Genomic DNA, 282,012 nt, shown 5'->3' on the forward strand with positions numbered 1-282,012 from the left:
TGTGGGGTATGGGGCAGGGCGAGGGGTGAGCCGAGCAAAGAGATGGTTATGGTCAAAGTCTCATCTGAGCCTGGTCCCACGGGGAAGTCTGGGCCATCAATGGCACCGTGGACTTGTCTCTCCTTGATGCACAGAGGCTGGGCTTCTGTACCCCCTAACAGTCAGTCATTGGCTAGGGTACCCACTCATCCCTTCAAGAGTGTGATCTTCCCAGCAGTTCTGGGTGAGGTGTCTTCATCAGCTCAGGCATCTCTCGTCCACTGAGGCGATGCTCCAGAAAGGGTGCAGCTGTGAGCAATTTGCAGCCAACAGCACACGGCACACGGGTGAGGGATGCACTGGCCTGGTGAAGGTCTATCATGATGTCTGTTGGACTGCAGGTCCCCACAGCAGGGCCGCGCAGCAGGAGGTGTGTGGCGGGTGAGCAAGGGAAGCTTCATCTGTATTTGCGGCCGCCCCCCAGCGCCAGCATCACCGCCTCAGCCCCGCTTCAGATCCTCAGGCATTAGGTTCTCACAGGAGCACCGGTCCCCGGTGCCAGAAAGGTTGGGGACTTCCGTTAATTAGATAACCACGTAGAAATGTGGAGTAGGCCGTGCGAGCTCAGAAAGGAAGTGGGGTTGGGAACGCAAAGTTAGGGGATCAGTGGTGTATATCATGGTGCTTAAAGCCACGAAACAGGCAGAGAAAAAGAAGGTAAAGTGGATACAAAAGGGAAGAGCCTTAAAAACTGAGGCCGTGGGCGTTTCAACGTTCAGGGGTCGGAAGAACAAGAAGAACCCACGAAGGAGGTTGACGTGGAGGGGCTGGTGAGGCAGGAGGGGTCCGGGCGGTGCAGTGTCCCCGGCCACAGTGAAAAGTGCTGGGAGGGAGGTGGACAAATAAGTGGGGACCGAGAAGGGACAAAGGGGAGGTTACTGGTGACTTCGGTGAGAACGATCTCCGTGGCCTAACGGGGCCTAAGCCAGGCCGGAGCGGGCGTTCTCAGACAGCAGAGCCGACTCGCGAACCGGAGGCAGTTTGTTGTTGCTGGAATGGGTGCAAGGCGGCGGGGCGGCAGGCCGCGATGATGGATGGAGGCGGAGAGGCCACGGCCGGCCCCCCAACCGCCCCGCACCCCATGTCAAAGATCTGGGGTTTGAGGCAATGGGAAGAAATCGCTGAGGGATTTTAAAGGCAGAATAAATGGGGTGAGATTTACATCTCATTCTGGAAATATTTTATGCCCTCGTGTGTAGGCTTGTGTGCCCACGCTCACACCCTTTTTAAATCTGTGGGGAATTATCAGCGGGGCATTATCGCCACAACTGCGGTTTCAATGTATTTTCCTGCAGCTTAGAAGAGTTTTCACTTCTCTGTCTCCAGCCACTTTGAATGGTCACTTTCAATTTCTTTCAGTATTTTTTTTTTTTTGAGCAAATGATGCTAGAAAATGACGCGTCAATAAGAAAAATTGGAAAATTATTAACAATTATTCTATGAGTTTTAAAATTCTCATCAGCATTTTCTTCTTGCTGCATACAACGAAATCAGTCTTTTGCAAAATGGGATAAGCATCATTGTCAGATCACCCGGAGAGTTTGACACACACAATTTTACCCAGATTTTGACCAGCTGAGAATAAAACAAGGACCATAATTTCCTGGAAACATCTGGTTCTCTAACCACCATCTGGCATGATCTTGGTAATTCTTAACTGTTATTTTGTTCCATTTTATCAACCTTTATTTATTTTACATTATTCATTCGTCTTGGAAGGAAGTCCTTAATGCTTATCAGAACATACTTCTTCTAGTCTCCTTCCTTGAACAGGATACTTTACTTTTTCTTTTGTTCTAAATAAGTAACAAAAATATTTAATATGTAAGCTCTCAGTCCATGCTGATTTGGTAGACAAGAGGTTTCTTTAGTATATATTTATTGCCTGAAGGAGCATTAGAGTTTTTTGTTAAATAAATCTTACCAACTTTCTGACCGCTGGAGCATAAATTTGTGCAACTGCTTTAAAAAGCTACTTGGCAGAACCTACTAGATCTGACAACTTCTAAACCCTATGACCTACCAGTTCCATTCCTAGGTGTGCGCCGAATAGGAATGCATACATACGTTTACAAAAAGACAAGTACAAGAATATTCATAGTAGCACCAGCCATAATGGCCCCTAACAGAAACCTTTCCAAATGCACTTCGACAGCAGAATGGATAAGTTTGCTGTGGGATATTGAAAAAAGGGAAAATATACAGCAATAAGAATGAATAAAATACAGCCATGTGCATCATATGATTGAATCTCTTAAGTGTGATATGGCACAAAGTATCTCTATATGATTCTATTTACATAAAGTTCAAAAAATTAGGCAAAATGGATCTGTGGCATAAGGAATCAGGCTAGTGGTTACCTGTGGGGAGAATTAATGCCTGGCAGGGTCACAAGGGAAGATTCTTAGATGATGGTCATTTTTCATTTTTTTTGATCCGGGTGCTGGTTCCTTAGGTGTGTTAATGCTATGAAAAACCTTCAAATATATGTTTTTGATTTGCTCATCTTTATGTACATATGTTACACTTCAGTTAAAGGTCAAAAAACAGCACAAAAGAGTAAAACATTAAAAGTCATTCTAAATATACTAATAAAGTAAATGAGATAAATTTATCCATAAAAGGAAAACACTAAAACAAAACAAAACAGATAATTGTGTCTGTATGACCAAGTTGTACTTTCTTAGTGGCTTTGTACCAACCCAAAGGATATTAGATCCCAAAACTCCAGTTAAATTCTCGTCTCTGGTTTTGTCCCAAAGCACAGAGCAGCCAAACCCCCTTTTCCTTTTGGAGGATGCTCCTTTAAGATCCATATCAGAGAAATAGTTACCCATCAGCCATCACCTCTGGGCGCTGATCAGCTCTGTCTCCTGGGCGACGTCTTCCCAGACTTCCCGGTCTTCTCCGGTTGCCATTTCTTTCTCGACTCTCGGCACGCGGGGTCCATTCCCCACTCCCAGCCATTAACCACAGCCTGCCTCCTGGCACCCTTGCTTGGCGCCTGTCTATGCCATTTGGTATTAGGGATTTCTGTCGGCTCAGCTCCTGCACGAGAAGGCAAACTCCTTGGAGGGCCAGAGTCACGGCTCCTTCATCTGTGACCCTTGACCCCACGGCCAAGTTCTTTATGGACGCTTGATAAATGGTTATTGTGGGTTTTGCTGATTGATTTTTGAACGCTGTTCTCTGTGATGTGGATGACACTGTTAACCATGTGCCACCTCTTCGAAGCTTTCTCAATCAGAATCTGTACCACCTGAAGGTACGTCACTCTTACGAGTTCTGCACCCTGTCCAAACGCGGCAGGTCAATTGTGGGGACGGTTTCTTCTTTGCATTTTCAAAAAAGTGTCTCCCTTGATTAGCAGGAGACCAACCTCCCGTGGAGAACTGTAATTGCTGCTCTGACACATTCGGCTTCCCCTGGGCTGCAGTCAGAGAGGCTGGATGGGTGCCCTTGAGCGCTGTTCCTGCAGTGAAGGAGGAGCTGGCAGGTCCTTGTCCTCTTTAACCGAACTCTCAGCGACTCCTGACGCGAGTGACATGTCCTCGACTTCCACCCACATCAGACCGTCTCATGTTTTCTTGTTTCTTATTTCGAGCTTGTTTCCCTTCTGGATCCCAGTTTTTCTGACCTTTAGTGTTTACAAACCCATGATATGCTATACATTTAGCACATCGACCCCCTTCTTGTCGAGCTCTCTGAAGACTGCACGAGAGTGAATCATTTTCTGATTTTAGATTTAGTTTTTCTCCCATAGTGCTATGCAACTTGATAGGCTTCCTTGTGAATGTCAGAGAGTTCGCAGTTGGCGTGATTATGCTTTATCTGGAAGAATTTTCCAGATGGTTTGGAAGTCTGAGGGGCAATATTTGAGGGACCAGGAAACTTTCCCAGCGTATAATTGATTGGAAATGCTTGTTCAGTCTCTCTCTCTCTCTCTCTCTCTCTCTCTCTCTCTCTCACTACCCCCTTCTCTCTGTCTGTCTGTCTGTCTGTCTGTCTCTCCCCAAAATCCCCTTTTCCTCTCACCTTCATTCTCTTTTGTGTTGTCTGAAGCTCCTCTTTATGAGGTCTAGACCCCTGTCTTTTGGAAGCAACTTTTAGTACTTTTTAGTGCTTGGGGATGGTATTCCTAAAACAGTTTATTTACTAGATAGAACCATGAAATTGCCATTTTTATAGGTCAAAAATCATCAAATATCAATGATTTCTTATGGCTTAACCTGAACATTGGTTCTTGTGATTGTATTCGTCCATTTACCAAATATTTGTTCAACAATTACCACGTGCCTGACACAGTGCTAGGCTGTCCGGGTATGACCAGGAATAGGACACAGCCATTGCTCTTGAAGACCCTAACAGGGTGCGAACAGGTCATTACAGTGTAGATTCAAAAATAGTACTGTGATAGGGTGCCCCAGGAACCGTGATGGGGTACCTATGCCAGGGCAGGGGCACTAGGGAAAGTGGGGACCCTGGAAAAGTGAGTGGAAGTTGGTCATCTGAGGGGGGGACCAGGAATCATGAGAACAACACTCCAGTTCTGGAACGTTCCAAGGCCTGGGGAGGTAAAGGGAAGCAGCGCACTTGGCTATGGTGGAAACCGCGAGCAAAATGGGGGTGTCGGGGAGTTCCGAGGCTGTGGAGATGTGCGGGGTCTTGAAACTATGCTCTGGTTTTGGAAATTATTGCAAGGTGAATGGGATCGCCACTCTGGACACAGTCTGAGGGTCAGCAGGAGGGACGAGGCCAGTGGGATGAAGGCCTGGGCGTCCTTTTCCTCTGTTCTGCTGATCGTTCTCGGAAGAGTCGCTTTCTTTAATTTTGGCGTGAAAGCAGAAAAAAGGCAAAGAACACCTTATCGTGCTCATAAGAAGAGGGTTGCGCCGCGCACTCACAGGTGGAAAACACAGAAGAAATGGCCTCGGCACTGCCAAGGACCCAGCGCATCCCCTGCACAGAGACCCAAGCGACAGAGCAGCCAGAGCCGGCGGGAGGCGAGACCCCCGGACAGACGGAGCGGCCTTTCAGAGACCCGCGTGCGGCAGCCCTGGGCAGCTTCTGCGGCCATCAGCTGCGGCAGACGGCTGACGTTCTGAGCATGGCGAGCGTGGCAAGCCGTTCATTGTCTTGGGGTTTGGAAGCCACACAAAAATACCAAGACGCAGGCCAGCACCTCCAAGGGGAGGTCCTTCTGAACTATGTGAAGGAGCCCTAGAAATACACACTTCTGTGCAGAAACGCAGAGGGGCAAGCGTTCCATACAGACCCATTGGGGCACCTTACTTTGGAAAACGGCCAGGAGAGAGGGAGAATTGGGCATAGGCAGAGAAACATGCTTCAATGCTTAGCCCACAGATTGCTTTCGTTTATAATCTAATATTAAAATCCAAATCTCTAAAGCACATAAATTTATCTGATCCCGTACAGGGCTTCGGCTGCCTCCCCGAGGCCCTGTTATTTTTCCAAGCTGGTCTAAATTTTCCAGGTTGTTGGAAACACTGGTTATCCTGTGGCCTTCAAGAACATCTCACATTGAAGCCAGTCACACTGAGTTATGGTTTTTCCATCAACTAAGCCTTTTCACCAAATTGCCCATGGCTGAAACTATTTTCTGATAGACAAATATTTTCAAAGTTCCACTGTCAAGCCCAGTTTAGAAATGTCAGGTTTGTAATGACAGTGCCCACCCCTGTCTCTTCCTCCTTATGGCACTTTTTTTTTTTTCCAGAGCAACAAATCTGGGGGAAAAAAGTAGAGATCCACATATTAAAATGATATTAGCGAAGAAGGAAACAATGGCTTCTTTGTGACACTTTACAGTTATTCAGAGAACAAATATACTCATATTCTTTTATTTTAAGATCACGCCCACCCTTCTGCTCAATTCCAGCTCTTGTGGCCATGGCTGTTATGACTTATTATGAACAACGCCAGGCAGCAAGAATATTGTTTGAATTCTGCAGAGAAGGGAAACGGAGTCTAAAATTTCTGAGGATGTCACTTTCCCCCAAATTGAAGAATACTCATCCTGTTGGGCAAAGTTGAAAGAAGGGGGTGGGGACAGGCTTTCTATCAGAGACTACGAGCCGGATTTTTTTTTTTTTTAAATAATGTATAGTTGGGCACGAATGAAAAGCAAGTTATTCTCTTCGTGGGCTCTATCACGTGATATTTTCTCGCTTCTTCTGAGTGTGCTGGGTGGAGCGTGGTGGGCAGCTTCTTGCTCCCTGCCGTAATCCCAGCACCTGGTCCACGGACACTTCATGAATATGTATTAAATAAACGAGCCAAGACACGAATGAATGAGGAGTGAAAGCAGCCCAGGAGAGAGCGTTTTTCATACGCTTGGTGATGGGGCCTCGAAAGAAGTAATTAGGGTTACATGAGGTCAAAAGGGTGGGCCCTGATGTGATAGGGTCGCCATAGAAACCAGAGAGGTCCCTCTCAGTCCCTTCCGGAGCGCACACTAGGGAAAGGCCAGGCGAGGACATGGCCGCTGCACGCCGGGAAGGAAGCCCTCACCGGCACGCCCCCCATCCCCGCCCCCCGCCCGCTCACCGTCACGCCCCCCATCCCCGCCCCCCGCCCGGATCTTGGTCTAGGGGTCGTTAGTCAGTCTGCAGAACTGCGGGGCGATACGCTTCCGATGTGTCGGCCGCCCGGTCCACGGTGTTTTGCTCCGACCGCCTGAATAGATGGGCACATACCCTGGTGTCCAGTTGGAGTGCGGACTTCAGAGTCAGTCATCCTTGACCCCTGCCAGCTAGCTGGTTAGGCCACGGTGAGACTCGGCAAATAATTTAGTTCATTTTATCCGTAAACCGTGAGAAACTCCCCTCCGAACAGCAGAGCCGAGGCGCTGGGCAGAGGGCCGTGGGCTCAGGGCTGGCGCATCAGGGAGAGTGACCCTCCCTCAGACGAGGGAACACGGAGCTCGGGATGGTTACGGGCAGAAAACTACCCTGTCACTAAAGTGACGACTAGAGTTCCCTTTCAGTCCTTGGAATCAGGTCGATACCATTTTGCCCAGCCCTCTTGGGGGTGGCTGCACCCCCAAGTTCACAGCCCGAGCAGTTTAATGTCCCGGGAGCAGCAACACTGAATGTTATTAATCTTTAAAAAATGGATCCGAGGACATCGCAGGTGAGGGAGGGGCCGCGCCGCCAAGGTAAAGGAGACGATGGCCGTGTTCTCGGGATGAGAACGTCCTATCCCCCGACGAGTTCCTATTCTGCCAATCCGTTTAGTTGACTTTCTTAACCAGTCCCCTCTCCGGTCTAGTTCTCTGGTCGGGAGATTCTGTGAGCTCTCCACGTTGACCTGCCGGGCCACTGGCATTTGGGGGGACTGCTGGGGAGGAGACCCACGCACACTGCCCGGAGGTGTGGGATTCCCACAGGTCATGTCAGCTGCCTGCCGCCCTTGGAGTTACTTCTGTCTCCGTGGTCTGGCTTCTTGCGCTGACCTCACGCCCAGGAGCTCCACAGAGACTCAGGGCTTCAAAGCCAGCTCTGAGGTCAGCTTAGCTCCCAGCTCAAGAAAGGGACAGAGGAGGGGACAGGTAGCCCTGGGTGTCTGCGTGAGGCCCTGCACACTGGGCAGGCGCAGGACAAAGCAGCATTTCTGGGCCGTGTCCGGAGGGCCTGGGCTGCTCTTGAATTGGCGACCTAGCAAAGAAAGTCACTATCCAATTCCAGAGTCACCCGGGGAGACGAAGCAAGCGAACAGATGAAGTGAGAGGCCACAAGCGAGTAAAACGGAGGTTTGCTGAGGTCTGGAGCCTGAGAGGTCTCCGTGGGCTGGCAGGGTCCTGTCTCAGCACATCTGTCCAGGAGAGTCACCAAACTTTGTGCCATGCAAGGAAAGCTGTCATTCCACATGACTACGGTCTGCGCCCGGGGCTCCAGGTGACAAGTCCTCAGCCGTGGCCCTCGCCGCCAAAGGCTTTGCAGTCCGAGATGGAGCTGTGGGGATGGATTTGCGCAGGGCCAGGCCGTGCCTCCCCCCACAGGACACGCTCCTTGGGGAAAATATCCCGTGGATGTGTCTTCCTGTTTCAGATACGGGCAGCGTGTGAGTGCGATTAAAACATAATCGATGCCATGACTTAAGATGAGTCGGACGACGCAAATTGGAGCGTCCAGGTTGAATTTTCTAATGCCGTTTGGAAGCTCCTTGTCGTGGTACGCATCGAAGTAACAAAGCTTCGGAGCGCGGGTTTCGTGGTTCCTCATTCTTCCACATACTTCCCCCGAAAGGTGAGCATCCTCTGACACGTACTTACCATGGGAGCACGCGTTGATTAATTAATTACCGAGATGAGAAATCGCATTGCCAGTTCCCGGGTTTATAGGCTGCAGATCCGAGCCACCATCCCACGCCGGAGATAGTTTCATGATTGTTTTCTTTCCTGCGAAGGATTGGAGTTGCCTTCAGGACAAAGTAGAGGGGAAGCATTCAAAAAATGGCTTTGGCAATAAAAAAATATCATTACCCCATGGGTTTTCCAAACATCCCTCCCCACCACCGCCAGCCGGTGTTCAGGGAGGGTTCGCTGGGTACCGCCAAGTGCCCTACGAAGCCAGCATATCGGTGACACGAACCTGAGCATGAAGCGGCTCAGGCGAGATGAAGGGACGGACGAGGGTGGGGGGGAGGGCACGGGGGCTGTTTGACAGGAAGCGTCGCGGTGTGCGGGCTTTGGCTCTGCTCTTCTCAAAGGAAAAAATGGCCCTGCTCCCCCTCAGAGGCTTCACTTCTCACCGCCAGAAAGTCCTGACCTGACGGAGACTCAGACCAAGGGCGGCGAAGACTTGGAAGGTGGCAGAGGCTCCGCGCCGGGCACACAGCTGTCGTCTCGCGGAACAGACTCAAATCAACACCTTTTGGGAAATCAATGGAAAAGGACTCAGCACTCTGTGGTGGAAAGATGGCCAGTATGGGCCACGAGGGATAAACCAGGGCCGGAAAGGAAGAAATGGGCACAGGGCGAAGGTCACTGTGGTTCAGCAGGAGGGAAAAAGGGACGGGCCAGCCCACGAAGACCCTGGGCCGAATGTGACCCTCTGCGTCTTGGAGTGGTCTGTCAGCTCGGAATGGCTCTACGTTGTGAAATGGCTGGAAAAGAGCCGAATGAAGACTGTTTCGTGACGCCTACCAAATATATATAAAAGTCAAATTTCGGTGTTTATAAAAAAACATTCGCGCGGCACACTGCCCGCTCTTTCATGTGTGCGGGTATCGTCACCGGACAGGGCAGAGCTGAGAAGCCGCGAAGAGACCCAGCGGCCCGCAGAGGGCCTACAAGGTCCCCTCCCTGACCCTCTGCCAGAGAAGTGTGCGGACTCCCGTTCCAGAGCCTCGGGGGAGAGGGTGGCGATGTCCCCTGCCCACTCTATGGCTCTCATGATGTGTCAAGTGTATTAAGTTGTAAGACGTTCTCAGGCTGTGGTCTGCCCTCTCGCTGAAGTCTAGCGTGAGGAGCGCCTGAGGTATTGCCAGGGAGACACCAGACGAGAGCTTCTCAGTAATGGTGCCCCAGTGGGCAGGGCCGGGGAGCAGAAACCCTGTCAGAGTCTGAGCTGGGTTCTCCCTCTCCAGGGGGGCTTCATCTACATGGCGGATAAAGACGGAAGAAGACACACTAGAGGCGTTAGATATTTAATGACCGAGACCTTGATATGTGATGAAATACAACATAACAGAGACATTTAGTTCTTTGACTTTCTACCCGTTATGGGCTGAAGCGTGTCCCCCAAATTCGTAGGCTGAAGCCCGAAGCGCTGGCACCTCAGAATGGGATCCCATTTGGAGCCAGGGTCTTTTCAGAAGCGATTCAGTTAAAATGAGGTCCGTGGGTGGCTCTGATCCACCGTGATTGGTGTCCGTATGGGAAGAGACGATGGGGACCTAGACACACAGAGAGAGAAGGCGATGTGAAGACACAGAGAACATGGCCATCGGGAAACTAGGGACCGCTGCCTGCGACGGACGCTCCCCGCGCGGCCCTCGGAAGGGGCCCGCCCGGCCCACGCCTCGGTCTCGGACCTCTGGCCTCCCGAACTGGGAAAAAGTAGATGTCCGTTGTTTAAAGCCACCCCGCCCGTGGTACCGCGTGACGGCGGCCTTAGCGAACGAATACGCTACCCGTCCGCCGTCGGAGTGAGATGGCGCTTAGCGTGTACACAGTTGTTAGCGACCCGCTTCCCAGCTCTTGTCTAAATCCTGGCAGGTTTTGTCTAAGCGATGGTGACGTGTTCGACCTGGCGGAAGTAGCACCGCTAAGGGACAGACGGATGTTGGAAAGTCGCCCGGCTGTTCGCCGGAGCGTTTCGAGCGATTGGCTCTCGGCGCTGTGCACGGCGGCCGCTGTTTTGTTTCACACGCGAGCCCCTCCGTCGGCCGCGGAAAGTTACTCTCAGAAGCGATTCTAAAAGGATGAGTCTCGTTCTCTGCGGCAAGTTTTCCAAAAGAAGTTACAAGGAGATAGCCTTTCTCCGGGGGAGATTTTTCAACTGTCTCTTCCCTGCTGGCTCGATTCTGCCCGTTTTCACCTCCACCCCCACCTCATTTTTTGGGCACTTGTTAAACAAATAATATACACGCCCAGGGTTGGATTTATGATTTTTTTTTTTTTTTTTTTTTTTTTTTGCTGCAGATTGTTAAAAATAGCACAACCGTGGGCAGAAGAATGACCACGGGAAGTGATTCACTTCCTCTGGTCAGCTTCTCTGACACCTACCCGCCCCTGAGAAACAGAAATAACAGCAGTTATGTTGAGGGGCCGCGGTGGGTCACGGCTGGACGGGACAGTGGATCGGGAGGGCTGACGACCCTACGGGATGGGCGGGGAGCTTGCAGTCATCGAGTGCAAAGTGACCTGCTCAAGGGACAGCAAGGGTCGGGCACCATCTCTCGGTGCCAGTGACAAGCCCGAGCCAGGAGACGTCTCTGCTCGCCACCAAGGCCACACGTCTGTGAAGTCCAGGGTTGCGCCTAAGATCCACTCTGCGCCTCGATTCTTCGCGCTAACAGTAACTTGGCACAGTGGACAAAAGTAGACTCTGCCTACAGCAGAGATGCTTTTCCTCTCTGCTTTTGGGGGGGTATTTGGGGGGCCGGTGTTGGCAGTGTGGGTCCCCGTCGGTGGTCCCCAGTCAGCCTCAGTCCGTTTTCGATAGACGCTTCGCAGTGGTCCGTCCTGGTTTCCCGGTCTGGGTGCTGGGCTGCGTTTGCGTCTCTTAGCTCATGGTGGCGTAGGTGAGAAGAGCTATGACCATCCCGAGCCTCACCTGGCGTCCTACAGGCTGTGTTTTGTCTAACACGGTCTCGTTCCTTCGCACTCGTCCCGGGGGGTCTTCAGTACGCTTTACTCCATTTAATGTCTGGGAAATGGAGCGGGGTTCAAAGGCCTCGACATTTGGGAGTTTTCAGATGCTCTTTATCCGCAAGTGAGACAAAGTGGCAGCTGAAACAGCTGGGTTTGGACGGCGTGGGGAGGGGCGCCCTCGGGGGGGGGGGGTCGGAGCGGCGCCCCTTAGGGTTCAAATGAAGGACAGGGGGACAGAGGGCACTTCAGTCTGCAGGCAGCTCCCCAAGACGGAGTGTCAGAGCTTCATAACCTTGGGCGTGTGAACCCCCAGGTACGACGCCCCAACTGTAAGGGCTCACGGAGCTGAGTGCTGTCCCGGGAGGGGGTGCCCCCGTCGCTGCACCCTGGGATGGCCAGGCTGTCCCCACGGCGAGGACAGGGCGGGGACAGACAGCAAAGGCGGGAGAGCCGCAGTCTCGTCTCCTCTGACTGTGACGGTCCCCGGGTCTGAGGGTGAACACGAAAGGCCAGAGCGCTCAACGGCTGTACCTGCTGTTTCCTAATGAGAACGTTCAAACAGGCGAAAAAGAAGTCAGGACTTCGGAAGGGCGTAAAGAACAGAGGAAAGGAGCCTCTTTAATCCCGTTCCCAGGGAACGGTCATCGTTCGAAATTTGGGATGTGTCTGGCCGCTCCTCCACATTACAACGATGAGTAGTCGAGCGCGTGAAACGTGACCCGTAAACGCAGGTAGTGAGTGCTGTGTGCCACGCGCCAAGTGTCTCACGGCGGATGGTGGATACGTTGCCTTGTCAGTACTTAACGGCGGTTTCATTCGTTCAAGAGACGAGGGATGCGGTGTGGACCGGACCGGAATGAAATGCACTACAGGAAAGAGTCGCAGGTCCTAAGACTTCAGCACGGTTGAGGTTTACCAAGGGGCCGTGGCGAGAGGACCGGGCTTGCTTCTGGCTAAAGCCCTGGCTGGCCTGAGCTTTTCAGCAAGTGCTGGGGACCTGTCACCGTACAAGCTCTTTCTCAAAGCGGCCACGGGCGCCTTCTCCCCGGCCATGTGTCCACTTGGCTGCGCCCTTGGCAGTGCCCTGGCTGCCTGTGAAGCCTCCTCCCCTCCTCCCCTCCTCCCCTCCTCCCCTCCACAGACCAGCCTCCCAGCCCACGGCCCCTCTGGTTTGGTGACAGAAATGTTTCCTCATGGGTGACATAAATGCTTAGGACCTAAGTTTGATGTCTAAGCTAGGGTTTCAATAACCCATGTGTAGCTCCCATGGATCAAAACCTTGATTACCTGGTCTGTCTTTGTGGCTTTATTCCAAGCACCTTTGCTTGTGAGTTATTTCAAACTTCTTTTGAAGGTCGATGGTGTTCAAAAAAAAAAAAAATTGGAGGGGTGTAGGAAAACTGGATAGAATTCAGTAGAGACTCGAAGTAATGATTACGAGGAGGGAGAACAGGCTCTTAGGACGGAGTAATGAAGGTAATTATTCATTTCCCGGGCGGAAATTGGGGGCCGGCTGCTATCATTAGAATCTTGGTGGGATTCTCACCACTGACCAGTGGTTTCTGAATCCACGGAAAAGTAGGCCGGAGCCTTTGTAGGGGGCATTCTGGCCAGATGTGGGTACCGCACAGTGGCCCAGGGCTTGGTGGCCTCCCGAGACCTCTGGCGTCTGCCTCCAGCCTGGTGCTTGGTGGCACGGGCCTGAGAGGGAGGCAGAGGACGCTCGTGACTGCGCCACGTCTCAGCAGACGCCGGCTCTCGTCACCTTCGATGCCTCGAGTCCTCGTCTGTGACATGAAGGCGAGAACGGCACCCACCCAGGGGCGTCCTGCGAGGACGAACCGAGGTGGCCTCGTAAGCGTGGCCTCCGCCTCAGCCTCGCTGCTCCTGAAGTCGGAGACAGGGACAGGGGCGTGCAGAGGCTCGTACGAGGTTCGGACTGGACCTGAAATTTTGAATGGATTAATTTGGTGTTTATTGATGGAGCACGATTCCCACGGAATACCACGGTGAGCTGTGACGTGTGTGCACGGCGTGATAAACTGCGACCCCCATGCCCCTGTGTGGCCGCCACCCCGCTGCTCGCGGCTGCTCAGCGAGTGGTCTGTGTGGGGGTCGCCCTGCCTTGCCCGGCCCTCGCTGCAGGGCACGCAGGGCCCGGTGTGACGGGGGGTCCCGTCTCGGTCTTCTGCTGCCCTCACCACAGCCTCCCTCGGGATCGCAGCGGGAGACAGATTGCGCCCCGAATCAGGGTCGGGGGTGGTCGCCAGGCTCCCTCCTTCCGGTCAGACTCACCGCCTCTGCCGACACTGTCACAGCAGCCTCCCCCTGCGCCTCCCCGCGTCGCCCACCGAGTCTGCTCCCCTGTCACCGGGGAGCCTTCCACAAGGTGACGCCGGCCACGCAGCCCCGAGGACCTGGCCCACTGCCCACTGCCCGCGGGGTTCCAGCCTTCCTGGGTCCCTGCCAGGACCTCTCTTCCCCATTGCTATGTCCCCAGGACCCACCTCGTGTAGCACCCAAACGCAGTGCTGAATCTGTGCATTTGCTGAGTGAACACATGAGTGAACGAAGGAAGGAATGAATGAATGGGCCATCGAGAGTTTGAAGATAATAATGTTTGAAGATGATAACTGGCTGAGGACCCCCGGCGAGGATCCTGTTCTAGGACTCAGGCTGAGAGAGCTAAGGAGGCTTTCGCACCCGAGGCTGAAAGTCGGGGTGCCTGTGCTCTCAGAACGCTGCGGCAGGCCGTGGGCACGTGGCTCTCTGCCGCCCCCTGCCGTGGGGGGCAAGAGCGAGGCTCTCGTCCCAAGAGTTTTCAAAAGAGCACTCCCGAGTAAGGCATGGGTTTTGTAAGCTGGTCCTGGTGAACTTGGATGAGAAAAGAAAAATTCTGTCTTCACGACTGGCGTTTACGAGGTAACCTCGCTCCGTTGTCATTATCTGGACTTGTGATCTGGTCACCAGTGCAAGTCGCGCACACCTTCACGGCACGTCACGGTCGTCGCACAGACCTTGACGTGCAGATCTGGCTCTTCGTGACGTTGATATAATAACTGTCTGAGGCACCAGCAGCTCTGTTACTCAACGAGTTAATAGAGAAGCACGTACATCACAAATTTATCGTAACACTTTGGTATCCGATGTCAACGGCATTGCTTTGCTTTGAGGTCGCGTATTCTAGTCTGCGAGTTTAGAAACGTTTCTTGAAAAGCCGTCCACGGGTGCCACCACGTAGCCAAGGAGATCCATGGCATGTGGAGGGGCGGGGTCCCTGTCCTTAGCGCTGAGGGTCTTATTGAGAAAGGAAGATGTAGGGTGGCGAAGCTTCATACACACCAGGAGCCCCGGCCCCTCCCACTCGGCCTCGCGCCAGGTAGGGCTTGGGAGTCAGGCCAAGGGTGACCTCGGGTGCGAGCATGCGGGGACTAACCCTCCCCCTCTCCGGGCTTTTCTGCCAACGTTTCCACCCTTCCCTCCACCCCACCTTCCATTCCAGTCCCAGCTCTCTCCGCTGAACTCTCATGATCCGTACAGCAACTGCTGCTGTCACAGAGCGTGACGACCGTGCCTTTCCCTTACCTGGCTACCAAGGTGAAGACACCTGTATGGAAGCCCTTCCAAAATCAGCTGCCCTCCCTTGGCACCGAGATTCCCTAATCTAGACAGTCTTCCTGTTTGGGACAAACCCTAAAGTCATAAAGAGAGATCACGTTTTCCTAGGAGGTTCGGATAAAGCATCAAACTATGGAGTTGAGTGAGTTCTGGGTTCAAAGCAAAGATTTGGAGAGAGGATGGCAGTAGGCAGAAAAAAAATTATAGAATGTGTCAAAACAAGCTACATGCGTTGGCAGACCGTGTGCACTATTATTCTCACGAAATGCTTTCTTCTGTTTAGCTTCCTTAATGAAAGCTCAAGAATGTAAAAGGAGATGACAAATATTATTTTGGTTTCAATCATAAATGCCACTGTGAGAACTTGGGCCGGCCACTGAAGCTTATTTTATTTCTCATTTAAGAAACTAGTCATGTTTTCTCTCTGTCTGTCTCTGTCTGTTTCTGTCTCTCTGTCTGTCTCTGTCTCTCTGTCTGTCTCTGCCTCAGTCCCTCATCTAGCTCTGCTGTCTCACGTTAGATAAGGATAGGTCCTGAATTTCTTTTCCGCTCTCATTTCTCGCGAGACACATTTGAAGGCTACACACGGAACCTTCCGCAGAGCCAGTTCCCGCCCACAGCCTCGTCCCCACCTTGGGTCCCAGGAATGTTATGCGATGGAGTGTTAATATCTGAAATATGCTTTGAACTCTTGGGAAAAAGACACTCTATTAAAAGACTCTTTAAAATTTGTTATTCTGCATAAAATATAGAACCATGCCCAGCAAGAAGACTGTCATTGCATGAGCAGACCGAGTCAATGATTTAGACGTTATCATTATAACAACAAATCAACTCACCATAAATTAGGCCCTAAAATAGCCCTCTAGACCTCAGGGTCTTCATCGTAAGGTTGAGGAAGGTCTTTACAACAGAAATGCGTCTGGTTTCATACCACATATAACCTTCTTTAACATCTAAGTATTCTTCACAGAATGTGACTACTTGCTAATTTAGAAGACACCAAAAATATTTGGAGGGGTGAGAGAAATACAACTTCCTCTCGTATTTTTTTTCCTTGCCAAAAAAAAAAAATAATAATAAAGAAAGAAAAAGAAAAGCAAAAAAGGAAAAAAAAAATCACGTTGCCAAATGCAGGGAGTAAGATATCCCGAGTCCGGAATGTGAGTTTGGTTCAGTCGCCACAGCCCCAAAGCGCCCTCTGAGCATCTATTTTTCCAAGCAGTCGAGAGAAGCGATGTGGACATTTTTCATGTGTAATTAGGCCGTGTAAGGCGATCCGGCTGCCGACGGCTGCTGCTGCCCTCTCCGGCGTGAATGGCTTCCAGATTTCACCCCCATCTCTTCTGTCTAGACTCTACGTTGCTACTTTTTTTTTTTTCCCTCCTTGCTTAAAACAGACTCCAATATAAAATGCCAAAAACAGAAGTTTTGTCCCTCTTTCTCATAAAGATGTGGGACAGAGCTCTCTCTGCCAGACGAGCAGGGGCCCAGACTTTCATAAGACACGTGTCGTCTGAAGCTGACAGTAAAGGTTGTCCAGGCGTTTCAGAGGGTCAGGCAAAACGTTTTTTTTTTTTGTTTGTTTTTTTTTAAATATGGTTTTCATTAAGAAAGCGAGTATTTCTGGAGAGGTGTGGTTCAGTTCGGAGGCGGGGAAAGAGGCAGGGAGGAAGAAAGGCTGCCTCCTGGGTTTTGAAACAACACTGTTATTTACACCGCAGCCGAATGTGCGTTATCTTATAAACTGGCTTTCGGGGAGTGAAAAACGTTGTCATTCTATTACCAGGGGCATAGCTTGTTGAGTGTGCTGATAATTCAATTGAAAATACAGTCACTTAATAAAAGGAGATGGAGACATTCTTATGACACAAACGCCTTTTATTAATCGTAAGAATTTTTATATATCTCATTCTTGGAGGGTAAAGAGTTGGGGTTTTTTTTTTTTTTCTGACGGAGACTTTAAGAAAACATTATGATAACTGAATTTATTTTAAAGTCAAGATGTTAGAAAGACGGGGCGGGCGATGGAAGGCCCACGTGATGGTCCGATGAGATGGGGCTTGAGTCATGTTTGGGTTGTTTAAAGCTGCTTCGCTTAACCTCATCCTCAACGCCTGCGGTTTCTATGGAGATGAAGCTCGCTTTCTTCTGTTCAATACACCGCTTCCCTCGGTTATTAACAAATAAAGATGATAGTTCAGAAAAGTCTTTTTTTAAAAAAAAAAAAAGAGAAAAAGGAAGAGTAAAATCGTGCCGCCTACTGCATATCAAAAATAAAATGATATTTTGTCAGAAGGTCGAAGACGGATTTCAACACACATGGAGACAAAGCAAAACAGAAGTAGTGAAGACGCAATACAGAATACGTTTCGATTAAGTAACTAATGAGAAAATTCAAATATCTCTGTACGTCGTCTTTTCCTTTTTCCTTCTCTGCTCTAGTCTAAAATGGATCCCACATGGTGGTGTCCACGGGCCTGTTAACAAGAGGTTTAGATCCTGAAAGCCTAGCCGCAGATTGCATTATAAACTCTTTTAGGAACTATTGCTGGCCTTTTCCTAAAAATATGCGAAATGGTCCTGATAGGTTGAACTCGGGTAAAATTCTCAAGTCTTCAACATCCATCAACTCGCCTACCACTTTTTTTGAGTATCTCCTTTATACGTTGGTATTACACGGACCGTAGCAACATCAGTGGTATCATGATTATTTCAAAGGCGATTTAGTAACAACGGGGCTGAAATATGTGACCCGGAAACAATCCTTAAATGGCTGCATGAATAGCGCTCAAGAGGGTCTGCGAAACGGAGAAGCGAGAAGAGGAAGAGCTCACTCCTGCATTTGAAGAGCTCGCAACGTCAGTGAAAAGGCAAGCAGAGAAGCGACTCGTGCAGAGATAACGAAATGCCGCCTGTATGCGGCAGAAGGGGACAAGCTCTAGGAGGAGGAGATGTCAGATGAAATAGTCGCAAGGAAAGAAGAGATGTTCACGGGCCAACACGGTCTGGGAAGCCCCACACTGTAATTTCACTTTCGAATTTATACCCGATTTTCTTAACAGTGTTAGAACCCAGCACTTACTTTCTCCCTAAAAGCATCACAAACTCTTTCTGTAGGTACTGTGAGGCTTTTACTAAAGATATGCAAAATCATACTTATTATAGAATTTGGATTGAAGGAATGAAGTCAAGAAAGACCCACGTATGTGCCAAATAAATCGTGTTAACTACATTTATTCTTTTTCTCTCAATTTCAATTTGCATGTTTGAATTCTACCTGAATAGTGTAATAATTAATCCTTCTCTCAGGTGGGGTTCGACTTTATGAAATTTGCATTCCACGACCTATCTGCATTTCGTCCCGCTCATTTACATGGCGACTTTATTTATAACGTTCGTGCTAATGGGACTCACCGGCCTCACTGCGATATTGCTCGGACACCTAAATATAGCTTCCTAGACAGATACAGTTTGAATCCACTTGAAATTAAACAGTTCTGCCCAGCAGATGAACTCTCCTCTCCATCTGCATCACATCTGGGTCCTTGGGAGCGAATCTCGTGAGCCGAGAGAGTTGTTCTTTCTCATTACACGTTTCGCAGGGCTCCACGAGGCTGCGTTGGAATACCTCCCCCCGACCCCACCCTAGCAGGTCCGGGGTCCTGGAGGCCAGAAGTCACGGCATCTTTTCATCCTCAGTGCCTGGCTTGATGCATACACAGGGTCAGTTCCTTTTAAGTAAGTTAACTCAGGGAAAATTGGAATTGTTTAGTTCCGCGTCTTTGGGCCCTCATTATACCAGGCCCCAGACAGTGAGTGTCTCAGGTGCCAAGTAATAATCACTCCATTCTGCCCTTTATGTCACGAGTGGCTGAAATGCAAGTCATCTGGTTCCTTGGGAAAAAGGAGATTTCTGTGCAGAGGCCTCATGAAGCTTTATGTCTCTTTAGAAGATATCTAAATGTTCTCTTCTGTCTTTGTCAACATGTCAAGTGACCACCGTAGATTCTTCCGGGAACCAGAGGACATTTTGGCCAAACAGAGGCTGAGGGACCTGGCTCCTGGCTGCTGCCCGGTCTCAGAGGTATCTATTTAAAATAAGGAGAAACGATATCCCAGGAAAATCTGATGATGGATTCAGCTGTCACATAACTTAGAGATCTACCCGCAGGCGAAGATCCAAAGCCATCTGCCAGACGTGCGGCCACGGAGACCCTCCTCAGAGCCAGGCGCGGGGACGCTTCTGCCAGAAAACCAGTGACGCCCGACGGCGGAGCAGAACATGCCATCTGCATGGGCTCAAATTCTGCACGTGGGTGCACACATTTTTTTTTTTTTCTGTTCACATCAGAGAACACAGGGCTGGACTTGTTTTCAGAAGACTTAAGTAGCTCTCATTTAAATTATTCAAAAGTTGTATTTGGCCGAATGTTGAATTTCGTTCCTTCTTAAGCTGGGATCATGTCCAAGGATTGTTAAAAAAAAAAAAAAAAAAGCCCAGTGATTTTGGTAGTGAAAGGAATTTAAGTGCGATGGCGATAGACCCCGTGGAAACAGACAGCTAACTCAACAGAAGCGGTCTGGCCTGGGCCATGCGGCCCACGTGGGGCCTTGGGGGGGTTGCCGGGCTGTGCTGGAACCACGAACCACAGCTCGGTCCCCGGAGCAGCCACGGGGCTGATGGGGAGGGGGACGGCAGCGGGAGGCAGGCTGCAGTGGCTTCTTGGGGAGAGGATATGACAGAAAGTATGTAACTTTAATCGTGGTGCCCGGAGTCAACGGACAGCTAAGTCTGCCTATTCATTAGCGATTTGGCACTGACGTGTGGGCCCAGACACAGCATGTGCGAGAAAACGGCTCCCTAAAAATGAACGATCTGGGGGAAAATGTCCTGTTTTATTTTCTTTGGAACGAGGCTGCAAGGCCCTGGGTTCTGGGGCGTCTTTACATGGTGGTGATTTGGAGCCGTTGGTTGAATACCGTTATAAATTAACCAGACTCTGGACCTGATTGATGCATGGAATGAACACAAATTGGTCTGTTTGGAAAAGAGAGTGTGTTGTTTACACATAAGTATATATTATATTTATACTTTATCTATCTATCTATCTATCTATATCATCATCATCATAATTATTTATCTATTTATCTATATCTATATCATCATCATCATCATCATTATTATTATCATCTATCCACCCATCCATCTATAGAACAACTCACAAAAACTACACTATGTTTTGTTTGTAGTTCATTGTATTTTAATCCAAGTCAAAGAGACCCAATTTTATTCCTTTCAACCCAACTAAACACAACATTTATTCAACATCCCCCGTGCGCCCGGCTCTGAGAGTACTAAGATAAACAAGACAAAACCGGTTGTCGAGAATCGCCCGGCTGGTGGGAGCCGGGACCGAGCGCGCCCCGCGTCCCGCGCCGAGCCCCAGGATGGACGATCTGGCGAGAGCAGGAGCGGGGCTCCGCCTGGCCGGCGGCGCGCGGAGGCTGCGGCTGCCCCGTCCGGGCGGCCCTCGTCCCTCCGCGGCTTTCACAGACAGACACCTGCAGTGTGACCTGCGGTCTCAGCGCTCGAGCGTCCGTGCTGCCTGCGACGTGTGCTCGGAGCTGGGCGGGGACCCGTGTCCTCCAGCTCCCCGCCAGGCAGTCACAGCGACCCACGCGTGACGCAGGGTGACGCCGGGTGCGTTTCCCCCGCCCTCCTCGGCTCTAAGTAACTGTGAAAGAGCCGTGGAGAAACGATGCCAGATCACGCGCTCGGAGAGAGGCTGTCCCGCCTGCATCGTGGCGATGGTCGGAAGGATGAGGTTCTCCTGAGGCTTTGGGCACTTTTAGACACAGCTGCCACCTGCAGTGACAGCAGATGCCTCGTCGGTCAGGTCGCAAGAGGAAGACGCCCCCAAATCCCCCAAGGCCTGATTGTGCACAGAGGTGACTGACCTTCCGGCTCATTCCGGTTCGAAAGCCTCGTGCCGGCCATGCGACCCGGGTCTTGGGCCACATCTAGCTCAGGTCCGCAAGCTGGTTCTGCGGCCGAAACCGGCAAGATAAGGGTCAGGGCGTACATGGACCACGAGCGACCCACTGCGATGGTACCTCCGTTTGGGTCCCACCGAGAGCAGACTTGAGACAGGCTTTGGAAAGCGAGGCCGGGAAACCAGAGTGAGAGGGAGCGAGGGGAGGGGCAAGGGAGGTAGCGAGACGGCACGGCGGACAGCAGGGCGCTGGTTGCTGCCCCTGTGCGTCAGCTCACGTCCGTGCGAACCCCTAAGGGACCGCGAAGAATGTGCTCCAGAGTCGTGCCTCTGAGGGGTCAGGAGCTGGGACACTCACCTGCCCACGGCCGTCCCTCACTGGTTGAGGGTTTTGCCTTTGCACAGTGCCTGGTGCCTGGTACTTCCGGGCCGCGTTCCACGAGAAGATGCTCGAGAGGGTATGTGAGGGACTGGTCCCCCACATCTTGGGGAGGACTCACAGGTGCAGCAAAGGGGCCCAGGGCAGGCTGTCAACTGTGTGGATTACATTTAGGCGCCAGGAAGTGAGACGGGTCACAACTAGTGCTCCCTGGGGTTTAGGATGTGCCACCAACGGCCAGTAAATCAACAGACGTTCGTTAAGATGGGTTATGTTTCTGACGCTGTGCTCGATGCTGCCTGAATGCAGATGGTAGGCCATGCGGTCAGAAGGGAGCGGGGGAGTCCGCTGGGCGCGTGAGGGACGCACGGGACAAAGCGGCGGGTGTGAAATGAGACAGAAAACCTGCCCCCGGATTCCGAGAGACCCCGGTACCTGCGGGAAGGGCCGCAAACCTCATCTGCCCCGCGGTTTACCTGTTCACAGGAAGGTGGTTTCGTCAGCGTCTCTGGGCGCTCCCCTGTGCCCACCTGCTGGTTCGCAGGAAAATTCGCTTGACGAGCAGGTCTGGAGTAGAGCTTTTAGTTTGATTCAGTAAATCAGATGGTTTCGTAGGTGGCTCTCGGGTCCCCGGATAACTGCTCAGAATCACTCACATCGCACATCTCCCCAAAACTGCATCCAGGTGTGTGGGGCCAGTGCGGTCTATGGCAGCATCCCCCAAACTCTCCACAGTGAAACACCATTTTTATTTTATTAAAAAAAAAAAAACAAAAAAAACCACCACATTTCCAATATGTTTCTTCGTGGATATTTTGTAAAATATGAGAAAAACAAGTTACTAGGGAAAACGAAATAGAAAAGATACATAAAGTCCAGGCTCGAAGGCAGAGAATCACCAGCCAGGTTGCTAGAGCAGACTTTTTGTGCTCGCCGCCGATTTCCGGGCTTATCCCATCATGACCGGTGACAGATTTCACAGGGTCGCATCGGGGATCGATCGCTCTTGGAGTAGCACTGGCTTCTGGGAGAGATGGAGTTCTCGGAATAACATCCTCGGGCTTCTGGGGAAGGTCTCTCGTCCCCCTGCTTGCTACTCACCCTGCTGGCCTTTGCGGTGAAACCTCTGGCTGCAGGAGCCGCCGTCCGGAACTTGTCAGAGCACCTCTCAGCAGGTTTGGCCGTCAGGTCTGGCCACACCCTCCACCTGGCCTGCAGGCCCAGGGGCGACATCCAGCCTTGGCAGTGACCTTACCTCACTGCAGCAGACGCTGAGGATCTCAACTCAGAATCCACACAATGGGTGGGTAGAGGGGGTAACGTGGGTCCCCTCTGTCCCCTCTGGCTCTGGTGTGTGGGAGATGCAGGTCCTTCATCAGGGACTGGATGCAAGAACCCCGTCTGCCCTGCCATTGGCCTCGCCTTGCCTGCATCTCCGGGCAGAAGCCGAGGTCTGCAGGGACGCAGACTTGCCTGGGCCTCAGAGTGCGCTTCCTCTACGCCATGCCCTCTTCTCCCTCGCTGGGAGCCCTAGGTCCCCAGTTGGCTTTTAGTGGCAAGCAGGACTCTGTTGTTGAACACCATGGGGGGCTCCCTGGGCAGGGTGCTCCAGGCGTGGGCAGTGCCGAGTGAGTGCTGAGGGTCTTAGAGAGACGGGCCCTCGTCCTGCTCCGTCACCCTATCTGCAAGTCAGAATCTCTGTCCTGGAGTATCTTCAACAAACCCTAACTCCCTCAGGGCTCCAGGCAGGTGGCCGGACAGGGAAGTCCGTCCGGGGCAGAAGAGCGTGCCTTCTGCAAGGAGCGTCCTCGATTGTCACTTGCTGTCTCACCTGGTGACACCTGGGCACGCATCTGAGTCTCCCTAGCGGGCGGGAGACGCTCCTGAACGTTTCTGAAGCCGCTGAGGTGTGATGCGGGGAGGGCCCTTTGGCAAGATGGTGTTTGGTGTGGTGCCCAGGTGGCAGGTGGGCAGTCAGGAGATGCCCCGGGTATGAGGCTATACGACCTTGAACAAGGGGCCGGGCCCTGGGAATAGGCGGAGCGTGTCCATGGGAGCTGCGGTGAGTCAGTATGGCCCACGGTGACTATTTAGCTACAGGGCAAAGGAGGGGCGGGGCTCCGAGGTCACCTCTTCTTGAGTACTGTTGAGTGCAAACCCGACTGAGGTTGCCTTGAGGCGCTTAGGGTCTGAGCGGAAGCTAAAGTGTATATAGTTCCACTGTGGGGTGATGAGGTTAGGGGGCTGAGTGCTGTCTGAGAGGTGGGCAGGCTTGCTGGGGTGGGGGTGGGGCAGGAATTAAGTCAGGCTCCGGGCTGGCAAGGAGCTATCCAGAAGGAGACTGAGTAAGGAAGGGTGGCCAGCTGGCCGTGTAGCGAAAGCTCCCAAGATCTGGGCTTGAGTCTTGACTTGCTTTGGAGCCCTTTGCACTTGGAGCATCTCAGGCCTTGTCACTACTGCATAAGGCGGCTGAAGGACACCTGTACGATAAACATGCATGTGTTTTGTAAATGGTGTGTGCATTAAGGCTTATCGAAGAGAAGCGTGACTTCTAGTAGGCTGCCCTGTTAATCCATCCATTAATCGCTATGCCAAAAAGTAGGGACAGGAAAGAGCGTTCATGATTGTCACTTGATGAAAACCCTGAGCTCTTCCCTGGGAGGTCCTGTGTCTGGTATATTTCAGGTCTTCTACTTCAACGGCCTCGGTTAATAGATAAGAAAATCGAAGCTTCAGTCAAGAGGCTGTGACTTGCCCAAGGTCACATGGCTAAGTGCCGGATTTCTGTTTTCATGCATTCCTTCCAGTTGTCTGTGCATTCCATCTGAAATAGACTTTTCACCCATTAAAATGATACCCATAATCATAAGGTAATTTGCTGCTCTAGAACATAAAAGAAAATCATTAAGATATTTGTTTTTATTTGCACCGATGCACTGTTACGCCAATGTCTTTAAACACAAAAATCGCTGAGGAGAAATTATCTCGGTTTTCTAAAAATGCAACTATCCTGGCGCTCGCGAGCAATCGTGTCGACAAAAACACTCAGGACGAAGTCGTTCATTGATAGATCGTGTCACAGTGAATGAAACTCAAAAGCAAATTGCCGTAGCATAATCACCAGACGGGCTGGAGCGAATCTCCTGACGTGCGGTGCGTAATTCCATTTACAGAATACAAATAGCGTCTCCCGGTCCATTTGTATAACCTTTGTCGCCGGAGCTCACTGACAGATGAACAATGTGTTTCATATCAACTTATTCTGGGCATTATGCAAGTTGATAGGAATTATGCGTTATGCAATTTTGCGGAGCAGTTTGTGGTCACCACGTGTTATTAAGAACTGCTGTGTGTGCTGAAGACTTAAACTACATCTGACGCAGACTGAAAAAGTGCTTCAGAGGATGAGTGGTGCATGAAATTAGTCTGGAAGGGGAAAGAGTGCATAAAACCGACTTCTTAGTAGTTGATAATAAAAGATAATGGTGATGCTCGTGTAGTGGGTCCAGGACTCACCCAGGGGAATGGGCGCCTCTGTCCTTACGTGCTCACCGACCGACCATCCAGGATGGAAGCCAGAGAACGGGATGAGGATGGTGGTGGCGAGAGGGAGACCCAGGGAGGCTGCATTTAGCACCCCAAATCCAGAGTGCTGACATTTATTTCCCTCCCTTCGCTGTCTTGGATGGTCCTGAGAGAAGGTGGAACTTGGAATGGAAGGGTCCTGTCCCCACCACCTCCACGACGGAAAAATGGTCACAGTGGTTGGAGGGAAGGTTGTGGGGGAAAGGGCTCAGGATGCCCGGACAACCGTGGAAGGATGCTTGTGGCCCAAACAGCAGAAATACGGCCAACGGCCGAAGCAGGTCGCCTCCTTTCCCAGTCCAGCGTTCCCCTTCAGAGTGGCCTCACGCCAGAGTCGAGCTCACCAAAGTCACGCACGTGTCCCTGCCGAGACCTCGCTCCAGGACCTCATTTAAAACAGAATACGAGGCTTCCTCCCTGGTGAGCTTTTACTGCAGAGGGATCCGCTCCCCATTCCATATTTAACACACGCACACGCAGACCCGCTAAGCCATAAAGCGAGCTCGCAGACGCTTCGTGCAAGACAACAGAACCAGACCTTACAAAATGATAACCAGGAGTGGATAACTCATAACTCCACGCACGTTATATTAAAAGTGGGAGGCTTTTTGAACTGCAACCTTTACATCCCAGTCCAATAGCTCTTTCGGCTTTGAAATATCCACAATCTGAATTTTATAGGGATTATTTTTATTATAGGTAAAGCAATTAAATCTCCATATTGAAGGATGTAAACCTTTTAAGGCCCTTCTCGGAATATCAAAAGAAAAGGGCGCTTATATTTAACAGGTGTGACAACCCAGTGCAGGACATTTCATTGAGCAAGACCTTGACATTATCCAGTAACAAATACTTAAATTAATCCAAAACATCTTTCGGATAAAAGGGATTTCAAAAAGAATTAAGTCGACCGCAAAAACCTTACATAGAAAGATCATCTCATGTATGAAATGCTTAAAAATACTAATTCTTATAAAATGTGTCAAGGGGCGTTTCTGAAAAACCTTTCCTTTTGAATGATATTTTTTAATTAACTCAGAAGGACTGTGTTTTGTGTTTGATAGTAAAGACATCACTATTCCTTGTGTTCTGTCGGCGTCTCTAACTCGGTTGATTTAACTAGTTGAAACTGATTTCCCCTAGTTGACCTCGATTATGGATCAGGCTGAAGGGAATGTCGTGGTAGTAGGTGGGGCTTCGATTAGACGACAGAAAGACGTTCTTAACTGCAACTGCGAGATGCAAGCCTCAGGTGGGGGAGCTGCTGGCCCACCTCCGCGAGACTCTGGGGTTCCGGGTGCTAAGATTTGTCTGAGTTAACGGCCCCAGCTTTGTGCATGGGCTCAGTGCGTGCTTTTGCCTTTGAAGAAATCCTCTCTCCCTCCTCCCTCCTCTCCCATTCCCCCTTTCCTATTTCTAGCTCTATCATCTCTATCTCGGTCTCTGTCTCTGTCTAGCTCTTCACGGTGTCTTCCTTCCGGAGAGGGGAAACCGCAAATGGCATTGTTCCAAATATTGTGGTTTTTCTGAACTTGTTTTTTTTCTTCTTCCTGTTCTCAATATGGTAACTTGGATGGTCGAAATCATGTTCTTTCCACTATTAAAGTGCTCCCCTTTATTCCCCAAACGTGCTCTTTTGTCAGTTAGCACACAGAGTATTCTTTTCAGTGCTGTATTATTTTCAGCATTAGAGCCGATGATCACGACACGTCGCTAGGTAATGTAGTATTATAGAGCAGAGTCATTGCCCAGCAGACTGCCAATCATCCAACAGATTGAGACTCTGTTTACTTTAAAGCACTCCCTGAAAAGTTAAGGACTCCCTGTGGTGAGCTTTGGCAATGAGTGGCTAAAGGAAGATTTCAAAATATCATGAGGTTTCTTGGATCTGGACTATTTGGAGAACAGTTAGAGAAAAAAAGGGACCGAAATATGCAATTTGTACTTAAGGGGAGAGGCAGGTTGATCATATTTTTAAGGCCAAGCGAACTGCAGTGCTATGACTTTTGCGTTGCTAGGAAGCAATTCAAAGGAATCAATCGCTTTTGCGAATGGTGACTAGCACGGACTGTGTAAATTGGCATGACCCTGTGACGAAACCTGCAGCTTTTGACATGCATTTGGCTTTTTGTACTAGAACCTCAGAGCGAGGAGGGCCCATGCTCGTGGGGAAGCCTGCACTCTGTTTTCAATCTCTATTTTTATGGTGTCATCTTTTGGCCTCCTGTGGAGAGGTGGGCTTGTGTCCGATCTGCCATGGTGTGCCTGTTTGTTCGAGAACTTTGTATATTTGTAGTTTCGTGAGGGTTGTCCATTTGGAAGAGAAACGCATCCTTGGAGAATGTGTAGTGTTGGATTGTCAAACGAGTGAGCCCATGTTGGCACCCCTGGGGTTAAAGACCCTCTCAGAATCTACAGGTCCTGGAGAAGGTGATTTCTAAACTCAGCTGCTTAGACACATTTTCTTTTTTCTCCAGCAAACAGGAAATGGAGCCCCGAAGGTTTTTTTTTTCTTTTTCTTTTTTTAAGTGGAAAGTGTGTGGGAAGGGGGTATACCTAAGATGCCCACTTACAACCCCGAGCCTGACCCAGACTTGGGGGTCTCTGTGTGTTTTTTCTTCCCTCTCTCTCTCTCTCTCTTTTTTTTTTTCTATTATTTTGGCAGACTTTTTGGAATGTCTGGGAGCTAAGGGCTTTGCTTCATGGAGCAGAATTCTGAAGCAAGAAAAAGAGAAAGTTATAGACTAAACCACAGAAATGTAAACACGTCTGCAGCTAAAATAACTCCACTTTCATTGAAAACACTCCTCCTTCACAATCAGACTTCTGTGTGCTATGGTCAATAAAACTGCATGTTAATAGCGATCAATTAATAGATTGTGTTGCCCGGCCTTAAAAGTTGAGGGAGTTTTAATTATTATTTTTCAAATTAAAGGAGCGCTTTTTCCCTCCCTTCCCTTGGGGTGGGGGGGACTTAGCTTTCTTTCTGGCTGTTTGCTGAAATCCTTGGCTGTTAAAGTTTGGAGAGGGAGGGAGTGAGTAGTTTTCACTTGGTCGGAGAGTGTGCAGGAGCACGCTCTGGGATGGGTTCCTGGCGCTCCACATAGGGACGGTCCTGACGGTCCCCGCGGGACATGAGTGAAGAGAAGGTACACGCAGGTAAGCTCGATTTTGATGCCAGAACTCACTTTTAAGCCAAAACATCTGGAGAGGCTTCCTACGGTGCGCCCGAGGTCGGCGAGCTGAGCCTCGCGGCTCCCCTTTCGGAGACAGCTGGTTTCTTGGGGACACTATTCTTACAGGACTGCTGTCACAGCGTCGTCCGTCAGGCCGGGGTGTCTCCTCGGCTTCCGGACGTCCTGGCGACCGCATCCCGCTCTGCCGAGCCCCCGCGGCCCCCGTCCCAGCGCTCGGCTGGGGGGACGCGCAGGTCGTGACTCCGGGAGCAGTAAGGCGGCGTCACCTGGGAGGCGCGTCTCTTTATGAGTCTCGGGGCGACCTCGTCTTAATTCTGAGTAGCATCCAAGGCAGTCGGTGGTCATCTCAAACGTTTCCTGCGGCAGCCAGTTTTAACTTTTACTCTTTTTAATGTCTGTAACGGCCGAGGCTCAAGGAAAAATATTTCTCACCAAAAGCGACACCGAGTTACGAGGAGCCAGCTGCTCCGCGGCTTCCCGACCGCCCTGTGTCGGTCCCTCCCCCGCCAGCCGTCCGTCCCCGTCCTCTCCCCTCCCGGAGGCGCGTCCCGGGCTGTTCTCCCGCCGGGGCCTGGGCTCGCCGGCGCTCACGTCGTCCCAGCGCCGCTCCTCCTCCTTCCCCTCTCTGTCCCGCTCGGAGCCGCCAGCTCCAGCTCCGCGCTCGACCTGGGGCAGCGTCCAGACCCGCCTGCGCGCCCCGGGCCGAGGGCGCGCGCACGGACACGCGCGCCCCGGACGCGCGCCCCAGTGGCCCCGGACACGCTCCCCGGACGCGCGCCCCAGTAGCCCCGGACACGCGCGCGCGCCCCGATGCGCGCCCCCTCACTTGCCCCGGACGCGCGCCCCCCACGCTCCTCCCCCCCCCCCCCCCGCTTGCCCGGGACGCGCGCCCTGGGCACGCGCCCCACCGCCCGGACCCGCGCGCGCCCCCGCCCCGCCCCCGGCCCGCGCTCCCGGATGGCGAGTCGCGCGTCGGGGCAGCCGCCCTGCTCGGCGATTGGCGGGAGCCGGAGCCTCCCCAGCCGGCGCCCACACCGCGGGCTGAGCCCGTCGGCGTCCGGGAGTCAGTGCGGCCGGCTCGGCGCGCACGGCCGGGCACACGCGGGCACACGCGGGCGCGGACACGCGCGGGCACACACGTGCGCGACACGCCCTCCCCCGACGGCCGCTCTCGCCTGCGGGTAAGTCTCGCGCCTCGTGCGCCCTGCTGCGTCCCGCGCCGGGGGCGGCGGGCTCTTCCGACGGCGCGGGGACAGGTGGGGTGCGACGCCGGGAGGGGCGGCTTTCCAGTGCCTGGGATCTTGGAAAATGCGCGCGATCGGGGAGGTCTGGAGAGGAGCAGGCACCCCGAAATCGGCGAGGGTCAGGAGAGCAAACGGCGGGCGCCTCCTCAGAGGCAGTGAGCAAAAGGTTGTTTGTTCTTGTCTGGAGTGGAAATGAGGGGCGAGTGAAAGCCCGCGCTTGGCTGGCTGTCCCTGCCCGGTCCGTCGGTCCCTGGGCGCGCGGACTCGCCCTCCGACGGCGCCCTGGGCGCGCGCTGCTAAGCCCGCTGCGTCTCTCTCCTCGCCCCCTTCTCTGTCCCTTCTCTTTGTGACACCTCAGCCTGCATGGGTTCGGTTTATGTTCTTCTAGTGCTCGATCTTAATTGGAAAACTTGGCATGTTTGAAAATGTAGCCTGTCATTCCCTTTTATCAGCTAGCCTTCTCGGTTTCTGTCTAAAATCAAGCTGCCATTTATTACTATCATATATCGTACAGATGTTTTACAAAAGGCACTGCATAGAGTTATCTTTAGTATTTTTAAGCACAAAAACTTGAGTGTTATTATTAATGGAGGACTAAACTGCCCAATAAGGCGGATAAATGGCTTTAATGCAGATGTGGATCTAATACAACTTTTTGTTGATACAATTTGGTTTAACCTTCAAAAGAACTTATTCATGTGTGCCACAGATTTCACACTCCTTATGTTTCCGTAGCTTCTGTAGTGCAGAAAACTTTCAATGTGGGAGAAAAAAAAACATTTCGTTCTTCCCAGTGTAGCATAACATAGGGCATAGAGTTTATTTGCCACTGGGACTATTTTTTGAGTATTTTCAGTTCTCTCCAAGAAATTGAGAGCTCTTGTATGGGCTCAACTCGCCATCACCTTATCACCGGGAGAACTGTCACATTCCTGGGTTTAACCCTTGCTCTGCTGGCCGCAGCTGGTGCTGGCTTCTTCCTCACTGGGAAGACCAGGCAATAGAAGTTACAACCCTCCCTCCCTCACACCAGATAAATTAATTCACTGTGTGTCGAGCAGTGAATGAACTAATCGTACCATTGAAATTACAATTCTAGCGGAAACAGGATGAGCTATGCAAACTTGTGGTTAATAAGTAAAGCTTTATAATTCTAAAGAAAGGTTTTATGAGGGCTGGGGACATCACACACGCTGCTTGTGGTTGGGTGACCCAAGCTTCGATTGGAGTCAGCGACTTGGAAATTACACTAAACTAGCAAATGGCTATTATATCTTTGAGTTATCTAAGAAAGTGTAATTCTAATTATACTTAAAATTTCAGTTTCTTTTCTTTGCTAACACTTTATAATTACTTCGTTTTTTTTTTTAAAAAATTCAGGGTAGAATTGTGGTACATAATTTTACATCTGTCTATTATTTCATGGCGAGTTCTTGGCGATTTAATCTAATGTGCATTCTTTAGCTAATCATTTGAAAATTAGTGTTTAACATTGAATGGATTATGCAGTGTGGCTGCTTGTATGCGTGTATATGAACCCCCCCCCCACACACACTTCTCATGTTTTGTTTTGTTACTGAAGAAAAATCTTGCTGAATTACTAATCTCATAAAATCAGATATCTTATTTGTGGTAAGGGCTAAGATCCCAGTGGAATGCCAGATATATAAATAAGCAGTAAAGCATTTCTGGAAGATGTCAGTACTGATTTATAACTCACACACTATTCTAAAGTGTTATATATTGTGCCTATGTGGAATATATCGTATCTCATACTGGAAGAAGGTAACAGAAAACTTTCAACCCTTTTTTCCTAGAGTTTCGATTAGCTCTGATTTTTTTGTTAGCTACCCTTAAATGACGAAATAATAATAATAATAATAATAATAATAATAATAATAAAAAAAGGGGGGTGTTCTTTCTTCACAGGACAGAGGAGCTAATATTTCTAAAATCTTTTCCGATTTCCCAGTGGAAAACGATCTCAGGTCAGCGTGAGTCACATGATATGGAATGGTGGGCAGACGTTGTCATGTTGAATAAATATCAGTGCCGCCAGCTGTTTCGTGGAACTCCATTCGGGAGGTGTTGACATAGAGACACCTACACGTTTCTTATGAGGCTTACGGTGCCTGCAAAGCCAGATGTGGTCAAGGCAGCTGAAATCAGCGGTCAGTCCTGACGAGCAGAATCCCGGCTTTCTGATGCTTTGAGTCAGTGTCTGGGTTTAAGGTGGGAGTTGATCTCTGTAAATCCAAGTCTCTTTGTCACCTCCTGGCTTCATCACGCTTTGCTTTTTCAGTGAGGAGGAGAATGCCAGAGGAGTCGGATATTCTTTCCCCAGTGTGTGAGGACATTCGGGCATTCGTGGAGAGGGTAATCCTTCAAACCACGGCTTTTGTTTATGATCTACACCTTGAACTTGAAACTATTAAACCCTTTGGAGTAGCATTTGTAAGAAAAACAAGCTGGCACAAAGGATGCATTCAAATATTTTGGATGCGATTTCAGATCATTTCGATCCTCAGGGGTGGCAGGGTGAGTTGGAGTTTTGGGAGGACTTTGAAAGTCACTGCGGTGATTGGTGGTGCTGACACATGGAGTCTGTATTGTTGATGTTCATAACGACACACTTGTTGGTCCTTTGTACCCTCACTCGGCGTATTAGCAGTCAATCAACTGTACATTACGCATTGTCAATATGCACCTTCTCACATTTAGAGATTTAGAACGGCTATGCTCTAGATAACCAGGAATTTCCAATGGCTGGACTGTCATCTGGACTGGTTTTTCAAGATAGCCAGGGGGAAGTTCCCCCTGCCCTTTCGACGGTACCTTTTATTTTAAATATTTTAGTATTTAAAAAGAGAGACGATTTGATGCTTCATGTTTGAAACGCTGCAAATCTAGTGAAGGTGGTGAAGGCTGGTGATCTAAAATTACTTTCCTAAATTTAAGTGTAAGCAAAATGTAGACAACACCAAGAAATTAAAGGGTGTGTCTAAAAAATGGAGCCCTGGGTCTAAGTTTTAGATTTAAACTGACTTTTAAGTTCTTCTATTTTTACCGTGACATGTCATAATCTGGAAGACCCTGATTGTGCATGAGAAACAGTAATTTAACAATGAAACTGAGGGGTTTGGTTACCTCAACTCAATGCGTGTGCAAAGGAAGTTTGGTTGTGCGACGTTTTCCTATTTGAAAATGGCTGTGTGTGAAAACTGAAATATCCACAAAGTGTCTAAAATAGGCCTTTTGACTGAATTTTCACTTTTATTTATTTATTTATTTTTTCTTTATTATTATTATTATTTTAAATGCTTACAGCACCTGGTTTTCCTAGGTGGTCTCCCATTCGAGTACTAGCCAGGGCCGACTCTGCTTAGCTTCCGAGATCAGACGAGATCAGGCTTGTTCAGGGTGGCATGGCTGACGACTGTCACTTTTAAAATGACCATTCTGGAGAAATAAAAGTGAGATCTGATCTAGGACAAGCCGTTAGCATGTCTAAAGGTTTTAAAAACCTTAGAACCGTAGCTGCCTTCTTTGAAAACATACCCTATGATTCTGAATTGTTTCGGTGGGAACGATGTGATTTTCACACATGCCGGTATCTCATATGGGGTTTCTTTTAGGACTGATATTATTCCCATAATGATTCCCCCTGGAAAGCACACGCTAGGGGGAGAGAAACATCCCTCCAATGAATAGGAATGAAAACAGACACGTCTACCGTGATTTTTTTTTTTTTTAAACAAGGAACCGTTATTTTCGCTTGATTGGGGGTGGTTCTAGCGGAGGTTCCCAGATCATCATTTAAAAGCTGGAGCAGTGTGTTGGCACCCCAGATTGAGCGCAGGGGAGCAAAGCGGCTAAGCCCTGTTCGGTGACATGCCATCGTTGTCATACATCCATTAAGCGATCCTCAGTTTCTGGTGGGAAGATTAATTTTCTCTGTAAGGGAGCGGATTACGGGTTCTGGGGGCTCAGTAAGGTAGTTACAGTTGCAAAGTAAAGACAGAGTAGGAGTGTGCACATTTGTCTGTGCTCGGGACAGGGGCGTGTGTGTGTGTAGCCACCGTGAGAAAGTGTTAGTGGGTGTGCAGCTGTTTGCTGCGTCGTGGACACGGGGGAGCTGGCGGCGGTCACCTTTCCGCGTGAGCCGAGGTGGACGCCAGGCTGTGAGCTCTTTGCGACTGTAAGAGAAACCCAGGGTCTTACTGTTAACTACCCATTGCCTTAATCTAATAAGCTAGCTGGAGTTGGCGGTGGGGAGGGCGCCGGTCCTTTCTCCATGTCTCTGATGCTCGGGATTCTGCTGGCAGCTGGATGGAGTTAGCGTCTCAGGCTTCCGAGAAGATACTGAGACGCAGAAGGCGGGTTCCCCGCAGCACCACACAGGCAGGGAAAACTTTGGACCCCAGGAGTGAGTTAGGTGCATTTCAGGATTCTTTCGTTGACGTAAAACCCGGATCTAAGCACAGTGTAAATAATAACCGAAGTGGTGAAATGAAATGTTTGGAAACACGAACTACTCACACATACCATCGCAACGTAAACCTTTTTAATGAAATGTATCAGAAAGCTGAGGTTTCTTTTTATTAGGAGCCAAGGTTAAAAAACGTGTTGGAAAGAAACCCATGGCGGTGGCTTAGGAAGGTTCTAAGATGGTTTTCCGTGTTGAATGGATTCTCGTTAAAGTTATAGCCAACCTCACAGAGGCGACGTGAGCCTGCTGCCATAGTCACAAATCTGGGGCTATAATTGCACGACGCTTAAACTTTTGCAAGGCTGGCTCTTTTCGCAGCGTGAGATACAGGAGCGAGATGACAGCGTAAGCGAAAGGGGAGGAAGAACCTGCGTCTCCGGTACCGAGAAGCGCTTTCTCGTCTGGAGCTGTGCCACGATGTGTGTGTGTGTGCTTGACCGCGGCAGTAAAGTTGCTTCATGAAAGAGCTCTAAAATGAAAATAATGACGGCAAAGGTCACGTCCAGGAAATAGCATACGTCTTTTCTGGAGAAGGGATTTCGGTCAGCATATTACCGGCATCTACGCCAAGTTCTGGAAGCCCACCGAAAGCCCCTGCTGTGTGGAAACAGAGAAAGAAGTTATTGATCGCGGCTTGAGGCTGCATGTGAGAGGATTTTATAGCTGAAGGCGCATCAGTCCTAAAGTGGCTTATAATCACATCTCGTGATGAAGTTCGATTTATTTATTTTTTTTGCAGTTTCCTAAGACGTAAATTTAGGCGATTAAACAAAATGTCCCATAAGCACAATTTCTCCTAAGTACTCCATACCCAAACTGCAGAACCGGAGGCAAATCGGTCAGACGGTCTCGGAAGCGAGTAGGGCCCAGAGAGAACCATCCGGAGGCAGGAACGGGGCGCCATTCGTGCGCACATTAAGATTGCATTAGACACTACATCGAGCGTCAATATAATTTTTCTTCGCAAAAATTAAGCATTAAATTATGTTAAATTTTCTTTATTAATCTTCGGCACCTCAGAAACACATTTCTCAATCCAAATGTATTGATCACCCATTAAACGAGAGCAGTGACCTGAGAGAGAGATGGGGAACATGCCTGAATGATTCTCTTCTCAACGAGTTGTACCGACGCCATGTAAATGAATGCCAGCCCCTTCCTCTCCCTCTCCGAACAGCGAGTTGCAGTGTCCTTGGGATAAACACCCTCAGGCAGAGAAGAACGCGGAGCAGATGGCGGGCAGGGACCGCAGAGTGGGCAGAGACTGGTCTGGGGTCAGGTTTGACCCAGGTGGCGACGGGTCAGGACTCAGGTGGAGGAGGCCATTCTTGGTCATAGAAAGGTACATGCGAGGAAGAGTCTAGACGCCAGGCAAGGCTGGGCGGGAAGCCTCAGCTCCTGCCTTCGGGGAGGCGAAATGCAGGAACAGAGTGAGCGCACGGGCCGCGGGGTCCAGGAAGGGGGCGAGTGCATGTGCTGACGGAAAGCGGCACATTCGCTGGTGCCACCTGCTCGGACCGGGCCAGAGTGGCAGTGAGCCAGGACCGTCCCCTGCACGGCGGTGGAAGGCAGTGTCCCCTAGGGCCTCTTCCATCGAGTGCGCCGATGCGCGGCGCCGGTGGCTGCGACAGAGGCCGAGCCACGCCACGCGCGGGACATGCCGTGGGACCGCGGGCGGGCGCGCGTCACCCCGCCGCAGAGGCCCGTCCCTCTCGGGCACTCGCGGGGGACCTTGGCCTTCAGTCCTAGCGTCAGGAGCGATCGATCGTCTGGGCGTGGGGCTGGATGCGGACGCGGGGCGCTGCGTGCGGCCCGCACGGCACATGCGCAGACCCGCGGGCTGCCTGGGGGCGCGCGGCGGGCGGCGGGACCGCCTTCTGGCTCCAGCTTGTGTTCTCGCCCTTGTCTCCCTTAAGCCTCGTCTGTATTATGTTGCATCTACTTCTGCATTTAAAAATCCTTGTCATATTGCGTATATGCGTATAGATCACCTAAGCCCCCTTCTGGAACAAGATAGAGTACAAACGAAACAGTCCATCTCCTGCAAACCGACCCACGTGGGGAGGGGGCGCGGGCAGCGCTGGGGGTGTCGGCCCGGCTGCCTGGGAGCTGGGTCATGCGGTGCGGGAGCTGCCGGCCCCTCTACCCCTCCCCCCGTCCCCCGGATTTGGAGGGACCAGTCTAGACGCCTACATCAGTAACCCAAATATGAAGATGAGAGGCAGAGAATAAAGCAAGCTTGCAAAGGAGCAAGGAGAGCGTGATGTGTTCGGAGGGAACCGTGACACCTGCTTCTGGAGAGGGCTCGGGCTTGGGGTACGTGTCTTCACGGGTCTTTCTCACCACAAGTCCTTGAAGGAGGTGCCCTAACTGCCCCATTTTCCAGAAAGGCAAAGTGAGGCTCCGCGCACCAAGCCCGCAGATACAGGGGCCAGAGCAGAACCTGAGCCCCAGCTCCGCCGTCTGGAGTGCGCCTGGTCAGAGCAGAGGCGTCACTTATGGAAGTGGCAGGTGACAAGACGGGAAAAGGGTGACACGGAGGCTGAGCAAAGGACACAGGATGTGAGTGTCACGTCTAGTTTTAAATTTTCCCGTAGCCACATTAAAAAAGAAAAAGACACTGGTTAAGTCAATTTTAGTAACCGATTTCAGGTAACGCATGTCCAAAACTTCATCATTTCAAATGTAATTACTACCAAACTATCATTGAGGTATTTTACATTATTTTTGCCTCTTAAATCTTCAAAATCCAGTGTGTGGCACACTTACAGCACATCTCATCCCGGGCCAGCCACATTTCAAGTGTCCAGTAGCCGCAAATGTCTGGTGGCTACTGTCTTGGACAGTCCCATTCAGACTGTTCGGCGTAAGAGTTCAGATTTAATAGAATTAGTAACCGCGAGGTTGGCTATAGGACTAGAATTCTTGTGTCTCTGTTGGCAATATTACCCAAAATGTTACTATGCAACCAGATATGATAGTGCTAAAAAATTGAAGATAGCGCGACACGTTTAGTACTAAACCTGCGGATTTCAAATGGGAGGGAATATGTGTATATAATCTCCTGCCGACTCACTCCACGCTTTTCAAGGGCGAATAAAATATCCGCTCGCAGACTGGCACTTGGTACGCCTGGTAACAAACAGGGCTGCTTTCATGGCAGCCATGCTCTGAGAACTTCGTGCGTAAACGTTTCGTTTGCATGTTCCCTGTTTAAAGATGATCCCAGCGCCATGACACATTTTCTATTTTATATGTGGGCAGTTTCCGGAGAAAAATGCAATCAGTCATGTTGAAGAACAGCATTCTCGAGGGGCTACCATGCCAGAGAAAGAAAGAATATCAATCAGATGGATTGCCGCAGATTACTTTCTGAGTGCGTATTCACACAGGTCGGCAAGGGCAGATAGCATCTAACACGGGCCTCTCCATCTGTATGTAACTCTGAAGTTCACGGCGAAGTCTGAAAAAGTCGAATCACGTCGCTCATGTGCCACTTGTGACTGCCAGGGTCCTGTGTGCAATGTGTCACCGAGTAACTTAGCCCTTCTACCGTATGCAGATTGTAGAGTCGATTTAATTTCTTTTTTTTATGCAAAGCTAAAAAACCTCACCTAGATTCTTACTCATTCACATTTCCCTGAATTAATCTGTTTTCGGTTCAGCACCCTGTCTGTGGCAAACTCCTCATCTGTGTGTCCTCGTAGAGAGTTTGTTCTCATTATCACTAGTGCATGATAAGGGGATTCCACTCTCTTTGTTCTGGTTTATTTTACCCTGTGGTCAGTGCTTACAGTAAAGAAAAAGAAAAAGAAAGTAAAAAAAAAAACAGCATCAAAACTCTGTTAAATAAAATATATGTGGCTTTTCTCAACTCGAATTGCCCTATCAAATTTAACAGCTAATTCGGCTCAGTTAGTAATTGGCAACCAAACATCGAGAGACAAAGAATACCATGAATTATGTACAAAAAATCCCAAACCGCTGAACTAACGGGTACGGCTGTGTGTTCTAGTCTGTACCTTTCTGCATCTCTGGCTGTGGGCCATCCAGAGGCAAATAAAAAAGCAAGGATATTTTTTTCTCGTGCACGGCAGGCTCCGCTGCTCTCAAGGTGAATTTTCGTACCCGAGTCCTGTTTCGTCCTCCGCAGAGCATCGGCCGCCAGGTGGGATCCTTCCAGAGGTACCTGAAACCCTACTGCGTGTCTACGCGATGCTGTGTAATGCGTTCCACCTCCCCATGTCCCGTAGGAGGACAAATTTAATTTAAAGTCTAAATTATATTTGAGAAGTCTGAAGCACATTAAGACTTCTTAAATAATTCACTCGGGGTTACGTTCGGCGAGCATGTGTAAATATGAGAACGTGAGAGGCAAGTGGTCTGAACACAGAGCGAGTACGAGACCGTACTGATGTAAGCCACATGTGCTCGGAACCTTGGAGGAAAAGCCATGTCATCGCTGGCAACCAGAACCTGCGCTGGCCGTGTGGCTCGTGGGGGAAGGGTCCTGTCCGGCTTCTTCCGCCCTGGGTCCTCACAGTTTGTCACGTCGCCGAGGAGGACGTTGGAGACAAGCTGCTAGACGCAGGATTGTCACTCTTGGGTGCAGCTCTCTCGACTGCGATGCGGTGAAGGTGACGGGGACTCAAAGGGCTACCTACCCCAGTCCCAAAGGGATCCCCCACCAGCATCTCAGGTCGGGTGTTCGTGGGCGCGAAATGGCCAAAATGTGCTTTTGGAAACTGCTATGTTTAGTCCAAGTAGGACTAATAATGACAACTGTAGAGGCTTTATTTCCCGCCAGGCTGGGCAACTCTTCATGCTATAGGGATGTGTGGGCGGATTCAGAGACATGACAAGTAACACCCAGTAGCGTCACCTCGTAAAGGAATCTGAACGTTGCTAAGTGTTTCCTTCTTCCTGGTGAGCTCCAGATTCCCGGATCGGCTGCCGCCTAATCCCTCTCCCTCCGGCCCTGGTCTTGCTGCCTTATTAAGTGTATGGACTGCACAGCTTTGGAAGGTCAGTGTCAGAGAAGGTTCACCTGCAGTGGACACATGCAGGGGCTAAAAGAAACAAGCCAGCGAATCTAATGAAATCAGGCTGCAGATCTGAAGCGAGTTTGGAATAGCCTGTCCTTGCTTTCTGTTCTGTGTCTGGTTTTCATGGAAATTTGTGTCTGGGAATGAGGGGCAGCCGGATGGATTTGCTGGCGGCAGGTGCCTGCGTTCTTTGGCCCTGGCCGTTGGGAGTCAGGTCCAGGGACCTCCGTGGAGGGGAGCGAGACAGAGGCCTTGGGAGATTCAATGAGCGCCACGCAGTCTTCATAAGAAAAGTATTCATAAGTCTGCCCTCCCTGGGAATTTCAGGACAGAAGACATATCCACTTACTGTCCGTGCTCTATGAATTTACCCCTCAAAGTCATCACAAAATTATTTCTATAGTCTTTGATACCGGGGTACGTTACCCCCAAGATTGCGAGTAAAACGATTCCATTTCTTTCTTCATCAAGGGCATGGCCAGCGCAGGTCAGGACATGGTACAGCAGCATCATGGTGGCCCCGCTGGAGATGCGGGCCACCTCTCCATAAAGGCTGGGACTGAGTTCGAGTGAGTTCAAGGAGTAGAAGTGCAAATCGGAAGGAGTTCCGTTTACATGGGCAGAGGAAGCGAGATTAAACACCTGTTATCGCCTTTGCTCTAAGCAAGCGAAAGTAAGACTCGCCTACCACGTATTTGAGAAAGTTAAGCGCGTGCGTCCTTGTGGGAATGAGCTTGATCCCACTCAATGCGGAATGGTGGGAGGTCCCGAGGACACGTTCCTTCCTAGACGTGAAACACAGGTGGCTGTTTTGAAATAAGTACAGTCACCTGCTTCCTCTACATCAGGGGGTTCTTTATTTTTTATTTTTTTGGTTTTCTTTCTGGTACTCGACACCCATTAGCTTTTAAAACAAGAGGTAGCACGTCTGGGAATTATTGTTGGTTAAAGAGTGTAGCTCTTTTGGTTCTCAGCTTGTAGAAGCCATTGTGGGGATGCCCCCAAGTGCAGTCTTAGTACTTATAGGCTACTTCTTGCTGTTAAACACAAGAAGTAATGCTATTTCGTGACGCAGTTACCCTTGGCTTAAATTAGTGTTTTCCAAAGTTTTTTTTCATGACTGCCCCAGTAAGGAGTCTTTTCAGACAGTTTTTCCCTAATTACCCCTCTCTCACATGAAAATTTAATACCGCAGATATGCCATATGTCTGTTTAGGTATTTTATATCACGCACGTATACATATACCTACATTCGAGTAAATCTGTGCTTTAGATACAAAAAGAGTAAGCCTTCTTCTCATCGTCCAAGAACCAAACTCAGCCTCCTAGAGAACTCAGGGCTTCAATGCTCAACGCCAAGGCTTAACTTCCAGGGGATTCTGGCGAAGAGGAGAGATGGCGATCCCGGGACAGGGTCTCTGGACAGGCAGCAGGAGGGGAGGAGCGCCACGGGAAGCCAGGGCGTCACGGTGCGGCCCGCGCGTAGAGCAGGGCCCAGGAGCTGATAGCGACGGAGTGGCAGCCGTCGGAGAGCCCCGCGTGCCTCTTCAGCCAGCAGGATGGCTGACCGCATACTTTCCACGTGGCGGGACTATCAGACTCGAGGTGGAGGAGATCAGATGGTCCGCAGACACACCCGCGTCGCACACACGAGGCCCCGAGAGAGGGCCCGTGTCCCCTTGTCCCCTGGCGCGTTGGCCACCGGAAAGGCCACGGTGACTTCCGCCCCGGTCAGCGCCTTCTGAGGGCGTCTGGATGTACACACGCAGGTTGTGCGGCCGACGTAGTGCAGCTGGGGCACGTTGGCGCTGTTTCCCCTCCGGCAAAGATGGAAACTATACGAAAAAAAACAAACAACCGAAAAGGACACGCTGAGCTCCAACCAAAAATCAATCAGGAGAGAAAAACACTTGGGCCGGCGTCAAGAGAAACAAGTCCGTGCCAGCACAGATTTTTATGAAAATGATCACCGAGTCGTATTTCCATTAAGAGGCCACTGACTCAGAGATGGAGGGTGACTGTTCCGTGAGGCAGAGTCTGAGCCACTGCCCACACCCTGGGGCTGACCCGGGTCGCTCAAGCACAGTTACTAGAAATGACCCTGGGAGACCAAAAATAGCCAACAGTGGGCCGGAGTCTCCGGGAGGAGGGAAACGCCAGCCGTGACCCGGCGCAGCGGGGTCCGACCCTCGCCCTGGGTGCGGGTCTCCTCTCGGTGCCAACAGCCCTGGCGGGTCCTCTGGCTCGCAGGTGGAGAGCGGGGCCACGGAGCCCCTTCTCTTCTGGGAGAAATCACGTTACTGTGAGTGCAGGAGACGGAGATTAAGTTTCGTTTTGACCTCAAGCTCATGGCTTGAGGAAGTGCTGTGATCTTGCGGGCATCCAAAAAATAGTTTTCCTTCCACCTTTTTAGATTCTTCTGATTGGGCTAATGATCAGCTGAACGTGGGGCAGATGAATAAGATCACAGGAGAAAATGTTCAAAATTGATCACGGATGTACGTGTGGGGGTTGCCAGGAGAATAAGACACCTGAAGATGCATTGGACGGTTGAGGTTTATATGCCATTTGGACAAAGGAGAGGAAGGCGGGGATCTGGGGTTTCAAAGGAAAACGGGTAATTTACAGGTAGATGAGAGGGGGCAAATGCGAGGTAAACAGAGTCTTGCCGGGCCACCCAGACACAGTGGGACATGGAGGGAAAGTTCGACAAACGGGCTTTGCTAGACTTTTCCCTGTCACCGCGTTTAGTTCAGACCGTGATGCTGAGGCAATGCAGAAGAACCTCTAAGCAGGTTTTTCCATCCGAACTCTGCTAGACAGGTGAGGGGGAGGGTCAAAGGTTCTTTCTGAGTCTTTCGTTTCTTAATAATCAGTTTAAAATCGATAGCCCCAAAGGCGAACTTTGGGGTGGCAAGACTTTGTTCCCTTTCATATTTCCTAGCAGTGTATTTCTTTCTGGATCAGCACAAGGAACTTGGATTCTCCGTCTGAGGTAGGAGATTCAGGTGGTTCTCTTGCCCTGAGTGTCCCTGAGCCCATGGCACGGTGCCGAGCCCCACCTTCCGCCCCTCCCCTGTCACCATGCCCTGTATTTGGAAGGTAAAAGGCACATTTTCATTGTCGTTTTTAGTCTCTGTTGTCTGCATTTTAAGAGGTGCTGAACTCTGAGCAAGTAATGTTTAGTTATGAAAGCTTTCTTTCTTCTTCAACCTTTTCCCCTCTTCTTTTTTTCAAATGACTTTTTTTTTTTTTTGAATTTCCTACAGAAAGATATCAGTGTGAGTCAGTGGTGATCCATAGTCAGAACTTTGAAAACCGAGCAGGAGAATTGACCAGGTGCTATGTCATGGTCACATGGGGCAGATTGGGAAGTTCAGGAGTGCACGCCCTTAGAAATCACTAAAAATATCTCTTCAAACTATGACTGCTCTCACAGCAAAGGCCATAGTGGTAAATCACATGGTTGTTTATTTATTTTTGGTAATAGGGTTAGATTAGATGACATACCACAATGTCTGCTTAAACACTTATTTATATTAAATTTATATAATGAGCTATATATTTGATCTTCTTTAGCTATTGTTGACAGTTATTTTGCTCTGCCTTTTTCTAGGGAATTCCTTTTAATAATTGAGACTATTGAGTACAAAACACTGTAGGAATTTAGAAAACATCGATGATCCTGACCAACCATCCAGGGTCAATGATGTCATGAATGAAGTCCACGTCTGTACCCAGAAAAAGTATATGTCAAATACTGTTTAGTTTCTTGGGCTATTTCAGAGTGTTTCACTGCTTGGCTCAATTTTATTTAATATGATTTCGTGTGTGTGTGTGTGGGGGGTGTGGCATTTCCCCCTCGAATCTCTTAATACACTTAAACTATTACATGTATTACATGTATGTAATCTCTTACATAGATTACAATATTTACAAGAATTCTGTAAATATTGTGATAACCTCATCACCATGGCCTAGAATTCAGGATAAGTTGTCTCTTCTTTAGACCCCAGTCATACTGAATTTTATTCTACTGCTAATTACTCGGGTAGAAAAAGACCGTGTTAGATGCTGAGCTACAGACCGTAGCACCTGCAGTCAGAGTAGAGGAAGGCTCCCATGTGCTAAGAATCCACCACCTAAACAGAAGCCTTCCCAGGGCAAGAGGGGCCTAGAAGAAGCGATTTCACTCTTGGAAAGCTGAAAACCTCTTGAAAAAAATACGATTTTTCAAAGCAAAGATGTATTCCCACCTCGTTGTAATAAATGGGAGCTTCTTTGAAGGGATTTTTCCACTCAGTCATAGTATTTCCAGGTTGGGTTGCAGACAGAATGCCACCCTGATGAAGGGAGCCACGTTTTTCACTGGAGTCAGAAAACCAGTTACTGTCCCTGCTTTGCGATTCCCCCTCTCTTTCTGGCTTGGCCTCGATGCAGATTCAGGGGGGCATCTGACGCAGCAGTGGATCCAGGGGAGCCACCTGGCGAGGGGAGAGGGTGGCTAGAAAGACCCTTCTAGGGAAGATGGCGGACCCCACTAACATTTGTTGAGAGAGTGGGATGGAAAGGGAAATGGGGCCACACCAGTCCCTTTGGATCCTGGCTTTCTACAGCCCTGGTGGTGGGTGTTTCTGTGGGCACTCAGTTGTGAGTCACCCTCTGCGGGGGATGGAGAGCTTGTCACTCTGTCCCATGCCACTAGTGAACACATTCCTCAAGTCCTTTGTTCTTTTTTTCTCTCGGAACACATGGAGCTCACATGAACACACAATTTAATTCATCTGTACATTGACCAAAAATGGTACTAGGAAAAACTTCAAATAATCTCGCAAGCACTGAAGATGGGAACATACAAGTGCAGAATGATACGTTTGTCAACTAAACGTCACTGTCACCAACCCAATATCAACAAGAGTCCCCAGTAAGAGAGACTTTATTCTGGTGAACAGTGTGCAAACCTGAGAAACTCAGCCTCCGGAGGAAACAGGAAGTGAGCGCCCCCAGACCAAGGGGAGGCCTGCTAATGTAGAGAAAGCGCTCACTCCCACCACCCCCATCCCTCCATTGTTATGCAAATGAGGAACCCAAATAGCAATGTCCCAGGTAGGTTGGAATCGGGTGTTCTGATTGGTCGTTATGGAACTGCTCTGATTGGTAGGTAAAGATGCAGATGAGCAAACAACTCGGAAGCTCTGATTGGATGGGGCCGGTCTCAGCCCATGGGACTGAATACGGTTCCAGGGACTCCTTTAAATGAGGTTTGGCCCAGTGACAGGAATGCAGTGCGGGAGGGTGGGCCGCCCTGGCATGTGGGACGTCCCCTGGAAACAACGGCTTCTAGACTGGGATCCTAAATCTGGGCCCAGTTAACTGGAAGGAGTCCCTTTTGGAAGGTGCAGTCCTCCTTGGGGTCAACACGGTCGAGTCGAATCTTCTTTTGACCTTTTGAATGTTGCTGTGATGTAGGGTGTTTCGGGAGACAGCTGAATCAAATGGGTCCTTCGGTTCTTCTGAACTTCCCCGTGTGCAGTCTGAAGACCTCTTCTAACACAAACCATTGTGCTGCTCAAGTAAGACGACCAGGAGCCACCGTGCTGCTGGCTCTGGCGTGTGTCAGGGCCGTGAGAGGGAAGGATCGTGGCCTCACTTTGTCCCCCTGCAGACCCGTGCCCTGACCGGCTGTAGGTGAGGTTCGCAGAGTGCAGGCCAGCTCGCTGCGTTGCCCAGAAAGATGTTTTTGTTCCCTCGCTTCAGGTTTTCGTCCTGAGACTACCAATTAAACCATCCCGTAAATCCTCCATTACAGGTAGTAAAACCTAATTTTAGATTTCCTGCTCGCTCCGGCGTCCTGATTGCTACTAGTTGGCGAGAGACCGGACCTGGGAAGCAGACGGTTCATGCTACACCATGTGTTAAAGCCTTTTTCTCACATATTTGGGGTTTGGTCTCAATTCCCCAACTGCTTTTATTTTGAATTTCAAAAACTTCTGAAGATAGCTGTTGAGGACTCTTGCAGCTTACTTGGTTCTTTTTCTTGGACAAGTTTGCTGCAAAGAGTAAGGGAAGGAGGCACTGAGCAGCGAGTGGGCATCAGGGTGGGCAGGGTGAAGGATGAAGGAGACGGCTCCCCTGCCATCTTCCCTGAAAACACACGGGGCTGCATCCTCCTGCTGTTTCCGACTCCGCGACCTGTAACTCGCTCCCTTCCTCCTGTTGGAAGCTTCTCGGGAAAACGCACCCAGGTTCTGAGGGCCTCTTAGAATTAGATCTTCCTTCATCTCCCTCCGGTGGTGCCCCGACACCTTCCACCAGTGACGCCGAATGGTTTGTTTGCAAGGGCTGGAATGTAGGGGACTGGACAGTGTGCTTGTGACTTCTCGCAGTCACAAATCCACTTGCGGGTTTTCCGATAGTATCGCAATAATCACAGCCCCCTTCTCATCCCGCGGGCATTCGTGAGAGTGAATTCAGAAGGTCAGTGGGTGCAGCTGAGGTAGAAGGATATTCTGGGTTTGAGGCAGCTCAACTTTGTTACTCTGCGAAAGGAAAATGAACCGCGTGGGAAACGTATGCCTTCGCCCTGGAGACCTGGCAGCGAGAATGTGCCCAGAAAATGCTGATGAGGGTTTGGGGGTGTCTGCGTGTCTGGGTGTATTGGTTGAGACATGGGTGGAGTGCGAGCTAAAGTCTATACAAACAGCATGAAAATGTTGAAAGCTTACAAATGTTGAAAAAGTTCAACATTTTTGAACTTTAGAAGGTAGTTTCTATAATACTTTGCTCATTGTGGAAATAGGAGAACATACGGATAAACAAAAATATTTGCATTAAATCTTTCTACACTCAGACATTGTGGCTGTTGACAGAGATTCATTTAATTCCAGAAGAGTGGAAATTCTTTTATATACACTTTTTCCCCAAAATTGAATTGTATTACATACATACTTTGATAATCTGTCTTGTAACTTAACAGCATGTTATATGTCCACGTCCAGTAAACGTGCTTAATGAAATATCTCTTTTTCTGTCACGCTTTTTAAAGACTGTCTTGGATTCCGTTGTATGGCCCTGTCATGATGCATTTAATCAGTCCTTCCCGTTGAATATTTAGGCTGTTTCCAATTTTCTTCATTAAAAACCAAGAGTTTGCCATCTTGGCTGCAGAAGGGAGATGTTCAGGCCCCATCGCGGTGCTCTTGGGGGAGAGCCTCAGCACTCAGCATTCACACATGCTTCTAGGGTTGAAGATCACTATCGCAAACTACGCTGTAGAGTTTATGAAAGACTCAGATCGTGCTCAAAAGTGGAGTTGTGGGATCAAGGGCATGTGTCTTTAATCTTTTGAAATACACGGCCAAAGGACTGACCATTCAGAATGTTTTTTTTTTTTTCCTTTTTTCTTTTTAAACTAATGGTGAAAGTTCAAAATTTTACCTGTGGGTTTGGGGAAGACGTATGTACGACACCGAAGGACTCTCCCGAACCGTGTGGTTTTTGCTTCGTTTTTTTTTTTTTTTTTTCCGTTTCGTTTTGTAACGTGACCTAAGGAAACAGCCAGGCACGTGTGTTACTTAGCATGGAGGGGGGAAGTATGTGGTGCCCCTTTGGCCGGACCCCGGGGCGGACGCCGCGGCTCTGAAGACGAGCGAGCGGCCGCCTCCTGCCGCAGCCTCAGCATCTGCCCGTCCGTCTCCACGTCCCCTACGCGGCTCATCGCCTGTCTAATTTAGTTGTTATTTTTTTCTCAAAATAATACACATACATAGTTTAAAAGTCGAATACTATTCCTGGGCTCATAACGAAAATGCCTCCGCTCAGGTCACTCCTGTCCCCGTCCCCGGCCTTCGGCCGCTGCCCCCACGTTGGTGAGTCGCGGGCTCAGGCCGCTCCTTCCTGAGTTTGCAGTTCGGACGCTGTCGGTTTTTTACTAAGGAAGACGAGAGTCTAGCTCACGTCCACCCCGCCGTCTCCTGCTTCTCCACCCTCCGGTGCAGTTGACGCCAGCGGCGGTTAAGTTGGGGTTCGCCTCCGACGTTATCGTAGCTGTGTAAACGTCACGCCAAGCGGAGCCGCTGGGCGTGCTGTGCCCACATTTTGTCTCGTGCCAGACTTAGTAACTGGGACTTGAGCGTGGCCCTGGTTTTTCTCTGGACTTAACAACGAGACTCCCCCCAGTTCCTCAGCAGGACTGACGCCTCCTCCGGGGTGGCGGGGCGCATTGGGTGACCTTCCAGGGTTTCGGAGGGAGGGGAGGGGAGGAGGACGACCTGGGGGGCGGGGCCCGTGTCCCCATCCACTGGCACCCGTGCCGGTCCGGCCCCCCTCTCGGCGCCGTCCCCGTCAGCCTCCCGCTGGGCTCGCTGGCGCTTTGCGGGGCGTCTGCTCCTCACGAAGCATCATTTCCCTCCCGCCCGGGGACGCGACGCTTCAGGGGCTCCGGCTCTCACTGTTGCTGTGGAGACGCCCGGAGCATTCCGGTCCCCGTCCGACTCGCTGAACAGAGATTCGGCTCCTCCTGTGTTCCCGGTGTCCCGGGGTTTCCCGGTGACGACCCCCGGTGAGGGTCTTCTTCTATCGTGCCCTGTGCTCAGTGGTCCCTTCTGCTGAGAAGTCCGCGCTCTTCAGCTGTGGGAAGTTTTCTGTATTCTTTCTTTGATAATTTTTCGTTTTGTTTTGTTTTTGTTTTTGTTTGTTTGTTTGTTTTTTGAACGTGCTCTGTTCTTGGAACTCTTATTAATCGGAAGTTTAATATCTGACTCTTTTTATTTTTTTTTTAGCATTTTTAATAAATGGATGCAGTATCTGTTCTTATCTCTAGGGTCTTAATGATAGTTTTTTTTAAGGTTAATTTTTTCGTTTGTTTCCTGATATCTTTTTCTGCTTGAAGTTTTTTTTTTCCTGTTGTTGTTGTTGTTGTTGTTGTTGTTTTTCTGTTGATTTTTAGTCATCGTCCCTCTGGTTTGAAGGTCTCCTCATGTCTGCTGGCCCTTGGATGTTGCTTCGTATGTAGAACGACTCCCCAAGCCCGGACCATGTGCCCAGGTGTTGTTGGCTGGAGTTCGCCACGATGGGTCAGGGGCCTGACGTGGCCTTGGGGGACAACCAGTGGCCACCTCTGTGCTTTCTCTGGGGCTGGTCAGTATCTCCAGAGACGACCCCGTGGCGTGAGGGTGGGCCGTTAGAGCCGGCTGCAGTTTTCCGAGGCTCAGGCGGAGAGAAGGACCCGGGGGCGGGCTCCTCACCCTTCATTAATTCCCCCTCTTGGTGCGGTGTGTCACCTCACACCCTGCAGCGCCTGGGGTCCCCAGTGTCACCTGAGAGGGTACGGATCGACAGTTACCTGGCTCCGGGGGGTCAGAAGGGGGACAGGGGCAGGGCCGCTGGAACTGCCCCTGACACCAACTCACATTTCAGTCCCTTTCGTCGTGCTTCGAGCCCCCCGCGCCCTCGCCAGCTGCCGGGCCCTCGGATGCATCCCTCTGGGGTTCCGTAGTGTGAACCGTCTCTGCGCGGGTCCCCCCCACCGCTGGCGCAGAGGTCCCCTCCTTCAGCTGCCGCTCACCCATCTGCTTCTCACCTTCCACACTTTCGGGGTGCCCGTCTCCCACAGGCTGTTGTCTCCTCCTTCTTCTCTCTGCCCACCTGGGTTCCTACGTTTCCGTGATCTTGCTTTAAAGGTACGATCATGGGTCCGCCCTGCCGTGTTGGACCTGTTACATTTTAGAGGAGAAGTAAGTTGTGAGTCTTCACAGACAAGGGCTACAGTCTACCGCGGACTGCAGCAGCCATGAGTGGGACAGGCTGGACCCACAAAGTGGCAGCCCAGCCCCAGTGAGGCCGACATTTGGACGGTGCTCACTGTGACAGGTGTTACTAACTCACTTCATTCTCACCACAGCCCAGTGGGGGAAGACCCATTATCCCCGACTCGCACAGGAGGACCCTGAGGCTTGGCACCTTTGAGTGACTTGTCCAGGGTCCCTCAGGGAGAAGTGGCTGAGGTGGACATTGGACTCAGGCTGGTTCCAGTGTCCAGAGGCTGAGACCTGGACCATGGCACAGCCCTGCAGGAGGGTGGGGCGGGCAGGGGGTGTTTTCTGCAACCTCTCGGGACCATCCTCTCAGCTTCCATGTGGGTTTTTCTCCCTGAAGGGCCCTGCGAATCAAGCTCCCCTCCCCAGATCACCCCAGCATTTCCAAAGCCGAGTGTGACGTGTTCCCTCCCTTGGCATTTAGACGTCATTTTCTCTGATACGCCAAAGGAAGTCGCGTTCATGGGTATGGAGGTAATGAATATACATCCTGGTCTTGAATCCGCTAAGTTAGCATCTTTGTAGCATTGACTGTCTTGTTTTCATTGGGCGAATTCCAGAAAATCCTCCTAATGGGCAGGCGGGAACCCCTGTTGGAACACTCACGTTATTTGTGCGTGCGCGCGCGCACACACACACACATACACACACACACACAACCTTGTGAAGAGACATAATGTAAAACTGACAGTGCCACCGATCAAAAAAAGAAACGTCGACTATATGACTGGGGCATAAACCAAGTCAATAAGTCACCATATTGGGTTGATAGTACAGTAAGTTAAACACTGGAATTGTTTAAAAGTCTTTCATCACCATTATTAATAACATTACTAATTAAAATCATTAGTAGTATTAACATAATGCTAGCTGCTGCTGCTGCTTGAGTCCTTCTGTATGCGAGGACAATGTCGTAACGACCTTGTTCAGACCGACGTTTTTGTCATTTTAAATTGAGGAACCGAAGCTCAGAGATGTTTGCTTTCTACGGACACATCTTTGGTGGTGCAGGGTCTGTTCCGGGGTGGGGGTTCTGTTCACTACACGTGGTGCTTGTCAAAAAAGCTGAGTCCAAATGTGGAGAGAGACTATTTGGAACACCGAGGTTTTGGTCCTAGGGCGAAGTCCTCACGGTTGTTTCTTAAGCTCCGAGTCAAGTGTTTCTCCATTCGGTCGGGTTCTATTTGCCGGTTTGCGGGTGGGTCGTTTTCCTTCATGAGCTTCCACGGAAGGACACACGGACGTCGTGATGACACGCACACAGGCAGGAACACGTAGATCGCACACGCACCTTTCAGGAGACTTGAAGTCCAGGAAGGCAAAGAGTTCGACATGCTGTTTACACTGACTAGGAGACAAAGAGAGGCTGTGGCTGAGGAGAAGAATCTTCACTAGCTCATCACACGGACTACATCGTCACCAGCAGGAGCAGCTTGGACTCTCAAATCAGCCTCCCATCAAGTAGCAGTCCATAAGATCTCTTCCCTCGGTGGCTCTATTTCCTTCCTCATTTAAAGGCTCTTATAACTTAAGAGTCCATGATTCTTGCATGCAAACTGTGGTGGGTGTTTGCTTCTTTCCTTTTTATATTTTCTCTTATTACCTAATAGATAATTTTGCATAAATATTTGCTCTCTTCTGAGTAGGGCGATGATCCAGACAGTGCCTGCCCACCCCTCCAGACATGGGGCCCCGGCCACTGGATGGGAGAGGAACTCTCCGGATGACATTCTGCAGAGTTATAGCCATGGGCCCAGGTGGGAGACGAGATGCTGGCTGGTTTACAGGAGCCAAAGCATATTCATCTCTTGATAATCCCCTTCGAAATGAAAAAAGGTTCCCTCAGGTTTTTATCCTTCTGGCTTTCATCTGCTTCTCACCCACAGGTGCTCCATTCCTTGGCCTGAGCAAATACCTTCGGGGAAAAACGAACCAGATGTCTGTGTGTGTGTGTGTGTGTGTGCGCGCGTGCGTGTGTGTGTGGGTTTTACATTATTTTAGTGGAGTAGCCATTTGTTCAAATAAAATTGTACGAAAAAGCCGAACACTAGACCCAAGAGAGCGGAAAGCTCTTGGCGGAAGCCGGTTTCCTCTGTACTCACCACCACCCCCGTACCCAGACGTCCTCTTCCATGGAAGAACGTGTGACAGCCAGCTGCTCTGTTCTGTTCGTTTCTTCGAAGAGAAAGTACACACTTGTCAAAGTCAGTCGCCCCACACTGCAGAACTAGTGACTGGCGAAGCTGGGACCCTCACCCCGTACCTTGTTTCCTGCACCTCATCCCAGCCTTCGTCATGCTGGGGCCGGCTGCACACGTGGTCACAGCCAGAGGGGATCTCTGTCACTGCGGCCTCAAACATCTATGGCTTAGCTTTCGACAATACGGCTAACCTTACCTAAACGCAGAAAGGTTATTGTAGATAACCTTTGCATTTTATACCCGCTAATCATGCTTTAAAAATATCAACGTATCCACTCATTTTCTTGCTACCAGCACAAGTTTTTGTTCGATCGTCTCACATAGTGGCACGTTCATGATAATTGACGAGTGAATGTGGATACATTGCTATTAACCAAAGCCCATTGCTTAGTGTTCAGTCTTTATGTTGTGTGTTCTTTGGATTTTGGCGAACGTGTAAGACATGTGTCCACCATCAAGCTGTCCTATCGAGTAGCTCCGGGGCTCCAAAACCCACGCTGCGCCCCGCCCTTCCCTCCCTCCCTCCCTCCTCTCGAATCCCAGCAAACACCGACCGTTTCACCGTCTCCACAGTGTGGCCTTTTATCAGGATGTCATAGGGTTGGAGTCATGCAGGATGCGGCCTTTTAAAGTCGGCTTCTTCCACGTAGTAACATGCATTTACGTTTCCTCCATGTCTCTTCGGGTTTCATAGCTCGTTTCTTTTTATGGTCGGATGATGTTTCCCAGTATGATGTGCTAGTTTATCCCTTCACCTGGCAAAGGGCACCTGGGCTGCTTCCAAGCGTTAGCAGTTTATCTCCGTGATTTTTTTTTTTTCAAAGCTGGAATGAAACTTATGAGGAAAGGATACTGCCACCTCTAGACAAAATGCAGTGCCATTATAATAAAAGTTGAGATTTTAATAATGGATCGTCAAAATGCATTCTTGAAAAGGGAGCTGATTGTTTTGGTATAATAAATATTGCAGATTCAGTATAGGTCTGTTTCAGCTTGGTCTTTATTCAAGTTGTCACCTAAAGTCAGTAGTGTAGTTTTTCAGAGCATTCTATCCCCAAATCACTCTGAGCGTACAGGCATTCTCCCCGTGGTGTGTTTTAGGACCAAATTTCATAGAGTTCCTGGTTGTTATCTACATACAATATTTAGAACCTATGTAGAAGTTCCTTCTTAGCATCCTTTTTTTTTTTTAAATAATTGCTTATTTTACAATTGTTACAGTTGACATACGATATTGTATTAAAGTGTATAACATTTATATAACTTATGGAGTGATCACCCCAATAAATCTAGTACCCTTCTGACAGCATACATAGTTATTACAATATTATTGACTATGTTCCTTACGCTATACTTTACATCCCCATGACTATTTTGCAACTACCAATATAGACTTCTTAATCCCATCCTCTTTCTCACCCCAGCCCCCAACCCACCTCCCATCTGGCAGCCATCAAAATGTTCTCTGTATCTATGAGTTTGTTTCTGTTTTGTTCATTCATTTACTTTTTTGTTTGTTTGTTTGTTTATTTTTTTGAAATCCCACATATAAATGAAAACACATAGTATTTGTCTCCTTCTGACTTACTTCACTCAGCACAGTATCTTCTAGGTTCATCCATGCTTTTGCACATGGCGAGATTTCATTCTTTTTTTTTTAATGGCTGAGTAGTATTCCATCGTACATGCATACTACCTCTTCTTTATCCTCTTGTCCATTGATGGACACCCAGGATGCCTCCATATCCTGGCTGCTGTAAGTAACGATGCAATGACTATATGGACGTGCATATTCCTTCGAAGTAGTGTTTTGAGCTTCTTCGGATAAATATCCAGAAGTGGGATGACTGGGTCCTGCTCTGTTTCTTTCTATAGCCTTTGTTTTAAAGTCTATTTTGTCTGGTGTAAGTATTGCTACTCCAGCTTTTGTTAGTTTCCATTAGCACGAAACGTCGTTTCCATCCCTTACTTTCAGTCAGAGTGTGCCTTTTGATCTGAAGCGCGTCTCTTACAGGCAGCATATGTGAGGGTCTTGTTTTCTTATCCGTCAGCTACCCTGTCTTTTGACTGGAGCATTTAATCCGTATACATTTAAAGTAACTGTTGACAGATATGTCGATAGTGGCATTTTATTATTTATATTTTTTCTTCTTAAAGAAGTCCCTTTAATGTTTCTCGTAATACTGGTTTGGTGTTGATGAGCTCTTTTAACGTTTTATTTTCTGGGACGCTCTTTTCCTGTCCTTCGGTTCTAAATAGTCTTGTTGGGCAGAGCGATCTTGATTGTAGGTCTTCGCTTTTCGCCACTGAATCTTTCATGCCAATCTCCTGTCGAGAAGTCAGCTGACCACCTTGTGGGAGTGCCCTCGTAGGTACCAAGATGCTTTTCTCCTGCTGCTTTTAAGAGTCTCTCTTTGCCTTTCATCTTCGGCGTTTTAATTATGGTGCGTCCTGGTGGGGGCCTCTCTGGGCCCATCTCGTTTGGGACTCTGTGCTTCCCGAGCTTGTATGTTCCTTCCCTTTGCCAGGGTAGGGGAGCTCTCTGTCATCATCTCCTCACACAGGTTTTCAGTTCCTCGTTCTCCATCTTCTCCCCTGGTTCCCCGATGATGTGGATGTTGTCACACTTGATGTTGTTCCAGAGGCCTCTTGAACTATCCTAACTTTTTTTATACCTTTTTTTTTGTTGTGGCTGCTATTCCGATTGGGTGTTTTCTGCTGCCCTGTCTCCCAAATTATTGATTCATTCTTTTGCTTCATCTAATCTTCTGCTGATTCCATCTAATGCGTTTTTCATTTCCATTACTGTATTCTTCATTTTGACTGATTCTTTTTTTTATGTTTTCTATCTCCGTTTTTAGGTTTCCTATCTCTTCGTGGACGTTCTCACTGAGATTATTGAGCTTCCTTATAACCAGTGTTATTAACTCTGCACCTAGGAGATTGTTTAGTTCTCTTCATTTAGTTCTTTTTGTCTGGAGCTTTGTTTTGTTCTTTCGTTTGAGACATGTTTCTTTGTCTCCACATCTTGGCTGCCTCCCTGTCTTTGTTTCTATGTGTTAGGTGGAGCCGCTGTGTCTCCTTATCTTACTGGAGTATTCTTATGTAGTAGGTGTCCTGTAGAGCACAGTGGCATGGTCTCCCTGGTCACCTGAGCCAGGTGCTCCAGGTGTGTTTCTTGTGTGTGTTCCTTGTGTGTGGCCTCCTGTTGTAGTTGAGCATGATTGCTGTTGGGAGAGATTGACCCTCAAGCCGACTGTGAGGACTGGCCGCATCTACAGTGGAGGGGCCGTTGTGCAGGGGCTGACCCCACAGGGCAGGATTTGCTTTAGCAGAGCTGTGGTGCCTGCCCAGTCTGCCCTTTGGGTGTGTCGTTTGTGGAGGTGGTTGGGAGGTGCTCTGGTGTGGCTTAAAGCTGGCCACTGGGTGTGTTGTTTCTGGGGCCTCTTGGGAGGAACTTTGTTGCAGACTAAGGTCAGCTGCTGCCTGTGCCCTGCCCAGGGCCACTTGGTATGAGCTACAAAGTGATCTGCAGATGGTTGCCACTTGCGCTGGGCTTGGGAGAGGCCAAGCCGTGAACAGAGGCCAGCTGCCACTAACGTGGGGCTTGGAGCTGCTCAGCAAAAGGTCCAGAACACGCCAAGGCCAGATGCTGCTTGTCTGGGTTTTGTAAACCTTTGAGAGATGCTAGGAAGGTCCACAGCAGGAGCCAGCACAGGTCGTTTGTATGGAAAAGCCACTGAAGTGTCTTGGGTAAGTAAGTCTGAGAGTTGGGAGGGGTGGGGTCGCAGGGAGTGACCAGGGCGGGGCAAACGGTGTGCACCAGGTTGATGGAGACTCAGTTATGGCACCACCTGTGTCTGCACACGGGAAGCGGGGAGGGCCCAAGAAAGGAACGATGGCTTCTGCCGGCACTTCTTTCTGAAGCCAGACAGTTCAGTTCCTCCCCCTGTGTCCCTGGAGCCCTTCGAGCTGCTGCCCCAGGGCTGGAGCTCAGAGCCAGCGCGTCCGTCAGTGGTAAGTCCATGTGCAGGCCTCTGAAGAGGATGCCTGGACTCTCACAGCTCTCTGGCCCACTCAGCCACAGTCTCCACAGGGTTTCACAAACAGAGGTTGTGGAGACTTCTCTTCTCAGCATTGGAACTCTGGACTGGGAAGCTTGGTGTGGGGCCGGGACCCCTCGCTCCTCAGGGGGAGCCTCCACAGCTGAGTTATCCCTCCCGAGTTTTAATTGCTATAGGTGGGCGTGGGACCATTTCACGTCTCTGCTCCTCCACCAGTCTCGAGGTGGCTCTTTCTGTGTGTCCTTAGTTATAGGACTGCTGTTCACGTAGACTTCAGGCAGTTCTCAATGACGGTTGTTCTGTAGTTTAGTTGTAATTTTGAGCTGGCCATGAGAGGAGGTGAGTACAGTGTTTACCTATCCACCAGGTTGACCAGAAGCCTTTCTTGGCATTCTTGAGGCCCATATGCTTCTCCCTCCATAGTCCCAGGGATGGAGAAATTACTCTTTCTCTAAATAGCTTTTTTCTTTGGAGGATAACTCCATTTGTCAGCGTGTGCCTCCTTAGACTGATCTCAAATTTCCTCCTTTTTCGTGTGTACTTTTACCTTCTAGAAAAGCACAGTAAAATGGCTGTTTTTGCTCATGATTGATGCTGTTAACACATAGCATGGTGCCTGGTTCCTAGAAATCTGACAGTAAATATTTACCCGATAATTTCTAAACTGAACTAATGTATGAAAGACTATTTGACAGACCTTCATGTATTTCAAGAGGGTATTTCCTTAAAATTCTTTCTTTCAGATAAAACTTTTTATTGTTGTCCTAAAAATGAATAATTTAAAAATAGAAGGTATGAAGGCCCTGGAACAATTTGGCCTTGAAGAACAATACATGATAAAATTGAGAAGAGGAAAAGAAATAAGTCAACGAAACGCCAGTGACATAAAAAGACACCGAGCCAAACTAAAATGATTCACGCACATTGATGCAGTGCGGAACCAACTATGCCAATTCGCTGCTAAAGATGACATTTATAAAACGTTCATTCTGCACCAGCCAGTGCTCTGTACACATGAACTGATTTCATCCATACAATAACTCTATGAGAAGGTACATTGTTATGATTATTGTTTTATTATGGTAAAAAACACTTAACGTAAAACCGACCATCTTAACCGTTTTGAAGTTCAGTAGTGATAAGTATATTCGCATTGTTGCAAAGCAGATCTCCAGTAATTTTTTATCTGACATATCTGAAACTCTGTGTCCGTTAAACAGTAATTCCTCCTCCTCCTCCCTGGCCCCTGAAAATCACCATTACGCTTTCTGTCTCCATGAATTTGATGGCTTTAGATACGTTATATAAGTGGAATCATACAGTATCTGGATTATTTCACTCAGCTTAATGCCCTCGAGGTTCATCCATGTTGTAGCGTGTGATAGGATTTCCTCCCTTTTGATAAGGCTGAATAATACTTCACTGTATGTATAGACCACATTTTAAAAAATCCATTTATCTGTTGATGGACACTGGGTTGCTTCCACCTCTTGGCTGGTGAATAATGCTGCTATGAACATGCGTGTGCAAATATCTCGTTGACACCCTGCTTTCAATTCTTTGGGGCATAGACCCAGAAAGGAAATCTCTGGATCATATGGTAATTCTGTTTAGTTTTTTGGGAAGCCTTCATTGTGCAACTGTTGTGGAGTGGTTACACCATTCCATAATTCCACTGACGGGGCACAAAAATTCAAATTTCTCTAAATCCTGGCGAACACATGTTATTTTTCTATTCTGTTGCAGAGGAGGAATGAGAAGGAAGGAAAGGAGGGATAAGAGAGACAGAAGAAAGAAACAGAAAGAAATAAAAATTCATGTACACTACCTACCCTACCTGCCCTCCCTCCTACATCTGACTCCCTCACTCACTTCCTTCCTTGCCTTCCCTTTCTCTCCTTCCTTCCTTCCTTCCTTCCTTCCTTCCTTCCTTTTTCTTCCGTCTTTCTTTCTTTGCCATCCTCATGGATGTGAGGTGGTATCTTGCTGTGGTTTTGATTTGCATTTTTCTGATGATTGATGATATTGAGCAGCTTTTGGTATGTTTGTGTGTGGCAAGGCTCTTCTACTATGTACTACACCCATTTTATGGATAAGGAAACGGAGGCAAAGAGAGATGAGTCAGCTTGTTCAAAGTCATATAAGCAGCAAATGATAGAATCAGAATTTGCATGTGGACATTCCGCTACAGAGCCTTGCTTTATAACCACTGTGTCATAGCCCTCCCTGTGGGCGCACGTGTTCAGTGTGGGAGGATGCCGTTCCTTCAAGTAATTTTTTCTAACACTCTTTCTTACGTTGGGTTCATGACTATTTTGAGCAAGAAGAGGAAGTCCTTCTTCCCTTTCTTGTAATGAATATCTACTGTGTACCTACCTGGGTCAGGTGCTGCATGAGGGTCCACAAAAAATGGAAAGATGACCAGGACAGAGTCTCTCCTGCTACAAAGGAAGTTACAGACTTTCTTTGAGAGATTAGTTGAGTGTCCATATAATTTTTCTTCTAAATTTGGAGTAAAAGAAAACACAGTCAATAATTATAATGACAGGCTAAACTAGAAGTGTGTTGCACACGTGATGCCCTTAGAGATAAGACATGTATGAGAAGCTGTGATGTGAGATGGAAAATAAATGCCAAAGATAAGGGAGAGTTTTCAGTGTTTTAAAACTTGAGAGATGACTTCCCGCAGCGGTGGAGCCGATGGAGGGATGACTCCAGCAGAAGCCATTTAAGTTGAGGTTCTCAAGCCGAGCACACCCTCTAGATCTGTCTGCAGGATTTTGTTCACAGGCCTCCGGTCTGAGGTGCTTCTTGACGAGGCGGTGGACCTGACAGGAGACAGGAGCCATGACGGCCGAGTTAGGATGGGGACCCAGCTACCGAGGTCAGCAGAGGGGTATGGGAGCTTTTTGTTTCTGTGTAGAGATCTGTGTGAAAATATGGGGTTCAAAAGGCCCAGGATCAGGTGTGTCTATGCAGTAACAGAGTTGTTCTAGTATTACTGAGGATTACATGGATTTTGTCCAAGAGAAAGGAAAGTAGTAAAAGGGAGGTCAAAATTGGGATCATGCCATCCCTTAAAAAGGATGCGAAGGCTATAAAAGTCTTTCCAGGCTGTTAGTTACTTCGCCTCTGCTGAAAATGACATATATAGCAGCGACAGAATGTTAAATTACCCCTAAAAGCGAAATTTCCTCTCGTGTGCTTTAAAGAGACGAGACGTGTGGGTGTGTAGTGTTACTGATTCTTCCTGATGCCTTTTTTTTTTAAACCAAGTTTTCTATGACTCATAAGAACTCCCATTCTCTCTCTTAACTGTGTGAATATGTGAAACCATGTACTTGGCCTGTGAAATTTTTGGCCAAAGGTAATCTCACGGGGAACGATGTGTAGGGAACGGTGCGTTCCGAAGGTGCTGAACCTTCTTCCTGGAGTGCAGATACGGTCTCTGCCGATGCCAGATGCAGCCCGGATTCTAAGAGCTTTCTTTTTTTCTTTTTTTCTTTTTTTTTATTTGTATTCAGTTATTCCAGGCATTTCAGATTCTACAAACTGCATGGGGTGAAGCATTAAGAAAGTAACCCTTTATCTTCATCTTCTTGTTTTTGCTTTTTTCCCCCTTCTTTTTATTTTGTTCTTGTTTTTTTTTTCCTCGCAGTTCTCAGTTTACCAGTATTTCTTCTTCCGAGTATATGGTACCTTTGCGTTGCTCATCCCTGTGAGGATCTGGATTCCTTGTAGGTTGCAAAGTGAGCTTATCAAAGAAGAGAGTACTTAATTGGTCACGGCTGTTTCTAAAACCTCCACCCCTTTCAGCATATGATCCTAGGACATCTTAAAGATGTGCACTTTGTACCAAAAAACCATTTGCAGGCTGACTTTCACCTTGGGCAAAGATGGCTTGTTTGTCTGTCAGTACAGTACTCATTCATCTCTTGGTCCTCTGTACCAAAACTCCTGAATGTTAGCTGAGAAGGTGGGTACCCAGAAAAGACTACATTTCCCAGCTTCCTTTGCAGCCAAGTGGAGACATGTGACTTTTTTCTGGCCAATAGAATGTGAGCAGAAGGGCTGAGTACTACCACTTTAGGAAGTTGAACGTCTGGGGGAGAATCTTTAAAGGGGAAGGTGCGCTCTTCTCCCCTCTTTCCCTATGGTACCTGCTGGATCGCTGATGCGACCTCTGGACTTGGAGCAGCCATCGTGGGTCGCAAGGAGGCAGCTGCACGTTGAGGCGGCAGAAGGAGCCCAGCTCCCTGATGATCGTGCCAGCCCTCCTCTATCTATTTTGACACAGCGTGAGCCACTATTATGATTTGAAAAATTTATGTGTTGGTAGTATACACGTAACATACAATTCACAACTTTAATCATTTCGAGGTGAGCCATTCAGTGGTATGGAATACAGTTACAGTGTCGCGCAACCGACCCCACTATTTATTTCCAGAACTTTTTTATCATTGCCAACAGAGACTTTGCACCCATTAAACAGTAAGTTCCCGTCTCAGCTCAGGCTGCTGTAATAAAGTACCGTAGACGGGGTGCCTTAGACAGCCGGCATTCATTTCTCACAGTCCTGCAGGCTGGGAAGGCCAGCGTCAGGGTGCCGGTTGGATTATGGTGAGGGCCCCCTTCCTGCTTACCTACAGCTGCCTTCTCGCTGGGTCATCGAGAGAGAGAGAGAGAGGGAGAGAGAGAAGAGAGAGAGAGAGGGAGGGAGAGAGAAGGAGGGAGGGAGGAAGGGAGGGAGGAAGGGGGGGAAAGCAAGGTTTCTCTTTCCTAACACAGGTACTAATCCCATCATGAGGGCTCTGCTAGACCTCACGACCTAATCACCCCCCAGAGGCTCCATCCTCAAGTACCATCGCATCGGGGATTAGGCCTTCCGCATATGAAGTTTAGGGGGACGCAACCATTTAGTCCATAGTGCTCCCCATTCCTCCATTTCCCAGCCCCTGGAAACCTCTAGTCTACTTCCTGTCTCCATAAATTTGACTACTTGAGGTGCCTCATGGAAATGGGATCATGCACTAATTGCCTTTTTGTGTCTGGCTTAACATGTCTTCAAGGTTCGTCCATATCGCAGTATATTTTAGAATTTCCTTCCTTTTTAAGGCTAAATAACATGCCATTTTATGTCTATACCACATTTTACGTATCCCTTCACCCGTTGGTGGACATCGGGGTTGTCTCGCCTTTCGGCTGTTGCGAACAGTGTGCTGTGAACACTGGTGCACGTGCGTCTGTCTGGTTCTCTGCTTTCAGGTCTTCCGTGTACTCTCAGAGTTGGAATCTGCTGGATCGTGCGCTAATTCTCTGTTTACCTCTTTGGGGAACCGCCACGCACTCTTACAATGGCTGCACCATTTTACACGCCCACCGCTAGTGCCTGAGGGTTCCAGTTTCTCCACATTCTCACCAACACTTGTCATTTTCTGCATTTTTTTCCTTCTTCATGGCGGCCATCCTAATGGATGTGAAATAGTATCTCGTTGTGGTTTTGAACGGCATTTCTCTAATGATTGGTGATGCTGAGCATCTTGCCATGTCCTTGCTGGCCATCTATATATCTTCTCTGAAGAAATGTCTGTTCAAGTCATTTACTTGTTTTGTAAATTGGATTCCTTTTTTTTTTTTTTTTGAACAGCCACCATCCTTTTTTGAAGCAATGCTACCTTCTGTCACTTTACAGCTCAAATGAATCCTAACGTGCTGCTCCACTGGGTGTGTGTGGGGCGCTCATACAGACCTGGCTGTCAATTCTGGAAGCAGTTAGATTGTCTCTGGTTTAGGAGCAGAGAGGTAGATGATTTGCCTCGGCTTACCTGCGTGGAAGTGCAGCAAGGAGAGGGGCTTAGGTCTCTTACCTTCTCATCCAGGGTTTACACAGCTCTGCCTCCCACTGGACAGGTCTACGGACAGGCATCTGTGAGCTCTGTGCGCTTGTGCGGAGGCTGTAGGTCGTGAACTCAGCATGGGACACTGAATAAGAATAATGATGAAAATTTAAGATAGCTCGGTGGAGGGGAGCACTCTGGAGGACCCTGGTCACTTATACACAGAGCTGTGTCCTGCTGCCCTCCTGCTCTCTTAATGAAGGACGAGAACATTAATAGGGCAGATATCATGAACGGTGTTTATGAGGAATTGTGTACAAGCACTCGGCTGAGCCTGGGGGACTTTGGAGCATGACAGGCATTATCCCGAGAGCTCAGAGCACGTGGGGGGAAGAGGTAGGAAGAGATGTGGGGGCAGGAGGGTGGAGGTGCTGTGCACCCCCTGTGCGGACCCCCACTTCCACGGGGAGCAGGCCCTGGGAGGGAAGCGACCGGGTCCTTTGTGGCCAGGTTCTTTGAGCTGCCGGGTTGGTAGACACTCACGTGTTCACAGTCGTTCTGTTATGGATACGTCCTGAATCAATGCTCTAACTCTTTGCTTGGCCCAGTAGCTGTGGGTGAGCAGATGTCTGCTCGGCAGGGAGGTTGCGTGTTTTAATTAAACTTTCCTCGGTCCTGAGGTCATCACGTTCACAGCTGATGTGTTCGTGCTTCTGAGCGGTGTACGGGCTCATCAGTAATTGACGGCTCACGTGCTCTCTTAGACGGGCAAAGCTCTTGAGGATTTTTTTTTTTAAATGGCTGAACTCATGTGACCCTTTTATGACTCTGTGTTTTTTGTTTCTTTATGACATGAGTGGAATTTAGTCTAGAAAAAAATTATAAATACAGAGAAGCAGAAGGAAGAAAAAAAACTCCCTGTAATTTTCCTGTAGAGTTAACCGCTATTACTATTTTGTCTTATGTATTTCCAGACTCTTCTAAGCATAGTTACATGAAGTTACACATTGGAAAAAAAAAATGCTGCGTCTCTTCCTTGTTTAGGAGTTTACGATATTTTAAAATACCGAGGCCATCAAACAAGTCTGGCTGCCTAGTTCGCATCTTTAAAACGTTAGGAAGACACTGGCTTCTTAGAGAAACACTCAGTTCATGTATGCGCATCTTCCGTAATATCACGCGATACGGGTAGAAACAGCGGACGTGGCCCTCTGCCACGAAGCAGGTTGTCGAGCTGACGCTTTTCCTCGCAGCAAGACTGTCTCAGGGAAAGAAGCAGAGCAGCGTGTTGAGCTCGCGCCAGGTGTGCGCACCTTTAGCTGAGCATCCGCTTCACAGGTGCGTCCTGCCACGGCAGCCACGCCATCGGCCAGCGTCGAAAACGCAGCGTTAAATCAGCGGGAAGAGCTGCTTACTTGATCTTCTTCTTTTTTTTTTTTTTTTCGTCACAGATTCACCTAACATTCCCAGGTAGACTTCTCTGATGCAGTTTTACATGTCGGTTGTTTTCCGTTGTCACGGTCCATGTATTGCTTCATAAAGCCTTCAGAAACATTCGTTTCTGAATAGGAAGCCTCAGACGGCGGCTTCCGTCTCTTTTTCAATTGCGCTCTCTCTTGCGGCTTTCGTTTTGAATGTAAAACCACGTTTGGGTGTCAATGCCGCTCAGGGCGTGCTGGGGCCGTGGTTTCACTCTCCAGCGCCTCTTTTCGGATGACGCGCGGTATGTGTAGCCCCTAACCACTGCGTATGGCTGGGAAGCTGAACGCGGTGTGTAAGGGACCATGCCAGTGTTACACAGCGAGAGAGGGGAGGCCTGAGATTCACAGCCAGGTCCCCCTTCAGAGCCCTGGTCCTGCGTCCACACCAGGGCGCAGAGGGGCAGGTGGGTGAGGAGGACCCACGGGAGGGGCGTGTCCCTGAGATGGCTGGGGGTCGGGGGTGAGCTGGTACCTGCACATCGTTAGCGGGGTGGAGCGTGGAGCCTGGTGCATCATCGCGGAGATGGGCGGCGGGGCGCGGGGGCCGGACCTGAGGCCGCGGGGTGGGCAGCCCTGAGGGCCCCGGGAGGTAGGAGTGAGGGCCTGAAGTCATGCGGCTGGCTTTGCTTAGAGCCTTTCTCAAGGCTTTAAATGTTGCCCGAAGGATGAAGAAAGCTGAGATGCTTAATAAATAGTTTCACTATTCAAAATGAAAACCATCTCAAGAATGTTTTTGTTTGGCGTGTGATTACTACGACTCTGGGAGTTTAAAGAAATGTTGTAAAAAATTTGCTTGGGAGGAAATGGCTCACTTGAATTGTGTTTTATCAAAGACGTAGTAGAGGTGTCTTTAAAGAAATCTAATGGCCGACTGTTGTACACTGCCCTGTTTGTTTATGGAAGGATGCTCCGCGTGTGTCAGAGGCAAGGAGCCCGAATGCAGATTCGCTTCAAGTTCAAGTCCGTCCAGGCAGGGGAAAGTCTGTTCCTCAGTACTCTGTTCACCGTCAGTGCAAAGCCACACGTGTTTCACTCTGAGCAGGGGATACCTCTGCGGCCAGGACGCATGTGCTCAGCCACGGTGGTGTGGGAAGAAGCTAACACATGCAAGAGCCCTGTGCACCACGATACCGCAAAACGTGCCATTGTCGGTCAGGTGACAAACCCCAGACACCACGTGCCGGGTGAGGAGGTCCATGAAATCATACTTTGAGCATGGCCACCATTTAGGAGATAATTTGCAAGTGTCGTCAATGTGGCTAGTTGATAATTTTTAGTTCTGTCCTGCATGGCAGGAGAAATGATTTGCGTTTCCTTTCCGTGACTTCCTGCAAAGTGTGTGTGTGTGTGTGTAACTGATACCGAGAGGGACCTGAGCTCCTTTCGCTCAGGGGTGACAGTGCCACTTTCCTGGCCGTGAGCCGCGGGCCAGCCTGCAGTCTCCTCCGCTGACCTGGCTCAGAAGGCAAAGGGGAATGTCGCTGGGGACCTGAGTGTGTCTGTGGAGAGAGAACACCCAGATCTCGGTTAGAATGAGGGTGTACATCCGGGTCCCCTGCTGAGCCGAAGGCCCATGCCAGGTGTGGTCTGGTGCAGGGGACAGTAGCCCCTGAGGTAGCATCTGCCGGATGAGCTGCCGTTCTCTCCCGGGGCCCAGCAAACCCAGGGCTGCAGCCGAGCAGTCAGGGCGAGACCCAGCATCCTGCAGGCTACTGGGTCGGGCCGCCTCACGGAACAGTCGCATTGTTTATCCCCAGATGGAAGGCAGCCTTTGCCGTCGGTCACTGCCCGGTCTTACGCGCTTAGTGAACGTCAACCCCCCAAGGCCGGGATTGTCCTGTGTTCACCTGTGTATCTCAGCAACTCTGCTGGCTCATGGACCCTGGAAACGTTTGTTGACCTGAGCTGCTGTGGGGACCCCTGTCAGAGCCCTTTGGGGCAGGATTTCACGGGGGGGGGGGCGGAGATGCTGGTAGAGTGTGGGGTGCAGTGCACCGAGGCAGAGGACGTCCCAGGGGTAAACTTGGACCCCGTTGTAACTTTGCCTTGGGCCGACCGTGCACTGCTCCCCAGAACTCTCTCAGACTGGGGGGGCTGGCAGCTCTGAGTTAGGGCCGCTGCGTTTCGTCGAAGTCCCTGCTGGGTGTGATAGGTGTTGTGTACGCATTACTCGGCATTCGCTGTGGCTAACGGACAGCCCCTGGCACCTCACTGACTTACAATAGTACTGACTTCTCGCTCGAGGCTCCAGGTCAGGTGGAGCTCTGTTGGGCTCAGCCGAACTGGACGAGGCTCTGTCCTGGGTCCCAGGTTGAAGGGGCCGCAGTTCTCTGGGGCATGTGCCCCTCATGGCAGAGGGCAGAAGTTCAAGGGCAAGCAGAAACCTGTGTATCCTTGCAAGGTGCCCGCACCTGCAACAGGAGACTCTACTCGGCCGTGGACTAGTGGGCAGAAAGCCCTGCCCTTGAGGGTAGCTGGTGGGAGAGTCCGCGTCTGAACCCACATCTTCCTGTCACCAAATTCCATGTTTTTTCCGCTGCACAGATGTTGTCGATCATGCCAGCTGCTTGTGGCATCCCTAAAATCTTGGTGATGTGGACATTTGAATGGTTCAGAATCTGTTTTTTTTTTAGACCTATTCAAAATCAATTCCTTACCTTTGAGACAATGTAACCTGTATTTCAAAATAAGTGAAACCAGTGTTCTCTTTCATCGGTCATTTTCAAACGAGGATATCGTTCCTTCCTGAGCAGACGAGCTGGCTGCCGAGTTGTGGAATGTGGGGGTGGGGGAGGGGGTGGGGTATAGCCAGAAGCCAGACGTCCTTTTTGGCCCGTCGCGCAGGGCAGGGGAGTTGAACTGGCATTGTGTTCAGTCCTTGGAGTCTCACGCACAAGAACGAAAGAACGAGGCATAGCTTCAGGCTGCACCATTTCCCTACCCCGCCCCCCCAAACCAAACCGAAGCCGCGGGGACCACAGAGAGCAGCGCAGACGCTCAGGAGAGCCTTGCCAGAGACGCGGGGCTGCGCCGGGGGGCCGTGCTGCCGACTTGCGGGTTCTCTCCCCCGGGCCTCCGGCCGCCCCGCGGAGGGAGCCCCGCCCCGGCAGGCGGACAGCGTGGGCGCCTGGGCCGGGCGGCCGTTCCGCGGACCTCCAGCGGGCTTTCTGTCGTTGCATAGTTTCCCGCTCGAGCGTATAAAGCTCTGTGCGCGGAAGGACGCGAAGCGCGTTCAGGACTCATCCAGAGACTCGTCTCGATCGAGTTTCTCCTCTCCTTTCGGGACCGATTCCGGCGATGAGGCCATGACGTCCACGGCTTTCCCTCCTCTCGTGGTGACGCTGGTATTCTCGCTATCACCGCGATGAATTATATCCCAGGGGACATCAGTGCTCACGGCGCTGGGAAGCGAGGGCCATGGTGCTACTTTAGGCCAGAATACCGTACATTCACGAACACACCAGCCCACTGAGGTGGGGCACCGGCTCGAGGAGCTCATTTATGAAGCCGTCAGGCTGGTGACGAATCCTGGCCTGATAAACTGCGTCAGGCCGTGTGGACTGAAATGGAGCAGATTCACCTCGTACGCCGTGCAGAGAGCCTCCCGAGCTGTCCCCATCAGCCAGGACCTCAGAAGAGCGGTGCTCTCAGGTTGGCGAGACCTCACGGGCCAGGCCGTTTCTCTACGTGGAAGGCAAAGGGCCACGGCGGAGACGAGCGGCGAGGCCAGCACCGCGGGCCCCGCCCGGACGTCCATTCCTGTGCCCGAGGCGTGCTGGGCCCGCGTTTCCCCGGGAGCGGCTCCCTCCGGAGGAATTTCTCATCACGTTTCTTGATTTAAGACCTATTTATGGGACCATCAAGTATTAGAACCAGAAGAACCTTGAGCTCGTCTCTGCCAAAATTCCCGAGGGGAAAAAAATGACATTTAGCAAGACGTAGCAGTGTCATTTCATGCGACTCTGGGGTCCCCAGGCGCGGGGGCCTCAGGAGTTGGGTTTGGAGAAGCAGGATGGGATGTGGCGCCTTAGCTCTGTCTGCTAGAGAGTCAGGCAGGTGATTCTGTGCGACGCAGTTTCTCTCAGACTGTCCTTGGGGGAAGGGGATGTCCTTGCTTCACTTGGGAGCCGGCAGGGGATTTCAGTGTCCCGAGTCATTTAGAATCCTTTGGCTCCGAGCACGTTGCAGAAATCAAGACTGAACCTCGTTTACGATCAAGGGCCACCCCCACTCACTGGCCTCACAGGCTGTGTTTCTGCCCCTCGACGCTGTGCTTACGGTGAAAATGAGGTGGGGAGAGCAGGCTCCCCCGCCTCCTGTGATGGCTGATTTTACAGGTCACCTCGACTGGGCCACAGAGCGCCCAGATATTAGGCCAGGCGTTATTCTGGGTGCCTGTGGGGGTGTTTCTGGATGAGGTGAACACAATCTCTACACTGAGTGAAGCTGATCGCCCTCCTAAAGCAGGGGTGGGGTGGGTAGGGGGTGGGGAAGAGGCTCATCCTGTCACTCAAAGGCCTGGATAGAACGAAAAGCCTGAGCCTCTCCTGAGTAAGAGGAACTGCTCCTGCCTGACTGCATTGGGCTCAGACATCCGTCTTTTCCTGCCTTTGAACTTGAACCGAGACACTGGCTCTTCTCAGGGTTTGAGCTGGCCAGCTTTTGGTCTGGGACTTACTCCATCGGCTCTCCGGATTCCGCAGCTTGCTGACGACAGATATCAGGACTTCTCACCCTCTGTAATCACGTGGGCCAGTTCTTTTAACACATCGCTTTACACACACACACACACACACACGCACACACACCGTTCTGTGTCTCCGGAGAAGCCTGACTAATACATCTATAATAGTTTGGGAGTTTTCCAAGCAGACTTAGGCTCGCTTTCTTCTGGAACCTCCTTCAGTTCAGCCCAGCCCAGCAGACATTCACCGACCGCGCCCCGTGCCCCTGCGGACAGTGCTGTAGCAGGGACACCCCGTCCTCGCCCTCAGCGCGCTCACGGTTGAGCGTGGGCAGCAGCCCGTGCTCCTAACTTCTCCCTCCCCTGCCCTAATACTCACCAAAATGTGTTTTTTAATTCTCCCCCCGAGTCCCAGTTCAAATTCGTGCCAGATTATTGAGAGATGAAAACATCTTAGCGCCTTAGCATGCCTGCATTCATTCATTCATTCATTCATTCATTCATTCATTCTTTCACCAAACGGTTCGCAGTGCCCACTTTGTTAAGCCACGCCGGTGGGGAGCGGCCGGGGCTCTCGCCGGCTCCGCGAGCTGTGCGCACGCAGCGGTTCCCAGCTCTGCTTTCCGTGACGTCAGGGGGCAGCTGGAAGCCGGCGCCGCGGGAGTGTTTACACCACGGACACTGGCAACTGCTGCAAGTTGGAGGGTTCCCCGCCCCCCCTGAAAAACAAGCATCTCGCCGCCTCGCTCTTTCATTGTAACAATCATCCGCGACGTCTTCTGAATGGAAGTATTCAATATGCTGCTGCTCGTGCATTTACTATAAAGCGCTTATTTATTTGGCCTCCTGCTCGCCGGACGCTTTACAGACTCCGCCGCAAGTCTTCACCGTGACCTCCTCCGAGACGGTTCCCTCCGAGAGGCTCAGGGAAGGCGGGGTCTTAAAGGAGGTCGCGCAGACGTCAGCGTCAGCGTCAGGGCCCAGTGGACCCCGAGTCCCGCTGTGATCCCACGATCCCACCCGGCGCGCTTTGCCGCTCCCGCCAGGAGACTCCTCCGGGTGCCATGCGCCTGATCCTAACAGGCGCCTTCCACAGCGCGGTGGCATCCCCTAAGAGAATAGGCAGCTGGGGACCTTTAGGTCCCATGACAAGTCTGTCCGGGTAACATGTTGTTCAGATGATCATTTTACTTGGCTGGATAATTGAGCACCGCTCAATTTAATTTACATCCTGTCATTTTATCTGCTGGGGAGGCAGTAGCGGGTTGTGTGAGCAGCACTGATATTGCCGGTTAAGTCCTAAACACAGTTTTTTTTTGTTTTGTTGGTTTTTTTTTTTCATTAGCGAAGTGTGGAATTAACTGGATGGGCACGGTTTCAAGGTGCCCGTCTGCTTGTCGTTGTACTGGGTAACTGCACCTCTGAAAATCCTTCCGCCCGGTGGCGATACAGTCCCTGACTTAATAATAAATAAAGAAGCATGCTGACATGTCACCTCTGAGACTCTTACCCATTGGTCACAGGCGGAACTGGACAACCCCAGGCCACCCCCAGGGTGAGACCCTGTCCCGGGAACCTTACATGGCAGCCCAGAACAGTCCGTGTCCGCCTGCCCTCCCGGCGTGCCGGCCTTGTGTCGGGAGAGGCCTGGACAGGAGCAGCCCGGACTGGCCCAGGGCTCGAGGGCATCATTGGCCAGGGACCCAGGCCCCTCTTAGCTCCCGCTCTGCCACCTTCTCAAGGGGTTTCATCCCCGGGGTCCCGAGATGGTTGCCCTTCCTGTGACCTCGGGTCTATTTATGATGCAGGAAGGAGGAGAAGGATGTCACGAAGAGGCAGGGCTCAGGGCGGGAAGGTACAGGTGCCCCCAGAAGTCCCGAGTAGATGTCTGCTTACATCCCTGTGGCCCACAGTCCCTCACGTGGCCACGTTGACTCAGAAGAGAGCCTGGGCTGTCGCTGCCCCGCACGACCTGGGGGCTCCCTTGTAAGGACGAGGGGGACCGTGGGCATGACTAGGCATTCGTGACAGCGACATTCTCTCACACTGTCACGTCACGTTCCTTCTATGGACCCACGAAATGGGCAAAAACTGGCTGTGCTGCGTATAGCTTGTGCATCATTATTACTCTGGGGAGGCGGAAGGTGCTAGAAAGGACGCCGAGCTCCGGGCTCTGAGCGCAGACACTTGGCTCCTAGCTGGCGCTCCCCGGTCACGTGTGAAACCCGAGGGAGAAGTCCCGTCTGTCCACTGAGCGTCGCTGTCCTCAGCTGTCCAGCGAGCAGAGTGGGATGACCTCCGAGGTCTGAGGCCCGCGGCTCTGTGTTTCTAAAACATCTGACCTCGGAGGGCAGGAAGCAAGCGATGAAGACGCCGCGGTCACGAGCCGACCTCGCATCCCGAGGGAGTTTGGTCGGCAGGACTTGGGGGTGAACCCAAGCCTCCCGCTGCGTGTGGATGGGGTCCCCTTTGAGGCTGGACACTCCTCGTCTCTTGGGAGCCAGCTGCACTTCTTTGCCCATCCCGATGGCAAAGGGACGTAGCCTCTTCAGGGCCATTTGTCACCCCCGTGGTTTCGCCAGGACAGGAGTTTACCCAGTGACGCGGGTGTTGGTGAGAATGGACCGGAGAGAGAGAGAGGGGACCAAGCGAGGCGCTCACTCATTCCTCTTCTCCGTGAACAAGGAAGGGCGCCGTCCCGCGGGAGCCTTACTTGCCGCTGTCCGTGCCGTGGGGGACAGTGCTGTTGGGCGTGGATGCTTGTGCTCTCACAAAAGTCTCAAAGGACCATGGCAACCATGAGGACCGTTTTTGGTTTTTGTTGAAATGCCGTCCTTTGGCGACCGGCTCTGCATTAATGACTTCATCCAGCAACTCCGAGGACAGTGAGATCATCACATTTCACATTTTAGTTACTTCTTAGAAAAGACGTGTCGACGGGAGACTAGAAAGTACCTGCGTGTGTTCACTTTTATTGTGGAAACTCAGTCTGAGTAAAGGCCAGTGATTTCTTTTTTTAAACGGATGGCAGTTTAACAGCTTGGGCTGATTTGGGAGTTTACCAAACAGCCTTAAGGAAGGTGATTAGTGACCGTCACCCCCCGGAGTGACACATTGGGCAGAGTTCCCGCTCCTCAGTCCCACTGTGTGCTTGAAACGTGGTTTACCAGCTGGACATTTATTTACTCTGATAAGAACCAGCAAACAGGCTGAGGTGACAGAGGACTTCGACGGGTCCTCCCGTGTGGACTTGAGCATCTTCCACAGGCAGTTAACATGCTTAGAGACGTCAAAGAAAATAGCTATAATGATGCCTTAACTGGCTGGATTTCATTTCTTCCTCTGCTTATCCATGAAAGTGTAAGTCATTCCTCAGCAGAAATGGAAAATGGAGAATGGCAAGGAGACATTTTTTAAAGGGACGTATAGGATTTAATTTGTGCAAACACCCTTGATGTAAATGAAATCGGCTCATTACACATGATTTTAGCCTTTGAAAAAAAAAACATTCCATAAAAGAGCCGCTACATACAACGATAGAAACTGGAAAGCATTTTGAATTCTAATGAAATATCGAAGTTTAACAGGCTTTAATCAAAAAGCTACTCCTCTTATTTTATTTCTAGAAAAAAAGGAGAAATTAGTTCAAATTAATCACATTCTCGGGAAACTAGACTCGAGAAAACTTAAGTTTTAAATGGCACTTTGAGCTTGCCCGAACGTTTTATGGCTCTGGTTTTGTGAAATGGAATTCTTCATGGGCAGCCCTGGAGTGTGAGGACAGCTTGTCCTTTCTCCTCTGTTGGCATTGGCTGCAGCCTTGGGCATGTCACCCGCATTCTTCCTCCTCTTTGTGAGTGAAGAGTCCACATAACGTGGGAAAATGAAGGAAAAGGTCTCCGGCTAAGTTCAGTTTATTTAAAAAATCAAGGCAGTGAGCGTTTTGACCCTTCAGGAAAGAAGGATCGCGAGGAACCCCGTCTTTCCCTCCTGCTTGCTTGGTAAGTTCGCGCCAGGCCCTGTTCTGGGCTGGGGAATAAATACAGCGGCGAGCAAAGCAACCCACAGGAGCGTCCATTCTCCCCAGAGGGCCGTGCGCAATCAGAGAAACAGAGGCTTGGGCGGGGCGGAGAAAGGAGGATGCTGGGGTTCAGGTTTCTGGAGTGGCCTGTAGTGAAGGAGTGACATGTGAGTCAAGGCCTGCGGGAGGGGGGCATCAGCTTTCTGGGGGAAGGACACTGTGGATGGAGGGGGCGGCCAGTGCCTTCTGAGTGTGCGTGCGGAGCAGCGGGGAGGCGGGTGCGGGCGGATGGCGTGGGGGTGGGGGGTGGGGAGTGGGGAAGGGGCGGCGAGGGAGAGGGAGATCGCTGACGCCCGGACTCCATCGCGAAGGCCGCCCACGGCCCCCCACGACTCGGCCTGCGCGAGACAGGACGCTGGCACGAGGGCTTTGAGAGGTGGGGAAGCGGGGACCCATCCAGAGGAGCGACGCGCCGCGGGTCCCTGCTCCGCGCAGGGCGCGGGGAGGCGCGGCGTGGCCTGCTGCCGGCTGCCCGGGTGCGCGTCCCCGTGTGGTCACCGCCGGGCGGGGCGACCCCGAGGTCTCCCTTCTCACCGCGCAGAGCAGGGCGCTGTCCGCTGGCGCTGGTGCAAGTGCAGCTCAGCGCCGCCTGCCCCGGTCTGCACGCGCTGTTCTCACGGCAACTTTGCAGAATCCAGAATGCGACCCCACTGCTGGACACGCACGCGTGCGCACACGCACGCACATGCACGCACTCATGCATGCACACTCACGCATGCACACACATGCTCGCACGTGCACACGCGTGCGCACACATTCACTCACGCGCGCGCAGACACATGCACGCACACAGACACACACTCACGCATGGACGCGTGCGCACACGCACGCAGAGATGCGGGAGGCAGAGAAGCAGGTGGGCGTGGGCCAGGTCCATCAGAGCAGAAGGGAGACCAAGGCCACAGGCTGCTCTCGGGGTCACACAGGCGCAGGCACCGCACCGCGCTGACCGCGGCTTTGCGCACGCGCCCTGCGCCCCTCTGCGGCCTGAGCTGCCGTCTGATGCGTGGGAATCCGGCACCCCTTTAGGAAAGCCTCTCGCTCTCGTTCCTCGCTCAGAAGCTGTGCTTGGGGCGGGAGAAACCCGAGTATTAGCTGCAGTCGGTTGCTTGCTATGTGTTTGACTAGTGGTGACAAGTGCTTCGGTGTTAAAACCCCAAACCCCGTGGACCCGCGTATCTCGCCGCCCTTCCGTCCTGGCCTCGAGCCTGTCCCCACACAGAAGGTGCAGCCAAAGCCCCACCGACAAGCAGAAGTTCCTAGAAACGCTTTGAGGTTCCAGAGGCTTTTCTTGTGTTTCATTCTGTGTCTTTGAAATACACAAAAGCCCAGTCATAATAAAACAAACAAACAAGCAATCAGCATATTCGCTGACCAAATCCCACATACACGAACACTTAGCTATATTTTCTTTGGGTTCTTTTGAGAGAAATACGACTTAGAAATAGAGTCAGTGACTCATTCTTATCCCTTCCACCCCCTTCTTCTCCTCTGTATCCAGAAACGGATATGCATTTTCCCTGCTCACGTGTCTCTGCTCCACATGTATGTGCCACACATTACACACACGTGCACACACATACATGTATTCCATAAATGCATCAAAATTTTGCACATGGCATGATTTCATACGTATTCTTCTGTAATTTCCTTTTTCACTCAACATTATGTTTTAAGATTCGTCCATCTTGATCCATGTAGACCTAGTTCACATCCCAATTTTTGGAGTGGTTCAGTTCCAATTGTTTGATAATTTTCTTTGACTCATAATTGTTTTGATTTTTTTTTTTACCTTTAAAGTCTTTTGTTGTTGTTGTTTTGTTTTTTTTTTGAGATGTCTTTCGTGATTTGTGATCTGGCTTTGTTGCCACGAGAGAGCGCGTTTTGCGGACATTCGTTCTTCGGCATTTGTGGGTTATTTCTTCGGGGCTCACTGCCTAGTCAGTTTTTACAAACCTGCACGTGGGCTTGAAGAGCGTGTATCTTTTCCGCGTGGTGCAGGGCACTTGTAATGCCTGCTCGATCTAGCCGGATCATTGTGTTTTCAAATCCCTGTGTAACTACTGCATTCAGCGATTACTTCCCACTCCGCCTTCATCCATGTGTAGACGAGTCTCTCTTTGACATCCCTTCCTGTTGTTTTGGGTAGATTCAAGACTCTCTAGTCTCCATCATTTCTTCAAAAGTTGGATGTGGCCTGATGAAAATCTCTTCCATGATTTTACCCCCTTTTCCTCCTTAAAGTGCCCTCTGAGGCATGAGGGAAGGGCCAGGAGGATGTGGGGGAGAGGGCTGGTTCGTTATTCATTCCTCCACTTGGTCTGGCTCCCCAGTACATGGGGTGGCTTTAGGGGGAAAGGAAGTATCCAGCCGCCCCTCTGCTTCTCCAGAAGCTTGGCTGTCACTGTCTGTCTGACACCGTCCTATTTTCAATACTTTCTCTGTCTTCGATACATCATTACGATAGGACTAGAATGTGGATTTAATTATATTTATGTTGCACAGGACTTTTCATTTTTTATTCTCGAGTCTCATTTATTTCTTCAAGTCTGGTTATTATCTCCCCCAAGTATCTGGAATATTTTTTGTCCTCTATTTTCGCTCTTCACTCATTGGAGATCCTGGGAAGTTTCGGCCCTCGCGGGCCAGCCTCCGGGCACCCTCACTAATGTTCCCTGTCCGTCTCCACCTTCCTCTCATCTCCCACCTTGATTTTTTTTCCTCTCTCTAGTTAGTCCAACACTTTTCCCCATCATTGATGAATAACTTTTTAAATCGTCTGTGAGCGTTTTTTATTTTGGGGAGTCGTCTTTCATTATTTCAGCTCTGCTGTTATTGGTTTATGCCGTCCTGCTTTTCATTGTGGTTATAATCGCTCTTTGAAAAAAAGTCGTTTCACATTTATTGTATAGACTTTTTTTGGTTTGATCTTTTATTCACAATGTTTGGAGTGCTAATCTGTCTTTTAGTATCTGCTACGTCTGCTAAATTCTATTCATTTTAGTTCTTTTCTTCATGTGCTTTGTAATATTTACTCGTGAGCTCATCTTTAGTGGGGATTTTTTTTTTGTTTGTAAGTTCACCATAACCTAAGATGTGAAGGTGTCCCTATGGAGGTTTTCTGTTTGCTTCTGCCAGAGCCCTAGGGATTTTGATGGTTATAGATCAGTCCTCTGTCTATCTGTCTATCTATTATCTAATCTCTGTTTCTCTCTGTCTCTCTCTGTCTCTGTCTCTTTCTCATCTATATCTATCATCTGTCTGTCTGTCTATCTATCTAATCAATTTATCTATCTATCTATCTATCTATCTATCTATCTATCATCTATCTATCTACTGATCATCTCTCTATTCTGGTATAAACTATTGATAATAGAAATGTGGCTTGGATGTCTCACAGAACTTTTGTAAGTGCACATGGCCTTAGGCACATACCAAGCTTTCTTGTGAGGGAGGGTCCCAGTTCTAGTTCTCTGGCTTACCCTGGGCCATAAGCCATTTCTTTTGTCCCTGCTTGGGCCTTAGAACGCTGCGTTGTCCTTGGGACCAGTGTCCGTGACCTGGATTCTCGTCGGTTGTTGTGATTTCAGCCAGCGTGTACCACTCTAGCTTTCCTTTCTCTCTTTGATCCTGGACCTCGGTGATTCCTTTTTCTTTCTCCTGCTCTTGGCTGTTACATACATTCTTTTTCTGGGTGGCGGACATTGGTAGTTATACTTCCTATAGCATTTCAGTGGGTTTGTGACGCGAGTAGGGCCTGACTGACTCTGGTGAGTCTGCCACGTAGTGACCTAGGGTTGCTTTTCAGGGAGAATATTTTTTGTTCTTCTAGTTACGTCCACAGCAGAATGAATATTCACTACATGAAATCGTGTTTTTAAAAAAAACTCGTTGATGGCAGTGGGTACTGTCCCGCTCAAAGATGATTTTCTTTATATAATTCCATATTATTGCTGTTGTTGTAAGAACACTTAACATGAGATCTGCCCTCTTCTTAATTTTTTAAGCGTCCGGTACTGTGTTATTAAGCAGAGCTACCAAGAGAAGGTTGCTTAAAGGGGAACCAAAGCAGAATCGTCAGTTAGGATTGGCAAAGAGGTGCCGCGTTCTGTCATTAGTACATTCTCTGGTTGACATCTCAGACTCCCAATAAGAGAGCAAATGGGCTGGGAATCGTGCAGCGGCGCGAGGCTAACAGAAATCGCACCGAGACTGTGAAATCGTTCCTATTCAAGCCGATCCCATCGGAGAAGGGTCTTTGCATCTGGCGTTCACGGTACCTCAGGACCCGGCGCAGACACGTGGGTTGGATTAGTACTTAGATAGGACACGATAAATAACACTCGCAATGTATAAATTATTAAAGCGATGAAAGAGCTAACATTTATTCGTATATCTTTGGAAAGACGGCAACGACACTGGAGAGAAATGTGCACGCTTTGAAAGGGAGGTTTTAACTTTTTGTCTTTTCATCTCCTCGTAGTAATACATAGTCAGTCATTCAAAACGTCTTTTAACTTTAGAGGTAATTCTACAGGAGTGTTAAAAATTTTAAAACATTTTTGCATTGTTTGAATGATACTATGCTTATGCAGCCATTTTTATTTCGCATTTTATGTGGCATTTGTGAATCCTCTTTCCTGGTTGTACTAATACTGTGCATAATATTTTGCATTTTCTCCTATTTTGTAATAATTGTTTTCAGGCACCTGATCAAATTCTTATAATTCTGCAGACATTTTAGAGTGGAGACTTGCTACTAAGACACGGGACTAGTAAAATCCAAAAAGGGGAGGGGATCAGCAAGTCCTGTTCATTTTGTCAAGTAGATATTAAAGAGGAAAAGCAGAAAAAAACACCCTGTCCTTTAATTTCACGGCATTTCAGCAAATGAAGAACATTTTAACACCTCACCCCTCTACGAAAAATACAAAGGCTATAATCTCAAAAGAAAGGAAAATGCCTTTTTTTTATGAATAAAATTCTTGTACTTTCTTCCAAATTCCTCCCAGGATGATTGAAAACCTCATCAGGAAACTTTCTTGATCCAAGAGCAGGTCAAGGATGCCTGGACTGGCCGATGTCTGGAGGAACACACTGCTGTCCGGGGTTGTGATTTTGCTTGAAAAGTAGCTGATAAATTCAGTAGAACGAGTGAGAAAGCTGGGGATTTCAAACGGTAGGCCCCAAAACACTGCTTCTCAGCATGGATGGAACTTCCTGGGCAGTCCCCGTGCCAGAACACTCAGAGGATGGCTCCGATTTTGTTTGTTTTAATTAAGTTTTGTCTGAAAACCCTGAAACATGTTCAGATAAGGCCCACCGCTGGAGACCTCGACACCTTTGGCCATGTACGTTTTTGCTGAAAAAGGATTTGATCTGGACATGTGTCAGACCTTGAAGAAAAGGAGATAAGGACATGAACAAAGGGTCGAACACTTTTGAACTGGCTCCTCTTGACCTCCGTGAATATGCATAGTGCCGTGGGCTGGACAGGCTTCCGAGTGTGTCCTGCGCGCATGTCCGAAACACGTGTGCGTTCGGCCTGCCTCGGCGGCCAGGCCTAGGTGAGCCCGTCCTCCGTGGAGGCCGAAAGCGCTTCGATCACGTTTTTGATGTGGTTTATCTTTCACTTCTCAGGAGGAAATCCATTCCAACTGCAACCATAATTTTTTGAGGGCTTTCAGCAGATTTCAGAGCCCTAGGAATGAAAGACTCGTGTGTTTCGTTCAGGAAACTTCCAGCTGCTTAAAAGAGTTAAGCATTTAGCATCAAACCGCTGTTAGGTGTTCAGCGATATTCTTCAAAGGGGCTTAAGAGGAAGAAGGAGGAGGAGCCCGAGGAGCCCGCGGAGCCCGCATATCGGGGTGCCATTAATTGTTAACTCCCAAAGTCCGTTGCTCCGTGGCACCATTTACAAAAACGCAGGCGCGTTTCTGATGGTAAGGGTCGAACTTAAATTACTGTAAATATGTCGGCTGCTGCTTTTCCGGTCCTCACCACGCCTCCCCACCCCATTAAAGTCAATATTTATTAAAATCATTTGATTTTTAAACGTCTGATATTTGTACAGCTGTTTTGGTTTATTTTTTAAAAGTTGCTATATTTGTAATGAAAGTGTCAAAAGTTAAAAACCGAAATTAAATCAAGAAGTAGGAGATTTCATGCCAAGTGCGAATAACAGGATGAAAAGCATTTAGAAAGACAATGGGCACGGCTCAGAGGACCTTCAAAGTCTTTGTGAGTTCAAAATGCTCTTCATAAAATAACTTCCTTTAAAAAAAGTACTTGTTAAGCTTTGACTTCTGCTCATTTTGATTTTTTTTTTTTTACGTCTCTGAAGTTGTTGTAAAGTCGTTCCTGTTATTACTCTAGGAGAAAACTGTCACCCTCTCTGCCGAAGGCGGTGACCGAAAATGCTTGTTTACAGAAATACGAGGGTCTGTGTTCAGAGTCAGATGCTCACGAGAGCCAAGTAATCTGAGAATTAAAATGGGGGAAATTCCCCTCGTATGGTAATGCTTTTTGAGTTCTGATTCTAGTCGGCACCATGAATTTATCTTGATTTCTCCAGTTAGCCATGGCAGTGAAAACTCAAAATCATGATCAATCTAGCTATCATCGGTCAGTCTCTCCATCTGTCCATCCATCTACCATCTTTTGTCTTTCTGATTTTTTTCTATTGAGCACGTCTATTACAATAATATGGTATTGGATTGCTTTCCAGGTTAGCTTAGTACACTGCCCTTGTCCCCGAAGAGATTTGCCTTTATTTCCTGTAGTTGCTGCAAAACTTTGTAGACATCTCAGGTGCGCGGTACTGTCTGAGCTGAGCCCTGAGTCTGAATTCTCATCACTGGTGTTATTCAAACAGTAAGTTGGGGTCCAGCCTAGTACGGCTGTCATGTCGTGGGCTGTCATTTCAGCTGGTGAGAGTATGGCAGAGGGTCCTGCTGACCAGTCCTGGAATCCAGTGCTTCTAGGATTCGTGTGACATCCATCAGTCCCAGGGATAAAAGCTGGGGAAGCCGGGTCCTGCGGGTAGAGATGGCATTGTCGTTGGGGCCGGTTCCCCTGGAACCCCGACTGCAGTAACCAGAGTGGGGACACAGTGGTGGTGGCAATACTCTTGGAGCTGAGTATTTCCAGGTGCGGTTAGACACGTGGACAGGTTGACATCCCAGCTTCTCCTTTAGTTTTCAGTGATCAGAGTTTAGAACTTGCCTAAAGTAACGAATTTACATCTCGTTGGCTCGCCTATAGATGACGCTTTGTATTAGTTATTGGCTGTCCAAAAGAATTAAAACATAAAGAAGCAAGACGATAACTTTTTTGGCATATTTTAACCAGAAATGTTCCTAATTGTTTAATTCTCCTTTCAACTGGTGCCACGATTTCATCCTTAATGAGACTTCTTCCTGCATTTCCGGGTCCAGCAAAACGGAGCTTCGGCCTGCCTTTCGCCCTATCTCAAGTGGCCAATGTGGTCGAGAAGGTCCCAGAGCCCTGCGAGAGACAAGGCAGCCACATGCGGTGGGGGTCACTCAAATATCCCCTCTGGACCCCTTTTTTGCACTGCGGGGGTTGGGGGCTGCCTCACATGAAGCAGGCAGGGACCATGTGACGTTCCATTAGAGCTGTTCTGAGTCCTGTCCTTCAGGGGTCATCTCCTTGTCTTACTGACCCTTTCCTGAGGGAAAGAGGGAGCCCAGCTGCGAAACTGAAGTCTCTATATCCGGGCGTTTCTTCCAGCCACTGGCCTCCAGACAGGTGCTTCTGATTCTGAGGTCGTCGAGATGGCCTTGGTGCCCAGCTGCTCTCCCAGTGAGGTGCGAGGTATTCCCACTAGTTACCTTTGCAGTCCCGGGTCGGCCAAGGCTGGGACATGGTGCGGTGGGGGCTGGAGCACAGGTTGTCACCAGCCTGGACCGCTGACCCTCCCTAGACCATTCTGTCCCTGGCGGTTTGTCTGCCTGGCGCCCCTCGCTCTCGTAGACTTCCTGGCCCTGACGTTGGGCCTGCTCCTCACCGATTGGCCTCCTCCCGTTTGCCCACCTCTTACAGAGACCAGGTGGGCTGTGGCTAACTCTTGGTCTGATGGGTCCTGACACCAGCCTGCTTCCACCTGGCCTGGTGGCAGGTTTTCCACCTTGGCCGTCCACCAAACGTAGGAGAAACTGCACGTTTGGTTTGCAAATGAGCAGGACTCAGTGGGGTGCTGTGCACGCTGCACCTCTATTTCCCCCCACTCACAGCTCAGGTCCAGAGCTCTTTCCCACGCTGTTCCAGCCTTGTCAGATGCCAGGCTTTCCGCATCACCCCCCGATTCTGTGTCACAGGCTAATTTTCAAGTACTGAGAAGTCCAGATAAGTCTACTAAGTGAAAGTCCGTTGTTCGGTCTGTCTGAAGACCCTCCGCACCTTGAGCCTGTCTCTGACTGGGGGATTCTTCCGGGTCCCCGGCCAGCTTCATGTCTTCCAGCCTTGCTCTTCCAATCCTCCGCGGTCCACTGTCCTTTCTCTCTTGTCCTCCGGGGCTGGAGCAGGAAGGGAGGGGACAACTAGGGGCTACTGAAAGAAGGCTTCCTTACCAGTGCGTTGTGACGGTGATGCTGAGGCCCGAGCACGGGCTGTCTTTCACGGGGCATGCTGCAGGGCTCCTGAGGCCTCCGGGAGGGATACGCCGCTATAGCTCTGTGGCATGGTGATGACCCCATGTTTGTCTCCCTATGACAGCCTCCCCCCAGTATGCCCCGGTATACCTCCAGCCTCTTTTTCTCAGGGCCAACTCAGCCCGTGAACTCTGGCCACTTTCCATGGGTCTCATAGCACCGAGGGTGCTCGGGCCATCGATGGCAGCTCAGCACGCCGCCACCATGGCCTTTTCTCCTTACCTGCTCTCAGGTGGCTCCGCCCTGTGCCTTGGCAGCTTAGAATCACGGGGAAGCCCTGTGCACTTCCTCCCAGCTCCTGGGATCGGTAGATGGAGACAAGCCAGTATTTACACCACGGAGAAATCAGCAAACTCTACAAATGAGCCCCCTCCCCACTCGACTCTGGATTTTAGAGAAGCTCCCCTCCTCCTGCAGTGGGGAAGGGTCGGCCCGTCCTGACTGTGTGTGAAGGTCGTGGACCACCTGCCATCCGGGGTCTTCATAGCTTCAGGCAGGGCGGGGGGCGGCCCTCATGACTCTGGTCTGCCAAGATTTACCACCACGACCTTGAACGCCTGATACCATCTGTTTTTGCTGGAATATTTCACACTTAATAATGACATCTAAGTTCTTTCCCAACTGTAAACTGTGCGGTTCTATTATTTTGGGTTTTACTGGACGGTTCTGGTCATTTCCTCTGTGTCTTCAGGTTGCCCAGTGGGTTTGCCCCCTGGACATGTTGCCATTGTCCCTTCGGGAAGGGAGGACTTACTCCCTTAGGCCCTGGGAGTATGGCTGGAGGGTGCCTCGGCTCTGAACGCTCTTTGGGGAGTGCCAGCTGACCAGCCCCCCTGGCCAAGGTCGTGCCTCCCCCCAGGGGCCGCCAGTGACTAATCAAGATGGGGTACCAGTCCGGTTCTCTGGGGAAGCAGATCCAACAGGATGGGTATAGGTGTTTGTATGTAGATGATCGTATCTCTCTATATGTATATCTTTATCTATAATCTATACCTATGCCTATTTCAATGAAATTTTATTTTTAAAAATTGGCCCACGCAGTTGTGGGGGCTGGCAAGTCTAGAATCTATGGGCTGGACCAGCAGGTCGGAAGTTCGGTGAGAGATGATGTTCCAGTCTTGATTTGGGGTTCATAGGGCAGGCCGGACACCCAGATAGGATTCCTGTGTTCCATTCTGGAGGCAGAATGTGTTCTCTTTCCCCAAATCTCAAGTTTTTTCTCTGCAGGCCTTTAACTGATGGGGTGAGACCGGCCCATGTTAGAGAGAGTAATCTGCTTTGCTTCACTGATGCGGGTGTTAAGCACATCTACGAAATACCACTGCAGCAATACCTAGACTAGCGTTCGGCCAAACCGGAGCCTAGCCAAGTCCTCGCGTGGACTTAACCACACAGCAGGGCTGGAAGGCCTGGGCCCTTGTCCCTGACTCCATACTCCATTTCCTTATGTCTTCATGGGTTTTCACCGAAAGAGGATCACGGATCTTGGGGGAGGGGGAGGCCCCCCCGGTGGAAGGTTCAGGGGAGCTCGCCTCCTGTTTATCTTCTCTGCTACGGAACCAGCAGATGCCTTTTCCTCCCCCCGGGGGACAGCACGGTTCATGGAATAAATGGAGGCCGGGTTGAACCCCGAGGTCGAGCCCTGCTCCTCTCCTCATCAGCTCTGCGATGGTCTCCTTATCAGAGACGGGGGGATGGGGTAATCGCCTTCCAGCGCTCCCAGGAAACGGCCGATGACTGGTGCCACCCGAGGCCCTTTGGTGTGAAGACGAAGCCGTCGCCGCCACCCAGAGGTATAGCGGTCGCCTTGCCGGGTTCGCTGGCGTGAGGAGCTGGTCAGGAGCCGGCCAGACCTGCTCAGGTTTCAGAGGGCGAGGCCAGCCAGGGAGGCTGGCGCGCGCCACAGCTCCGGCCCAGCAGGAGAAGAGAGCACTGAGCCACCCTCCTGATGCGCCTCGTGACGCTGCACCCCGGACCCCGCGTTTCGGGAGAGAAAAACATCCGCCGTCAGCCTGTCGCTTTGCAGGCAGGCGTGGGGCCCAGGGAGGGCGGGCTCTGCCCTCCAGGCGGCGGCCCTCGCGGCCGAGAAGCCGTTTTCCACGCCGCCGCTGTCTCTCCCAAGCCCTGTCTTCACGTCCGCCCCCCACCCCACCCCCTCCTCCCCAAACTGTCATCATCCTTCCTAAGTGCAGCCTCCCCCCGCGGCTCTGCTCTGGCGTGGCCGGCAGAGGCGCTGGCCACAGCTGCTGGCTGCACAGAGCGCTGGAGCGCCATTCACGCCGGCCGGCTTCGCAGGTCGGGGGCCCGAGGACGCGGTGCCTCGTTCTTGGGGCCGGGTTCCGTGAGACCCCACTCCCCCTGAGTCTGCTTCTCACTCCCCCTCACTGCTGTGCCCAGTTGGCCCCCAGGTCCTGGCGCTTCCTGCCCCCTCTGTCCCGTCTGCTCCTTTCCTTGGCCGCCCCACCCGCATCCCCCGGCTGGGCCCCGCAGCGGCCTGTGCCTGGCCTGGCCCCCACCCTGCACCCAGCTGCCTTGCCGAAAGCCTCTTCTGGACACTCCGTCCCAGTGATGCTTCCCCTGAGGCTGCTTCAGGATGAGGGTCAGACGTCACAGCTGCACTTCAGGCCGTCCCAGTGATCTCGGGCTGGCCGCCCGTGAGGACACGAGCCTTCACAAACCAGCTAGTGTGCCCCCCGTGCCCCGACCTTGGGCTCTCCCACGTCTCTGCTTTTCTAGAACATCTGCCCGAGAGGCTGTCGCGGCTTCTCCCCACACCCTCTGTCCAAGGCCGTGGTCCAAGGCTGTGGTCCTGTTACGAAAAGCCCCCCTCGACCACCTCAGGAGAGGCAGAGGTGATGAAGACATTGCCGTGCCGTTGACAGAAGGCTTTTACTACAGGTCTCATGAGACCCTCGCAGACAGGTGCCCTCACACCTGCCGGCCGCGTTGCATTTTTCCCCGCCAGACTGGCCCCTCCGATGTCTATTTAAATTCTTCCAGTTTTCCGCGGTCTCGCTGAAATCCTGCCACGCGAAGCGGAAGCTCCCTTTTTCTCTCCCCTGTGCTGTCCCAGGGCCATTTGTTGGGTCTGCTACCTCGTCCCTCATCTAAGTCATATCACCTTGGGCCACAGGCTTGCCCTCCTGCAAGACACGTCGGCTCCTTGGGAGCAAGGGACAGACACGCTTGGAACTTTCCCGTCCCACGTCACCCCTGGACACGGCTCTTTGCATGGGGTGCTCAGTTCCCACTGATCGATGATGGAATTTATAAAAAATTCCGGATGGAGAGGATGCATAGCTGTACCGTCAGAGGCACGTTATAAACCTCACGTCCTAACTGTCAGCAAAGGGCCTTTGTGGTTCATGATTTTTATCTAACATGTAGAGGGGGATTTTAACATCTTTATTTTCAAACCGCGTCCAGTAGAAACGAGGTGTTCTTTATGCAGGTCTCCGAAACTGGTCAAAAGTCAGTGGGAATGGAAAAGCCGGTCGGAGTGCCCTAGCGGTGACATGTCCATCACCAAGTGCCAAAGTGCTTTACCAGGGACACCCAGCACAGAGCCGCGCCCATAAGTCCTGAGTTCTCTGAAATGCCTCCCCCCTAACGAGCACGAGGAAACCAGTCTGTTTTGTTTGTTTGTTTAAATAACAGCAGTAATGGCAGATAATGTAGAAACTTATCTATATTGTTAGAGATCCTCAAGTACTTGTTTCTTTTTCTTCTTTCTGCCTTTATGCTGATTTTTCCCCCCTAGGAAAACCTCTAACTCTTCGTATTTGTGTCTCCAGACTGTATTCAAAATAAAGACATCTGCGTCCTACCAGCATTAGAATGATGTTGAAGGAAGGAATTTCATCTAAAAATGATTATCTGTAATCATTGGGCCCCTTATGAGTGGTCTCTCTGTTAATATAAATTGTTGTATTTTGCTGTATTGTCACTTTTGTTGTATCATCTTGCCATGCAGGAATTTTACATTTTTTAAATTTATAATATTGAGATGATAATAACATAACATAACATAACATAACATAACATAACATAACATAACATAACATAATATAAATTAACTGGCAATCAGTTATTTTTATTTATAACCTCAGAAGCAATTATGTCTTTTTAACAATGTTTTATTTTTTTTCTGCCCAGCGTTGTAAAGTTAAAAACATTAAACAGACCTCATTGCTGGCAGAGATGGTTATCAATGCATTCGCCGTTTTCAGGTTTGACCCCGTGATCATATCAAGACAAAGTTCATTCTCAAGGTCAAATTTGCTTCTAAAACGGACTTCGGGGTTTTGTTCTCAAGGATATATTTTGTTTGATAAACTTTCTTAGAAGTACATAGTGTTCCTTTAATCTGCAGCCCGCTTGACAGTTGTCCGCTGTTATGAAATGACTAAATATTTATGTTTTTCCAGTCGGAGTTAGGGGGGGAAAAAAACCGTCTGGTAAATGTGTTTCCTTTCACAGAAGGCTCGGTGTAAAACGGGAGAGAAGTAGTATTTGTAGTTGTTTTCTCCTTTCTCGATGTCACCCGCTTTTCGAATGCAGCCCGTTCTCCTTCCGACGTCCCGTTTATAGTGGGGACCTCCAGGCACATCCTGGTCCCCGGGCTCTGGGGCCACGGGGCCATTCCCTGCAGTGCATTCTCTCCTGGGGGAAGCCGGCAGCGAAGGCCTCCGCTCTAAGATCAGCTGGAGCCTCTCACCCGCAAGTGACAAAGCCGAGAAGGAGCGAGACCCTGGGCGCTTCCCCGTGGCCTTCGCGGGTCCGCGTGGTGGCGTGTTAATGTCTGTAATTCATTGTGCGCTCTGGAGGAATGAGGGCGGGAAGAAGCGGAGGTCGATTTAGTGCTGTGCAGGCAAAAATTTAGACCCTCAAAACCAACATGAAACGGAAGCAAACGGCACAGCGGAGCACGACGGACGGGAAGCATCCGGTCGCGGCCATTGCGTGGCTCGGACGTGGCTCGCGGAGACTCTGGGCGGCCTCTTCCTGCAAAACCGCTCCCGTTTATTTATGCGACGTTCCTCTACGGCTGAGAGCAAAATGAGACCTTCTGGGGGACTCTACCAGATCCCAAGAACTGCCTCTCTGTGTTTTCTGCGTTATTGCGGATGGGGGCGGGGGGCACAGCGGCTCACACGGGGGAACGTGCCCACGCGGGCTCCGACCGCCCGTGAAGGAAGGTGACAGCAAACGGCGCACGTGTGGGGCCGCTCCCTGGGCCCCGGAAGCAGAGAGCTTGCGTGGATGTGACCGAAGAGCCTGTTTTCCAGTTTTCGCCTTCCCCAGCAGCGACGCGTCCCGGGGACTCGCCTGCAGCGGCCCTGTTGGGGCTGGCCCGCGCGGGCCTCCGCCCGCAGCTCCTCGTGGCCCCTTCGGGCCCCGTCTCCGTCCGGCGTCTGGAGCACAGGTGCGCTCCAGCGGACCCGAGCGTCTCTGCCCAGCTCCGCCGCGTTCAGGGACTCCTGCTGAGTCCCTGAAACTGGCCACGCTGAGAAAAGTTACTCCACGAAAGTTGCCGAAAGCCCCCCCCTCCGTCGGCTTTCCTGCGATGAGCTGGTGGTTAGATGCCCAGCGGCGGCCCTGGGGTCCCACCCAGCGGTCGCGCCTCGCCCTTCCTGTCTCTCCCGGACCGGACCATATCTGGTTCCTCTTTCTAGAATCTCCGTGTCTCCTCTTCCACCGGTTCCTGCCAGCCTACCTATAAACATACCTGCTTTTCTCATTCTTGACAAACAGACATGCTAAACAAGTAAGACAAACCTTCTGGAAACTGGATTGTAAACTTCTTAAGGTTGGAAGTGCCGATTGCACCCCTAGCTGCAGGCAGTTTCCGAGGCCGTAGCGCACGAGCTGGGCGGGTGGGTCCATTCGTGCTTTTCCCTCGAACGCTCTCCCCGCCCCTTTGCCGCCCAGCATCCTTCATGAACAGCCTGCATCGAGCTCCACACATCCTCCCAACCGAGTGCCGGTGAACCATTTGGACACCGGCTCCTCTGACCATTCTGCTGCAGCGTCGCGACTTGTCAGATCCCTTTCCTGTTTTCGATATGTGTGGTTGATCCTGGATGAATTTCTCATGCTCGTTCATCTCTCTGTAGATCGGATGCTGTTTTACTGAAGGTTCTTTCTTGGCTTCCAGGACTTGGATCTTTTCTAGCTTTCTTCTAATTCTCTTAACGCCCTTCCTCGTGTTCTTGGCTGTTTTATTTTTCTTCTTTGGTCTCCCATATAGTTCAGGTGATTTCCTCAGTTGCATCTGCCTGCATATGTCCCTTATGGGAATTATCTCGCAGATGGGGGTCAAACAAGTCATGGGGGTAGGGAGCTAGTATTGGTGATTATTTCTTTACAACCCTTTCTCTCCTATTATACTCTGAATTCATGGCAAAGCCTACCCCTAGTTACTGCTTAGCTTAGTAATTGGCACATGGAGAAGTCTCAGCCAGTTGTGTGTTGTATGGATGGTGGGTAGATGGATGGATGGTTGGATAGATGATGGATGGACAGATGATGGACGGATAAATGATGGATGGATGGATGGATGGATGGATGGATGATGGATGATGGATGAAGGATGGATGGATGATGGATGGATGGATGATGTATAAGTGAGAGAAATGATTGTATGGATAGATGGATGGCTAGATATATGGATAGATGGATGGATGATAGATAATGGATGATGGATGGATGGATGAAGGATGGATGATGGATGAAGGATGGGTGATGGATGGATGGATGGATGGGTGGGTGGATGGGTGGGTGGATGGGTGGGTGGATGGATTCGAAGGGCAGGTTGGGTTAAGATCATGAATGGAGACAAATACCAGTGAAGCCTCTCAGTTATAGAGACGAGTCATTCGACATTTCGGAGCGCATACTCTGCCCCGTCTGGGCTTAACGATGACAGACACCCCTCCTGTAGCATGCCTGTCCGGAGCGCACTCTCCCACCCCTGCACCTTTGCTGAGGTCTCCTCTGCCTCACATGCGGCCCTCCCCAGGGCCCCTTACCGAATACTAACTGCCCGTCACGCACCAGCTCCTCCGAGGGAGCGTGGCCGCTCCACAGGGCTCGGTGGAACCGCCACCCCTTTCCCGCCTCTCTGCGACCCTCGCTGCGTTCTGCCCCCTTTTCAGTTATTTAACTAAAAGTCCGATCCCCCGTCAAGCCCTTCGCTGATGGAGGGCATGTCCGACGTCACCTTGCGTGCTGGACACTCAGCACATGTATAGATCGAGACGGGTCACTTATCTGGATAACGGTTGTTTCCTGAGTCTTAAATATAGTGTTATAATAGGAAGATTTATGGGCTGAGCTAATTTTCTGCAGATCGTTTATTTTAAAATTAGAACCGAGGAGCACATTCGGCATATCCGAGTATGGATATAGGTGGTAAAAGAGCTGAAAGTGACTCTTTTGAATGTGGATACTGTCGTGTAGAGCAGTGGCCCCCGTGAGAACCTGACGATTTGAGGCGGGGCCGAGGCGGCGAGGCTAGCACTGGGGAGCGGCTGCAAATACAGGTGAAGCTTCGGTCACGCGCCTGCCGCTCACCTCCTGCTGTGCGGCCCGGTTCCTAACAGGCCACGGACCGGTACTGGTCTGCAGCCTGGGCATTGGGGACCTCTGGTGTAGAGGATTCTTCGTGCCTTCAGGGCTGGTTAATGCTGTTCTTCTTCCTCTCTAGGTAGAGGATTTCTTTCGTTTACTCCCAGACACCCACAGCATGTTGTCTTCCTCCGCAGGCTACGTCTTGTCATGGACCTGAGGTGGCTGTCACAGTTCTAAGTGTCACGCAGAGAGGACAATGTCATGTGACCTTCGTTTGTCAGCCAAGAGACTTTTCCCAGGGTCTTCTAGCTCACTTGCCCAAGTGTTGAATTGGCCAGGATCCTATCACATGCTCACCCCTAAACTAATCGGTGGCAAGAAAAAGGGTAATAAGATTTACTTGCCCCAGCGATAAGATTTACCCTGAGGTTGGGGCAGGGTCGAATTTCCAGGGGCATGCTGGTGGGGTGGGCTATCCACTTGAACAAAATTGGGGTTCCCTCAACTTGTAACAGGGAAGGGGGGAAGCAGTTGTGCCTGCTGCCTTTGCAGCCTGTGGGGGTCTATGAAGGAGTAGCCTGGCTCCCCCGTGACCGAGCTCACTGTGACTGCAGGCCGCGGCCGCCCCTCTGTCTGTTCCTGCTGGGAGGGGGCCGGCCGCCGCCGTTCGCCCATGGCCTGGTCTGGCTGCTGTTGCGCAGGCAGCTGGTCTGGACAGAGCCATCTTCCTAGCGGCTGACCTCGCTTACGAAATACTCGCTGTTGTTGGCACACAGTGGCCAGGAAACTCCGGGTGCAGGGCGTGGCTCCTCGTCCAGCGTGGGTAGGGGACGAGAAGGTCACATATCCCCGAGCGTAACAATGTCGTGCACCCGTCCACTTGGCATGGTCCTGAGCACCGTCTCACGGGACTTGGCTGCTGGCGGTCGGCATGGACCCGCGGCTCGGCTCGCAGGTCTCTCTGCCACACGGCGGCTGCTCTGGCAAATTCGGCTTGTCCTTCAGGGGCTCAGATGTGTTTGGGTTTGACCGTTTGCAGTGAGAGCTTTTGAACGATGGCATGCATTCGGCACCGTGCAGGGTGTGGGGCCTCGCCAGCTCCTGGGGCGACGCGGTCTGTGGCTGTCGGCTGTGGCAGGGCCGGGGGGCCTCGCGGGGGTCACTTGAGTTTTCGATCTCTGCCCTTGGCGGGACCAGGGCCTGCTGGGCTGGCTTGCGCAATTTGCTCTCATACTAGAGTTTTCAAGTGGCTGTGTTTTTTGAGTTTTTTGACTCCAGTTTGTATAACTTTCCGACTTTTTTGCTTTGGTTGGGCCAGCTGTCACCTCACACGGCTGGTTGGTAGCATTCCTTTTTCTGGTTAAAGCTCTCCTTGGAGTTTGTGACACTTTTTGGGGTCCTTTGTGACATCTCTGTGGCTTCTCAGCTGTGCTAGGGCTAATTTACGATGTCAGGTAAATGCCCTCTGGATAAATGGAATGTTAATAATACTATAATGCTGACTTAAATATACCCAATGCACCCAGTTAATAGAATCTTCTTTGGGCTTGACTTTTGTTTTTAAATCAGGTCCAACGATGCTGTCACAGATCATATATTTCTTCGGCACAGTCGAGGTGTTGGTACAGAAATGTCCCACAGGATGACACGGGCTGGGGAATCTTAGCCAACGCTTTTAAACTCTTATTCCCCGGCAGCAAATGGAAACTCAGTATTTTAACCACTTGTCCATGGCGAGCATTTTAACCACGTGGTAATCCATATTGGCTTTTGGACTTAGAGAAAAAGAAATGTGGAAACACCTTTATTAATTCTACATCTGGGCAGCCACACAAAGCGTGACCCAATTCGCCATCATCCTCTCCTACACCTGTCTCTGAACGTGGGAGGCCAGCATCGCTCCGTGAGGCCGGACAGTACAAGTCACACGTCGCTGTCAGGAAGACTTCGAAAATGTCGATGTATAATTGATATATAACGTTATAATACCCTCCACCTTTCTCCTGGGATACTCCCATGTGCCACAGGTGGTACCAAGCCCTGAATAGACTGTGTTTTCTTATACGTGCAAGCCTATGATCGTTTAATTTAATAAATGAGGCACAGTGCTAGATTAACAACAATAACTAATAATAAGGTAGAATGACGAGAACACGAGGTCTCTCTCGCGGCCACTGAGTAGTGATGGGTGAGGAGCGCGTACAGCCGGACAGGGGGATGATTCACGTCCTGGGCAGGACGCGGCAAGATGGTGAGAGCTTTCATCACGCTTCTCAGAATGGCGATCAATTTAAAATGTACGAGTTGTTTATTTCTGGAATTTTCCACTTGCTGTATCTGGACTTTGGTCGATCACGGATTCCCGGAACCTTGGACAGGGAACCGCAGATGGGGGGCGGGCATGACTGCGTGTTCGTTGCAGGTGAACAAAGTAGTCAATGCTTTGTATGTCGCTAAATGATCGTCACAGTAAGCCCAGTGAGCATCCATCACCGCAGATGGATACAGAATTTTCTTTTCTTGTGATGGGACTTTTAAGGTCTGCTCTCTTAGCAGCTTTCAAATTCGCAGCACAGCGTGCCACGCCGGACGTTACGGCCCCACGACTTACTCAGTTTACAGGGAAGTTTGTGCCTCCCGACCCACCCCGCCCACCCCCTGACTCCCACCTCTGGCAACCACTAGTCCGTTCTCGGCATCTATAAGGTTTTTAATTTTTTTTTTTCAGATTTCACTCATAAGGGAGATCATGAGGTATTGTCTTTGTGTGACTTATTTCACTCAGCATAATACCCTCCAGGCCCATCCATGTTGTGACAAATGGCAAGATTTCATCCCTTCTTATGGTTAAATAATGTTCCACACACATATATAGCATATATATATTATTATTTTTTTTTAATCAATTCTTGTGTCGGTGGACACCTCTTGTTCCCATGTCTTGGCTATTGCTTAGTTTTTTTTTCTTCTCATTATCGAGATGAATATTTTTGGTTCTTAAAATTTGGAAAGTGCCCAAAAACTATAAAGAAGAAAACAAAACCCTCCCGTCATTCTCCTCGGAAACCCGAAGACCACTTCCGCTGGTGACCTCACGTCTGGGTCCTCCTCCTCTTTTTTCTATCATCTCTCGTCTTTCATTATTTTTTTTTTTTTGACGATACTGGAATCATAGTATATATGGCTTCGTATCCCGATTTTTGTTCCCAAGAATTTACATTTTTCATATGATAAACCCTTGGCTGTGACAGTTGGACGATTTGGGCTAAACGTCTCTGGGCGCAGTCCCAGAGCCTTCAGGTGGAGTTGGCCGGGGACTCCCGGGTGCGGCAGGAGGCGCAGCCGGCTTGTGGACTCGTTTATAAATACTGTAATGTCGCCCATCGCAAATATTGATCTTGATGCAACGCTTAAGACGTTTTCTAGTTTGAAAATATTTTCAGCCGAAACAGTTGCCATTTGCAGTTGGTCGTGTTGTGAGGGTTCTGTTAAGTGTAATATTTTGGGACTGGATATTTTCCTTGGAAAGTTGTATAAGCACAGAATTCCCATCTCTCCAAAAAAAGAGATGGGATTTTAGATCTGTGCCAACAGGCCTGTTCTAAGAAAGATTTATTTCTTTTTTTTTTTCCCCAGTCTGGTAGAGTTCTAACCTTTTAAAATATATGAGTCTTCTTAGCATCTACAAATGAAAAGGACTGTTTCTTTCTTGGAACTAAAACAATTATTTAATTATAGTTCTCGGGATGCCTAATAAACCCCATTACTCTTTGTTTTGAGCCGAGCGAGGTGCTAAAGAAGCGATCTGGGGAAACCATTATTACCGAAGCTGGGGGTTGTACGGAAAGGAACACATTTTCAAAATATTTTCTTTGCGAAAGTATAAATGTGCTTCAGTGTGCCAGCCCGGGCTTGGCTCTTATTTCATTCTTAATTTTTGCTTCATAATGCTGAGCTTCCCTCAGTGGAATGTTACCCCCCCCCACACCCCCATTTTTTTAAGGGAGGGATTTTAACTTCATTCCCCTTTTAGGATATTTAAAAATAATGTTTAAAAATTAGTTGTGTCACTAAACGTCCATTGATCCTCGGTATTAACATTCGAGGGGAGAAAAAGTTTTCATATATTTAAATTCTCTTTCAGGCTGTTCCAAGATCTTCGAAGACCCAGGAAAAGCCTATTGACTAAAAGCAAGACAAATGACTCACAGAGAAAAAAGATGGTGCAGCCAAGGCCATTTAAAGGTAAAACAAACCCCCTCCCAGATAATCTTATCCCTCTTAGTTGATATATTTTTTTAAATGTGAATATTTTGTATCTTTTATATTTGATGCTCGTGGCCCCAAATCTCCAGAGACCTTTTCTTGGATCCTTCGGGGTACTAGAAAGGGTTATGCTAACCCGACTGACGCGCCCTCCCAAATAAGACGCCCCTCGCCTGACGATCACTACCTGTTCTCCTGCAGCCAGCACTGTAGGCGTTTTTAAATCACTGCTTCATACGTATTGCGGGCAACACGTAATCCTTCCCCGCTGCCTTCCCTTTCTTCCGCTCCTCCCAGAAGAAACGAGGGCCACAGGCAGCGTCTGCAGAGCTGGGCTTTTATCACAATTAGAGTGTGCTGACATATTGCTAAATTCGGTTCGTAGTTATTCTATGTGGTTATTTTGCCTGAATGCAATTGAAGTCTCACGTCAAGAGGCGCACACGGGGGACGGGTCTCTGCATTCATTAACTGTGCAAAAACGTTTGGGTGGAGGACGTGGGCACTTTACCTCCTTAGCGCCTCGGGACTGTTGGGGGCTCCTCGGAAAAGCATTCGAGGGGTCGGAGGAGGACACGATGGGCCCATTAAATGCTCCAGGCCACAGACCTCAGAAGAGTCCCCCCTCCGCCACCAATAAGCCAGGAGTAATTAGTGGATGGGGCACCAAGACGAGGCTCCTGGGGCATGCCTGGGACAGAGATGCGCATCCAGTAAGAAGCAGAGGATCCTGAGGCCACGCCCCCCAGGGCCTCTGATCTCCGCCAGTCAAAATACTGCAGCGGGCTCCTCCGCAAAGGTGCATCTGTTTGCCAGCGCTGCCGCTGCACACCGGGGGCTGAGGCAGCAGGTGTTTCTTCCCTCACAGGCCAGACACCTGAGATCGAGGTGTTGGCAGGCTCGGGTCTGCGGGAGAGAGGAAACTACCTCCCTCCCGCCTCTTAGTTCTTCCGGCCGGTCTAATCATCAGACTGACCCGAGACAGATTCACGGGAGAAAACGACCAAATTTCTGGCACATGCACACACAGGGGCTCCATAGGCACACGGGGCCTGAGGGCAAACGGGACAGGTGGGGCTTACGCGCCATCTGGAGCTAAGGAGAAAGGGCGGGGGGAGGGGCTCGGCCTTCAAAGGGAAGGTAGGCGATTTCCAGATAGATGCGAAGGAGCAAACATTGGGTGCGCAAATTCTTGCCGGGCCAGAAGCGGGTTTGTTCCCGTCGCCACACTGGGTGCATATGGTGCTAAGGTGATAAAGCTTCCTTCTTTAAGCACGTTCTTCTCCTTTAGGAAGATGGGGGAGAGGAGGTCAAAGGTTCTTCCTGAGCCTTCCTTAAAAATAACCAGCTTAGAATAATGAGTATCCCAAAGAGGCATAGTTTGGGGTGGGAAACTCTGCTCCCCCCCCACCCCAGTTCCCTCTGAGGCTGTGAGGGAGAATCTGGCCCAGGCCTCTCTCCCGGGCTCGTGGGTGGCCGCCCTCTCGTCAGGCCTGCACGTGGTCTGTCCTCCGTGTGCGCCTCTGACGCCAGACCTCCCTCTTCCTGTAAGGACACCAGTCACGTCGGATCGGGCCACTCCAGTGACCTCACTGGAACTCGATCACCTCTGCAAACACCTGACCTCCGCATGAGCTCGCACTCTGAGCCTCTGGGGGTTTGGGCTCTAGCACCTGAGGGGTTCAGGGATCGGTGCAGTCAGCCCACTGCGATAGGCATTTGGATTCATCTGGAAAGATAAGCCACACCCCTCCGAAGAAGTTTGATTTCTATTTTAAGATAAACGCAAAGGTACATTTGGCTTCTCATGCTTCTACCTCCCCTGGTCTCTCTCGGTTGCTTCCGGCTGCGTACGCCAGAGCTGGGATGGGATAAGCCAAGCAAGGCACAGGATTTAAGACCCCTCTAGGGCAAAGTGGCCTTTCCTGGGTTTCTGAGGAGGAAACCAGATCTGGCCTCCATCCTCCATCTGACTGCCCTCTGTGCAGGCCCGGCCCTGCCCCCACCCCCAGCCCGCAGCACACCTGGGCGGCTGGGAACCCAGAGCTCCTGCCCAAGCTGGCCCGGCAGCTTCTGGGCCGACACAGGTGTCCTTCCTGCAGTCCACTTCCTCGGACGGGTCCTGTGTGTAGTTTCCTAGGCCCGAAGGCCGGCCAGCGGGGCCGCAGTTGGACGGAGCATGGCCATGCACACTGGGATGGCCACATGACTGTCTGCGGGGCCCCCTGCATGCAAGACAGACCTGGGGTGGAAGAGGAGAGGGGTAGGGGACCTCTCTTTTCATTCTCACCCCAGCCCTGCAAACATTCAGGTCTTCTCTTCATCCTTTTGCAGTATTGCCCCACTAAGGACAGAGTAAAAATAATTACTTATTTTCCTCTTGGCACTCTGTGCCAGTCCACACTTTATGCAGTTACAGCTGAAGGAACCCAAATCACACGTTCCTTTCTGTTAAGTAAACATTTCGAAAATCAGAACAAAAGAAGGGAGACAAGTGGAATTCTGTCGAATGTCATGCATTTTATTTTTTTAAGATACTGAATAATAAAATGATGCTGGATCGTGAGACACTAAAGCATAAACACACACATTATCAAATGAATTTATCACCGGAAACAAATATTAAAAAGAGGGTTTTTAAGACAACGCAGATTTAGGCCGTGCCAGGCTTCAAAGGCAGGGGAAAGAAAATGAAGAGGCTCCCAGTGAAGTGAGACCATCGCGTCATTCATCGACTGCTAAATGTTAGCAGCACGATCATGAGAAACACGAAAGTAAATTAGAAGTGCCCTAAAACGGATCCATCGGATACCTCCCAGATGGCCGGAAACGCAGCCCAGAGGCTGCGTGGCGGGGGCGGGCCCGGGGAGCGTGGTGGAGCATCCGTCTCGCGTGGCTTCTTAGCTGATCTGGTTTGGAGGATGGTTAATAAGTCCTTTTGGTCGATGGGGACCTGGAGTAGTGTTAGGGTCAGGTACTCTGGCTCCCTAATCAGGGGGAGCGGGTAGGGGGGACTTTCGTTCCTGGCTTCCCTGCCTTCCTGCCAGTCCACAAGCCTGTTGTTCTTCAAGGCTCCTCGGTGGCACCTCCCTGGCCCTCGTGAGTCGGCCGTCCTCCTCCTCCCTGCTGCCCATCTCGGAAAGTACCCCAGACTTCCCCACAAAAGACAGGAGACATAAACCGTTTATTAAGTTTGTGTCTACAGACTGAATGGCCGTTGTGCCCCGGGCATCCAGAATGCTGATTCCATTTCATTAGGTTCGGAATCCGCAGGAGGCCGGCAGGGGCCCGTCGCGTGAAGTGTGAATTCAGCGGCTCCTGGCGAGGGCTCCGAGGATCTCACAGGGCTCCGGCAGACATTTCTTGGTTACCCTTTGGTTTCCAAGCTCATTTTGAGGATAGGACCGGGGTTTGAGATCTTGTCTCTTGGCCGGATGGAAATGGAATGTTTTGTGTGTTGGGGTGAAGTTAGCTTCGTTTCAGATTCCTGTTGAGCCTCCTTTTGTCTCTGTAGGTGGAACAGTTTTAGGGGGAGATCTTGATAGCCCGGTTATTCAGGGTTTATTGTGTATATTAGTAATTCCCTGTCACAAAAATGCTGTGTAACAAACCACCCCCCATCTCAGTGGTTTAAAGAGGCATTTATTTTGCTCACGAGCCTGTGGCTTGGCCTGTTGGTCTCGGCCGGGCAGGGTTGGTCTTGCAGTTTCCTCCCCGTGCCCGGGGTCTGGTGGTCTGGCTGGGGAGACCGGGTGACGTGGCTTGTCCCACGTGGCGCTCACTCCAGCCTGCTGGCCTGGGCTGTGGAAAGCTGCAGGTGGAAAACCTCGTGCCCTTCGAGACTTCCGCCGGGACCTGCACACTCTCTTTCTGCTGCATTCCTTTGGCGGGAGCCCGTCACACGGACAGCCCCGCAGCAGGGGTTGGGGAAGCAGCCTCCACCTTTGTGGTGAGAGGAACCAGTCACGTGGCCAACGGCGCGGACGCAGCGCCGCGTGGAGAATGGCAGCCGGCGCTGTAACCCGCCGCAGAGTGACAGGAAAACGGGCCATCGAGTCTCCGTCTTCGCCCTGTGTCTGGAACACGTACTGGGTGTTTCGGTCATACACGTAATAAACTATCCCAACCTAGTAGCTTAAAGCAACGGCCAGCGCATCACTCCTCAGGGTTCTGTGGGCCAGCTGGCCTCCGCCGGACGGTTCTGCTTCCCCAATGTGGGAAGGGGCCGTGATCACGTGAGACGTGACCGTTCTGGCATCCGGGCCGGCTCCCCCTCAGGCCTGGCTCGCGGCGCTGGCCTCCGCCGGGCACCCACCTCTGGCCTCGGCCAGGTCGCGATGCCGCCCGGGGGTGGGGCGTGGGGACGAGGTTCCTCGAGGCAGGAAGGGGAAACTTCTGGCTCTTTGAGGCCTGGGGCCGGAAGATCCCTCGCGCCGCGTTCTCTGGATCAAAGGCGGTTGTAAATCAGCCAGGGACTGAGGGGTGGGGACGAGCTTCAGCTGTGGTGTGAGCAGCAGCATGTGTGGGGGGAGGGACGGATTGTGTGGGGCGAGTTTTCCCGCAGAGACGCTGAAAGGTGCAGACAGGACCGTCTGTCCCTGAGCCTGGCGGCCGTGCACTGGGGGGCCTTCCTTCCAGCAGGACGGACCTCTGCTGCGCTGAGTGACCCCCAGAGCAGAGCTGTGTTCCCCTGGGCCGCCTGCTGCTGTCCTGAAGGGAGCTTCCCGTTCAGAGGAGCCCGCTCCCCGAGACCTTTGGCCAGGCCCCCATCCTCTTTCAGCCTCTCCTCTCGCTCATGTGCCCAGAGCATGGCTGACCTTCAGCAGCCACCAAGTTCAATTTCAATCAAGACAGCGCTTCATTCCTTTGCATTTTTTTTTTAGCAAATATGATCCTTCCAAAAAGGACTCATTTTCAACTTAAGAGAGAAAATTGCATACTTTCTCAACATCCAGATAGTAAAAAATAACATCTCCATTTTCCATCTTGGCTGGGACTCCATGGAGCCCTTTTAGGGGACAGACGCCCAGCTCACAGATACGGTGAAGGCTTCCCATGAGAAGTCCCTGTGATGGAGGCGGATGTGTTTGCTCCACGGGAGGGTCAGAAAGGGTGGGTACAGCGAGCCTCTGGCACGTCCCTGGAATAATGGGTTGAACTACAAACTCGAAAGGCACCTTTGGGCCCGTAACCCTGAAATCAAGATGTTTGTTTTTATTTTGGTTTGAACTACTTAGAGTCATGGGCCAGATTTATGAAGAAGAAAACAAAACAAAACAAAATGATACTGACCAAAAAAAAATATGATGGCGCCTAAGAGTATGAATTAGGAAAGGTGTTCTCGGTGCCAGCTGATGGCTAAGACCTGCAGAGAACCGAGGGCTGGCTGGGGACCAGCAGGGGCCTGGAGCCCTGGGGAAGGGTCTGAGGGTGGGAGAGACCACCACGGGATCCAGCTATGGCCAGAGCCCTGGCCACATATGGAGGGCCCCTCGCGTAGGCGATGGGAGGGTGTGGGGAAGAAACACCCCTACGCTTCTCTCCTGCCGCCCCGACCTCCGGACGGCGTCACTGTGACCAGGCTTGTCGGGGGCAGCCAGAAGGCAAGGGTGCCCCACTGGGGCAGTCTGTAGGGGTCGGTTCTGCGGGGCGGGGGCCAGGGCAGGAGTGGGGCTCGGAATGGGACGCAGCAGACAGACAATAACTAGAACACACTGGTTTATAATCTGAATAAAGGAAAATATGAATTAAAGTATCTTCAAAATGCAGGGCAAAACCTATTAATTGTGTCGGCTCCCCAATTTTTAAGAACCTTGGAGCCAGGCCACCCGGGTTGGGTCCTGGCTCTGTTGTTGATTAACCAGGTGATCCTGGACAACTCGGTGACCTCCCTGGACCTCTATGTCCCCACCTGGACAATGGGGGTCCTAACTCTCAGGGTCGAGGTCAGGATTAAATGACAAATGTGCACCCAACCCTCAGCCCGGGGGCTGCCACTTGTGCACCTAGGGAAATGCAGCTTTTTATAAAGCACTTAATCCAGAAGCTTAAAAAGATGTGTAGCCGGCATGAGTTTTGGTGGGAACTTCAAAAGCTCAAGTCTCTCAGTGTAATAGAAACTGTCTCATTTTTTCCCGTCTGATCTCTGCCTTCAGATGATCATTCACAGACACCACCCCAATGGAATGACGTGTGTGAACGGCACGTGATGTGGTTTTGGGGGGCTCGTCCTCCTGGGGTTTTTTGGAGGCTATGGTTGCTTCATTTACCTCCCAGGCATAAAGGAAGCTTTTGGGGCAAACACGGCTAATACAAAGCTGCGATTTTTTTTTTTTTAACCGTCGGTGTATTGTAGTCAATCCTACTGGAAAGTAAGACACAGCAGTGCGGTCGTTTATTATTATTTGTGCTGTCCCTTTTATCTCCTAGCTGACTCGGGTCCCGAATGCCTGGTGAACGAGCTGGCCTGCTGAAGGACATGATTCAGACTGTCCCAGACCCGGCAGCTCATATCCAGGTAGGTTTTCCCTGGGCCAGGAGGCGGCCCGGCTTCCTCCTCAGCGGGATTGTCGTGGACACCCGCCCACAGATCTGGTCACGCTGGGGTCAGCCAGCCGTGTCCCTGGGCCAGTGCGACCCTCCACCTGTTTTATACGGCCCGTGGGCTAAGAAAACAGTTGTCATGTTTTTAAATGGTTGAGAAAAATCAAAGGAAGAAGAATATTTTGTAACGTGTCAATTGCATGAAATTTAGACTTCGTTGTCCATGGGGACGGCTTTGCTGGGCCACACAGCCGTGCGCGGCTCATTTCCACACCATCAGTGGCTTTTTTCACGTTTCGATGGCCAGTCGAGTGGCTGCGGCAAAGGCCACGTGGCCCGCGGAGCTGAAAACGTTTACCGTCTGGCCCTTGGCAGAGCGGCTCGCTGACCCCAGAGTTCGCCTGGGAAACCACATCCACATTCTCCTAACTTCTGTTCCGATCCTGCCTCCTCCACGCCGCCCGGGGTGACCTGGAAGGAGACGAGGCCCGGGACGCCTGGGTTTCCCACGCTCAGGCGCGGCTTCGTCTGCGCGTGCCCGCACGGCCGCCGCTCGGCCCGCCGCACCTGCTCCGGCCGCTCGCTGACGGCCGCACCCTGCGGCCGGGGGCGTGAGCCGGAGGAAGCCAGGCTGGTGCCACGGCGGGTCCCGTTCATTTCAGTTCTCCACGTACATGTGGGTATAGCCACAGGGCAGGAAGGAAGCCATGGTTTTAATATACTTGACCCGAATAACAGTTACAGAGAAGAGGGCCGGAGCTGCATTATCCAGATAGGCTGTCTGCACCGTGCTGTTTAATTCAGCCGTCTACACTGGCCTGAATCATTCACTGCGTGGCTGGTTCCTCACGGGCCCCCTGCAATTCATTTTCTCTGAGTGGCCTAGTAAGTTTCATTGATTTATATTCTTTGCTTAAAACACTCACTGAAAAATGGAAAGTGGTGTAGAATTGAGAAGAAAGTGTATGGTGTCGAAAAATTTACCTTTTTTTTTTTTTTTTACCCTGAACTGTAAAATGCCCTCTGACATATCACACGCACACACGCACATTTTAGAAGCAGTGTATTTGGGAGCTCTGCGTTCCATGCATGAGTCATGTTCGCGCACGTCCGATTTCTTTGAAAATGGAATGAGAGGTGACAAGAGCTCCAGGGCACGCTTTGGGCTCTGTGGGTGCTCCTGACGTTTTAGACATGGGGGAGGCCCCAGGGGTATTGAGGGCTCTTAATTTTATCCAGGGACAGAGAGGAGCGGATCCGTATGGGGGATGCTGGAGTTTGATTTCCGTGTGATATTTTATCGGGACCTGGCAGTTATGTCTGCAGAAGGTGCAAGTGGAAAATCTCTCGTGGACGTGACAAACTTTTTCGGAAATATCTGGAACGTATCTGGTATGTCCGCGCTGCACACAGATGGGATGCAGTCAAGACTGTTTTCTTTTAGACTCTGTTGACCGTGAAGCTGCAGGGAGCAAATTAAAGCTCGCGGGGAAGGTGATGTTGGTATAAGAAACACCTTCTGCAGTTCAGAGTAGGCGGGTCAACAGCCAGAACCCATTTTGATTGGCACTTCGTTCCTAACCAACCAGAAGGAAAAGACGGAGTCAGCCAGAAATTATTACGAGTTTTTAAAAGTGAATTCATGGAGCACAAAACAGTCTTAGGTAGAGAAACGCGATCTCTGAACGTGTGTTTATTGGAAATGTCCTGGATTTGATCTCAGGAATGAGCTTCGTTTTCGGTTCTGATTTATCTTATTACCATCGGATTGGTTGATGTAAATATAAGTGAAGGGTGATTTTGAAAAAAATGGTAACCCCGAGAGTTTTTTAAAAAAATAAATTGCAACTCAAACCGCTTCTGTGTGTTTTGAAGATGAACTGGCTAATTAGAGCTGCAGTTACTAAGAGCTGATGTTGGCCCTGAGGTAGAAAGAATGGTATTAAAGACATGTGTTTCCTTTATAAGTCTACCAAATTCCACCTATTGGAATTTAAATAATTATCCCTGGACTTCCTTTATGTTGATAGATGAAATTAGCGTCCTTGACGACAGGGTTCGGTAAACAGATCACCTTCCTCCGTTTCTTTAAATTCCTGATTTGGGGAATGTGATCTATAAACATTAACGTGTTGAGAAGTCATTGCTCCTGGGAGGGGAGCATCTTCTAAACGGCAAGGGAATGGTTTCTAGGCGATGTGTTAACGTAAGTAGTGGATGACTTCGTCTTTGGCTCATTGCTACTGAAATGTGTTTTTCATCTGAAAAGGACTTGAGCTGTCCACAGAAGTGACCTAACTTCGCAGGTGGGCAGGGAGACAGCCATAAAGCCTTCCCGCATCTTTCACGTTCGTGCCATGGGCTGACCCAGAGGAAAGAAATGTTTCTTGTGTATTAAAGAAATGGATTCCACATTATTTACTACAGTTCTTTTCTGCTAGAGCAACTATTAAGTACTATAGCAATTGTATAATACATGGTTATGGCATTCATATGTAATGGTATATGGTAGCATACTCTTACATAATTGCACTAGAAAGGGAGAAAGGAGAAGAGGTAATGTTCTGGAAAGAATTGGACAGCTACAGGGCACTCGCCAAGAATGAAACTGCCGAGCCGACTTCTTTTCTGCGTGGTCCGTAGCTGTCAGAAACATTAAATATTTCTGACTGTAAAAGATGCTGAACTATTCAATGCTGTCTGTGTTACATGGAAGAAGGGTCTGAGGGAGTTTTAAGAAGTAGCAAGGATCAAATGCAAGGTCTCTGGGAAGCCCGAGAACCCAGCGGATGAGTGGGACTCTGGAAATAATGCGAAGCAGATGCAAACGGAAACGCATGGGGGCAGGTGCCCAGCCCGCGTCCCGAGTAAGGGCTCAGGTGTCCTCTCCCGGCTGAGCGTGATTTCTCCCATCTCCACGGAGAAGGGTGGACCTCACCACCCAGCCCCCACCTGGTTGACAAAAGGCCCACTGGGTTGCGAGCATTTCGTTCCTATTTGCGAATCTGATTTATAGTCACTTTGCTTCGGAGGAAGTTAGAAAGTTTATCCTTTGAGGATTTCCTCAGCAGACACCAGAATTTCCCCCCACACACTCTATGTACTGTGAAGATGACGTAAGCCTTTGATACGCCGCCTAATTTCTCCTTGATAAATCAGCTTTGATCAGATTTCAGCACAGCCCGACGAGCCTGGTGACTTCGTGGCTGTTCATAGCGGCACTTTCATAGATGAAATTAGCGTCATTGACGACAGGGTTCGGTAAACAGATTTTTCCGCGGGATCGTGGCACTTCATTAAACAGAAGAGCACATTTACTGAAATTTCTGCCGTGAGCGTGTGTTATTTTCATATCCAGAAAAATAACGTTGTTTTAAAATATCAAGGTATTTGATACGGCGAGGCGGTGGCCATTCGTGCTGTCGGACGGCCGCGCCTGCAGATACGTCACGTGGGGTTGGCTGGAGCCGGGCCGTTCTTCCCGTCTCCCCTCGCTGGCCTTCTGTGCCCCCTGGGCTGAGCTCGGTCCCCTGCCTCCGGGGGCTGTGCTCAGGGTGTGTGCTTCCTGGGCATGCTGCACAGCATCCCCAAACTGAAGTGTCCTGGTTAAGATTCGGTTATGTCGACATTCAGAGAGGGCATGAGCTTTACCAGGAGGCGCGGGCGGGAGTTACAGGGAGGAGAAAGGTTAGAAGTTGTGTGTGGTTGGTCTGGAAGCCCCCTGGGCAGTTTTCCTCCATGGGTGGTTCTTAAAGGCGTCCTTGAGGGCTACGCCAAATGCAGAGTCCTGGGCTCCCCCACAGCTGCTGCTTTAGTAAGTTTGGGCTGGATTCAAGGAACTGCGTTTTCACAAGCGCCTGAGGTGTTTCTGTGGATTCTAGTTAGATAATGAATAATTATTATCACCCTAGTCTGAGATAATCAGTAAATATTTGTCAAAGCAACAAATTTTTTTTTTCAGTCTTCACTGGAGGCCGCGCATCCTCGTCATACCTCTAAGGGTTTAGAGAACATTGTTTGAACTTGGGTTTCAAAACATCTGCTCGTATTTGGGATTCTATGATTGGGTATAGAAGTCTGGAAGAGAAGTTGCCATTGTTGCTTCTTCTGCCTCATGGGAGATTAATCAGGAATTTGAATCAAGACTATTCCAGGTCAGCAATTGAGTGTGCAAGAGATGTCAGCGTGCTGAGCCCACTGTTGCACGCACAGCTCGCTCTGTGCACTTGGAGTTTGAGCATCGTTATCCTTGTTGTGCAAGACTCGGCATTGGGACCACGGAGGAAGGTGGGGCCTGAGCCGGAGGGGTCTCTAGCTGTTCTTCCGTGGGCTGCCCCTCCCACCCACTGTTCCCTGTGTTCTTCTCACCTCAGGTGCCAGGTTAATGCTCCAGGAGGTCATCTCCTTCATCACAAACACTTTCAGGGCTTTCAACACCAGCATATCCTCACCCCACCATGCTCTTCAGTACTTCTCCGAGAGGGCCATTTTAGCACCTCCTAGTGCGATTTTTAACGTTTGCCGATTTGAAGAGTGGAAAGTAGAGCTTTACAAATGTTATTTCATTTACAAACTTGTGCAAATGACCACTGCCTTATATACTTACCAGCAAGTGATAGTATCTCTTTTGTAATTTTTCTGAGCCATTTCAGTGAAATCGCATAACATCGTTGGGGGCAGGGATAGCATGAGCCAAAAGGACGAGATCCCTGCTCACGTGAAGCTTATATTCTAGACTTTGAGATGAGATATGCTCAAATGTGTGTGTGTGTGTGTATGTGTGTGTCAGTGTTTATGTATTTAAAACTAGCATTATGACATGTGCGTGTATGTGTGTGTGTGTGTGTATATATATATTCATGTATTAATGCTGGTCATTATTCTCTAGAACAAAAAGTAAGGTGACCAAGAAGGATCAAGATCTGATTATGGGGGCGGAAATGCCGTTTTCCATGAGGGGTCAGGGAAGGTTGTTGGGAGGAGCCGAAATTCGAACAGGCCTGAGAGCACGAGCCACACGCTCATTTGGGGGAAGAGTGTCCCAGTGGAGGGGACCAGCACGTGCAAATGTGTCAGGCAGGAGCTGCCCGCCTCGTTCAGAGAAGGGCAAGGAGAGCGAGTGGGGTCGGAGCGGTGGTGGGGAGGCCATCTCTCAGAGTTCCGGTCTGCAAGGCTAAGGAGTTTTGCATTTTATTCGGGAAGCAGGGGTGGGGGGCGGGGCTCGGGAGACCATCGTTGGGTTTTACGCAGAATGGGTGATGCGGCCTGATCGAAATTTTTTTAACAGCTCCATTGAAGTATAATGCACATCGATTGCGTCATGGAGTCTGTGAGTCATTAGTGTGTGTTCGTGGCTGGATGAGGAGTCACCGAGGCCACAGAGACACCGAGGCCCAGAGCAGGCGTGGCGTCGAGCTCTGAGTCCCTCCAGCGCGTGCAGGTCGGGAGGAGGAGGAGCTGAGAGGGACAGCCGGCGGGTAACGGGGAACGAGAGGGCCAGGTCCGCAGAGGTGAGCACCGTCGGCCCTGGCAACGTGGGAGTCCTCGTGGCCTCGGCGAGCGTGACGGGAGGGGCCGAAGCCGCCTCGGCGTGGGGGTAGGGGACGGCTCACACAGGCGGCTCCTTCCCGGTCAGGGCTGCGAAGGTTTAGTGCTTTCCTCAACAACTCCTTTAAATTACATTTTGATGAGATCGGCCCCGAGCCACGTCATATCTGCCATACAGATTGTTTTCGATGTTTATCCTGCTTTTTAATTTTGATGATCACCCCCCATGAAGTAAGTGCTTGAGGGTTTCCTCTTCCTATTGGTACTTTCCTTTGCTGTCTCTCCCTCAACTTTTCAACTTAGGACGTCCTTACCTGTTTTCCGTGTTTTTACTACACGCCTTGTTTAAGAGGAGTGAGAGAGAACACAAAGCCATTCGGTGTCCACAGAAGACGTGCAGAAGAGCTCACAGCACCCGGTCCGGGTTCTTCTTTCTTTCTTTCTTTCTTTCTTTCTTTCTTTCTTCTTTCTTTCTTTCTTTCTTTCTTTCTTTCTTTCTTTCTTTCCTTTCTTTCCTTTCTTTCCTTTCTTTCCTTTCTTTCCTTTCTTTCCTTTCTTTCCTTTCTTTCCTTTCTTTCCTTTCTTTCCTTTCTTTCCTTTTCTTTCTTTCTTTTCCCAACAAAAAGTCGGATCATTGAAATATGTGGTGGTAACCACAACAATCAGACCGGGGCATGGACCGGCCGGAGGGGAGGGTGGCTGGAGAGGGCAGGTGTCGCAGTCAGGGTGCCCATACCTGTCCCATGTCCGGCCACCGGTGAATAGGTGTCTGGCACCGTGCTCTTGCAGCCTCTTGCTTTCATCTGGCACCGCCCTAAAAATCCTCCGAATCCCGACATCCGGCTCCTTGCCGTTTGGTGGTGGAGGGGACATGCACTGCGGGAAGGATGTCTGCTGGGGGGGAGGGGACACGCACTGCGGGAAGGATGTCTGCTGGGGGGGGAGGGGACACGCACTGCGGGAAGGATGTCTGCTGGGGGGGGAGGGGACACGCACTGCGGGAAGGATGTCTGCTGGGGGGGGAGGGGACACGCACTGCGGGAAGGATGCCTGCGCACCTGTTTTCGGCTCTTGCTGTGTCACGTGACCATTCTCGCGCCCTTCCCTGTTCCCTGTGCCGAGTGGATACCTGCCCAGTTATGAGTTGAATGAAATAAGTAAGCAGTGGTCACGATGGGGCAAGACTGACTCAGGCCCTTGGTTCTGCTCTGGGACGAGTGGCCCGTCCAGTCTTCGCCGGCGCCTTACGCGTCTCTCTTCCCTGCTAGTCGCGATCGCGACCACGGCCCGTTTGCGGCAGAGAGAATGTGTCACGCGCCCACGCCCACGCACATTTGTTACTTAGGGCAGTTTGCGGATCACGGCAAACCTGAGCAGTAGGGTGCGGAGCTCCCGCGTGCCCCCCGCTCCCACACGCCCGCAACCTTCCCCATCAGCGACTTCCCGCGGCACCGGGTGCTGAATTCGGTAACCATTGAGGAGCCTACGCTGACACATCATCGCCCTGAGTCTGCAGTTAGGCTTCCCTCCGAGTGCCGTCCATGCTGCGGTTTGGACAAATGTCTGACGACATGCGTCTCTCCCTGCGGTGGAGTCGCACTGCCCTTAAGACCCCCCGTGCTCCAACTAGCCATCCCCCCCTCCGACCCCCGCCCCGGCCCCCAGCAACCGCCGGTCCTGTCACTGGCTCCACGTTTTACCTTTTCCGGAATGTCGTAGAGTCGCAATCGTGCAGGGTTTAGCCTTTTCAGATCGGCGTCTTCCATTTACTCATATGTGTGTACGTTTTCTCTACATCTTTTCATAGCTTGAGAGCTCATCTTGACTTTTTTGAATCGTAGAACTTTTTTAAAATGTGATGCATGTCATATATTTTCTATCCAAAATAAGCCCATGCACACGCACACGCACACACACTCATACTCACAGACACACTCACATGCTCACAGACCCTTTGCGGCCACCCAGCACCCCTCACCATTTATCCCAGGACCCCTGAGGCCCAGGACCCAGGTAGCAACCCTGTCTGGTGATGGAAACTGCATCGGATGCAGTCGATGAAACCGAACATAAGTTTTCATTTGCACCAAAGCATCCTGCCGGAAACCCGCTGCCTCTCGAAGACAGTGGAGCGATAGAGCTTCCTTCAACAGAGATGGTTTCGAGGCACATTCTTGATCCAAATTCAGTTCAGATGGCCGGTCCTTATTCTGCAGATGTGTATTCTAGAGCAAGTCTTCTGGAGCTTTAGCGTGCACCAGAGTCACCTGGGGACTAGGTGGCCTTGAGAGTTTGCACTTCAGAGAAGGCCCGGCTGATACTGGCTTGAGGACCAGCTTTACTGTAGCCAGGCCTTGAATCTCTGGTTTTCAAACTCTCGGTCAGGGCCCAGTGTGAAGGGCAGTCGAGGCCGTATTAACAGGAGGAAATGGAACGGGATGGGAAGCATCAGGGTGCATCTCACGTAGGAAGGAAAAGCGTTCTTTGGGAAGACTTCCGTTTTAGTTATCTATGTGCGTGTATACCAGGTTGTGAGATAGAATATGTGATTTTTTTTTCTACCCTGGGTACACTTAGGAAACACTTCTTGAGATTTCTGTGGAGGGAGAACTGAGAGGGGCAGCAGCATAGTGATTTTTACCCTAAAAAACAGTGGATTTGCAGGCATAAAATTGCACATGTGTCTCTGAGGACTTTGCTTTTCTGACTCTGGTATCCAGATGTTGGGATTTATCCAAAGCAGGAACTGTAAATAGCAGAGAAAGTTTTTTCTTCTTCTTTTTTAATTTTAAAGATCAAATTCCAGGGTTAAATTAAACTCTTCGTTGTGCTTTGCTTAATTGAGAGTCCATGTTACTTCTGAGAACGTACTTTAAAAAAAAAGTAAACAAATTTAATCGAAGCACGGCTATTAATTTTTGAGTGATTCTTTGTGGATCTTCTGGAAAGTACTGTTCATTTGCATTACACATTTACAAGTAATATGCTGCTATTATCAATATCCAAAAATAAACAATAACACCAATTTATATGGGCTTTCAAATTAGTCCCATAAAATTTTATGATAGTGGTATTATTGAGCCAACTGAGCTCGGGGCTGACAAAAATATATAACTCTAACCACGTGACTTTTATGTCCTTTGTTTAAAACCCAAGTTTTAAACAAAGATTTATATTTAAATCTTTGTATTTACGTTTAATCGTCACGTATCAAATGTGTGTGCCTAAAGTAACGGTCAAAAATAAGTCAAATTTTTCATAACTTAATGTTGTTTGAAAAAGCTGCTGATTCAAACACTTACTTTCCATTATCGTTTGAAAATAAGGTCATATAGATTTACCTATTTCATTGCATGTTACAGAAGGAATCTAGAGTTTGCAGGTGGGACTGGAGGTGATGGGCAGGTTTCCTAGTTGACCGTCAGGGAAGGTCATCCCGGAAGAATTCTACATCACATAGACAATGTCAGCAAAGAGCAAAGATACCAGGAAAGAAAACAGACCCAACGAGAGAAGATTATTTTTATCTCATGAATGATTGAAACAATATGCTACCGTTCTTATACCTTAGTCTTTAGGAATGGAAAATTCACGTACATCCGATAAGAAGACTTTAAAGAGGCCCGTTACTTGATTCCTCAAAACTGAAATTAAAAAAAAAAAACAAAACTAAATCTTATATGACATGAGTTACCTGGTGAAGAAACGTGGCCATGGATTGGAAGAAATGACAAGTGTTTGTTCCTCTGTTTTGTTTTGTGATTCCCACCCCAGGGTTATTGAGATAATTAGCATGTAATGCTGTGTAAGGTTAAAGTGGACAACAATTCGAAGCAGGTGTGTTTTGGGAAATGATGACCACGGTAGGGTTCGTTGACATCTCCATCACCTCACATTAATCAACGGTTGTTTTATGTGTTTGTGGTGAAAGCATTTAAGATTTACTCTTTTAGTAACTCTCAACTAAATACCGCAGGATTGCTAACTCTTGACCCTGTGCGGCACTTGGCGTCCCAGAACTGACTCTCTTCTCGCGGGAAGTTTGTGCTTCGGAGCCTAATGTTTGTTCGTTTAGAGTCCGCATACGAGTGAGATTATACAGTATTTGTCTTCACCCGTCTGACTTATTTCACGTAGCATTATGCTTTTACAGGTGCTCTTTTTACTTTTTAAACACTTTTTACAGTATTAAAAAGTGTGTGTCTTAGAAAACCTACTGATGAATATGGACACATGCTATAAATCAATTGAAGGATCTCTTATTTCTACATCAAATGAAAGTATGTAGGTCGACCCGAAAATGTAAAAAGAATGTTCCATGGAACCCATAAGGACGATAACAGCATTTTCATCATTGGTTCTCTCACTGAAAGAGTAAAGCTCGTTTTTGCTCGTTTCATTTGGAATGGCCTAATAACATCACAGGTAACTGGAATTATATGAAATTGTATTTTCCAGAAAGTCCGTCTTCATACGGGGGCGTGGAAAGTCACTTTTCACTAGTACTGGTTTCAGGAGCATCGTGTTAGTTGGGTCCCCTGGGAAGCAGATGTTGAGACAGAGTTAGGAATGCAAGAAGTTTGTTGGGGTGATGGTGAGGGCAGGGGTGCCAGCGAACGATGGCAAAACGAGGGTGCAGCAGCAAGGGGCAGAGAGAGCCTCAGAACTGATACAGAGCGGACGGCTTGACCGACCCCCCCGGGAGCTCGGGAGCAGAGTGCCTTGGGAGGGGCCCCGCGCCGGGCACAAATGTGTGCGTGCGTGTGCGTTCTTAACAGCAAACCACAGAAATGCACGTTGACCCTCTAGACTAAGGGAGCCACCGCTGGAGGAGGTGGAGAGACGTTTCGAGTTGTGGATTTTTGTAAGGCGGCTAAAAGTGGCTGCGTAGCTACGTCCCTGCCTCGGGGCGGAGCTGGTGGGTGTCAGGATGTGCGGCAGAGTAGGGTCTTGGTTCGGAACTTCTGCGACACTCAAAGGAGCGTCAGATGACGCTTTTTAACACACTGGGTTACGCCCTTGGATGCACAGCGATCATTCTAGCGAGTCTTAAAAAACGCCTATGTCCGAGCCCCTCTATCCCCAGAGATTTTCATTTAATTGGTCAGGGCTGGGCTTGGCCATGGCTGTTTTTTTTTAGATTTTAATATGCTGCCAAGAGTTTATAAATCGCGGTTCTAAATAATAATAATAGTAATTTACAAAATTTGCTCCGAAGTCATGCTCTATTGAGCGTCTAAAGATTATTGTTTAGTTTTCCTTTAAAGAACCGTGAGCATGCTCCCTGTTCAAGGGAAGCAAACTCGAAGAGCCATAGAACGGTTGCCTACGTGGGTGATGAGGCTCTATTTTGGGGATGCGATTTAAAAAAACTAGACTAATAATAAATAACCGTCGACTCACATATGGCGACACGATTTTAAAAAAGCCGTCGTGGATTTCCGGGTGGCGCGAGGTACGAAGCCACTTCCTTGGGGTGAGGAATTGTTCTCACTCTCAAGGAATCAGGGATCGCCCAGGGAGACCCAAGGGGGGACTTTTTGCAAGTTTTTCCTCTCGCTGAACTGCTAAGAGTTGAATTTTGCATCTTCGTGGCCATTCCGCTCTCTCTGACCTTAAGGGCTGGGAGAAGGACCCCAAGAGTGACATGGAGGCAAAACTTTTTGAAGAAAAATATCATCGTACATAACACCAGAGCGGTTCTGAGACAAAACAGTTATGATGTCATGGTTTTTAGTTGTTTCATGTATTTTCCTGCGTAGCGTCTATGTATTTCTATTTAATCAGGTGAGAAGTACAGGCTTATCTAATACCTTGTGCACCTTGTGGCTTCTGCTATACCTGACTAGACCTTGCTAATGAGGAACTGCCTCAGAAATTAGCATGTCGCTCTCTCCCACGGTCTGGCCGTGGGGACAGAGGTGCCAATGCTGGAACGTTCTCGGCCTCTTAGCTCCAGGGAAATAGTTCAGTGGCCGAGAGTGTAGCCGAAAAGGCTAAGGGCATCATCTTCTCTCTCTTTTCTCTATAGAAGGCAAATCGGTTTCCACACAGCAAAACACGGCAAAGGGCATCCTCGAGCCGGCAGAATTTGAAGAGGAATTTTAATGCTAATAGCGGATGTCGCCTAAGATCTCGTTGCCATCTTTAATGGCCAAAAACTCAAGGCTTTTCTCGAGCTTTCTTGAGGCAGCGTTCCCTGCTGTCTCGTGGGAATGAGTCTGACGTCCTCGTCATTTCGGTGACTGGATGGGCCGGGGACTGTACTAGTATACACAGTCGAACATGCGTTGATCATCAGTCTCGCAAATCTTGTGCAGTGCGGAGTGCAGCCTCTTCCATCACTAACCCGATTCCCATTTCTTTTCGGTAAGAATAAACCCACAGCCGCATACACAGGAAGCTGGATATTAATGCCAAATCAGGACGTTTGAGGTCCAGAGATGGCAGAAGACCCATCTCTTCCTCGCGTGCTGTGAACCGACTCAGAAGTCGTCTAATCCAATCCGGGCTAGGCTGGTGGTGGCGGGAAATGCCCTACGAGCCACGTCTTAGACTCGTTCTTCTCCTAATACCCTAGGAACACGGAGGAAATGATAAGAAGCAATTCTGCAGACAGGCCAAAAGATGGACGTTATTTCGAATGGTTGTCAGCCGGGTTGAGGACGTCTTCACATAGCCGCCCACGAACAAGAAATAAGTCCTCATCGATTCGTTTGCCAGGCACTAGAAGTATCTGGACTGGGGCGTGATTCCTATTCCCAGGGAAGGGCGTGCTCGAGTGGGATCGAAGTGTACCCTGTTCCTGCCCGGTGCGTGCGGCTCAGTGCGGGGCAGAGGAAGGAATAGAACAGGGTGTCCCTAACTGGAGAACTGCTGTGTGGTGAGAAGGTCAGACATAGCATTAGGAGTTCTGAGTAAATGTAGTAACAGAAAAAAAAAAATCTTCTGTGGGATTTTAAGGTGGGAGAGGGGAATTGCCATTCATAGCTGGGGTAAAAGAAAGGCTTTTCGGACAAAGGGACAAGGGTGGGCGTGGATGATGGAGTGGACCAGTGGCGATAAAGAATAACAGAAGTGCCTTGGAAAAGGACTGAGTGCGGGAGGTCGGGGTCAGCGAGGGGTTAAAGGTGACTCAGGCCCGCACCTGGAAGCCTGGAACAGCGGGGCGTCCTTTCTAGGAATAAGCAGGTTCACGAGAAAGGGGACGATGGCATCGGGCACGAAAGTCGAGGGAGGAGCAGTCTGGGACATCTGGTTTCTGACCGTGGGCTTCGAAGAGTTGAGGCGAGATGCTGGGCAGGACGTGGGCCCGAGCCGGGGCGACGGCGCGGAGATGGGGCTTTTGAGGCTCGCGGGCCAAGGGGGACTTTCACTCGTGTGGGTGCGGTCACCGCAAAAGCTCTGTCACTGGAGCTCACGAGAAGACACCTTGCCAGTCGTTAAAGTGCGGGCAGTAGCCGTCGGCAAGATGTGTTGACTATTCTTTGGAGAAATGTGGAGGTGGAGGACAGGCTGCATTATATTTATTTTTGCGTCTGATAATTCTAGCGCCTTCCTGGCTGGATCAGCCTCGGTCGAAGCAAGGGAAAGTGAGACGTTGGAGGTTGGCTACGTGGAGTCGAGAGATGTTTCGGATTATTTATTCTAGGATAGGAGAAACTTCTCCTGCATGGGAGAGAGGGCCGTTACAGAAGGAAACATGGAGGACGTGAAGGGGAAAGGCCCTGAGCGGGCACCGTGTGGGCACAAGCGGCGTCTGTGTCACGGGCACAGGCGGAGGAGCTAAACTGGGAAAGGCACGAGGGCGGTTCTTCCGCCTGCACGAGGAAAGGGGGCGCGTGTGGGTGAAGCTGCTGAGATGCCTCCAACGCGGAGGGTTCCTGTCGGCAGGGCTTGAATCTCGTGGGTCTGTTCTTCTCGACGACATAAAAAATAAGGTCGTCCTCCCTGAGCGACGCGAGAGTGGGTTTGGGGTAAGAGGCGGGAAAACAGAAGGTTTCCCACGGCTGCGTCGGGGGCGACTCACGTAGGACAGGCGTTGGAGATGAGTAAAGTAAACGAGTAGAAATAAATTTCAAGCGAGTTTTAAGAATCACGGGATTCGTGGGAGAGCCGACCAGGGCCGTTGGAGGAACTTCTCCGGCAGTGCTTAGCTCCTGGGGTTGGGGTGCAGAAAACCTGATCGGGAGCACCCCGCCTTCCGGAGAGCGCGGCGATGGCAGATTTCGGGGTGCCCGCAGGTGGATGAAGCGCTGACCACAGGAGGCGGGGGGAATGACGAGCTGGGAGAGGGTCGGGGGGACGGAGACAGGCCGGGGAAGAGCGGCCTTGGCGAGGCCCCGGGGGGTTCCGGAAGCGTGGGGGCCAGAGCGGGGTGAAGGGAGAGGCGGCGGCTCGCGGGAGGCATTTCGGTCAGAGACTCGTGTCGCCCTCGTCGGGTCAGATCCCGCGTGCGCTGTGCACCTCACTTTAATCATTTTCGTCGCGTCGGGCGGCTCGTCGCTAGGATTTCTGCGTTTGTGAGGATGGAACAGCCGGGAAAGGAAGCGTGAGCGGTTCCCTCTCCTGCGTGGCAAGACCACGTTCGGGGGGCTGTGTTCGGTCTCAGAACCTTGTTTCCACTGTTTTCTCCGTGAATCTTGTTGGCCGCAACTTGGCGGTCCAGAAAGTGACTTCTCTGCCGCCACCTCTCCGGCCCGGGCCGCCGTCATCTCGCGCGTGGGTCGCGACTCTGCTGTCCTTTTGTTCCCCCTTCTTCTGCTCTAACCTGTTTTCCACAGGCGACGGAAGGTCAACCAGTAGGTCAGACCACGTCCCCCGCTGCCGTACACCGTCCCGCGCCCCCCGGCCACCGCGAGGAAAGGCTCCGGCCCCCGCGCGCCCGGCCCTGGTCCGTCTTCGCCCTCACGTGCCGTTGCCGAGCACCCCGCCCCCCCACCCCGCCCGCCTCCCCACCCGTCCCGGGCGTTTCCCCAGCCTTCCCGGCGGGCCCGGCCCCAGGCCCTTGCGGCTGCGGCTCTCCTGCCCGGAACGTCCTGCTCCGCATCCGTGTGGCTCTTCCCTCAGACCCGCCATTAGGTCTTTACCACGTTCGGAGGAAGGCCGTCCCCGTGCATCCTGGCTAGCAGTGACCCCCGCCCCCCGCCACCCCATTCCCCTTCTCAGTTTCATTTCACCTTCTAGCATGTTCTTAATTTTAGTTTCCTTTTCTTTTTTTCTTCTTAATTTGCTGCGTGTCTCCTCCAGTGAAAAGGTGAGTTCATACAGAGTCAGGGGTTTCCATTTCATTTACCCGTGGCTGCCACCGCACCTCACACAGAGCTCCCGGGCGCTCCAGTAACGGTCCTTTGCATGCATGAATGAACAAATGAATGAATGAATGAATATTGCATTACCTGGCTGGAAAAGTCCTGTTACTCCCATTGTAGAAAATTGAGAAAACACAGAAGAGCGTAAAGAAGAAAACAGAAAGCGGTCTATAATCCTGTCTAGAAACAGTCTCCACCGGGGTTTCCGTGAAGGCCCCGCGTTTCTTCGCCGAGGCTCGCATCATGCAGGCATCAGTGGGGCCACAGGTGACTAGGACGTGACTGCAGGGCTCTGCCCGGGCTTGGGGGCAAGACTCTGGCGTCGCACCCTTCAAAGGACATGGTGAGGGGTGTTCGGCTGGGAGATTAGAAGGCATCCGGGGAGGATGATAACATTTTAGACACGATCGTGTCGAAGACGAATTATTATTGTTCTGTATAAACATAGACAGCGACGAGGAGAGCTCCAGAAAGGCCGATGCCAGCTTGGGTCTCTCCCACCGGCCGCCTCCCAGCGGGACGGCGTTTTAAAGGACAGAATTCCTATCGCCGCGAGTTCAGATGCAAACTCGACAGCTACATGTTCGGTGTGTCCTTGAGGACTTCTGTCTGAAGACTCTCGGGTAGCAGGAGCACATTTAAACTGATAACAGTAAATTTGCTAACATGGGAAACTTCTTACGCACCTGTGGATTTTTTTTCTTTCCTATCCAGTATTCTTTTATTTCTGAACAGCGATGGCTTGTGTGGAATATCTACTTGCTGTTTTCTTTTTCGTTTTTCTGTTTTATCGCCCCATTGGAACTCGCATGTTAAGTATCACATTGCCTCAGAAGAATGTGAATCAGTCATTGCATATGATAGATCAGGCAAGCAGTGCACTCTCTTTTAGCGAAACGATTTGCCTATTTTTAGACATGTGTTACCCCAGAAACATCAGGGACACATTAAGCTACATAATAGCTGAGATTTTAAAGCTACGTTTTGAAGACCCTCTAAAGCCAATCGGTATAAACACAGCCGAGCCTGTCACGGCAATGAAGTCGCATGTCCTGTAAACATCTTTGAGCCTTCGGAAAGTCGTCGCAGACCGATCAGGGGAATTTATAAACAAGTCATTACAAAGTGCATACAAAGAAACGTCGGTAATTTGAGTAATTTATGTTGAAAAATCACAGGGCGTCTTGATGGATTTAAAATGAAGTTTAGGACTAACCGTTTATAGTATTTTTTTGACTGACGCTATTGATAGTTTGAGATTACCCATTTGAAAAGAAAAGCGACATGAATTCTACTTGAATTGTTAAAGTTTTGTTGTTACGTATGCTACAAGTTAAATTTTATTTAATCTAGATTCCAAATCGGTTTGAAGGAAAACTATTTTGAGGGGGAATACATTTGATGGTGTTTTAATCTCGATCATTCACAAAATAAATTTTAATTTGTTCCACATTCTACTTAAGCCTGACTTAATTGCTTTAAAACTCGTGTCGTGATTGCGTTTCCAGATAATATTCATGCCCTGTCAACCCTTTAAGGCTTGTTTTGTACTAAGCAAATAGCGGTACACGGCGCGAAACAAGATCCTCCCGTTATTACAGACGAGGCACAATTACGCGGCTCACGGCAGTGGAAGGCGAAATGGGAAACCAAGCATTTTTAGGCAGAACTGTGCGGGCAACCCACCTTTCTTTTTCTGATTCCGAATTTATTTGGATTACCAGAATGACGGAGGGGATTTTTACTCAGGTCATTGTGGTTGGGTAATCTGGGCTTTTCTTCCAATTCGATTTGAATGAAGCGCCTTAAGCAGAAACATGTGGGCGTGTGAAAGCCAGCGTCAGAACTCTTACGAGGCCATAAAAGGAGCAATAAGAATTTATAATTGGACGGCATCGCCCAGATGGGGTCGGCAGCGTTTTAAAGCTTTGACTGGAAAGGCCAGGTAGACGGCCGCGGGATGCTTTGTACACACGGTTGTGGTCCAGTTTCGTGAAACGGGACATGCGTGAAGCCTGCCTACCCCCCCCCCCCACACCCACCCCCGGTCCCCTGCCTGCTGAAGGGTGAGCGAAAGAAAGGGGCCGGGCGCAGAGCCTGGGGGGCCGGTGCTCTCCTCAGGAACCGTGCCGCCCCGGGGCGATGGGTCCGTGCTTGGGCCTCCTGGCCCGGCCCCCCTCGGCCACCTCCTTCTTCCTCCCCAATGTGCCGCACACCATTGTCTTTGAAACTCGTCACCAAAACGTCTTTGCACTTACAGCTTAGGAGTCCGTTAGTCGGCTGACACGCGGCAAATATTTTCTGGATGCAGACCGAAAAGTTTCCCGCTCAGGAGAGCCTAGTTTCTAGTAAGGATGAGATCGAGATAAGAAGGGACAGGAGAAGGCTCCGGAAGGCAGGGTCGCCGTGTGTGTTTGCCGTATGGGGGCCAGCCGAGCCTCACTGGTGATCAGGGGACCTGACACGGGGCTGGGCCTCGCTCCGTGGGGGTGTCTCATCCCATGCAGGGGGATGGAGGTGACTGTGGGGGGCGTCTCATCCCATCCAGGGGGAGAGAGGTGGCTGTGGGGGTGTCTCCTCCCGTCCAGGGGGACAGAGGTGACTGTGGGGCATCTCATCCCGTCCAGGGGGGCAGAGGTGGCTGTGGGACGTCTCCTCCCGTCCGGGGGGACAGAGGTGGCTGTGGGGGGCGTCTCCTCCCATCCAGGGGACCGAGGTGGCACAGCTTCTTGTCACTGTCCTTCATTGTGCTGCAGACACGTTATTCTGTGTCAGGAGATTGAGGGATTAAGGAATTGCCTCACCACGGGCTCATGGTTTACAGTAATTTGATTTAAATTTCACTTATCGCGAAGGGCAGCTCAGTTGTGCACAAAACATAGGCTTGTGGGGAGGGAAATGGGGAGAAACTGCTTAGGGGGCACGGGTTGCCCTTTGGGGTGATGAGAAGAGGGGGTGCAGACAGAGGTGGCGGCTGCGCAATGCCGTGAACATGCTGAATGCCGCTCACTGGTTCCCTTTAAAACGGGTTATTCCAATTAAAACACGGCAGTAGAGAACTAAAAGTTTTGAATGACGTTAAGAAGTCAGGCGATCAAGCCGTCGTTTCTGCCCATCAGACCTGGAGCCAGCAAAGAGCTGGAGCGAGGCGGCCGCCTGGCGCCCGGACGGGGGTGGGGTGCGCGTCCACGTCCCGGCGCCCCGGCGCGCGCCCCGTGCCTACAGTGGGCTCCCCAGGACGGCTCCCACCCGAGCGGGCGCCGCGGCGGGTCCCGCTGGCAAAAACGGGCCGCGAGGAGGGCGGGAGCCGAGCAGCCGGCGGCTCCGGCGGTCAGAAACGTGCTTGAAAACCACCTTCCCGGAAGGCGCGCTGATGATTTCGTCTCCGGTGTTTCGCTGTTGGGCTCTGTTCTTTGCTTTCTTTTTTTTCTCTCCTGCTCAGCGACAACTCAAAAGCGATTTCTAGAGCAGCACTGTCTAACAGAAACAGAACGTGAGCCACGTTTGTAATTTTGCATTTTCTAGTAGCCACGTTAAAAAAAAAAAGTAAAAGCAAAGAAAAATAGGCGAATTTAATTTTAATCGCCTTTTCTTTAAATGCTTTTCTGGATTGTCTCTCAGTGTCTACCTGGAAAGTCTTTGATGTCCAAAATAGAATCTTTTCAACATGTAACCAATAGAAAAATGACTAATGAGCTATTTTACTGAATTTGCAGTAAGTCTTCAAAACCCGGTGTGCATTTGACGTTTACGGCGCATCTCAGTTTGGATCGGCCGCCCTTCAAGTGGTCAATAGCCACACATGGCCAGTGGCTGCCATGGGAACAGTACGGGTCTAGAAGTCCCTGTTTTTGTTCTCTGTGGGCTCAGGAGAGGCTCAGTGAGCTGCAGTGTGGATGGGGAATGAGAATCATCCTGATGGCACTTGAGTGTGGAGCTTCAAGGTCGTCACCTTTAAAGCGACTGTTCAAATAGGTCCCCTGACCTTACGACATGGGTGAAGTAAGAGAACCGTCATCCTTCTCCATGTCATAGGTGGGAACTCTGAGGTTCTGACGGCTTGAGGAAGCTCATTTACTCCCGCCCCGGCAGGCGGAACTGCGTCTGGCTTCTCCGTCGTCCCGGGTAGAATCTGGGCCGTCTCGTCCCTGGGGGAAAGGGTTTGTGCACTGTGGAGGGCACACATCCTTGTTTTATGGACTGGAACATGAATGTCAGGACTGTGGGAGCCATCCTAGCGGTCACGTGAGTCCACGGTGGCGCTTGGACGAGAGCCACACCAGAGCTCCTTCAACTTTTAGGCGACAACCATGATCCCAGGACATCTCTGTCTCCCCATCTTCCAGCCAGGACCAGACACGCCTGGCCACGTGGCTGAATGCAGAGGGCCGTGGTACGTGGTGAATGCGCATGACTCCATTGAAACCACAGATACCACTGACAGATACCGCCTTAGCCAGTTGGTCCTAGGGCGAGCCCAGACCAGACACCAATTCTAGAAGATCGGGAATTGCCCCAGAGACTGTCTCTTCCACGGCAGCCCAAGGGTAAAGTGACCAGTGACTGGATTAGAGCTCCTTTCTCATTAGACCACTCGGTCGCTGTGGACACATTTCTATCTCCATGGTCTGAGGCCTGGGAAGTGAAGAGGACTGACCACCTGGACCCAGGAATATTCAAAGATACACTTAATTTTATTTTGCCCCCAAATCTTGAGATTTTTATTGACCAAATAAAAAAGAAGTGCATGTGTTAAATTTTTCAATGCATTTTTTTTTGTTCTGTTGTGGTGGTGATTACGTGAAGACTTAACCGGCAAAAAGAAATTTCAGGACTGAAATAATTGAAATAATTCCAACCAAATCAATCTCGCGTTTTAAGGAACAGATTGATCATGGCTAATTGCACAGTTTTCATCTAGCATTTTGAAATGTGAGTCCCAGTGAGCCCCCCCCCCCCAATATCCTGGTCTGCTCACGCATTCTTCCATCCAGCGTGCATGAAGCCTCAGGCTCTGTGCCGGGTTCTGAGCATTCAGAACTGTGGCGTGTTCCTCCAAGTGTAACGGCGGATGCAGCCACGCAAACACGTTGCCCGACAGAGGATGGACAAATCAGAAGAGGGGGTTACATCCTAGGGGAAAGCTTCACCTGGGAGGTGAGGCCGGACCTGGTGCACAGGGACGGAGGAGCCTTCTGAAGATAGCTAAGAAGAGGGAAGAGTGTTTCAGGCCTGAGAGAGAGTGACTGTTCTGGAAACCCCAATTATTTTCATGTGGGATACTTCCCCAGGTGGCTCACCCTTGGTGTGATCTGATCAACTTCCCAGCTTACCCCGGATATGGAGCTTCTGCTGTGTGGCTCTGGTGGCTCCCAGGGCCCCTCTGTGTAGCTTAGGTTTGGTTGGTGACAACCTCGCCATCTCCCTTGGAGAGTCCGTGTTCAGGGCTAATAAACCAGCAAGGTCTTCGGCCTGAGTCTGATGAAAGTCCTCGTGTGAGCTCCATGCCTAGGGCTGCCCAGGGAGCTCATGGCTCAGGACCCATGCAATGCTTGCCATCAGATAGGATATCCTAGGATCGGGACCAGGGACAGCTTGCTTAGGCAGGGCAGAGGGGCAGAGACATGAAAAAGCACTGTGAAGAGAGTGTGCATTAAAAAAAAATGGTGTTTTTTTAACGGTTGGAGATGTGGCTTTAACAGGAAGTTGCTTCTACCCTGAAATTCCATAGCATTTGATCTGTACCCCTCTTGTGAAAACAGAGACTACCCCGAAACAAAGCACTTTAACTTGTAAACAGAAGTGAATTTATGGGGCCAAGAATATTTGAAATTGTGATCGAATTGGAAATCTAGAACATGGCAGCTTTCGGCAGCAGGAACACGTCCGACTTGTATAGCATTTATGTCCCTGCAGGGTCTTTAAATGTAGGGTACGCCCCTGATTCTTATTGGAGTCTTTCAGGTTGCCCGACTCATAGCTTCAAACATTGTAGGTTATCTATAAATACCTGCTAACTGAAGGAATGAGGGACAGGATGAGGGAAGGTGCTTTGAAAAAAGAAAAAGAAAATCATGAAATAGTCACTAGTGTACGATATCAAATGTTGTTTGTATGCAATAGGTACTAAACAATTCTTTAAACAAATTTTTGTTTTTAATTACGGTAAGATACACATGACATAAACTATGCCATTTTAACCATTGTAAACGTAAATGCAGTAACGTTACGTGTATTCACCTTGTTGTGAAACCAATCTCCAGAACGGTTTCATCTTGCCAAACTGAGTCAGTAGTCATCCATCGGCAATGGTACATCCTCTCCTTTTTCCGTCCCTTGGGACCCCACCGACCTGCTTTCCATCTCTATGGCGTTGGCGATTCTAGATGCCTCGAATGAGCAGAAGCATGACCGTATTTGTCTTTTGCTCCTGGCCTGTTTCGCGTAGCCGAATGTCCCCAGGTTCATCCGTGCTGTAGTCTAGGTCAGGGTTCTCTTCCTCTCTAAGGCTAAATAGCATTCGAGTGTATGACTGAACCACAGTTTACTTACTAGTCATCAGCCGGTGGACGCTTGGGTTTCTTCGACCTTTGGCTGTTGTGAGGAGTGCCGCTGTGGACACGGGCGTGCACAGATCTCTTCAAGACCCTGCGTTCAGTGATTTGAGTTAGAAGTGCTGGGTAATAAGTGAGTTTTACCTTTTAGTGTTTTGAGGAGCAGCGGCTGCGCTGTTTGACCGTCTCACCAACAGTGCACGAGGGCTCCATTCTCTCCACATCCTCTCCAACACTTGCCGTTGTCTGTTTCTGTGTTTACAGCAGCCGCCTTTTACGCGTCCAAGGTGCAAAACTCTTTGTGAGATTAATGAATGAAGCTGTCGAGGTCCACTTGCTTGCCTTCAGGTGCTGCCTTTTACGCAATCATTCTTCACAGCAGACTAGACCGTATTTTGAAGTTGGAGCCTTCTTAGGAGAACTCTTCGAATCAGTGCTGTTTTGGCGATAGCGACTTGGAGGAGGCACCCCAAACTACCTCCTCTCCCAAACCGTAAAAGAAAAGTAATAGAAATTGTCTTAAAAAAAAAAAACCAAAACAACCCATAGATTGGTCTTCTATTAACCATGACACACAGGCCCCTGCAGAGGTTGAGATTTGTATATAAGTCACCCAAAGATGGTATGCGGAGAAAAAAGATTAGAAGGGACCCTATGGTATTGTCTGTCTTGGGAAATCTTTGAGTAAAGGAGCTATCCACAAGAGTGTGTGTGGGTGGGTGGAGGTAGGGGCGCAGGATAATGTTTCTCGTGTAGGAAAAAATGTCTCTGTTTACTACTGAGAGTCCCCTGGCTTACTGCATGAGAGAAAGCAGGCAATTTTAAGAGCAGGGACACTGTGACATCACCCAGCAGAGTTAAATATCGGTCGAGCAGCTGGTCCAAGAGCAGTTTGCAATGAGTTATGAGGCTCTGAAACTTTCTGAGTGAGTTTACGCCCTTTGTGGCGCGATACGAAGACTTTCGTTTAGCCTGCTTGTTTTAATGAGGTATTTGCAATGTAGCGCACTCAAATGAAAACCACATGATGCACCCCAGGCGGGAGAGAGCAATAACGCCACAGATTTTTGAAGAAGACTAGTCATACCACAGGCTACCATTATAACAGAAAAAATAACAAGAATTTTAATACAGTCGTCTGGCCGAATATATTAATTTAAACTGAATACCTTTAAAAAAAAATATATTATAGCTGTGAGGCAGGACGTTCCCCTGGCAAGCATCTTCAAAACCTTCGTTTCAGAGGATCCACTGACAAGTACTGCAACGCGGCAGCCTCGCCGGTATGTGCGTCTGTGCGTTTGGAAGGACCGCGGGGAAGGCTTTGATCATTTATGTGAGGCTTCTCTGAGTCTGCACAAAGAAGCTCCACAGGGAGAGATGCACTCTGAAACGGGGCGACTTCTTTGTGTTTGCCCAAGAGCGTGGCTCATCTACCGACGGCAGAGACACACTGGAGAATTCTAGATCAGGAATCCCAGACGGGGCCTTCCGGGTCAGCCTTGCCCTCGCTCGGACCACGTGACGATTCGAGTTCAAGATACTGAGTCCGATTCCCAACTGACAGCTGTGGGAGGCCTACGGGGACAATGACGTCATCGTCTTGTTTGATTTCTTTATATTTCTTTTGAGTGCACCTCATGAGTAAATCGCAATGAGACCCTCAGCTGCAAGTTACCTTTCTTCCCGTAGAGATGATGGACATCGGGGTCTGTGGAGTGGGGAGGGAGCTGAGAGCGTGTGCCCTCGAGGCCCCCCGTCCCTTGCAAAATGCCTCAGCTGACTGGGGTGACCTGTTCTCAGTCTGAACACACGCAGCACGGGACTGAGATCGGAAACCTTTGCTCATAGCTGCTTTCCCCACCCCACTTCCCAGAAGCTTCTCTTGACACCGCAGCCCTTGCGATCCCTCTAGGGAGAGTCACCTGTTTCAGATGACACAAGGTGTCGGAGGCATCTTTCGGTTTCACGAATGAACCCTTAGTAGCAACTTCAGAAATTCTCTTCCGTCAGTCGAAACGGAAGCCCGCAAACACATTTTCCCCCTAAACCACTCTCATCTCTAGCTGTTGTGTCTTTACTGTGCGAAAAAAAAAGTCGGTGTTTTTTTCCTGCAGCTCAAACAGAGCCAGAAATGAGCACCTTTGACGCGTACGTGAACAGTTTGCCTTGTCGGAACTTGCGCGTGCCCAGTTACCATTGGTTTCCATCTGTAAGTGTGCGTCATTTCAGACTGTCTGGACAAAGGTCGAGCTCGCTCTCTCTCTCTCAATCTCTCTCTCTCTCTCTTCTCCTTGCAAACTACTCTTGTTCTAAAAGCAACCAAGAAAATACAAAAATATTGGTTCTACGCAGTTGTTTCGGTTGAAGGAAAGACTCCGTGAAGCTTTTTCTGGGCCGGGTTCCGTTTCGCACCCTGTGTGCTGGTTCCGTGGGCCGCGTCTCCGGGAGCTCACCGAGCCGTAATGGGTAGTTGTCACCCTCCAGTCACAGAGGCCCAGGAGGGTGCGACGGCCCCTTTTCCCGCCTTTGTTCCTTCTTGTTTTGTGTATGTACTGCAATTTTTAAAATTAGATTCAAATTCGCAGCTTCTAAGGAAAAAAAACCGCAAGAACATGATTTTTAATCTTTTGAGATTTGTTCGCCCCGTTAACATATAAAAAGAGCAATTGACTTAATATATCCAAGCTGCATTTATAAAACAATTAAAAATGGCAGCTCTTCCTACAGTTAGGTGTTTTGAAAAGTCTTTACCAGGTACGGAACCGTGTGTTCTAGCAAAGCAAAGCAGAGGTTTTTACCTCTGGCAAGTCCGGGGGTCGGGGCTGCTATTTACAGGGACCCTCCTTCGAAATGTCAAGGAAGGGTCGACCCCTGTTTTCAGTGGTAATGTTGGCCTTCGGCCAGGTTCCAATCGTGGAAAAAATAATCCCTGGAAAAACGGTGTTGCCGCGTGGGGCGTGGGAGGTGGCCCGAGGGGGAGACGGAGGCCCTTGCAGCTCACTGCGCAGCTCGTCCCGGCCGCGGGAGCACCGCTCTGAGTGACGACGCCTTGACATCTCTTTCATGCGGCGTCTGCGGCTCTGGTCACCAGATGCGGCACGGCAGGCGCTTCGGGCGGCCCCGTGGGCTCCGCACGGCTCCCGTGCTCGGGCCTGTTCTGCAGGAAGGCGGGCAAGCCCGAAGCCCACCCTCCCTGCCCGCCGCCCCGGCGACGCAAAGCCGCGGTCCGTGTTCGCTTCTACGCTCGTGCTCTGTGAGCGAGCGTCTGCCGTGGGCGTTTGGCCGCTGCCCCGAAGGAGCTCTGCTGGTCCTTTTGAGCTAAGTATCAAGTTACTACGAGCGTTTTCCGAGGTGGGAATTTTCACGCTTAGGCCTCACTGCGCAGTCCTAGGGTAGAAGCCTCGGAGGGACGCTGCAGGTCACTCGCTCGTGCCGATGTTCGGCTTCCCCTTTAGACTCGTGAGTTCTGCGGAAGTCAAGGTCGCTGGCGCGGGAAGCCTTGCCTCCTGGCCTCCTGCCGCTGTCCTCGGCGACGGCCAGGCACCGGCCGAGCGCGTGGCCACCGTGTGTCCCAGCCTCAGGGAGACGAAGGTGTCCGCTCCCCTCCCGGAACCTGGCAGGGTGGGCGGTGGGGGTGCCCGCCAGCACCCCTCCCGGGCGGTGGGGGTGCCCCCCCCTCGCCGCCTCCTTCCGCTGTTTCCCTCACCCCTGACCCGGCCTCCAGAGCACCCCGAGGTGCCACCCCTCACCTCCGCCACCGCCCGCGCTTCGTTCGGGTCACTGGGCCATCTCCTTGGGTACTGAAACAACCCCTCCCCCCTCCCCTCGCGTCCGGTCTGGACCCCCGCTGAGCGCTTTCCTCAGAAAGCAAATCAGACGAGGCCACGGCCCATGACACGTTACCCCATGCATCCCCTCGGCGATCTGAATACAACCGAAGCCCTTCTCAGGTTCCCAAGGCCCCGCAGGATCCGGCCTGCCTCCCAGCACCACTAGCTAGCTCACTCTGCTGCAGCCATACCGGCTCTTGCACATTCTAGAATATTCCAAGCTCATTTTCACCTCAGGGCCCTGGGCTCCCTGCTCCCCTTGCCCAGAACGCTCTTCCCATAAATCGTAAAGGCTTTCTCCTGCACATCCGCCAGCTCTCTGCCCAAGAGTCACCCCAGAGAGCCCAGCCCTGACCACGCTATCCAAAGAAAAAAACAAGGCTATTTCTCATCTCCCGGCTGTTCCCTCACCACCCCCCCGCCCCCCCAATATGTCCGTGCAACATCAGAGGCCTGTTGATCTTAACTCTACTGTGTCTTCATCTGTGACGTTAATCTTCTCCCTTATGCGCCTTCTGGGGACAGCATTATGCACTTGGTCCGTGAGCTTGTCCCCACTGAAGGTGGCGAGTGAGTGACAAGGTCTAGGTGTGTGAGAAGGTGCAAGAGCCACTCAGGCTCCGTAAGCAGCTTTTTGCGGTTCGAGAGCTTTCCTTCTTGTTCTGGTCGCTGGACGGGCACACCTGAGCCCACAAGTTGTAATCGAATTGGGAAGGCTTCGTGTTCCGGCCCCGAAGGGTGAGAACAAGGCGGCCGGGGTCCCGGTTCGCTCCGTCCTGTCAGGAATGCACGGACGTCTCTGCACGGCCCCGAGGACATGCGCCGTCTCAGCCCTGCTCTGTGAGCAGATCAGTCCTGGACGCCAGCAGCTCGCCCTCACGAGGCCTGGTTCCAGGGACGCCACCTGCCACTCAGGCTGATGGATGTTTCGTGGTGTCAGCGCTGGGCTTCTGGGGACACCTGAGCAAGGGAAGAGGAGCATCTAGAGCTCGTCCCCGTACACGGTACCCAGGACCTCGGGGACAGCCTTTACTTTTTTCACAGGCCGGCGGCCAGCGCCTACAACGTGGTCTCGTGTGACTGCACGGGCTGGAAGGAGGGTACTAAGAAGTTCATTGCGTTTAAACACTTTTCCCAAAGGTAATAGAAAGAAATAAGCAGTTTAAAAATTATGAATGAGTTCGTTAAGCTTAAAATGTTTTTAAAATAACAAAGATAAATATAAATAAAGGTTACTTAGAAATTCATTAAAAATTTTAAGCATAATGAATTTTTTAGTAACTTCCTGCCAGTAGCTTATTTCCTTAACAAACAAACAATCAAACAACTTGAGCTACTGAAGATGTTAGTCATCCTTGAAAGTTTTAAAAGCGCGTACGAGGGCCCTTAGTCAGACCCTGAGATCTGATTGCCAGCCATCTACCCTGGTCTGCTGTTGGCAGAGGATAAACAAAGGCCCCCAACCTCAGGATTCTAACTGTGACCAAGTCACACCTCCACGTGACCTGTGAATAAGTGTATTAAGCCCAATGGAAGAATCCTGAAAAGACTTTTTTTAAAAAAAATTCATAATTTTAAACCATATCGTAGTTGCTTGGCCCCAAGTCTCATAAAAAAGAGCTTAATTCCTTGGAAACCATCCCTACAGGATAGGTCGAAAATGCACTATTAAGTTGCTTCCGAGAACCTAATTTCAAGCCCATCCGTCTGTTAGATCAAAACTCAACATCTGATTTCTCCCCGGTGAACTTCAGATGTTTTAATTGACTGCTGTTCGGTTGTAGGGGTGATTTAAACGTGGCAATGTGTCTGAGAACAGTTTATAAACTGTAAGCTCGGTAACACGCTGGGAGGCACAAATTTGACATCATTAATTAGAAACTTAAAACTTTTGCATCTTTTGACTTAATAATGTTTCTAGGAGTTTTTCCTAAGTAACCGATTGGACAGGTTTAAGAAGAACTTTGTTCTTAATGTTAGAATATCAGAAGTGACCTAATTTTCTACTAATGAGAAGGTGGTTCAATCCTTGAACAGTTTTCATTGGAATGTGTGCTGTATGCTGAGCCGCGTTCTCCACTGGGTGAAAACTGCATCAGGTGGGGGACACAGTTACCGGCCTCGGTAAGCAAAATGCAGACGCCAGGTGATAAGTGAGGAGGAGAAAAATCAAGCAGAGAACAGGGGTCCTGGGGAAGGGGAGGTGAGTGCTTCATCAGGTGGGAAGCAAGGCCGCTGAGAAGGTGACCTCCGAGCAGGCGCTTGGGGAAGGTGAGGGAGCCTGTGGAGAAACGGGGGGTCAGAAGGGACATGGACAAAGGCGCAGAGGTGGGGTGTGCCTGGCACGTTAGAAGAACCAATAAGGAATAAACTCTGACCCAGCCATGCAAGGGCGTTTTAGGCAGCCATTAAAATAACGATGTAAAACTATACATATTTGCGTGGAAAGACTACCATGCTGTGATTGGTGAAAATAACAAAGCTAATTTTTAAATATTCTGCATAGAAGATCTCATTATTTTTCGATGAAAAATTTTAGACATAGCTATTTGTAAACATTACTTAGAAAAATATTTGAAAGGATATAACTCAAAAGGTTGACAGTGATTTTCTTGTTTATACTTAAAATAATCTGCATTTTAATTGTAATGCAGACATAGTATCTTTTTATAATTAAGAGATCATTCTATTATTAATGCTAATATCATGATACTCTAAATGAAGCTAAATATTTTAGCTAAATCTTATCAGGAAAGGTGTTTAAATATTAATTATACCGAACTCAATGAGCAATCGTTTTTGTAGTTTGCTATAGCTTCCTGGCACATGATACTAACCAACCTGTGTGGGTTGAATTGTGTCCCCATGACATTTGTACATTAAAATTCTAACCCTCAGTCCCTCAGAATGTGTCCTTGTTTAGAAATAGAGTCATTGCAGAGGTAATTAGTTCAGATGGAGTCATACCAAGGCGGGATGAGTCCAGGTTCAGTATAATTGGTGTGCTTACTGAATGAGGAAATTTGGGGAGAGAGACAGAGAGAGAGAGAGAGAGTGAGTGAGTGAGTCAGACGGACAGAGACAGAGACAGAGAAATGGAGACAGAGAGAGACAGAGATAGAGAGACAGAAAACAGAGAGAGAAAAACAGAGAGAGAGAGAGTCAGACAGGGACAGACACACACAGAGAGAGACAGAGAGACAGAGAGAGACAGAGAGAGAGAGAGAGAGAGAGAGAGAGAGAGAGAGAGAGAGAGAATATGCCATGTAAAGGTGAGGGCAGAGTCCTGGGTCCCAGGAGCACCAGCGGTGGCCAGCAGACCTCCAGTGGCCGGGAGGGAGGGTGGCCTGGCTTCTCCCTCGCAGCCTCAGAGGGAACCAGCCCCACCAACACTGTGACCCTGGACTTCCGGCCTCCAGAGCTGCACGCTGACGGCCCTCTGATGTCGCCGGCCCCCAGCCTCAGGGACTCTGTTATGGCCCTGAGGACACTGATACTCACCTTGTTGGAAGCGAAGTCACTCAATGATCTGGGGATTCATGGAGTGCCTGACTCGCGGGCGTACTGAAGACAGTTCCACAAAACGACATGTTATTGTGTCGCGGGAAGGTTTTACCCAGGCGGTGGCCTCTGACCTCAGAGCTTGTTCCAGGCAAGACTCAGCCACCCCTTGGCCCCGCGCAGACTCCGCCGTCTGCGGCAGGTTCCACGGCTTCCCTGGTCCCCCTCTGAGAAAGGGGGGAGTTGGGCTCGATTAGTGAGCAGAAGCAGAAATCGTGGACGGTCGCCTTTTGGTCCACCGCGATCGACGCGTCCTGTCCTCTTCAGACTGCCGCTTGCGACCCCGGTGCTGTCGCCATCAGCTGCCGCCGGCACCCCGGCTGGGAAACGGATGTTCTAAGGAACGGCTCTGGGTGGCTGAGCCGGTCCCACCCCAGCATTCACGAAGCGCTGTCCTGCCCTGAGCGAGCAGGAAGGTACTTCCCCAAGCGTTTCAAACCGGAGGGCGGGTTACAACGTGGTTTCCTGGCCCGCCTCAGAAAGTCTGGTGCGGGGGGCTGGCGAGCGGGGCCCCCGCATTCATTTCCAGCCGGCGCCTAGCCGCGCACATGCCGTTGGCCTGGGGACCTCGCCGTAAGCAGCTCTGGCCTTCCGGGACGTCCTCGTCCCCGGGCCGGGTGGAATGTCCTTCTCCCGCCTCCAGCGTGACGCCGTGGCCTTGAGTTTCGCCCCGGGCCACCGCGGGGTGGGCCCTGTCTGTCGCGCCTGTGGCCACGTCACAGAAATCCTCCCCGGGGGGCTGTGCTCGTCACGCCTGCTGTTGCTCTGCGTCCCTCGGGCACAGTCACTCTGGGGTCTGACGATGCAGGTCGGTGGACCCGTCCTGTGGACTGGTGGCTTCCAGCAGGTGGCGGGGATTCCGGAGGTCGTTGTCTTTCCGTCGTGACTCTGTCCCGTAAGATGCTCAGGGCTAGGACTTCTCAGTCGCTACGGCCTTGCTCGGGCAGGATTCTTTACGTGCCTTTCCAATTCTTAGTATCTTTTTTTTTTTTTTTTTTTTGCTGCCCGATTTTGTACTTCCGTATGTTCTAATAATATTTGTATACCTTTACTTTAATTTTTTTATTTTTTACAAAACAACATTATTATTACAAAGGTAATAATGGTGGGCATTTTAGTAAATAAAAGTTAGCGGAAAAGAAACACAAAACCCTCCTTAGCTCCGTCACGCAGAAATAACACTTATTCATACGTTTAGGTATTCGCCTTCCAATTACTACAAATTCATTTTAATCAAGTTATATATAACCATTTATATATAAATATAACGTATACACTCACAATGAAAATGATCTAAGTTACTAAAACCGAAAATATTTTACTTAGCGTTTTACTAACCGCTCCGTTCGGCAGTGTAATCACGAGCATCTCCCGTCATGACGGCCTCCGAAGACGTAGTATAGACCGCAATACCGTCTCGCGGTCCGGTTTGGACTCTAAAGTTTAGGCGGCTTCCAGTTTTGCACTGTCACAGACAAACTTGTAATTACTATCATAGCAGATACACCGCATTTATCTCGTATAAAATTCTAGAAACGGGCCCCTCGGCTGAGAGGAAAGGGTGACAGGTGCGGAATGGGGCTTCGGTTCGCCCCGCACCGCCCCGGGCTCTGGGTTCTTGCGCCCGGGAGTGTGGTCCGTCCGTGGATTGTGTCGCTCTCCTCGTGCCCCTCAAACACAGCATCCGCGTGGGCAGCAGGCCACGTCCTCCTATTTCTCTGGCCCCCTCGTTAAAGACGCCCTTTACCACTCCGCACGTCTTTGCATCTGTGCCCTGGAGTTCCTGCTCCCCCCACACCCCGAAAGTCGAAACAATGTTATGTTCAAAAAATGGATTCTCAGTGTGTCCCTGTGAACCTCACTGCCTTGAGCACATGACCTCGGCGCTTTGCTCTGGCCGCTCACGGGCTCAGACGTCCACCTTCCCCGTCCGGAGGCCCGCACCTTGGCCACGGGCGTGGTGGCTTGAAGGACCAGCCGGGACTGAGAGTTTAGGCTTTCGCCAGTTCCAGGAGGCCGAGGGGAGAGGCAGAGGCCGGTTTCCTCCCTGACATAAGTGTGCCAATATGGTGAGGTCTGCAGGATCCGGGGGGTAGGCTGGACGAGTTTGCTCACAAACACCTGTATCGTTACTCAGACGACCGAGGGGGAGAGAGGAGCATGGGGCGGGGGGTGGGGGAAGCGTCGAGGACAGCTCTGCCTTGGTTCGGATCGCGTTTGAGTGAAGAGCTGGTGTCCGCCCGGGGGAGGCGTCTGGCGGGCGTTTGGGAGTACGTGGCAGGCGCGTGTCTGTGCAGGTGGCCGTGGGAGGCCTCGGCCCACGGCCACGAACTTGGCCTCTCGTGGAGAGCGCAGACGGGGCCCCGAGAGGACTCACGCCTCACGGGAGGTGGTGGGAGAGATGCCGGGGGGTGCGAGCGGCCTCACCCCCCGCCATGGTCTCCACATCGCCCCAGCAGAGACGGCCTTGCGAATCCCCTTAGGTTACCTCTTCACGTCATCTCAGAATGCCTGATATGACTGGTTTTTTTGGTTTGTTTTTTTGTTTTTACAATTTTCTGACCTCTTTCTATAATTACGAAGTGCTATTAATTCCGCATCAACCTCGACCCCTCCCAACAGTGGCCTACGTATCGGGAGCGGCACGCGGGCCTTGTGCGCTGGGTTCTCGGTTTGCGAGTCCTGGCCTCCAGGTGTGGAATTCGCACAAATACTTGAGTTTTGCACCATTTCTGTACTTTCGTGAGGAAGATTTTCCCAGCAGAGGAGGCTGGAGAACTCTCCTGGAAGAGCATTCCAGAATTTATTTCCAGAAGCGCTCAGGTCCAACTGGGAGATGGCTCCTTACAGACTTTGAAATGTCTCCAAAATAAAGGATACTCCTCCTGGCCCTAAGACTCCTCGCTTTGGGGACTTCCACAGCCAGGCCGTCCCTGTCTTTACCTCGCTAACGAAAACCTGACCGCTTACTGCCTCTCCTGTCTTTGGGAGTTTTGCGCGACAGAACGTTTTGTTATCAGGGATCTTTTTTGATGAATATGTTTTAACATGCAATGACATTTCTACAAATGCTCGGAAACGGAGCAGGGAGAGTCGGCGACAGTTTCGTTCAGGCTCTGATGGTCCCGGTGACTGAGGCTTAGGGGTTTGGGGACAGGGAGCCAATTGGTCCTGTAGGCGAATCGTTTGGAGTGAGCAGCAGAGTCACGTGTATGAAGACACCGACCTTTCTCCCAGAGGGCACATGCCGCCCGACGCCTCCTGGTCCAGTGGTCGACCAGTTGCCGCCACTTTGTGACATACTTGAATTTATTCTTTGTTTATAGAAATTCAAGCCAGAAAGACTCATAGTTCTGGCAGTTGATGAAAGCCATTTAAGTTAGATTTTTGACACTGTAATTACATGTGAGCACAAGTCAGTAGTGCATGGCATATTCCTTCCAGCGGGGTAGGCCCCAGAGCTGGCAGAGGGTCACTGTCTAGCTCGGGCTAGGTCCGCGGGACTCCAGAGAGAGCTTTGATTTGTAAATGGTTGGGTTGAACGGTGCCTTCCAAAATATATCTTTGAGAGGTATGAGCTAACAAAATAAATGAAAGAAAATTGGATTAATTTTAATAATTCTGCTGCTTTGATTCTAAATCCTTGAACACCTACAAAAACAAAGTGCCTCTTACAGCACGGCCTGGCCCGTGGACACTGGGTCCCTCTGTTTCTGTTTATGAGCAGGAGGAACCAGACGGGTGTTTTAAGATGGAAGGAGGCGTCCAGGGGCACGGGAAGGTGCCTTCCACGGTACCGGTCCGAGATCTCTGGGCCGCTTGGACCTTTCAGAGTGAATGCCTTTCAGATTATGCCTTTGAAACCAGATCCAGGCCCTTTCTGTGACTGATTGTTTTCCCATGAACTAACATGGAAATCCAGTAGCAAATTGGGCTCAGCACAGACGAGCATTCCACAGGGGTAACTGGGATTTTACCAGAATGAGCGGAGTGAGAATCAGACTCAGAACATGGATGGGGGGTGTGAGCTCAGAGAAGTGGTTTGGTCCGAACCCCCACTTCACGGTCACAGCGCTGGCCCTGCCTCTTAACCTCCGACCTCAGATCAAGGCCTTAGCCAGCTTCGGCCTCAACCTCTTCCTCCGTAAAATGGGAAGGGTGGCGTGTAATTCCTAGCATTGTGGTCAGTATTAACTCGGACGATTAAGACACGTAAGACATCTACTGTGATTCCTGGCACGTGATACATTAGTGGTGCGTGTTATTGTCATAATAACCAGCACCACTCCGTAGATGAAGTTGAAAAGACAAAGTGTGTTCTTAGAAATTGTTTTCCCGAGTATTTTTGGGGGAGATGTCAGTGACAGACACTCACCGGAATGTTTATTATGAATACAGGCTCGGTGTTTTACAAGAGCAACACTACTCTCTGGAGTCAGTGAAAAGGTCCAAGGCTAATAACGGGTTGTGGATCTGCACTAGACAACCAGCCATCTGAGAGCTCACTGACAAATGTCGAATGCTTCGATAGGCGTACTTGGAAAAAAAACATGGGCGGATAGAAACATCCAGCCGCGTTATTTTTAGCATGCCCTCCCTGCCACCTATGTGAGTTTTTTAAGAACTGGAGGCCATATTTCAGGGAGGGAACCTGGAAGCGTGCGATCCAATGGCATTTAATGAAATGATTTTGAGTGGAAAACTGGTCTCACATGGCCACAAAGCCTCCTTTGATAAACCACGCTGCAGAGCCAAAGTTGCTCCCACGTAAGAAATAGCTACCCTAGCTCATATGGAACAGCTCATTTCTTCCCCAAACATATGCTGTGTCCAAGAGAAATAGTCTATTAGGGCTCATACCTTCTCTTTTTTTTTTTTTTTTTTGTTTTCTTTCCATCGCATCGTATCTGAAAAGATTGTCGGAGTAAGATTACTCGGTTTTCTTCAGAAAATGCACAGGAATAACTGCTTTGTGTTAGGGATTGGGTTGGAAAAGACTGGAATAAATAAGAATTCGCTTAGTCCTTTGGTCTAGTCTGAGCTTGATTTATGAGACGGGACCTGTGTTGAACTTAGATAAATACCTTGGAAATATTTCACTGGACTTTACAATTATAATATGAAGTCACCCAGAGGCAATTGCTCGATTAAAATGAAATATTCTGACATGCTTGATCTGTGTACTATACACCGATAATTAAAAATGGGTGGAGCATTTTAACATTGCTTAGTAGAGCCGTTATGGCCAAATACATTTAATGACTTTCAAACAGCTTTTATTGATTGTGAGTTTACACAATCATCTGTCATGTTGTGAATACGAGAATACAGTTCATGTATGGATTTTTAATTCATAATATCCCCTCCTCCCAATACCACTATAATCCATCTTTTCAAAGGTTAGTAAATCAAGACAAAACCTTTTTTAGTAAATTTATAGATACAGTAAGAAAAAGGAAACCAAAAATGCATATTTTGTAAAGACCATTACTTCAGAAGTCTTTCCTTACATTTGAGAAAAAGTACAGATCCTATTTTATATATTTTAATTTAACTGTATTTTGCCAAAATTTATATATGAAACAGGCCATGCTTATGGCACTTCTTGAAAGCAAACCCTTTTCCCCCCCAAGTTTATTAATGGAGAGGAGACCACATATTATGAAAAATTATTAATGCTGCTCTAGGTTTAAATTTAAGCAATTCCGTCATAGAAAACTCTCCATTTTCATCTGGTACGGTTTGTCGTTATTTTATGTAACAAGAATTATAGCCCTATGTACTGAGAACTTTAGCTGATGACAGGAGTAATTATCACATTTACCCACAGATAATCTGAATTTCCTTCACGTCACATTTTTAATATTCAAACTGAAAATTGCAAATGTGTCCGGGAATGTCACACTTAAGGGTGTCTGGAGCTCCTTTAATGCTTATCTGATCAAACGGGATCGCAGTCGTGAGGCTGGCCCCTTGCGGTTCAGAGATCCTGCCTCTGCGCTCCTTGTCGTGTGTAATTTAGGCTGCAGATTTCTAAAACGCCTCTTAACTTGTTTACTATTTTATTTTGGTTTCCAAAGCGCAACACTGGAATTGTGGTGCCTTGCACACGTAATCAAAGAGCTTCATTTTTAACCTTTTCCTCTCTCATCTTATTCATCACTCCGTGATGAATCGTGTCATATTTATATGGAGGATATAGTTTAAGTTCCGCACTTCGTCTCTTTTTGTAAGTCTCCTTTGTCCCAGAGTACACCCCCGCCCCTGCCCGCCCGCCCATCCCCCGGTTTGGAGGTGTGTTCGTGTTTAAGGATGTGAAATACGGAGTTAGAAGACTTTGCTTCAAAGTCGATGATTCCTGTTCTTACCTCCCCGATTTTAACTGTCTCCTCATGGATACCTCAGCTCGCTGCCGCTGTGGGCAAGTTACTCAACTTCTCTGGGCCTTTGCGCCGTCGGCCATAAAGTTTGGCTAATAATAGACACACCTGGGAGGGTTTTGTGATGATTGGCCCAGGGCTCGGCTCCATATATAGTAGCTGCACTTTGAGCTGCCGAATGCTGCCTGAGAAAACACACAGGACGCGGCCGGCCGGGCTCACTCTGCGTTTTGACCACAAACCTCCGATGGGCTGGGCTCTCGGCACTGCGAGGAAGCCCTGCCCTGCCCTGCCCTGCGGCCTAGGCCGGCCCTTCTTTGCTCTGCTTCTAAATGACAGACATTCTCAAAGGCCAGTGTTAGCCACCTTTTCTTAGTTATCTACACTCGCTTCTCCCCCGAAAATCACGTGGCTTAAAATCCACCCCAATGCCGGCGACTCTCAGTCTCTCCTCCCTGTTTGTAAGCATCTCTGAACCGATCTCTCAAGACGTGCATCTGTGAGCGCCTTTGACTTTAAGCACAAATCCTGACCTGTCCTCCCAAACTCGCATTCTTCCAAGTGTCCCCCACTTCAGCGAAGTGGAAACACTGTCTTTCCCGTTGCTAAGGCCGTGCCGCGCAGCGACGCAAAACCGCCAGAACCCACGAGTCATCTCTGATGTGTTTTTCTTTACTCCGTACCTCCCATGTATCGGCAGGTCCTTTCGGCATTTCCTCCAAGAGCTCCTGGTCCGTCATCGCCCACCTGGACCGATGCTATAGTGTCCTAGCCGGGTTCTCTTGTGCCTGTTGACACACCTTTCCTTTACGCCGCAGCCGGAGAGCCCTTAGGGCATGTCCATCAGACCGTACAGTCTGTGTAACCTCCAGCCCCCGTGGCTTCCTGCCGTATTGGAGATAAGTCTAAAGTTCTCAGTGTGACGTGGCCCTTGCCCACCTTGCCAATGCCAGATGAAATTGCCCAGCACAGGGTGCTCCAGTGCTCCGTCGGTTTCTCTAATGAGCCACGCATACGCCTGGCTCCGGAAGATCGAACGCACTGGTCCTTTGCCTGGATGGCTGCTTCTCTGCCTCTGTAAATGGCTCCTATGTGTTGCATAGGTTTTAACTTAATGCCACTGCCGGGTGATGGCCACTCCTGGGTGAGGGCCACTTGTCACTGAGGGTCACTCCCTCCAGGTCCTAGCCCTCCCCCCGCCACCCCTCGAGGATCTAACCCTCATTGAGGATAAGCGAGGGCCGTGAGAGGTATTCGTGATGTTTGATATTAGCGCTCTGCACTTCCTCTCACCTGGACGAAGGGGGATTGACACATTACCTGAGGCAAAACGATTCCTTTTCCACCACTGTTTCCCCATTGGCCTGTGGGTCGTCTTATTGATTTACAAGGGGCCTTTACATATTCTGGATATGTAATATCCATGTGTTGCCTTTTATGCTCTTAACGGTGCTATTTGATGAAAAGAAGTTCCTAAATTTTTTTTCTAAATTATAATGTCGTTCACTTTTCCAGTCTTTCCCTTTATGGTTCGTGTTTTGCGCCTTATTTACAAGCTCTTCCCCATCCCAGAGTCATGAAGATATTCTTCTGTGTTATGTCCCAGAAACTTTATTGATTTTGTGATGGTCTGAGTTAGTTGTCAAGTTTCTTTTATCCCATTTCCCAGCACCATTTTTTCCCAAGATTTTCTTTCTTTCTTCACTGCTTTGCTTGCCACCTTTGCCAAGCATTGTGTGCCCACGTATGCATGAATTTGCTTCTGGGCTCTCTTTTCTTTTCTGTCGTTTCGATCGTTGATCTTTATGTCTGCGTGAAGACCACTCTGACCTAACCAGTTTTTGAAAAGTTTGGTAGACCGAGTTGTCTGATCATCTCACGCTTCCTTAAGAGTATTCTAATCCTCCCTGTTTTTGACTCTGCATTTCCATATAAGTTTTAGAATCAATTTGTCAGGTTGTACAAAAGTCATGTTGTAATTTTGGCAGGGTCTACCTTGAATTTGCTGATCAATTTGAAGAGAATCGACATCCTTACTATATTGTCTTTCAATCCATGAATATGGTATAACTATTCATTTATGTAGGTCTTCTTTCAATAATATTTTGTAGTTTTCTGTATAAAGATCCTGCACATCTTATATTAGATTTATTCTCATATTTTAAGATATTTTGATGTTAATGAAAGTTGTATCATTTTAAAGTTTTGTTTCCTACCGATGCTGATATACACAAATAAAACTGAGTTCTCTATATCTACCTGTAGCTAGCAAATTTTCTAAACTCATTAATTCTAATGATTCATTTCTAAATTTTCTTGGATTTTCTATATAAAAAAAATATTATCTGCTAATAGTCAACGTTTTTTCTGTTTTCCCTCAATTCCTCAGCATTTCATTTCTTTTTTCTTTTTTTTTCTTTTTTTTGCCTTATGTACTGACTAAGACCTCCTCTACAATTTGTGACAGATGTGGTAATAGTGAGTCTGTCTTTTCTCTCAACTTCAAAGGATTAGATCTTAGTGTTTCACCATTAAAGTATGTGGTTTTCTGTAGGGTTTGGTAGATGTCCTTTATGAAACTGATGCAGTCTCTTTTCTTTTCTAATTTACTAATTTATCATGAATTAGTATTGAATTTTTTCAAATGCCTTTTCTTCGTCAAGATTATTATGATTTTTTCTTTTTTTAACAATATAAATTAGATAATTTACATTGATTGAAATAACCTTGCATTCTTAGAATAAATCCAACTTGATCGTAGTCTATATTATTATGTTATATATACTGTCGAATTTGGTTTTCTGGAATTTTTTCCCAGGTATTTTGCATCAGCATTTATGTATAAAAGCAGCCTATGATTTTTCTTTCTCATAATGTGCTAGTATCATTTTGATATCAAGCATTTCTCTTTTTCTGTTATCTAGAAAAATTTGTATATGTTGGCATTAATTCTTCTTGAAAGGCTGACGAATCAATCTGGACCTGGAACTTTCCATTTTTGTTGTTGTTGTTGTTCTAGAGTTTTCTTTTAAGAAGGATTTAGATGATTTTATCGAAGTCTTTAATAGTTATAGATTATTTCTAGAATAGAAATTATTGAGTCAAAGGATAAATTATCTTCTGATAAGGTGTTAATCTATATTCCTAATCAACATGAATGAGAATTCTCTTTCTTCCACATTCGTGCCAATGCTGCAAAAATTAAACTTTTTATTTTTGTCATATTGACAGGCCCAAAATATGCTGTTTCGGCTTCTTTATTTTGATTTTTAAAAATTTCATTTTATATTTATCGTGTGGTTTAGAAATTGTGAAACCTTGCGATAGTGACTTGCCCTCATCCAAGTGCTTTTATTTTTTATTGAGATAGAATTGACACATAAGGTTGTGTTAATTTTAGGCATACGACATGATGTTCTGATAGAAGTTTATATTATGAAATGATCACCGCGATAAGTTTAGTTAAATCCGTCACCACACATAGTTATACATTTTATTTCCAGCGATGAGAACTTTTAAGATTTCCTCTTTTGGTAACTTTCAAATATGAAATACAGTGTTGTTAACTACAGTCGCCATGCTGTACCTGACATCTCCAGACTTATTTGTCTTGTGGCTGGAAGTTTGTACCCTTCGATCACCTTCACTCGCTTTATCCACCCTTCCTTTCCTGTCCCTGGCAACTACCAGTTTGTTTTCTGTACCTATGAATTATTATTTTTTAAAATGTTCCACATATACATGAGATCATACAATGTTTATCTTTCTCTCTTTGACATATTTCACTTATCATAATGCCCTCAAGGTCCATCCATGTTGTTGCAAGTGGTAGGATTTCCTCCTTTTTATGGCTAAATACTATTCCACTGGATGCACACACCACATTTTCTGTATCTGTTCATCTGTCGGTGGGCACGTGGGTTGTTTTCGCGTCTTGGCTATTGTGAGAAATGCCGTGGTGGATATGGGAGTGCAGACATCTTTTCAAGATAGTGCGCTTGCTTCCTTGGAACCCAGGAGTCGAATCACTGCATCATATGGTGGTTCTGCATCATATGGTGGTTTTGGGGAAACTCCATACTGGTTTTCACAGTGGCTGTGCCAATTTCTATTCCCACCAGCACCGCAGAGGGGTCCCTATGCTCCACATCCTCACCAACGCTTGCTACCTCTTTTTGAAAACAGCAATTCCAAGAGGCGTGAGGCGACAGCTCGTTGTCGTTTTGATTTGCCTTTTCCTAGCAATGTTGAATCCTCTTCCAAATTCTTGTCCATCCTGTTGGTTGGGAAGGCCAACGCACCCTCCAGTAAGCACACCAACACACGCTCTAGTAAGTGCAGTCTTTTAAGTACTGTGTATGCAACGTTTTTAAGTTCAATACGTCTCATCCAACAATATAATTTCTAGTTCAAAGACAGTCTGTCATTTATTCATAGACTAAATTGTATCGTGAGCTGATGAACGGAATCGCTCTGTTCCAGCGTTTCTCCATGGAGGCGATTTTGTTTCCACGGTTAGGGACATTAGGCGATGTCTGAAGACCATTTTGATTGTCGTAACTGGAGGTAGGGGAGGTATTACTGGCTTCTAGTGGGGCGAAGCCAGGGATGCTAGCAAGTGCACTACAGTGCACAGGACAGCCCCCAGCCCCAGCCCCACCAAAGAGTTATCCAGCCCGACATGTCGATACTGCCAAGGCTGAGGAACCCTGCGGTCTTTTCCAAATAACATTTAGCGCATTCATGATTCCTTCTTCTGTAAGTAAAGCACATTACAGCTATTCCAAGGTGCATGTTTGTTTTCAAAAATTCGATGTGTCTTACAATAGGTGGAAAAGAATGTATTATGACCGATTTTGTTTGGCAGAATTATTTTTTTCCTTCTTAGCGATGTGTTAAATCATGGCGTGCTTTACATCTTACCATCTGCAGCCTTACAGTGATGAAATGTGGTAAAGTGACTGTCCTCATCCTTTCTCTTACCTGTACCTATGTGTCAGTCTAATGGCCGTGCAGCATGACAGTGTAACTGTCATATTTAGAAATGCTGGCCGTCAGTCGGTGTCTGGCCCTGCATCGAAAGGCATTCCGCCTCGTGGCTGCCGTAAGGTAAAAGACAATTATTCGATGTATGAAACAATTTTATGTTTGATTTTATGTTAAAACAGTTCCTCTTAGATCTAGCAAGGAGACATAATTTTGATAGAACATTCAAATGTAGTGCGGAACGATTTCTTCATTTGGGAGGCTGCGAATCATTTGTGTATCTATTGATTTTTCCTCGTCACTGAAATTCATCCAGGAAAGTGACTGGAAATTAAAATGGTTTCCATCTCCGGGACATGTTTTGGGGTGCTAGATCCTTCGCCCTCAACCTCTATGTTTTCTGACGTTTACAAGCATCGTGGGAAAAGGCGGCCACGGGAACGTGTGATTTTCAGGGCGATCTCTCTCCTCTCAGGTATCGTTTCGTTCCAGGCATGATCATCGAGACTAAAACGCAGGTGGGCGCGGCACGGTGTAGTGGGGAAAGTTGTTGTTCCCGGTCTTATCGGGGAAAACCTGTGTGTGTTCAGAGGGAAATGGGTTTTAATGCGTTCTGTCAATTCTCTTTTGCATTTATTAGTGAGAAAAAAAAATTAGATAGTTGAAGGGTGGCGGTTTTGAGTTATTAAGAACGACCTGGATTAGCCGCGGCTCCGTGGGTCAGGGAAGGGTAGCCGCTGCGTCGCATCTGGTTTTGGTTTGCGGAAACTCACAGAGGCACAAGGCATGTGTAGCCTCATTGTTAGCCTTCTCCCCGCCCTGCTGAAGACAAAGAGCCCCCCGCTCCAAAGGCCCTGAAATACTTTTAACTCCAATTTACAGATTAGGCAAAACCTGTTAGGTTAAGGGTCACTTAAGGCAGTTGAAAAATTTCTTTGTGAACTTCCCAGTTTCCTGGCTGTTAAAGAAAATAATAAAATAAAAAAGAGCTCCCCGGTGCAAGAATTCCATAAAACAGAGAGTGGCGTGTGAGGGAGACGCTTTAATGGTTTCCGTGCCCGATGCAAAGCCCGCGGCAGCTCTGAGTAACGCGGAGTCGAATGTCGCAGATGCGAGCCGAGTCTGGGAGCCGAGGGCCGGGCGCGGGGCGATCCGGGACCAGAGCAGGACGCTTCGTCCCTCGGGGCTCGGGATGCGCGTTTCTAAGCGGGGCAAGGGGCCTGCTTTCCGGAAGCCTCGGAGAGGTCCCGGGAGAACTCCATGGGACGTGCTGTCAGCCTCTTACTCTCTTGCGGGCGATATGCAGGACCGGTGTTTCCTGGAGTCAGAGACCTACTGTGTGAGCCCGCGTCCCCCGGGAGAGCTCTGGTCCCCTGGCTGGCCGGCCCCTCCGCCGTCATCTTCCAGGGGGCACCTGTTATAGTCAGAATTGACTGTGGAAGCCCCCATGGCTTCCTGCGAGCCTTAGCGACTGACCACACTGGGGACAGAGGCCCCCGGTCAAGGAGCTCGTGTTTCAGAGAGAATCACACCTTTGAACACTCAGGCTTCCCTGTCAGTAACTTGGAGTAGTAAAGCCTCCACCTCCCCCCTCCGCCCCATTTCTGTGGAAGTCAGGTGGGGGGTGAAAGTTCTCCCATGCCTCCTCGGAAAGTAATCTGGCCTGACGGGCAGAGATGTTTCTAGAAAACAGGAATGTGGCACCAGCAGCGTGGTCCCTGGGGTGCTGCCTGCGGCGTTGGGTGTGGGCTGAGGAGTGAGCAGAGGGGGCGAGGAGGGGAGTTCTACCCTGGGGAGGGGGGTCAGGTGACCCCGAGACACATGAACAGTTAAGGAAGCGGGGCAGATAGGGGAGGGAAGAGCCTTGGTGGTCACGACCTTCGTCCTTCCTCTGGACTCAAAATGATGCTGTGATTTTGGCATGTTTTTTCTCCACCTGATCTGCGAGTCTGAGTTTTCCACTTGTCTGTCGGTTTCTTTGCTGCTCTGTCTGCGCATGAGCCTGCGCATTCGCTCCTTGATTGACACGTGGAAAGTTGGCACAGGTGACGTGAGAGCCTCCTGGAGTCGCTGAGCAGATGAGGCCTCGCCGCCCCGAGCGAGGCCCCTGCGAGCAGGACGCCGCCCTGCGCTCGTCCTCCGAGGACGTCGCCGGCCTTCCCCGCCGGCGAGTCTGTGCCCTCCGCCTGCTCACACAGCCGGTGGCTCCATGTCACGTTCCTCGGCTCCCGCCTGAGTCAGTGCTGCGGGCGCTGGGCGCGAGCCTGGAGCCGCCTCCCTCCTCCGCCAGCATCTTTCACCTGCAGCTGCGTCGTGGTCAGGCCGGGGGCGGCGTCCACCGCGGCTCGGCTTTGAGTGCCGTCGACGGGCAAAAGTCAAGTTCATGTCCCTTTAAAAATCGCACACTAACCGCTGGATCAGTGCCTTAATCACCCTTCTGCAGAGCGCAGCGAAGACGGACCTCCGCTGTGCCGGCAGCGCCGCTAGCCACGGTGGCTGGTACCTCTCCAGGTGCCGGCCGGGGCCCGAGCCCCACGGCCCGCCTCCGACAGCCAGGGACACAGACAGTGGCCGCCACTGACCTCTCGACCTCTTGCTAAATGAACTCGAGGCCAAGGGGGACAAAGGAAATGCTACGGATATTTTTTAAGTGCAAGTGAAGACAAAAAAAGAAAAGAGTTGCAAAGTCTTTTAACTTCTTCGTTTTGCAAATATTTCCTAGGCACTGCACGCTAAGGGCCTGAGGCTTTGCCGACATAAAAGTCAGCAGCAGGATGGCTTTCAGTAGTAATAGGATTTATTTTAATAATGGGATCATTTTCAAGAAATAGAGTTTTAAAGCTTCTTTTATTTCATATGTGCATGAAATTGAACACCGTTTTTATGAGTGATGCACTGTAAGCATATCCCCAAATCCCAAAATACAACCTTTTTTTAAAAAAAAAAAAGAAAGAAAGAAAGAAAGACACTACAAAACGTCTCTCACATAGGACAGCATAATCCGTGTTCTTCCCACAATTCTCATCTTTTGAAAAGACTTCCCTGAACCTGAGTTCAGGCAAGCTGCTAGCGCCGAGACCAGTATTTTTTTCCAGGAAAACAAACACACGCAAAATTTATCTGTCGATTTGACGGACCTTGCACTGGGGACGTCGCGAACTGTCTAGAATTATGGTGACGCGGAACAAGTGTCAGGTTCTGAAATTTCTCACGGCCGCGTAGGACAGTCCCGCAATTCCCGGGGCCGGACCTCCCGCGAACGAAGACGCCCCCAGCCGCCTCTGCGGAGCCGCGTGGTCTCTCGTTACTCCTCACACACGCGTGTGTCCTTAACGTCCCGTCAGAGTGCACTATGGCAAAGGCTCAAAAACGACGTCCACGTTAGGAATGTCCGACGTTAATTTTAATGGATAGAAATGAGACAACTTTGCGGAATGATAGTTATCAGTTCGAAGAAGGCGAAGTCAAGAACGAGGCCGGCTCACGGGCCCTCCATCGGGCCTTTTCGGGGACGTCTGGCACCCTCTAGTGACGACAGTTCGAGCCGTTCAGAGGGAAATTCTCTGCCGGGTGGCCTTCTGCCCTCTAGCTGGCGAGTAAACGGAGCAGTGAGCTTCAGGCCCCTTCCTGAAATTCTTGAGGCAGGATGATTTCTGTAGCTGTTGATAAAGGATAAAGTAGTATCCACTAGGCAAACTGCCGCTCGTCTTCCGGCCTGTCATCAACGGTCCGTTCAGAGAGAACTCTTCCGCTTACCCCGATCACCCGCAGCTTTTCCCCAGAATATGTGTCGAGATTTGCGATGGGGTCGGATGAAAACTGTGAATTAATCTGCACCAGGGTTTTGATTCGATTTGGCGAATTTAAACAGAATTAACAAATTTCCATAAAGAACCGGTCTGCCTTGATTTGAACTGCACTTTGTACCCCCAAGAGGGCTGCCTCACTTTGCAGATGAGGGGACAAACAGAGGGGACCATGCAGAGAGGGCACAGAGCAGAGCAGCCGCTTGCAGAGGGGGGAGTGGGCAGAGGGGCAGCAGGCAGAGGGGCAGCGGGCAGAGGGGCAGCGGGCAGAGGGGGTGCACCCGAGCCGCTGCCACGGCAAGCCAGACTCCGGCACTATCACACGTCTGACCGCCCCGGTGGGCATAGGACCCAGTCGGTCTGCAGGTTGCCTGACGACACTTACGCAAACGTAAATGCATTGACGACAAACGTTTTCTTCCTCGGCCTCATTTCTGACTTCATTTGTGATAAACAAGTTGGCAGACACAGAACACACACACATAAACTAATGCAGAGAGGCAGAAAGAAGGGTCACCTCAGTCTAGGACTAAATGCAGCCTTCATAAAGTGTGGGGGAGGGGGCGGGGGGCAGGCAGCACGTGTTTAATCCAGGCCTCTCTGCAGATTTCCATTAATTGGGTGATATCGTCATGCACTTCATTAAATACCTTTAAGAAGCAGTGTGTGTATGTGTGTGCGTGCGTGTGTGTGTGTGTGTGTGTTTAAAAACTGATTTACAAAATAAGTACGGATCCAGACAAAAATAAATGCTGATGTCCAGTATCTTAGAAACGAGACCAATGCACTTAAAAATCACATTTAAAAGTCCGACTAGTAACTTCTCTGAGGGGCCAGGAAGCATGGCTGAGGGCAGCAAGTGAGACCCAACACCTGAGACCTGAGCAGGGGACAGAGCAGCAGGACGGCCTCTAGGCAGGGTGGCCACATGCCCTTGTGCACCCGCACGTCATGTGGCGTGGGAGCTAGACCTGGGCTCGTGGCGCCCGGTGGCACCTGGTGGCCATGGCATCTCTTCTCCTACATGCCCAGTTATGTGGATAAAGACCGTGACATGCATTGAATGGTTCACAAACTAGAGCTAAATGTGATCGTCGAAACAGCAAAGGAATCAGTACCTTTCTTTACACTAAGTTATTGTATCGAAATAATAACGCTTAGGGTTTTGTAGTTGTTGTTTTAATGCTGCTGCAGTTTTAGAGGCATATGGAATTGAGCAAGAGCAAATTTGGCAAAATTTGAGAATAAACGCGCGCTTATGAAATTTGAGAATATGTGTGGCACTTAGGAAATCGCGTTCATCGAAATCATTGCTTCATTCGAGCCGACAGAGCCGAACTGACGCGGGCTTCGGAATGAAGGAAATTGCGACTTGGTGTTGAGAAGTCGAGAATTTAGTATGTGATAATTTCCTCGGTTTAGATTAGCTTGAATCGGCCAAGACTGCTGCAGACTCTCTTAACCACCCAGAGAAAGTGTTGAAACAATAGTTATTTAAATTGTAATTGGATTATTTCTTAACGTGCTGCTGGAGGACGCACGCACCCACGGCCTGACCCAGTGGCGAAACCGTGCTCGCGAAGTTTGAATAGGAAAACGGCCCTTCGCCAGTGCAGAGCGGGTGACCTCGGGGGCGAGGAGTGGCTCGCGCTGCACGTGGCCCCAGGCAAAGCCTCCGCCTGGCGTGAGTGGAAAAGCCCCACCGGATGGTGTAGTTTTCCACTGCGGGGGTGGGCCCAGATGTGCGACCCTTCTCTGCGGCCTCAGGCATGTTCCCTGGCACACATCCTTGGGACATCCTCCTCACAGGCGCTCCTGAAAAAGCCAAGCGCTCGCTAGACACTGTAAGGTTCGGCCGTCATTTTTAGGGGCCATCACCAGCACTTTGTCTTATTGTTTGGCCCTTAAAAAGCCAGCGTGTCTCGGCTCAGTCCCGGGCTCTGCAGTTTTATGTGTGTGGAATCTGAGTTGCGTAACACAGACTTCCTGAACGCCGAGACCCCCAGCGGCTGGACAGCGCCCTGTCACCCCTCTTTCCGAGCACTGACCAGGGTGCCTGGCAGGAAGCGGAGGGCACGTCGTCCACGTTGGCTGGACGGGTCAATGCTGGGTAGATGACGGTCACAAAATGCGGGAGCGGCTGCCAGGTTTCCTCGCGAACATTCGTCGGAAAGAGCTACTCTATTCTCGCTGTAGACATTTAAAAGGCCGTGTGGATTTTGGCCGTGTGTGTGCCAAAATAGTACTGTGTGCTGCATGTTATAGAGATAGTGACAAAAAACATCGCCCGTTGCATGTTACTTATGGAACTTTGACGTTAAAATGTAATTTATGTTTACTGAGAATGTTTTGAAAATACAGATGAACCCGATGGGAATGGGGAAAACAAAAAAGAAAGATGCTCTATCAATTCTGTACAATATCCAGCCCACGAGTATTTGTACTTTGCCTTTTTATTTTTAACAAGCGGGTCTGTGGCCCTAGTTCTCCTTTATAATGTGATTTTTAACTCACCAGAACAGTTTTGCACCTCACTAAGTACTCATCTACTGGATCATTTTCCTGCAATTTTTTCAGTGACAAGCATTTCATTCGACAGGTGTTTAATATGGGGATCCATCAGTCCATCAAGAGCGAATCTTCTGTTCTGTCCCAAAGGAGACTATGACCTAGTATCTCTTCGCTGTGCTCTTAGATCATTTCTAGAACTATGTCACCCTCATCTAAAGCATTGTCAACTCTTGACCTTACTCCGTGGATCCCACATGGGGAAGTTAGCAAAAGAGTAAGGATGAGAGTCCATTGACTTGAGAAAATGGGAAGGCATGCTTTTAGAATGCATAGACGGTAGTGCTCCTTTTATACTTACAGGAAATGTATGATCTATCATACGTTATTTCCTTCTTTCCGTTTGGAGTAAGATACAATCAGGCATCTGCAGGGCTTTGGTAAATTAATGAGTAATGGGTCCATAATGGGTCCATGTAAAATGGAAATGTACGATTTATTCTCGCCGACGGTGGGAGGACCATGCTGTCCGCTACGTCCCAGGAGGGCGGAAAAGGACTCTGTCCTGATGGCGTCAAGGCAGGATGGCTCCCAGGTGGAGGCCATCGGGGACCGCCCCCGAAGTGGGGCTGCCTGGCGACCTGAAGGGTGGCTTCCCAAAAGGGGGCGGGGTGGCCTGTAATGGACGGGCAGCCAGCTCTTCTGCCGCTGAGTGCCTGGGAGCTGACTCGGCGGTGAGGGAAGGGCAGCGTGTTATCTGTATCCTCAGATGATTTCCTCCTGGGGCAATGTTTGGGCAGTGGTTTCTGCACTGCTCTATTCGAATGAAGAGGCATGCCTCCTCTGACAATAACCAATCACAGCCTTTTTTGTTTTTGTTTTGTTTTGTTATTTAAAAAAACTTTGCATTAAATATTCAGAGAGTACTGGGCTTGGATGCTATTATGCCAGTCTAGACGTCAGAAATTATTCTCTCTGAAGATGATAGGAATCAGTCAAACACTGTGTCATTAGAAATGAGGAAGATTTGCTTTTGTGAAATTAGCTTTTCATTAGATCGCTTTATATTTATCTGTATTTTCAAAATTAGGTCCAGTGAAACTTATGGATAGACTCTTCGGGAAATAGATTGAATAGGTCAAATAATAGAATCAGGTTTTCTGTCTTTATTCTTTATTCTTTGTAAAGAATAAAAACGCATACGGATGTCCACATCTACACTCATTTTACCTGAGAGAGAGAGAGAGAGAGAGAGAGAGAGAGACAGAAAGAAAGAAAGAAAGAAAGAAAGAAAGAAAGAAAGAAAGAAAGAAAGAAAGAAGAAAGAGAAAGAACAGATTATGTAAATTACCACCAGTTGGGGTGACCAGACGAAGGAGATGAGCACTTCTTTGTATTATCTTGTAACTTTTCTGTAAGTTTGACGCTCTTTCCAGATGGAGAGTTAAAACATTTCACCCCGTTCACTTGAACCGACTTGAGAAAAAGTTCGACTTGAATCAGGGAGCGAAAGGCCAGCCTCGAAGGAGAATTAGATCCCGCCAGAGCTGCTGCTTCCGGTGCCGCGAGATCAAGGGCTGAGAAGCCAGGAGTCACGGTGGCACGGGACCGTGAGGGATGTTTTCTCCCTGGCGACTTTGTTAGTTAGCCGAGGGGATCACCCTCTTTAAGGCCGCTTTGTGAGATGTCCCTCACAACACGCTGCTGCTGCTCAGTAGGGGACCACACTTAGTGTTTACAATCCATGCTTCTGGGAGGAGCACAACCCCGGGACTGGGGGAGGAGGGCAGAGCGTTTTCCTCGGCCTCCTGAATCCGAGTGGAAGCCGCCCGGGTACAATGAAGCAACTCGGTCCTTTGACGTTTTAAGGGAAGCCAAATTTTAATCACCCCGCCCCATCTCATTCATTGTTTGAAGATGAAAAGTGAGGAAACCAGCATTCCTTCAAAATATGGGTGCTGAGCGTTGGTCCAGGTCAGGTTTTTATGCAGAATAAGATTTCTTGTATTTTCTCTTTCTTTTGTTTTTCTTTGTTTCTTTCTCTCAGTCTTCCTTTCTTTTCTTTTTCTTCCTTTTCTTTCTTTCTTTCTCTTTCTTTCTTTCTTTCTTTCTTTCTTTCTTTCTTTCTTTCTTTCTTTCTCTCTCTCTCTCTCTCTCTCTCTCTCTCTCTCTCTCTCTCTCTCTCTCCTTCCCTCCCTCCCTCCCTCTCTCTCTCTGTTTATTTCTCCTTCTTCTCCTTCCTTTTTTCCTTCTCCTCTTCCCCTTCCTCCTCCCCACTTTTCTCCCCCTGTTCTCCTCCTTCTGTCCGGGACACAGGGCACTGTTATCGCTGGCCAGCTGATGGAACCTCCACACAGGCAGGCCTGGCATCTGAGTGAAGTCACTTCACAGAACACCCACCTCTGAAACAGAGTGGCCGAGTGACTCAGGGGCTTGGTCCATTGTGTGTTTGGCGTGTCTCCTGTGGAGACCACACCTCAGTCCTGATGCGGCTTTCATGTGGCTGCATTCAGAGCAAAATGTTTCTCACAGAGAACAAGTAATTTCCTGAAAATGAGTAATAAAAGGCCTGTAACCCTCCGAGGAATGCTCAGGCCTCCGTGAGCCGAACTTCCTTTGCTCGGGCCCTGAGCTGACAGGGCGGGTTCTGGGGACTGCGTGAGGCCTTCACGTGGCACCTCTGTGTGGCCAGGAGTTCGGGCGGATGCCGTGCCCGGCTGTGCTGATGTGCGTCTGAGTGGGACCCGCGTGCGGACATGATAAAGTACTTGTAGTCATTTCAGTTATTTGGATCGTAAATAAATAATTGCAAACAAGGATTTGACAGATCTATTTTCGTCTTTGTTTTTCTCGGTTACTTTCATTCTCAAGTCTTTCGTGTTTTCCACAGGTTGATTGGGGAGCAAATAAACGTGACGTGTTTGGAAAATAAAAATAAAACGGTTCGGGAACACTTGCTTGAGATGTAGGTTGTTCAAAACAGCAAGCCCGTGGCTATTATTAAACATCATCGTTTGGTCACCTGAAAAAAGTTCCACGTGCAAAGCGTCCTTTCAGGAGAAAGGCACAGGGAGGAGGCTCCTGGTGTGTGGCAGACCCGAGCGGAGGGGGCCCCGGAAGGCCGGGCGCCCGGCCGCCCCCAGCGCCTTGGTCCCCGAGGTGCTGGCGGCCCACGTGAGGCCCTGCAGAGCCCCCCACATCTGCATCCTGCTCCGGCGCAGCGAGTCACACGGTGGCACGCGGGGTCACACCTGCTGTGGCCGTCCTGGTCCCAGGCAGTGGATGCTTTTTCTTTCTTCTTTTTTTTTTTTTAATTAAAAAAAAAAATCTCCTGGCTGCATATCATCAAGAAAAACAACATTGTTTTCAGGGGCTCTTATCTCTCCACTCCCAAATATCCTGTTTCTTCGGGCTGGGCGGCCAGGACCAATAGAAACCTCTTCCTGCCATTGGCTGACTTCATTTCCCAGAGTTAGCACAATCTCATCCGCTCTAAACAACCTCATCAAAACTACTTTCTGGTCAGAGAGAAGCAATAATTATTAGTAACATTTATTAACGATCAATAAACTTGATCGCATTATGGCCAGCACCATTAAGGTAAGGAAAGGGTTCCTTCTTGTTCGGCGGAATCTCGCGCCTGTTACTCTTTTCTCTGGTTTCCTTTATCGACGCAGATAAGTTAGGATTGGGCAACACCCCCACTACCACAATAGAGGACAACAAGATTTCCTTTGCGCTGCCTAGTAAATTTCCTTTTTCCTACTCCAACCATCCGCAAGGCTTAAAAACTTCAAACTCAGAAAAAAATTGGGGTTTCTAAATTCGCTGTTGAGGGCCGTGGATGACTTTTGTGAAGGCTTTTTGGAGCGCGTCTAAATTTTCATTTTCTTTAACGGTGCCCGTCGGCGCCTGGAGGTGTATCTCTATCTCTCTGCCAGCCGGTGACAGACTTGGAGAGGTTGGAGGGCAGGGTCGAAGACAAGGATGGGCTTGTAGATGTTGAACTTTTGGAGGCTCTGGAGTGACTTTAGCATCGGGGATGCCAGCCAGTCCTGGTGGAAGCGAAGAGGCACCTGGCCAGTGGCCGTGGTTCATGGGACGTGCAAATGTTGACTTGATTTTCGGATCCTCATGCCGAGAACGGAGAGTTCTCATGACTCAAATGGTGGTAATTCGGTTTGTTCGGTCATGTGTCTGTCGCCTTTAATAAAATGCCTACTTCTCTGCACGCTGTGAGTAAACTTTCTTCTTGGTGATGTTTGGTTTGTGGCCGTTGGAGGGGAACGGTCTTTCAGTTGTCTGTGCTCCGGGCTGTGAGGTCCGATGTGTTTTTCTGACAAGTGTGTCTCGTAGGTAGTATATGGAGATGAAGGTAGAGATAAATCCATGTAGGTGGAGACCAAAATGCGGCCTCGTTCCGGGAAGCGAAACCAATTTAATGGTGGGTGCAGGTGAGCAGCGTAGAGCGTATGAAGTCGTGGTCCGTTACAGTGTTTTCAAGGCCACTGTGCCTTGGTGACATTTGTAGAAAAGAGAAACATCGGCAGTAAAAACAGATCCTGAAAAAGGTGGGTTTAGTAGCCGCTTGCCTTGAGTTCAGCTGCATTTGGGTGAGAAGCGTTTGGCTGTGTTTTCATCAAGGGTTTTAGTTCATTTGAAAAGTCATGAAAATGGAACTTAGCCCAGAACCGGGCCAAAGCATTTTCAAAAATCCTCCATGGTTTAGTATTTTTGTCATTTGAAATTTTTCTTATTAGAGGGTTTGATTTACACCTACCAGATAAACTGTATTTCAGAAGTTCTGTCCAGTTATTTCTCAAGGTATGTTCTATTTTTTCAAAGTATGTTCAATAATCTACAAAAAAAAATTCATATATCAAAGGTTTTCACCCCATAGATTTTATTTTATTTTATTTTATTTTATTTTGGTTTCAAGGATTAAAGTCTGCTGAAATACAACTATCATAGAAAGGAATTTTAAAATTAGAGGTTTGTTTCAGTTACAAGAGCTGAGTTATTTGATTTCATAACCCCACATGCTACTCTTTTTATCCTTATTTTCGCCCTTAATTATGTCCATAGTTCATAGTAATAAATATTCCTTGTATATCTCAAATAGCTTGAGTATGATTTTATGTATGTGTGTTTCAAAAAAAGCAACGTATCGACAGACATTAAAATAACTGATTGGCCTTCAGAATGTGGGAAACGTTTGGCAAAACATGCTAGCGTGTTACACATTTCTGCACAGACGAAGACGTCCTCGAAGCTCGAACGCTTTGTGACTCCCAGAATCAATGCTGGGAAACAGTTTACACTTGTCTAGGGCGCTACGCTTGCCCTATGTAACGTTCCGTCACGCGGCATATTGTATGCATCTCGAGTGAACTTTTAAGTGACTTCAAGTGAATTCTTTTTTAATCCTCTGTTAAAACGAAATAGCTCCTCTTTATAAGTCACTTCCTTTGGGACAGAAACATGTCTTCCTGGGTAAAGTCATGGGATGAATTTACTGATGTGTTTATAGAAAAAAAAGAGACCTGAGTCTGTCGTCAACAGTTTTAATTTTGTGAGTGCAAAGCTCAAATTAGCATCGGGGACGTTCGGGCTGTCTGTCCGTTGGAATTAGGAAACAGTCTCACTCACAGGGCAGTTCCCAGTCTCAGATGCACACTGTTTTGTTATTTAAGTAAATAAACCGATTAGTCGATTAAGTGTCAGATGTGCTGAGTTTGTGAAGCGGGTATTCCACAACTGAGTGTTTTGTTTGTTTGTTTGTTTGTTTTTTGCATTAGTATAAGACCCTATGAGGTTCTGTGAAAAGCTAAATGTTTTTATCCCCTTTTTTTTTTTTTTTTTTTGTGATTCTCGCCATTGTTTTCCCTTGGTAATTTGAAACGTTCAAGTGGGAGGAGTGAAGGAATTCTGGGGTCTTAGGAGAGAGTGCCCCTTTATCTCAAAGTGTGTGGATTTTAAGATAAGATTACGAATGGTAATAAAATGCATAGACCTCAAGAGTGACGGCCCCGCATGGGATGCAGGGATCTGACCGGCTTTGAGGCTTCCACCTGCTCTGATGAGACCGAGGGGTGCTTAACACCCCCTCCCCTCCTCCCCCACAAACCCCGCTGTGTTTGTCTATAGCTTGTTAGCCTTGGAGCTACGTTGTGCTTCCATTAGGATTTTTAACCCAATCCCCCCAAGACTTCGCTGGTCCTTTTGTTATGCCAGGGGCCCCTTGGGAAGTCTCAGGAAGCCTACTGGCCCCTTCTCAGAATAATGCTTTTTAAATGCGCACAGTGAAATCCATAGAATGACAAGGGAGGCTAATTCCAGTGCAATTCAGTTCTCTCCTCGGGTGGTCCAGGAACCCTGGGTTGCAGCCCCTGATTCTAGAGTTTAAAGACCTCAAGTCTTTCAAATGGGAATGTGAGGCTTTTTACTTTGCCCCAGAGCTGAGGAGGAAGGGCCTGGAGAGAGCAAGGCACACACAGCACCTGAGAATCTGGCAGGACGTGGGAAGTCGCAGACAAGGCTTGAGGGGGGCTCGGCTGTTAATTCCTCCTCCCAGCAGTTATTTAGAAAAGTCGCTTTCTCTGATGTCACGGTGGTTAGAGGGTATAAGGATAACCGAAAGATGAAAGGTCGGTTTAAACACATCTAGCGCGTTCTCTTTTTCCTGCGGTGGCGCTGAATCTTTGCTGTCCTGTGTGAACAGAGAAACTTGACTTAAAAACCAAGCGATTTGGAGACCGTTCACCTCGCAGGATGCTGGTGGGCGTGCCGAAGGGGTGTAATAGTTCTGGGTGTTTGAGTTTCCATGCACCCGCCGGTTTACATGGAACAAGAATGGCCTCATCCCCCGTTCCTCGGGGGGACTCTGACCGCGAAAGGGCTGTGACGTGTGAAAAGCCGGGGTCCCGCCACGCCAGGGTCGCTCACCAGAGCAGGCCCTGGTCTCCTGTCACTGCCGGAGAGTAACGTTACAGCCCATCGTCTTAACGTGGATTGCGGGTGGCGCTTGTGGGTAGCCCAGGGGTGGGGGGGGCACGGTTTGCCTTCTGCACATGCAGCAGCAGCTTCTCCCGGCTCTGTGTGTGTGCGCGTGTGTGTGTGTGTGCACGTGTGTGTGCACGTGCGTGTGTCCCTACCAGGCACCCTGTCTCCGTGCCCCTGGGAGGAGATTGGGAGCCACCGAATTTGCGATATTCTTTCCCGTTCAACGCACTCCTGTGGGACTGCAAAGCGCTCAGAGGTCTGGGAGTCTGCACCATTTCTTAATTACCTATATTTCCCTTAAAGTGGTTATTTGATTAATTTTTTTTTGAAAACAGACTTCTGTTTAAAAAAGAAAAAAAAGCTACAAACACACTCGTACAGATACTTGTTAACGTGACTTGAAAAAAACGCACATACAAATAAATGCGTGAAACAGCCATTACTGATGCCTTCAGGAACATATCGCTTCTGCGTTTAGGACCAGAGAATAAGGTTCCCTCTGGGGACATGGGCTCACGGCGCAAAGGTCCCCATAACTTGGCGGATCCTTTGCTTTGACGAGGCCGACGCACAAGGGGGATCACGGTACTCGAGGCCGTGGGAAAGCCGGGCCGGCGGGGCCTCCCTGAGCCCTTCGAGAGGAGTGACAGGCAGTGACAGGGTCCCGGCCCACCAGTGCTGGCTGTGCGCTGGGCGGGGCAGGCTCTTTTCTTCAGGGCTGGGGACACTTCGGATGCTGTGGGGGCCCCTCCCCTCCGTTCGTCCCGGGATGGAGGGCGGCTGTTCTTTGCCCCCGAGATTTCTCTTCTGATATTACATGGCCACAGACACACCTGCGTTTGGATCCCTAGAAGTCACGTGACCCTGGACTAGGGACCTGTCCTGCCTGACCTCTGTTTCCTCGCCGGTGAATCAGGACGGTAACAGCTAGCCCGTCAGGCCGGTGTGGGCTGAGGCTGGCGGGGCCTCCCCTGGGTGCTCGATAATGGCACACGCCCCCAGACAGCCGCCCCTGGGACATCGCACTGTCTTTTTGGCCCTGCTCTGAATTCTCCCCGTTTGCCATCACCTGGCTTCGGTTGTGAGGCCCAGAGCCACGCGGTTTTTGTTCTAACAGTTTCCAAGAAAGGGGGAATAACGGGGTCACTTCTCCACGTCACGGCTGCGGCCTCGCCGCCAGGGCCAGCGGTGGTCAGGAGGAGGGAGTCTGGGGGGACACTTGGTGAGGGTGTGTGTGGCAAACACATGGGCAGGCGGAGCGGCCCGGGGCCCCTCAGGCGCGGCGGGTCAGGGGGCTGGCCGAGTCCTGCTCTGGGAGCGGTGGCTGCCGGCTGGGCCGCTGGAGGAGGACAGGCCTGCAGGGCGCCCCGCTCAGAATGAGGGCAGGAAGCGGGGTGCTGGACCACCCCCACTTCCCTCTGTTCCCATTAGCTTTGAAAAATGCACCGGGTCATTTTAAACACAGTATAGTAATAAAACATTCTCACTGTGGAGGATGTGAAAAAAAATTTTTTTAATTAATGCAAATTGCATCTAATCCCAGCCAGCCAGAGAAATTACCCATGTCCGGTGTGCGTCTTCCTGCCGTGCGTATCGGCCGGCCCTGCACCTGCCCAGCCCTGCACCTGTCCGCCTGTCTCGCTTTTCTCCGCTTTCCTCGGTTGACATTGTTTTACGAGCATTTCCCCACGTCGCCAAGAACTTTCGATAAGCAGATTTTTTATGCTTAATTGTATTTCATCTAAAATAAGCATTAGAGTTGACATAACTGCTACCTTGTAGGAAATACTGTTGCTTTCGGTTTTTCGCTGACTGCACTGCAATGCACCCTCTAAATCTTTTTAATTTACATTATTAGTACGGGTGCTCAGGAACGGAATTATTGTTCCAATGGGTGTACATATTTTTCAAGTTTTTGCCAAATTTAAATATTTGCCAATTTAAAAAAAAATAACCCATTTACTCTCCTGACAGATCGTGCCAGTTCCCACTTCTAGCCGTAGACGAGGCTAGTTATGCACGCGTGACGACTCCGAATACTCCACTCTTTGAATCTTTGTCATTCGGACAGACAAGAGTGGAATCTCATTTTTGTTTGTATTTCCCTAATTGTAATATTCCGTTACACTTTTTGACTGTGAACCGGTGTCAGCGCGCGGCCACTGTGACCTCCGGATCTTTTTCGTGTTCATATTTCCATTCCCCGTTTGAGCAGCCTCATCCTCCACGTAGTTCGCCTGCCGGACTTGGCCGAGGCATGTGGGATGAGGTTTAAGATCTTTCCTCACTCTGTCCGCTCTCTCCTGCTTAATTTTCTCTCCGGCCAGCACATGCCCCTGGCTTCACGCATGCTCGTCACTGCTCTGCGTGGGCTGCGTGCACACCTGTGCCAGCCGTGGCGCCTGCATTCAGGGATGGTCTGTCCACCTCTGTGTCCTCATCGGGGACCGGGCACATGGGAGGGGGTTCAATAAGAATTTGTTAAAAAAAAAATTTTTTTTAAACTAAGACCCTTGGAAGTCCTAAAGAGAAAACGAAGATCCCAGAGTAATATCATCATCACTGCAGATTTTAAAAAGGAATCGTATTTCTTTGGAGATTCTCCTCCCAGTTAAGCAGAAATGAATTTAATGCAATTGCATCGGTGTTTAAAAGAACACAGAAAGACATTTTTAAAGGTAGCTGTTGGACCTTGGATTCATAATGCAGATGAGCGTCACCCTCGGAGCCGTCTGTCACACGCCAGGCTCTGTCCTGTAACGCTCACCCCTACCTGGGGGCCGCTCCCTTCCGTACAGATAAGAACAGAGGGTTAGAAAGGCTAAGAAAGTCGCTCGTGTCACACAGAGCTATCTGCTGCCTTTTAATTTATCATCACATGATCTCTTTTTTTTTCCCTATTTGCCCTAGCCCCAAACATTAAATGACTATGCAGAAAAGAAAAAAAAAAGAAAAAGATATATTGAAGGCTAGAGTGATACAGTAAATCATTGAGTAATGAAAATGATTGCATCTGTCTAATTTGTCTGCTTTTGTGTAAAAAAACCCTACGGGTAACAGTTATTGTCCTCTCTGTGGCTAATCAAGATAAAGCACTCGAAAAATTCAGGGGCTGAAACTGTAGCACCAGGTTCTATATTTGCTTGGCGACCAGAATTCTTGCCATATTTGGCCATGTCCAGGGGGCAGCGGCTCTAGATTCCAGAGCAGTTGCTGATTTAAATTTCCTCATCCCGTGTATCAACTTCCTCGCTCTCGTCTTGGCGTCAAAACTGAAAACGCAGCTCCGAGTGAGTTTTCCGGCGGGTCTCACCCGGCCTCTCCGCAGGGGTGTTTGCGGAGCTGCCCTCTGGGGGGAATGGCAGTCTGCTGTCGTGCTCAGATAAGTGCTGAGACGTTTAGACAATAAGCGCCACGGCCAAGCAAAACCGTTTATTTCTGAAAGCCGCGTCCTCGTCCAGTCATAACACTGACCCCGGGGCCGCTGCTCCGCGCGCACGTCGCATTCCGGAGGCCGGCAGCGGGAGCACCGGTTAGGGCGCACTGTCCTGCGGAGCCGCACGGCCACCTCCGCGCCGCCGTGACCAAGCAGCTCCCCTCCCATCGCCAGACGATTCCTCTTCTTCTTCTGACAATTACCGACACAGAGTCAGTCAGCGCGTGAGACTCTCCACCCCCCCCTCGCCCCCATTCCTGGTCCCCGGGAGCCCCGGATTCCAGTCATCAGCTAGTAGCGAGTTTATCATCTCTGTCCCTGTGGGCCCCATGGGGTCTGGTGGAGTTTTAGCTTTTAGAGTTAACTGTATGCGTGTGATGCCCACCTTTGAGGAAGAGGAAGCTGTTGAAACGACACTTGGGAATTTGTCAACACGATGAGTCCGTGTCTCAATGTGAGGTAGATTTCCCAAGATGTTGCTCCAAGTTAAAAAAAAAAAAACAAAAAACCAAGTATGTGGTTTTATATTGCGAAGTCCTCTGTGGATCGATGTTGAGCGTAGGTATCACCTGATGGGCCGAGAGTGTCCAAAACATGGAGGTTTGGCGGGGCGGGCGCGGCCCGTATCTGTCTTATGCCCAGGGAGGCGCTTGATACTCTATTTCTTCACAGCATCCTTAAAATAACCTCTGTGGGGACAGGATTGCTGTTATCTTGCTTACGAGGAAAGGGGTGTCAATGCAGAGCTGGCGAGGGGAAGTGGAGAGAGGCCGGCGGGGGAGCTGGGGGCGGAAGCCTCGGTTGGATGCTGTGTGACCTCGGCAGGTGACTCCACCTCTCCTGGCCTGAGTTCCTCCTCGGGAGACAGGGATGGTCTCCATGGAGCTCATCCTCGACGGGCCGCTCGGCTCACACTCTCCATCTGGGTATTTCCATCTGGAGCTGTAGTTTCTGCTTCACGGGAGGGTGAGGGTGAGCTGCTCAGGATTCCTGCTGAGCACCTGCAGAGTCCTCAAGTCCACGTTAGCTCATTCGATTATTCATTCGAGCCAAGTAAATGTTCCTTCTAGGACTCAAATCGGGAAATCTTAAAAGCTTTCTTTTTCTTTTCTATTTATTTTTTTAATTTCTAGAACAGTGGGTGAATACGAATTTTGTTCCAAGTAGCCAGTTTCCCTCTGACCGACATGTTCTTTTCTGTTTATTACGAAATGGAAAACTCCGCAGACCGGGGAGCGCTCGCTCGCTCCTACGCGTTATCCGCGTTGGCGGTGCCGGCAGCCGGCTCAGGGAGGCGTTGGTGCCGGGCTCGCCGCGGCCTCTGCAGGGCCGGAGCCTGGGGCGGCCTTCGGGGCCTGAGTCCCTCCGCGTCTCCCTCCCCGTCTTCCCCCATCTCAGTGTCACCCTCTTTCCTCCTCGTTCACTCTCCTCGCAACAGCCGACAACGCGCAGGCGGTGTTTGAGACACGGAGGGCAGCACTCCTGACTCCCACGAGGGCCTTTCGGACCGTCGCACACGCTCGGGGGCCCCCCCTGAACTCGCACCCACCCGCGCCACGCTGCCCCTCACTGGTACTGGGTCACCCCCCTCCTCTGGGGACGGTGAGGCTGGCGAGTCCTTTAACCTGGGATGAGGCCACAGAGCTTGGTCGGGAGGCTCTGCCTGTGCGAGGTTCAAGTCTCCAGAAGCAGCAGCTTCCCCTCTACGTTTGCCTTCTCCCTTTTAACTTCGTCTTGTGGGAATGGCTAGAATTAGAAGCACATTTATGTTCGCATATAAAATACGAGTATTGCTCGCGGTCAAGTACGAGTGTCGCCGTGAACTGCTTGACTTCTGAACTATCCAGCCCGCCAACCTGAGTTAAGTGGATAGTCTCGTTGGCATTCTCTGTTAAGCCCAAGACAGCGAACGCTGTCGAGCATGGAAGGAGAGAAACACGATTTATTTAGCTAGGGTAGTGTCCCAGCGAAGAAAGCCACCTTTCGTTTCTTGGGCACCCGAGGGAGTTCTATCTATCCCACCCAAAAAGCCGATCCCACTGGCTCACTGTTGGAAGCCCACCAGGCTGCAAACAGTCTTGATAAGAAGCTGGCTATGAACTAAGGGCATGCAGGGCTTTTTTGTTTTTTTTTTTTAAAGCCTTGTTCTTTGAGATGGAAAACATCTTTTTTTAGACCCCATGTTTACTGCTTCGGTAAACAGTAAAATGCTGCTGTAGCAATTACCTTGAGGAAAAAGGGTTTGTAGACAGATACTTCCTGTGTCCACTTCCTACACAGATAGCCAGCCCGACCAGGGACGCACCGGTGCACGGAAAGGCTCCCAGCGGACACGTCCCCTGTGGAGGCCGCCTGGTTAGTCATTATCTGCTCTCCAAGGGGAAGAGCTTGTTGCTACAGATTTTCTGGCAAAATTCTGTCCCAAAGTAGGTAAAAAAAAAAAAAGAATGTTTCCAAAGGAACGGCTTCAGGCCACTGTTCTCAGCTTTGGTCTGATGTGCTTGCTTGCTTTCATGGGGACACGTGTAACCAGACTAGACATGCCTGTGAGTAAGAGATGTGCCCCGCAGGCCTCTGGGAATCCTTTGAGTCACAGAGGATGGTGCATGCGTCCGCTTCTGGATTCGTTGAGAAATCAGCCACTTTCAAATTCAACTAAAGGTTTTTTTCCTATGGTTGTTTAGTGTAAAGGTCACCTCAGTGTTTGCTTCCTTTGCTCGAGCAGAGATCACCAGATTTGGGTATGAAAATCTCAGTGCGGACTGCTCTCTGTGCTGATTTCACACCACTTATTAGATGTGGACGAATGCATTGTTAGGTCCTTTGAACCAAAGCAAGTAAAACCACAACACACAAACACTGAACAATAGAGAGTCATCAATTATCCATCCACAGGATGTGTCCTTACCCAATGGCCCCTTTGTAGGGGAAAGAAAAATCAAGTCAACAAACAGTAACCCTGAACAATAAGCTAAATAAAATAAATAGCACCTGAAAGCCACAGCTCTCAAGCATGGGCAAAAGGCCAGGATGATGTTTACCTTCTCTAAGCATGGAAACCTAACAGCTCCACCCAGATCTCCTTGGGGTCCCTGAAATCATCAGAAAACAGAGCGGCCATTAATCGTTGGCTCACTACACAGTAAGGCACTTCCTTTGATGATCAGAAAGCGCCTGTGAGCTTCGCATTGCAAGGACAAGTGGGCTGTCCCGTAGAGATTGTCCCTCCAACGCGCATTCCGTAGGCGTTGATGACTGACAGGTGGGGAAGCAGGGGATACATTTGACCTTGAGAAGCTGCCATCCATACTTAAATGTAGTCACGTCCTGTGAATATGCGCTAACGATTTTATCTACACACTCAGCACACCTGCTTTGGTTGACTCGATGAGGAATTACCCAGAGATATTTTCTTTGGGAGACACATCTGTTTGTCTACTTTTGCTCATCTCGTTGGAAGATCTATAAAAATCTCAGGACCCTCCTGTTTGAAGGAAGACTCTGTCCCCTGCCTCTGTTTCCCCTCTGCCTTCACCGTGTACCTTTGTTAGCTTTTGGCGGAATTCTGAGGCATCTTCCGAATCTCCCGACGTGCCTCCAGAGGCTACCTTCCGCTGCTTCTTCTGTTTCTTTGCAAAATGATGCCCCCGGTCTTCCGGGTCTGCACTGGCTCCAGTGCCCCTGGAATCACGGCTGTGCGATGCTGGTGCTGGACCGTACGGTGGACAGACTCATCTCTGATGCCAGAGCAATTGACTCCCTGTCACCTTCCTCCCCCTGAATAACCGCTGTGCGCCTGAGGGGCCGTGGTTTTCTCCTTCGTTTCGTTCTCTTTCGCCTGAAGTGAATACAGTCCTGACATACTCAACGAACAACATGTCGTTCAAACAACAACCTTCACATAAACTTTGTTCTTTGCCCCCATTTCAAGTATAATTATTGCAGGAGTTTAGAACATAAAAAGTTAGGATAGGAAATTAAAATAATTGATATTACACCATCGAGAGTCTGTTAAGACTTTATTCTTTTGGATTTCCCCCCCACCCCAGCTCTTTTTCCATGGACACATTTAAAAAGAATAATAATATTTGAGAAATTAAACTCAATGTTGATTGTCCTTTTCTACTCATTTCCTTTTTCTAGGATAGTAAAGAAAAAAGGAATACAGGCCAAATTTTCTATAATGTTCTTTAGAGATTAAGGCGCCATATTCCTTCCTAAGGACCCAGTTTCTTGTTATGGAGCAGAACCCGACTTCCACAGGCCGGACCCTTGTTCCGCTGTGCCCTGGCAAGGTGACTTCACCTTTCTGCACCTCAGTTTCTTCACCTGCAGAATAGATTCCGTAATGATGATGGCATCTACTTCCTGGTGGTGGTTACAAGGGTTAAACAGGTTAACACATGGAAGTACTTTGAGCAGTAAAGTGCTTTAGTGTGCAAAAAAAAATTGCTTTTGAGCTCTTTTGGGCTACTTATCCTAGTTTTATTCCTATTATTTCATTCACTCTCATATCTCGTTTGCTCTTTCCGAAGTAACGTATTCTTGCCTGTGTTTGTTTCCAATGTTTGTCCTTTGAAAAGGCTCCAATATGCGTCGGGTATTTATAGCTTCATCTAAAGAGACAGAAGTATTTCCCCGTCTGTTACTTGCTTTTTCCTTGTAGAGAAGACATGGCAGAGTCACCACTGTGACTCCGTTTACTTGTTCCAGCAGCGTGTTAACCAGACTTTCAGCAGCTGAACTCAGCCGCATTTTTATGAACCCGGGAAACCAATGGTTTTGAGGGGTCCCGTGAAAAACCAAGATGGAAGACTGCAAGGTGTTCATTTCTTACTCTCTAGCCTTTTCTCTGGGCTGTGCCAACGAATGAATGAATGAATGAATGAATGCGTTCCTGCAACAGGGGGCAACAGCTGGTCTCCAGCATGGTCCTGGAGTGGAAGGGGTCAAGTGCTATTCTGACTAGAGCAGGCACATTCTTCAGAGGAGGAGGACAGGTATACACTGGACGATCACGTTGCCAGTCAGGGTTCCTCACTCTGAGTCCGTGGAACCTTCCTGAACACCAGCCAGAAGCTCTCAAAACACCAGTTATGCACATTTAGCACCCTGCGCCTTAAGTTACATGGCGGCCGCCGTGCGACCTTCTGCCTGTGCCGTCGTGCCGGGTGAGAAGCCACACGCGCCTGTTCCATGCACGCTGCGCGCGGCTGCCCGCCCGGATGAGAAACGCGTGAGCGAGGGAGCCAGTGCGCGAGGCGGCGCCCGGAAACTCGTGGCGGGACGTGAACGCGTTCGATCCGGTGAGCGACGGGCGCCTGCTCACATCTGCGAAGCTTCATGCTCGTGGTCCCCGGAGATCATCGGAGGAGTTCGTGCTCCTTGCTCAGACGACGGAATTATTACCGTGTCTCGGGCCCAACATCTGTCACGTTCCTGCGGCCACATTCGAGCGTCTCACGTGAGATGTAAGTTGTGTGTGCGTGTGCGCACGTGTGTATGCGTGTGCGTGTGTGTGTGTGACCCAGCGAGCCTGCCCGTGGCTGAGAACGTGGCGTGGTCGTGCAGCCTCCTGGAGTCGAGCGGGTTGGGAACATCCGTGAGCCCGTGGCCAGCGCGTACTGTCTCTCCTGGGTCGTGAGGATGATTTCCCCTGGGGAACTCAGAGCAGAAACAGGTCCGGGCGCCTGCGCGCCGTTACACGACCCTCGTCTGGAGGAGGCAGAACCGGACGGCATTTTTGCTTTTACTGAGAGGCAGCACTCATTGGGGTTCACGTATACAAGGTTTGCATCAGGTCACCCCAATATCCCCCGGTTACAAACCCCTGTGCAAAAGTCCTCTAGTCACCAAGGGGCGGAAAGTCGTGTGCAATGGACTATCCCAGGACTGTTCGTTTCTCTTCTTCTCTTACCATAGTCCCTCTGTGGACACCTCAGTGAAGCTGTAACTGAGTTTCGCCAACACCTGCTCCGCCACCAACGTGCAGGTGTGCGCCGAGGGTTTCTGCGTCACGGGCGAGCCGGGCAGCGCTTACTGTCATTTTTATATAAATGACATCCAAACAGACGCGATGTGCTAGAACATTCATAAATAAGGCCTTTGCATTCAATGATCAGATGATCTGCTTTGTAATAAATGTTAACTTTAATAGCAGTTAACAACCAATTTACCTAAGTCAGATAATAAAATTGGATTCCCTACTAAAATTTTAAGCTTAGCAAACGTGTTATTTAACTTAACGAGTCTTACTCATCCTCATACTTATATGTAAGCCGAAGAAAATACGATCTTTCATAAAACCTAAAGTATTGTGATATCTTGGTGAGTTTTTTTTTCAATGAGTTAACTTTCAATCTAATAATTTAAGAATTTGCCTCACCGTTGCTCCTCTATAAATATTTGCTGAATGAATGAACACACAATCGAATGACCTAACGTGTATCAGAATCTTTCCCTGAGTGGAGCATGTCTTTGGCAGTGTGTGTGATTAAAAGAAATCTGAGTGGGTCCCTCTCCTAGCAAAAACTAGAATCTAGTTAGTAAGGAGGCAAAGAAAAAGGTAACAGCTTTTATTCGAGAGTCAAAAAGATGGAAGAACCTTGGTAGGTCCTCTTGGATTCCAGGGTTTCTCAACCCAATTATACTTTGGATCAGTACACTCTCGTTTTTAGGAAGATTAAAAGGAACTTCTAAGAGAACTAAGATTTTGTTGACGAGTGGAACAATCGTCATTTGACTAATTTGCCCACAAATGTTGGTTGGAAAAACATACTAAAGAAATTAGATTTTAGTTTCCATTTTTTTTTTTATAAAAAAACTTCTAACCTTATTTTCAAACAAAACTTTGAGAGATTTAAAGATATTTGTCAAAACATGTCCCCACATGACTCTCATTAGAATGTGAACTAGACATTTTCTCCCCAGCGGTACAAGAGCTATATTTTCCTAAACAGAAAAATCAAGACATAGGCAGGCAAAGGAGTTTATATGACAAATGTTTGCAAAACTAGTAGTATTCCGACAAACTCAGGCTATCTGGTCGCTGTAACCAGGAAGTTACTTAATTCTTGGCGTAGTCTGGAGGACTTTTGAAAGCTGTGCTAACTCTACAAATCAAACAGTGGGCCATAGGATGCCCTAAAATGGCAAAAATTTTGTTAAAAACAGTATCTCTGGTAGCATATCAGTTCCTTAGGCCTGCCATGACGAATGACCACAACTGGGCGGCTTAAAGCCATGGAAATTTATTATTCTCCTGCCATGTAGGAGGCCAGAAGTCCAAAATCAAGGCGGCGGCAGGGCTGGTTCCTTCTGGAGGCGCCGAGGGAGGGGGGACCCCAGGCCTCCCCCCCGGCCTCCGGCGTGGCCTCAGCCCGTGCGCGCCGTGGCCCAGAGCCGCGTCCCCCCGGCCCGGCTTCTCAGCGCCCTCTTCTCTGACTCTCGGTCCTCCTTTCTCCCTTCCTACCATGCCCTCGTCGGGTTTAGGGCCTCCCGTAATCCGGGACGGCCTCATCTCAGTCCTTACCTGACTTTCACCTGCAAAGGTTCTGGGGTTCTAGGTGGACGTGGGGGGAAGGGACACTATCCAGCCAGCTACAGGTAGGAAGGAGACAGAGCGGTTTTCCAAGGGGGCAGCTTGTCCGGCGTGTCTCTCGCCCATCGGCAGACAGGGCGCCAGCCTCTGGCACTACCCGGCAGGCGGGGTGCTGATGCTGTGTTACATCTTACTTCCCTGCATCCGAATCACGCACGTGTAAACGCCATTTCGGAATACGTCAACGCAGTGAGCTTCATGGAAAGCATACACGTTCGCCGTCATGGCACCAACGTCAGCCGTCCCGCCGTCGAACCCGGCGGCGTGAGGATCCAGGCAGGAAGCACTGTGGGGCAGGGCGTCGCCGAGCAGCCGTCTCGGCCTCACGAGATTCTGGGTCGGACGCTGTGGTTTCCCTTGTCTCGTACTTTTCCTTGGTGAACGACCAGGAGGGCAGCGAGGTTCCGGTGGTGCGCACCGCCCGTCGGGGGCCCGCGGGGCGTCTGCGCGTCCTCCGGCTCTCCGCCGGGTTCAGACGCACAGACGAGAGCTGTTTGCATCGTATAAGAACACGATTCACGTGGCCGTCTTCCCTGAGAACACGCGGTTCTCAGGCTGGCCCCAGGGCGTGGTGCCGCGCTCCGCGGGACGGCCGGGCGCTACGATTCCTCCTCTGTCTTCGGTCTCCGCTCTTTGCTAAAGTGATGATACACAGGGAGGATTCGAGCCCAGACACGTGACGGGGCCCCCAAACATTCCGGCGCGGGCCCCTGCGAAGTGCGTGGATCCGACTCCAGGCCCCCAAACTGGGCTTCACCTAACCACTGGCGAGGAAGGCTCGGTGAGATTTCCCGGGGAAAGAAATGTGAGTTTGAATTAAGAACCAGATCGGGACCTTTGTCACATTGTTTGTGTGTGCCCTTGTCTTCTCTGGGAAGACGGGGTCACTCGGGAATAAGAGGTTGGCCAGCTCAAGGGCCCGATGCCCGTCCCCACCTCGCCCCAGGCTAAGGCACCGCCAGCTGCCGCCGTGGCCGGGGGAGTTGCATTGGGACCCTGTGCTTGCGTCTGACCGGGCCGCCCGTGCGGAGGTGGTGTAAACCCCTGGGACGAAGGGGTCCGTCCCCCTTTCCCTCCCTCCGCTCTGGAGGTTGAGGATTGTCCTACCCGCTGACGGCGGGAAAAGGCACGGTGTTGCCGACAGATGCAGGCCGCGCCCGCAAGACCCCGAGAGCCGGGCAGCGTGTCCGAGGTGCGGAGGACATCCTCGTGGGACGCACACCTCCACCTCATCGCTCTCTCGGACTGTCCTTAGAGGCCAGCACGGAGGCCGGCACGGGGGAGCTCTGCCATGGACACGCAGGCCCGACTCGTCCCCTGGGAAAAAAGAAACGGGGTTCGAAGGAGAGCTAAGATCTAATGTTGGGACGGACAGTTCGAGAGACGTCTTCGGCCACCACGAAGACCGGATTAAAACCCTGAGCGAGATACATTTGTCTAGAAATAGTCTCCATGAACATTTCTGTTTTTCCCTTTGATTCGACTCTGATCATTTTTTTAAAAATCCGAGTGCGGTCCGGGCAGCACACACTCGCGCTGCTGCTCCTGTGGACTCTCCGTCCCTCGCGCTGCGTTGCCATGCCCGTCAGTACCCTCGTTTACGCGCTCCGTGCGGTGTGGCGCGTGCCCCCCTCGGAGGTACGCGGGCCTCATCCTCCACCTCTCGTCACTGTCACGGACGTAAACACGGCCGGGCGGCCCGGCAGCAGCAGGCCGTCGCCTGCATGGTTCCTCGGCAGCGCCGTAAAAAGCTATTTTTAACTGTAGGGTCCCTCACTGTTTCACATGGGCCGGCTTGTTGAGCTCCGTGGGCTGCAGCGTAGCCTGATAAAGGCACGATCACAGGTTTGCTCCCCAGGAAAGCTCCTAACTTCTTAAAGATAAAAAAAAAAAAAAGAAAGAAATCTCCCCTCTGTGACCACGAGCTGCCTCACTCGTGCAAACACCTGCGGGGCCTGGAAGGGACGGCCCGAGCCAAGTGCGAGGTTGGCTCCGAGCAGTGTTCCTACTTTCGGACGAGAGAAAAAGAAAGGGGTGGGGGACCCTCAGGTTGCGTCGTCATCAGCGGGCGGGAGGTCCCGCGTGGAGGCCGCCCGGCCCAGCCGCACGCCGTGTCACTTGAAAACGCCACGGTCGGGGCGCAGGAGGGACCAGGGCTCGCTGGGCCCACGGCCCCGCTCACCGGCGTCACGGAGCCCCGCCCCGACCCGGCCCCGGACGCCGCCCAGCGCTGCGCACCTGCAGAAAGAGGCCGTTTGCGTGGCATTCAAATCTGGCTGTTTAGTCTGCGAGGAGCGGGCAGGATTCTGTCTCTTTAATGTTTGTAACGGTTGGACGGAGCTTGTCGGGTGAAGGTTAATTGCTCTCCAGTTGGAGCAGTTGTGTGCCCAGATGGGTTATCAGGGCTGAACACTCGTTACAAGATTAATCTCGCTTCCGACAAGACTTCCCTTTCCTTCAACTGATTTTCGCCCAGCCATTGGAGCTGTCATCGGCCGTTAAAAGCAGGGTGGATTACTCTGGGATATCGATGCCGGTATGCGGCGAAACAATGCCGAGCGGTGTCATATCTCAGGGGACAGCTTTGGGAGAACACATTTCAGGGTTGTTACGAAGCCTGGGGCCCGCGAGCAGCAAGGACAATCGGGCCGCTTGCACCGGAGCAGCCCGCAGAGGCGCGGGGCACACGCGGCCGCCTCCTGCGTGCAGGGCGATGCCGGGGCCTGCGCTGGCTCCTGAACCTTTAACTGCAACTGTGCTCGGGTCCGTTGTCCCTTCTCGGACCCCTCCCCTCCTCACCCTGGCAGGAGGGGCTTGGCGTGCAGGGTCCACGCCAGATTCCACGGCAGGTGGCGCTTGGGGCGAGGCCCCTTCGTGGAATTCCTGAGCCCACGTCAAGCTTCTGTTCGGGGTCAGGGATTTCTGAAACACCATCGTCACGTGTTTGCTGAGAAACAGGGGACGGGCTTTTCTTTATCTGGTAACGAGGAGCTTCGTTTCTTTGCTTTGCCTCACGACATTCTCCTGCCAGCATGGCCACAGGCCGCGGCATTTACCCCTGTGGGATTCCGACGCTCCTTTACTCACTCGCAGTGTCTCGGGCACCCGCCAGGGTCCTGGGTGCAGGGGGCAGGCGCAAGGGGCACTCTCAGTCCAGTGGGGATCGGGAGGGCGTGACAGATAGAACACAGTGGTCAGCGAGGGGACACACAGGACAGAGGGTGGCGGCGGGGGAACGGGGACCCCGGCGGGGACTAGGTGACCGGGGAGGGGCTGTCGGGCAGCGACCCCAAGGACGTGCGACGAGGAGGCGTGGTGTCTGGGGGACACCGTGTGGGCTGAGAGAGCTGCACAGGTCCCGGGACAGGGCCGGGCCGGGCCGGGGGCCCCGAGGACAGCGGCTGCGCTTGTGCTGCTGGAGGGGACAGATGATGTGTACAGGGGGTGGGCCCCGTGGCCTCCTGGAGCCTGATGTCTCAGGGGAAGCTGGCAGGACAACCCTGCTCCGATTACGGGGTCATCTCCTTCCCTTGTCAGGGGCGGATTTGCACCAGGTGAGAAAAGACGGAGGCGCCTGGCCGCGGGGGATCAGTGAAAAGGGGGTTCCCTTTTTGAGAGCCGAGTTAAAGGCACGGAGAAGAACTTGACCTATTATTTAGGTCGCCTTCCCTTCCTTCACCCCGTCTCCTTACACCGCCTCTTCTCAGGGGCCGGGCTGGTTTTCAGGGGTCTCCAGTTGCCTCTGTTTCTAAGTGCCGTTTCCGGTGTAGGCAGCGTGCTTGGAGCAGTGTGTTCGGCGGCTAAGCCACACCCTTTGGGATCAGCGGCGTCAGGATGCCGATGGGAGATGCCGTAGGCCACTTGCTGAACGAGCCGAGCCTCCGTGTGTCCCCACCCTCAGAATGGGCTCCTGATGGCGGCTCCTCCCATAGGCGGCTGGTGTGCAGGTCAGATGTGCACATGCGCCCAGGCACGGACCCGCGGGCCCGCCACCCCGTGACCGCGCCATTAGCCTCTCTGACTGTTACAAAGATCCTGCGTTGCCCATGTGCCCCGTCCTTACAGCCGTCCGTTTCCCTGGGAAAGAAAGGATAAATTACCATTAAGCCCGGAGACATCGCTGGTGGTGAGAGACTTCTTACCACAGTGTTTTCTCCGAGAGAGAGAGAGAGAGAGAGAGAGAGAGAGAGAGAGAGAGAGAGAGAGAGAGAGAGAGATGATGGAGCTGAGCCTTCCGTTTTGCCCTATTTCTGTGTTGTGAAAACAAGGGATAAATACTCATCACCTTCCACACAGGCAGGAATCTTATTGTTTTTCTAGGGCCTTGTAAGGGCAAGCGCTTTATCTGTCCCATAAGCCATCACGTGACTTCATGAGTTTTTTGTTTTGTTTTTTTAAATCCACACGGAGTCCATGGTTTTCAGGGCGAAAAGCCGGGGAAGAGAAGAGAGACAGGTTGGAAGTTTGTGGTGTTGGCGCGGGGTCTCCTCTGGGCCTCCGATGGGCTGTGACACAGCCCCCCGCTTCCCCCTCGGGGACCCATCAGGGCTCTGCTGCCCGAGGTCACCCGAGACAGATGGAAGACAGACAGCATAGTGCAAGGCCCTCTCCGGCACGCAGACAGGCGGCGTCTCCAAACACCTGCACAGGTGCGCCGACTGGGGCCCCACCTGCACGTGCCGGCCGGCCGTCTCCTTTCTCGGCCTTCCTTCCGAGAAACTCGTTTCCCATGGGAGAGGTCTTCTGCAGAATGCACAGGCTGCGGGCACCTCGGGAGTGTGGGGCCCGGAGCACCAGCAGGAAGTTCTCGACCTTGACCATCTCTGTCCGCGGCTTCCAGGACCAACAATGTGCCTTACCTCTTACGGTTACTGCAGGGGTGACTCACATGTCAGCAGAACGGCCCCTCCTGATTTCACTGCAGTTTGTGGGAAGGAAACACTCCTTTAAAGATAGATTTACTGGCGAGTGAACTCTGAACCATTCTTCTTTAGCCCTGATCTCATGCCATTTGAGGGAAAAAAAAAATCACTGAGCTCATTTTTTTAAAAGTTCTGTATATATAATACATTTATTGTACATTATAAATTATATTAGATGCATTTAAATATTCATTATATATTATATTTATTATATATTTATTATATGTTTGTTACATATTTATTATGTATGAAATTTTTTTAAAATTTATACCTGGTTAGTTCCAAACTCACCCGTTTTACATAGGTAGAACTTAAATGAACTTTAAAATAATATCTCCATTTTATAAAACAGCACCCCCACACTGTACCTCCCCCGCCCCCCCCCCCATCTCGTCTATAATGAAGGCTGTTTCCTCCTAGGCATTTGTGATGCCTCTTGATTGTTTGACACTCCCAAATTTGAGTCAATTTCCCATACGTCAAGATAAGATTAAGTTTGAGTCATAATTATTCACCACTCTCTGGTATCTAAAAGAGTTGTCTTATTTAAAGGATTATTAAAGAGAGAGGGAGGGGGAGAGAGAGAGAGAGAGAGAGAGATAGAGAGAGAGAAAGAGAGAGAGAAACAGAAAGAAAGAAAGAAAGAAAGAAAGAAAGAAAGAAAGAAAGAAAGAAAGAAAGAAAGAAAGAAAGAAAGAAGAAAGAAAAAATGGGCTCAGTGTCCCAAAGAACAATGAGCCAAACGAGACAAAGGAAGGGGTTCGCTAAGCGTAACCGACTTCATCGAACCGCCTGGGTCTGGGCAGAGTGAGTGACGTCAAGATGGGCCGAAGTGATTGGAAATCAAATCCAGGAAATGGCTCGACGTGGCTCAGCTCAGGACGGCGCGTACTTGTGGTGCTGTGCCCCTGACGTACGGGTCATCTTCAGCTTCCATTCCCAAGGGAACTGGCACCTCCTTACTCAACCTGAGCAGCCTGGGGTGGACACCAAGGGAGAACCCCGCCCCCCACAAAAGAGCCACAGCTAACGCCCTGGGGTCAAGACCTTGGTCCTTCCCGCGCAGAAGGTCCAAAGCCTCGCTCTCCCCTCACTGTCAAGAAAGGAGCTGCATCCTCCTTGGCCAGACACCTGCTCCTGGAGTCGCGGGCTGCAGGGCCGTCCAGCCCACAGGGTCCGGCCAGCTCGTCCTTTGGGTTCATGGGCATGTTAGCCTCTGTCCAGCGATCCACCTCCACCTGGGGGCTCGTCTTTCTGACACACAGACTTGGCCACGCTGCCCAGCTGTGCCTCGCACGCAACGAAGGCCAGCCGCTCCACGCAGCAGAGAGGTCCACGCAGGTGTCAGAGCAAAGCCCCTCCGCGTCCTACCCGCCGCAGCTCCGGGGGCCACACGTCGGGGTGGTTCGTGGGCTGGCAAAGCCCGACTCGCCCTTTAAGGCCCGGCCCCACTGTCACATCTAGGAATGCGCTTGGCGTACGGGGCGCCAGAAGGGTTGGCTGCTGTTAACCCCGTCGTGACGGAAGCGTGCGAGCCCCAGGCTTTCAATCCCGGTCCAGGTCATTGTCCTCCTCGGTGGTGGCCAAGCGGCTCTCAACGCTATCAGGAGGGGTTTGGAGCTGAAGGCGCGGGGCGCTTCCCATTGGGCTATTCTGGGCTCCCGGACACGGCGCCACGACCTAGGTCTCGGCGGCATCTGTTCTGGCATTTTCATGAGCAGAGGCGCCGTGGGGCCACCACTGTTCAAAGTCCCCTCCACCCCCCATTGGAGCCTTTCGGGAATCCACGCCGAGGCTCAGGACCCCTCGTTCTCAGGACGAGCGAGCTCTCACCGCTTGCAACACTCACGCGATACAACGAACCCGCCCCCTCTCATTCTGTGCAGGATAGACAGAAAGCCGTTCACGGCACCGGCCGTGTTTGCGGGGCGCGCCCCGTACGTATGGTCGCCGAGGGGAAGGAGGCGCAGGGCAGCGCTGACCAAGACCGCTCGAAGACGGCACGCGGTCCCCACGTCACGTCTCCCTCGATCAAAAAACGTCTCTTGAAATAATTCTCTATTTACAGGAGAGTCGTAATGGCACAGAGAGTTCCCGAGCCCCCTGTATTACCATCTTTCATAATCAGGGTACAACGATCAAAGCTGAGAAATTAACGCTGGGACAATATTATTGTCCAGGGGTCAGGAAGCTTGGCTCGCAGGCCCTAGCCGCGCACGGCCTGTTTTCGTGTTTGAGGCTTTGTTGGAATGCGGCCACACCCCATTCATTTACTTACCGTCTTTCTTTCCAGTTCCAATGGCGGGGTCAAGTGGTTTCAAAGGAGACCACATGGCTTACAAAGCCAAAAATATTTACTACTAAATATTGGCTCTTTATAGGGAAAAAAAAAAAAAGCCGCCACTTCCTCTTTTTAAGGAAACTACACACTTTCTTCAAATTCCCCCAATTTTCCACCGATGCCCTTTTCCCGCTGCAGGATGCCGCACGGCATTAGCCTCCGGTCTGCGACAGGGTCATGTTCTTGCCTTGTCTTCCGTGACCTTGACAGTTTTGAAGAGCGCTGCTCAGGTCTTTTCTAGAACGTCTCTCATTTGGGGTTTGTCACATTTAGGCAGAGGGTGTAGATTCTTAGGAAGAGGACCCCTCCGACATGACGTGTCCATGTCATGGTGTCTGATCAGGGGCAGGTGATAGGGGTCTGACTTCTTGCTGGTGGTGTTGCTCTGGCTTAGGGGGTGCCTGCCCGTCTTCTCCACCACTGAGTTACCGCTTTCCCCCTTCCGAGCCTTATTCCTTAGAAGCAAGTTACGACACACAGCCCCCACTCGAGGGGAGGGGCGTCAAACTCCGTCTCCCGGCGGGGGAGGTAGCGAAGGTTTTGTGGGTATATGGTAATGTAGCAACAGAAATTAATCAATGCTTTGAGGGTGTTCAGATATCCTCTTTCTCCGTACAGCGTCACCCACTAATTCGAGCACTGTCCGTGCATGATTATATGGGGTCCTTCAGTAAAGAGGAGCTGTCTCTTCTCCCCCATTTATTTTATTTAATTCCATCATTTATTTCTATCAACGTCGGCATTTGGATATTTGTCTTATTCTTTGGGTTATAATCCCACACTCTCATTGTGTGTGGCCCACCTTGTCCCGGCTTTGGCCGTCAGGTGATCTCTCCCGTTCAGGTTGATTTCTGTGTCCTTTGGACATGTCTCTGCCTCTTTTTCTCTCTTTTTTTTCTTCTGTGAGCATTCCCTCCGTTTCTTTTTGAAGGGTATTTTCGCAGACTGTTCTGTACTCAGAAAGCGCGCTACACTTCTAAATCCCGACTCAGAAAGAAGGAGGCAGGTCTTCGGGTCCTTGGCGGCCCCCTGCTGCTGTGGCTGCTGTCTGCCTCACACAAGGTCTGCAGGCGGGGAGCTGAGGTCCGCCCCAGGAGCCAAGTTCAAGTGTGACGACGGGGCTGCAGAAAGAATGCCTTTCCTTTGGGCCCTACTGGGGCTCCTCGAAATGGAAACACGTTAGAGGTGGGCACCAAGACGTGGCAGACAGACAGTCAGGGCTCAGAGCCATGGGCTCAGAGGTCATGGGAAAGAGCAAGCTAACTTGGTAGCTGTGACTTCTTTCTTCCCCCAAGCCCGTGATTCGGAACAATGTTCAAAACGTTCATTTCCTTTCCTTTCCCCCCTGACTCTCGGGGCTCCATCTCCCATGTCTGAGGACCCAGGGTCTCTGAGAAGCCCTGCATGGTAGTGGGTGGTACTCGTGGCTTCTGTCCAGGGCACCCCACCACCCATGCCACTAACACGACGTGGGTCTAGGGGAGAGTCGGAGCATCAGACTTCACAAATAACGGACTCACAAGCAAACTTAGAACATAACCCATGTCTTTATCTATAAACTGGGGAGCCTAAAATCTATCCTGTGTCTATATGGAGTGGTTAGAAGGATCATATGGGATAATGACAAACAGGTGTTTATTGAACCATAAAGTATTCACTGTATAATCCAGTAGATGACTTTGCACAATGGCTAATCTAACATCCATTTCGTAGAGCCCCAGAACGTAATATATATTATATTATCACTGCAGGCGTCACGTGATAGGACATTGTTTCATTCATTCTTCGGTCTACAAATACGCAGTGCCTAGTACATGCTGGGAGTCGCTCGCCTCCTGGGAAAACCATCTCTGCCCTCATGGGATTTACATTCTGGTGTAGCTAACATTTCAGGAAGGAATCAAATAAGCAAATGTACATATGCGTTAATCTCGCGTGCTATGATTAATGGGTATGTACATCCCTGTGAATGCACTGTGAGCCAGAGAAGGTCAAGGTCACTCTGTGCTGCGGGCACCCTGCACAAGTCGTTGCTGGGATTCCCTGTGCACCAGGCGGTGGTGCCATGCTGGCTGTGTGCTTTATGGGTCTGTTAGCGTTAGTTCGCCGGAGCTGGTGCCCGTGAATGATAAACGAGCATTGATTTTTAAAAGTATGTTCATTTGTATGAAGACCAGCATTACAGTCTGGAGTTCACTGATGAAAGTGGGTAAATAGTTCTGTTGCTTGGTTTAAATATTAAAATAAGGAAAGACAAGGGAAGCTCTGAAAGGGTGCCTATATCTCGGTTCTCAACTCGATGTACATGTCTCTTGCCCCCCGTGCAGGAGGGTATCTGGGGACATGTAGGCAGGCGTTCGGGGTCGTCATTGTCACGGAGGCAGCTCTCTGGCAATGGATGGGTGGGACCAGGGACACCTTCAAAATGTGGTCTAGTTCCATATAAGTATGGAAGACGGTCCACCTCAATTCCTCCTGTGGGAAGGGCGATGCTCCAGAGGAGGGTCAGGTCACCAGGGGAGTCGGAGAGTTCCATTCTTTCTGGATTTATCCAACCACGTTAAACACGGATGTTTCATCCCATCTCCACTTCTCCACACGTTCACAGCGAGTGTTAAACCTAATTAAAGATCCCAGTCAGATCACAAAATTGCTCAATGGCCAAACTAGAATTGGCTTTCTACAAGTGAAACGATTAGTTTGACGTCGCTGCTTCGCTTTATTTGTTTAATTTCCCTCCTTCCTGAACTTGAACATGAAGACTAAAAGTGTGAGAATTCCTCAGCCAAAAAAAAGAGAACATGATTCAAAATCCCATCAATCTATTAATGATGGAACGCGATTCTAATTGCACTTGGAAGCGTTAGTATTCAGTAAGCCTACTATGGAAAAGAGGGTTGGGCCGGGCGCAGGTGGGAGGGGCGGGTGAACTGCTTTCAGTTTTTTCAACATCTGTCTGAAAAGCACCTCTGACCTAAAAGGCTCATAACGGACCACTCAATCCTTCCTCCAAACCCAGCCCCTATACGAGGTGCTTTTACGGTATTATTGACTGTATTCCCCGCACTGTAATTCACATACCTGGGACCGTTGTTTGTTTTTGTCAAGCCAGACGTTTTATTTATAGATGAGACTTTTTGGATTTTGCGGACTCGTGACTTTCTATCACAGGAAATGTGTGCTTCTTCACCCCTTAACCTTTTTCATCCATCCCTCGGACCTCCTTCCCATCCGTTGGCCACCAGTTTGCTCTCTGTGTCTATGACTTTGTTTCTGTTTCGTTCGTTCGTTGATTTTGTTTCTTAGATTCCACGTACAGGTGATATCACATGGTATTCGTCTTTCTCTGGTTGTTTCTCGTTAGTACCGGATGCGGACTCAGCAAGCACATCACTTTAAATCTTCTGCGCTTACTCGATGGTGGTTTTCGTAGACTCTTACAAAAAAAAAGAAAAATAGAATGTAATGGTGCCAGGGTCGGTCGTACTTCTAGTTTTTCTCTTCGTGTCCTGAAAGCTGTGGCAGTTTCATTGGTCCCCGGGAGAGGGCTTTGCTTAAAGCAGTTGGACGAATGGAATCGGGACATGGAACAGAGGGAGAAGGGAGGTCCCAGCACATGGGGGGCGCGGGCTCCGCTACCCTCTGCCCGTTGGCCATCTGGTGTGTTCGTGCCTCGTGTGTATTTGGCAAGAAAAGAAGCATTTCTGAGCCCCTTACATGTAAACAATTTTTTTTATTATTATTTATTATTTCCATTATGTTAATGGAAGCCATTTTGAAAAAAAATCCTACGGCTTTGGTTGATCAGACAACGCTATGGACCAGGATACAGAATCCCCCACAGCCCCTTCTTTCTGCCGGCCGTTGGCCGCGTTCACTCGTCTCCGTTAGCTCCGTTAGCTCCCTCTGGAACTGGAATTTAATCAAGTGTAAGTGGCAAAAGCAGCAGTAAAAATGGAGAACACTCGCCGAGTACTTGCTCCATGCCCGACGCCGAACTACGTGCCATATAAATAGGGCAGATAAGACAGACGGGGCAGTGATTACCCCATTTCACAGACGAGGACACAGAGCCACCAAGAGGTTACGTTGCCAAGTCAGTGGCCTTCGTGGACTGGCCATGAGCTCGGCCCCGGAGGTTCACACCCACGTCTGACACGTCCCTGCCCGCCCCCCCGCCCCCCGCAGGGGCTTACGCTTTCGTGGCGGTGGTGTGGTCATGCTGTGCACAGCTGTAAACATCTGCATGCAAAATAAAGACATAATGACCTAGACAAAGACATAATGGTGGGGAAGTCATTCTAGCAAATACGACTGTTAGTGCTGGTGATGTATAATGATTATATTAGGCCCGAATGAGACTGTGTCTGTAGACATACTCTGAACTATCTGGTCTGTAGACACACTCTGTGAGCTGTCCGGTCTGTAGACACACTCCGTGAGCTGTCCAGTCTGTAGACACACTCTGTGAGCTGTCCGGTCTGTAGACATACTCTGAACTATCCGGTCTGTAGACACTCTGTGAGCTAGCTGTCCAGGAGGGGCTCAGAGGGGCTGTGCCTCCTACTCCAACATCAGCTCGTTAACACAGAGGAAGATCCGCAGAACAGATCACTTCCCAGGTAATGGCAAGACGTGCTTATGAGCATCTATAAGATCTGTTTTTACACTCCTCACTTTTTTGCAAATAAATATGAAAATAATTATGTCATAAAATGTCTTTCTTACAAATTAATATGACCTAAAAGGAAATACTTCACCATATTTTCTAAAAAGAAAAGAAAAAAGAATAGCCCAACGCAAGAAATAAAATGATTCCAGGGGAAAAACATACAGTTAACTATATCTGTATGTCCTCATTTATTTTTCTAAGAAAGCAGGACCTTCTGAAGCGTTAGAGCCCAGCTCACAGAGATGATGTTTGTGAGTGTTTGTGGCTGAACTTCTATGAAACCCTTGTCCAGAGACAAGGGGATTCTTAAGACCACGGCGTGTCAAGGGCCGGCAGGTAGAACTTCGGGTCGTCTTATGAGAGGCATTGACATTGTATTGCAGTGCACGGCACAGAGTGACTGGTCGGTAAACACTGGGTGCGTGGATCGGGATGTCCGGAGCCCGAAGGAGAGAGGGAACATGCTACTTGGACTCTCTGACCGAAACCATTTTTCTCAAGAAATGAGAAACTAGTCAGGTGACCCCAGGGGCACCTTCAGCTCTGTTGGTGACCGTGGGTTGGACGAGGGGCCGGAAGTTGGGTCTTCAAGTCCCGTCGCCACGTTGAGTGCACACCGCTTTCGCCGAGATGGCATTTTGATTGGGAGTGGCTCGATGGCAGGTTTGTTTGGGGTGGCTTTGGGGCGGCTTGATGGGGTGAACCGAAGGTCCTCCAAGGCTTCCTTTGGGTTGCGGTTGCTGAAGGGGAAATTGGATGTTCTCACCTCTGCCGTGATGTAGTTTTCATGTCATCGACTGTGCCGTCCGGGACAGCCGGGCCTTCAAAGTCATCCCGTTACTCTTGGCAAGGAAAACCAGCTTTAGAAACTGAAGCCGGTGGTGTGGGAAATTTCAGAATCCTTGCTTATCTTAAGTTTAACGTGTGCCGTTAGAAAACAGTGAACGTCACGGTTTCCATGCCGCGTTCACCCCTCCGGAGAAGCACACGTTTTTCTCCCATCGCTCAGAACTTCGGGAAGCGTCGCGGGCCAGCGGGAGAGAGTCGGAAGTCGGCAGGCCGTGCCCATGGGTGGACGGGCCTCCTGGGGGGCGAGGGCGGGGTGAGGAAGGTGCACATCCTCGGAGCCCCGAGCCCGTCTCCCCGGCTCTCCACCACGCCTTCCACCTGAAGCGCTAATAAGTCACCACGTGGGCCGAGTGGAGTATCACCGTTCCTCCCTTTCTGTACCCGCTTCCGACCACTGGCCGGTGGCCAGTGGAATGTTTTAAGAAGGCAGGAAGCAGGAAGGAGAAAGACAAAGCCTTGACCAACTCTCGGAGTGGGTAACAGGTCACAGCGTGAGTGACCATGACCTGGGTGCTCTCGTATGTGGCCCATGTTCATGGATGACACACGCACACACACGCACCACAAGGGTCCATGCTCATTTGTTAACTAGGCCGATTTCTACCTCGTATGCCAGGAAAGGATACTTTTTTTTGTAGTATGTGGGCTTCACTTAGAATTAACCAATTGACTGTGTGACTTGAATCCTCATAGCTTTTCTGCTGTTCAGGCCCTGAGATGTAACTTCTGACGAATTCTTAGAAGTGTTTTGGTGGGTCCCAATCTGGCTCCGTTCTGGGGGAGTGGCGTAGCACAGAGGTGATGCGGGCCGGCCAGGAGGAACGCGGTCTGTCGGCGGCTTCAGTGCGAAACTCTGGCTCGCGCCCCCTCCCCGGGGCACGCTTTGGAGCGTGCGTTTTTTGGGGGGAGCCTTTGCAGCCCAAGAATTTCACACCGATGTACCTCTTGCCTTTTGTCTTCGTGGTGTATCCTCTCTGCTTTTATTTGATGGCTCTTGCTCTGAGCTACGAGATGGGACCGCGTCCAGATTCAGAACGAGCTCCTTAGCTCAGCGACTCGAGCCCCAAGCTCGGGTCTCGATTCTCAGCGGCACATCCGCGAGGTCCGGAGGTGGGAGCACCGGGGGGTTTTCCCACGGTGTCGTGTTACGTGTTCCCTCCCTCGCCAAGTCAGCCCGCCTTTTCTCAGCGTCGCTGGGACGTTGTCTTCGCTGCTCAGGCCACTGACGAGCGAGTGCAGGAGCAGGTAAGAAAAATAACGAGGTGGAGACCCCCTCTCTGCAGGCCGTACGTGTTTCTGGGGCCCAGGGCACCCTAGGAAGATGGGTTTTATTTGGGCGCAGAAGGGCGACACGGTGGGATTATCATTCCCGTAACGAAGCCCTGTTTTTCAGTTCACGTGTGAGCTCACATGATCCCCCCTTCTGTTGTAAGTCGTCCCGCTTCCAGAAAGGACCACAGTCCCAACACCGTGAAATCAATTATCTGTGACGTGAGCAATACGAATCGTGGCCTGTCACGTGAGGCTCGATTCTCCGTAGACACTTCGCCTGTTTCGGTTGTCAGTGCCATCGTATCGTCTGGAGAATTGACCGTTCGTAGGTAGAATTTCTCAGATTTGGCGTTCTTTAAAGCGCTAACTTTTATTTTCACTTCCAACACATACCCCGTCCCGTTGGCCAGTGGGTCTTCCGGGCCTGTGGGCCCGCGAGAGGCCACCTCGGGTACACTGAGCGGGAAATCAAAGCGCTCCTGCCAACACGAAGACGTGAGTCACGTCTTCAGATTAATCTAGATCACCTCCAAGTGTGTGCCTTCCCCGAGGAAGAGTGACGTGCCCCTAAACCCAATGAGATGATCAGCATCTTGGATGGGGAGGACAGTGGGGAGACCGTGGAGACCAGGAACAAGAGGACACGGGAAAACAGAAACCACAGGCCCAGGCTTTGTGCAGAATGAAGGACAAGCTCTGGATGGGGCGTCAAGGCCTCAGGGACCAGGACTGGACTATGGACCCCATCTGAGCTGCCACAGCTTGCCCACGCCTTGCTCTGGGTCCTCCCTGGCTCCCCAGCTCCCAGGCGGTCCTCCTCGCGTGCCTTTCCCCTCAGGTTCTCCCTCCGAAAATGATCGTCATCATGTCACCTTGCTCAGTTCATCTCGTTCTTCAAGGTCAATGTGCACCAGGTCCGTCCTTCCTTCCTTTCTCCCTCCGTCCTTCCCTGCCTCCTTCCCTCGCTCCCTTATCTAAGTGCTTGACAAACTCAGCGCCCCACTTGACATGTACACACCAGGAATTCACGCGATGAGTAGTCACCGCGTGCATCACGTGAGGCGGCTCTTCCAGGCAGTCATGAAGCCTCTCGAGAAAACAAGGCCCTGCGCTCACGGAGCCTGCATTCGCCCCCAGACCCCCCAAACTCCTCTTCCTTTCTCCCCGTGTATTCTGTCCCCCTGGTGAGGTCGTTACGGTCTGTCTGGAATCACAGACTTTGAGAACAAGCCGCCTTCGCATACCTCCCACAGTGCCCGCCGGGGTCGCTTTGCACGTAGCAGGGGCCCAGCTACTTGCTGTTTGAATCAAACGCCTTTGAGAATTATTTTAAAATGAGACACCATCCTGCACTCCCCTAGCTAGGATGTTAACAGGGAGGATCTTCCAAGTCCAAGTCTAAGGGACAAGTTTAAAAATTAAAACAACCTGGGCCTTTAAAAAATAGAATGGTCCTTACTGTTAATTAGAGAGTGCCACCTGCCAATCCAGAGGTGTACCTGGCACCCCAAGGGGAGATGGGCAGGAAGTCACACTTTGCTCTGCAGCCCCTGGGCCCCGGCTCTGACCCGAAGCGCAGGCAGCCGGGCCGTGGGTGGGTGGTCGGCAGCCGCTGCTGGTCCCTGCTGGTCTGTGGTCCCTCGCAGACCTCCTCCCATTTTGCTACTGACACAGGTCTTTGAGGAAGGCTCGGCTGGAGACAGAGGTATGCAGCAGGTGGTTTGTGGCCAGGAGGCGGGGAGCAGCCTGCTTCTCCAGGGGGTTCTGTCCAGGCTTAGAATCTGGGGGCAGCCCTCAGCAGTTTGGAAGCATAAAAGTGCCAGCCCCAACTCTCAGTCTTTTAAGTAGGTAAGTTCTGGAGTTAACAACACATCGCTAAGTGCTATCTCCGGAGACTTGAGATTGGCTTTTTTTTTTTTTTTTTTTTTTAATGAGAACTTGCTGTTGTCAACTTAAGGGGTTGGGCAACAAACTTCCCTTTTTGTGGCACTTAGCTACTAAAAATAAGTTCTTCATAAAACCTCTTATCAACATGAGACTGTGGGCTGCTTCAGGGAAGACAGACTGTGTCCAAGCCGACTTGTCCCTACAGCAAGGGTCCTCAAACTTTTCGTCCTGGGACCCTTTACACTCCGAAAAGTTACTGAAGATGCTAAAGGGTGGTCGCTTAGATGGTTCTATCGATGGATATTCGCTGGATTAGAAATAAAAACGGAAGACGTTATCGAAACACGTATTTATGAATTTATTTGTAGACAATAGTAGACCCCATTCTGTGTTCATTTAGCTAACGTACGTCTATGAAAAATAACTGTATTTTCCAAATAGACGCATAGTGGGAGGAGTCCCACGGTCCCACGAGCTCCCATGGCGGGTGCAGGAGCCGGACTCCCGCGCCGCACCCGTGGGGTCTGCCCCGGGCCCCTGCCGACCATGCGGCCTGCCCCTGGGGCCCGCTTCGAGAACTACCGACCTGGGCTGCGTGGCTGGCACCCGGCCCTCCGCTGGGGGCCGGGGGCCGGGGGCCGGCGACCCCTGGGAACCGGATGCACGTCGTCTCTGCCGCCCAGGCGCTGGCTGGCCGTTATGTGTGGAATTGTGTCCCCCATGTGCGTCGGCTGGAGTCCTGACCCCGAGCACTGTAGCACGTGACCTTACTCGGGAGTCGGGTCTTCACAGAGGGGATCAGGTTAAAGTCAGGCCATCGGGGTGACCCTAAGGCGGGTGTCCTTACACAAGGGGACCCGAGACACAGATGTGCAGAGAGGGAGATGATGGGAAGGCACCGGGCAGGACGGCCGTGCTCGGCCCGAGGCGGGGGACAGCGCCTCTCCCCGTCACGGCCTCGGGAGGAGCCCCCTCCGCCCACCCCCGGTTTGGGACTCCTGGCCTCCAGGGCTGCGGGAGATCACGTCCATGGTCGGCGGTGTTCGGTTTCGAAGCCCCCAGAAGCAAAGGCACAGGCTGAGCGCCGGGCACCGGCATAGCGGGGGGGGGGGGCCTCCTTCAGGGAGGACACGTGCTCCCCGCAGAGCTCCGGGACGGGGCTTGTCCGCAGGCGGGCAGAGCGGAGAGCGGGATGTCTGGACGGAAGTAGACACAGACCGGACTGACGGTCGGTCGCCAGAGCGGGCTCTGGGGAGGGCGGGTGGAGTCGGCGGCGGGACCCCAGGCGGTAATAGCGCGACCACCGCACGGTGACAGACGTTCTGACGCTCAGTGCGGGGACCACGTCGTAGGTCATATAAATGTTGCATCGCCGTCTCGCATGCCTGACATTAACCTAATCCCGTATGCCAGCTGTAAGTTAAATGTTAAAGAAAAAGGCCTCCTTCAAGCAAGTGTCTCGTTTTGTCAAAAGGGGAAATGGCTGGTCATTGGCCTCGCTGCCCAAGCTGTGAAACTCGCCCCCAGCGCGAGGCGCGCAGAGGAGGTGACGTCACACAGCCGGCCGTTGGCCCCCGGCGGGCCTCAGAGCTCGCAGGCCTCACCCCTTGGCTGCTCCGAGGGTTCGCGGGGACACCCTGGTGCTGTCGTTCCCCTCGGGTCGTCTTCTCCGGGGGCTGCGCTTCGTAAGGATGGGGAGCCCCGGCGAGGCGTTCCCGGCGCGCGCAAGACCCTTAGAGGGTGGCCGTGGCCCTCGACAGCCTCTCCGAACGAGTAGCACAGATTCCGGCTTCCCGGAGTCCGTCCGTGTGGTGACCTGGAGGTCCCCACCGCACGGGGGCGGAGGAAGGCGCTGACAATTTATCGTTTTAGATGTGGCTTTTGGAGTACACGTGGCCTGTGTCGTACGTGTGTTCCGATCACATTTCATTCTGAAAGCAATAAAATTGGAAAGGTAGACGTTCGTTCGCAGAGCCCGTCCGAGGCGGGAAGCATCTGTCCATCTCAGGGAAGGAGACAGACAGCTCCTGGGCGGGGGGCCAGGGCGTCAGCGGGGTGCGCGCTTCACTCCCAGGAAAACCCAGGTCCCGCCAGCGGCCTGCCAGGCCCACCCGCCCCAGCCTCACCTGGCTCCGCCACCTCGTCCAGCCCGCGCTCTCTCTGCCTCTGCAGTAAATTGGAGACAGTTCTCCGGCTGTTCCTGAACCCAGCATCCCACCCCTGAACTTCAGAGTCTGTTTCTGGTCTCGTTCTGGTTATTACTGTGGCTTCCTCCCTTCAAGTGTGCTCGGGCCTCGCCTCCGCCGTGAGGTCCTCCCTGACTACCACTCCAAATTAAAGGTGTCAGTCTGCCCCTCTCCTCCCGGCCCTCCTCAGTCGGCTCTGCCTCTCCTTTCCTTCCAGGCACTTCCTGCCTTCTAACTCAGTTCTCAGAACTTCACGTGTGTTCAGTTCGCCTTGTCGGTTGGTCGAATCCGGATTCTGACTTAGTGGTTCTGGGCCGGGGCCCGAGATTCTGCACCTTGGTTTGACAAAGTCCCAGGGGCTGCCGGGCCCAGCATCAGACTTTGAACAAGAAGGTTCGGATTCACTCTAGGCTTTACGTATTTATTTTGAATTTGCAAGGCCATCCGCCGCCTGCCCTTGAGTGGGTAACGGAGGGCAGTGCTGGGAGGGCGGGGCCCCCCAGCGGTGCTGCGGGGAGCTCGGAGCTGATCTCGACAAGGCCGCATCCGGCCGGACCGCGGGGCGGGCGGAGCAGTGGGAGATGCAGAGAGTTCATCCGCGGCCTAAGACGTTTAGGGAGGTAAGGCCGTGCTCCGTCCCATTCATCACCGGCCGCCGCCCCCACCTGCTGGCGGCGAGATGGACAGACTCACAGACACACAGTCTTTTGCTCGAAGGCAGAGCGTGACAGTTGGGGACGTTGACATGAGTGGTCAGGCAGGGGACGTCAGCGTGCCGTGTGCAGGAGCGGCTGCCGTGGACGTGCGTCGTGGTAGTGGAGATGCCGCTCTGGGGTCAAACGCTTTGCTGGAACCCCTGCCGCGGGCGGCGGGGCTCCATGTGACCCCGTGGGGCTGGCCCTTTGGGTCTCCGGTCTGCTCGGGTTTGGGATCGGGAGTCCCGGGCTTCAGCGGCTACCCGACCTGCCGTGGCCCTGTCCGTCCCTCGCACCTCGTGTGGATCGGAAGTTGGTTTGAAGGGCGTCTGGTGTGCTCACACACCGCGGTCAGCGTCAGCCCACTGGGCAGGACGATGGGGAGGGTCGTCCTCTTTGGTTCCAAATACGTTGCCCTTTAAGTAGGCGTGGTCACACGGGCCACCCTCGTTAGCCTCAGCATGCAAGTTACACGGGTGGGTGCCTCAGAACGCCCCGCGCCTCTGGAGGGAGGGCTGGCGGGCCGCGGTCCACCCCCGCGTGTCCGGTAAGTGTCTCCGTGCAGCGCGGGGCCTGTGCAGTGGTGCCCGTGGCCTTGGACGTCGGAAACTCCTGCTTTCCCACAGGGGCGTCGTTCAGAGTCTCGGGCCCCTGCGGCATTCTGCAGGTTACGGCGGGGCTGGCGCGAGCGGAGCCGCAGGTGCCCAGTGATTCTGGCTTTCGGAGCAGACCGGCTGCAGAGGGCTGCGGCTGCATGCCAAGGGGCCCCGTTGGGGGCGACGTAGGCGGGCGTAGTCAGAAATTGTTGGACACATCGACGATTAATAACTCAGCTGTATTGGGTTTTGAGGTCGACACTCCCAGACTCATAAACAAACGAAGTCTTGCCAGCACCCAGCTCATTGGTGCACGAAGAGCCTTCCGATGATGGGGTCCTCTCTGGAGCCCCGTGTGACATCACGGGAGAGGAATGAGCTGGGCGCAGGGTGTGAGCGAAGTTTATGACACCCTGGCTCCTCGGTCCCCTTCCCGTGCAGTGGCCAGAGCAGACGCACGTGCTGGGAAGTATGCAGAGCACCACGTGGCCCCGGGGCGGGGGCGCCATCACCCCCAGAGCTGACGCGGGGGCTCGGCGAGGACGGGCCCCTCCCAGCACCTCAGCATTCAGCTCTTGCCACAGCACGTACGGGGGGCATCTAAGAGAAAGAAGCTGTGTTCCTGCCTGCTTCAGACAGTGCACAGCCTGTGCCGACAGTTATCTGCGGACAGGGATGGAAAGGAAAGAAAGGGGGGGTCCCTGGGACACCTCGAGAACAGTGGGGACCGTACGTGCTTTCCTCTCCCGACCTGAGAGCCCCGTCTCAGTTAGTAGAACCACATTATCTGATACTCGTGAGGGTTCGATGCGCAGGAGAGCCCGGAGCCCCACGCAGGGCGTCGGTCCTAACCGCGCTCGTGGACGTGACGTGGGCTCCCAGGGTCCCGACTGCCTCCTCGCCACCAGGAGGGAGGAGGAGAACCGCAGGACGTGGGAAGTGAAAATCCAGGGGCGTCGTGGGAAGAGCCCACACTTACCTTCCAAGCTTCTTGGCAGCTCCGCGGGCGACGGGTTCCCACCTTATCCACGCAGCCGCTCGGAGGCGGGGAAGGCGGGGCTGTGGTTTGGGCATTGGCAGCACGAGAATGGCCCCAGTTAAGTCCGGCAGGCTTTGTGTTATTGTAAGGAGGAGCCGCGGGGAGCACCGGAGAACCAGACCCGCCTTCCGCTGCGAGGAGACGCCGATTGGCTGAGGGGCGCGAGCAGGTGGATCTCAAACCCGGGGCCCTGTGTCCCTGCCGCCCCGTTTAAATCCACACGTGCCCGTCCTGGCACTCACATGGGGAATCTGGCGGGGCACCCATTTTGGGGTGACTGCATCATTTTTTTTTTTAAATTCAGGCTGTGATAACAACCCCCTCTCCTGGGAAATTGTGGATTCAGCGTTCGCAGGCAGGAGACAGACACCTGATAAAAACGAGCTGACCCCGCGGCAGACAGAGGGTGGGCGGAGGCCGGGACATCTGCTTCTCGCGGGTGCTCGCCAGGGTCTCCCATTGTGCCAGAACTTTCTCATGAATAAAATTCTTGGGATTTTATCGAAAACAATGAATCCGCTGAGACGCATTCCAGATGTGCGGCAGCCTGTATTTTTAGCAGAGGGATGCGGGTGTTGAAAAAGGCTAAGCAGGAGCTGCCTGTTTTCCCCCGAGCACCTTCTGAAGGCGCGAGGGATGGGCATTGCCTCTCCCTCGGGGTTCAGAGAAGGGCTGTTCTAGTAGAGGGAAAATGCCAGTGACACGTCACCCTGTGCTCCTGGGGGCTCTGTTCTCCTGAGGATCCTCTTTGCCGCTTGAAACCTGAGTCACCTGTATCGCCCCGGACGAGTCAGCTTCGAAAGTCAGAAGGGCGAGTTAGTCCCACGAGCTCCTTAGCGAGGCTGCCGTAGAAACACCTCCGTGTACAAGTTTATTAAAAACCTCGCGAGATTTTAGGGAAAGTTAAAATGAAAAGCATCGCGGATCCCACACCCCGGTGGAGTTTGAGGAACATCAGCCGTGTGCCCCGTACTGTTTTAGGGGTAGAAGTGGGGTTATGCGGGAAGAACAAGGTCCCTTCTTCCCTTCCCTCCCTCCCTCTCTCCCTCCCTCTCTCCCTCCCTCTCTCCGTCCCTCCCTCCCTCCCTCCCTTAACTCCCTACAAGAGAGTGGCAACAACATGCCAGGGAATATAGCAGCAGTTTTGAGCAGGGGATCCAGACCTTTTCCTTCACAAAGCTGATGTTTAGTTGACATCAAACAAACTTATATGAAATTAACAACCGAAAAGCCCTGTAGAACTGGACCGTGGACACAAAGGCTGTATCGCAGGGAGCTCAGGTGACACATGCGCTCTTAACAACGAAAGATGCTCGTCCACCCTTCTCCCCGGGTTAGATAAAGACATGTGATTTTTAAATTTTAGTGCTGACAAAGAATGTGACCGCATGCCTTTTCCTGGCGTCTGGCTTGTTAGAACATGATTAATAATGGACGGTCCAAACCACAGCCTGGAACCTCGGGGAGAATTTGGCCAGTCACCTCAACGTTCTTAGAAAGCGATCATGATTAAAATGCGATTTTAAGGTTTATAAAAACCTTTTATATACGCTAGCCCAGCGGTCCCCAACCTTTGTGGCACCGGGGACCGGAGCTCCCATGAGAATCTAACGCCCGAGGATCTGAGGTGGAGCTGAGGCGGCGATGCTGGCGCTGGGGCCGGCTGCAGATGCAGGTGAAGCTTCGCTCGCGCACCTGCCGCTCACCTCCTGCTGCGCGGCCCAGTTTCTACCAGGCCACCAGTACTGGTCCCTGTCCCGGGGGGATTGGGGACCACTCCACTAGCTCATTTCATCCACCTAGCACCCCTGGACCCCTAGTTAGGGGCTCAGCAGCTGTTATCAACACTACTTTTATAGTTGAAGAAACTGAGACTCTAACAAGAATAAGGCAGCTCTACTGAAACTCGAATGTGCAAGTGTGCATGACCCCTCCCCCACGCACATACGCACATACATACACACGCACATACCCATACACATACACATGCACACACACACGCACATACCCACACACATACACATGCACATACACACGCACATACGCACACACATACACATGCACATGCACACGCACATGCACATACCCGGGAATGTTGTTATAAAGTGCGTTCAGAGGTTGGGGAAGTTCCGGGTTGTCCAGAGAGCCGGGGCAGAATCCAGCTTCACACTCAGGTTTTTTGACCCCAAATCCAGGGCCACTCGCTGCGCTCTGCCTGGCCGTCACCTGCATTTCGGTGCGTCTTCATTTTTTTTTATCCTAAATTTGGTTATAAAAAGTGAAACGAAAATGATCTTTGCCTCTCAAGTGAATTGCTGAAAACTGGATTAACATAAAATGGAGGCTTTTGATGACCAGTCTCCAAGTGTTAAGTAGTGACAATTAGAAAACAGAACCGAGTGCCGGATGTCAGACACTGGCAAACCCAGGCGGGCGCAGAAGGGCCTAAGGGAGCAGCGGTGGCACCCTCCGCTCTCGCCCCGACTTAAAACGTACAAACAGGAAGTCTCCACACATGTTCCTACACTCTCTGTTCTTATCTAAAGAAGGACAGAGGCCTGTGGGAAAAAAGTGTGTGTGGGTTTTGTTTTTCTTTCTTTTTTTTTTTTTTGGCAGGAAAACAAAGCAGCCATTAGCATCACTTATGCACTGTTTCTTGTGTGGTTGTTGTTTTGAACGGCTTTATTCAGGCTCGATGGACATACACAGAGCCAGGCATACTTAATGCGTGCAACTTGGTGAGTGTGGAGATGAGTATTCGCCCACGAAACCGCCACAATCCATGCCGTAAACACATCCGTCACCTCTGGAAGTTTTCCTCCTCCCTCTTTCTCTATCTATCTATCTATCTATCTATCTATCTATCTATCTATCTATCTATCTCTTGATAAGAACGCTAAACATAAGATCCAACCTCTTAGCAAAGTTTCAGGTGTTCGGCACCGGGCCGTGATCCCGCAGCAGCCCATGCTATGCCGCCCCGCGCCGGGACTTGCTCACCTCGCGCATCTGCAACCTGGCGCCTCGGATGCCGGGCTCACCGGCCCCATCTCGCTCTCCCTTCAGATCTTTCAAAGAACATCCCGCACAGCCTGAGAGCATGAACACGAGTCGCTTTGCGATTCCGTTTCCCAGGCTTCCAGTTCCTCAAGGCTCACGTAAATCTCGTTTTCATCGCGAGGAGCGTAACTATTCTCTGACTATTTCCCACGAAGCTCCACTTTCCGCCGTATTCCAGCATTTTCGCTTCCCGGGCGCATGGTTCTCTCCTCGCTTTGGGAAAGTGGACTTCCTGGTCGGCTTTATTTTTCTTTCATACGTTCCCTAGCGACGTCGCGTTTAAGCCCACGTACATGTAAGGTGAAGCCTGCAGTAGTGTGCTCCATGATGATGGGAATGCAGACCATGGCCAGTGGCCGCTGGCTTCTGAATTCCTGCTCGCCGGCTGCGCGACCTGCCTGTCTCTCAAGTATGCGGCCCCTTGATTCGGTTCTGTGGTTAATACGGTTGTCGGCACACACGTGATCGTGAGAAGCTATTGCGATGCTAGGAACACACACATGAAGGACCCTGCCTTGAAAATGCTTATTTTTTCATAAAACTGGGAGAAGTATGTGAACAAGGAAAATTCCAGGGGCAGCCACTGGAGAGGTCAAGGAAAGGCAGAGAGCTCAGAGGGTGGGGTCAGTCGGAGGTCACAAGGGGCACATCTCCAACTCAGTCCCTTTTGAAGGGATAAGCTGAGGGCAGGGAGCACACCTTCTAGAATGAGAACGGAAGAAACAGGTAAGGTGAAAAGAGAGGAAGTCAGGTCCTCTGTGTCATGCTGACAACATCTGCCCTGGTGAACACGTTAAAAGAGAAGGAGTATAGAAAAGTCCTATACTGTGCCGTGTTAATAAAGATGACAAGGACAGACAGGTAGGCAAGCGTGTCTATTTATGCATGGATGTGTATGTATGTGTGCACATGTCTGCACATGTATATAGGTATATGCATGTATATGTATCATGGATATGCTTGTGCACACATGTTTATATATGTATGTATAGATAGGCGCATGTACATGTAGGCATGTACGGATGCACACATCTATATGTGTGCATTCATGTACACGTGTATGCATGCGCGTACATGCACGCACATGTACATATGCATATACTCATGTGTGCATGTATTGCGTGCATGCATGTATAGGTATATATTTATAGATCAGTACATGCATATATGTGTGTATGCACAGGTATGTATATATGTGAATGTGTACACACGTGTGTATATGTGTACGCACATGTGCATATGTATGCATGCATGTGTGTTTGTGTGTGTGCATGCACACATGTGCATGTGTGTGTATTTATAGATAGGTGCATGTATGTGTGCATGCAGAGGCATGTATATGTGCATATATGAACACATACATGCAAGTGTGTTCGTGTGTATGCATGTGCACACATATGCATGTGTATTACAGATAGGTGTACCTGTGTGCATGCACACAAGTATATATGTACGTGCACCCACATGCACCCGCATGTATGTATGTGTGTTGCGTGCCTCCACGCCAGTCCGGGGTCTCATTCTCTTAGCGCTGGGCTGGTGTCGTGAGTTGTAAACTTGTCTGATACTGAAGTGATACCACATTGGAGAAATACGCTCTTTAGATGGGCTTGATTTGCCTATGTGCATTTTTCCTTTGAGGTTCCTCCAAGATTTTTTATATTTCTGAAGGACTAAAATAGCAACGTGTTAAATGAGAAAAACATGAGCACAAAGCTAGACGCCGCATTTATCGTATCATTTTCATGTCTCCTCCGCTGGAGAATTAAGAGGAAAAGAGAACGATGCCGAGAAGGGGCGAAAGCGAGTCACATCCAGCCCGACGCGGCACCTGGGCCGCGCGGGGGCTAGCGGTTGTGGTGTTCTAGCGAAATGGCACACTGGTCACATGCGACGCGGCCGTGTCTGCAGATTCGGCGTGAAAACCCCCGAGGGACCGGCACGTCGCTGGCCGCATGGTGGCGGGTGGGGGGGGGCGTCTTCTCTAGGTGTGTTGTCAGGTTCGTGCGTTTTTCTCTTCTTCAGCCGTAGACTTTCCAGAAGCCTCTCCTGTACGCACGCCACCTTGAAGAGAAGCTATAAGCAATTGGGCTTGAGACAACCTAATCAATAGTTTTCCAATATCGTGAGAGCTGCAGACATCCATTAAAGGCCACCAAGTGGCACTGGCGTTTGCACGTTTATAAATAGTGTTCCTACCTGCCCTAGTTTTCCTGTGTATTATTATTTGCTAAGAGAAGTCAGGTGTTCACCCACAATGAATGCACCCCAGTACATGGCCATAAGTTTGGGTCTGAATAATCTGATTAACCAAAGAAAAAAAATAGCTTTGTTCATTTAGATTGTTATGTGAGAAATAATGAGATGTATCTGGGACCTATCGCTGCACGCTTTTAGGCTCCTAGGAGAGCCCGTGGTGCTCAGGAAGTCCCTAACTGCTTTCCAAAGGACTTTCCGCTTCCTCTCCTGGTTCTGTGCATCCATCCTAAGTCCCGTGACCTTGGGTACTTACTCCCTCACCTTCCCCCGGCCCGTCCCTCCACCAGCCTCTTTTTCTAGGTGACTCCACCTCTTATCCGTGATAACGGGTCTGCTCTCTCCAGAGCAAAGAAGCCCAGGCAGAGACACTCTCCGACTGGGACCTCCACTAGCCCAGCCTCCTCCTCCTCCCCGCCTCACGACACACCGATGCCGTGCGTGAGCAGGCTCCGGGCGCCACGCCACTCGGGAACACCGACCCCGCGTCCGTCATGTCCTCGCTGTTCCTTTCCTTTCTCTGTCCCGTGGGCAGGGACGACGACCGGCCTTACGGGCTGTTGTCAGGACGGCATGACCGTCGTTCACAGAGTATCAGATGCCGTCGTTTATAAAACGCAAAATGACCTGTCCTCAAGGCAGATGAAAAGCCGCCAATAAATGTGACACGCCACTGACTGTAGGTTCCAGAGGTGGTAAAATGTGGGAAATGGGGGCGTCTTAAAGTCAGTGAAATAGGCTTTGAAAAGATACTGCATGCAAAGCCCTTACCAAGGTAATCGGGAGCATTACATGATGGATCATCCGTTTGAGTGGAGGGAAAAGTGTCTGAAGGATGGCTTAGTCATCGCAGTGGAAGGAGCTACGAGGTAGCAAATTCTGCTTGCTCAGGCATAAGAGAAGTTTAAGGAAGAGTTTTGCATCGGGTTGGAGCGGGCGAGAACCCCGACGAGAGCGGGCGGGCTCTGGGTTCAAGACAACATTGGCTTTCTGAAGCGGACACCGTATTGCCACAGCAAAGGCTGCTGCTAGAGTCTGTCTCCGAAGCGTGCCCATCATCCCAGCAAGCTTGTTCCGTTTTGTTCTCCCATGCGCTTTCCGTAACCGTGCGAGACGCGTGGGCTTGAGGAAGCGGAAGACCACTCTGGGAATCCAGGGCTCCGGACGTCGAGCCCTGGCCGTCGGCTGAAATTGTGAAACCCGCGTAAGGAACACGTCCCCCTGAGTGCGCCCCCTTGCTCCCGCCGCAAAGGCGAGCTCATCATTCTGTAAGATGTTCCCCGTTTCCACTCTTCTACCACACCCGGATTTTCATGAAAATTTAAGTACGTTGGATTCTCTGTGTCAGCATGACAGGCTTTTTATGAATCATCGGGCCCACGTCAGAAGCAACGCTGAGCCCGGACACTTATTTTCTGATTCTTTCACTTGAAATAAAGGAGCCTCTCAAAATATCCGTCTGGGTCTTTGCTGAAAATGGCAGTTTGCAGGTGACTTTTTTTATTTTTCATTTTTTGGTTTTTAATCTAAGCCCTTTGGACCCTTTGTTGTACCCAAATCTAGTTACTTAAAAATAGAAGCATATTTTAGTCTTATCGTTTGGGACATAATGTAGTTGAGTCCGCTCCACTTTCTGGAACTATCTATTGGTCAACGGTTCTCCCATGATCGACATGCGAAGGAATGGTCCTCATACGTTCCTGGTACGTTCAGTATTCACACGAAACAGTGCACACTGCACACGAGCACAGTGGGCCCTTTCGTTTTGGAGCAATTTGCTGAGGATTTATGTGTTTCTCCTAAGTTCATAAAAAATGGCATTGGGAGCATGCCACCTGCCACATCAGAATCTCCCAGCTCTCCTGAGGCCCTGCGCACGGGCACACACCAATCTAAAGTTCAGTTCTTTTTATAGTAACACAGAGGCGGGCATATTAAATTATTATGCCCCGTTTCTGCCAGGTTTTGACTCTTTCAGTTACAAAGCAACCAGAGCCGTCCCCAAGTTCTGCAGCTGGGTGAAGCTTCTGGGAGATGGTCCCGTACATGCTAACTAAGGCTCCTGCAGACACCTTGGCGGGCAGGCAGGCAGGTAGGTGGGACGGCCTCGGCCGCGGAGGGGGCCACGTGGCAGGCAGGGAGGCAGGGTCAGCGTCAGCCGAGGCCAGGGGGTCTCCCCGCTTTGAAGTCCCAGGGCTCAGGCAGGAGGAGCCTCTGCATCAGCCTTTGTCGTCCACGCGGAACCGAAGAGGCGATGAGACCTGCGTATCGCGTAGCGAGGTCAGGCGGGCGCGCGGAGGGGGGCCGTGGGCCAGAGTGTGCTTTCTGTGTTCCCGTGAAGAACAGCACTTTGTGCGAGCGATCGGCCCGCTGCACAGGCCTCCAGAAACCACCCGCCCGTCATCAGAACGTGCGAGCCATGGCAGCCACGTGTGTGCGAAGGAGTGCCTGTCTGCGTGTCCCTTGCCCTGACGAGGCCTTCATTCCCGGCGTTGGGCAGGCCCGGTTTAGTTAGAACCATTTTGGGGCCAGCTTCTCACTCGCTCTGCGTGTCCAGGATGTGGACTGTGTTTCACTCCTTCTGAAATGTTTATCCTGAAGCTTCCTCCTCTTCGGACTATTTCTCCTCTGGTGAACAAAAGCAACTGTTGCTATTCTGAATCGTAGCACCTTTCTCATCTTTTATGGAATATTAACTTTGAGGAGAATTTTTAAGATGTGAGGAAAAGATGTGTGTCTCTCTTCTCTCCAGCGTTTGTAATTTTTTCCCCCCCTAAATCGATCTCAATTAACTTTGATTCCTTTCTTTAGAAAACCATGTGCTGAAATAATGCTTTGCCAGATGTGAGGACGGGTCCCCCCCCCGCCCAACTCCAAACACACACTGCCGCCTTGTCTTGGTTCTGTTTCAGTCCTCTTAAAAAATCTCGCGCGGCCTTTATAATAAGGTCACTGGATATGTTTGCAGGAATATCCTACTTTATCTTGGAGATGTGTGACTATTGTAACGTTGTTACTCTGTGTTGGAAAAGCCATTTTTTGTTTTTTGATGGTAATTTAAACAGCCTTTGCCTTACGTCTGACCCGCGTGTGCCAATCCCTGACACAAAGTGCGCACTTGGTCCGGCTTCTCTGCTCGGTGAGCGCTGAGCCAACGCTAACATGACGTAGGAAGTTATTCCCCCCGGAGCCTGGCGAGTCTGCAGAGCCGGGCGGGGGCGGGCGGCAGCCATGGCATGTTTCCCGCTCTGAGCGAGTACGACCATCCTCTCCGGCATGGCAGCTCCCGGGAAGGGGTCCTCCGCGCCGCGGCGTTCGTTAAGAAGCTACCGTGTCGGTCTTCGTTGGCGCAACGATGCCGAGTCCGTGGTGCCAGTGTAAACCCACCTCGGCGAGTTTCGAGGCCTTCGCGTGCCTCCTGCCATCCGTGACGGGAAGAGAGCGCCACGTCGCCCGGGCGCCCCGACACCGACCACGCCCGTTTCCGCACCCCGCACGCCCGGGCACTGCCCCGTGCCGCCGCCGCCGCTCGGGGACATGTCGGCCGTTGCCGAGTGTTCGGGAGGCCTTCCTCTCCCCTTTCCTCCTTTCTCGTGCCTCATTCAGGCTCTCCGGTGGGCACGATGCATTCTTTTACACATTTCGCGTTGCTGTTTAACCTCCCCACATGCAATTACTCTTTCTTAAAGCATCGCAGGCCTGTGATTCTGGGGATTTTAAAGCAGTCAGAGGTGGTGGTGGGGTGTTCCATCTGCACAGACACCCGGCCACCACTCTGAGAGCTGAGGCATCGAGTTTGTCCTTTGTCACGCTCCCTACTCACTGGTTCACCGCACGGTGCATCTGGCAATGAAGTTCAAGTGCTTGGGAAACTATGAAAGAAGCTGGTCCTTGGGTAGGCGGGGGGTAGAGTGGCCAAGCACACCGAGGGTTGGGCTCGTAAAATTGCATGGGTTCCCTAACAATTTGCTACTTTCTGGGTAGGGAAAGAGACCTCTCTACCTTAGAAAGGCTGCTCGTCAGTCTCTGTAACTAGTGGGAAGCATCCTTATTTATTTAAATATCAACTCAGAGAATAAGAAGGGAATGTGAACGTAAACTTATATATCCCAAACCAGGGACTGTGAGCGGGGCGTTGCAGGCCGTGGGGGAAGGGGGAGCAGGTGACCAAACCAAAGCACTTCTGATTCGCTGTTGACCTTGGGCAGCTCATGTCAGGTCTGGACCTTTCTGGGTCTCAGATTTTCTTACTTGGGGATGAGAAGTTTGGATTAGACAGTCTCCGCAGTGGCCCCAGCTCCAAAATTCCCATTTTTTTTTTTTTAAAAAAAAGTGTGACCAAATCAGCATTAGCATCTTCGTCGATAGCGATACTGCGGGCGCCCAAGGGCCACCATGAAAAAGAGCTTCGCGTGGATTTCTTTCTGGTACAGGAACCACAGTTGGGTTGTCTTGTAGTTATTCTGTATAATCACTGCATGGCATATCATTCACGTAGTCGAAATTTTCAGATCAAATCTGCCTTCGCTGAATTGAAGGGAGGGCGTAGCCCTAGGCTAGCCGTTTGTTCGGCTTCAACGCGGAGAAGAGCGCCCTGCCGGTGGCAAACTTGCGTTTCTTCTCACCAAATCGTGCGAAAGAGCAAAGATGTCCGCAGACAGTCAGGGGGAGGAAGAAAGCGCTAGTAAGCGGTCCAGGCACTTTAAACATCCTGGCATTTGGAGACATCTGGATAACTCGCAGCCCTTTGTGAGTGTGCGTTCCATTTATCATCCAGATGTTCACCATCACGGAAACGCCACGCGGAACTCTATTTGGGCTAATCACGTGGAGGTGGGGAGGCGCGCATCTTCGTGTGCTCGTCCCCCGGGGCCCCGTTCTGCCCTCGCTCCTCTGAGCGCCTCTCCCCCAAACTCCTCTGGGAACGTGGCCGTCTCGCCAGACGCTTAGGTGCGAGCCGTCGCCTGTCTTTTTTTAATCTTCGTGGCCATTCTGTACCCTGTCTGCTTGGATTATAGATTGCATTTGTCAAGTAGTGACACATGCAATTGGATGTCTCCAAAAGACCTTTGAAATCCCGCTTCCTCGCGTTGAGATTAAAGTGGGCGTTATCCGCACCACTGCAGTCCAGCCTGGGGTGTTTGGTGACCGGCGTAAAAGTTTCCCTAGGCCGGCCGGTTCCGACATTTGTGGTCTAGAGGGAAGAAAAAACAGCTACTTTTTTTCCTTTTGCAAGGTAGAAATGGAGGCCATAAAACTACCTAAAATGTGGTCCCAGTTAGAAATGACTCAGAAGTCAGCAACGTTTTGAGGCATGCCTGTCCTTCGGAGTGTCCTGAATTGTGTTTCTTTGGGCGTCCAGGAAGCCTTATCAGTTGTGAGCGAGGACCAGTCGTTGTTTGAGTGTGCCTACGGAACGCCACACCTCGCCAAGACGGACATGACCGCGTCCTCCTCCGGCGACTATGGACAGACATCCAAGATGAGCCCACGCGTCCCTCAGCAGGACTGGCTGTCGCAACCCCCGGCCAGGGTCACCATCAAGATGGAATGTAACCCGAACCAGGTGAACGGCTCAAGGTAAGGAGACCGCCGGCTCTCACCCTTCTGCTTTTCCTGTCCCTTGCAGAGGGCCTGTGGAATTCTCCACGCTTCTCCGAAGACCCTTTCGTAAAGCACGAGTAACGCGGGCCAGTCGGAGAAAATGTGCTCTCCGACGGCCCGCGCCGGGGGTAGGGGTTGTAAAGCCGGCAGTATATTTAGCGAGGCCCTTTGAAGATGCGGTATTCAATTCAATTTTCCAGGCGTGAGGGTGCTGCGGGAGGGGGGGGGTGCCGTGCACACATGTGGCAGGATTCATCGTGGAGGTTTTTATTGTCTGGAAAATAGTGGCGTCTTCCGTTTTGATGGAGGGAGAGTGTCGGCTAGTGGCCAGGCGGCGTAGCAGACGTCCCGGCCTCGGGCCTCAGCCGCCGGGCCCACTTAGTCTCCTGTCTCCCACCCCTCTTCCCTCCTCCGTCCGCTCGTCTTCGCGCACGGTGCCTTTCACCTGGAACCAGGCTCCGATGTCCCCCACAGTCGTTAACGTGTCCGGGTCCGTCGCGATGCTGCTGCCGCCGCGTAGAATGCATTCGCGAAGGGGGAAGGAGCCCTGGCCCTCAAAGGCGTGTCCTTGGACGTAGGTTTGAAAAGTAAAGTTGGTTCCCATTACGAGATATTACCCCGTATGGATCCAGGGAGAGGAATAGAAGATCTCGGGGCGGAGAAAGGGTCGCCTCTCCTCAGCGCTGGGTGAGCCGGCACCACGGGGTGGGAGCCGCTCACGCTTCCCGGCGCACGGCACATCTCTCCTGGGAAGCGAAATCATTTCTGGAGCAACCGCGCAGTGTCCTTGCGAGCAAACAGTGCGGCTTCACTGTCTTCCTCTCGCAGGCCCTCCCAGAATGCTAAGAGGGCCCAGGAAGCTCCCCCACCCCCGTAGGATGTTTACGGGCAATCCCAGCTTTTGAAGCAAACTGGTGTGTTTTGGTGGTGGATGCTGAGGGGGCTCAGTCACCCATGCTTGTTTCCATGTCGGTCTGGGGACCTGGGGGACCCGCCGGTGAAGAGAGCTCAGCTGACTCCACCTGCCTCTGACCAAGGTCCGACCCTCTGCCTCTGTGATGGAGGACGGTGGGCGTGGCAGGAGACAGGGACCGAGGGGGGCGGGGACAAAGGGGGACAGGGACCGAGGGGGGCGGGGACAAAGGGGTACAGGGACCGAGGGGGACAGGGACCGAGGGGTGCGGGGACCGAGGAGGCCCCGTCGCTCGAGGCGGCCCCCAGGCGTCTGTGGAGCTGAGCTGTGACACAGATGTCAACAGGTCACCAAGTGTCATCATCCCTCCGCCGAAAACGCCGGGGAGGCGGGAGCCCGTGCGTCCCCGAGTCCCGCCCGCCTGCTGGAGCGGAGCGGGGGCCCGGCCCACGAGGTCCTGCAGAGACGCAGCCACGGGGCCGCGCGAGGTCCGCCTTAAGGACGTGGCTCCCACAGGCGTGAGGACGCGGTGTCTGGGCCGTGCCGGGCTCGGGCAGCAGGCCCCTCCGTGGGCTCAGCGCAGAGTCCCCTCTTCCTCAGTGCTGGTCTTGGGCCCTCCGCTGAGTGGGGGCGGCTCACGCACGTTGACGGGGCCGTCCCCCACATTGAGAGTCAGCGGCGCAGACCCCAGCCACGCCTGGGAAACGCCGTCACAGCGACAGCTCGAGGGTGGGTGGACGCGGGAGCCTGGCCCCACCTGCTCCGGCCCGTGTGGCGGGGCCGTTCCTTTCAGACCTCCCTCCAAACCAGCGCCTCTGGGCTGGTCAGTCCCAGGAACGGAAGGGGCTCAGCCTGCAGGGCTCACGCAGCAGGCCCCTGGGACTCCTTGGGCTGTGACCTTGAAGTGCCCTGAAAAGGGGGCGGCGAGGCGGAGCCTGCTCGTTGGAGCCCCCCGGGCTGCCGGAAGGCCGGAAGGGCGAGGATGAAGGGGACGCACAGAAGTCACCGGCGGGGCCAGGGCGTGGTCCCTGGAGGGCCGTCAGAGGCCCGGAGGCGGGCGGAGAGCCGCCGGGGATCGGACCCGCCTGTTTTGCCAACTCTGCATGCTCTCGCCCATGTCGGGAGCAGCTCCATAACGAGGGGCACGGACTTGCACCCACTCTTTCACCCTGGGGACCTTGACTGGGCACCTGGCTGTACTGACCCTGCCCGAGGTGCTGGGGACAGAAGCAGGGGTCGCGGACATGGGGATCCTGCCCTGGGGGGTTCAGAACAGACACCGCAGGGTTGGGGGTGCCTCACCCCCCATGAGGACGAGCACAGGGGTGTGGCTCCTGAGCGCCCCACCTCCCTGTGCCCTGCCGAGCCGGCAGTCACCTCGTCCTGCACCCAGAGGCCCCAGGCCAGGTGTGCCAGGGGGTTGGGGATGTCCAGCTCCTGGTCCCCAACCTGGCGGTCTCTGCTAATCGTCCTCGCTGAGCTTATGCATGGCGGGCTTTCATGCAGCGCACACGCCTCCTGCAGTCAAGTTCAAGGGGGCGTCACGTAAGTCAGAAAGTGGGCTGCGGCTGGAACCGTGGGCCCCCCTCATCGCTCCGTTGCAGACGCCCCGGGGGTGACGCAGGCCGGGCCGGAACACGGCCCCGCTCCTCCTGCACAGAACGTGGCCCGCGCGAACGGTCGTTTGTCTGCCCCTACCTGTCCACTCGCCTCGCAGGAAAAGGCCAGGTGCTATGGGAGGTGGGAAGAACGCAGTTCCCAGCCCGGCGGTGGAATTCTGCAAACCCTCGGCCCTGACGTGCCCGCAGGCTCCTGCGGTGACATGCCACAGGCCGTTGTCCCCACAACATCACTCTGTGCAAAACCAGTGGCGGGGACACCGGAGAGGAAGCGGCCAAAGCCTCGCGAGCCGCCGGCGGGGTCGCCCAGGGCTCGGCGCGGTTCTCGCCGCCGACGCTAACCTGACCGTGCGCGGTGTGGACAGGGGACGGCGGTTCTCGGCCTCGGCGGGCCACGGCCGCCCTGCCTTTTTCCTTTCTTCACTCCAGCCTCACGCACACGAAACCGCCAGTGTGCACACGGTGAGCGGCGTCGGCGTGCAGCCAAACGGGGCCCAGCTGCGCCCCGGGGCAGACACAGGACGGGCCGCGGGCCGCTCAGCGGCTGCCTGGCCTCTGGCGAGGCCCCTGCTGACGTCTGAACCCGATCTGGGGCTCCTAAGGCTCCAGCCGCTGTAGACTGGCAGCGTAGGCCAAGAAACGCACACACGCACGCACACGTACACGCTCACACGCGTGCACAGAACTGCCTCCCAGCAGCCGGTGGGCAGCACTGCGTGCAAAGCGGGGGGCTCCCCCCCCTGTTCTGCAGACTCAGCCTCAGTTTAGGCAGGTTGCACTGGGCCTCACCGTCACCCTTTTACAGGTGAGGCAGAGCCTCCTACAGAATGGAACGTTGGCCGAAGGTCTTTTGCCATCTGGGTCTCTAATTTTATGTACAATGCTCAGTATCTGCTGTTTGAAAGGGGCCCCCTGGCCCCGGTCTGTTCACTTCGACTCATTGAGGTTTGACTTCATGTGTGTCTTCCTTACGTTTCCTGTAAGACTTTATGTATCAGTTTGGGACAGGGAATTTTGTGCCTGTGACCGTATTTGCTCTTTTCGGCTCCCGGGGTTCTGACTCGGACCGGCATGAGTGCCGTCTCCTGGTTCATTTCGGCCACCTTCTAAGCCGAGGGTGGCGCAGTGCTGGAGGCTTGGAACCCGCGGTTTCTCTGGAGTGTGGCAGTGGGGCCAGCCAGAGCACGTCCTGCTTCTGAGGGGCCCGTGGCTTTGTGGACGTCGGTCCCTCGGGCCGCAGCTCTGAGACGTGGCTTGACAGGGCCTTGCTCGGGGAAGTTAGGACGGCGGGTGGACGCTCCGCGGCTGCCTCTCTGTCTGTCTGTCTGTCGGTCAGTCTTTGTCGTCTCTCGGAATGTTGAATGGCGGGCGCCATTTTGCGGCAAGAGAGACCCCAGGACCTGCGCAAGTGACCCCCATCGGGTCACTGTGGGCACTGACAGAGGCACAGGGGACGGCTTTGGCATTTTCTGTCTCGAAAGTGAGATTATTTTTGGTTAACCGGACTTTCCATAGCCTGTTAACGAAAATAAAAACCCAAAGCACTGTGGTGGCAGCTGGGCTTGAGTCTTTCCTCTCTGAGAAATGAAAGTGTTTCAAGCTAAAGAGAGAAATTTAAAAAATAATAATAATTCGACAGAAAAGACAGCACATCTCGTCTTCGTCATCTAACTACGTGTAGAAATCTTATTCCATAGACTATTTTATTTCCAAATGACGAACCCCAAAGGAATGCGTTTACCCCAAGTTTTTAAGATTAAAGGTGAGGCGGTCCCAAAGATAAAACCGCCGTCAGCTGTAAAGAGAAGTAAATACTTAAATATGAAACTTTCCTGGAGAATCTTCCCTGTCCCTTTCGGGGACAAAGAACTCCCTGTCGGTGAGTCGGTGGTGACTTTTTAATTAGCTTAGCCTTCAGCCCATCGGAGCAGGGGGAAGGGGACAGGGCTGGTGGGGAGAGGGAAGATTTTAGTGGCGGTGAGAGTCACACGCAGCTGTGCCCACGAACGTCTCCAGCTGCAGCGTGCGCCCGGCGAGCTCTGTGAATCACCGCCGAGCCCCGCCCGCGCTCTGCCCTGGGGCCTGAAGCCGCTTTCCACTGCCTCTGATTCAGAAGTAAAACAGACCCACGCATCCCCTCGGAGCCCTCTAGACAATCCCTTCCTTGTCTGGGGACCTGAAATTACCTTGCGCAGCGGCTCACCTCAGTACACGCTGTGAAACTCGATTAGGAGTTTATTCGCTCAATTAGAGCTAAGGATGTGTGTTTAGGATTCTTAGGAAGAAAACCGCATGAGACGTGATTGTGAGGGGCTGGAATGCCTGCCTGCCGGCCTCCCGGGGGGGCCCCCCTCCCAGACCTGGCCTCTCCGGGGGGTCTTCGGGTGGAGCTGCCGAACAAGCCCTTTGTACTTCTCCCCTGCAGCTTTGTCTCCCAAGCCCTCTTCACTGAAACTTCCCAGTGATCTAACGAATGTCTGGAAAGACAGTGACCTTCTCGTTAGCGATAACGAGCTAAGACTGCGTGGGCACCATCGTCAGCATGCTCACCCGGGGTGGTGCGGGTCGGGGTTTGGGGTAGGGCGTGTGGGGTCAGGGACAGAAGCTTTAGCCCCTCGGCTGCACGCACGAGGACGATAGGGACATCGATGTATGCCCGGCCCCGGGGACAGCGCCTGGCGTAGGGACTTGCCCCGTGCATGTTACCCGGATGCGTGAATTGAGGAGGTCCAGGGACGGATGGCCGAGGAGGGTCTAGAGAGTATGGAGTTAGCCGAAGACGCCCGGGCCCAGGGACGGCTTCGGCTGCACAAGGCCAGCGTGGTCTGAATTTGGGGGTGTTCACTCCGGTAGCAGGAGAAGCAAAGCTGGGGAACACTGGCCCCCACCCCGGCCTGTGATGGAGAGCGAGGCATGGGAGTCTCCCCCCGCCCCGCCCAGGGTACAGGCAGAACCCAGACAGGAGGGCGGGGGCGGGTAGGTTTGCCGGAGGGTGAGCAGCTTCGCCTCGACCCGCCGGAAGCACCCGGGTTTCCCAGATTGGGTTTCGCCCTGCCTTGGGCTTTCTCTAAGGCCCGGTGCCTGTGCTGACGGTTCTGAGCTGTGGGTGACCCACGGGTTTACTGTGGCTCACGCGCTCAGTGCTGTCGCTCGCGGCCGCCTTCGGCGACGTTCCGGGACGTTCCAGGATAAACGAGGTTCGTCCGCACCCAGCACAGACGGCAGCGCAGGGCCCGGCCTCTGTCCTGGTCGAGCTGATGGCCGCCTCTGTGCCTCTTCGCGGCCTGCTCTTTCCGTGATGTAATCCGCCCTGGTCTATACAGACTCTGATGTCAGAAAAACCAACGTCAGATGCCAAGTTTATTTTGCTTTTCGAAAACCGAAGACCTGATTTTAATTTCTCGGCACCTTTTTACAGGCCCATTACTCCTTTTCAAAAAAAAAAAAGAAAAGGTGTTATGTGCGGAAACAGCTAAAGGAAGCCTGTGTCATGGGCTGTGTCCGACGGAACCTTCCACACTCAGGTTGGCTCCTTTCCCAAGGGCCCGGCTTCCGTCCTGGGCCTCAGCCCTCTCCTCTCAGGCCCACGATCTGGCTCAGATTCATTCCCACGGGAACGTCCCCTCTGGGTCCTCCTCACGCGTGGACGGCGGCCCACGCGCCCTGCACGACGCGCACCACGGTGAACACCTCGAGGGCGTTTCGGGGAGAAGCACGTGCCATGCACCTGCAGATCAAGGCGACCGACTTTTATTTTTCAAACCAGACTTATCACAGTCCACACGTTCGTCCACAGGAGCATTGCCATCTTTGGTCCCCCCCCCCGCCCCCCGCCGACTCCGCCTTGGCCCGCGGCTGCCCCGTCCGCTCCCCCCTCCATCACTGTCCTCGGGTTATGCTTTCGCAAATTCCCCGCAGCAATGAACCTGAGTCTCCTGCGGGTCCAATCCATCACGGTTTTATGTCAGCGAAAGAGGCTGCTGCCGGGGAGTTAGTTATCAGGTGGGGTCTTGGGGTGCAGCGGTCAGGTCCTTGGAGCCAGGACCCCAGGGACGTAGGTTCAAATCCCAGCCCCTCCACTGCTGGTCGTGTGACCTTGGGCACGACCTGTATCCATCCTCTCTGCACTTCGCCTGTAACGTTGACCTTGGGGAGCTACATGGACGAGATGAATAATGACAGCTAATTCTCAGCATTTATCATATGCTGGCGGCATCTTAAAAGCTTTGCTCACGTATTTACTGTAATGTAAATACACAGAAAGAGTTTTGACTGTTTACTTCAGCGTGAACAAACAGTCGAATACTGGATAGAAAATGAACCCCGTAAGGTCTGCGAACGTGTGTTTGCCCACAATGCATTGGGTACCCTCTGAGGCGAAGTTGAATTTGAAACGGAGCAATTAGAAGGTCGTGGAAACCTGAGTATATAGCATGCCATCTCTTGAGGTCTTTTCATTTTATTAATTATTCATTCATTCATTTATTTATTTATTTTCACATGTCTTCACTGATTTCTCTGGCTGGCTAGTCCTTTCCAAAAGCAAGAAATGGCAAGGATGGAGGGCCGGCTGAGGACACACATCCCTGGCTTCCGCGGCTGAGGGCTGTGGGCCTGGAGCAGCTTCCTTTGTCGCCAGCCCCTCCTGGCACTGTGTGGGGTGGTCTTAGGTCCTGTACGGGGTGCTGGGCAGGATAGTGCTCCACGCATCAACAAGCTCTTTTTAGGAGAAGCCACGAGAGGATCTTCCGTCGAGTCTCAGCCCAGGAAAAGCTTCGCTTCTGCTGAATAATGGGTTTTTAATCTTTGTGGCCCCGTGCGTTGTAACAGGATGTTGTTCCCTCTTTGCTCTGGCTCTGAGGAAGCTCAGAGATAACATGATGTCCTACCTCCAGCAACTGTGAATAGTAAGCTTATTCGATGTGCTGAGTTTTACCTCTCGACTAATTGCTTTTCTGCCCTTATGTTCCATTCACGTCTATTCCTTTGATTACTTAAGTTATCGTCAGGGCTTGTGTGCATTTTTATAATTCATCTCAAATGTTACATAGTTCGAGGAAGGGTAAGGGAGTAAGATATATTGAAAACGACCACACATGCACATAAATATAACCCTGGGGCTGCAGAGGAAAATGATGAAATCTCCTTCTTAGGAAAAAACCCTTTAACACAGCTAAACACTGGTTCATTCATCAAGAAGCTTCTGGAGAGTTGTCCTGGGGGCTTAGGAACGGAGTTTCTTCACGCCCTGCTTCTGCGACCCTACGAGAACCCAGCTGGGTTGGTTAACGCGTCTGACTTCTCGCCCGGCTTTAAATGTGGTCCGACAGTTTATTTGCTGTTCCCTGCCATGCCCTTTGCCCATGGATCCCCAATACCAGCATGTTTTAGGAGGCCGGTGCTCATGTTCTCAAGTTCCCTGAACTTAATTCTCCGGATGACATTGAAGAGTGACGAGTTCACTGAAATTCGACAGGACACCTTAATTAGGCATGCGTCACCAGTAACCAGGGCACGGGCACCCACACCCCATCGTTGTCACCATGAAGGTCGAGGGGTCTTTCTACGCTGTATGTGTATTCCCTGGGGTGTCCGTAGCAATGCCCAAATGCCACGGGAACTTGCAAGATGGCCGCAGAGGCTGAAATGCTAGAGCCGTGTGGCCCCGAGGCCGTTGCAAGCGACACACCCAAGTCCCGCACGCCAGGTGCCCGGTGCCTTTGCGAAATTCTTCGTTCCAAACCAGCCTTCCCTTTCGGGGCAACCCCAGCTTGTGGTGCGATTTCTCCTCCTGTTTCAGAGACAGGCAGCTGCGTTCCCAGCTCTGGTCCCTCTTACGGATGCCTTGCAGTGTACGGACCGGTCAAGGCCAGCGTTTTGTGGGTTACGAATAGAACCCAGACCTGAAAACTCAAATCTGAGAATGTGATTAAGACACCATAATTTTTTATCCATTTTATTTTATCGTGGCGAGAGCGCTTAACGTGAGATCGACCCTTTGTCTAACGAAAGTGTGAGTGCATGATACATTATGGGTCACTGAAGGGTCACAGTATTTTACGACGGACCCTCCAAAGCTACTGCGTCTTGCTGGACTGAAACGCGATGCTCGTTGGTTAGAAAACCCCCCACGCCCCCTCCCCCAGCCCGGCCGCAGCCACCATCCCCTCTCCCTGATCCTCTGAACTTGACTGCTTTGGATACATCAGCGGAAGCATGAAGTGTATTTGTCTTTCTGTAACCGGCTCATGTCACTCAGTACAATGTCCCCAGAGTTCACCGATATTGCCACACATTACAGAATTTCCTTCTTTTTAAGGAGAATGGTGTTCCGTTGTGTGCGTACCCCACGTTTCCTCTACCCGTTCACCCATCAGTGGACATTCGGGCTGTTTCCACGTCTCGACCACTCTGAAGAGGCCATAATGAACGCGGGAGTGCTGATACTCTCAAGGGTCCTGATTTCGGTTCTTTTGGATAAATATGCACGGGAACCGCCATACCATTCTCCACTGCAGGGAGGCGATAGCTCATGGCGGTTTCGATCTACATGATAACTTTCGTGTGCCCTTAGAAGAATCTTTGAGAGAAACACCTCAAACCATGCTTTATTTGCAATAAAGAAATTTATGCCCCAAACAGGAAAGCAGAGACATTTCATATTCACCAAATGATTATCCACTTAGCAAGCACCTGATGAATTACCTTAGAATTTTCACGGAAACTGCCAGAAATCACCTATGCGACTATGAAGAATACAGTAATTAAAAGGATGCTGTTTGCGGTGTGCATTTCAAAAGCAATGCGTTGAACACCCAAGTTCAATAGGGAACACGTGACCCTCACTTTCAGGTAGGGCTGGGTGCAGGTGGGACACCTCGCTGTCTGCAGGAGGTCTTCCCTGCTGACTCGTGTGCCTCTGAACACGATGACAGCATGGCCACAGGGCAGTCAGCGAGCAGGCCGACGTCCAGAGCATGCATCTTTTCTTATCACACCTGGGCAAGGAGCTGAAAATGTATTTATTGCGAGGCTTTTAAGTATACGCTTTGCAGTTCTCTGAATCACGTTAGGATTTCATTGTCTTAGAGCAGCGTCTAAATGGACGCCCTTGAGAAAACGTTCTCCAGGAATTGCCTCTGTTTCTTACATCTTTGTATACATGTCCTGGCTGCGTCTCACATCTGCATCCTGGGGACAAAGAGCCCCCGGGGCTAGGATGGCGTCCTAGAATAGGAATGCTCGTGTATACTGCAGTGCCTAACTTAACCCAGAGGGACATGTGGGTCGGGAGTTCTCAATGCCTTTCCAGAATTCAGGCCGACTTTACGTTCTAGAGGGCCGCGTCTTCCCCTGGCTCGGCGCGGGCGCTCCAGGCGGGGGCTGGGAGCACGGGCAGTGAGTTCAGGGTGTGCGGCTTGCAGCCTCAGGTCTGCCTCCTCCCAGGTCTTTGCTGCTGTGTGCACCTCCGGGAAACCCAGGCGACGTCGGCCCCGGCTGCACAGGGCTGTTGGGAGCACTGGCGGCTGCTGAGTTCCCAGGACAGGGCCCACACGAACCTGCTGCTCTTCTGCTGTGAGCATTTCCAAGAGGAAGACCAAGGGGAAATGACCGAAAAGCGAGACTGGAACACTTGGGTCCCTTCAACCAGCATCCGTGGGACGCCCGCTGTGTCCAGCCTGTGGCCTGGCGGGGCGGTGCCCTTCCCTCTCCCAGGCTGGAGGCCTCTTAGATTTACTATAAAAACCATTCGGAATGACCAAAACATGGTTCCAGTCTGTCTTCCTCTGAAACTAAAACAAAATGCGATGGAAGAAAAGACCATTTCATTGTTTTTAAGGTGCAAATTTGGAAATAGGGTCAGAGGTCTCATGTGGCTGTTTCTTACCATGAAGGCTGAGGCAGAAAAGATGAACGAGATGCGTTATGTCCTCTGGTTGCAAGATGAAAACAAAGGAAACGTATGGAAAATTGCTACTATTTTAAATATTTACATGTAGTTTTGGAAAGGTCTGGTAACAATGTAACTGAATAGCTCATCACGTCTCTGGATTTGATGACAGATCTATTTTAAGACCATAGGAAAATGGTCGTGATCCATGCCTAGAACGCTTGTCCTCAGATATGGAAATAAAACTGTTAAGAATTAGAAGAAAAAGAAGGAGTTTCTTTAGAAGGATGCATAACTCCTAGTGTCCCCTGGTTCTATAATTCTGTGCCTCTCTGGGACCGTTACCTTTTTAGACAGTTAACTGCTCTGCGGGGGAAGGAAGAATCGAGGCGCGTGGTATACAGCAGGCACTCAGGAGAAACGGTCTGGGTGGACAGGTGCGTGGCCGCATGTGGACATTGCTTATCCTAGACCTTACAGTCCTCACTGGAGATATGCTCGTCACCTAACTCACACGTGAAGTCTTTCTTTTAAAGTCCCTTGAACTCTCTTCTCTTGTAACGTCTGTCCTTGAGACAAACAGGCCAAAACACGCACTCCGCTCAACTGACGGACTTTTCCAGAGGGCTAGGAAGCTCAGTCTCAAGCGAAGGCATTCCGTGTTTCGATATTAGGACGGGTCCTTTAGCGAACAATGCTCGAAGCCAGGAAAACCAGAGGAAATAACGCGTGCGTGGGCCGCGCCGGAAACCGAGGGGCGGCGCTAGTGTTTCGAAGGCTCCTCCGTGTTTGCGCAGCTGCGGGGGTGCCGCAGGCAGGCCTGTGCGTCTCCAGGCCCTGGGCGGCCCCAGCCGTCACGTCCGTCCACGGCAAGACTGCTCCTTCCCCGCCATCGGCTCCCCGCCTCAGCGGCAGACGTGGGGCCAGGTGGCGCCGAGAGCGAACCTGTGTGTGCTCACAGCCCCCAGCCGCCGAAGGGATGTTTTCCAGGGCCCTGCAGCCCCAGCCGGCCCTTCCTGTCCACACCCCTGCTGTGGCCTTCGGGTCTGGAATAGCCTTGCCCGTCCCGCCCCAGAGAGTGCCCCCCACCCCGCCTCGGGTGCTTGTGACCTTCTCAGACCCGGAGGTCAAGTCCAGGCCGTGATTCTGCGAGGCGCCCCGCCCCGCCCCCCACATCCCCTACCCCTACCCCCCAGGCCTCCGCTGTTGGGGTGGAAAGCTAAAGTCCCGTGGGGCTTCGTCGATTCCTGAGAAAATGAAAACTCAGCTGCCGGGTAGAGCTGGAGAGGCAGTTTCTAGAAATCCACCTTAGGGGATGGACCCGAACATTAGGACCTCCCTGCCGGAGCAGCCCCGGGCCAGCCACCTAGAAAGCCGACGACATGTTTTTGTTTCCCGGTTAAGCTGAATTTTCTATTTGAAGTTTCTTCATTAGATAGAATTTCACCATGTCCTGTAACTTTCAAATCTCAAAAAAAAATCTTTTTTTTTCCCCCTTCTAGAAAGGAAGCTTTGTCTTTATCCAAACAGCCATGGCTGCCTTACTGACAGCAGTTCTGGGGACAGTTGCCCAGGGGCCAGCAGCTGAGCCCTTTTTTTCATCTGCACAGCTAGCTGCACGCACCCATCCCAGGGTCCTGGGGGGCCACTGGAGTCCTGGGGTGCCTCCCGGGATGCCAGGCCCGATCCTCCTCCGCCTTCCTGTAGGCACCCGAGCTTGGGACTTTGTGCGTCTCAAAGCTCCGTATCTAAGGATCAGCCGCAGGAATGGGGCTTTCTTCCCGAGGTTCTGACAAAGAGGGCGCTGTTCTAGGGTAAACCTCGCTGAGCGCCCAGCGCCGCCTGCGCGGCCCGCTCACTGCCGCGCAGCGAGAACAAACCGCCGTTCCCCGTTCCAGCATGTTTCCCATTCGTTGTTGCAGGCGGGGATCGGACGTGAGTTTCAGGGGGAGCTGGCTGGGCAAGCAGAAGCCGGGTGGCAGCTTTGCCCCCCACGTGCCTGCTCGGGGCTTCGACCGAGCCTGGACTCGGTCATAGTCAGCTCGGCAGCCAGGAACAGATGCTGGAGTCCGGGCGGAGCCAACGACGCTACTTCTCACAGTTCTGGAGGCGCGAAGTCCAAGGCCAAGGTTGCCAGCAGGGCCGGGTGTCTGGCGAGCGCTGTCTCCTGGGGGACAGAGGGCCACCTTCTCACTGCGTCCTCACAGGACGGGGAAGGGGAGCTGCCTGGTCTCTTCTTAGGAAAACACACTCACCCACTAGGTTGGCCTCATCCTCGTAACTTCACCTAAACGGAATTATCTGCCCAGGGCGTCGCCTGCAGAGGCTGTCACATACGGATTGGGACTTCAACAGAGGGGTCTGCGGAGGACACGGACACTCAGTCCCCAGCCGGCCCTGCGTTTGCTTCTTCTCTGTCCTCCTGTCCCCCTCGGTCTCCGCCCTCTCCCTTCCTTGGTTCTCTGTGTCACAAGGAGCCCGGGGCGGCGTGTTTTCCACTGGGCACAATGACGGAAGAATTTCCCTTCTTCTCCTCCAGGAACTCCCCCGACGAATGCAGCGTGGCCAAGGGCGGGAAGATGGTGGGCAGCCCGGACTCGGTCGGGATGAGCTACGGCGGCTACCTGGAGGAGAAGCACGCGCCGCCCCCGAACATGACCACGAACGAGCGCAGAGTCATCGTCCCAGCAGGTCAGGTGCTCACGGCCCCCCCCCCCCGCTCCGCCCCCAGACCCCGCCTTCTAGAGCAGCCTGGAACTTTCTCTTCCCGCTGGTGGCGTCGGCCGCCCTCAGCGGTCTAGAGTGGTGATTGTAAATGTCAATCGGTGCCGAAATGTCACCAATGTGTGTGTGTGCATGCACACCTGAGAGAGACAGAGAGACAGAGACAGACAGACACAGAGACAGACAGACACAGAGACAGACACAGAGAGGGAGACAGAGAGAGAGATTGAGAGAAAGATTGAGAGAGAAGCAGAGAGACAAAGACAGAGAGAGGGAGAGAACCGTCCATAGAAAGTGACCTTTCTAGGGAGGAATTGCCCTTTCCCTGAGATTGTTGGGTGTTAAATGTCCTTTCTTTTGTGAGGCACTGTTTGTAATCAACGGTAGCCTCGTTGGTGTTTTAGCCACATTTTTATCTGCCAGAATAATAGGTTAGAAGCTGTATATTACTTGTTCTTAGAATCTAACATTCCAGCTGTCGCTGGCCTGTGACAGAGTCTGAGACCCAGAGCAGTTTTTACCAGAGCATGAGTTCTCGACGCAACCTCAAGCAGTAACTCTGCATTTAGGAAAACGCCAGGAACTCATTTCTTTAGCAAAGCGAAAGGTAACGGGAAGAATGACTTAAAAGCTCCTTGGAGAAAATGCGTGACGTAAAACTGAAAACGCATAGGGGCAGCTACGTGGTCCCCGCCCCGCGAGCCCTCGCTCGTGCCGTGCGGTCTGGGGGAACAGGCGCCCCCGAGGCCTCGTGACCGCCCTGACGAGGAAGCCGAGGCTCCCAGAGGCCGACTGCCTTTTCCAGGGGCGAATGGTGAGGCAGAGGCCGCCTCGCATCTGAACGGGTCCGTCCAGATCCTGCTTCCTCTGCCTTTAGGTGTCAGACTAAATCTCAGCAACTTACAGTGACCCCTTGTGGGTGCTCATTCCGGACATCTGGTCACCCTGCCGTTCTGCGTCAGGGCTTGAACTTGCCGTCACCTGAGCCTGCACCCCTTGATTCCAGGTAGCCCCATCCTTCAGGCTCCGTGCGGGCATCTCAGGGAGGACCTCCCTAACCGCGCCCTGTAGGGTCTGTCCCCACTCTGCCCATGACTCTTGGTCCCTCGTCTGCCTTAGTTCCCTTTACTGCATCCCTTCCCGTCCGTCAATAGAGTGAGCGTTTACATCAAAGGTCACTTGTTACCTTCCCCCCTCACGGAGCGGGAGCCCCACAAAGGCCCTGGCCCTGTGGGAAGTGCAGCGCCTGGCAGGGGGCCGGCACTCGGGGAGCATTCCCCAAGGGGAGGATGATGACAGGGTGTCCGCCATGGGCTGCACACCCTGAGTTATCTTTATTGCCAGAGCAATAACAGGCGTGCGTGGCCGAAGTCCGCGCCAACCCGATCCTCCCCTGCTCCGGGGGATCGTGAGGGCGAGCAGGTGCAAGGCCCCTCCGTGCCCTTACGCTGCATGAGCTCGTGTCCAGCATGATTCTGTCACCTTCCAAACAGGAGAGTTCAGAGTGGGTTCGCGGACTGAGCTCCCCATTAAGACCGTCCCGCGTGACTTTCAGGAAACCACATGAAGCTGATTCGATACAGTTAGGTTTGAGGAGGACCATCCTTTGGGGCCGTCTCTCACCTGGAGGCGCCTCAGAAGGCTCAAGTGTGCCTCATGAGAGGGATAAAACTGGCTTCGATGTTTATTGAAAGGCCATCGACATGGCAACTGAGTCATATACCCGGGGGCGGGGGGAGGAGGTCACCTGTTACTGTGTCTTAGAACAAGGGGCAGCGCCCGTTGAATTGGGGAAAATATAACAATTAAAAATCCAAAGAAAATATAGAAATGAACATCCTCGGTGTGTGGCACCTAACAAAGACTTGGGGACAGGGACGTGCCCGGGGACACCTGGGAGGGCAAGGCTGCTGCGCCTCAGACGCCGGCCAGGTAGAAACAGGGTGAGTTAGACACCCAGAGGGTGCCCACCCGGCCCGCCTCACCCTTTGCCTTCCTCCTCAAAAGAATGTGATGTCTTCAATTTAGGCAAAACAAGTTTTTGGTTCTTTGAGACGAGAGCATCTACCCGAGGAGAGGCCTGCCTTGAAAATTCTCGACTTGGTTCCCCGTAGGATCGCAGACCCACGAAGTAATGACTTGGCGCCATCGACGCCCTTTAAGCAGTGAGGCCACATTTCTGTCACACTATCAGGCTGCTTCGATGTCGCTCATGGCCGCCCCGAGAGGGCCAGCCTTGAGGCTTTCTGCGTTAACCGAAATGTTCAGAAGAGACAGGGGAGGTGTTTACCGGGGGACGAGGCGGAGAGCCAGTCTACCCAAGCCCGAGCATGCCGGGTCCCTGCCGTGTGCGAGGCGCTCCCGAGACGCCCGTTGGGCGGGTGGAAGGCTGGGCACGCCGATTGGCTCACATCGAGCGTTTGTGTAAAGGCCGGTTTCACCTCCTGAGGAAAGTCCTCTTTCAGCCTTCCCCTCCCGCGGTTGCTTCACGCCGGTGCCGGCAATTATTATTCAGTTAGCAGCGTTGGTAAGCGAGCTGGGGGGTGGCAGATTTTGCAAGTCGTGAGTGTTTCGGTTATTAGTCAAGGCTTCATGTGTGTGCGCTCAGGCGCAGACGCGCAGACGGACATGCACACACACAGCCTCATTGCACAACCCAGAGAATTCCCCGACGTGGCCCCGAGGTCCCAGGACCCGTGGCCGCTCCGTCGGCTGCTGCCCCAGCGCCTCGGCCCTGGCTCCAGCACCCACACACCTTCCTCAGGCACGTTTTAGGCACAGAGTGCTCTGGGACAGAGAGAGAGACTTCTCCAGACCGGTTCTGATTGATGGTTCCCATGATTCCTATGAGTTAGCTGCATGGATTGACACTCAGGGTGTAAATCGTAAAGGTAGCTAAGAAAACGCGAGTCGTTCCTAAGCATTCGCACCATCAGTCCACTGTGTACTGGTGTTCAGGTGTCAGGCCTAGAACTGGTCGTGAAACACAGTGACCAGAAAACCGGTGTGCAGACTCGGAGGCGAAAACACAGGACCCGGGCCCCGTCTGCTCTCGGCAGGGCGGGTTCTCACGCGGGGATTCCTCACTCTCTAAGCCTCCGGTCTTGAGACTTGCTCTCTTCAACTCGAAAACTGTAAAGAAACTCATAAAATATCCCTAACGAGTGGATGTATACCTTCGTTGAAAATATTTTCGCCGCATCATCATTTCAGAATGGACCTAGGACACGCTCACACAAATACATACAAAGGAGCGAGGTAGAATTGATTTAAAAAATAAATGGATAGAGGTCATGGGCTACAGTGAGAACAGCGTGAAACCAGGAGTGAGGGGTGTGTGTGTGTGTGTGTGTGTGTGTGTGTGTGTGTGTGTGTGTAGCTGAGCCTCCAAATATATATACATATATATATATATATATATAATAAATAGATATTCTCATGCAAATTTTTAAACCCTGCACAGTCGCACAAGCTGAGTGTTATTTGGCTCCAAGGTGCACAAATAGAATCCCTCAGTCATGATTCAGTGCTCACAGGGTAACAGGAAGACTAACAGCTATTGGGTAAGTCACAGAAGAGTGTGTTCCTTGGTTTGTAATAGGAAGACAATAGAGAAATCGCGAGAAAAGCCCTCGGCCAGTTGGGCCACCAGACATTCTAGAAAGCCCTGGCTTACCCCTGTTGTCTGGCAAAACTGTCGATTGTGCCTCTCAAAGTATACTAGTTAGACAATAAATCATCCCTATACTTTTTATCTATCGTCTGTCTATCTATCTATCTATCTATCTATCTATCTATCTATCTATCTATCATCTATCATCTGTCTATCTTAGTATGCTATATGTGCATCTGAGTCTACACCCCATAGGGTTGGGCAGTTTCTTTCATGGTTGTAGATCAAAGTGTCATTCGGTGACATCATTCTTAGAGAGACTCGAGACGTGTGACCTCGCTAAATGGCGCTTTGATAGCTCAGTTGAATCTGGAGGCTGACTAGAAAATATGTCTCGAAGTGTGATCAGAACCACTGCCATCAGGATTACCTGGGAAAGTTATGATTTTCAAAAATGCGTATTTCCAGATTTTCTGCATCCGGGTGTGGGGTTGAGGATTTTACATCGTTTACACATTCCTTGGAGGGTTTTCATGCATAATAAGATGTGAGAAGCTCTAATCTAGATAGAAGACGCTAAATAAATTTTACTTAGTTTATCCTAATTATTCTCAATTAAGGCAGTATGTGTCACTTTTAGAAGTGAGAATGGCAAAAAAAAAATAGAAAATAAGTTTCATATTGACAGTCCAAAAAAAAAAAAATGAAGAATCACTCATTTGGTAGGAAGGAACTTCTTCTGTAAGATATATTTTGGGAGCCTGCCATTGGTTGGCCCAAAAAATGTAGTAAAGGCCACATGTCAGGAAATTCGCAGGGAAATTCGGAATCATTAAAGACACAAAATACAGCGCGAGAGCCGAGGACGCCCAGTCGGATCCAGTGCCGTCCTAGGCCCGTATGCACTTCACTGGGTCCTTATCAGCAGCCGAAGCAGCCCGCGCACAGTGCTGGGATCTGACTTCCAGATGTTTCCAACTCTGCCTCCCCGAGGCCGTGAACACACAGCAGCGGGTCCCCCTCGCACGGTGGAACTAACGTGTTCCAAAGAACATGCATTCCAGGTCCCACGGGGCAGCTGCCATTGGCGGGCGATGGGGGGGGCGGGGAGGGGGGGAGGGGCGGCTGCCCCTCCGCGTGCCAGGCGAGCCTCTGGCGGTCACCGTTACTTCTTAGGCATCGACAGTGCCCTTGGCCGTGAGCTGACTGAGAGGCCGGCACAGTCTTCTGCTTTTCTTAAAAGTTGCAAAATGCTGACCAGAATGCAAGGGAACCTCTGTTTTAGCGGCTTGTCCTGAAAGATAACTTTGTTTTGAAAGATTATCTTTTTCTCTCTTTTTGTTCCCTAAAATGGGTGGCGACGCCTCAGGCTTTTCAAACATTTCTACTTTTATTTCCTAAACGTCCGCCTTGAGCACATGCGCTTGTGGTGATCGGGAGTCTTGGAGATAAGAGTTGCCACATCAATCTCTTCACTGGTTTAGCTCTCTTCATATATTCGGTTGTTCGTTCATTCATTCATTCACTCATTCATTCATTCACCGTGCACTTACTGTGTTCCGGTCACCATGGTGAAAGCTTTTATGTGACTTAAAAGCCCCTCTCCTTGGCCCCCGGACACACACAGCGGAAACCACTCGCATTGTGTCCTCCTCAGGCCCTGCACGCTGGGCAACTTCGACTCAGCTCGAGAAGTATTCATTGAGTACTTGTGACTCACGCTGGTCACAGAGGAAGCCACCAAAGCCTGTCAGGAGTAGATAAGACCCGTCCACATGAAGGAAGCCGTCCGTGACAGACGGGCATGTGATTAAGAGTGTCGCTAAGTGATTCAGACAGACGTCTCGAAACAGCTGAGGGACCAGATGGCAGTGAACGTGACTGGCTGGAGAAGGTTCCTTCATCCCCATCGGGATCTGGTTCCTAAACCCCCGTGCGGCCTCCGCCTTCGGGTCCTTCGGTTTCATGCGGCGGCGGCGGGGTCGCAGTCCGGGGTCGCAGTCCGGGGTCTCCGCCTCTGCTGTTCCCGCAGGCGGAGCGCCTTTCCCCCGCCTTCCCAGCAAACCCTCCGCATTTCGCCTTCGACATCGCCCTGTGTAGGACGCCGCCCTTGACCTTTCTGACACACTGACCGCTTCTCTTACTTCTTACCGGCTCTTTGGTCACCGTGCTTTATTTTGTTTGAAGTTACGTTCGCGATGCATCGATATGCTTCCTCAAAGGTGGGGATGTCCCACTGAACTCCGTGAAGGCTTTGAGACGCCCCGTGAACGAAATTACTGATGAGCGCGTGAACGGAACTACCGTCCACGTGGAAATTAGGGATCAGCACCGAGGTAATAAAACACGTAAATGGAAAACGAATGCGGCCGTTTTGACCGCGGGCTTGGCCAGGGTGCCGGAGCTAGGTGTCCAGTGTGGCTCTGAGTTTCCTGGCAGCCCAAATAAAAAGTCGTTTGGAGGAAAAAATATATATAAATCCCTGTTTTCAAAGAGGCATTTCACGGCAGCGCTTTACCCAGGGCAGAATCCTGGAAGCAGGCTCTCTGGGCTTTATGCTCGGAGCCCAGAGGGGCTGCAGGGGCGGCCACCTTCCTGCCACAGTTGCAGCACCATGTTTCACCAGTCTCTTGCTTGTGACACCCTCCGCGAACAGAGCGAATTGCATTAGAGGACGGCTCAGTGCAGACAGACGACACCCGCCCCGTGCATCTGCAGGTCCGGTTATCGTGCGGCCTGTGAACTCAGGACTTTGAGTTCTCACCCTGGCAGAGGGCTCACGTCGCTTTCGTGTGTCTCTTTCTAAGTATGACATCTCTAGGCTGGGCTTCGAAGGCCGATGAATGACAAGTAATGGGAGAACATGCTCTCTGAGCAAGCCCAGGTAGCCAGCGCATTACGTCTTAATCTTGTTAGAGTTAATGATTCATAAGCCTGCGTCTTCGATCGCAAGCTTCACGCGTAGATCATTCTGCCTTCTGCATTCTTCTTAATCACCAGACAAAGCAGTAAGCAGAGGTCAGTAAATGTGCATTTGTCGAGCTGATTCAGATTGGGTTAGTGAGAATCGTAAACACAGGAGTTGGAGTTGCAAGATTCTCAATGCTGTTAGTTCAAGTTCATATTCGTCAGGGCTCACAGGTTGACAGAAAGGGGTTCGAGGAAAGAACCAATCTCTCTCTCTCTCTCTCTCTCTCTCTCTCTCTCTCTCTCTCTCTCTCTCTGTATTTGATAGACATAGATATTTATATATGTATACATAAATATCTACCTATTATGAGGAATTGGTTTACTTGATTATGGAGGCTGAGAGGTCCCACAGTCCACACACTGCCATCTGCAAACTGGAGCCCCAAGGGAGCCGATGGTGGAGATTTCAGTCTGAGTCTTAAGGCCTGGAAGCCAGAGACCTCAAGACAGGAGAGACTGGCGTCCCAGCTCAACACACAGGGAGGATGGTGTGAAGATGTATGGGAAGAAGGCGAAGATGCAGGCAGAGACCGGACCGCACAGCTGCAAGCCCGGGCGCGCTGGGGACCGATGACTGGACCGCACAGCTGCAAGCCCGGGCGCGCTGAGGACCGATGCCCAGACCGCACAGCTGCAGGCCCGGGGGCGCTGGGGACCGATGCCCACCAGGAGCTGCAAGAGGCGAGGAAGGATTCTATCCGGAGTCTCGGAAGGAGCATGGTCCTGCTGGCACCTTGATTTCAGTCCTCTGGGATAACAAAATTTCTGTTGTTTGAAGCCACTTAGTTTGTGGTGCTCTGTTATGGCAGCCCTCGGAAACTAACCCAGCGAGCATGTTGCAGTTAGTACCTGTGAGCAGACAGACTGCCCAGGGTTATCTGTGGAGGGAAGAGGGGCAGGGAAAGAAAACTGAGGCAGGGAGCAACTTCGAAGCGGAGCAAGCCATTCTGCTCCCGAAACGTGATCATCCTAAGCAGCGTGGTCACGAATAACCAAGGGAAAATGAAGAAAAGCAAAATCCGGAAACCAGACGATCCACTTAAGAAGGGCTGAGAATGGCTCCATCCAGTGAAATACTTTGGTGCGTCAGGATGTCAAAGTTATGTTTGGAGTCCAACAAATATAATTTAGTCGTGTATTTTTTTTTTAAAATAAAGTACATAATGGAATTGTTGATTCTCAAGGCAGTGGAAGATAGGCAGACGTGCGTACAGTTTTTGACCCTTCCGGAGGGTATTACACAATCCATATGTACAATTACCTTTTCGATGATTGATTAAGAAATGAATAGAGCGTAGCATGGCCTAGGTTGATGGCCGCAATGAGAATGGAAAGTTTTAAAATAAACAGGTTAAAAAAACAGACTCTTCATGCTAGTAAAACACTGAACTTAACAGGAACTAAGGCATTCCTGTTTCAGAGCACCTGGGAACACTGCATCGCCTCTAACGTCCTTGTGATGCACAGCTGAGCCAGGAAGGAAGTCAGAGCCCTGAGAGACCAGCAGCAAGGAGGAAACAGAACAGAGCAGCCTCCTGTCCTCATCTTGGCACCTGGCCGTCTTAGGTCACAGGAACGGGGCGGGGGTACCACTTTCTACAATATAGAGACTGGGGGTTTGAAGGTCAGTTAGGGGCAAGACATGAGGTCTCGGGCTTGCACAAAGCAGGGAGTTGGACCTGAGTCCCCCCTCCCCCCACCCCCCGCACTAACCCCTACGCACACACACGCACACAACTGTGTGTCCTAGCAACCGCCAGGCTGAGATAGTAACCACTGAAAAGTGCATGGCTCGTGATAACCTTGGACCACCGGCGGAAGTAAATACAAACTCTTTCTGGAGAGACATGTCTTCAGTCCAAGCTTTACAGAATTCCTACAGGTAAAGACCCACTGAAGATGACTCTGCAACCTCAAATTACAAAAACTAAGAAGAAACAATCCACCTAGACCAGGATTTGGCAGGAAAAAAAAAAAAAAGCAGACAACCTGATTAATTGATTAATCCCTCAAGAATATTAGATAATTGAAGTATGAGGTAGGAAATATAAATAGATTTTAAAATAATGAAATAATAAACAAGGAATTGAAAAAGTAGCGAAACAAGACAGTATGGAAAAGATCATCCTGAAGAAGAAATAGGACTCCTAGAAACACTAAAAAGGATTCAAAAAGTATCCAAAACTCAGTAGATACATCAAACAGTTGATTCGAAAAAGCCTAAAAGTGAATTAAAGAAAGTAGATTTGAGGTCGTCCCCAGAATATAGCACAGTGATGACAGATGGGAAATATGAGAAAAGGTCAAGAGTTCAGAAGGACTCAGGGCAATGTCCTAGGCACATTCAACAGAAGTTCCAGAAAGGAGGAAATGGAGGGAAAGGAAGAGATGAAATATCTGAAAAGATAAAAGCTGGCTCTTCCAAAACTGATGAACAAGACGATTTTCTGAATACAGGAAGCACCTGTCCAAGAAGGATAAATAAGAATTAGTCCACAGTAATCACATTCTGGTAAGACTACGGAACGCCAGAGACAAAGTACCGTAAAGGCAACTAAAGAAAAAAGACAAGACTCTGAAAATAGTGGACAGCAAACTTCTCAGCAACCTACCAGGACAGAGAGGGCAGCGGAAGAAGATCTCTGGTCACCTGGGAGAAGGTGACACAATTCAAGCTATCTTTCGGGCTCTTAACTTTTGTTTTTTTCCCTGTCACAGACTTGGTGGAGCCAATGGGTTCTTTCGAATAATGGCTTTGTGTGGATGAAATAAACTTCAGAAGAATACGAAGGCAATGAGTTTATTAAGAGTATATTCTAATCTATTAGTGAAATTGAGGGTGAAATAAAGATTCTTTCAAACAAAGCTGTAAGAGTTTGTTGCTAGCTTACCTTCATTTTGGGAAGTGTCAAAAGATTTAATAAGGAATGAAAATGGATCCTAGAGGAAAGAAGTAATGTACAAGAAGGAAGTGGGAGCAATAAAATTGCTTAATATGGGAGTAGATTAAAGAGAAATGACTAAAATGATAACTACAGCCTCCCGAACGGGAAGTACAATCATAACATTTAGTTCCACTAAACAGGAATAAAAATATAGCACAACATAATTATATAAAATTAGGAATGAATGACTGGAGTTCAAGATATCTAAATTTTTTTTTGCATTCTTTAGGAAAAAAAGAAAGATCGACTTAAAGATTAAGTTTAGGCTTTCTTTAAAGATAACAAGAAGTAGAACTAGAATGTTAAACAGCCAAACCAGTAGAGAAAGAAAAAAAGGATTGAAGAACAACAGATTGATCCAATAAGACATGTGGAAAGGAGAAATGAAAGACAGACAAAGCAAGGTAAATAGCACAGAATAAGGTGGTAGAAATCAGATCGGTAACAATAAGTGTAAGTAGACCAAACTCGCTGTTAAAGACAGAAAGCGATAGATCAGATTTTTAAAAAATACATCAAAGTCAGTTGCGTATTGTTGATAAAAACACCTAACACAAAGAAAGAGTAACGGTAAACATGGAATAAGGTATACTAGTCAAATACCACTTGAAATAAAGCTGGCAAAAGTGGCTATAAAAAACAGAAAGCATCACTGGAAACAGGATTATTACATAATGACAAAGGCTTGCACTCAAAAAAATATAGAACAGTGATAAGCGAGTATATACCCAATAACGTAGCCTCAGGATACATAAAACCGTGTAAGGAGAAAGAGACAAATCCACTTTAGTGAGAAATTTCAATTTTCCTTTCTCGGTGATTGATAGATCAGTGACATAAAAATTATATCTACATTGCCAGTGTCGATCCAATGGGTATTTATAGAAAGCTGTGCCCAACAATTAGAGAAGCTGCATTTTTAAGCACTCAGTGGGTGTATGCAGAATTTGACCAGGCCATAGGACACCAGACAAGAAATAACCAGTATAAAAGGAAATCCGTGTCATACAGACCTCAGTAAAATTAGAAATCAATAATTATCAGAACGATAAACCCATCCTCAAGTCTGAAAATTAAAAGCTTCAGAAACAGCCTAGAGTGTGGGCTTCTGACGTGAGATCAAATGTCAATTTCTGGCGAAGGGAAAGCTCAAATTCAAGCCAGTTCTCTCTGTTGGGCCTGCTTTATAAACATAAAGTCTGCCCCTAGGAGGAGGCAAAAGGTTAAACCTTATTTCTACAGACTTCTGAGTGTCATAGACAGCAGATTGACAGAACTTGCCCAGGGCCACTCTTACAAAGACGGCCCGGGGTTGTGATATGGCTTAGTGGTGCATTGCATTTTTTTTTTTTTTTGGTATTTTTTTTATTATCAAGAGTGTTATATCTATCTGGAGGCCAATATTTTACATTGATATTTCTCAAGAAAAATGACACTCAGGGCTTGTATCATCACCATTTTAGCTTTTGTTTGGCTCTTGTTTACTGTTATTTATTCCTCTAGAGGGGTGGTCTCCGAAACAGGAAGTTAGCCTGCAGGAGGCATTTTGTTTTGCGAAGGTATTCTACAGTATGTCTCCAGCAATGCAACATCCTTCGGCTAATTTAAGTATCGGCTTGATATTTTCCTGGCAGCAGCAGAACGCTACTACGTCAGAGTCCAGTTTTAGGGAAATTTTAAAAAATTTCAACCCTCCTCTCAGCCACCCTCCCCCTAACCCCCGTACTTTAAACAGTGTAACTCCAGAAATCTGTGTTTCGCTTTTATTTATTTATTTTTAAACTCCCGTTTCCCGAAATAGCATTCGTAAAACGTTTAGATATTAACCACGTAATCTAAGATCATGAGTAAGAGGCTCCAGAGAGAGATGGCTCCATTTTCCCCATTTTACCCTGTACCGTGGGGATTTGCTGTTTTGATGTCCGTGAAATATGGGAGGATGGCCCAGATGTTTTCCAAACAATTGGACTGGGGGGCAGAAAGCAAAACAATTTATTTTCAGCGGCTCATGATTCATAGGACAGAAGCACCTCCGCAAGCTTCTTAAAATAAAGCGATACATCAGGCTTCTGTCTTTAAAGGAAGAGGCTGCCCCCGAGATAACAGACTGTTTATTTCGTGGTAGCCAAGCCCGCAGCGTGCGGATGCGTGATTTCCCTCCAACGTGTTACGCTGGCCCAGCGCTTTCACACACGTGTCTCATTTACTTTTCTGTCCTCCTGACATTTCGCTTAATTACCCACCAAAAAAAAAAAAGTAAACGAATTCCAGAGAGGCGAACATTTACACCTAGTAACCGGTTGAATCAGACCCAAATATAGGTGTTCTGGCGCCCCATACAGCGTTTTTGTTTGTTTGTTTGTTCTATTTTGTTTTGCTTTTCCCCCATCCAAGTTTGTGGTGTTCGATGAAAGTCAAAACATTCTGTGATTCCTCGGACACGTTCAATGACTCTGAAAATCCTAGAGCATGAAGTCCAGCTTCCTAGAGAGATGCTCGAGGCTCCCCTTGATGGGATCCTGGGTTTCACCTCCATCCGTGCGTCCGGCCGTGATCCCTCTTCAGCGCCCACTCCAGCCTCACCGAATTTCTCACTTCCCCCTCGGCGTGGCTGCTTCTCCCGGTGCTGGGCATTTAGGCTGTTCTGCTGCTCTAAGCAACACCACAAAGAACGTCCTCGAAGGTAAACCCGTGTGCACATCCTCTGTTTTTCCCTTAGGAGTGGAATTTTTAGTCCAGAGAATGGGCATGTATGTTTTGAAAAAGACACCTGAGACATATTGCCGAATCATTCCCTAGAAAGGTGGTAGCAATTTACACTCCCGCTGGCCGTACCGGAGAATGGCCGTTCCACCGATCCGAGGTGAGAATTTTAGAGCCGGGAGAGGACAGGTTGAGGAATTGGTCCCTGGGGTCTTGCCCATGGTCCCCTTAAGGAAAAAATTAAATGAGCCGTGACAACCCTGGGTGTGGCAAGAGAACCATATTAACAGGTGCACCAAGGGACGGTGCAGAGCTCGGACGTCTTTTGTTGGCTGCCTTCCCAAGATGTCATTTTGCCATTTTAACGTGAACCTAGTGACTTTCTGGAGGATGTTTATGTGTCATTTTTAGAATGTCTGGTTCCACCATTAAGAGAAGAAAATGCATTTCCAGAGTGAATTCATTTCTAGGAAGTAGCTACACCAAAAAAAATAGCCCTCTGGTGTTGTTAAAGGCAAAGCAAACAAAACAACCAGAAGCAACACTTGGCTAATGGGTGTCCAGCGGTGGGGTTTATGGGACCTGCCTTGGGATTTGGGGTGGGGGGTGCTCTGTCCGAGAGGTGTCCAGCTGTCCTCTGCACAGAATCGGGCACAAAGAGGGCTTGACCTGCGGATGTCCTGAGACCACCGGACGCTGTGTGTCTGTGTGATGAGGAATCCTGACCTGCCATGAGAAAAAGTAGAGAAAAGGCCCGTGATAGACAGTCTGGGGTTTGGAACATTTTATCCCTGAAAGCAGAAAAGAGCCGTAAACGTCAGTGAGCGGGACGAAGCGAACCGTCCCACAAACACAGACCAGCGAAACGGTCCCTGCGTGTGGGCCGCGAGGCGCAGGCACCCCTCTCTGCCCACGCCGCCGTCTGCATGTCTGCAGACATCCGTGTCTTACAGCAGAGCCGGAGCCCTCTGCCGCGTGCAGGTTTGCGCTGTAACCGCCGACCGAGCGTGCGAGGGTGACGCTGTCGGTTCAAGTCCAGGATGATGGTGAAGTGGGCGATGCATGTGCCATGTGACTCAGCAATGCCACCTCTAGGCAGGCACCCTGGGGCAGCATGTGCCCAAGCTCAGTGTGCGCCGGGTCCCCGAGGAGCTTGCGGAAATGCAGACTGACTCTGCAGGTCCGGGGTGGCTTCCAGGCAGGTCCCAGGTCACAGTCTGTGTGGCGAGGCCCAGAGGGGGCCGGTCCGAATCTCGGCCATGCTTCAGAATTACCCGGGGAGCTCATATGCCCATATGCACCCCAGCAGAGCTAAATCGGGGTGTCTATGGCTCAGAGTAGGTAAATCTGGGTGTCCGCAGCTGGGAGCAGGTACATCGGGGTGTCCGCGACTGGGAGGGGGCAGCAGTAGCTCCTCCGTCTCCCTGTGACCCCAGCATGGAACTCGGGCCTGAAGCGATGCAGACCGTCACATGCGCACACGTGGACATAGAGACGCCCCCTGGATAAGTAAATTGGCTGTTTTCACGTGGGGGGAGGGCGGGGAGGCCAAGAGCTGCTTAAACAGCCGGCGGTCGCTTCGTGGGTGGACTTTCACCTGTCTCGAGAACACAGTGCTGAGCGCCCAAAGCAAATAAGATACCGTCGACGTTAACCTTAAGAACATAAAATCATATATGTATCTATTTGATATGGTGAATGTATTCAAATCTGATAAGCGGAGGCAGGTATCAACTTTAGTGGTTATTTCTGGAGGCCACGGTGAGGGGGCAGGGCACGGGGTGGATGTGGATTCTATTGGGTTTGAAATAATTCCTGTTAGAAAAGATATAAAACAAGAACCATATGATTCCGCTCGCCTGTGGGATGTTAAACGAAGCAACAAACGAATGAAGCGAACTCATAGATACAACAGTTTGGTGGTTTCTAGAAGGGAGGGGAGGTCGGGGGTGGACCAAGAAGGTCAAGGGGCTCAAACACGGGGCGTCGGGAGGAGACGAGGCGTCGGGTGGTGAGCGCACCGTGCAAGGTGCAGGCGATGAGCCTCAGAACTGTGCACCCGAAACTTACGTGACGTCGTTAATGTTACCCTAATAAATTTAAGTTCTAAAAAGATGAAAGAAGGTAAGGAAAGAGGAGGAAAGAGAGACGGGCAGGAGAGGGGAGGAGAGGGGAGGGGAGGGCCGGAGGGGAGAGGGGAGGACTTTGGTAGCATAACTGTCTTGTTCTTTCTCACTGTTATTGGCATTCGCGTCCGTAAACTTAAAACAGCACATGACGCGCCTCGTTCATGAATAGCCTGAAACAAGACCCGACAAAGCGCTAAAGCGATCCGCTAAAAGGCGATTTGAAAGGATGATCGATTCCCATACCGGCATTCTCCTTCACTCCCTGTGAGCGGGGCATCTTGGCCCCTGACCCCTCAGGGCCTGTCCGGAGACCAAGGTCAAGGCTCTCCTTCTGCATGTAAGACAGACACACAGAAAGGGGAAGTAGGCTCTGCAGGCTGGCGTCACCACTCTGGGCTCCTGCCCCCTGCCCAGGTGTCTGTCTCTGTGTCCAAGGACCCCGGGGGGGGGGGGACCCCGTCTGCCAGCGGAGTGCCCTGCATAGCCCCCGGCTTGTGTTTCTGTTGGGGGTCGCCTGCTCCCTCTCCCCAGGGCCCTGCCCGCCTCGTCCCGCTGGGGCCCCTCCACACGTGCGGCGGAGCGTGGCGACGTGCCTGCATCCTGTGGGGCGCTTGTGCGCCCCGGCCGAGATGCGACTCCCGCAGCCCGCCTCGCTCCTGCAGGTGTGAGGGAGGGGGTTGCGACACCAAGCTCCCGGCAGGAAGGGCTCGTAACGTTCGGCCCGCTCAGAAATGCGGGTGCGCGCCAGGAGCTAGCGTTGTGCCTTTGTGTGTGCTTTTTCCCCCAGTTCTCTGGTCAGTACTTTTCAGCACTTTGTAGGAATACTATTTTTTTTGTGTGGTAACACGTAACTAGCCCCTTCCTGATGTGCGTTGCTCCTAATTTCACGTAAAGATACCAGTAGTTTCCTAAAGAACGTTTCCATTTATTTGTATTTGTTTTTAAGTGAATAAATTAAAATCTAAAAAAATGGAGGGGGGGGAGGGAAAGAATACCCTCCCCACCTCATCCTTATAGGCAGTTTGAGTGACAGAAGGGTCAGCGGGGTGAATAATCTTGAACTTCCAGAACAATTCAGCGGAGAGCCGAGGCTCCGTGTGCGAGAGTCGGTGGTGTCGGCTGCTGAGTCCGGCCCGAGGCTGTGCTCCTGCAAGGTGGGGCTGGCCGGAAGTCCCCCCAGGTCTGCCTGCGCCCTGGGACTCGTGTCTCGAGGAGCTGACGGAGTCTGTTCCCCTCTCGCCTTTCAGACCCCACGCTGTGGAGCACGGACCACGTCCGGCAGTGGCTGGAGTGGGCGGTGAAGGAATACGGCCTCCCGGACGTCGACGTCTTGCTGTTCCAGAACATCGACGGGAAGGAGCTGTGCAAGATGAGCAAAGACGACTTCCAGAGGCTCACGCCAAGCTACAACGCTGACATCCTGCTCTCGCACCTCCACTACCTCAGAGAGAGTAAGACGGGCCCCGCTCCGCACCCGGGTCCCTGCCCCACGGTTCGCGGCGACCCCGGCTGCGGAGGGCTCGGCCCCGCTGGCCGACGGCCTCGCTCTGCCCTGCCCTGGTCCCCACTTCAGACCCGCGAGAACCAGACACTTCGAAGGTGGCACTTTCGGTGAACGCGCGTGTGAGAAGGAGCGCTTTTACGAGACGCCGGAGTCACTTTAGCTTTCAGCTGCCTCCTCCAGGGAGGGTCCCCCTCGGCCTCTGAGCTGGTCCCACATCCAAGGGAAAGGAAGCCTGATCTGGTCACACGGTGTCTCGTCTCCGTGGTGCCCCAGATGGAACAGGATCACCACGGAGAGGCTGCCACCGGGGCGGGGGAGAGGGGAGGACGGGTGTGTCTTCCCCCGGCTCGAGCACGGAGCGAGGGACCTCTTCGCCTGCTCTCATGGCTTGGGGCCTAACCGGGCAGAGGGGGCATGGCACACCGGCGGTTAGAGGCATGAGTCCATGGAGTCTGCTGCATGCCTTCATTTTTCAAACGTCGAGCATGGTCAGAAGGAGCAAGGGGAGATGGTGTGAGCGGGGGGTGGCGGAGACTCTGGTGTAAACGCTTTGCCTGGCATCCCGGCCGCTGACCCCCCGAATTAAACACGGGCCAGTCCCGGCCTTAACACGCTAACACGCGGCAGGGCCACGGAGAGGGTCCCCAGCAGCCCCGTGAGGTTAGGGTGGGGGCGGGGGGCGTTTCTCTCTCTTCCCTTCTTTTTTTTTTTTTTTTTTTTAAGAAAGGTAATTCTCTCTCTCTCTCTTTTTTTTCATTTCGATGTTGCTGTTCGTTTTGTTTTGTAGCTCCTCTTCCACATTTGACTTCAGATGATGTTGATAAAGCCTTACAAAACTCTCCGCGGTTAATGCATGCTAGAAACACAGGTAATGCTGGCCCCGCCCCCTCCCCCAGGACGAGCAGGCGCCGGGCGCGGGCTGCATGTGTCAGAGGTGGAATGCGGGATGCTCGGTGCATTGGTGCATCGGGAAGGCAGGAGACAGAGCGGGACGGCCGAGGGCCGGCCACGTGTAGGTGGCTCTGCGCCGAGGTCCCACGGCCCAAAGGCGGGGGGCGCCCTTCGGCGTCTGCCCCCCCTCCCGCCCCCCCGCTTCCCCCCTCACCACCGTCCACCCGACAGAGGATCCCTTTTAGGCAGATGTGCAGACTTACCTTTAGCCACGTCCTCAGCTCGCGTCTGCTGGGTCCCGGCCGGCTGGTGCTCGTCCCTGGGGACGCGGCGTGCTGACCGCTGACCGTACGATCTGGAAGCACATTCGCGATAGGGGGACCCCGCACATGCTCCTCTTTTCTTTTTCTTTTCCTATTTCTCTCCGCCCCGCCCTCCTGCCCCCCATTTTTATTCTTAAAGGAACGTTGACTAGAACAGCAGGAGTGTTTTTGTTTTTTTTTGTTTTGTTTTCTCTTTCTGGCGAAGCCCTAGGCCACTCGACTGGTCTTGACGTTAATCCTCTCGCAGGCTGTACGTTTGCAAAAGGCAGCGGAGGGTGACGGACGTCCTGCCAGTCACTCCGCGAGCTCTAGTCAAAGAGGGGGTCACGCTGCAGTTCTGGAGGATGCGACATGAGTTACTAACCAAATCCCGCTGTGCCACCTCTAACCATGAGTCTACGACGCGTGTGTTTATTTATTTATTTATTTATTTATTTATTTATTTATTTATTTATTTATTTATTTATTTGCCTGAGCCTCGTAGTCTAACACAGCGCTTCGTCCTGCCTAACCTCCGGCCCTCCCCTCACAGTCGAGGCTGAGGGTAGAGGCCGGGCTCCCTGCGGAAGAATGTGCTCGCGGTTGGCGTCCCCTTTGTCCCTCCCGGCATGGCCACAGGCTGCTCGCCCTCCCCCTCGGCCTGCGGGGGACCCTCCGCCACTGCTCAGGCTAGGGATCCAGCGTCGCGTGCCGGCGAGGCCGAGGCTACCCCCTGGCAAGCCAGCCAGCCAGCCGGCCCATGGCCCGCCTCACGCAGAAACACAGCGGCGTTCCCCGTGTGTGCCGTTAGATGTCCAAAGGCATGATGTGAGGGCCTCCGGGCGTGAGGATTACAGTGACATTCCTAGTTGCTCTTGATCCTCGGTCTTCAGACCCTTGTGCGTTTAAAGTTTAAAAAGAAAGAAAGAGAGGCGCTTTGAGTTGGTAGTGTATTATTTTTTTTTCCCAGCGTAGGTTTACACGCATTCGCTTATTGATGACCTTGTGTCCAGAAAATAACAAATGACTGAGACAAAGTAATTTCCCCCTCTTAGGAAACACCTTTAGGCTACACGTATTTTCTGGTAATTTCATGGTTGTTTAAAACCCTTTTAACAGTGAGCGAAAGTTTCAAGAAAGCTGTGATCTCACGACTTTTGTTGTTGTTGAACATAGACACAATCGGAGGACAGGACGATCCGTCCCAGATGGGCTGAACGGCTCAAAGGGAGCGCGTTTCTGCTGACGCACGAGCAGGGTTTGACGGAGGAAGGGAAACCCGTGTGCGAATAGAGTCGCGAATGAGCTTTCCATAGCATCCATGTCGTCTTTGGCAAAATACTGATAATTCTTCGCTCCTGCCTTCCGAGGGCTCTGTCAAATGTTTTACGGGTTTTTCGTGCAACTTCAAAACTAAAGCCCACAACCATAGAATTTTTTTTCGTTTTTGTTTTTTAATAAAATGAGATTGCTGGGCATATGGTAAGGGACAGAAAGACGGGCTCTAGCCGGAAGGTGTGCCGGCAAGACACAGGGCCCCTTTAACAGGCGGGGCTCAGCCGGGCTTCCGGCCTGCTCCCTGGTCCAGAACCTGTTCCGACCCGCGTTGTCCATTCCTCCTGGGCTCCGGCCGGCGGGTTCGAGCAGGTCACCTCCCTGTGTCGTCGTGGGCGGCCTAGACCGGGCGGCATTGCTGAGCTGGGCCAACCACCACGACCGAAGACCTTCACTTGTTTTGTCTTTCCTTTTGTCTGCAGGGGGTGCAGCTTTTATTTTCCCAAACACTTCAGTATATCCCGAAGCTACGCAAAGAATTACAACTAGGCCAGGTACGAAAACACCCCTGCGTGATCTGTTCACTGAGAGACACCTCAGGACGCCCCGTGAGAGCTGTGACCTAAGTCACGTGATACCGAGAGAGCCGGTCCTGGAGCCGAAGCGAGTCCTAAACGGTCTTATTTCTGCCTCTGGGTTTGGAGCCTAAATTCAGTCAGACTGTTCTGTTAGAGATCCCACTCACGGGCCCAGAACTGCGGGATGCCAAGCGGTCAGCCCCTCGGCTAGCTGCTCCGGAAGTCAGGCGGGCAGGGCGGCGTCCTGGATGCCTGGCGATCAGGGCTGTCTGTTCACTTTTGAGTCAGTCGAAGGACTGGCGTGTAACCTGTCCCTCCTCGGGGGACAGGCACGAAAACGAGAGGCGCCCCCAAACACGAGCGCCCCATTCCCCGCGGCTCAGAGCAGAAGCACGTGCTAGACAGCTCTTCCCTCTGACCCTTACTTTACGTCTTTCCCAGGGACCAAAGCAGGTGATCCGTATGCATGTCGTTCACGAAAAAATAAATAAGTATTTGTCAAGTGCCTGTTAGTGCCAAGCACGGCGCTGGGTTCTGCTAATGCAAAGATGAACCAGGCTTCGGAAGCCCGGCCGGTGCACTCCTCAGGTGTGCGTGGGGTGTCCCCCACCCCGCCCCCGAGCTGGGCCTGTCACAGCGGGTGATAGGGACACGAGCTCGCAGGCCCACGTGCAGGGTGAGCCAGGTGCTCCGGTGGAAGCAGGCGGAGCAGAGGCCACACGGCAGGGCGCCCCCTGCAGGCTGCAGGGGGGCAGCCGCACACCCCGGGGCCTGGGCCCAGACATGCGGGTCTGACGCTCGGCGCGTGGTTAGAGGCTGGGCCTCCAGCCGCAGACGCCGAAGCATCAGGAGGACAAGTTCGCCCTCCGCGGAAGGAGGGAGGACCGGACTCACGCCCGGGGAGGGGTGCGCGTCTGCCAGGTGGGGGCGCGGAGGCCCTCCCAGACAGGGGGCAGCAGGCCTGAGCCGTGCGCCCCCTCGCCAGCCCCCGAGCCTGGGCGCGTTACGCCAGCTCACCGCGGAGCAGACATGATTCGCGGCCGCGGGCCGGTTCTTCCATGTCCAAGCATTGTCTGGAGCTCACGTCTCCTCACGCCCAGGCTGCTGCCCTTGACCTGCGCACAGGTCCGGGCTCTGTGAGTCTCGGGTGGAACGGGTCCGAGGCCCTCAGCTTGTTGCTTTCCAGTGAGAAAGACGAGGGGGGGTGGCTGGTGAGCTAAACGGCCAGAGCGAACACACTGCCCGGCGTCGTTCTCACCCGGCCCCTGCCCTGGGTCTGCCGTGGCGACTTTGGCCAGGCGATGTTCTCTCCTCTAACCCCAGAGAAAATACTCACTGCCCTGTTCCTAAGAAGCGCGGAGGAATGCTCAGCCAACGTGCTTCCTTAACTGTCACGCGGCAGACGTCACGGGCCAGTGAATCTTGGACAAGACCCAGGGTCCGGAGTCAGCTAGACTGGCCCTGCAGGAACCCACCATGTGTGCTGAGGATGGAAGCTAGAAATGCACGTTTTTCTCAAGCTCTAGAGAGTTCTGAATTGGCCACTAGAAACTGCATCCTGGGGAACACCTAGGGAGTGTAGGAAAATCACAAAGTCATTTTTGAGAGCATTTTGAAAAACGTTTCCATCCGTCCTTAAAAAAGTAAAAGCCGTCTGTACAACATTTGGCCAGGGTTCATTTGTTTGCTCGCTTGCGTGAGGCCATCTCATAGATGCCTCTGACTGAGTTATAAGCGCCAGGAATTGTGAGCGCGTGTTGAGCTGCGTCAAAACACCACGACGCTGGCCCAGCGAGCTGGCGTTGTGCAGTGGTCAGGGCAGCCGGGGGCCCTGCCTGCGGCTACAGAGACAGAACAGTGGATCCCGGAGCTGCTTTGTTTTTTTTGTGTTTTTTTTTTGGTTGTATCTTAGGATACGGTGGATTTGGAAGACATGGCCCGTCCAGGTTTTTGAGAGGAGTGTGGCTGGGAGGGCACAGGCTCGGACACCATCTCTGTGTGTCAGCGGAGAGTCAAGGGCGGCGACCTCCGAGGCGCCTGACGTGGCTCTGATCATGTCCTTCCTTGGGCCGCTGTTTGTGTGTGACCTGGAAGAGATCACGCCTCCATCTTTCCGTTGTCAGTAAAGTGTGTTTCTGGGACTCGATTTGTGTCAAAAAAAATAACCCGTTTTGACGGCTGCCACTATGATTACGAAAGGAGACGCCGATAGTGGTGTCTGAGCTATAAAGAACTTAGAGTAGGCGAGACAAGCCAGAAAACGATCTGCTGTAAGCGAGGTTCAGGGCTTTGACCCTGGAGAAGAGAATTACTTACAGGCGTTGGATAGAGCAGCGATCAGCCTCGAAACGATGGTCTTGCGAGTGCGTCGGCCTATAACAGCGAACCTTGCGATGGCGTGGAGGGCATGGTCTTGCCGCGCTGATTCCCGAGGCTGCTGAGTCACTGGGGCGGGTGGGAGGGGGGTCACTGTGAATCCGACTGTCGCTGTGATCAGTGGGCATCTGACCGCTCTCCGGAGAGGTGACTGTGGACTCTTTCTTTGGGAGAGGTCCGAGAGCCCTTGGGGATGGCAGAGGCCCACGCTCATGTCCCCTGCAGCCCGGTCAGCTGCGTCGGGGCCTTCCCGTCCACTCTGTTTCTCCGCCCCCACGTTTATGGGAGCAGGACTCCTCCCACCGACCTGCATCTCCCGCCGAGTCCTGCTGCCTGGCTCCCTCGCCATGCTTCCCGCCCCATTCCCGCCCTTCCTGCCTGCCTCGAGCAACCCCGCCCCGTCCGCCGCCCCCAAGACGCCTCTTCCTCTCTGTCGTGGATGGACTTCCCAAGAGCGTCGATGAGCCCAGAGTCCCCTGGATGCTTGCCTGGTCAGGTCGCTGTGCCATTTCGGTTTTGCCCCGTAACTGGCGGAGGCTGCGTAGTGGGCTCACAGATAGCCACGTTCACCCCCTGGTTCATGCTCACCCCTTCTCTTCCCACCCTCGTTCTTATTTGCTTTTCCTGTGTGTCCCTGATTCCCAACGTACCCTCTTTCATGATCCCTTTGTTATAAATTCGCATGTAGGCCGATCTCTCCTCTGCTTTTATGAAGTGTTAGCAAATGGGCATATCTCGCTTCGCGTTCCGTTAGTTATGATCACTATTTTTATGGTGTTTCACGTGGTCCTCGTGCTGTTGGTTATTTATTACTGTCAGAAACCCTTTCTCCATGTTCCTTGTAAGCACCCTCCTCCTCTGCCAAACACGTGCCCAGAGCCCTCGAGGTCTCAAGGGGCACAAACGGAGATGAGTCCACCCCACCTCGCCTGCCCTCTTGGGGACGGTTTATGCGAAAGCTCCGGTGTGTGCCAAAGAGGACACTGGGCAGCCCCATCCTCCCCTCCTCCATCGCCATGGCAACCCATGCATCATGCTGCGCATCTAGATATTAACAAGAGAATGGAGAATTGCGCCCGAAAGGGTAGCCTCGACTTTGAATTTTCGGGTGCTGCTCTTCCAAGCGTTTCTGGGAATCGAGTTTGCAACTCGGTGCCATTTAGCCTCGCCCGTGCTAGTGACACAGAGAGGCTAATGCACTTACCCCTCAGGGAGGCGCTGTCTAAAGCCTCTCTTTTGACAAAACAAGCATTCCTTGCTTTCCCCCGACTATAATATAACCACAGAGATCTGCAGACCGAGGTGAGAAGGGGCCCCCAGACCTTAGAAAGAGCCGTAGAAAAACAGGGGAGAGCTTCTCAATTGTGTTAGTTGTCGACTCTTAAACTCTCTTCCACTGAGCAGTGGTTTGCGGACTGGTTCTGGGCAACCCCTCGTGGCCCTACCGTCTTTGCCACTAGCATCCGAGTTCATGGAGAGCAGGCGAGACTCATCCTTTCCCAGTCAGCCCAGCCAGGGACCTCCGGAGCTGCTTTATAAATGGGACGTGGACCCTGCAGAGTGAGCGTGACTCTCTCACGATTTAAGTTCTGGCCCTTCAGAAAGTAAAGTGGGTTGGCAGACGTCGAGAGGGCTCAAGGGATTTTCTTCGGTAAGCTCGAGAAAGGAGAATATAAACCTCGGTGACCTTCGTTCTGCAGGAAGGGCAGTGAGGATGTCACCTCGATTCGCTGCTGTCTCGGGAGGGGGCCGGTGTGGGGAGGAGTCCCGTTCGGATTCAGGGACTGATCCCAGCTCCCTGTCAGTGAATGAAGGTACCGATGTGGAGGAGACGATGCCAGTCAAACTCTATTTGTAGCTTCATGTTTTGGGGTCTGGATCATTGGCACATAGATCTGCCTATGTAACCCTCAGCTGCCTATTAAAATGGCTTTTATGAAGTCCCGTTTTTAAACACAGTGTTTTACAGAAAAGACAATAGCAAGACCTATGCCAGAAATCCACCTTCCCCAATATAGGACCTTCTGCCCAGCGTATGAGTTACTCACCTTGAGGATGAAGGAGGAAGAGAAATGGAGAGGGTGTGGAAATGGCCACTAAAAGTTAGATGTGAAATATATCCTTATGAAGAGTCCTCTGATCTATCAGGAAGAGACAAATAGCAAACAGATGTGGAGCAATACTTGTTCGAGCAGCCCATAGGGGGAATTACGCCGGCTCTGTTTTGAGGTCGGGGAGCTGCCCATGGGGTCCCTGCTGGTTGTCTCCCGTCTCAGCGAGGCTGAGCTTGGCAGCTCCTACGTCACCTCCCACGGGAGGGGGCTCGGTGCCCGCGGCATGTGATCGGCAGCTGATAAGGAAGCATTGGACCAGAATTTTATGAACGAAAACAAACGCCCGCTTATCTTCCCTGGCAATATGTTTGTGAACATGTTAGTCATTGTTCATGTTACATCTCAGGTTTTGGCTAAAAATCAGACTCGGCGTTATTTAGGTTCTGACTTATTTTCAGAGAAGGATGGGACGTGACTCTACACCCTGAGAAGGATTTTATGAGAGGAGAGTTTCAAAATATTTTTCTATTAGTAGTTTGGCGTTAAATTTTTTCCAGTCCCGTTTTATGAGCAATACTTTTTTTGTGTCTAAAATAGTAGCGGACTAACATACTGACACTTGCTGTTAATTCCACTCGTGGTGCCGCAGGTAAAACCTTCAGTCTGGAACTCTTTCGCACATGTCTTTCTATTGACACACTCAGTATTTCTTAACTCATTATCTATAGGAACAGAGATTTCTAGAAAAGAGCAGTGGAAATTGTCTCGAAGGTCAGCGTCCACCCAAGGCACCTGGCATCTCATTAAAATGCAAATTCTGCTTTGGCACATTGGGGTGAGATTCTGAGTCTCTGGCAAGCTCCCAGACGTTCCCAGGACTGCGGGTCTGTGCCCCACGCATTGAGAAACAAGAATCTAGAATGTACTGCTGTATTATCTTGCTTTTCCATTTGGTAAATAGAAATCCCTTGTTGATGGGCCCGTCAGCTCCCGAATTGGGCTTGATGCTGTTATGATCGCCCTGCTGGTAGATTTTTCATTCTGCGACAGTTCTCAAACTGAACCTCTGGCTGACCATTTTCAGACAAAATGCAACTGGATGAGAATCCATATGCAGAGTGCTCCCAGAAACCTAAATCGAAATTAGTCAGACAGAGAAAGATAAATAGCATATGATTTCACTTACATACGGAATCTAAGAAACGAAAAGAACAAACCAATCAAAAACAGATTCATAAATATAGAGGCCAGTCCAGGGACGGCCAGAGGGGAGGGGGGCTGGGGGGCTGGGAGAATGGGGTGAAGGGTTAAAGAAGTACAAATTAGTAGTTGATAGATGGTCACGGGGATGGGGAGCACGGCGTAGGGAATGCAGTCAGCATTAAGGTAATGGCTGAGTGGAGAGCCAGAGGAGAGAAAGAGCAATCGGGGGGATCGTTTCATAAACTATATGAATGTCTAACCGGTGTACTGTATGCTTGAAACTAATAATAAAATAAGATTTAAAAAAATTAAAAGAAATACCAAAATGTAGACCTAAAAAAATTTTTTCGTTGTAAATCGACAGCGGCCACCAATTTTCAGCCCACGCACAGCCCCAGCACCAGAAAAGCGAGACTTTGAAGAGCGGGGTGGGAAAGGCGGGCGGCCCCCAAATGCAAAAATGCCAGCCAACGGGGAGTGGTGAGCAGCAGCAGAGTTTAAAAAGAAAAACGATCTGACTCAGCTAAAGCTCTGGGCGGTGGGGTTTCACCGACCACACTGGGCGACAGACTCGTAGCCAAACACCAAATAAATCACGGCAATGCTGCGTCGAATTTCATGTTGCGTCTCATTGCTCTTCTCTTGGGGATATGAAAATGAGGGGAGACGGATCTTCTGCAGTGCAGTCCAGCTTTTTGAAGACTGAGCCACCAAATGGCCAATTTTAAATAAGGTTAAACGATATCTTCAAAGAGAGCTTCAGACGAATTACATCGCCCTCCAGGCGTGGGTTTGAGGTCATCTCCAGGTGTCTGGTAGCAGAATACCTGTGAAGTATCTGGCTGTGGGTTTCAGATGGCCCAGAACTGAGCTGGTATCCATCGCTCCAAGAAGACACAGTTCGGAAATGGTTCTGTAACGAGATTGCAGGTAGAAATAGCTTTATGTATGCAGTTCAAGCACGCATAAAATGTTTCTGGAAATACATATTTGGAAGAAACTTGAAGTGACTTAGAGTGTTCATAACCAATAGAACTCACACCGAGGATGCAGACGTGGCTATTAAATTTGCATATGTGAAGTGCATAGAGATTTATGGGACGGACAATAATACATTATGAACACGGAAAAAAATCATCGGCATATACTGAAGCTTTTACGATTATTGCTGGCATGTTGCGGAGGCACTCCTATTTCAGTCTTGCGATTTATTTAATGCAATTATTTTAGAGAAATTCTGAATTCATTCGGAGAAGAAGAAAGCGTGCATATTTGCATAGAAAGATGAGATTTGCATAGAAAAGATAAGATTATAAAGGGAGGGTGAGGAGTGGCCAAGAGAGGCAGCTGGCAAATCCCAGGATCAGAATTCAGGACTTGTTTTCAAGGAAGAAAAAGGAACAGGAAAGTCATTCGGTGGCTCAAAGGGCAGACCTCAAGCAAGAATTTGTCGATTCATTGAAGGTTTTGTTCTGGGTGGGTCATCACCATAATGAAGGGATGGATACAGGTCGATCCTGGGGGAACACAGGAGAAATTAGATTGTAAGAAACTGTCAGTGTGGCCATAGCCTCTGATGATAGGAAATCCCCTTAGAAGAGGCAGCAAGCCCTGGGAGAATCTGTCAGTCAGTGGAGGTTTTCGGATTAATGGGTAAAAATGTTAGATCAGTAAAATGTACAAAAATTATAATTCGAAAATAAAGCCCAAGTCTAGTGGCATCCAGGTTGAAAATTTCTTTGGCTTACTGGATTTCCTTGCACAGTATTCTAATAAACACAAAACTGAAAACGTAGAGAAAATACCTATTATACAAAACACATTATTGGTCTTTTAGTTGATTTGTTTGTCTTTACAGATTTACCTTATGAACCACCCAGGAGATCAGCCTGGACCGGTCACGGCCACCCCACGCCCCAGTCGAAAGGTATAACGGTGACTCCCGCTGCCTTGAATCTGCATGTCACGAGGCAGGGGACAACTCTGGCTGGAGTAAATAATAATTTCTGTAGCTAATCTGTGCCTTTTCACCACGTAAAGGGGCCCATTGGCAACAAAGCGCGACTGATCTTTAAAGGCAATAACCCTTTCTCTATTGGGGTTATACCTCCGTCCATAACAAAAAGAAGTAGCTGACGTAATGTATCTCAACAAGCACGAAGGCATGCCTCATGGGGGAATGTGAGGGCAGACTCAGTCCCGGGGGGGTTCCTACCCTTCGCCACGTTTAAAAGCATCCCTTGCTTGATTTCATTTTTCTAGTAGTGTCTCTATTAATTTTAGACTGTGATTCATTTTAATCCGTGTTGTAAGTCATCACAATTTTTTTTTTTTTTTTTTTAGTTTTGGGGAAAGTAGGGTCCAAATAAATTTCTAAAATAACTTAAAGTGCTCTCTTGTTGCTTCGGTGTTTGTGTTTGGTTACGAGTGTTATGTAATTGATGGAATGATGATGAGACAGCATCAAAGACTATATCAAACATATCAAATATAGCTAATTCCCTTTTATTTCCGGATTTCCAGGGACTCAGCCATCTCCTTCCACAGTGCCCAAGACCGAAGACCAGCGTCCTCAGCTAGGTATGTTTCAGGATTGTCTCGATGTCCGTTGGCGAAGGAACAGGTTTAGCAGCTTATTTCTCAAAAGTGTCATTTTTCTGAACGAAATTCATGTTCCTCTGCCTTCTTTACGACTGCTTCATAGATCAAATGGGGACGAGATTATCGGTCTAGTCGATTAGGATGACTCGAGGTTTTGTTCAAATGTTCCCAACATCTATACAAGAAATAGGCAAAGAAACATTCCACTTGGACGCGGGCTGCTTTTTGGTGACCTATGAACTCTTTTAATGTCACCTTACAGGCCACGTGCAGCAAAATCGGCCAAGGCCAGTGCAAAACACAGTGGCCAGTTGCCATTGCCCGTGCTCTGAGCGGTGCGGCCAGCGCGGCACTGTGGCCGACCGAGGACTTAACACACGTTGGCCCTATTTATATCCCGGGATGGAGTGGGCACCGGGCTGGGCGTCAGGAGTCCCAGGCCAAATCTGAGCGTGGCCACCAACAGAAACGGCTCTCAGATCCCATGTGACATCTAATACAGGAAGTGGTGTTAGTGACTTTGGTGTGGGGGACGTTTTCAGTCCAGAAATCTGAAAACACAAGGGGGTCGGCCCTGCGCCTGCAGGGACGGCACACCGGTCACGACTATGTCTTTGGAATTTGACACTTTTCTCTTTGCCGTAGACCCTTATCAGATTCTTGGACCCACGAGTAGCCGCCTCGCGAATCCAGGTGAGATACTGCTGATGATTTTGCTCTTGCAAAGTTACCTTTTGGGCGTGTGTGGTTGTTTTTGAAAGATCAACTTGCAATGGTGAGAAATCCCTTCAACTGAACAGATTTCAGTTTTAGGTCTCACTGGATTATGTGCCTAAATGGGGGAGAAAAAAAATGGGTCGGGTTATGAATTAAAATTCTAGCTTCAGCAAAAGGCATTAGTACCTGATCCAAGCTGTGTACGTTTCCTGGGGTAGCTGTAACAAAGTACCACGGACGAGGGCCTTACACAACAAACATTTTCTTGTCTCCGAGTTCTGGAGGACAGTTCAAAATCAAGGTGTCAGATGCCAGTACAGTTAGTTTCTTCTGAGAGCCGTGGGGGAAGGACCTGTTCTAGAAGGTGGCTTGTGGACGCCCACCTTCTGCCTGTGTCTTATCACGAACCTTCCCTCCATGAGTCTGTGTGTGTGTGTGTGAGCATCCACCCTAATAACCTCACTTTCATTCGATTACCTCCATAAAGACCCCATTTCCAAATAAGGAAATAGTCCACATTCTCAAGTTCCAGGGGGCCACCACTCCAACGTGTGAATTTGGGGACGACACGATTCGACCCATCACACGAGCAGATAAAATAACATTTTGAAGAGGAGAACAGTAACTACAACCGTAAGACATCAAATTTAGCATCGTCTTCATTGAATGGTCTGTCTCTGAGATGCTGGAAGAGAGTGCAGGTTCTTCATCGGCCCATTGGTAACTCGTGCCTTGCCAAGGATTGTCACCTGCCGTCCCATTTCGGGGCCCGCCAAATCGTTTTATTTGTTTGTCTTCAGATCCGAGCCAGCCGTGCTGGCTTCCACTTGAGAAATTCACAGCGCACGCTGCAGATTCTCAGCAGTAAATTCAAACGCCAAGATGTCCCAGGCATCTTGCAAGTATAAGCTGGAATGCGTGTTTCCTAAACATTGAGGCCAAAATAGGGTTGGAAATGGAAAAATTCAGATTCAATCAGGCTTCCTCCCCATGGGGACTCTATACTGCTATTGAGCGTCTGCCATCTTTGACATTATATTTTGGTGAATGTTAACTAATTCAGAAAATATCCTTTAAGCATCCGAGCCATAAGAAGGGGTTGTTTTGTTTACCCTGGGGCCTAGACCAGGCGCTCTATAATTATTTGTTGAATAAGTAAATGCAAGAAATAACAAGACACCACCCATGACTCTCAAGTAACTTATATTTTGGTGGACAAAGGAGGCAGGTAATTCCAACACTGTCTAAACAACGCAGCCAGTTCCTTCTCTCTCACGTGAGCTCCACCTGGTGACTACGTCTCCGGGGTCTGTGGTCTCTCCTCACGCCTGTGGTCAGCCTTCCATGTGCAGCGGCCTCCACGGCCATTCAAATAAAAGTGTTGACTGTGTTTCGAGATGATGGTCATCAGCCCCACTTCAGGAAGACGGGTGTGGCAGTGACGTTGAGGACAGGTTAGAAAGAGGAGCAGAGGCTGAGATGCTCTGGGAACGTCAGAGCGGTCGCGCGAGCTCACGCCCAGGTAGCTCCCGCCCCACGTAATGCCTGGCCAAGCGCCATGTCCGTGGTCCTGTGGCATAGCGGCCCCAGGAGGCCATGATCCTACACAAGAGGAATCAGAGGTCCCGAGAAATTAGATAGCTTTTCCTGGGCCACACAGCCAATAAGAAGGGAGGCCGGGTGTTAACCCTGCCTCTCTGTCTGCAAAATCTGTTTTCATTCACTTTCCCTAAACTGCCCCTGCGGGGACATGGGGGAAGAGGGTGGTCCTGGAGGAAGGGGCCCAAGGGGAAAGAAAGGAAGGCTTGCTGTTCATTCGAACAACTGTTCAGGTGTGTGGGCTGGGTCTGAGGGCAGGGGAGGAAGGTGTCAGGTGTGCCAAACAAGACCACACTGGCCTCTGCACTCACGCAAGCCAGCTAATGAAATACATGTCACAGCTCGAAGGTGTGGCTTGGTTGGACAGTGGGGCCGAAGAGAGCGGCCGGGCCCGAGGCAGAGAGTGGTTGTGCCCAGCAGCTGGGGATGCCCGCCGTGGGTAGAGGGGCCGGGGTGGAGCCCAATGAGACTGTAAACCATCGGCGGCCTGCGAGAACGTCTCGGCCACCCTGTGTCTTTTGATTGGAGAATTTAGTTTATTTACATGTAAAGTAATTATTGATAGGTCTACGGCTATTGCCATTTTGTCATTTATACTTTTTATCTTTTTTCCCCCTCCTCCTCCTTCCCTTTCTTCATTCAGTATTTCTCGTGATTCTGGCTTGCCGGTGATGAACTCCTTTATTTTTTTTCTGTCTGGGAGGTTGTTTACTTGTCCCTCGATTCTAAACGACACCTTTGCTGGGTAGAGTAATCTTGGATGTAGGTCCTTGTTTTTCATCACTTTGAGTATTTTCTGCCGATCCCGTCTGGCCCGCAAAATTTCTGTCGAGAAATCTGCTGATGGTTTATGGAAGCTCGCTGTGGGTGACTAACTCGCTGCCTTTCTCTTGCTGCTTTTAAGACTCGCTCTTTGTCTTTAAACTCTGGCATTTAGATTATGACGTGTCTTGGGGCGGGCTTCTTGGCGTTCATCTCGTTTGGGACTCTCTGCGCGTCCTAGACTTGTATGTCTGTTGCCTTTGCCGGGTTAGAGAAGTTTTCTGTCATTATTTCTTCCAATAGATTCTCGATTCCTTGCCCTCTCTGTCCTCGTCCAGCACCCCTGTGATCTGAGTGTCGGTACGCTTGATGCGACCTCACGGGCGCCTTAGACTGACCTCATTTCGAGGGGATCCTTTATCCTTTTTGCTGCTCTGATTGAGTATTTCCTGCTAGCTTTTCTTCCAAGTCTTTGGTTCGATCCTCTGCCTCAGCCGATCTGCTGGTGATCCCATCGAGCGCAGTCTTTATTTCAGTCGACGCACTCCCCGTTTCCGGCTGATTCTTCTTCATGGTTTCCGTCTCCATGCTTGTGTTTCCTGCCGCTTGGGCGAAGTTCTCGCTGAGACCATCGAGCATCCCTATGACCAGTGTTTTAGACGCTGCGCCCGGGAGGCTGCGTGTCTCCATTTTGCTTAGTTCTTTTTCTGGAGCTCTCTTCTGCTCTTTCATGTGGGACATGTTCCTTTGTCCCCCGTCTCGGCTGCCTCCCTGTGTTTGTTTCTGTGTGTTCGGTAGGGCTGCTGTGTCTCCCGGTCTTGGTAGAGTGCCCTTCTGTAGCAGGTGTCCTTTGGGGCCCAGCGGCATCGTCTACCTGGTTACCTGAGCTCCAGGAGTGTCCCTTGTGTGGGTTGTGTGCACCCCCTGTTGTATTTGATCCTTGATTAATGTTGGCATGGCAGTGGGAAGGACTGACCCTCAGCTGATTGGCCGTGAGGACCGGCCGTGACTACAGTGGAGTTTCTTCTGGAGGGCTGAGCCCACAGACATAATGTTGTATTTTATCAACAATTCATTGATTTTGCATTTACGATTTGCCCTCAGATTTAGAAGCTGATGAATTTCGTTTACAGATCTCTTATGCCCAGAGACGCTGTGAACACTCAGCGGCCTGAGCCCCGTGTCTCACAGGCTAGTGGATAAAACGGTCTAGTGAGAAACCGTTCATTCGTTCTTTGAGCTTTGAGTTTCCAGCCATGGATTTCGGTCCCTGACTTCTTAGTTCTTCAGAAGCAGGAGAGAGACGAGGCCACCGTTGTCCACATTTTCTCTGCTACACACGTTTATAAAGGAAATGGCCAAGGGACAAATTCTTGAGACGATGCCAGGGTTTGAGTATTATTTTGGCTGTTTAGGAAGGTCTATGTATTTATACAAAATCTGTGAAATTGCTCTCTCTATGGGAGGAAAGCGACAATGAATATTTTCAAACAATTCTACGTGTTTATATTGAAGCATATGTCTGACTGATAAATCAAAAATCCATGTTTTTCTCTATTCCCAGGTCATATGTGGAATTTTTTTTCAAGTATTTATTCTTCGGTTACAATATATATACTAAAACCATATGGCTTTCTCATACCATTCCTTGTATTTTTTTAAAATGCATATTAATGAAACATTGGGGGGGAAACAAATATTGATTGAGAACAGTTTGAATATGTAGTTCCGAAAAGCGAAGGCTTCCATCGTGATGAACTACAAGCTGTTAATACATTTCAAATGTGTTGCTAGACAGAAAATGGTAATTTTCCAGAGCATATTCGGCAAAGGCTGACCTTTCTCACGGTGCTGTTGTATGGATGAATTCACAAACACACTCATTTCCATGTAGCCAACGTGGAAACGAGGATTCAGGAGTTAGACAGTTTATCATTTATATACTAGGGAGCTAGCGGTGAGGATTTAGTGAAAAACACATTGATCATTGATTTTTCCATTACCTCAGTCCCCTGAACAGCTGCAGCTAAGGTTACTTTAATCATTTTATCACATCTGTTGATTCTAACTGATAGTATAATAAAAGGCCATCTCTTTGGTAATGAGCCCGAGGCCGTGCCGTGGCTGAAATCCAGGCGGCGAGACCCTCCTGTTGCCCGTTTTGAAAGCGCCCGAGGTCTGCTGGACACAGCTTAGCCTCTCCTGGGGCTCACCGTTCCCACTATTTACACGCTTCTCCCCTCGAGGGAGCCGCGTGTCACTTTCGAGTGCTGTAGCAGAGTGGCCGGAACGATGCGCCTGGATTTGGCTCTGAATTTAATAAAACGTAAAAGCCACGTCTTCGTGCCTCTGATGGGATCAGGGAAATTCTGACGGTGCACACCCAGCTCAACGAGCTCCCCTGGATGGAGCCGGGCTGTTTTCCGCCCCCCACGGGGCCTCGCAGCCGCTCATTGTTACACGTTTTCTTCTGGAAACTTCCGAACGCAGTTGGCATTGTGACTCAGGGGCAAGACAGGGATTTCCCTAACGATGCGTTTGCCCAGATACTGGAAATGGGAGATCTGGTTTGAAAGAGAGCCAACTTTTTTTCTGGACTTCCTCATTCGGAGGGGGTTGATTCTGTTCTAGGAAAAGTTTTGACAGGATCGCCGTCTGAGTGCCAGAGAAATGTTATGTTAGAAATAACGGTGTTTACTTCCATTCCCTATTTTTTTCCATTAACTTTTTAGAAGTTCACTTCCTAAATCTGACTTTTATTATTTCGCTTGACCTAGCCAACATAAATGGTATTAAGTCATTGTTGCCATCAAAATAATGGCACACTTTGCCTCGCAAAATAGGAAAAATAAGCCCTTCCATCCCCCCAAAATACAAAGGCAACCTGGCCGTTCTTCTGAGGAAGTCAGAAATGAACGGAAGCAAAGGCCCCCCGACCCCATATGAATTCTTTGCATTTTGTAAAGGGCTTGAGTCTGTGCATCAGCCTAGGAGGTACCAAGGATCATCGTCTTAGATCAGGTCCCTAAGACACAGAGTTTGGGACAACGGTGCTTGTGCGAGTGGGCAGCTAAGGGTATGCTCTCGGGAGGGAGGGCAGGAGGAAGCAGGACAGCCTGACCCCGAGGGCACAGCATCATGGAGCTGGTACCTGCTTGAAGCAAGGGGGCCAGTCACTGGTACCCTCTGTCAGTCCATCTGGCCGCGGGCCGCTTGGGGTGCGTGAGGCAGCTCCTGTCCAGCCAAGGGCGGGTCCCTGGAGAACCGGGGGGACGCTGAGGGACAAGAGCAGCCGAGAGGCAGCTGGGGGGCAGGCGCTCAGGCTGGCAAAGGGCACCCAGCTCTGTCGCCGAGGGAAGAGCGTGTTCTCACGGGCGCCTGTGTCTTTCCTCCTCCGTAGGGAGCGGGCAGATCCAGCTGTGGCAGTTTCTCCTGGAGCTCCTGTCCGACAGCTCGAACTCCAACTGCATCACCTGGGAAGGCACCAACGGGGAATTCAAGATGACGGACCCCGACGAGGTGGCTCGGCGCTGGGGCGAACGGAAGAGCAAGCCCAACATGAACTACGATAAGCTCAGCCGCGCCCTCCGCTACTACTACGACAAGAACATCATGACCAAGGTCCACGGGAAGCGCTACGCCTACAAGTTCGACTTCCACGGCATCGCCCAGGCCCTCCAGCCGCACCCCCCAGAGTCATCCCTCTACAAGTACCCCTCGGACCTCCCGTACATGGGCTCCTACCACGCCCACCCGCAGAAGATGAACTTCGTGGCGCCCCACCCGCCCGCCCTGCCCGTGACATCCTCCAGTTTTTTCGCCGCCCCCAACCCGTACTGGAATTCACCCACCGGAGGCATCTACCCTAACACTAGGCTTCCGGCCAGCCACATGCCTTCCCATCTGGGCACTTACTACTAAAGACCCGGGAGAGGCCTTTCCCAGCAGCGTACAATCACCGAGAAAGGGCCGCAAACTCTATTGGAGAACAGAAATCAAAAGTGCCTCGAGGGGAATGGAGGGGAAAAAAAAAAAAAAAAAAAAAAAAAACACGACCGGGGTTGGGGAAGGAAGCCGGGGAAGGGCTCCAAAGACGCTCAGCGGAGGGAATCACTAAACTATTACTACAGAAATAGAGAGGATGCTAAAAATGTAATGTGCATGGACATATAATCTGCGGACCCACCTTGTAAAAGACATTGTAAGTAGGAGTGTGACGTTATAAGGACAGAGTGCCAAAGAAAGTGGTCTTCAGAAGTGTGTACACTCTAGCACTAGAGTTTGGGATTAAACTAAAGCAATGCAGAAAACGCAGTCTTGACACCTAACATACCGTTTATAATGCCGTTTTAAGGAAAACTACCTGTATTGAAAAATAGAAACATATCAAAAAAAAAAAAAAGAAAGAAAAAAAGAAAAAGAAAGAAAGACAAGAGCGTGTGCGACAGGGATTGATACGGAGCTCGTCGGCCTTTGCCGTTCCGTGCGAAGCCCGAGCCATCCGTGTGATGGAGAACTGCCAGCTCTCTGAGACCACGCAGATGACCCAAAGTCCCCAACCCCTCACAGTGTCACAGGAACCAGGAGCCGAACGGTGGGACTGAGAACGTGCGCAGAGAGTGAGCGAGAGGCTGTCGGGCCAAGGGCCGGAGGAGGTGGACGAGGAGCGAGCAGAGGAGGAGAAGCGAGCGCCGGGCAGGAAGCTTCTCGAGCGGAGGAGGCCGGACTTCGGGCAGGACGGGGGCCGAGGGGGATGCGTCGCGGGGACCTGAGTGCGGTCGAACACGGTCAGCGTTAACGCCCGACCTGGCGTGACAGGGAAGGACACAGCGGAGTGCGGGGAGGGGACGTGGCAGAATTCAGACACAAAAAACATGCATCTCTTTTTTGTTTGTTTGTTTGTTTGTTTGTCAAAAGAAAAATTTTAACTGGAATTGTCCGATATTTAAAAGAAACGTTCAGGACTTTGTCATTTTGCGGGGGCTCTGTTCCCCACGGGGTCAGGTAAGAGACGGCCTTCTGGGCTGCCACGGCCCGACGTCACCTCGGGGTGTGGGTTCCGCGGGCTCCAGTGTTCCTTTTGAGTCGCGAACGCTGTGCGTTTGTCAGAATGAAGTATCCAAGTCCATGTGGTCCCCCCCTTTTTATGTAATAATTATATAACTTATGCATTTATACACTACGAGTTGATCTCGGCCAGCCAAAGATACACGACAAAAGAGACAATCAATGATACCATGTGGCCTTGAATTTTAACTCTGTATGCTTAATGTTTACAATATGAAGTTATTAGTTCTTAGAATGCAGAATGTATGTAATAAAATCAGCTTGGCCTAGCGCGGCAGATCAGATCTGCACAGGAGTCTGTGTTCGCACTTTCTTAGTGACTGAAGTTGCCTCATAGCAATCTGTGCCGAAGGCGGTGGGTTTTGTGCTATCATTTGTATTTTGTCCAGGAAGTTGTTCACTTGAGGGCCAAGGGTGCAGAAGGAGGTCTGGCACCCAAACTGCGCCGGCCCCTCGGGGTCCTCCCTGCTCGCTCTGCCTCGTGCCTTCCGCTTCTGGAAGTTGCACACTGCGGCCTTCAGACTTACGCCCGGCATGGGACGAGGCCTCTGAAGCTGTGGCGGTAGTTGAGACGTTGCAGGTCGGCACCCGGTCACAGGTCACCCTTCCACCCACACGCCCTGCCGCATGGTGAGCAAGCTGTTTGCTCTTGGTGCAGAGTGTATTGTTGTTGGTGCGTGAAGCAGCATGGACAGCTGTAGCTCCTCGCTTTAAAGACACGAGGGACCGAACCGCCCACCGGCCTGGTCTTTCAGAGGCTCTCGCAGGTGGGCTGTGGCCCTGACCTCCCGCAGCAGGAGAATGGGGGTGCGTGGTGTGGGCCTCGCCAGCCCCGAGCCTGACGAATTCCCAGCCACTTTATTTCTATGACCTAAAGTCAGTTTCCCCGACATTTTTTCCCTTCTGTGCATCACGAGTGCTGGCAGCCTCGGCAGAGGGGGATGGCCCTGCGCGAGGCGAGACGCAAAACCACGTGGGAAGGAGCAAACCCGGGCAGCGTCTCGGCCTGAGTCGGGTTCCGCATCGGCCCACCTCACAGCCATCCGGGGGCTCATTTTGCACTTCGTAATCCTTTTGCTGTGATGAAGCGAGGTCGCCAAACCTCGGTGCTAGGCGTATTTTGGCAGCGGTCTTCAAAGCCAGTAGGGTCTGCGTCCCAGAGTCTCAGACACTCCGCATTACTCGGATTAAAAGAAGCCCCACCACCAGCCCCTTCCCAGCAGCTCGGCAAAGGCCCGCGGAGGGCCTCCACCTCCTCAGGGGAAAAAAGTAAATTTAAAAAAAAGCATAAGAGCCGGCAGCTGGGGTGACCCACACTGTTCTGATGGAAACGCTCAGTCATTTTTATTTTGGAATGTGAAGTCAAGTCATGCCTACATTCTGCACAAAAATACACATGTACTCGCATAATCACTCGATTCCACTTTTTCAAGGTTGCGCCATGAGCAAAATAATAAAAACAAGATACGGTGACCGCATTCAAGTTGGACAGGTGTTTTCAGTTAGGTCCCCAGCACGCCGCGTCCCGGCTGCTCGCGGGCTTTGTGACCAGCACGATAACTTTGCAGAACATGGTAATGCCCGGTTGTTCCCAGTAACTCGTTCTCGAATCACGTCTTCAACGGGCGCTGTCTCTCTGCTCCTGTCGGCCCGTTCCGAGGCACGCTGCAGTCCCCGTTCCCAGTTCCACGGGGAACCCCTTTGGTCACCCGGGTCCTCCCGTCCCTCGGCTTGCCCGCCGTGCACTCACCGCCCCCGCACGGCCTGGGTGACTCGGGATTTCGGCCTGGGAATACCCTGAGCGGGGGACCCGGTGCCGTTCTGCCTGGACACGAGACCCACGGAAACCGCCGGCTGGTGTGCGTTTCACACTGGGGCGTCTGCGGTCACTCGTTATCCAGCAGTACATGACTAATACACACAGGGACCGGTCCACGGTGGTGGGGGCAGCAGCTCCGAGGGGCACAGCTCAGGACGACACGTCGACTGGTCTCCCTAACGGTCGATTTTCACGTGGCCACAGGGAAGGCTTTATGGGATGCGGATTTCAAGCCGGACTTCCCACACCTGGACACAGATCGTGGTTTTTCTCCTCCCTGAGATGGTTCTCAAACTTCAGCAGGCGTCGGGCTCACCTGCGAGGCTTGTCGGAGCCGGTGGCCGGGGCCACCCCCGCGTTTCTGCCTCTGGAGGCGTGGCAGGGTCTGAGAATTTGCATCCCTAACGGGGTCTCGGGTGAGGCTGACGCTGCTGGTCTGGGGATGACGCTTTGAAGACAACTGCTCCAGGATAGAGAGAGCCTAGTTATTTTTAATCTTTGATTTCTAGATCCAACATTCTTCTCGTTTGATGTGAAAACATTTTAACGAGATTTTTTAAAACTAAGGTTAAGAAACAGAACAACCTGACATACCACCGAGTAATCCAAAGTATTTTTCACCCCCCTCTAATTAGTCATCCCAGAACTTCTGCTTGGGTGGAGTGACAAGACTCTAATTAAGCCAGATTTTTGGAAAACTGCACTGTTCTCTTCCCACAGTTACAGGTCCATTTGTGGCCCGAGGGGGCGTCTGTGTCCCCCCTTTTTGCCATCACCTTCCCACTCCCAAGCGTCAGCCGTCCGTGCTGCACCTGCCGCCCGAGGCGTGCCCCTCCAGGCCTGGTGCCCAGGTGGCGGGCGCTGCAGCAGTGCGGACAGGTGCTGTGTGTACCTGCATCAGCCCTGACCCAGCGCCTCGCCACGAACACCCCAAGACGTGGCGAGGGCATCAGACGGGGGCCCAAAACGAAGTCTTAGCTGAGATTTGGGAGCGTGCAGGATTCCACCAAGTCCCCCGAAGGTGAGAAGAAGAGAAGACACAGCTCCTGCCAGCACGAGCCGCCAGAAAGGTAGCTGTCTGGCCTCAGCAGGGATGCTGAAGAACTTTGTCACAGTCGAGGAGCTCCGTGTGGAATACCCAGCCTTTGCCCGGCAGTTCCCGGGTGTGAGTGTGCGCAGGTGTGGGCCACGTGACTACTCACCAGGCGTTTAGCAGAATGTGGTAGATGGACGGACCGCTTGGCTGTTTAGGTCTCTTTCAGGTCTACGCAATTCGGGTTCTACAGAATGACGACCTGACTCCTACACACACGTGGATGGGCAGGGGACGCATCCGAGACCCGGGATGGCGGGGAGCTTGGCTCTTAGCGGGCGTCACTTGGTCTTAAGGGTAGGCGCACATTTGGGCGTTGAACGTTGCAGAGGCGCCCGAATGCCTCGCGTGCCCTCGTCCGGCACCTTTGTGTCTCCAGAGTGACCGGCGCCCGCTCTGCGGGGCGGTTAAGATGCAGCGTGTCTGTTTGTCACCACGGGGCCCAAGCCTCGAACTGTCGATGGGGCCACCGAACTTTTGCTGCACGTTTCATCACTCAGGAAGGAGACCTCCTCTTCCCCCGCCACTTACTGTCACGTTTCCATAAAAGCACACGTCTTGGGGGTTGTCGGTCAGTCTGCTCAGCATTAGACATGGCTCAGCAGAAAGAGGGTCAGGTGGCCCCGGGGGGCCCCAACCCAGCCCCGGACGGTGGGAGGCAGAGTGGGAGTCACTGCTGGGGCCCTCCCCGGGGAACAGGTGCAGCAGGGAGTCATCCTTCTGCCTGAAGAGCAGGAGCTGCCTCAGGTCGCTCCTTCGACAGGTCTCAGAAGAAATCCCTGCTCTCATCACACGTTCTGAACCTGAGAGTCCGCAGCTCTCTGCGCCTCCCCTGTCGGCATTCGTGTGGCACGGAGCCTTTCGGAGCAGGATTATGTCGCCGTCACTGGGTTTAAACCAGCACCGTCTGCCCCGTGCTCACGGCGAAGCCGCGTTAGTCCAGCGAAGACAAAAGCACTCACGGAGACTCTCTATCATTCACTCATTCACGCCCGAGCGCTTGTTAAGATCGTTTTATCTAAGTTCGCACAGCTATTAGGACAGAAGGGGCAGGATTTGACTCAGTCTGCATGGTTCCGAGCCGCGGTGCCATCCCAGCTCGGAGCGGAAGCTCATGGGCTGGGCGACCGCACCGGACGGGCACACAGGTGACAAGCGCCCGATGGCAGGAAGCTGGGCGAGGCAGGAAGAAGCCGGTAGGAGAGGAGGACAGCGGGAGGAAGGCTGAACTGGAAGGCAGTGCGTGATGCCTAATATGTGGGTGCAGGGGGACAGGGACCGCGGCCAGCCAGGGACTGAACGATGACGATTCCTGGAGGCCTTGCAACGAACCCACAGCAGAAACGCCTGCGGGAGGATGCTTGTCTGTCTCATAGGGCATCACGCGCACCGAGTGAAAAAATTATGCAGAACCCCGTCAGATGAATCGGGCTACGGGATATTCAGCTTCAGTCGAGCGACTGCTATGTTTTGAGGTCAAGGATCGCCGGAAACTATACCATTCGATCATTGCCTTGGGGAGTCCTTCTCAGGGGGCTTTGACTGTTTCTAGCTTGTGAGCCCGTCAGAACTTTCTCTCTTCATTGTCTAAGTCTCCAACCCCATTCTCACTTTTCTTCTCACGTGGGCCAGAGAATCTATAGCTATGGTGTTTGGGAAGCATGTTACCGTAATTATTAGAATTCAAGATGAGGCAACAAGAAGCAAAAATACCTGCTTTCATTCATTCAACAAGCATTTATTCGATATCTTTGGTGTCCCAGCACTGTGAGAAGTTCAGAAAGGTGTCAGAGAGTTCTGGCCGTGACGAGACTGTATCTAGAGGGAAAGGAAAACATACATTAAAGCCCCCAGGGTAAGACTGGACAGTACGCGACCTGCACGTGAGCATTTGGAAGAGGGCGGGGCCGTGCTAGGTGGGCTGATCAGGGGGAGGCTTCTTGAAGGAGGTGGGATTTCAGAAGGGGGAGGGTTTTCATGGATAGATTATGTCCCAGGCAGGGAGACTTTCTTTTCTTGAACAAATGCGTAGGATGAGAAGAAAGTTAATGCTCAGGAAAGAAACAGAAAAAAAAAAAAAAAAAGGAATCAAACAGCTCATGATTTATAAAATGACGGAAGGTCAAACAGGATGTCCATTCTTGGATGTAATGAAGTACAGCTGAGGTGTGAGACGTGGAGCGTCTCGCTGGATCTGTGTGACCACATGTGGGGATCTGGCGTGCAGGGGTCTGTGGTATGACAAAGGATTAGGGCACCAGCGAGTCAGAGATGGACTCTGCACACGCTTTAAAACATAAGCCATTCAAATGAGAGGCAGTTTAGGAAAATATCTTGAGGACGTTTTGTAACGACCTCTATCTCGTCCTTGGCTAATGTTTCATGAAATAATTGCTGAAAAATACCAAAACGTTGAGAGCTTATCTGAGGAGGTAAAAATAGGAGTGGTGAAAGAATATTTGAGGCTATCTCATGTTGCGGTGAGACATGATAGAAAAGTGATAATAACGATGCAGGCCCCGGAGAGAATCCTCTCCATCTTGGAGAGGGAAATGCATTTACTCATTCATTCAAAACAAAGATCTGCTCTACAATGACAGATACACAGTTGGTGTCAGGGGGCACGAAAGGAAATGGAACACTGTCCCTGTCTTCATGGACCTCGGACTCTTGTGGAATTCCTGTCTCCATTTGAAGATGACAAGCAGAGACTCCAATAGCGTAATACACTTCTTAAGAGCATGCAGCAAGTAAAAAGCAGACCCTGAACTTGAGCCCAGGGTTTTGAAGCTGGCCAAGTGCACTTTAAACCACTCGGTGCTTCAGGGTGCTACAGGAAACTGACAAGAAGAAGGCAGCTATTTGTATATTTACCTTTGTGTACTGCGAGGTATGTTGTGGGGTTTTGTTTGTTTGTTTGTTTTGGTACTATCGCCTAATCTTAAGTCCTAGCATCTCATTCTTCCACCCTCATGTCTAGGATGGAGCAGCTTGAATTGAGCTTCTAATGGTTCCTAAGGGGAAATTTGGGGGGAAAAAATGATAAGAAGAACGCTAAGACAGGAGGGAGGTTGGAAGAGGTCACCCCAAGAATGGGAAAAGAGAAAGGCCCATGGGATTAACAAGCGATGGGGACCTCCACCCTCTGGGTGTGCAGGCCCCAGGAAGTGACAGGAAGGAATTCAGGGGTGTGGCTACACGAGATGCCCAGGGAGCTGAAGCCCAGCCCAGGGGACTCGGGCCTCATCGGGGATGTCACTCGACACCGAAGCTAGAATCTGCAGGGTTTGGTGCAGTGAATAGTCAATAAAAGACCGGAAAGCAATTATTTCCAGGACCTAAGGATGGAGAGGAACCCACAGTGCTGATGACATTCAAAGATTCAAAGTTCTCACCAGCTCTTGATGGGGTCAATTTCGTTTTGATTTTAAAACAAGAAGATTTTCTCGCACTAGATCCATATGCATTTACTAATATGGGTATCTCAGTTATAGATAAGACAAGTGGAGCAAGAATGAAAGAAGAGATGCAAGAAGATTAACCAGCTTGACCTGTCAACGGCCACGCCACCCTGAACAAGCCCGATCCCGTCTGATTGTGGAAGCTAAGCAGGGTCAGGCCTGGCCAGTACTTGGATGGGAGACCACTAAGGAAGACTAGAGGCTATCGGCATGAAAAATAAATAAATAAATAAATAAATAAATAAATAAATAAACAAACAAAAGGGGCTGTAAGCTGACAAGGTCCTTGCATCTGTGAGGTCAACCAAGGATTGCCTCACCTATAAAGAAAGAAAGAAAAAAATCACAACAAAAACAGCAGCAGCTGAAAAATAGAAATTCTTTCCAGGCACATATGGATCTTTTGTAAAACTCACCATAAATAAATATATAGTTTATTAGGCAAACATCAACACATTTAAAGGATTAAAATCATATAGTACCTTCTCTGACCCAGAGCAATTATGCTAGATGCCAATAGAAAAGTTAAGTTGGTAAATTATGCTTAAAAAACATAATATCATTTCAAAAAGGAAATTACAGTGGAAGCTAGAAAATGTGACTGAATAGAATGAAAATACGTATCAAAATTTGTGGGATGTAGCTAATGTAATACATAAAAATTTATAGTCTTAAAAGTTTATATTAAAATAGAAAATGGATAAAAAATAACTAAATATCCATTTTTAAAAGTAGAAGAACAGCAAAACAAACAAAACAGAAAAGGAAAATGTGGGATATTATAAACACATGGGCAAAAATTAATGGATTGAGAAACAGGCCTAAAATATAGAGAATTAATGACAAAAGTCGATTCTCAGAAAAGATTAATAAAATTGACAAATTTCTGGTAAATTGCTTTAAAAAAGAAGACATATAATTTTAACAATGAAAATGGGTTACAAGTATGGTTATTAGAACCTTTTAAAAGATTAGAAGATAACATGCACCAATTAATGCCTAATAATTTAAAAGTTAGATTAAGTTGAAAAATGTTCGGAGAACATAAAACAGGCAACATATGACTCCAGAAGAAATAGAAAGTCTGAATAGTCTTGTAGCCCTTAAAGAAACTGAAGTAGTAGTCAAAAATCTTCCCAGAAAGAAGCCTGTTAAGTTTGAAGTCTTCATCAATAAGGCCAACCTAATATTTGAGGTACAAATAGTTCCAAAATTACCCAAAATATTGTGGAGAATATCAAAAAAAGAAAGACTTTCCCGTTCAATTTGTAATGCTAACATAACCTGGATACCAAAAAAAAAAAAAAAAAAAAAAAAAAAAAAAAAAACAGAAAAGAAAGTACAGATAAAGGCCAAATGCTCTTACAATGAATGTAAGGGGCAAAAATACTAACAAAATACAAGCTAAAAGAATTCAGCCACATATAAAAATAAAGCAAATGTCACGTTTAAAGGTATAAAACTAAAAGCATTTTCTTTGATGTTAAGTACAAAGATGGCTACTACTACATTTCTATTCAGTATAATTTTGGAAGTTTTCCCCAGAACATTAAGACAAGAAAAAATATATATATATATGTATTAGAAAGAAGCAAATATTTTATTATGTACAGAAAATATAGCTGTGCATATAGAAACCCCAAGTTAATTCTTACAAAAATATTTTTGAATTCATAAGTTTTTTTAAAAAATTGTTGGAATAAAAATTGAACTGCATTTCTCCATAAAATATATACATTTAGAAAATTACACTTATCAATTTTTTTAATAAAATAGCATAAAGTATGTAGTACCTACGAATAAATCTAATAAAAATATGCACAATCTCTATGGGGAAATAACAAAATTTCATTGAGAGACATCAAACAAGATAAATAAAAAAGAGAAATCATGTTCATACTTGATGATTCAGTATTATAAAAGATTCTATATTTGCAACGTGATCAGAAATGTACAGCAATTCCTACCAAAAAACTCCCAACGGTTCTTTTTAAAAATTTTACAAACCGACTCTAGAATTTATGCCGAACGCCAGGTTAGCCAAGATGCTCTTGAAGGAAACATAGCCTATGCTTTGTGTTTTTTGTCCTTCCAGATACTAAATTTTATTATAAAGTTACAGTCATTAAGAATCACAGTGCGAGATGGCTCAGGAAGAGACAACTAGAAGAATGGGATGGAAGTCCATAAACGAATCCAAAATGCGTGACCGGACCATGTAATCAGCAGTGGTCCTGCTCATCGGTGCAGAAAGAGGGGACAGTGTACGGCTGGACACTGTAACAGCTGGACATCTGTGTGGGGGGAAAATACACTGTACTGCTACATAATCAGTAATAAAATTCAATCGCACATGTTTAAGGACCAAACCTTAAAATGCAAAAGTAAAAAGACTTCAAAGATACCACAGAAAAATATCTTGACGACCTTGAGGTACAAAGGAATTTTTTTTAAAAAAAAACATGACACGAAACCTATAACCTGAACGAAACATTGCCAGCATTTTCTCTATAAAAACTGAGAACTTTTTATTAAAAGGTTTCATTAGGGTGAAAAGACAAACTACACACTGAGAGAAGATATTTGAAACCCATCTAAACTGCGAAGCGCTGATATCAGAATGGATAACTCCATTATAATCAATAAGAAAAAAAAACAGTAGAGAAATACGTAAAAGAATCTGCTCACTTCTCAAGAGGGGAACATAATAGACCATAAATAGAGGTACAGAGCTCGAGGTCCTGATAATCAAGGGTGTGTAAACTAAAACCAAAATGATGTCCACTGACTCCCACCGTGTTGGCCAACGTTAAAAGTCCAGTCGAAAGTAATGCTGAGAGGACCTATGTGGGGAGCTCTTTGGCACTCGCTAGACAACAGATAAAGTGTGTACCCAAAAGTCTGTCAGGGAAATTCCAAAGGAAGCTAGGAATCTCCCACAAGGCCACTAGGAGACTTGAACCACAGTGTCCCTGCGAGATGCTTATAATAATAAAAACTGGAAACATCTCAAGAATCCATCAACACTAGATTAGATAAGCCAATTTCGGTATATCCACATCATGAAAATATATACAGCCATGAATGACATTTATAAACTTAATATTGAGCCAAAGAAGCAAATAGCAGAAGAGTGTATACAATATGGTTTCATTTATTTAGATTTCGAAAGCAGGCAAAGACAAACAATATGTTGTTTAGAGATAATGCCATGCTGGTTAAAAAAAATATATATATATATATATATATATATATATATATATATATATATATATTTCATATATATATGAGGTGAGGGGCTGAGTATTTCAGAGTCGAGATAGTGACTATCTCAGGGGGAAGCAGACAGACAGGGTCGAGGAGGCATGATCGGGTTTTTCAAAGACCTGGCAGTGTTCTAGAGCCCATCATTCATTTATTTATTATGTATTTTCGTTTTAAACACTCCTCTATACATATGACATCTCTTCCAATGCAAATGTTTTCTGAAGACATGATAAAAAGAATGAGCGTGGAGTGAGCCTTAGCCTCCTCACACCCATCGGGGGTGTGCTTGCGTCGGAGCAATGGTTAGCAGCGCTGGAAAATGTCACCCTGATTGCTCTCTGCAGAGGATGCTTCGTTTCCTCTTGGGAGGTGGCCCAGAGTTCACTCTCAGTACAATGGGTTTCGGTATTCCCCAGAAGGCTTTGCTTCCTCTGCCAAATGCTCCCCGTTGGTTAGCTATTGTTGATGAGCGTCTGTGCAGCGTTCTGTCTCTCCTATAAGTCCCCTGGGATTCTTCTCCATTTAAGAGATAGAGGCTAACTCCCCATCCTGTGAGGGTAGGCTGGACTCAATGACTCGCTTGTAAAAAATAGAACGCAGTAGATGTAGAAGTGACAGTGTGCGACTTTCGAGATTAGATGATACAAGGCCTTGTGACTTTCTTCTGGGGACAGCCAGCCGCTGTGCCATGAAGACACACAAGCAGAGGGCCATCGGGGGGACTGAGACCTCCTATCAACAGCCAACCCTCCAGCCCCAGTTAAGCTTTTAGATGACCTCGTCCTTGGTCAACATTTTGACTGAGATCCCACGACAGACCCTAGCCAGGACCACCTAACCCACGGAAATAAATGTTTGTTACTTAAGCCACTAAGTTTAGGGCAAATTTCTTACACAACGATAGATAACTGATACAACTCACGTTCTCGGGGCTGCTGCCTACGGGTTCTGCTAAGCCTAGTGCACTGCCATAGACGTTAGGAACGGCTAAGCTGAGACAGCCTGGGTTGACCGCGGATGGGCGAAGTGCTCCCCCTGCTTCTCAGATATCTGGTTCTTCTCATTCCATTGACAGAGTACATATTCATGCTCAGGTTGTAAGAAGCTAAAGAATATTGCTTAAATAAACACTTCCCCACCCCCACCCCACCCCCAGATGACATGGGTATATTGCAGGCCCCTGACATCCTGGGACTCGGGATTGTAACTGAGCTAATGTGGGTTTTTAAGCCCGAAAGCATGCATGGAATTCCGCCGCTTTCTGGTTGTTTGACCTTGGGTATGGCATTTAGCCCCTCAAAAGTCCTCTTTCTTTAACTATTGGACAAATAATAGTCACCCAGTAAATAAATGTTACTTGGCATTAAGTTTAAGGAAGAAAAACAATGGCTTAACCAAGGTAGATGTTTGTGTCTCTTTCATGTCAAAATCCAAATGTAGATGGTATAGGGCTGGTGCGGCATCCGCGATGCCGGAAAATTGAGGGTCTTTATAGCTTGTTCCGCTGTGTGTGCTTATTCTGGTCAAAGCTAGATGCTCTAACTCCAAAATATTTGTTGAAAAGCAAGAGTTGGAATTGGGCTGCATATCAGTTAGGCTTCTACTAGAAAAATAGAGTCAGTCGGATATGGATGTGTGTGTGTGTGTACGTGCACGTGCTGTGTCCATCGCCAGAGGAAAGTTCACCCAGGACGAGGACTCTGTCTTGCTTGCAGCTGGACCCCCAGGGCCCTACCTTGGTCTCCACCCTCCTATCCCCCTGAGATTTCGCATTCCCCCTTCTCCTTTATTTCCGCCAACCTCTTCTCCTCTCCAGTCACTTTCCTGGTCCGCAGCCTGCACCTGTCGGCAGTGACAGGAGGAAGCTGGTGCTGGAGATGACAGGTGGGAGAGCGGGGGCAGGGGACAGCTTGGAGGGCATCATCGCGGCTCAGCCGGCAAAGGTTCTTCAGGCGAGGCCAGCACCCGCACACCTGGGGAGCAGGTGTGCATCCGAGGCGGGCGTCCTGCAGGACTGACGGAAAGCAGTGGGCTAGCGCTACAGCTCCAGGATGGACGAAACTCAAAACGCAGCCGTGGGGGTGCTGCTCGGAGGGCGCAGGGTGCAGGGGACGCCGCTCAGCCCGCAGACGTGCCTGGACTGTGGCTCGGTGCCAGGCATCACCCAACGCTGGTTTTAGACATGCCCACCCCCTGGCTTTACTCTCTCATTTAATCCATTTTTTAACTAATTTCTTAATAAGGAACATTTCTCGTGATCCAAAAACATTTAACATGTACATTAGTGCACAATGACAAGCCTTATTTCCACCCTGTCCTCCCCCTCCCCCCACCCCTCCACCCCCACCCCCGGGGCATCCCTTCTCAACATAGAACGACTATTGTTCAATTCTTGCATACCTTTTCATAGTTCTGAAAACGCATACGCAAGAAAACGTGAATATAAACTCCTCCCTCCCTCCACGTTCTGTGACGTTCGGCAGAATGCGCACCCCACACACTGAGTGTATCTTGCTTTTCCCACCTAAGAACGTCCTGTGGGGACGTCCACGTCGGTTAGAGAAAGTTTCCGGTTCGGTTTTTCATAGCCGCGTGGTATTTTGGGAGGTGCCACGACTTACTCAGCTTGTCTCCTCTTGAAGGAATTCCTGGTCGTCTTCAACCCATTGATTATATAAATAATCTGCAGTGAGGAATCACGAACACGAAGCCAGAGGTGGTAAATTGATTCATATTTCAAAGGAACGGTTTAAAAATTTTTTAGAACAATGATTTTGGCCAGAGATGCATACAAAATCACCTGAGAGAGTCTGGAAACTCCTAAACACTACTGAAATCTCAAATTCACACATCCAAAGCAAGGCCCAGGAGTCAGTCTTCTTAAAAGTTTTTAGATGCATTAGATGGGAGGCCAGGGCTGAGAATCATGAGTGTTGCAGGGTTTGAAAGCACATGACAAGGAAAATAACATTTTTGGAGGCATTTTAGGGGGAGAGAGGAGACCAGAGTGAGCGAAGGGGTTGGGGCGGCTGCCCGCTGCCAGGGCCTTTAGCAAGCTAAGTGGGTAAAGCTTTTTGTTGTCCTTCTTTTTGTTTTGAGTAAATTTGGCTCTGTTGTGGGTTATGTGGTTCTGCCTCCCTACGTCCCTTCAAGAGACAATTAATAAATGTGGGCGTGGCTTCAGCTCAGGGTTTTGGGGTGCGCTGCCAGGAGCGATGCGGGGAGAGGGGAAGCCGCTTCTCTTCAGGCTCGGAGAATGCTGTTAGCATCTTTGTGCGTGTAGGTGGGTGGGGCGGCTCGGGAGGTTAAATGGCCCGCCCAAGGTCACACAGCTCAGAAGGACGCGATTCACACCCGGGCCTGAAAGCGGAGGTTTCCTGCGGGGCGGGAGCGATTTCCTTCCCTGCAGCTGTGGCTCGCTTGGGGCTCGGGCTGCAGATTTTGCACTTTCTGTGTGTCGGGTCCTAAGTCCTCTCTCTCCCTGGCGTCTTGTAACTTCCTTCGCTTCAGCCCCCCGCGGGGTAAGCCGTGGCCACCCTGAAGGGCCTGTGGTCGGTCGGCACTGCTTTCTCTTCCCTCCCCGGGCGAGGGGCGATGGGCCGTGGGCCTCGGGCCGCGCTGTGCGCCCCAGGCCTGGCGGCCCTCACCAAAGGCCTCTGCGGCCGGTGGTCCTGCACCCCCTGCCGGCCGCGGGCGGCAGAGGCGCGTGCGACCCGCCCCTCGGGACCTCCCCCCACCCCTAATACGAGGCGGCGCAGGCGGAGAATGTGGATGTAAACCTTCCACTGCCGCTGCCTCCCGCCGGAAGGCCCCTGGCTTGTCCCATTGTTCCCTCCGAGGGACGGCCCAGGCCTGCGTCCTTATCTGAGGTTGGCAGAGAAGGACACTTTAAAAAACAAAAACAAAAACAAAAACAACAAAAAAAAACAGAGGCAGGATCTTGATAAGGCAGCTTTGGCCACGAGGGGTCATCGGGTTTGATGCTGCCCCGCTCCGGACGGTGGCAGGAGATGGCGAAACCGGGCTGCCACGCGAGCTGGGGGGGGGGGGGCGGGGGCGGGGGGGGGGGGCTGAACCTGCGGCACACACTTCTCTTTTTGAGTGTGTGCGTGTGCATGTGTGTGTCCCTGTATGTGTGTCTGTGTTTCCGAGTGTTTGTGTGTGTGTGGTCCCTGCGTGTGTGTGTTTATCTGTGTGTGTGTTTTGCGCACAACAGTGTCAGAGCTCTAATTACTGGGACACGTATTTTCAACTCACATCGATGGAGGTGCCCCCCCCCCTTTACTGGAGAAGGCCCCCCAGCCAAGGCGCAATGTTAGAAGTGCTTCCTGAGCACCTCGCGCGGGCACCAACCGCGGGGTACCCTGGCGGGTGGGGCGGGGGCTCTGGGCCGGCGGGAGGGGGGTGTCGGGGACGGGAGAGGGGACTCCGGGCGGGCGGGGGAGGGCCACGGACACTCGGCGCTGGGACGCGGCCCAGCCTTCCACTAGGTGGCGCCGTTGCTGCGCGCACCGCCGAGGCAGTCCGGGAGCCGAGCCCCGGTTCCCGCCTCGCCATCTACGTCTCAGCTTCGAACGCATCCTTTACGGTGTCGCTCATCTCTCCGGAATAAGTTGGAGGCCACCGTTAGGTCGTCTGCAGGGAGCTGCGGGCGGCTTCGCCAGGAGGGCGCTTGGGGCTGCATCTGTGGGCACACGCTTTGGAACGCGTGTGCGCGCGCGCGCGCGTGTGTGTGTGTGTGTGTGTGTGTGTAGGTCTTGTGGGCTGCAGCCTCAGAGCTCCAATGCCCTTGAACGTCCTTTCAGTTCATTGCGACGGGGACGAGTTTGGAGATCCTTGGTCGCCCAGAGAAGAGCCGAAGCCGCAAGGGGACGGGTGGCCCTGGGGGCTGGGACTGCGATGGATGAAACCCGGGCCTCCTGCAGACTGTGTCCTGGCTGTGACTTCCTGGTCGCGGGCGTGGCCCCTGGTGCGTCAGACCCTTTCCTACCTGTGGGCTGTGCGTTCTGTGTTGCCGGATCGAGGTGTCAGGTGCCCCGCGAAGACCCAGGGCGGCCAGACATTTCCGCGGAGGGCTGCGGAGGGCTTGCGGTCACGGTTCCCAATAAAAACGCACCCTCGACGTGCCCGCGGCCGGGGCTCGTGCGAAAGGCGGCGCGTTCATAACGCGGCTCTGTCACCCTGCGGAGGCCGCTCTGCCCGCTCCTCGCGGTCACACGTCCCGAAGCGTAAAGAACCAACCTACACGTTTGGTGGTCGACGCGGCAGGGCCCTAGCGTTCCTTTGTAGTAAGAGCGTGACATTCGGAGCCGGACTCCGCGTCACTCCCCAATAACCCGTTTCTCTGGATTTGCGTCGTGACAGACCGTTTATGACGTCATCTTTGCAGACGGAGTTCACGGGCGGTGGCTCAGATGTAGCAGCGAAAGACGTACGCGCGTGTATTCTTCCGGGGCTAAACCAAAGAGCGGAGAAGCCTCAGGTTGTCGGTTGCCCTGAAATGGTCCCGTTTTAATATAATATCCCGTCAGTCTGTCATTTGTTCCCTAAAAAATCATTTATTGAAAGAGACAGAGAAGGAAACCACGAGCCGAGCGCTTCTGAGGGACCAGGTGCTCACTCTGCACAGGTGGGGGGCAGTCACCACCGTCCGGGGCTCACCGCTGAGTCAGCCGGCCTAAGAGCGAGGCCTGCAGAGCCACCTGCTTCTACACCGCCCAGGCTGCGCGCTAATGGCGTCCCAGGTGTGGCCGGAACCGTATCGGCTTCCACTGCGCATGCTGCGGAAACGCTGGCCGGGAGGGTGACCCCACCAGCCAAGGGCAAGCACGTGCCACCACTGCGGTCAGTGCTGAGGGGGAGAACGGCCACTGAAAACGAAGCGCAGGCGGCCAACACCTGGCTCTCAGCTCGTCGCGGGCCTGTTGGCGGGGCTTCCGGTCTCCGCCCGTTCCGTGGGAGCGCGACGGTCCCAGGTGGTTACTGCGGTCAGCCTCACCTTCCGGGAGAGGAAGCCGAGGCCCAGAGAGGTGAAGCCGCCTCCCCGAGGTCACTGCCTGGAGCGCCGAGTGGACCTGGGACCCTGCCACGAGCCGCGGGCCAGCGGAGTCCTGGATCCCAGCCGCTGTGCTCCACGGCCACGCTCAGGCGGACGCGGAAAGGCGCGCGTGGTAAGTGACCATCACGATCCCCTTGGAGAACCAGTTCTTTGAAGGTTTGGCCTGAGTTATGTTTTTGGAGACTAGCGCCAAAACGTGGAGATACCAGTGAAAGACCTCGTGACACCAGAGAGAAAGAACGGTTTGGGTGGGAGAGAGGAGAACAAAGACACGCGAGACCCTTGTAAAGAAAAATTAAGAGCGTTTTTTTCCGGCGAGAAACCCCGAGGTTCTGATCTGAAGCTCAGGTGGAGGGAAGGAGAGGACCGGCCAAACCCGCCAGGCCGCGCACTGCCGCGCTCGTCCAGCAGGTGGCGCTGGCGGTCCTTGAGAGGACCAGCTACTTGCTGCGTCCTTCCGTCTCAGGCTCCCCTGAAGCCTTCAGGCTCCAATTCCGATTGTGTTGTCGCTTCAAAACGTGGGAAACCTTTCCTGGGCTTCCCCAGAGTGGGGAAAGACACCCGCCCTGCTCTTCTCTGCTGGTGTTAGCTAGCCCTGTCGCTGGCCAGGATCACAGCTTTCTGGCGAGTGAAGGTCAGCGAGGCCTTGGGGCCGGCCCAGGCCGCGTTTGCCTTAGGAGAGACCAGCTAGATGCAGGAGGCCAGGAGGGAACCTCATTCCTGGCCAGCAGTCCCAAGGGCTCCTCACCCTCCCAGCCACGATGCTACTGAACTGGTATATATATATTTTTAATCCCCAATTCATAGGCCAGAAATCCAGGCCCAGAGAGGCCAGACAGCATGCCCAGGTGACAGAGCCTGTGCTCGGCAGCCCGGGCTGCAACTCCGACAGCTGTGTGGCTGTGCGAGTCCCTTCCACCACGCCCCGGCCTCAGAGGATGGCCTCGGGGTGCTCTGATGTCACAAAGGAGAAGACAAGCAGACCAGGTGCTAATTTGTTTTCTTAGTATTTGCCCTTCTCTCAAACGTGGAAGCCGATCCAATTAATCGAGGGTTTCCATTAATTGTTTGCAGACTAACCCCGGGGTTTAGTGTACTTCCTGCTCCCAATTGCTGTGTGACGAATCGCCCATAATCCACAGCTTAATACCTCTTATGGGGACAGGGGATAAGGACCTTCTTCTTAGGAAGTGAAAGGCAAACAGAGGGACTTTTATTTCAAGGCTCTTAAATTCCCCACCGTCTGGTCCTGCTTTACATCATCAAAACTGAAATGTGTGAATAGGAAAAGAAGAAAAAAAGGGGTGTCGTGCGGCTGGACCGAAGCCGAGAAGGTCTAGTGACCGTCCCTCCTTTATTTACCCTGGGCGGGAGGGCCATTTACAGCCGGCGGAGGAGGCAGAGAGACCTGAGCTTCTCCGGTTTGAATGTGCACACAAGTAAATTGCTTCAGGGCCCTGTTAGCGTACAGACTCCCAAGTCGCGCGGGTCTGGGGTGAGCCCGAGGTTCTGCATTTTCAGCGCGCTCCCAGACGCGAGGCCGGGGGTGCTTCGGGCGACGAGGCAAGGGGAGGCGTCACAGGGCGAAGCAATGTGTGCTAACGGAGCCTGCTTCGCTCCGAGGAGGGCCCCACGGAGCTGATGGCTGACCGGGGTAAGGACCGGCCAGCAGTCACCGGTGGCACCAGGACGGCTGGCTCTTGTGCTGCGTCAGATCAGCCGCTTTGAAATCTGCAGCTCCGCATCTGGGGGCTTGGGGATCCTCTGAGCTCAGCAGGCTCTCCTCAAGTCGTAGGAGTTGGTCTCAGGCAAGCAGAAGGGAGAGACGAAAGGCAGCCACCTTGCTGGGAGTCCCCACGCCGGACGGCGGGGGAGGCAGGAGGTGTCCCTTGCAGCTCGGCTTCAAATTCTTCTACTCCCTCAGATGGCACTCCAGACGTGAGATCAAGGTTTCACAAAGGTTACCCCGGACTGCATCTGAACATCCGGGCCCTGGGCCGACCCGCCTCTTGACAAGCTGCCCAGGTGACTGTGACCTACACTGAAGTTTGCAAACCACCATCACCAAAGTCACGTCCAGCTCTGAGCTGCTCTCTTCCAAAGGGATCAGGCCGTCTTCCCTACAGGGTCTCAGTAGGACGGCCGAAGCTGCGGCCGCGCAGGGCGCTCCGTTCACCTGGCCTTTGTCGCTCGCCCTGGAGGACCCACGGCCAGAGGAATTAGATCTCGGTCTCACAGCTGCCAAGTGTGGGACCAGCCCTAAGCCCAGGTGTCTGGACTCCCAGCCTGAAGCACCTCCCCGCAACTCCCTCCTCATTCCCCCACTACACACACACACACACACACACACACACACACACACACACTTTAACGCCCCATCGCTCCCCATTCAGACTTCTGCTCTGGTCTGTTTCTCCTGTCTCTAATCGCTGCATGTCTAACCCATCTCCTGCGTTCAGTCTTCACACTGACAGAAGACGAAACTTTCTCCCCAGATCCCTTATTTTTTTCTACCTCCACTCACACATTTCCTGTGCTTCCCAGCTATTAAAAAAAAGAAAGAAAAGAAAGGAAGGAAGGAAGAAAGGAAGGAAGGAAGGAAGGAAGGAAAAGGAAGGAAAGGAAGGAAGGAAGGAAGGAAGGAAGGAAGGAAGGAAGGAAGGAAGGAAGGAAGAAAGAAAGAAAGAAAGAAAGAAAGAAAGAAAGAAAGAAAGAAAGAAAGAAAGAAAGAAAGTCCCAACTCCTGCCTTCTGAAGACCCTCTGCGCGTTGCCATCCACGCCTGCGCCGCGGACCCACCCACCGCCCCGTTCCGCGTCTCCTGGCAACCGCTACTTTAGCCACTCCATTGTCCTGATTTCTGGCATCCTCGGTTTGCTCGCACTTGGAAAATCGTCTTTCCTAGAGGTCCTTAGCCCTTCAGTCCATCCTGCCAACGTCTTCCCAATCCTTCCATGCTCCACATCGATACTCTCCCACTCCGGGGACTTCCGGGGGAAGGATCCGGCCTCCTCTGACTCCACAGGGTGTGATGGGTGTTGCCATAGCTGGAAATCTCTTTGTATGCAGGGGCCGGTCTCACTCATCTCACCTTGTCCCAAGCCAGGCCAGCACCCGGCACCCCGCAGGTACAGAATAGTGTTGACCGGCTGAGGAAATGACTATGTATGAACGACCTACCCTGACCATTTGAGCTTCATGATCTCCCAGATTAGTGAAAGTAATTAGGCGGAGTTTTGGAGTCTCTAACTCAAAATATAAAAGCGAATGTAACATGCCCTCTATCTTTTCCGAATAGACAGAGGGCGACAGACACATGATACCGCAAAGAGTTACTGCAAAGATAACACCAGAGAGAGAGAAAAAACTTCTGAGAGTTTAACAACTCGAAGTATTTGTGACTATTATTTATCCAGTTGATTCAGAGCTATGGAAACTGTTCGTGCTTTAATACCATGGACCGTCACTGCCGAAAACCATCTTCAAGGTCAGGTCAAACAGCTTAGACTGTGGTTGACATGTAAGACAATGACCTTATTAAACGAGCATGAAAACAAGCCCTCTGAGGTTCGGTCTGGGAAGATGTCGGCGATGCGGACTACACTCTTCTCTGGGAAGTGTGGGCCACAGATCAGATGAAGTCGATTCTTCCATTTCATTTCAAGGTCGAGCCAGGCTCCGAAAGTTGGAACCTTCCCACCTCCCACTTAAGTAACAAGATGCATGCTCCGGCCGTGGAATGACCCTGGTAACTGACACCGGCGACATTTTCCTGGCTCCAGCCTGCTCGGTGGATGGTCCACCCCGCCCGCGTCCCCCAGGTAATTCGCAAACAACTGTCCCACTTTGCTTCCTCGAACTCTAGCCAGAGACGTGCGGGACAGCGAACGGAGTCCCGGTTTCCACAACCGTCCACGAGCAATTTCCTTACTTAAACCACATCTCTCCGACCCTCCTCTCAGAAAACAACTCAAACTGAGACTGTTTTCTTAACAAACCTCAGTCGAATGTCTTGGCTGGTTTGCCATTTTCTTTTAGTGGATTCCAGGAAGCAAGGGTACAGGGGGGCTTATGAAGCCCCAACTCGTGAGCTTCCAGACGTGAGATTCCTCCCATCTGGACAAAGGGGAGCTAGGGGTCAGGTGCATGGGTTTTTCGTTTGTTTGTTTGTTTGTTTTTTTCATTTAACACTCTTTTCCCTCTTACATAAAAAAACCGTAAGTTTAGTTTTTATTCTTTCTTTGTTAAAAAAAAATATTGTTTTTAAAAAACTGTCCCTATGAATTTTTTCTTCCACTTAGATGCATATACTGACAATCCAGGGAAACTTAGCTGTTTCTTTTTCTCTTCTCCCCTCCCCCCCATTTTCTTTCTTTTTCTTTCTCTTCTTTCTTTCTTTCTTTCTTTCTTTCTTTCTTTCTTTCTTTCACTTTCTTTCTTTCCTCCCTCCCTCCCTCCCTCTTTCCTTCCTTCCTTCCTTCTCTCCTTTATTTAGAAATGAGCCCAGTTTCACTTAATTATTTTTTTGGAGAATTAATACCTAACATTAAAGTGCCTTTCACTTTGTTACCTTTTCAGAGCAATTATTCAACATCGAAATGTTTATCCCACGGGGGCCACATGTAAAACGTAAAGACCGCACCCATTTCTGCATTGCAGGTGATGCCACAGGCAGAGAGGACCAGGCCCCCCATGGTCCGTCGACGCCTGGAAGGTCTACGCGAGATCTACAGCATTTCGTGCATTCGCTGCTGCTCGGCCAGTTTGGAGGCTCACGTGCGGGGAGATCTGAAAGGACAACAGGCTCGGGGGCAAGCCCGCCGCTGCCGCGTTTCACGTGGGGCAGTCCCCAGTGGGACTGAGAGGCACACCCCGGATTGGCGCACGGCATCGCATCCCTCGCGCATGCCGCTTCCACGGTCCTACCCGCGGTTATTGCTGCTTGTTTTGGATGCGAACAGTGATGGAATCTTGAGCCGCCTCTCAGCCAAGTCGCTGTGCTCTCCCTGGAGGGTTCCTGGTGCCGCGGGCTGCAGGAAGGGAGAGAGGCCTGGCAGTAGAAGTCTTCCTCCCCCACAAAATCCCGTCCCCAAATCAGGTACGGCCGTGCTCCCCGGGGTTTGACAAGCAGAGACATTTCCCCTCCTAAGGTCTGGGGCATCCCTCTTTCCTTCAAGCCGTCGACTCTGAAGTCCAGGGCTCGGCTGCCCATTTCTTGTCTTACTCCTCAAGGCGAGAGGTCGCTAGTGCCCCGGGCGGCAATACGATGTGAGTCCCCATCACCCTTGCGTCGCCCTATGAGAGGCCACAGCACAGGGATCCAGTGTTTCCTGAGACCGGCGGGATTGTGGAGGCCTCAGCAAAGAAAACTCGTCAATGGCAGCAAAACACCAGGGCTACTTTTTCTCAAGGAAAGTCGCCTCCGGGGTCACGGAAGGTACTGACGATTCCCCCTGGGAAGTGGCCTTGCGGAAAGAGAGGGACTCGCTGCGGAGGGAATTGATCCATCCATTATTCTCGTAAAAAAAAAAAATGACCTTTCGGTTCCCAAGACTCTCTTCAAATAGACTCCTTTTCCTCCTCCCTGACCTCTCTCTCCCACTGAGCAAACTTCATGGGTGGGGCTTCCTCTAAAGGAAGCAAACGGCAAACATTGTCGCGGAGGAACAGGGACAAAACATTGGAGAGATGATGAGCAGTCCCTTCGGGAGCGTCTTGGAACTGTCCTCAGGGCTCGCAGCCGCTGTTCTTGCAAGACAGGCCACAGGCTTGGAAGAGTAAGGACAGGAGGTGACGGGGAGGGGTTCCAATGAAATGAACGCTAACTAAGTGTGGTCACCTCCTGTGATGGCCGCTAGCGACCGTCGGTCCTAGCCCTGCTTGTCTGCTGCATGTCAGGCTCCGCGTTTATATCTTACGCATATTATTATCTCGTCACATTCTCTCCGTGACCATATTTTACAGATAAAAAAACCTGGGGTTTATACCAGGTAGTCAATCGGCAAGGAAGTAACCTCACCGCTCGTAAAAGGTAGGGCTTGGAATCTGTCATGCACTGAAATGTGTCCCCCTGACCCCCGCCCCAAATTCATATGTTGACGATCTAACCCCCGGTGTGACTTGATGTGGACATACAGCCTTTGAGGATGTAACTAAGGTTTAATGCGATGCTATGAGTAGGGCCCCCATCTGGCAGGACCGTGTCCTTAAAGGAGAGGAAGGGATCTTCGTCCATGGCACGTGGACAGGGGTCCGTGCCAGGACACAGCGAGAAGATGGCCACCTGCCACCAAAAAGAGGGTCCTCATCAGAAACCAGCCAAAAGGCAGCTCGGCCCGCACTTCCAGGCTCTGACGACACATAGATATAAATTTCTGCCGCTTAAGCCACCCGGTCATTGACGGTCTGTTAGAGCAGCCCGAGCAGACTAACACCGATCCGTCTCCAAATCTATGCTCTAAACTACCCATCGTGCTCTCCTGTCCTCCCACGGCATGATTTTATGCTTGATGAGACGGTTTGCTGCTGACTTCTAGCGGAGGACAGGCAGGGGACTCACTCGGCCCCAGAGAGAGAATCTCAGGGAAGCAGTGCCCCCCCCTCCTGTGTGCAGGCCAGCAGTGTGATACAAGGGACTGTGACAGGCGGAATGAACATAACCAAGCGGTAAGAGCCGCAGCCCCGTGGGAGGTTAGGCTCACGCACCTTTACGAGAATTCAGTCACTGAGGCGCCTCAGCGCTCTGCAGGTCCAAGTGGACTCAGGCTGCCCCCGGCCTCCTGCGTCAGCTCCAAATGCTACAACCCTGGCTCTCTTCCAATTCCGTATCTCGGCGAGTGGCACCCCGACTTCTATCCCTGAGAGCATCTCCCACACGACCCTGCGACCGGTATGTAACTGAATTCTACCTTGTCTTCTAATCTCCTACTTATCTTTAAAACACATCCATTTATCCTCAGGCTCCACTGCTGCCTCCCGACTCAGAACACGGAAATAGCTGTCCATCTGGTCGACCCACGGCACAGCTTTGTGGAGTGCGGGGTACAGCTTTGCAGCCAGAGAGCCCAGTTGGAATCCTAGTTCTTTATTCCCTCTGCGTTTTGGTTTCTCCATAGTTAAAATGAGGAGAAAATCGTACCTGTTTCATTGGGTGCCTACTTCATTTAAACACTTGTAAGTGTGCCGGGCACACAGTAAAACAATCCGTGCTAGCTGTCATTAAAATTACTCACCCTGGCCTCCCTCCCACCTGGCCTCCCCTGTGCAGCCAGAACAGTCATCTGAATTCTCTGCACAAAGCCATTCCATGGCTCTCCGTCGCGCTTAAGATCCATACGATGGCCTTGAACTCACCGGCCAGGAATTGCTCCACTGGGCCTCCCCGACCTCCGAGCTCCATGACACCTATTTCCCAGGTGTCACAAGCGGGGAGCAGGCTCTGGGATGGAGTTTAGAGGATAGACGATTAAGGGGTGGACCGCAGTGGGCGGGGGGGAGACTGGAGACATGAGTGAGAAGAGAGAGAGGTTAAAAGGGGCGTAGAGGTGACGGGGTCACCTGACACCTCGTGGAGCTCGGGAGCGGGAATGGCCAAATGCTCGGCCTTTCTGCTCCCTCCCCGATCTGTCCTGGGTTGTGGGTCCCCCTGGTCAGACATCTCTCTGCAGCGGGGGTCCTTGGAGAAGGACTGGTAGCTTCCCCGACAGCCGGGGCAGCGCGTGCTTCGTCGAGGGGAAGTCTGGGCTGGGCGTCGTCGAGTCTTCTACGCAAGCCCCACCTCCCTGCTTCCTCTGCCCGGTTTATGGTTCCACTCTTTCTCTTATTTCTTCCCTGATTAGCCTGGAAAGACTCTTCCTGAATGAGTCTCCAGCGACACGTGGCTTGACGATCCAGGGGTATCAGCGCATCCTAGCGTGTGGGATCCTTGACCACAGCGCCCGACGCTGGGGTGGCTGCTGGGCCCGAGGAATTAAAAACAAAGAGTAAAGCAAAAGGAACTCTCTTGTCCTTTTCCACTAGAGTTTTTGTTTTCCAGCTCCACAGTTTCTATTCCTCTAAGGGTGGAAACCGAATGACGGCATTAGGCACATCCTGGCAAAAGACCAGGAGCAACAGGACCCACATCCCGCGGGCCTTGCTGCTGTCTGGCCCCCTGTCTGCTCAGAGGGCTTGCACACGTGCCCAGTTTCTCCTACCGAGACAGGCGGCAGCCCCATCCCGAGCCAGAGGGGACACAGAGAGATCGGCACCACGCTCGAGGAAGGCCACGGTGCCCACTCATGGCAGAGCTGGGAGGAAAACGCGGGTCTCCCAACACCGAGATTCTCTGATTCCCCTACTCGTCAGGAAGCAGGTCAGCCCGAGGGAGAACATCCTTTCGTGTGATGGTTCCGCTTGTGTGCAAAAGTCTAGATTCCTTTTATTGTCCAATTCAAATATTCATTCGGGCAGGAAAACTCGAGATAACTTGCTTTCTCTTTGGGGTCAGAGGGGCATGAATCTAGTATTTGCCACATCGCTTCAGCAAACCTCAAGGGGGACGGAGAGTGTTGACGCTGGTACGAGGTGAGCAAACAGCTCGGCGGAGAATTCGTTCTAACGATGATAATAAGTCATTGCCGTGATCGTTGCTGTTCGCCTCTCTGGGGAGACGGGCCCTCGGCGAGTGAGGCTGCGTCGGCTCCGGGTTTGCCCTGCTGCCTCTCTACTCTCCTGCACCCACAGTCTGAAAGTTCGTCCATAAATCAGGGCCACGGTCTGTGGTTTCCAGACGATCTGAAGATTATTCCGACTGAACCGGAGGCTGGTTTTAACTTCCCACAAGCTCACATCACCAGTGCAGCAACCTGGCGACGTTCGTGTCTTGGGGCTGCTCTTTCATTTTAGTCCCTTCCCTGTCTTTCCTGTCACTGGGCTCCTAATCTTGGCATCGGACTCTTAATGTGGGACGCGCACCGCTGGACACCACTCCACCAAAGTGACCCCGAGTCAGACTCAGCATAAACACGGTCTCTCGAGAGTCGGGCGTCTGGGACAAGTGACCAAACGGTGGGCGGAAAGCCCGGAACTGGGTATTGTTTAAGAGCTGTCACCTGCTCCTTGGTTTTCAGTGTCAAGGGCCTGCTGGCTGGATTGTGAAGTGCGTGCTGGGTCCAGAACCACACAAAGGCCAACCTTTTATCAACACTCGACTGCCAAGTAAACACTCGATTCACGTACTTTTTCCTGGCTTCGCTGCACTTGATCACAGAGGAAGTGTTCTGGGGAGGGAGGGTGATGGCCGTGGCAGCAGAAACAACTGTCCTAGTCTCGTTGTGGTCGCCCCGTGCTCGCCAGAGTTTACACTCCCTGCTGGGTCATTTTCACGGACGGAAGAGGGTATTTCTCACCCAAGTTGACTGCAGCCTTTTTTTGCGGAGTAGAACTATTGCATTTGACTCTACTAAAGCTGAGAAAGGGACCCTTTGGCTATTCTGAAGTGACAAAAATGGAGCGGAAGGTGGTTTCACAGTGCGGGTTCGTGAGACTGTCAGGAGGGCCGGCTCCCTGCTCCACGCGCAGTCCCCGCCCTTCTCAGACCTCCTGCCTCTCGCCTCCCGTGATGCCTCGGAGGCACCTATGAAGTCAGCGTCTCCCGAGCAAATGCAAGGCCCGAACCCTGCAGTTGGAAACACGACCCTGGGTGTCAGAGACAGCGTACCACGGCAGGCGGCCTGGGCGCTTCGCCGAGGCTCGTTCGCCCTCGGTTGCGCTTCTGCCGTATGGCTGTTTTTGTGAAGTGAGGAGGCGGAATCGGGGAAAGCGACAAGGAATTGGGGAAGGTGGCTGCGTAGGGGACATTGACGTCCTGCCAAGTCGCTCCGTACATTCCCGATTCCACCTGGAGGCCACTTAGGGAAGTAAGATGGCGGAAGAGATCCAACCCCCACTGCACGAGCGGGTGAGAGAGAGCGAGGTGGTTGATGAGTGACCTCTTTATAATAAGGAGCTGACATTTTCTCCAGGGCCGAGGACCTGACAACATCTGCTCCTGGAGAGCTTCTGAGGTTGGCCTTTTGGAAAGGGGGTGGGGGACAAGTCAGGGAGAGAAACTAGGGACGAATACGACTTTATCTTTTTGTGATCCTGCTAGAAACAGGATGTAGCGGATGTGGAATCTTCCCGTCCTTCTGGTCTACCCATCTATGGTTGCAAGAGGGTCACCTATGAGACACACTGGAGAGCACCAGGGCACGGGACCAAAGGCGGCGCAGGTGAGCTGATGCACGTGACCTCCGTGTCTGGTTGGGGCGGTGCTGGAGCCCTGCGGAGAAATCTTTGCAAGCTCTGAAAAGTTGGGGTGAAAGGGGGTGATCATCCCTGGCGTCCTGTGTTTGATGGAGTTGAAAGCTCGGTACACGTCCTTTCCGAACAGCGTGAGCGTTCAGTCCATCGACATCTGGTCAGCAGTTGTCTGGGCATTAGGGATGAACGAGTGAATGAGAGATGGCCCCTGCCTCCGCCGAGCTAAAGTTCCATGACAGTAGGTGACGGAAGACATGGCCACCACAGACGAGGCAGGCGTTTTCCTAAGACCCCACTGGCTTCAACCTTTTGCTGGAGAACATATAAGATCTGAGTGTGACAATTCTCATGCTGAACTGACTGTATAACCTCAAGGATCGAGATACAAGTGTGAAGGCTCAGCGCCGACAACGTCCGTTTAAGCCTCCTGACCTCCCCGAGGCTGAGACTTGACTTCACGGTCACTCCAGGGCCACCACAGACTCCACCAGGGGTGTGTTTGGAGCAGCAGTGACTGTCGATGACTTCACATCTCTGCCCTCACCTGGGGCTTGCTGCCTTTGGCCCTCAGTCTAGGCTCTGCCCACACGTGTCCTCTGGCTGAAGTTCTGATGGTCACGTGAGGCCCCTTTTCTTCAGAGGCAAAAACAAGATGGTTGATGAGCTGGCAGAGTGGGCTGTTGGCCCACTGCAAGGATGCTGGCTGTGGCCCGAAGTCGCCAGGCGTGGGCAAGGGAAACCCTCCTTTATGAAAACAGCTGAGGGGCCTTGAGGAAAAAGAACAGAGACTCGCGGTGAGGAATCTGCAACTCTGGGCAAAAAATAGACCTGGAAGGAAAGCAGAGGCATGACTTCCAGGAACCAGGTCTGCTGGGACCTGCTGGGAAGAGCAGGCTGGGGACGCTGAAAAGGGAGCCAAGGACCCCACAGCCTCTGTGCCCCGAGTAGCCTCTCAGGGCTGGGCAAGATGGTAGGCATGTAGTTACGGGGACTCTGTGTTCCCTAACCCTCTCCCGAAGAGGACAGTTATCGACAGCTTTACAGGCTCTTCAGAGGTGAACGGGTCAATGAGTGGAGTTCGGGATCCGCTGAGAAAATCTAGAATGTGTCATTGGCATGTTGGGGGGATGGCAATGCTTCGTCCCCATCCCAGGTGGAAGGACCTTCATTCTCTGGTCTCCCATTTGCCTTACTCTTATCTCTTGTTTACTAAATTCTTGAAAACACGGGCAGGTATGAGTGGTATCATTTATGCCCATTAATATTTACATTTCATATTCACACACATCTTAAAAGGATGATGAAAAGTCTATCTACCTCCGCGTGTATTTATTTGTCAGTTAGTGTCTCAGTGTTTTCATCTTAAGGTCGAAGAAGTCTATTTCTTAGTAATAAATAAGACAAATGCACAATATTCTATAAGATGAAATAAGATGGTGATTGATGGCAATTGAATAAGTGTTATATGACTCAATAAAATAGGCTTTAACTATTTTATTGACTAAAACTGTAAAAGGAATCTCATAAAAATTTTATCTGCACATTTCGTATGATGTTATCTTGAAGAATTCGATAGTCTCCAAAAGCATTCTCTTTACGTTTAAAAGAATAAGTGACAGCGACCAAAATTGCTTTGACTGTTCTCTATTCAGAATGTCACGATACACGTCCAAATGCACGGTTTCCGACGGCGAGTTCACCGTTCACAGAATCATCCACCACATAGGAAAAGACAGGAAGCCCTGTGGTTCTACAGGTCTTGTTTAGTCATAGAAATGGTATTTTTGTACGGTGCCATGGATATGTCCCAGCTGAGGGCAATATTTGGAGTGGGTACAAAACGCTGGTTCTTACAGCGGGAAAAGGTGTTGTCTTAGTACAGGTTCTTCAAAAACGGACTCAGAGGCCTGGCTGTGGACGTTCGTCGGGCAGTGTTCCTGGGAGAAACGCATCTGCGGGTGAGAAGAAGGCGGAACCGAGCGGAGGGAGAAACTGACCCTGGATGCAGGTGCGACTGGGGTCTCGGGATCTTCCGGAGCTCCACAGCTGGGGAAATCCTTCAGAGACGTCCTGAATGGCAGAGCGGGGGCTGGATGTAGGTATCCCTGCAGAAGCCAGGTCTTGGTGACAGTCGTCCCCTGGGGGGAGGTATAAGACCAGGCAAGGCGGGTCCCTGCGGCCGGTGGGACTTCCCACGGAGGGGTACAGCTGTGAGCCACAGCAGCCAATGCTCCCGTCGGCCGGGAGCTGCGTCGGTCTGCTCTGAGGAGGGCCTGGCTGCAGCACCATAGTGTCTGCTATGAACTGGATGTTTGTGTTCCGCTGAGACTCATGCATTGAAATCCTGACCCCCGAGGTGACAGGACTAGGAGGTAGGGCCTTGGAGAGGTAATTAGGTCATGAGGGTGAAGCCCTCATGAAAGGGATTAGTGTCCTCCTCAAAGGGATCTCAGAGAGCTGTCCAACCCATGCGACAAGAAGTCCTCTGCAGTCTGCAACCCAGAAGAGGACCCTCAGCTGCCCTGACCATGCTGGCGCCCTGACCTTGGACTTCCAGCCTCCAGAGTCATGAGGAATGCATTCCTGTTGTTCACATGGCACCCAGTCTCAGCGTTCTGTTCCAGCGGCCCAAACGGACCGAAACGGCACCCTTGCCTCGCACTGCCTGCCTCCTCAGACCCACCTGCTTCTCACAGTGCGCTCTCCCTGCACGGTAAGCTCCTCTCCAGGATCTGTTTGGTCTTCTCTCCTGAGCAGCTGCATGAGCAGCGTGGTCAGAAACCCCACGCCCACTGGAGCAGTGGTCGTGACCCGATACTTATCGGCCCCTGAGCCACACTGTCCAGTTCAGAGTCCCTCGTTTTCAGCTGCGTCTCCGCCTGATGAAGTGACCCAGACTCTCGCCTCTGAGGAATCTGAGTCCCTGGAAACCCAATGCCCTTTGCCGGCTCTGGCTGTCATACTTTTACATTTGTCACCTTAAACTGGGCACAGGAGCATCGGGAGATGCTCCAGTCTGCCACCTGACCACCGAACACCTTCCTCCTGTGTAGTGGCAGCTCTCCCGCATCCTGACGACCAGGCGCCTCGCCACGGACCACGCGGCCTTGTCCTCATCTGCCAGTCCCTTGGCATAGGGAGCAGAGGTTCTAGGTGGCAGCCACCGCCTACATTTCCGGGAGACTCTCAGTGTGTCCCTTAATTTCCCACTCTGGGAACTAGGACCTCTAGACCCAGACATCCCAACACTACAGGGACAGGAAGCACCGGCTGGTCCGTGGGGTGTGAATAGTGATGGTGAGGGCGAGGCCAGTTCTCGCAGCCTCCGCCTCCCAGGTCCGCATATTGTACCTGTGTTGGACACGGCGCCACGCGATGGTCATCATCGAGGGGGCGCCGCGCCCGGCATGATGGCCCGCCATTCACGCCGCACTGCGTCCGTGAGCGCGCGCCTCGGCTACGCTGTTAGGAGACCCTGACACTGTCCTTTGGGCCAGAGGCTTCTGGGTGGGTACCGCGTGTTCCCTCCCCTGAGATTTCGTGTTTGTGGATCTAACATCCCATGGGGCCCTGCAGGCAGGAGGGGCAACTCCACACTTGCAAAATAAATTGCTTCTTCTTCCCAGTGGAAAAGGTTCAATGTAATTAATTGCCACCAAATGGCTGGGCGGGCGCTTCGTGGAATGATCAATGCGGGGCATTGTTGTCGGCCTCTGCTCCTCGCGGGCTGGACATTCAGCAGACGTAGGAGCCAGGTCAGCCCTGGCGAGCAGGAGTCCCTGCCGCTGGGCCCGAGTAGCCCTCCTCGCCTGCCACCGGGGCCCCTCTGTCTCTAGGCCCCTTGGCCAGGGCTGAGGTGGCTCATGATTAGCTGGACGAGTCGCTCTGCATATTTGTGTCTAAGTGGTTGTCATCAATTGAATTGTCCCCCTCCCCATAAATTCCTCTGTTGAAACTGTTACCCTCAATTTCACTGTATTTGGAGATGGGACCTTTAAGAGGTAATTCAGGTTAAACAAGGCCGAGAGGGTGGGGCCCTAATCCAGCAGGACTGGGGTCCCTATGAGAAGCGGGGGAGGCGCCAGGGGTGTGTGTGGGCGCAGAGAATCGATGAGGACAGGGTGCGAGAGGCGGCGTCTGCCAGGCGGGGAGAGAGGCCAGGGAGAAACCAGCCCTGCCGAAGCCTGAGCCTCCAGCGTCCTGAGCCGTGAGGAAACGAACTTCCGGTGCTTCAGCCCCGTGGTCAGTGCTGTTCCGCCGTGGCAGCCCGAGCAGGCATCAGGTCGGTAAGTATCAGGTCCGAGGCCACTTCTGCAGTGGCACTTCCTGGAGGACGTGCCCACGCCACGCGAATATCCTCACACGTGGCGCCCACGTACGTCAACCCACACGCCTCGTCCTCAGGCCTCCTCCCCTCCTGACCTTCCAGTCTTTTCTCTCTCCTTGACCAGCAACCAGGTTGCTCGCCACAGTCATGACTCTGCGTCGATTCTGAGCATTTCCTCTGTGCCTGTGGGTGACCGGGGGGGCACCACCCAAAGCTCCACCTGTCAGGAGGCATCTCCCTCACCCGCACTGTCCCTCGGGCGCCCCCAAGTGGGGCGCAGTGCACAAACAGGTGCCCCAGGGCCAGGCGGCTTCTGTGACAGGGTAAGTGGGATGTGGTGCTGGAGGGGACACGGAGGCCCCAGCAGCAGGAGGCGGCCGAACCCCCTTCCCCCCACCCCCCCCATGGAGCCACAAGGACCACGGCCCAAAGCTGTCAGGCCTGCCATCTCCAGACACCAGTGTGAACGTCCTCGGTTTTTAAATGCCGGCTCAACACATTTTAAGACAGCACATGCTTGCCACAACTGGAGGAGGACGAGGGCCTCACAGGATCCCTCTGTTCTTAGGGATGCATGAGTGGCTGCGGGTTTCTGGAACTCTCCAAGGGAGAGGCGGGACGAGCAGGGGCCAGGACCACAGGGCCTCACAGCCTTGCTCCTCAGTGTGTGGGCTGCAGGGCCCCAGCCCCGGCACCTCAGGAGCTTTCGGCCACCTGCTGGGTAGGCGTCTGTGATTGGCAGACACCTTCCCTGGTTACAAGCATCACGTCCTCCCGGGACGTTACAGGGGCCCGGAGCAGCGGTGGTGTTTGAACGTCCTCGGGCCACCATTGCCAAGTCACTCAGAGCTGGGGCCTTAAACGGTAGAAACGTCTTGCTTCACGGTCCGGGAGGCCAGAAGCCCGAGAGCGAGGTGTCGCCGGGGCCGGTTCGTCCGCGGTCTCTCTTCGTGGTGTGTGGGTGGCCGTCCTCCCCGTGTCCTTGCGTGGTCCTCCCTCCGCGCATGTCCGCGTCCTAACCTTCCCTCAGAGGGACGCCAGTCATATTAGACTGGGGCTCATTTGAACTCAATCGCCTTCTTAATGACTGTCCCCGAATGGAGCCGCATTGGAAGGCGCTGGTCAGAACGCCGGCAGATGGACTCGAGGGCGTGGGGGCCACACTCTAGCGCATAGCGGGGCGCCAGGCGCTCTTCGCGTGGCTCTCCCCTTCATTCGGATTTCCTCCAGCAGGTCCTCTCACAGTGCGACGTCGTCCGGGCCGTGGGGTCACCCGGACCGCATGGAAGGAAAAGCTATCTGCCCCCTTGGCCTTTAGAGTGGGGGGGGTGCGTGGGAGGAGGGAGCCGGCAAAGGGTTAAAAACAGGGAGCCGTGACTAACTTCGTGACCTTGGGTGAGCCACTGCGCCCTGGTTTCTTAGTAACTGTGAGGTGAGGGGCTTGGACTGGCTGAGACCCCAGGCCTGTTTCAGTGCGAGAGACTTCAGGCAGGAAGCGCGAGCCGGCTGGCGTGCGCGACAGGCGTGCGGCATGGGGTGGCGGAGGCGGCCGGTCTCTGGCTGGGGAGCGTGAGGCCCCCGGGCGCGGGCCGGTCGATGGACGGTTTCTCTCGCTCTGGCTGAACAAGCCGAAGCGTGTCGGGAGCGGCTGGGCTCGGAGGCACGTCAGGGGCCACTGATTAAAGCACGGGTCAGACAAAGTACACGGCAGAGCCCGGCGGCCGGGCGGGCGGGGCGCCGTGTACTTAACCCGCTCCTCGGGGAGGTCGGGGAGGTTGTGTGGGACCCAGACTGTCGGGTGGCGCGCAGAGGGAGCGGCCGGCCGTGTTCCTTTAAACCAAGGTTCCTGGCTGTTGGGGGAGGGGCGGGTGTATTTGCTAATCTCTTTTTCACCCTTTCTCTTCCCTTCTGAACCATTTCGCTGGTGGACGGTTATCCCTGCCCTGGAAGCCACGAGGTACAGGGTCAGACTCCGGGATTGACAAACTCGGGTTTGAAAGCCAGCTCAGCCAACCGTGGACAATTCGCTAGCCTTTTAAGCCGGGTCCCCCATCTGCGAAACGGTGCGATGATAGTTCCCGGGAGTGTTTTGATGACCGAGTCACTTGATACATGCGCGGCATAAAGCCTAGAGTTAAGGTTCGGTATTGCGTACCCCCAACACCTGTTCACACCAGGAGGGCCTCAAGTCTCTCGTCCTCTAGTTCCTTCTGCTAGGCCCATTCTGCCCCTGCAGATAAGGTCCCCCGACCAAGCAAACTTCCTTGTGAAACTGGCCAAGGGCCCTCCTTGTTTACCCCCGAGTCCCTGGGGGAACCGCTCCAGCAAGCCAACCACATGCCGGCGCCCGCGGGACCCAGGGGTCATCCTGCCCTCTTAGTGCTGTAAAGCCCATACCCATGGTCCCAGCTTGTCCGCTCAGCTCCAGAGTGCGGCCCCTGTGGCCCTGCGAGGCACGCTTGGCTTCCTTCCCTGGGCTGTGAGCGCATGTGACCGATCGACCGCTCTGTCGGCCTCATCTGTCTGGGGTCAGATGTCACGCGTTTGGTCATCTCCATACCCTAGGGCGGGAAGCCCTCCCTTGGCATCTGGGTGAACAAGAGGCAGTCGGAGCAGTGTGTGGCACCCGGGGACACTGTGAGACAAAACACGCTAGCTACGGCTGTTACTATCAGTTTGGAGGAAGACGACCATTGGGCTTTCTTTCAGCGAACTTCGGTCGCTGTGTTTAACCTGTAGCGTTCGTTTTAGGCTCTTCCGATTTCCGGCGCTTTCCTCCCTCCTTAGCTGACATACAAATATATTGATGTTGTGCCTGTGGCGCAAAGGACAGCTCCGTGTTCGAGGACACTGAAAATCAAAGTCACGGAATCCTGGGAGATCTGAGCGTCACACGGCGGGAGAGAAGGAAGTCAAGACGTGACGGGTTGGGTGACTGGCCCGGAGTCAGCTAGTTCTGTGTCCGAGCCTAGACGCCAGACCTCCTGCCCCGGGCACTTCCCTCACAACGCCGCCACGAAGGCCAACTAGGAGAAATACAGTCGCAGAGGTAGGTCATTGCGAGTGAAGCCGAGCATCGCTGGGTAAACCAGTGTCTGCACCTTGAATTGGCCACAAACCAGTGTCGGAGGTAGGTCCTAACTGTCTAATGGTCAGAAGCGCCATGTCGCCAGTGGGCAGGAGGCTGTGGCCATTTGGCTTTGCTTCACATAAACTTTTTCTGGGGCCAAGGTTCCATGTTAAAGTCCTTTATAAATGAAAATAGAACGGCATCTCAAGCCAGGAGGTCAGACTTTACCAGTTCGGTGTTTCAAATTTTAGCAGCCAGGGCCGCCGCATGCCCAGGCGAGAAAGAAATCCACGCTCCCCCTAGCTCCTTATCTGGGTTTCTAGAAGGAGGAGACCAGACTCGGCCGCGTCCCCTGGAGGCTGGGGACGGCCCCCGGGCTGCTAGCCGCTCAGAACGACCCCCGCGGCACTGCTGGCATACCTGTCCAAACCCAGCGCCATTCCCCCTTCTCACTGGCAGGAGACGTGCTAGGCTCGGTGGCGCCCCCCAGCTGTCTCCAGCAGCCGCTTTCTCAGGCCGCCAAAATGAGACACGGTGTCTGGCTGCCGAAAGGCCGCCGGCCTGCGAAGGTACGGCCGGGCCGAGCCTCCGCCTCCGCCACTCGCCCTGCCTCTCGCTGCAGACCCCGCAGTGGGCTCGGCAAGGGCGGGCCACATCCAAACCGGGTTGGACCCCAGCGTGACGCCTTCATGGGCACTCATGCCACCATGGTGACAGGGTGCAAACCTGTCACCGGCGTGGCCAGGATGACACGGGTCCTGGCATCGGCGACCTAACAGACCTAGAAGTCCCTCCGCCTTCCGGTCCTGCTACCCCCTCTGCCATGGGGCGTGGCCGCTCATCATTATTCATCAATCAACGAAAACATTCAGATGCTGCTCACTGTGCAGCGTCCGCTGTCACGGATGCCGTGGAAACGGGAGGCAGGAAGGACACTCCCAGCTTTTAGGGAGCCAACATTTCCAGCATTATCGCTATTTCTTGTATTGAATTTAAATCAAGACCAGCTTCACCCGCTCTCCATGTTTTTTTGCAAAGGGAAGGGTCCGCCTTTCTCTCATATCTGTCCTCTTCTCCCCTATCCTCCTATGCGAACCCCCAGGATCGTACCAGTGGCCAGCACGGTGTATCACGCTGGGCAAAGCGAGAGGTCGGCAGGTGGTAGTTACATCAGAGCGGGTTGCTGCAGCTCCGCCTGCCCATGGCACCAGGAGCCCTGTGTCGTGAGAATGCGTTTCCTCTGCGGCATGTCGAATGTGGCTTGTAACTTACAGGAGCGAACGACGAGGAAGTCCTCCGTGCTCACATTATTGACATCTTGCGTGCGGCTTCTCGTCGGGGGCCCGGTCTGCCCCGTTTGAATAGAACGGGTTGGGCTCCCTTCGCTTGCTCACGGACAGGCCCATCACTGCGCTCCCTCGGTCTGGTCTGTGACGCATCACCGAGGCCCGTCTCCACCCCGCCTGGGGTGCGCCCCATTGTTCCGTCCCCCTCAACTACCTACAAGCCTGTTCTGGGCTAATGGGTGTGTTTGGTTTCAAACGCGTCCGCAGATTCTTTGACACTCCCTTGAGAAAGGGGAACCCCTTCCCCTCCTCTTGAGCGTGGGCTGGACTTAGTGGCTTATCGCTGATGGATAGGGAAAAATCGTGGGAGTGAGTGTGCAGCATCAGAGGCTGCGAGGGCGGGCAGTGTCCTGTTTGCGTGCACGCGCGCTCGCTCGCTCTCTCTCTCTCTCTCTCTCTCTCTCTCTCTCTCACTCTCTCTCTCTCAATCTCTCTCTCTCGATCTCTCTCTCTCAGACGCCAGCTCCCATGCCATGAGAATCACTATGAAGAGGCCCAGGCGATAAAGAACTGAAAACTCCAGCTCGTAACTGGTGAGAAACTGAGTCTTCTTATCAGTAGTATATCCTACAGGCCTGAGTCTTGAGATAACTCCAGTCTCTGCATTGACCGCAACTCATGAAAAGCTCGGAGTCGTCCAGCTTAGCCACTCCTGGACTCCTGACCATCAAACCATTAAGATAATCAATGCTCATTGTTATAAACCACAACCTTTCAAGGTCGTTTGTTATGTAACTAATAGATAATTGATATAAGGTACCATTACATTCTCAAAAAATGTCTAAGAATCTAGCCTCAAATCACTAGTTTTATTACTGCCGGGACATCATAACAGCATGTCTTAAGTCAACAACTCAAAGTTTCCAGCTCGTGTTTGTCAAACTAGTAAACACTAGCTACTGTAACAAACAAGCCTCCCCCCAAAGATAATTCTTAGGGCATAAAAGAGTAATGGATTAGTTCTCCTTTGTAACAAGTCCAATGTAGCTAAGCCATCTGGACAGACCATAGTCCAAGGTCAGCGAGGGAAGGGAAAGGAAGGAAGGAAGGAAAGAATTAACTCTTGTTCAGAAAGGGACACACATGTTCATACTCGTACTCCATTGGCCAGAGCTAATCATGTGTCCCCAACCAAGCTATGAAGGAGACCCTCTATGAGTCGTCTAACTTTAAAGCCAGAATAAACACATGTGGTTTTAAAGATGTTAACGTAATCTGTGTTTGCTCTATGTAGAGCAGCATGACGGTTAAAATGGAGGATATATTAACCATAATCAACCTTAGTCTCCGAATTTTGTCCCTTAGTCTCTGAATTTTGTCCATGACTTTACTTGCTCCCTGAATAAAGTCCACACTACAAATTGTTTTTCTGGGCAACCCCAGGGGGTGTCTCCCAGACATCAGAGACAAACTTTATCCGAAACCCAAGGGCTCTGCCACGTCCCCTCTTCTCCTCCCAGGCGGTGTGTGTACCTCCGCTCCGTGCCCATCCCGTTAGGGCCCACTGGGGGCTCCACGCGCACTGCGCTTCCCGCACAAGGCAGACCCTGGCCCCTGAGAGGGGAACATGGCTGCGTCTCCCCCCTTTGCGTCTTACTTGGTCCCCTGGAAGCTCAAGCTGAGCTTTAAGTGAAAACAGTTCTTTAGGGCTCACGCATGAGCCTGTGGTTTGAGACACATCCCTGAAACAAAGATGGCGCTGGGTGCTCCCCCCACTGCCCCCCCAGCCCAGCCCAGCTCAGCCCCGCCCCCACCCTCTCCCCCTCTGGGGTCACGTTCCTTCCACCATCTCTGCTCGACCGTCTACTCCTCAGCGTTCCGTAAGCATCGCCTTTACTTCGTGTCTCCTCAAAAGGAGGCTACATGGAGAATGGCGGAGATCGTGGGTGGTGGCGAGGATGCTCCACTCTGTCCTGGCCACTGAGGGGTCATTGCCCAACACTGATGAGAAAACCCAGAACTGTGGAACATGGCACCGTATTTTCCAGACTTCCGTCCCACCTGTCTCTGTTAAACTTACCCATCTTTTGCCTTACTTTCCAAGAGATTTTCAAGTCCATCCCTTTAGCACATTAAGTCTGCTCACCTGCCTAATATGTGCATAATTCTGGGTCCAAGAACTGCTTAAGAGTGTGAACTTTCACCGGAACTCACACTGTGCGTGCATACAAATTTTCCAACTTTTCCTACTGTTTTTTTTTCTCTAAATAAAAAACGATTTTGAAAAAAACATTGTCAAATATTTCTCAGACTTCCAAGAAACTTCATTCAACATTTTGGTAAATGAAGTATAAAGAAGTTGAAATATGTGTATCAAAGTTCCCTTAAAATAAATGAAGGCTCCTACAAATGAGGGAAAATGTGCTTTGCAGATTCATAGTTTTGTTTTGTTTTGTTTTGTTTTCTAACTGAAAGCACTTGAAAAAAGTAGTTTGAGACATTCAGCAATTTCAAGCTGGCTGGGTTCACCCATCCCTAATTTCAAGGGAAATTAAATCCATGTGTTCCTCATTCATTTACACTCAGCTCACCAAAATACTATTCAGTAAGAGCAATAGGACGACTAAGAGGCTGTCCAGACTGGGATTTGTTTTTTTTTTTTTTTAATTTTTTTATTTTTCAGTTGCAGTTGACATTCGATATTACAGCAGTGTCAAGGCTGTTTTGAAGCTGCGTTGTCCTCATCTGGGAAGTGGGCTTGGCCAACGTGCCCTTGGATCAGCTTCTGCGGTGGTTGACCTTCCACTTGGAACCCACAAAGTCCTAATGGACTCAAAACTCGCTGAGGTAGACTCACAAATATGCGAGGGCTCTGAGAGGTCAACGAGTCCAAGCCCCTGCACCAAGAGAAACGTCCACTGAGAGCCCCAGTCACACCAGTTTAGTTCCGCCTTCACTGCTAATGTGTTCCTGTTATCAACAACACTTCCCTTCCGGAAATTCCTCCTGTGGCTGTCCCGAAAGGCTCCTGTGCTCTAGGGGACACTTCGTGCTTCACTCAGATCTCCTCGGAAACCTCTCACCGGTTGCCCGTCCCTAGCTTCCCACTTCTGTGAGCTTTGCTGATAGGGGTTCGCCCTGGGTCCCCAGAGCTATCCTACTCTCAGCCCAAGAGACGAACCCTTTACTTTAAGGAACAATTATGTTACTCGGAATGGGTTGTTTTTGATGGTCAGTCTGGTGTGGACATGGAATAACACCACAGAGAAGCATATGAAACTGAAAGAGATTTATCGTCACAGATCCTAGGAGGGAAGGCATGACGGCCATGCAGGGGGCCATATGGGAGGAGCCGAGAGAGAATGAGACCCCATGGGCAAGTGCCTTTATTGGTGTCCAGTGAGTACCTAAGCAAAAGGCATGAAGGGATTTCCTTGTTGCATTTCAATGTCATCAGGTCATAGCGAGGGAAGGACAAGAAAGCAAACTCCTGGCGAGGCCAGCCTCCTAACCCTGGTACACCCAATCTCTAGGTGCCATGCTCACAGCCTGTTTGTGCGTTGTCGAAGCAACAGGAGAATAGGAAGCTTTGAAATTGTACCAGACCAGGTAGGAGTCTCCTTGGAGGAATGGGTGATGAGCCCAAGGTATCAGCTCTCTCTCTAGAGACTGGCCGGATGGAAATGTTGGGTGGGCCTGCAGGAGGACAGTCCAGAGTCCTCCCGGCCTTCTGTTTTTCTCGCATCCATCCCGCTTTTAGTGGAGGCGACTTTCCTCCTGTTGCAGGGATGTCTGAACAGCACTCCCTTCTCCTGATGACCGGAGATCAAAATGGCAGCCTCAGTCCTCAGAGGCCCCTGGCATGGTTCTCTCGCAGCGTTGCTCTCTGGTGCAAGGAGACACTAGTGTGAGGCCGGCTCTGCCCGAACACAGCGCAGCTACCGGGGGAATGGGGGAGGGCGGCGAGGGGCGCCGGCCACCACCCTCGGTGAACAGCCCGGAGAGCGGACACCGCCGAGGGGGGCCGGGTCGGTTGGCAGAGGATGACATACTTTCAAGGGAGCAGACAGAGAGCCAGCTGCCATCCCATGGATAAAGCCTGACACGCGGCAAGCGCTCAACTAACACGTGACGTTGAAACAATACAGCCCTCTGCAGAAGACCGCGAAGTGAGAAGACACTGAGACGCGATCAGCAGTTCCGACTTGTGCGCCAGAACCTGCCACACCGAGGAGATAATTCCTCCCAAGAGAGGCCACGGAGCACAGTGGTTACCTGTGAGGTGCCTAAGGTTGAATCGCTTCTTCTGGAGGAACGTGGGCCGGTCCCTTACATGTTCTGTGCTTTGTTTTGGACATTGGCTGTTAAAAGATAATAATAGTACTTGTCTTCGTACTGAGGATTACACGAGTAAATTCATACGTGGCCGTGAGAATGTCCCCGACACTTAGCGTGTGTTTGGTAAAAGCCAGATGTTATTATTATGAGCTGTCTCGCAGATAGAAAACACTGTATGGGAGGAAGTTGTGGGGTACGACGTGGCTCTGTAAGATCGAAAGAGGCGATGCTAATCGCACATGGGACCAGGGTTTATAAAATGCTCTTTGGCTATGTCTTATCTAGATTGAAGATCTAGATATGTCTTAGTCTTAGGCTCCTTCAAGTGGGGAACTTGGACACACATTTTGGGTGTGACTTGGGAGCTTGTTACGAATGCGGGATCTGAGGACCCATCCCAGATCTAACGCATTAGACTCTGCACTCTAACTAGCTCCCTAGTGATTAGCATGTATAGTCATACTTTAATTCGATTTATTGTGGTAAAATTCAGGTAACTGTATCTATCTAAATTGTCCTGGTTGG

At 51.1% G+C, this 282,012-nt stretch overlaps 1 protein-coding gene, 1 long non-coding RNA gene and 1 pseudogene across 4 annotated transcripts; 2 read left to right on the forward strand and 1 right to left on the reverse strand.

The window, feature by feature from the left end:
* The first annotated feature begins 27,861 nt into the window (after nucleotides 1-27,861).
* ERG (ETS transcription factor ERG) lies at nucleotides 27,862-242,775 on the forward strand. 3 transcript variants are annotated; one of them, XM_036218930.1, is made up of 12 exons: nucleotides 27,862-28,114; nucleotides 91,482-91,582; nucleotides 98,033-98,120; nucleotides 193,808-194,025; nucleotides 207,012-207,163; nucleotides 222,804-223,007; nucleotides 223,848-223,928; nucleotides 226,011-226,082; nucleotides 233,598-233,666; nucleotides 234,263-234,319; nucleotides 234,986-235,033; nucleotides 240,819-242,775. In XM_036218930.1, the coding sequence occupies exons 3-12, from the start codon at nucleotides 98,049-98,051 to the stop codon at nucleotides 241,337-241,339; spliced, it is 1,494 nt and encodes a 497-aa protein (XP_036074823.1). In that variant the 5' UTR covers nucleotides 27,862-28,114; nucleotides 91,482-91,582; nucleotides 98,033-98,048; the 3' UTR covers nucleotides 241,340-242,775. The 3 variants fall into 3 exon arrangements, with proteins under 3 accessions (XP_036074823.1, XP_036074824.1, XP_015982957.1); XM_036218931.1 differs by lacking the exon at nucleotides 27,862-28,114 and adding an exon at nucleotides 29,290-29,333; XM_016127471.2 differs by lacking the exons at nucleotides 27,862-28,114; nucleotides 91,482-91,582; nucleotides 98,033-98,120 and adding an exon at nucleotides 148,040-148,232.
* Nucleotides 32,715-32,833, reverse strand: LOC118601861 (annotated as a pseudogene).
* Nucleotides 242,776-266,809: 24,034 nt separating the features above from the next.
* LOC107501376 lies at nucleotides 266,810-271,868 on the forward strand. The gene is made up of 3 exons (XR_001594745.2): nucleotides 266,810-268,228; nucleotides 268,315-268,435; nucleotides 270,332-271,868. It is a non-coding gene; the product is annotated as an uncharacterized LOC107501376 (long non-coding RNA).
* Nucleotides 271,869-282,012: the final 10,144 nt, after the last annotated feature.

The sequence above is a fragment of the Rousettus aegyptiacus genome, unplaced genomic scaffold, assembly GCF_014176215.1.
Source record: "Rousettus aegyptiacus isolate mRouAeg1 unplaced genomic scaffold, mRouAeg1.p scaffold_m13_p_4, whole genome shotgun sequence".
Classification (NCBI taxonomy): domain Eukaryota; kingdom Metazoa; phylum Chordata; class Mammalia; order Chiroptera; family Pteropodidae; genus Rousettus; species Rousettus aegyptiacus.

What these genes read in the sequence shown, in the direction of transcription:
- ERG (XM_036218930.1), top strand. Translation starts at nt 98,049, where the DNA reads ATGCCTGGTGAACGAGCTGGCCTGCTGAAGGACATGATTCAGACTGTC. An exon ending in CAGAGTCATCGTCCCAGCAG is followed by an intron (nt 207,164 to 222,803) that starts GTCAGGTGCTCA and finishes CTCGCCTTTCAG; the next exon opens with ACCCCACGCTGTGGAGCACG. An exon ending in AATGCATGCTAGAAACACAG is followed by an intron (nt 223,929 to 226,010) that starts GTAATGCTGGCC and finishes TTTTGTCTGCAG; the next exon opens with GGGGTGCAGCTTTTATTTTC.